Below are 288,358 nucleotides of genomic sequence, written 5' to 3'. Positions count from 1 at the left end.
GCGTGTAAGGCCCTGTAACACACACCTTCCTGATTCCCAGCTCTTCGCAAAGTGTCTCTTCACATCCTCTCCAGGACCTGCTATAAGGTCTGTCCAAATACTACACTACAAAGGAAGACAACATGTTAGCTAGGTACCTTTCTGAACTTCCTCAATCATGATATAAACTAAACTAGTTGATACAGCTTTCACCCTCGATGCAGAAGTGGAAAATCCACCAAAAAGCTCGAAAAATCACAGTAACCAAGTGGGAGATGTTACTTCCACGGTCATATTCTGCCTCATTTAATCCCTGCTACAAGACAGACAATGCCGATGGTCCCTAACATGCAAATACTCCTTCTCAGAACTGACATGCAGGATCAGGACTGTTTGGGTTCTGCAGTTTGTAACTCAGGCACCTGATGCCAGTCACTGTAGAAATTTGGATTCAAAATGGAATTTCGAATTATTTTGCTTCTGGAATATTTAATGCACTACGTTAAGTGCAAACCGGCTCTTGGAAGCTGAGGGAAAAAGTTCATGGCCCCTTTCTGAGGTGAGCATTTATAGCAGGGCACAGTGCAGAATGAAATGCAATATTGCCATCTACTGCCCAGGCATGAAGACATCCCCTCTCTGTCTGACACATTCAGTTGAAGATGAGATCAATGTTTCAGGACAAGGAATCTTTTAATCATAATGAAAACGTGATCTTGACTGATCCGAGGTCACATTACATTAATACAGTCTTCAAAGCTTTTTTAATAATACAATTAATGATTTCTGCCATACCATTAAGAGAATTAAAGACCAAAAAGCTTAAGGGGTATTGACCTATTCAGTTTCAGTTTTTAAAATAACCTCAAAGCAACATGGACTTTCTTGCTTTTTGTAACACACACACACACATCCCCCTTTAAACTCCCAGATACACAATTCTTAGATGTGTTGTTCTATTTGTCTCCATAGATATCACACTTCTAGAAAAGATTTGGATAAGCCAGTAGAGGGGATCTCCGTTCTGATGAGCCAACCCCTTTTATCTTGTGAGTCAATAGGTCAGGCTAGGACAGCTTGCACAACAGTTAGAAGAAAAACAAGAACATTAATTAGGAAGGTCAAAACTACAGTTTCATGCAGAAAGAGACTCGCTTCTACAAAGGCACTTTAATTCATCACCTCCCTTTCTCCAAGCCAACAGCCTCATTCTCTTCTTTAACCTACCATCTCGCTAAAGCTCTTATCCGTGCCTTTGCAAAAGGCTTGGAAAGCTTTAAAAGAATTTAATAAAGCCCAGAATATATCCTGGCTCAGTTTTGCTCACAATGAGTTCACTCCTCAGCACCAGAAGCCACAGATTCAAATAGCATTTCTCAACAAGTGGTGCTATTAGTTGGCTACTAACTTCAGCCTAAGCATCCCTGGGTTCAAACTGCTCCCTTCGCAGCAGTGCACAGCGTGGGATGCTGGCTCCCATCAATATCCCACCATCAGGACACAGAGGGGCTCAAACCACCTGGAGGCTGTGGCCAGAAAGGCAGGACTGATGCGCACTGACATGGTCGTACAAGCGAGGTCAACAACAGAAAGCAGCACCACAGTGAGCTTCACCCTGGGTGAGTTCCAGCATTCAGGCAAGATTTTAGCCAAACTGGCATTATATCATGTGCCTCTATCAACTGAGTTCTGTTCTCTGCTTGGTTGTTTTCTTTCCTTTTTTTTCTTTTTTTTTTTTTTTTTTCCAGGCATATATGTAAAACCTAGCAGTCCCTGTTTATTTTTAAATAAGGACAGTGAATCCAGGATAAATCATTTTGAATCGACTGCAGATACCGGCAGGGTTTTGTGAGGGAAAGCACACTCGTCTGAGACTTCATGCGACTCCTGGGCAGGATACAAGAGGAGAGAAGCAGAACTGTGCCTGTGCATGAAAAATTGCAAATGAAACCAGAGGACTGTGAAAATCCATAACAACAATGAAGAACACAACTCAGCCCATGTCATCACCATACGAGCTTATTGTCCTGGGCAGGGGTTCAACCATGGGATTTGGCAAAGATGATTGCTTCTGATCAGAGTTACACCAATCCATGGCTACAAATATAGAGAATAATCTGGCATCAAAGCTGCCAGGGTTGTACCTCCCCACGTTTCTAGGTTTTGAGCAGCAGAATACTGGCTGCCTCCTGGATTTCTAATACCAGTGGCTTTTTCCCTTGGCTAGAGCAGGCTATATTGTTTGTCCTGACTCTGCTAAGTTGAGAGATGAATTACCAGAATATGTCTTACCTCCCCTTCAGATCCCACTGCTAGAATGGGAGGGGACAGAGAATCGTCTCTGTCATTGTAATTATGCTGCATCAAAGAGACTGGCTGGCCTGAGACTAAGACACTGCATGGCTGTGACCAGGCAAAAATACAGAGGCAAAAATCAAGCACTCCTATTGCTTGTAACTGATGTCAGCTCTGTCTTTGGTAGAAACCTGCCTCCCCATTCCTCTGCAGGACCACAGCATCACTCTTTAAGCTTAGGCCTGTAAGTCAAAAGCTAGGCAAGGACAGAGCACAGCATGGTACGTCCATCTGCTGGAAGCCAAAGGCTCTCTGAAGCTCTGAGTCTCAGTTACCTCAATGAGTAGAAAGACATAAGGTCGTTCCCTCCCATCCCCAGCACGGCAGAGCAACGCGCTCTGCGATCCATTCGACAACTCACAAGGATATTACCTATCGAAGTTCTAGTGTCTTTGATGCCTAAACTGTTCAGGCAGGACATGTTAAATATCATCTTGCAGAAACTTCTGATGTCTACAGGGAGCAAGACCCCTTCTTGACCTTTTCTCTTGCTATTTTGCTAGTTTTGTTCTGTGCTTCTCAGAGCCGCTCCTCCATTCCAGATGCACAAAAGAGGTCAAACTAGCAGAGGTGGCTTGTGCCAAAGGCTTTGGCTTCTACCAAGAGACGTTTTAAAAGAAAGATATTTGTGCTTGTGACATAGAGCAAAGAGGGACAATACGTCTTTCACTCCAATTGATTTACCCACCAACCTTCTACGCAAATAAGGATAAAAGCAGCATTTCAGTCTGTATTACAGCAGATGGGCTCTGCATGCAGCACAAGAGAAATAGCTTTAAAAAAGATTGAGCCAGCCCCAAGATCTGGAGAGGGTGGGGGAATCAGAAAGCTCTTTTATACCATGCATTTTGAAGACACCATTTACCTGAAATGCATCTTAATTAAGATACATATCAAAGGCTTGGAGGAGAGGGGATATGCCAAGCAAGGAGAAACTGAGAAAATTAGTCAGTTGAACTAATCCTTTTAGGAAAGGTTTTTCTCTTCTCCCTCCCCACTCCTTGCAGAAGGCTGGAGGGGGATTACTGGTTTCAGGTAGGAGGATTGAAGGTATGCTGCACATCTGTATTTTCTAAAAGCAGCATGAAATTAATGCCATTAAGCCGAGGCCACTCCTGTTGACCAGAGGGCACACATAGCTCCAAAGTGTTTCTCCTTGCATAGTCTCTGACCTTTAACATACCACAGTCCAGAGAGGCTGAGCTATTAATTTACAAATCAGATGTCAGTGGATGAATACCGACATCCCCAAATGTACTCATCATGGTGAATGCAACCTCTGATCTCCTCCCGGAGAATTAAAAAAAAAAAAAAAAAGTTCAACTTCATCTAAATGTCAGGTGGCTGGGAGAAAAGAATTCTTCCAGAAGGAGTTTATTGATATTCCAAAAATGGAGCCTTCAGTTTAAATTAAAACCAAAAAGATTTCTTAAAAAAAATACCACCAGAAAAACCTCCAACAACCTTCAAGACAGAAAAATTCAATAAAGCAAGGATAAAGTCTAAGGCAAATAGAGAAGATTAAACTGAGACTTTATCATCAAGTTGGATTGCAAGAGGAAACAAATTGAAAAGCAGGCTAATTACAAACTCCTAATTTTGTCTCCCATGTACTTAAATTTTATTGCATGCTCATCTGTAACAAGAAATATATAAAGGAAGGCCTAAGCCAATACCAAACAACTAACTACAGGTGGATGCATTCTTTGTTTATGCAGTCGAGCAATAGATTTGACAAAGCAGAAATTCCATTTGGACATCTTAATTTTGTCTGTTTCTGCATCATCCTGGATATTTCATAGATTTCATAGATTTCTAGGTTGGAAGAGACCTTAGAGATCATCGAGTCCAACCATCCTTAATCCCCATTAAACCATATCCCCAAGTAGATCATCCACCCTATTCTTAAACACATCCAGGGATGGGGACTCAACCACCTCCCTGGGCAGCTTATTATTTGCTTATATGCAAATGTTAAGATGGATCCAGTTAGGTAATGAAGTGTGAACTGTTCCCTCCCTTCTTCATCCATAGGAAAGGACACTAAAATGTGATTTGAACCACCTCTAAACAACTTCAAATCAACTGCTGTGTTTTACTGACCAGCCGAGGCTTTCTTTAGGAACATGGGTCAGTTGGATGGAATCAATTCCAACTACGTCATCTAGGCACCCAGCTCTACGGATGTCACTGACCCTCTGTTTGGACACAGTCAATGCAAAGGTGCCAAGTTAGTCTGCTTTTCAGACTAATGAGTTTAGACAAGTTGGCTGTTTTTTCCTACTTTGGCACTTACTTATAATGCAGGCTTTTGGACGGCTCACTTCTCATGATCAAGTAATACAAGTGAAAAGTGGTTATTGAGAAGTGTTTAATTTGTATTTCTAAACCTCTACAAATTTTACACAAAAACCATACCAGAAAGAAGGCATCAGAAGTTTCTGTAAAGGTGACTTCCAGCAGCTCCTTCAAGAACAGTTCATGAGTGTCCACACAGAGCCCATAATACATTAATGTCATCATAGAGGTGGGAGGGAAGGATATTAGCCCAAGTTACTGATGTGATAAACTCCAAGAGTTGTACAGAGCTCCTATCATTTAGCAGGCAGATGTATCATGCCACACTAATTAGGGAGTATGATACTGCAGGCCTGGAGGACTGGGAAATCACTCCAAAAATAGAGCTAGCACTGGGCTTTCAAAGAGCAAGTGAAAGAACAGAGAATGACTTGATTTGAAATGTTTGCATTACAATCTTCAATTAGGATGAAGCGCTATCTTTATAAGTATATACTTATATATAAGTAATATTAAGTGTAACTTTATCTTTGCACTTAAGTTTTATTACATCGATTAAACTAAGCATTAAACACTTCGAAAAATTTAAAAATAAAAACTTAAAAATAAAAATTATATTAAATTATCTGCTTACTTAACCTGCTCTTCTCTCCTTTGGAACGGTCACATAGAAAACACAGTAGCAAAGGAAGAAACTTGGCCTTCAGGGCAAATATAGACCATCCTTGCTTTTCCAGTGCTGAGAATATTAACAGCATATTATATGGCAGCTGCTATTACATGAAGAAAAGAAAAGTGCTCAGTAGCACTCTGAAGCTAAGTACGTCGTAGACAAGAGAAGGGTCAGAAATAGAAAATTAGACGTTCGAGTTACTTGAGCAGAGAATGATGTAGTGCTGGGATACCATGAAATAGAACAGAGAAAAGTCCCACCCAGGCTTCCTGACGACACAAGAGTACGAAGGGACACAATCTGGGTGCAGTCTGCATTTCGTGCTACTCTATGACTTCATCTTGGCTTCACAAATATTGGAAAACCTCAACCTCAGGCCCACTCGAGAGAAGCTCCACGGATGCAAAGGGGCTGAACGGCAAACACAAGACAAGCTTTACCACACTCTCCTCCTCCTTTCTCTGAACCGGTAACCCTTCTCTGAAGAAGTCAAGCCAACCAGTGATGGATTTAAATCTCGGGCACCGTGTCGAACACTCGGGAGATGACGACAGCGTTAAGCTATGTAATAGTGCCATCTCGTGGTAGTGACACAGATGACGCTGGATCAATTGCGTTTTCAGGAGCACGCTGCAGCCATTGTGGCCATTAAAGACAACACATTAAACCAGATACCTCTTAATTCCTCCGTGTCGTTTAAGTTTTACGGTGCATGTTCACCATTAAGCCATCCCCAAGCACAAAAGAATCCCGTGATGATTTACAACTACAGGTCACAGCAGCTGGGAAACGCTAATCAGTAACAGTCAGCGTGATTGTAACTGGAACTGGGTCTCTGATGATGTTCAGGATTCTAAGAGGAATTTGAAAAATTGAAAATGTCTCTGAAAGGACAAGAAGAATGAATCGAGGTCAGAAAAATCTGCCTCTCAGAGTCAAAAAACAGTGCTGTTCACTGATGTCATGACAGGACCACAAGGTATCCATCCTCACGCTGAAAGTCTTTATAGTACCAGAGCCGTATCTCGGCATTAAACAGAAAAGCAAAATCCACCATAGGAGACTAAACCAAAATGAATTCAGACTAAAAAAATTGGGTGGACTTGTAAACACAAAACTTCAGAACAACTTGCCAAGTAACGTGGCAGACTTCCCACTGCCCAACATCTGAAAACCAAAACTGTCAAATCAAAACAATCTTTCTAAAAAATGGGTTGTTTCAATCAAAACCAATGATTTTTGATACAGCAACCACACATGAAATTGTCTGGCTTACATTATGTGAAACATCATTGACAGATCAACATAATGAAATTTCTAGCCTTAAAATCCGTATGTTTACTTTTCTTGAGAGTGATTCAAATACTTTATTTAGTTGGCACACACTCACCCAGATCACTGCTAACACTAATGTTGTTGTCTAACATCTTACTTGTAGGGCAGACTTAAGTGTCTACACTTATAAGAACAATAGGTACAAATTTCCTTTCAGCAGGTCTGCCATCTCTCTTACACACGCACACACACTTACCTCCTTGTCTCCTAAGCAGAAACACCATCTTGTCAAGCCACAACCACCAGAATGTAGATTCAGAAAGAGATTAAATCCAGGGTTTTGAAAACTTAACTCCAAAAATTGGAATGCTCTTTCAAGCCTTTGCCAACTTTTCCAGCACTCTGAAACCATCCTACCCTTGAGTAAATGCAGAATTTTTTAAATAAGAGAACTTCCACTGTGAAGAAAAGATGTTTGTGCTGTTGGGTTGGGGTTTTTTCCTACTACATTCTATCAAGACAGTGAAGATACTGAATCTGTTTCTGCTTCAGACTCTTTTAGGAGTCTTGTGATCTCAGTAAGAAGTGCTTCAGACTGCCAAGAACGAGTTGCAGGTCCAAGCTTCTATATTAATCAGATACCTTAAAGCACTAATATTAAAAAAAAAAAAAACCCAAACCAGAAAGAAAATCAATATTCAGACTAATTGTTCTGTAAGTCAGCATTTCTGAAATAATATGGAGCAAGCCTGTGTCTTCCTGCAACTTGTAGCCCAGGGGTTTAGTACTGTTAAGTGGAACCTCAGAACTCCTGGCTCTGGTTCTCTACTGGATATAGACAGTGGGCAAATGTCTGTATCTTCTTATTCTAATATTTCTACTCGATGTGTTTCATTTGCCAGACAGGGCAGATGAGCTGAATGTAGAACATTCCTAATTGTCACAAGTTTTGATGAGAAGGATGACGTGATCACTTTCTTTGGTTAGGAAGTATCAAGCCATTTGCCAACACTATCTCACCAAAGGCACCTTTGCTTACTTCTATAATATGCCCAGTTGCCATCATGAGCATTTTTGATGAAAAAGTGTTACTCAGAAAACAAAAAGCTAAACATAATCAAGGAAAACAATTCTTACACAGAGGAAAAGAGACAACTTTTCTGCGAGATCAGTCAGTAAAGTGGCTGTTAATGCAGCCGGTGGATCACTGGATAATAGAGAGGTGAAACAGAAACTCAGTTTGGAGATATTGAAAAATCACTGGTTTTCCTCTGACTCAAAGTGTCTCTAGGCATAGACTTAATTTAAACAAATTGGGTGTCTGCCCATTCCACACACAGTACCTTATCCATCCTCTTCATTCTAACATAAATTCATACAGAGTTTCCTGGGGTTGTCTTAGATAAAATTTTGCAGAAAGACTTAAATCAGATTGAACTTCTTAATAGTCCCCACTTGCCGGAACAACTCCAGTTTACCTTACCTTGACAACTGCAATATAGGCTGTTAAGTGCAAACTAGACACAAGGCTAGTTTGCTATGCTACTGCGACTCCAGAATCAGCGTTCATGAGAAGAGATATAATCCTTCTCTGTCATACTTAGGAGCAACTGGTATTGCAACTCTTCACAAACATTGTATTTAACAACAAAAAAAAAAGTATGTATTTAACCATACATTAAGTAAGAATGTAGGCTGCTGCACAGGAGGACATACGGTTTCTAGCAGTATTTATAGCACGCCCTTTGCGACTTGATGAATCAACAACCTGAAGACCAATTGATTATAAAGTTAGTCCTAAATGCATTCTCTTTGAGACAAGAGAACCATAGCAACATGATTAAGGCTGGCACACAATTCAGTGTTTTAATTCTCTTGGCAAAAACTTCTAAGTTCCAATTATAGCTTTTTTTTTTTTTTTTTTTTAAAGAGATGCCTAGAAAGGTCTGATTTTGATATGTCTCAGGCATATGGTTTACTGAGCAGCTCAACAGGGGAGGAGTTACTTGGATACATGAATAAATGCTACCTTAAATCACGACCTTCAACAAACAAGAAGGTGACAGGGCTACATATGTGCAATTATGCTGCACAGGGGGAAAATATACACAACGCTACAGTGTACCTACAATGCCTGCCTACAGAACTGTCTCCCTGGAAATGCTGGATTAGTTTCTGGAAAGAAATAGCTACCTCTCCTCGTTCCAAGGCTTCCATTAAAGAATTGCAGGCTGCTAGATCTATTGAGGTCCATCAAGACTTTACTGCTGTTCACTACTGAGCTGATGCCTTTGCAAAGCCTTCTCTGCCACTGGACTAAACATCTGATCCTTAATAGTTTCACCTGTAATAATTAACACAACATTCAAGCTTTAGAAATTAGTCACCAAAAAAAAAAATTCTAATACAGAAGCAGCTTGTAGAGAAAGAACAAAATTTCTTTACCAAGCCATAATATAAGTAATCTAGAGAAATATGCTTTAATTCCAAGTTAATTAAATGCAAAACATTAGGAAAAAGCTTACAGGAAATAAAATATGCAATATGTAATCTACACAAAGTTCTACATCCTGAATGCACGCATAGCATGATCACAGTGTCTGAATTCAAAGGCAGCTTAAGGCCTGTAGCTTGCTCACTCTTCTTCTCTGTACCAAACTTTTTCTGCATTAATGGAGTTTGTATGCCATCCTGTCCACCACAGGGTTTGCGGTAGACTTTTCTGCTAGAAAAGCTCAAATGAAAGCAATTCAAGATCAGTTGTTCTCTTTGAAAGGAAGGCTACAGCTGCCATTCTGATACCAGCGTGTGTTGCGGTGTCTCTCTTCCATAATGCAGGATGTGGTTTCCATAGAAATATTTTCTTACATCAGTATCTACAAGCCCTCCAAGTATTCCCTTTTGGATGTCTCATGCAATCCAATAAAATCTTTTCAGCGCAAGGAAATAACTAGGCTTAAATACTACTTAATTACTTGATGAGCAGAAAAAGACAATTAGCAAACAAAAGCTTTATTTACAACAAAATACAAGAGGGAGAACATGTCTCTTGCAAAAAAAAAAAAAAGTATCTTACCTGAAGACATCTCTTCAGCATTACAAATTACGAACAGTCAATTACAATTTTTAAGACCACACTGAGATTTTGCTGATTTTTGAAAGTGCAATTATGGTATAATTCTGAATTGTTTGGTGGCCTTGTCTCCAACTGAGCCCCCAGGGCCTGCTTTTTCTGAATCCTTTGCATTGCTGAGCATTTCCTGCACCTTATTGTAGGTCCTCTTGTTCATGACCCTGTGAATTTAGAGTCCCTGCTGCTGTTGTGTCATCTTTTTTTTCTGTGGCATCTCTTGCCACTTTCCCAACACCAGGAATGTATTCAACACCCTGAAAGTAGAACCAAGACAGAGAGAACACCAAATTACACACAAACAACACCAACAGTGACTTGATCCTAATACAAAACGCCTCTGTCAACCAAGGCCACAGTACGCAAGGCAAGAAACTTAGCTGCACTGTAGAACAGCTTCATTCCTGCTGCCCTGCCTGAGTTCCCAGAAGTGTCAGCATAAAGAAAACTGGGAGTACATGGAGCCTTGATCTGGCTGGGTGGGCTCCGAAGCCATGACCACAGCGCATAAAGCAAGAGCGTGCACCACAGAGGCCAGAGCTGTCATAGTTCCCCCAGGAGAGCCATGTCTGAAGAAAACAAACTGATTTAATTGTTGTGTGGCAACGAAAATGTGCTGGGGAAACAACTCCTACAGCTCTTTTGTTTTGCTTCCAATCGTCTCTCCTTTTTCTTTACTACTCGAAAAAGTTTCATTACTGTGATTTGTTTTCTCAGATACATGTTCCCCTAACTAGGTTCAGACTTCACTCAAACCTCTCAGCCTGTTTTAGGCCTCCATCCTGCAAAAACCTAAGCACAGTCAGATCGGCAGCTCAGTAGTGGGATAAAAAAATTAGGACTGTAAAGAGCTTGGCTTACTCATTCCAAACGTGCCACGCTCAAGCCCCTGTATAGACACAGGAAGAATCACAGTTCAGTTCAGAAAGTCACTGCAGATGCAAACCTTGGAATTCGCTGCATGCCAGCTTGGTTACAGTTCCCTTATCTCAGTAAGGATCAAAATAAAACATTTAGCAAAAACTATCCTGTACTCTTTAGCCTCTCCAACTACTACAGCTATATAAATCGGCTACATGAATCAACTATATGTGTGTGTGTGTATCTTATACAGCTACGATTAGCTATATAAACCTACGGGTCAGCAGTAAAAAACACCTATACTTGTCTGTGATGGTCCCTCATACTTAAACCTCACGACTTCACTAAAAAGTGAAAAGGCCACCAATGAAAAAGTAAGTCATAAAATAGCAAATTGGTCACTGTACCTTACTCATCTGGTCCATATCTGATTGCCTGGGTTTACTGGTTTAAAAGCCCGCTTCAGCCTCTAGAGAAATGGGGAGAATAGTTTTGCCCCAGAAGGAGATTAAAAAGGAAAAAATGTTAGCAGATTTCCATGGTAATTGTCATTTAAAAAACACACCAGAAAAGCCACCTGAATGCTACCTTCAAGCCCTTTTGCCTTGCTTTTGTTAATTAACCAAACCAGGGTACCCAATGACATTACCACAAAAGACTAAGGTGAACAACTATACTGGAACGAAAATGTCTCTGGGTCTTTCTTAGCTTGAAAGTTCTGCTAAATAGATAATCCATTTATCTCTTACATCAAGAAAACCATATCCCTTCCTCCCTTTCAGAAAATGCAGACACTTCGATCAATTCAGATAAAGGATTATAAGCAATCACTTGAAATTGATTTTAATTCTTGCTCAGTCTACTTATTTCTTGCATTAGCTTTATACTTACATGCTTCATATATATTACTGAGCACTTCAAAACAGCTCAATTCACTGCCTGGTAGATTTAGCAACTAGGAACAAATCATGTTAAATGATTTCTGTTCCTCCAATCAGCCCCAGAAGAGAAATGTCACTATGTTCCTGTTACTGAGACTATTTGCTGTAAATAAATCTCTCAATTTTCCAAACAGTAAGAATTAATTCGTTATGAATGATTGCAGCTATGTACAACAACATGCTAAAGAGCTTTATTTTTATAGATACACGTATACATGCAAACAGAAAATATACGTGTGTATATGTATGTCTAAGTACCTGTGTACATCCAAACTGAAGTACCAGCTGCAGTTTATCTGCACTGCCACTAGATGCAGCCACATAACCTTGCAAAATTTAAAATTCTGACCTCAGGGTTATAGAAACCTTTTTTGGAATACCTATGATTGCAGAATCCTTACAACAACATTAATAGCATTTAATTCTGAGTACTGGGGAAAAACAAATGCAACATGAGCAGAATTCTCAATTTTTCTTCTCAATAATCTTGTTCTAAAACATAGGATTGCAAATGTCAACGGGGATCTAAGAAATCAGAGCAGAATAAGACTTGTCTACGCTCATGGCTGTTGCCATAGATCCAGATTGGAACTGACAATATTGAATTACAGTGTTTTGCTCTCCACACAACAGAGCAAGTAAGAATGAAGCACTGTGCTCCCAAGCGAGACCCTAAAGGTCTAACTGTGCACGTATGGAACAGGTAAGCGTACAACTCCAGCGGTTTCCATTCTATGCCACTTCGTTTTCCTCTCTGTGTCCCTATACCACAACTCTGGAAACACAAACTTCTCTTTACGTGTATGGGAAGAAGCACACTAGGTCAGATGATAAAGGATTCCTGCACTCAGAAAATGTTTCTGCTTTATCTACTATTAACAGATAGCATGAAACCCTGGAAAATTCTCCTGTTATTTCCTTACCAGCTATCAGACTGAGCGATGCAGGAGTAATGCATCCCCCAGTTTCAGCAGGTGTTATTTGTCCTGTGCTGTCCCTTGGTATTTCCCTGGGTGCACAATATGCACAGTACTGGGATAATACCAGCACAAGAAGCACACAAGTAGACTCCATATGAAAACCAGATACAATAAATGCATTACACACTGTTTTAAAATACTGTTTTTATAGTGAGTTGATTTTCCACTGAAGATGGATGAAATAAAGCCTGTTCAGTGCATTCAGTGTAAAGGAAAGTGATGCCCAGTGAGCTGTGCACCAGAGTGAATATCATTTCCAAAGCAGATTTTTATTATATATTTTAGTGCCAAATTCACTTGCTTCTGCTCCCTTCCACTATAAAGATCACATTGCAATTCACAATTCCTATAAATATATATAACCCTTCCTATTTCTGCTTTATACTTTCCCTCCCCTTCCTCTTTTTGTAGATATGAGATATCTCATTTATGTGCAGAACTGGCCAAGGCAGTTCCCAGGCCTCGTGTATTTTTTACTGACAGCCACTCTGGTGGAATTATATTTACCCATGTTTTGGGTCATTTCTCTTTGTTTGTTTGTTTTAGTAGAAGACAACAAAAAGAAGAAAGAAAAAAGAAAGTACACTCTCCTCCAGGACCTGCTTTCTGTTTGCTGATCTGATCATAGTTCTCTTCAATTGCCATTAATAAACTGAACTTAGCAAGATGGATTAAAGGAAAGAGCAACATCAGTTTTTGTTGGTTTAAAACATGAGGAACATAAATATAATGGCTTCAGAGGAACCTAGCCCAGGGCAAAATTCTGACTGAACTCTCCTGTGGGCTGCTGCAGACAAGATGAATCGCAATGTCTCAACTGAAGGTCCCCAAGACAGTACAAAGCAGGATAGATGTGGGAAGGCATGGGAGCAATTTGCTCTGCAGCACTCCTTGCTGCACTTCCAGAAAGAGACAATGTGTGCCCCTCGTTTGGAACCTAATGCTTATCACAGCTTGTGTGTGTGCAGCAGAGGGGCCTGTCTGGAGCTCCAAGCCAGTTGAACAGATTACATCAATAAGATCCCCATATGAACTGTCAAAAGGTTTTCCTACTCTCTCTATCTTTTATGAGGTAGGCAGAAAACCGTCCCAGCAAGGACTTACCCTGTAAGAGAATACTTTGATTCTTCCAAAAGCCGTAATGAAAATGTTTTTTTCCATCCAAGAGTGGTATTGGCAGCAAATTGAAGGTAGTTAAACACATTGCCCATTGGCCACACAAATTTCTTCTTTGTAATCATTTCAGAGAAACAAACCCTTCTCTATAACCCACACAATATGTTGTGCAACAGGAGTGTCTTGGGCTAACTTCTACCCTGCTGTAAGTGCCCTGCAACGGTAGTTACAGCCACTTTATGCCAAGACGGTGCTTTGTTCAGTATCTCTCAGATGATCGGCAGTTCAATTTCATTACCTCATCATTCCTAAGAATTGTCCTGTTTACTGGGAAAAGCCCAGTGAACTGGACTGCACACTCAGTAGTTTCTCCATTTGCAAACAACAGCGAAACCACCAATCTACTATCACTACCTAACCCTTGATTTTATTTCTTATCTTTATATAACTAACATGGCCAAGTTCACAGCATTTATTTTAACTCACTTCCTGAAGGGGATGACTCCATCTGAATTTTTAACCAGATATTCACTCGCTGGCTCCAATCTCCCGGTGCTTCCACCTCCCACAGTCGCTTCTGCTCATCAGGGTAAGTCTGCAAGTATTTCTGGCAAACTGAATAAGAGAAATCAAGGGGTAAAAGCATGAATGAATGAAAAGTACAGTAGAAGAGGGAGTGTATTCTATCCTGGAAATTCTATCAGACCTACTTTCATTAGTTCCTTCAGAAATCTTTTCTTCTCTCTGCTCATCTTCGTTTTTTTTCTTTTAGTTGGGGCTTTTAGGAAAAGTCTAAGTGGAATGACCTAAACAGGCATGAGTGAATTCTGTCCATTTGCTTCAGCCTAGACTACGTCCTTGTAAGCGCAGAAATACAGGACTTGAAAAGATTTAGTGAGCCACCTTCTTCTGGCACTGCACCACAGAACGACCTCCAGACACTTCGCAGATTTTAGACTAACAGCAGTGCGGGTTTTTTCACCCTCACTACTCTGAAATGAAAGGTGTTTCAGTATCTTCCAGCTTTAACCATTAAGAATGCTGCTCAAATTTCTGCTTATAAATAAAAGCTTTGTATTGTTTTGCTCTCGGGCCATCGTATTTCTGTTACCCTATACTCTGTTGCTGGGCTTCATTTACTTCTTTGGGTGTGGAAAACAGGAAATAGGAAGAACTAACAGAGGAATAACAGGAGTATCGGTGTCAGATGTAGAATCAGTTTAGAAACCACATTCACACAGACTCCTTTCGCTGTCAATACACACTGAACGTTAAAGTAATTCAGATAAACTATCAAATTTAGGTTTGCTTACGTTATCAAACTGAAATCTGTCTTATTCAGAGGTTTATTGAGGATGTCTGTGGAGCCAAGATGAGGTATATGTTATAGGACAAACAGTTAAAATTTAATGGGGATCTTTAAGCTTTCCTTAACCATGGCTCTATGAGACCCATTAACTGTAGTAAGACAGCAACCTGTAAACAACAAAAGTATTTTCAGGCTCTCCTCTGTCCATTCTGGTTCATCATACTACAGAATAAATTTAGATGGGTCACTGACCTTCAACATTCAGTTGAGTTTAACATTGGGATGCTGAAACAAAACCCTTAATTCTGGTATGTAAACGTTTGCCTCACTGTAATGAGCAGATTGCTGTCATTAATTGTATCCAAGGATATCCAAACTAAATTAATTATTTCAATAAAAGCTACTGAAAGTAACATATATACCAAAATAGATATATAAGATAAATGGCTTTTTATTTCCTTTTAGCCCTCTACAGCACATTAAATAACATGCTAGTGAAAACTGTGCACATTTAGTCCGGAGATTTAGAGTAAAAGGTTGCATTCCTTTGTCGAAGCATGAGATTGTGGTTCCAAGGAAATTTTAAAAAGGCAGTGACATCAATACACTCAAAATTTAACTTATAGTATTAGGGTTTTTATAAAAGTAGAATCTAGAAAATCTAATTAGAACATGGTACAAGTCAAATTTATTCACTACTAGCTCTAATCTTTATTGAGATGAACGCATAGTTTTGCGATGTATCACCAGCATTAACAAAATCAGCTTTCTGATCCAGTGTCTAAACCATTGATGTTTATGTCTAAGCCATAGGAAAATGGATATTACTAGGAGAAGAGAAAGAATGTTGTCAATACTATTCTTTCTTGTATTAGAAGTAGCAATAGCTTAGAAACTCCTGGGGCACATTTGCATACATCAATGACACATACTGACCAAGAGAAAGAATAGATACAGTCAAAATTTTGTTGACACTTGTTAGGAAATGGCTGTAAAGTCATAAGTCAATAGAAACTTAACAAAAAAAAAAAAAAAAAAGGACGGTAAAGACCATATACCATACTGAGAGCAACTTTGGGAAAAAAAATGTTTTTCTAAAGAAAACAGTTTTACAAATAATGTGAGCACAGATATTTTCTGTAAATTTTACCAGCAAAACCAGAATTTCAGCCTGACCACAGGGAAGGTATACAAGTACTTAATGATCTTTTATAAGTGCCAAATGTTCAAAACAGTCAATATGAAACAAGTATGGACGTGACTGGGTGAATGAACAGAGTCCAGGTATATGGCTTAATAAATCTAATTTCTTTAAAATGCAGTATCTACAAGAGCTTTATGTCCATAGTGTAGGCTAGAAAGCATCTTATGAGCCTTTTCCCTATGGTGTCAAATAAAAGAGGTAAGTCACTGTGCGGGGCAATGACACCGTTCTGTTTCTAAGAGAGAGCGAGACGAGAACGCAAAATGTCCAACAGGCAGTATGAGTTTTATGCTTCTCATTGTCTTACATAAATATTGGCCTACCTTTCTACAGGAAATTCCAGATGTTTCAAGAAAAGTAACCAGCTGCATGCTAACAACAGTTCAGTTCAGACAAGTGCACTGAACTCTTATACAGTTAAGAAAATCCTACCAAGACCATATTGAAATTTATACATTATACATGACCCTTACCTAACACTTCAACATCAAACGATTTACCTCGACACATGGCAGCAGAAATAGGGCAGCTGATCCCCAAGGCATCCTCAGCCATGAAAGACTGACAGAAATCATGCAGCATTTTCATCCCTAGGCCACCTCTTCTGTACTTTCTCCGGACAAATATAGTATCCAAAACCGGCAGCAAGTAACATTGACTGGTTGTACCATCACATAGGCTTCCTGAAAGCAGAGAGGAAAAAACAGAAGAATTTGAAAACAAAATTGGTATTGCTGCACTAATCAACTGCTGTGTGATTCTAGCCACAAATACTGCCCTGATGCCTTTCCACAGGTTACGAGGATGACCCCAACTGAAGTACATTTGCATAGACAGTAATCCCAGGAGGAAGATTTGTGCCATCAACTGAGAAGACCTGTTTAATGTGGTTGACAGGTCTTACCACAGTATCTTCCAGACTCTGATTTTTCATAATCGGACCATCTGGGTACAGAGGCAACATACATAGGAAAGTTCACTGAAAAGATATAACTAGGCTATAGCCAAAGAAGCATAAATATTCTGAATGTAATCTCAGTATATTCCTTTAGCTTTTGGCTATTCTAGTAAATCACCCCACATACTCTTCTTATGAGATACACTAAACCACACACCACAGTATGATCCAAACACTCAGAAGGTCAATATGGCCAGACACAGATGGACAGTGGAGCAAGATTCCAGAGAGAACTCCCAATACTGTTTAAGCTAACAGTTTTGTAATGACTGCAGGGAGAGAAGAGAGGCTCTCTTGGCCTCTGCATACATTGCTGTTGTGCCTCAGCAAATGGTATGATAATACTCTGAAGTATGAAATGACTGGCTCCATCATTTACACCTCTCCTTTCTGACTTTTACTGGTCAGAAAGTTATACAACCATTCTACTGCATATTCAGTCTTTGATCTCCTAGTTCAGTAAATTCCCTAGATGACTGTACAAAAGAATATTGCTCTCTTTCAGTTGCTGTTACCTGTCAACACATACCCAGGAGTCATCTTCAAACCTTCGTTGGTAAGAGAACCACACAAAAAGTAAGTGTTGGGGTTGCTCCACCTGAAACTGGAAACAGATCCCTAACTGCTCACACGTGCAGTGACTCTGGGCCAGAGGGAGGGAAGTGCACCACTCGCCTCCTTCAGAAAACAGAGCAGAAGCCGGCAGCCCCAACAACCCAGCGCGTAACAGGGAGGCAGATGAATTTCTAAAGAGGAAGAGCTGTGTCTGAGAAAGCACCGAGCAGAATCCAAGCAATAGCTAAACTCATGGTAGCAGCTTAGGTTCAACCTTACACTGCAGCACACAACAGTCACACCTGTGTAGGAAGATGAGTGTAGACATTAATTAAGGCGCTTGGGTATAAAGCCATAAACAACTGAGTGGTGCATTTTAAGAAAGTACCGTAAGTGCTCCTTTTGTGAGCCACTCGATTTCTTCTGAGTGGTAATTTATCTTCCATGTATGTGCTTCTAGACCACCTCTTGAACTACTACTATCAGTGTTAAACTAGGGTTTTCACTCAAGGACGGTCCTTGCTAATAAACACATTAAATCAGCCACTTGAAATCATGGGGACACGACATGATGCTCTACATGCGGACAAAATACAGACACAAGTATAAACTATTAAAACTCAATTCTCAGTGAAAACTGCCAAAAAAAATTAGAATCAAGGGATATTTTGCAATCATGTATGGTAAACTCAAACTGGTGCCAAGAGAAAGTTGGTTGAGAACAGACATTCAGGGTCCAAAATTTTAACATTCCCCGTAACCATCATAGGGTTCCATTGCAGAAGGTACATCAGCAATTCACTGTACAAATTCCATACAGTGCAGAATATCACAAAAATAGAACTTCAAACTACCTGACAGCATAAGCATTCGACCCTGAAATGAATGACCAACATCAGTTCATCAAATACCTACATATAGGATACGGTCACCATAGAAACACCTCACTGATTTCATTTCATTTGTAGAGAATATTTACAAAAATTTTACGCTGCTTCTATCTAGGCACATGACAGCATAAATAGAAATGGATATCCAGGCCTTTATAACAGAAAAACATTATGCTTTCTTAATTTGTTGCTTAAATTTCATCAAGGCCTTCTTGGTTTTTGTTCTTATCACTAACTAGTGTACCACTCAGTCTAGTTTTCAGTGTCTTGAGACACGAAACTTTCATCACTTCACTAAGACCTGTTTCACAGATCTCCTATTGAATGGCCGTTCCTAAATTCCAGTGTAAGACTCTTACTTAACAGATCCATTTTTCATCACATCCTTATAGCTATCTTAAACTGAGGTCTACTTCTCTTCCTTGAGCTGGTGTCTAGTACTTTTTGCCAATAGCGGCCAGGCCTGACTCGGATTATTCTCTCTTCTAGGACACCAATTCAGTAAAGCACGTGTGACTATATTTAATTCTAAATCCTGATTTGCCAAGGCTGTAGCTCTCCATTTCACAAGAATCCACGTCACATACTCAGCCATACAGCAACAGTATGTAGCTACATAACCAATCCATTCACATCCAGGCTTGGTCCACCCCTGCTTAATCAAAGCGCGTGCTTAACTTCAAACACATGTTGAAGCACATGGTTGGAAAAGGATGGTTTGTGGTGGTGTTTATAGCCTTTCAATATTTGTAACACATGATGGGTAATTACTCTTTTTTCATAAGCCAAAAAATTGAGTATACCCCCAGTCCCATTGTTAGCTGCTGGCCCAACAGAGATGTTGGATTCCGGCAGTGTTGCACCATACGTTCTAAGAAAGGGACAAACTTTTCCTCATCAAGCCAATAGCTTTAAAAATTCCTGCATGTTGCAAGTGTCCTTATAAGTCTGTTATTATCTCATATAGTCTGTATCCTATAAATCCTGACGAGACTGCTGTGCAACAGTCCCAGAAGCTGAGTGATTTATGTCTGTGCTCCTAATTTTGTGTTGAGAAGATGACAAAAACTTTGGAATGTCTAAAGGCAGTAAATAAAAAAAACATGAAGCCATTCTTCACCTTGTCTCTCAGAAACATATTAGAAGAGTCATAGCCCACAGCCATGTGAAATAAAATAAACAAACAAACCAACCTTTGGAAAAAAGGCCACTTTGTCTCTAGTTCCCATCCAACAGCAAAGAGGTTACCGTAAGCTAATGGTGGCCCAGAGGTGACCACTAGGCTCTCACACATTTGGTTCAGAGGTTTGTTTCGTTGTTGAAACACACAAACAGGCTAAGTTTTGAGGTGAGGGAGGAGACAGGGAAAATAAGGGCATTGGCAATGGAGATGGCAGTATTCATACAGTCTGCCCTTTGAAAGCCTTTGATCTGCTTGGTTAGGTCATGAGTGCCAAATGACCAACTTATGAGCCAGCAAAATGGTAAACAGATATTACAAGGGCAGGAAAGCAGACAGCCATTAGCATTCCCAAAGAGCCACAAACCAGAAAAAAAAAACAATCCAGTCGCCACATCCAACAGACCCAAACAAAACAAGGTTGTGCATACTGACTATTTCCCTGCTGAACAAGTTGGCTTGGCACACACATGTTTGGACAGGCCTTCTGCAGGCTGAGTGCTTGTGTAAAGGGTGGGGAATATTTCTGCTGAATAGAACCCAAGGTCAACCCATTGTGTGAGTTTGTATGTGAGAAGGGGAACAAAGGTTCTGGCTTCAATAAAATTAAATGAATTCATGTCTTGACTGGTATGGAGTCATTTAATTTTTATTACAGCCAGAACCTTCAGTCTGCCTCAGAAATGCACATTAAAAATATTATTGCTAGAAAACAGAGAGAGAGAAGACAATTACCCAACAAGATTTCAGCTAATTGTCTGTCAGGTTAAATTCAATTCTGATTTCATTTTTTTTTCTTAAAGAAATGTATCTAATCAGTGAAAAATAAAATCCTATTATCTTTCTAGGGATCTATTCCTAGAGAATACCATGTGGGCCACCAAAGTATTAAAAGAAATTTGCAAAGGCTTGTATGAAGAAAGGTGTGAAAGATTTTAGCCTGGCAGCCACCTTCAAAGCCCATCTCTAAGGCTCTGGCATAGTAAAAAGCAGAGACTGGGCCAGGGTTGCTTTGCTGCCTCCTTTATGTCAGCTTCGAGTTTTTGCAGTCAGGCATTCCCAAAACGTGATTTGTGGAGAATCTCTAAAGAATGAATGAGAAGTCAACAACGCATTTACTCCTGGTTCAACTGCATGTTTTGCAGCCTTCTCAGAGGACCAAATTCTGTTCAGGCTGGTTTGACTCATGGCACAGAGAATACTATCTTTCTCTCCACTTTTACTACTAAAGTTTGACAAAAGGGACACAATGAGCTTAGGAAGGGACAAGCTTTGGCAATCTGGTTTCCTTCCTTTTTGTACCACAGTCAGCTTGGTCTGTGACTGGGCAGCTTCTATGTGTTATAGAAACAGTAACACTTAACAGTAGGAAAAAAAAAGCTCAAGTGTTTTTTTTTTATATAAAAAAGGGGGGTTGTTCCATTTTATTCTTGAAAGGACTATAACACTCCTGGCTCATTGCATCCTTCAACTTTCTTACTGATTTGTTTGCATGATGAATCTTCTACATTCTCCTGACATTTATATGAAGGGAGTAAAAGTCCATTTTCAGTAATTACTAATCCTCAGTAAATAAAAAAGGAAAAATTTCAGGGAAGTACATGTTCACATTGCACAAAAAAAATCATGTCAGTAACCATGGTCATTAATCCTACATCACTACACAAAACACTTTTTTTTGGAGGTTTTCACACAGATTCGGACCATGCCAAGAAGAAAATCTGAAAGAAATACTTAAAAAGAATACAAAACAGATCTCAAACTCAAAACATCTCTATGAAGGCTTTCTGCAAAATATTTCAAGTGCTGCAGGTTATTGTCTGCAAAGAAAGGTACAGATACAGGAAACTGTCATTTCCTGTTGTACCTTTAAGCAGCTACCATCAGTGAGGTCTAACTCCTCAGATGTCTAATATGGAAGTCGCTGACATAGATAAAATTGGAGACATTTATCTTGGCACGTGACAAAGTGTCTTATCAGCCTCATTAGTGGCTTAGTAAGTCTCATCAATCTTTAGTATACCCAGTGGTAAACGCCGCATGCCTGTCATTGGACAGGAATAGGCACATACCAGAGAGGTTAGGGTGATGATCTGTGTACTCATGAATAAATTTTGTTATAATAAAGGTGTCTAAAGCTCCTGAAAAGTGATAGCCTTGAAGAATGAGTCTTCTGTTTATCCACACAACAGGTGCAGTACGGCCAGTGTCAGTAGTTGCCAAATTGTCTCAAAACCTTGACTTGCAGTTACTGCGTCTCTGAGCAAGGCGGGTGCTCGAGACCATCTGTCCCTCTTTAGACAGACTATTAAAAGAGATCCAGTTAAGGATGTTCATAAGATGGATGAATGTGTGCAACTGGACCAAAATTACCAAGTTCACTTTGTAGAGGCCACCTAGGAACTGGCAAATGGAAATGACCTTATAATATTGCCAAGATAGTTAACTGGAATCACTGAAGTCCATTGAAAATTTAGTTTGCATAATGGCACACCACTAAATCCGCAGCGAAGATAGAACAGACTCTCTCCTCCTTGGTCACCATTTCTGTGATTCACCCACATGACTTATGTTTGAAACAGCCATGCTCCACAGATCTGTTCTGGCTTATTTGGCTCCACTGAAGCATGTTTTTTTGTCGTACTACAGAAAACGAAAAATTCACAGATGAGAAATACAGTTGAATACAACATCAGCACAAGAGTCTCAATTACCTCGTGAAGAAAATAAAACTATAAAGAATGACCACGTAATTGCACAGCATGGAAATAAAGGGAATCAGAATCACATGGTGGGCACAGAGGAAAATAATTTTTTGTAGGACCAGATGCTGTAACAGAGGTTCAGCACAATATAAAGTCCTGTACCTAAAGCCGCTCCTACTAAATGTTCTGATCAAGACAATAAAAGGAAAAAAATTTTACATCATGATAAAAAAAGAAAAGTTTTTTTAAAAAAAATCTAAAGCAACCATTTGAAATAAAACTTCTAAGAAAATATATTTAACTTAGCCTCTTTTGGGCCTAATAAATCCATGGCTCTTCTAGAAAGTAGAGAGAATAGGATCAGCCAGAGCATGGCTGGTATGAAATTGAAATCACAGAAGTTCAGAAAGAGGAATTATTTTCTAAATGCATATAGCAAATAGCAAGAAGGGGCAAAACCAGTAAGTTTCAAGCTTCCCGAAAAGGCTTTGGTAAAAGACTGCAGTAATTTGTGACACAGGCCAAAAACTAACAAATATAGCTGCCCAAAGGAAAAAACCACTGGCAACAAAAGACAGATGCTGACAAAGCTGGACTTGAAGAATTTGTATTTTATGTGGACCTGGTTTAAAACCAAACTGTGACTCTCAACTTACTCAGAAACAGTTTCGACTTGGCTAACACTCCACCCATAACAGACTACTGTGCAAATTTATTTTACTGAAGCATGAATCATTACAGCCCATACAAACATTTCTTTCCAAAAGCTTTGCTCAAAAGTGTTTATGGACTTAAAGGAAAATGAAAATGCACTACGACAATTGAAGTGTTTGCCAATTACAAGCCAGTTCACCAGCATATTCACAGTTACCTACAAGATTCCTTTGTCATATTAATCACTGATAGTACAGTAGTACTGTACCAGCACAGCACTGTACAAGCTGCACCTCAGTGTGAATAAGGATTTTGCACATCCCAAGGCAGCAGAAGAGCAGAACATCTCTTGCTGCTGCTGGCCTTTGAGACTATATCAAAGAAGGCAGCTTCAGACTGGCCTCTGGAATCCAAAGCAATCCACACCTGTACAGCTCTGAAGCTGTTTCTTATTCTCCCCTATTTGACAGATGGCTACTGATTGCTGACTTGAATAATACAGTTACCTTCAAAGATACCAGCTTCTCTACACTTAAGCTGCCAGTAGCGAGATGACACAGATTGGTAACGAGCTCCTAAATCGGGGTACGTGCTCAACCGCATACCTGGAGTTATTCTAAGGAAGCCTCTTCTGCTCTAGACTGGTTAATAGCAAAATGTACCCGCATTAATACAAACTATTTAATAAAAGACCTTCACTAAAGTTTATACTGGTGCAAGTAACCCTAAAGAAACTAATAGATTGTTGCTTTTCTACACTAGTTAGTCAATTAATGATTAAATCAATTAATCATCGTCCTTTAAACTGGGAGTACAACAACTGGACAAAGCATTCCAGGACTAATCTAGTGCATATACCTTCCCCTACACAACTCAGCCACTGCTCCTTATGCATCAAAGGATATTGCCACTTCTCACATCAGCCACTCCTGATACACTGGTTTTCCACTGTGAACTGTACTGCTTTTTTCAGATAGCATTCTTTCCAGGATGCTGTCCTCCACTGTGGGTAGGCCCTGCATTCTCTGTTCCTAGAGGTATGACCTTCTCCTTGGTTGCATTAAAGCAAATTTTATTGGAGTAGGCCAGTACCTCAGGTCACTCAGCGTAACTGAGAATAGAGTTTGGAGCCATCGTGTTTAAACAAAAGTAATATGGATGGCTTCCAAATTCTGGGAAGGTTTGTTCCCCAGATTCATTCTGTGAGAGATGTGATATAAAAATGTAAATGAGAGCCAAGATTATTTATACTGAAAAATAAACAAAAGGATTAAATTTCTAGTTATTAGGAACCAATGGAAATTGTCTCTAAAATGACCTTACCTTTCATCTTGACCGAGTAAAAGGCAACAGCCTCACCATTTCTCCAGAGTATCTTGGCACATTCCGTGGCAGAGTGGGGTAGAAAAAATGCATCATTAGCTGAACTCCCTTCCAGCATTCCAAAAATAATGTAGTTCAGAACAAAGAGGACAATCCTTTCTCCAAATGTCTGGACCTTAGAGAACAAACAAAAACAGACCAAAGAAAAATGAAGTGGAGAATAATATTTTGCGTTTCATAAAAGGTTTCAAAATTAAAAGAAGCTGGGAAGGAGGAGGTCAGGGAACACGTACACTTAATTTGGGGAAAATACCTCATGAATTGGTTCAGACAGAATGACAAGAACAGTTTTTCTAGTGTTCTGCCCTCTATCCAGAGGGCATAGAATAATTTAGTAACAATGTATAAAGCTTCACACATCTCCTGTTGTCACAGAGAGGAATTCTAAAGCAGCAGGAAAAGAAGGATCTTGATTGTAGTCACAGCGAACTAGTCACAGAATTGGAAACAGGTTCAAGGTGATCTAATCCTATCCAAAAGTGAAATAAAGATAAGATTCACTGTGTTATCCTGGTAACCTCTCCCCTGTTACCTGTCTTGTCACAGCATCAAAGAACTTCAGTAGGCCAGGACCTTACTGAGGTAGCCACTATACAAAACAGAATAAATACAGTCTGACCCGAGCGTCTTATAATCTAGGTGTAACACAAACAATTAGTTTTTATGCTATGCTTCTTACTAGACAAACAACAGGACACGGAGAGGGAGGAATAGAAAGGAACAAGATCATATTGGTCATCAAGGTAAAAAGTGGTGCCAAGAAGCTTTATACGAATGCCGGAAAAGAAAATGACAGTTTCCACAAATAATGACTTTAGCAATGAGCTAAAAGGAGTAAGATTTTTATTTTCAGACATTTTTTCATTCTCTATTCATACAGCAAACGCTTGAAAGTCTGAAAGCCAGAGTTTCTGCCCCAAGTTCTATCTTGCAAGGATTTGTGTCTCAAAATCCCTCCAGTTCCGTTGCCCACAAAAAGTCTATTTAATTCAGTGAATAATTAAACTGTATATATGGCAGATATTACGGAGAGATGATAAAGGACTAGAATCATTAAGGACCAAAGCTGGACAAATTACAAAAAAGTAGTTGTATCCTACTAATAATTTATTTGGGAAACAAATTACAGATATATAATCTATTAAATAACTACAGTTCATAAAATGAACACAATATAAACATCATCCAAAGTAAAAAAAAAAAAAAATTGTAACTAGCTAGATAAGACATCGTTCCAAAAGATAGTAACTTCTCATCAGACAGTCAGCCAAGCAACACTAGTGTGAAGAGTTACTGCTAACAATTACCTGGTTATTCCTTTAGTTGGCAGTGAGGGTAAACTAAAATGAAAAACTAATAAATACCACAGATCGATCATAAACTGCATGCAGAAAGTTGTTTAGAGAGGGTTAATGTGAATGCCACTGTGCAACAGGAGACATGCAAAGCACTTGGTGAGCCATGTAGCCCAGATCCAACAGTTTATAAAGCATGAGCTATAGAAGACCAGAGACAATTACACAATTGTTCCAGCTGGGAACTTCCAGGGTAAAGGCAACTGTTTAAAACAGCATCCTTACCGAAATTAGCCCATCTCTAGAAGGATCAGCTGTCTTTACTACATCTTCAACAGGCCACCAACAATGGTTCAGATAAATTGCCAAAACTACAAAAAGAAAAAGACAGGTGAACACATTATCTGCAAACAAATACAAAGCTGGTTCTGAACCTTTCCACAAGCAGCCTCAGATCTACCTCTCCCTCCAGCTGACTCCAGCTTGATCTGCTATGAGACAGCAGAACAACGATTGTATTTCAATTTCACCTCCAATCCCCTTGATATCAAATTTTCAGTACTGCAAGAGGCATGAAATGAAGGTAATTTTTCTCAGGAATTGATGTGACTTTGGTGTGACAAGCTGTGTGCCATATGAATAAAGCACTTACTTTGTTCAGTAAGTTTGAGTGGTATTTGGGATAAAGTGAGCTACCTAGCTACAGGTCACATTTTTGAAGTTTCTTTCAGACTTTCCCCTGTCCACATGCATACATGCACGTATTTGCACTCACACCAGTCAAAGTTTTCATATGCACTTTAACAAACAGCTTTTCAGCTGCCTATGTGATTGAATTTCAATATATCTGTACGTTTGGAATACAGTCTCCTAAATCTCTGCATGGACAGGTATTCTCAGAAGTTCAAATGCACGCCGAGCGGTTTCTGCCAACAAAGGACAGACATACACACACATAAGTAAGATATACTTTGCCCTGAAGCAAAAGTGTATGACCAGCCTACAAGTCACAGCTCCTAGTGTAGGTGCTACGCAGAACTTACACCCCACTTCTTCCCAACCCAATGAATTCTTCCCAAGAATTCATTGCCTGCCATTAGCTTTGCAAGAGAAAGACTGAAGCAGCGACAGTGACACTGCAATTGCTCCCAAGCCCTGCTCAGAAAGAAAAGTTTTAACACATGGTCATTTCAAAGGATATAGAATGGATTTTAACGATAAACAGAAATTTAATCATTTATGATCACCAACACATCAAGCAGTAAATGTTGCAGCAAAAAGGACTTTTATTATCCGTAGAGCGGTGACATTCACCTAAAGAAAGTACATGGCCACAATTTCAGGAGCACTGAAGAACGCCAATACCTTTACTATCTTCAAACAGGGCAGCTAGCATCCTCCCTTTTAGACAAAAAGATAAAACATCACATAGAAAGTATGTTACAAAGAACAGCAGAGTCCGCACCTCTTGACTCCTAAGGGAGTGCACTGTCTACTTGTTTTCTAAGCTACTCAACCAGGGACAAACAAGAAAGTTAAAAATCATCTACCAGTTGGACACAAATTTACACGTAAAGAAATGAAATGGCTTTAACAGGATTCATCATTATTTACCTGCTCTAGCCTCAGGTTATACAAATGTCACTGACGTGCACAAGTTAGTTTCCCTTTTTGCTTCAGCCTCTACCAGCTCCTGCTGCCTTTAAGACTGGAGATTCCGCTTAGCTAACTTATATTTCAAGTAAATTATTAAAGCATGTGCCAAAAAGTGTTACACTTTGTGTACTGGTTAACAATGAAGAAAGTATTGCACGCAAGGGCAGATGCCTGTTTATAGCATCAGATTCAATTCATTAAATATTATGCACTTACTTGCATGGGAGTTTCATACTCTTCGTGTGATGGATTCAATCTGTTCCCTCAATCCCTTCCCTCTGCTTTCAAAAGCAAGCAGCCACTGCTCCATTACATATCCATGAAACTTGCAGCTACAAAGGGAGCTGAGTCAGACAAAGGGGACATAATGGGCCAAATGCTGACTTTAATGAGAGCCGCACAGAGGTTTGGCACATAGTTCAGACACATTCAACACTCTTAGTAAAGGTCAGAAAAGTTTTAAAAATCTTTGAGGAAAATAGGAAGATCCATAACCATGTTCTAAGGAGCTACTTTTATAGAACATTTACTGTGCTATTCAATAATTTAAATGTGTGGAAGGGAACACTAGTTGACATAGCAACTGTCACATCACATTACTTGAGCAATCTTATCTATATGGATGCCTTTCTTGAAGAAAAAACACTTCTCCAGATTTCACTCAAACATATGTACTTTGCTTTTTGTTATCGTTTTTCAAGTCAACATCTGGTCCACAGTTAAATCCATCCATGCTTCCCCATATTCTCATTTTCATTTTATAATCAACTTTGAGGAACACTATTTCAAATGCAAACACGTTTTGTGAGACCACATGTTCCTTCACTCGCCTTCCCAAGTCTTGTTCTTTCCAAGACATTCGGTTACGTTCACCTGATCGTAAGAGATCAAGTTATTGCCAACAGTAAGTTACACATATCACCTGAACCCTGTGAATCATGATGTACATGATTACAATGATCTTGCAATTCCAAGACTTGATGTGCTTGATCTTGCAATTGCAAGACGAGGTGAGATGGATCAAATCCAAAACATTTCAGTTCACAATTAATGGAGTATATACATGCCCAGTTGGGTGGCTTGCCCTGTAAGCACCAGCTTGCTAAACCTCAGTCCTTTGATCACCCACAGTCAGACAAACATACTCAAGAGTATTCCAAGAAGCTGAGAGCCTGTGAAGCACACTGTTCCATACCACTACAGGTATTTCGAATACAGTACTGAAAAACATCGAATTGAATTAGGCGCTAAGCGTAATGCAATTGTGATTATGAAATGTCTCCTTCTCCTAAGCAAAGATGGAACCCTGCCCAATCCAGGTCTGGATTATATTTTTACTTTCTAGGCTATGCTGGCCAAATACTCCCACACTGGCGTGGCAACTGTTTGAATGAAATGTGCACATCAGGACTCTACACATAGAGCAAAGCAGAAAAATTAAAGCAACATCCAGCTTGGTACTTCTTTCTCCTGAGCCGTCATCTGAATTGCTGAAACACACCCCTCAGTCACAAACTAAATTAAAGGCAATGCTATATACAAGAGAGGTAATTTGAGTCTGTTTAATAAATATAGAATGTACCAGTTCTTTACCTTAGATAAAGTCCTCTTTACCTTAACTTTGGCAGTATTTCGGATTGATGGCAGACTTATAGAGGCAGCTTTTGCCAGATTTCCACCGTAGAAGGAGAATGGTAAACTACCCCAACAAGTAGTTCCACGCAATTGAGCCTAGGTCAGCTCTGATAATGGAGCAAGCTCAGAGGTCCTACGTTAAACCACATTCTGTCATACCCTGAAGAGCTGTGTCCCTCAGTTCCCTATGTTTAAAATGAAATAAGAGCATTTCTCTCTCTCTCCTAAGAGTCTTATCAAAATAAATACATTAAAGCTTGGGAGGCATGCAGATGCTGCAGTAATGGCAGCCGTTCAAGTAGCTAAGATAGATATCTTTCCTGCAAACAATTACATCTTCTTCTACAATTTGAGTTTTACTTAGTGATTTGCTGCAAGTGTCTTGTGATAAATGTTCCATGGCATCTAACAGTTATTGTAAATTATTATATACAGCATACAGAAAATGCCACAATAGGGTATGTTTATTTAGAGTTATAAAGATGTTAATCATCCGTGCTATGCTCTGTAAGCCCCTACAATGCAATTTACATTCTCACAAAAATATCTGTAGAGATATACTAACAGAACAGAACACTCAGCCCACCAAAAATAAATTAAAAATTATCTCAACCAAGACTAAGTCCTATGGAAAAGGTACCATATCAATTTTCTCTTCGAAATATGCAGGTCATTTCAGACCACAAGCTACGCATCACTTCTGGACAACTCATCTGATTGAGATGATCAGATCTAAATCTCAGTGTTGGAATGAAATCCTCTTTAACCTACGTTCAAGAATTAAATGCCATCGAACTTCAAAGCTCTTCACAGGCAAACTTGTAGCTAGGCTGCTAAATTCAGTATTTTTCCAGAGTCTAAATTATTACAATTTCAAACATAAATTATTAGATTGACAATATTTTCTTTGGGAAAATAAGTATATTACAGTGGATATTATTTCATAAGCATTATATACAACATTTTATCTACGCAATACTTCACCATTATAGATGTAAACACAAATGAAGTTGAAAGAAGAAATCCCATCACATACAAACGTAAGACACACAAGGTATACAGCTTTCTCACTGAGATTAAGGTACTGCCCAGGTATGTGTTTAACCCCAGCGACTGTCAGGAAAACTAAATTGAAAAGGCTCTAGTCAGGGTTTTGGCAGTCACCAGTCAGGAAAACCATGAGAGCAGAAGGCAGCCGTGGCTCTTGGGAGCGATATGATATGGTCTCAGAGCATCACATGAGCTGTGGCAGGATCAAGCAATGAAGACTCCAACACTTTCTTGCTGCTTCACTACTCACATCAGGACCTGAGAAGTAGACAACTAAACACGCCCTACTGACTTACTAGCTGCATCTTCTACTGTTTCCAAGTGCTTCTCAGTAAAGCACCTCTACCCCAGTGTATCCTGGGACACCCTTGGCTGCCTTCCCCCAGTGGACTTCAGAAATGTCCAAATGAATTGCAAGAGGAAAAATCAGTGGGCCTTGTTTGCATTAGCAAGAGTAACATTAACAAATCTAAATTCCCAGAGCAAAACATTTGGTGCAGAAAACCTGATGGTCACAAATACTAGCCTGGTGCTGAAAACTAAAAGCCCATTAGAGGTTGGGGCACATCAGCATGCCTCTGGAGTGCATCCTCTCATTCAATTTCAGCCAAAAGTAATCCAGTTCACGCACTCCGAGACTGCTCCTTGATATGAACTGAAGCACAGTACCTGGGGTCAACCAGGAAATTTGCTCCTAAGAGCACTCCTGGTGCGAAGTAAAATTAAAATGCAGATGCACTGCACAGCACATGAGAGAGAAAGATCAACTACAGCAAAATCATTTGCGTCTCCCATCTGGATGAAACTCGAGTTCACAAGAAAAGCGTAAAGCTCAAGGGAGGGGAAAAAAAAACATGCAACCTGTTTAGTGTTTTAACTTTCTGCCCATGTCCTCAAGTAACGATGACTGAGTTGGTAAATATTGCTTTTCTCTGAAGGGATTGGTTTTGAAACAATTTGGTCTGTGCACTGGTCAGAACAAAAGGTCATACAGGTAAGCAAATCCAGATGAACTTGCCACATTAACACAGTCTGCTGCCTTAAGAGTCAATTCCAAATCTGTTGAACTGTGGGAAAAATATTTGGACAAAATACTTCAAATGTATATACCCGTATATATAGGCATGCATACATATATATATACACACTCCAGCAGACTTTAGAGAACTAATGAAAATTTATTAAAACTCATCTAAAGAAAAAAAAAATCACAGTCAGATTTGATGTGTGTAGGAAGGCTGGTCACATGTTTATAGCATACAAAATCCAGAAACAAAGAACTTCCAGTAAAATCCTTTAAATCATACTTTTAAAAGGAAATATTAAAAGCCAGATGATGTAGGCCTTACTTAAATAACGAGACTGACTGATCTCTGTGAGACTGTTTCTGTGACTATGGGCTGGTGACTCAAGGTAAAGTTTTGAAAGAGGGTCACAGTAGTCAGTCATTCTGTTGTTTATAATATAATAAGGTATTTATTCTGCTAGGCTTAAGCTTTTAATGTAGATAACTATCATATAATTTAGGCTCCAACGTGGACTTGTTTTACTTGTTCCTGTGGGAAATCATTTCTTCCTTGTACATGTATCTCATTAACACTTGTTGTTCCTAATACTGTTAGATCATTTAACTGAAGATTTGTGCTAAATGCACTGCTTCCACCTGCATTTATTTAACAATTTATTTTTGCATTGTAGTTGTTACAGATTCCCTCTCCTCTTGTGCAGCCTAAACTAGCTTAACACTGCTTTCAACTACATTCCTTTGAACATGAGTCGGCAGGTAGGCACAACGGCACTCAGAGCAAGTTTGGCCTCCGGTGTAGATTCTTCTCTCCTTTATCACACCAGTGTCTATCCCTCTTCAGAAAAATGCTAATGGAATATATACATTAATGTCAGGAAAGTAATTCTATATCAATAGTTTTGGAGGGACCAGAAAGCCTTTTGACTACACTTGTAACTTGGAAAGGTCTCCTACCTTCAACTATGTGAATCACAACCCATTAGCGAACGTCCAATTGAAAGCGTATGTAAAAGGAGCTGGAAAACTTTGCAGAGTTCACCTCTAACCACAGATGATTTTAATCTGGTTTTTGTTCTTATGAAGAAATTTGCTGGTTACAGGGTTTGGACTGACCAATGAAGGCTTAGCTACACTAATAGTACCTGTTCTGGGAGTGTAAGATCGTTAACCTGACACATAGTTAGAGCTGAACAAAGTGCTAAACCTCTTTGCCTTGCCGTTGTTGTACGCTTAAGAATACTGGCTATAAAAGTCTTTCAGGCATAATTTATGGCTTATCCTTTCAAAAAAAGAAAGGTATGTTTTTCATGACAGATGTCATCAGTTTGCTGCCACATTTGGAAGCTGAAAGTTTAAGAGGCTTCATGTGTTCTGTATCCCCTCCTCTAAGTGACACAATGGGTCAATGCATAGGTTCATGTCTTTGTTGTAGATGTTCCAAAAATCATATGGCCCATTGCTTCACAGCAGGTCCAAAACTTCTCATTTAATCTAGGTGAGTCGCAACCTAGGCTTCCGGTACTATGCAACTTGGATCAAGTTTCCTGTTAATGACAATGGTATCAAGAGTCATTACTTATTTTATATTTGTGTTTTTTCACATGCCATAGTCAAAGACACTAGCCTAAGAGAAAAAGCAGGAAGAAATCAGGCTGTATCTGAAGATATTGCGATCCTGATAGCTGGAAGATACACTTAGATACAATTATTGATCAAATCTTAATAACTCGTTGATACTCTAAGCAGTGACTCATGAAACAGAAACACCAGTAAGCACATGCTGACTTCTATTGCCTGTAACTCAACTGGAGTGTATCCCTGTCAGGCTGACGCCGGGCTGTAATAGGAAAACACCAGCGTTACTCGTTACTAGTAGTAAGAGAGGCAAAGCTGGTAGAGCTTAAAGAAAATCTTGGGAGAACTGCCAAATAAAATGGATTTAACTCAGTTCCTGAGCATGGTCTCACACCGAATTTATCCCTCACACACCAATACTGGAAATAGGAGGCAATTAAACCTAGAATTGAAGAAGATATCGTAAAGTAAAAATCACATGAGTAAGAATCATTATCATTAATGTATCATTAATATAATTTCACATATATATTTGCTCGTTTAAGGATTTCAGAATTCTATCCAAACTATAATGCACTAAATTCACATCATCCTGAATTAGAAAAATATTATCTCATTGAACAAACTCAGAAAGAATAACATATTTACCCAAGGTGACTTTTCAGGTAACAGCAGAGCTACGCATCAAATTTAAAGGCCCTGATTGTCAGTCCTTCCTTCTAATCAGCAGACCACCAACACAAATCCACTTCATATTCAAAACAAAACCCGAAATATTTAAATACATAAACCAGCAGATCATCTTAAAAGTAAAGAAAGTACAAGTACTCAATTTTCAAAATAATTTGACCAATTCTAACCTGTCTCTTTATCCTTTGGATCAGTTAACAGCAACATTTTGCAAGTAGGATTATTTCGGTAGAGGGGGACAAAACACACACAGGAATCTTCAAGTTTAACCTAAAAAACAAACAAGTCCTGTAGCTGTTTGTACTGCCAAAGCTCGCAAGAAGTATTTCATGTATTAGATGAACTTATGGTATGTTTTACTAACATGCATTGTGTAAGCTGAGCACAACACCCTCTCAATCCTGAACTTCGAGGTGCTGAAACATACATAATATTCTAATATTATCGGCAAGTAATGTTAATTTAAAAGAAATCAAGCTACTGAAGTTAGTGAAGACCTTAATGCTGACTTACTATGATTAGTACATAACCTGGCTTTGAACGCTGTTACATGCAGACAAATGTTGTTATGAAAGACCAGACACATCAAATAAAAACAAATACAACTTGCACTTCTTACAGCATCGTCCAGCTGAGTATTTGTGGTGTTTTGCAAACAATGAATTAAGCCTTAGGGTACAGGGAGTATCAAAGCATTAGGGCAGTGCCTGGGCAGTTTATCTGTGAGGCACAGGGAGGGTAGATAATTGGCACAAGGTGGTTATGTTGCAGGCAAAGCTAAAATCAAAATGCAGTGCTCAAGCTCTCAGTCTTAGACTAAACTTCCAAATGATGTGACACACAAACACAAAATTATTGTGCTCAAACAGCTCTATATGCATAGAGATGACGATTTCCATATGAATATTGCAAACACTCTCATGTAAGTTTAGGTACAGGCAAAGAGCATGCATAATTTAGCACAGTATGTACTGTACTTTCAAAAATCTGGTCCATTGTGTATGTGTGGGTGTGACTCTCTCTCTAATTGCACCCATTTGTCAGTTTGCTATGAAACTCAAATCAGTCATGTGATACATTTATTATTTCATGGTGCATGGAAGAAGTAGTATGAATATGGATTTTTCAAGATAACAACTTTAAGCTGAAACCAGTATTCACTAGTGCCAGAATCCTGGGATCATTTATGCAAACACTGGACTCCAGGAAAAAAACTGAAAACTGCCTGAAATCTGTATTCAAGAGCTTCCTGAAATCTCAGTATGTTCTGGGGATTCAGTCGTTCGTTGCGTGCTTCAGATATAACAGCATCGAAGTCATTATGGTACCTGGGAGCATTACTATAATAAAAAGGCCAGTATTATTTCCTATACTGCTATGATCGTTATTTTGTTTTATAAGGTAATGCACACTTTCACAGGTGCTAACAACATCAGCATGAGCCAAGCATAGCTTTCTGTCTATGAAGGCTGCCAGTGTGCTTCCATCCTGACTTGCAATAATCCTTGCTATTTGTGTACTGAATGCTTGTCCAAAGACCATGCCATACCAAAAAGATGTTCTGTGACCAGAGCAAGTGGGCTGACAGCCACTTGACACTTGCTAAATAATTATTCATGGTTGCCGGTCCTGACACTTGAAACCTGCTTTAATTCAGATGCACAGAGGAAAAAAAAAAAAAAAAAAAAAAAAAAAAACCTGGTAACTGCAGCAATTATTCAAACATCAGAATCTTCATCCTTCAGGTTGTAGGTATATAACAGAGATCGTTAGCTCAAATGTTCACTGGGGATGTGGGCTTTACCTTATTACATTTGATTGATTTTTTAGTTACAAAATATCAGCATTCTTTGAACTATTTATTATGGAGTATAAGGAAAAAAAAACTATACAGCAAGAACATTACCATTACTTATGTCCTTGAGTAGCTGTCTGACTGCCGATTAGATTAGACCCGAATTAAATGAATGCAAAGAGAAATACGTTGCTATGAGACTCAAATCAGTCATGTGATACATTTAAGGTCTGATGACAAGCCACAAAATCAAGACAGTTCTGAATCAAAAGCCAGAAGTCCATCTTTAACTGATTTCACTGTGTCTAGCTGTTGCAGGAATACACAAAACACTGCTTGTGATCTTAATTTACCCTCCCTTCTCATGGAACAGCAAACGAGCCTCTAAAAGTACAACCAGGCAGGCATGAAAGGCTGAGGTAAGGACACAGAAGCTCTGAACTGGGGGATCTTTGCATTTTCAGGTTTGTATTTAACCCTACGTGGTCCACTAGAGGGCATTAGAAGAGTATTTAAAGCTAGTTGCATTCACGGCTCAAAGATGAAGCTAGCCACCTCAAACAGCAGTTTTCTGGAAACTACTGCATGTTATTTTCCCAAATTGTAGAAAAGTCACCGTATTTCAAACATTTATTTCAACTCATCTGCTTGCGGGTTTGATAGTACAATACCAGTTAGGCCAGGACACCCTTTGTGATGTAGAAAACGCACAGAATGAAAGGTTTCACCGGTTGACTGAAGTCAGAGTTCTTAACAGGCCTGCTTAGTCATCTCCAGTGCATTCCCCAGGTGGCTCAGGAATGGACCCTAAAGCATTGGCACCTACAGTATTTACGCCATCTATCAATAACATCTGATCAGAATTGCTTTGGGAGAATCCGCATTCAAAATTATCAATATAAGTATTGGAAAGAACAGAAACAAAAGATTGACTATATCACGATACCTGTGTCAACTGCACAGCAGAGGCAGAATACAGAGCTGTGCGATGGTATGAACGTCTGTCACATTCACTTTTGATTGGGGCCTATAAGGAGGCAGGTCAAGATGCAAAGTTCAGCTAAGTACTTCAAACCCTCATCCACACTCAGAGGGTTTTAGACTTGTAGTTTTAAGCTTATCTCTCACTTGCAGCATGCAAGCTATTTGAAATTGTGCAGAATTTGCTGATTTTAAGAGATTTGTAGTCTGGCCACACCAGTTTACCCCTATTGACAGACAGACTATGAGCACAACCAACAGACTAGCTTACAAGTATCTAACTTGCAGTATGAAAAACTACCTCTCCTCCTCCAGGGATCAAAAAAACATCAGGAACAGACGAAGATTTCTTCAAGAGTTTTTCATAGTAAGTTTCAGCATCTCCTTGCAGAACCTCTGGGTCTCCTCCTATCGCATCTACCAGGTAAAGGCAACCTGCAGTTAAAATAAAACACAAGATATTTTTACTTTTTAAATGAACTAAGAAACACAAGTTTTAAAACCTCATTTCCCCAGCAGCTGCTTGGTGTAGCTGGGCCCTTATTGTTCCCATTTGAGCCTTTTGTATAACCCTAGTCTAAAATAGTAAGGCTGGTAAAAACCTATCTATATGTTATTTATCTCTTGACATGCAATTTTACAAAGGAGAACCATGACAGCATCAAATCACACTTGTCTCCTTTGAATTCAACAAGCATAGTCTCAAATTTCTCTGGGTGTAAATAAATTCCATTAAAGCTGGGAGAACAAAAAAACTTCTTCAAAACACAGCCTGAGTTTTAGTACTGTCCAAAAACATAACAGGAAAAGAATTCCAATGCTTCCAGTCTTTCTTGGAAGACTTCTCCTTTATGGGTCAGTCCACGATCTGTTGTGTATCATTAGTTTTCTCTATTTTGAGTAACTCCAACTGGGCACTTTCACAACAATGAAATAATGTCAAAAAATATTGAAATATTTACCTACATGAGTTCCCAAAATAGCAACCATTATCTTTTATGCAACACAACTTTTAATGCGTGTGACTTAATGCTGAAGGGTATTCATGCAAGCTACTTGTTAATTGCATGCAAACAAAAATGACACACATCTGATGCCTGGTACCTAAATGCAGAGTCCAACTTGGTGCTCGTGAGGAACCAAGCAACCTCTTTCTGATATAACAAACCAGACTGATTGATGGCTCATCACCGGCTCAAGATAGAGAACATCAGAAGAAATGAGTTAGCAGTCCAAATAGTATTCTGCCAGTCTTCTACCGTAGGAAAGAAATAGTAGCTTTCAATCAACAAGCTACACCTGTAACTCTTGCAAGCCCCAAACTGAGGAAAAAAATCTTCTACCTTGCTGCTGTAGTTGAAATCTTAGTTCTGAATCCTCCATTTTTAATCATGGTTTGCTCCCACATGGCAGCTCCTCTGACTGAAATTTAATGTCAAATAACTGCACTGATAGTAAGTGCAAAGTAAACAGTTGAAACAATGAATTATAAAAGTAGCATATTGAAAATGATACCTTTCCACATAAAAGTAGGAGCATGGGATTTGCAGTACCAGGTCAGACTATTCACCCACGGTCCCACCATCCTGCCTCTGACAGCAATCAGTATCTGGTTCCTCAGCAAAAGGGTAAGAAACTACAACTGACAATTCACCACCACCCAGCACTGCTTAAAATGCTTTAAACATTATTTTCCTGCCCTTTGCAGGCAATCAGCTTACATCCTGAGGCTTGACAGCAAAGCTATACAGTCAGAATACTGAACAGAAGCTACTCTGTAAATGGCTTTCATAGTAGGTTTGCAAGGGACAAAATGGGAGAGAAAACAGCATTGCAACACTGGCAAGTTGAGTCACATTTTAAAATCCCAGCCAGTACTCAGCAGTGGCAATTTTCTTCTTCAGCAGCCTTCCCCAGTGTACTGTGTTACCATCATCTAGCAAAGAAGCCATGTAAGGGAAAGAAATTAAAGATTATTATTAAAAACGTTCATCATTTACTGAAGTAAATTTACTGGTTGTGCTGGTTTCAGCTGGGATAGAGTTAATTTTCTTATAGTATGCAGTATGGGGCTACGTTTTGGATTTGTGCTGGAAACAGTATTGCTAATGCAGAGATGTTTTTGTTATTGCTGAGCAGGGCTTGCACAGAGTGAGGCCTTTTCTGCTTCTCACACCACCCCACCAGTGAGTGGGCTGGGGGGCACAAGAAGTTGGGAGGGGACACAGCTGGGACAGCTGACCCCAACTGACCAAAGGGATATTCCACCATACAAGGTCATGCTCAGCATATAAAGCTGGGGGAAGAATGAAGAGGGCAGACGTCTGGAGTAGAATCACAGAATAGGAGTGATGGTGTTTGTATTCCCAATTAACTGTTAGGCATGATGGAGTCCTGCTTTCTTGGAGATGGCTGAACACCTGCCTGCTGATGGGAAGCAGCAAACGACTTCCTTGTTTCGCTTTGCTTGCATGCATGGCTTTTGTTTTACCTATTAAACTCTCTTTATCTCAACCCACAAGTTTTCTCACTTTTACCCTTCCGATCCTCTTCCCCATCCCACCAGGAGGGAGGGAGTGAGCAGCTGCGTGGTGCTTTGCTGCCGCTGGGTTAAACCATGACACTAGTAAATTAATTCTTTGCAAAAGAGCAGCATGTAAGACTTAAGGTTAGCACAAAGAAAAATATTGCCCATGCTAATAAATACTATTCATGAGCTACTGCTTACAAGGCTGCATCCTGCTATTGTTAAGCCAAAGCAACTTAACAAGCACAACCATCTTTTCTTCTCACTGAACAAAACAACTGGCACCTTCAAAGTTACACTAACTTTCTGGTACATAATATGCTTGTATCCTAAGGTAATAGTGACCATTTGAAGAATGAAATAATGCCACAAATTAAATAATGAGGCATTAGAGAAAACATCTCATCAACTTTCCATTAACACAAGCTTTCTAGAGAAGTAATTTTTTTTTTCTAAAAAAATGCTTTTGGACTTTCAGTTAACTTGTCCTTCCTGTGTAATACTCTGAAAACACCCAAGTGAGTTAGGAGCACATATTCCAATAAAGAGGAAATAAAAAAATTTTTCATTAATAAAATGAATCTGTCTCAGTTTCCATATATGGGGGGGGGGGGGGGAGGTGTGCAGGGGGAGGAGAGAGAGAGTGAGAGTGAGGTTCCTTTAGGGACAATATTGAGCAGAAGTCTAACTTCAGATACCCTGGAGTATCCTCAAGAAGTCAGTTGTGCTAAGGCTGACATTTGTGAACGTCCCCCCAAAACCTGCACACACATGCACATACCACTACAATATTGTTCAGCTGCCATAAGGCAGGAGAAAAATCACTAGTTTGAAGGGGTTTTTTTACAGTAACTAATGTGTTTCCCAGTTTTCCCCAGTACAAAGTGAAGAAATTATATTTGCCCTCCTGAGTATGTCCCTTTTATGCTTTTTCTGTATATAGAAACAAAAAAAACGACCTCAACAAAGTCTAACTCTAACTATTGTTATTAGGCATTTGACTACAACAATAATTATTGCTGGCCACCAGGATGTTAGAAAGGTTCCAAACTCAACTGCAAAATAATTTGTTAACTTCGCTTTGAAAGAAAAGCAGCGACAGTCTCCTGCGAGTGCTTCAGTCTGAGGCCCCTATCACCACCTTGGGACACCAAAATTGCAAAGTTCCAAGGACAGCCTTTTAACCTAATTTGAATTACAGGATTTCATCCGAATTTGATCGTACCTAGCGGCAACAAAAGAGCACATTGTGGCAGCCAATCCGCTAGCCACCCAGCGAGCACTTCTTTCAAAGAGACGATGCGCACAAAGGGTTACCATCTGGGGGAGGGAGGGAGCCGGGAAGGGGGGAGCGAAGGGAGGCAGGGGGGGTGAGTCATTAAAAGGAGGCCTCTTGCTGCAGCCACAGAGGAGGGACCATAAACCATAAGGAGAGTAAATTTAGAACAGGAGGCTTACTGCATTAGAGGGATTCCTGACATTTGCGCTGAAGTGGCTGCCATCTAAAATAGCCAAAGCTGGTAAACAAGGTCAAGGCATCACCTAGGAGGATCCTGCAGCAGCAGTGACAATGAAGGGTTTATGGACAGGTATCAGACTTTGTCTTTTACAGGGCACGGGCATTCAGGGCGATGGAGGAGGAAGTGTATGCAATTCCACTGAAAAAAACTTGTCTAGAGATAAATAAATGAGAAATCCGCATGGGCATATTTCCATTTCAAGCATACAGAATAGATTTTAAAGCAAAAACACTGCTTCTGTTTCTCCCCTCTTTTGTTTCCATGGAGCAGTCTGGGCCACATTCTCAAGCAAGGATGTGTAAGTGCTTCTCTCATTCTAGTGATCTGTCATCAATTTGCACTAAGAATCTGTTTTTTAAAGTGAAAAGCTACAGCTAAAACCAGCTACGCAAACAAGCAGGCACTGCCCTGCCTGAATAACGTGGTCACCTTTACGAGACACTACCCTCCAGCACCTATGGGTACCTCAGCCTAAAACATCATGCAACTCTGCCAATAAGGCATAAACCAAGGCCCCTGTTTCAGTCCTGATCCCTAAACTTGGCTCTTTCTAAACCCACTGCTATTCCATCTCTGTTTTTCTCCAGAATAAAGCACTGAATTTTATGGTGGTTTCATGAAATGGACAAATATCCTTCTTTAGAGGTAAAAGTCAGACAAAGTTCACTTCACTTATGATGCAAAAAAGACCAATATGTGAGAATCCAGATAGATCTGATTAACATACTGATGTTCTACATCACGTAGATAAATAACAAAAGCAACCATAAACCAGAAGACAATATTCTACCTTAAACTAGAAATTAATTTTTGTAGATTAGAGACAGACCCCCACCATTACAGATTCAGCAAGAATTTCATTCTATCAGTTAAAGTAAGCAGGAAATATTTTTCCATGGGCAAAAGAATTTATTCTCAATACAACAGAAAACACATGGTGCACACACTTGTATGTGACATTCCACAAGTGAAACTATAGACTGCTGTAACGCCCGAAGGTAAGTGACATGCTTCAATCTAATCTGATATCCAGAAGATTCTTTTTGATGATCCTTCTATACCCTCTGCAGCTAAATCTTGTTCCATAATAGAAATAATTTAACTAGAATATACATAATCACACTTATCTCATTAATATAATGCTACAACAATTCAAATAATTATTTTACTCCTCAAACTCTCTTTCACTAGACTAGTCATTTTAGTACCTATGTATTAGTTTTACTATTTTGCCATTATCTAACAAATCAATTACAACTCGCAACAATCAACTCTGCCTCTTTGTAACATGTTTTAAATTCTCATTTAATTTTCAAATTAGTATCTATTGCCAAGATACTCGTCCTTTTTGATTATGAACCCAATACACAATTCATTAAACAAGAAATACTTGCTTTCATTGTCAAGAATTTTCTGTTCCTGTGTTCATATGTAGCTTATTAATACTGTTTCCTTAAGCCAACAAGTTGGTGATGCAGTTATTTCAGACTAGACACACCACTGGGTTGATTAAGATGCATTGAGGAATTGCTAGGTACTCCCAGGAAAGACTTGTTGAAAAGCCCATTTCAGAAATCCGTAAGGGCATTTAGGATGCAGCCAGATTGTAAAGTGAAATACATCAACCTCACTGTAGATGAAGCATGAAAAGTGTTATGTCTGAAGTGAATTAATCATTTATCCTACAACTACTTTTTCATGTTCTACAAACACAGAGAATGGTACTACATGCATCCATTAAGAACAGTATGTTTACAGCAAAGCCATCAGTCACCACAGGATTTGTATCTGGACTCCACGTCTTTGTACATTTGTGCAAATCTGTGCTTACTTTTACATGTAAAAGCATAAAAAATACTTAACTGTGATTTCTAGTGGTGCAGAAGCAAGACAGATAAAAAGAACCTAACGTTTTTAACTTTCAAGGGTCATTATTTTTTATTCAGTTTTGCCATTTCTATTGCTTGCAATAGCAGTACTGGTTTTATTTATTGGCTTTACTATGGGCTTTATTTTCATGCCAATGTATTTCACAATTTACAAAAAAAAAAAAAAAAAAATTAGTAGATTCTAAGTGTTCCTGACAGCATTGTGAGTTTTTTTTGTCCAAGAAGTGTTTTCCCTTTTTTTTAATCAGAAAACACTTTGCAATATGAGACAAACATACGTGCAGCAACACAAAAAGACTGTCTATCACGTCAATATTTAGAAGGCAATGCTCCTGTTATTAAACCAGGCAATTGAGACCAGAACTCCTAAGATTTATTCTTAACACAGGTGTGTTTTTGTGGCCCCCAACAAATCACTTCATCTTCTGTCTGGTTTCTTATCAGTTAAGTGTATGTCTTATCTACCACTTCAAAAGTGTGACGTTTTCCTTATCAGTGCCTCTGAAGTCACAACATAAAAAGACAAAGAAGTCACATAACATAAATTGTTCTCTGTTCTCCTGTGGACTATCACTGCCACACTATGGCAGCGCAACCATGGCAGTGTTTAGGATCTAAAGATAACTTTTTTTGCCCTTCTAAATCCTGCACACATAACAAAAGTGCTTTCCACTACCCTCTCACAGGAGTGGGAGCTCTGTGTTAAACAGCAGTGCTTAACATCAGCTCTTCCCTGCTCCTTCCAATGAGCTTGAACAGCTTGATGCATGTGGTTATCATTAGACAACCGTATTTGTTTAACCTTTCAAAGGAAGGAAGAGGTCTTTGGCATGTTCCCGGGAGTACACACAGAACCTGACTCTCACATCCTGAATTTAATTGAGCAAGTACATGTCAAAAACCCAAGTTCTAGCGTAACTGAAACTACAGTATCATAACAACGTGTGGTGGCAATGGAGCTAGCGGGCAAACGCTGTGGTGGGATACCTGTCCAACACGGCAAGGCAGCTCTTAACCACATCCTGTACATCATTAATGCAAACAATGTTCTTCCCACTGCATTGCTTTTCACCATTATTAACAGAGCAATCACTCCTGGAACTTAAAGGATGAAAAAAAAAAAAAAAAAGCATTGGCGTTAACAGGTTTCTATGTTTCGATCCAAAAATACCATTTATATATTACTTACTATTCTATCCCAATTCAAATGCTGAGAAAGGCTTCAGAAGACAAACTAAATACAAGTTTCCATCTGTAAATAATTTTCTGCTGTGGAATCAATAGGTGAAGGCAGAAGGGAAATATATAACCCTAATCCCATTCCCAATTAAGAAAACAAACATCAAATAGATTAGTTCAGCTGTAGCTATATATGTCATTACTGCAAATTCTGTCACTCAAACGGAGGGCAGACCAAATGTTAGGCATCCCAAATGCAGGATGCTATTATATTATTAGCATCCCATTCCTGCTAACACATTTTTACTACTGATTTCAGAAAAGGGAATAAAAAGCCTTTACATATACACATCTATTTAGCAGAACAAAGATGGGCAAAGGCAGAGAGTAGATAAGCCTAACTCTGAAAAATGTCAAATTTTTCAATTTCTACTCACTTCAATAAGCTCTGAAGGCCCTAGGAACCTTGTATGACCAGGGTCTATAAGCCACATGTTATTTATTTTCCAAAACTTAAAGTAATCTGCAACTTATGAATTGGGAAAAAAAAAAAGAGACAAAGGAATTAAATAATTGATTTAATTATTTATCACTTTTTGGAAAAATACCTAGGTGAAACCACATTATTTAAAATGTTTTCAAATCCAGAAAAACAACTGTATATTGAAGGGATCACATAATGGCATTAATCAACTCTAACCTGCAGTACTCCTGTACTGAAACTTCCAGCAAACAGGTTTCAACTATATCTATTTTCCCTCAGATGGATCTTTAGCAGCGTTACACTTACCAAAATAAAGCCACACCCAATTCAGATAAATGAAAATACATCTGTGTAAACAGGCTACCCTCTGTCCTATTATACACAGAATGCACATCTGGACTGGCCTGTTTTGCACAAAGCTCTAGCCTAATGTAATTGAAAAAAGGTGAGGTATTATGGCCCAGAAACAGACTTTATAAATAAAAACTGTAGCATACTGTTAAACCATGGAAGTGCTACCAGCTGTAACTGAAATATCAGGAATTCATACTTCTGCACATTTAACTCTTTTTTGCAGAGCTTAGATGTAAAAAAGGAGGAGGGAGCTGACAGAATAACTCAGAGAAGACGCAGTCCTGAAGAAAAGGGACATTCGGAATTGTAATTAAGTCTTTAAGGTTTCTATCAGGTTTTCCTCAAGGAAATTCCATTGATTCAGTGGGATTGCTGTTGATATCTCTGAACCTGTGAACATCAGAGCTGAGTTCTTAATATGTACTGTTTTTCATAAAACCCAGAAATGGGCAGAAACGTTCCTGGAAAAGCCTAACTTCAACTACTGAAGCCGGTGGTATGGATTTTCTTGCATATGTAAGAATAAAATCTAAATGTGACAAATTATTTGTCTACTCCCTAAAGAAAACAAAATAGACAAGAAAAACATACAAGTTTTCCAGAACGACTATGTCCGTATCGGGGGCTTTTTCCAGCACAGGTATGTCAGTGGTACATCTCACTTCATCGTACCCATAGTTAAAATAGCCATGCCAGCAGAAGCTCATAGTCCAGGCCTGACCCCAAATTGCAGTCTGACTCTTAAAATCTAAGCAAAGAAGAAACAGGAGGCTCTGAATGACACTGAACTATATCACTGAAGTATTTTCATATTCAGAGAGGCTGATTTGAAAGGAAAACAACAGAAAAGATTCTGTGAACAGCAGTAGAGCTTTTATGAATCACAAGTTCAAATGTAAATAGTAGTAAGGATGGAAGATAGAAAGGAGGGTGCACTGGACATAAGTCACCCTGTAACGTAAGGGAAAAGAGGAAGACAATGTCTCCCATACTGATAAACAAGGAATAGTGAAATGGTGGGAAATGACGAGTGAGTTTGGCAAATGGTCTAGCATTAACATGATTTCATCTGATGGGGAGAAGTCAGACAGACTGCCAGTTAGAACAGTTTCAGAAAGCAGCCGCATTTTAAGACCAACAAGCCTTTAAAATTATTACTGAAACACCCACTGTCACAACCTGGCACCAGGGCTAGTGTTTAAGTACTGCATTAAATGTATTTCCCTATCACCACCATCATTCAAAGCGGGTGTGGGAAACCTAAGGCTGCACTACACACAGCTCTTATCTGCATTTCATACAAACCTTGGCAGCGTGTGGCATTCCCAAAGTACCTGCAAGCCCTGGTTTGCTACCAGAAAGGACAATGTTCCCCAAACAAATGATGTAGCAATGAAAATAGGAGACAACTGCCTAGATTTTCAGGGATATCAGTTTCAGATACCGCATAATTTGAGTTGCAAATGCTTTACACATCTGACGAATCTACTGCTCCCACCAGTAGAGTGCATAAGTCTGCCGAAGAAAGCCCAGCGGCCCTTGACCAAATTACTCACAAGGAGCAATTTGTACAGGCAGACTAATCTCAAAATAAAGCACTTAATTTGAGAGAAAAAAAAAAAAAAAAGGAAAGAAACAAAAAAAATCCCTTCCCCCAGTAATTTTCCCTTTGCTAAATTTATTATGCAGCGGCAAATTAATACGTCACCTGCACGAGCAATCACAAGCCTCTTAGCCTGCCTCAGAACTTGCTTTAATAAACAGCTGCAAGTAGTGGAAGAAATATGTAAACATCTCTCTTGTTTCTCTGTGCCATTGTGTCAGCTATTCTACATGTCTTTGAAGGTGCTCCAAAATCAGCATGGCTCTGCTTTTCCCTTTTTCTCCTTTTGCGAGGAGGAAGAAGCAGAGAAGGAAGGACAGGCTGGCAACAGAGGGCTAACTCTGTGCTTGCTGTGCTCTTGACAGTAAGGCTGAGGTTGTTTAAATTCAGTTTACACAGGCTCTTCTGTAAGGACAAAAGAAACCACGGCTGGTGGTTAAAAATGCAAAAGCTTTTGATTGTAATGGTTTGACAATCAGCCAAAGATATGACTAGGGGGAAAAACACAGCAAGGCAGCTATGACCAGAATGGAAGAAACAAGGAAAAACACATGGCTTGACTTCAGAGCAGAAAATTGACTTAGGCTTTGCATAAACGACAGCATACCTCCAAAGCTTGCCTGATCCACAGTCTGCCTGGAATGAGAACATGTAGTCTAAAAGCAGAGCCTATTAAAAGGCATAATGTTTCTAAACGGCATCTGTTACGTACTAATAAGCATTACTTAAAGGACACAGGCCTTAAATTGCTACCAAACGTGCACTTATCTGAAACTGCTGCAAGGCAATCCTTACAAAAATGTTACATGACACCATGGGAATTTGACTAATATAAAATGTTTTTATTTAGTTTGGCTTGAAATCATTAAGCAGAAAAAAATATGGAGGCACTTTCAGAGATTCTGAAACTGTGCAACTTCACAGGAATGAAACACTAGCAAGAATTACATCAGCAGAGCCATTTGCCATCTGTTGTCAGTAATACTATAAAGACCAGCCACCAGACAGCAGTTTCAAAGGTTACAAACACAACGTTTTTAAACATCCACAGACCCCTCGGTAACTGAGCAGGACACAGTTTACCTCGGATATGTGCGACCTGAGGGTCTGCCAATCATTTTGCAAAGGCAACACACCAGAGCTGCGAGTTGCCACGTGAAGCACTCGGGAGCCTCTCAGTACACAAGCATTATACAATGTGGAAAACACATACCAGCCTGTTCTACGTAGGTTCTTGTAACATACTCACAACCAGAATGTCTGCACACCTCCCACTTGCAAATTTAAACCGGCTAGACTTTCCCTTGTGTTGTCTGTTTTGTCATACTTGCAGCGTGTTCATTGAATGCTATTATGGAAAGGGACTCAGGTTGGTTTGCTGGGTTTTGGACTGTATTTTTTCTTTGAGGGAAGTAGCTCAGATTTTGTTTTCTGTTTTCTCTCCTTCCAGACCATAAATACATCTTTATGTTAAAAAAAACAAGGTTTCAGTAACTTGCCTTACCTGTGACATGGAACGCAAGGTTATGACAGCCCTTACCTCTTAGATACACACACTCCTCAGTCTAAGTAAAATTCTACCTGTTCCATACATGAGATTTTAGTTATACTGAAGGAGTATGGTTGTTGATCTGGCTCACCTTAGAACTTTGAGTAGCTTTTCTAGATGCGAGGGCCATGTTCATTATATACAGCACTACCCAAATTTTGTGGTTCCATCTTCCAGGCTGCTGACCTCCTGTCTGTAAACTGGTTAATACGGAATTCATGGAGGGCAAGGAGATTTCCCATCTTCGTAGAGAGACAGAAGGAAATTTAAGGCTTCATTAGTGCAATTGTTAAACTAGACCTACACGTTTCCCATTGGTAACTATTTCTCAAGCTCTAGAGTCTTTTATACATTGTTACTCACGGAATGTCCTTCCTAGCCTTGCTGTTAGATGGTTAACACATACAAATTTGACTTGCAAAGTGTTCCAAAATCAAAAAGAACTTGCGACAAGGTTGAATTTAAAACAAGAACCTCAAGTTCTAGGTCAACAGCTGGCCTGATTCTCAATGGTAAGGTTTACCTAGGACCTGTAAAGGTCCTGGCTTAGAAATCTGGAAATGTAAGAAATCTTGCTTTATGAAAAACAGTTACAGGAACAGACCTCAAGACCTAGTTGTAGCACCCCAATTACAGCACGACATAAACTGAAAAGCACCATTCGCACAAGAAGAGCTAACGGCTAACTCCAATATGCTCTGAAAACGTGCTGTATACTCAACCTATCGCCAACTGTTCCACAATTATTTTAAACATAGGTATATCCAATTAAATAACTAAGTCAAAACTTGGACGATACCTAAAAGCAATAGCATCCATCCCGAAAGAGGAAGGGTATGGAAGAAGAACTATTCTAAACATTCAGTTTGAGAGTAATGAAAAAGCCAGAGGAAAAACATAGACATTAACTGAAGTGCCCAAGAGTACAATGTTTGCTTGGACATGAAAAACCAACTTCCATTCATCTAGAGATATTATTTCAAAATATCAGCAGAATTAAGAGTCTTCCAAAAAAACCCAATAGCATTATTACACATGTTTGACTTTCATAAGTGGCTGATAGGAGGGAAAAAATAGAGCAATCTGACTATGGCGCATTTAGCCATGAGCAGCTAGAGGAACTAATGAACAACATCATTATTTTACTGAAGGGGATGAAGTAGGTGCTTTAGATAAATGGCAGCAACTTAAAATGCGTTTCAGAAGATAAATTCACTTTCTCTCCATTTACCTGCTAGCGTGACAAATTAAGAAAGAAGAGTATAAAAACAGAGCAGGAGGGAAAGCAGTGCAAAAGCTAACTGAGGTGATGCAATGGGCCCTTATCCAAACAAGTGCATGAACAGAGATTCTTGGAAGTGCTCCTAGTCAAATACAAACCAGGAACACTACACACACCAGACTCCCTTGGAAATCCACAGTGGAGCGTTTGCAGAATATCCACCTGTCCTAAAATCAGGTCCCTTACCAAGCAGTTGGAGCGCTGCCGTTTGGGAATGAACATCATGCCTCTTCGTTTCAAAGCAGTTTAAGTCCACCGTGAACAGAATGGCTGAGCTCTCTCTGTTGGCCTCTGCTGCGCATAGCAACTCTTCACCTACTGTCAGAACACCAGTAAATTAACTTCTGCTGAAAGGAGATGAGGAGTGAGGGGCTTTTATCCCAAAAACTCATCATTAGAGACCATGTATTTCTTGTTCTACAGTCAGCCCATGATCAGCCAGGAAAATATTTACTGAATGCTTTTTAAAGAAAGTGTAAGTACCCTGCAGTACAGAAAGCCATTTTAGATCTCATCTCCACATCAAAATAGTCCAAGTATTACTCTTCTGTGGTCAAGAAGCAACGTGTTTACCGCTCCTTTTGTCCTTGCTAAACCATGCTTCTTTTGTTAATCCATGTTTTTGCCCAGTTTAGGTAAACACTTGCTGATGCTGCCTGCTGCTGTGCCTTAAAGATGTATTTTTACACAGTATTCCCTCTGCTCCACAGTAGTTCTCAAGTCCTCAGCCATTAAAGTTCCAAACTCGTACACCTGTGCTGTGGGACCTTCAAACACACCCTGGAAACAGCCCTTTGGAGATGAGCCTTGTACCAGCAACACCTGCGAAACCAGAGCTCACAGAAAGCCCGTTCCTCACTGCTTCAGCACAGGTTTGGACCACCCTAAAACCTGGAGAAGTTACCTGTATGCTTAGGAAAAGGGCAAAAAAAAATTGTTTTTTGCTCGAGTTGACCCTGCTGTGTGCACCGCACCGACTTCCCACCAGCGACCCAGTGCGAGCCGGGCGCTGGGAGCGCGGCAACGGAGAGCGAGGGCTCGCCCGGTCATGACCGCAGGCGACCGAGCAAAGTTTTCCTGGGAAAGCCCCGGTGTTTTGCGGCGTTTTAGCCGCTTCTAGAAAGCCCGGCCGCGGCGCTGCGGGGAGCCCGCCATGTCGGAGCGGCCGGGGGGACAGGCCGCGGGCTCCGCCGTGACGGGAGAGACGGGGCAGGGGCGGGCGCGGGGAGGAGACCGGGCCGCGGGGGAGCTCCCGAGCGCTCTCCCTCCCCTCTTACCAGCAGCGGCTCTTCCTCCTCCCTCGTCCTCCATCACTTCCTCCGAGGCGGGCTGCCACCGCCGCGGCCCGCCCCGGGCAGGGCGGCGGTGCGGCCCGGGCAGCCGCGGAGAGGCGGGCCGGGGCTCGGCCGACAGGAAAAGCGGCCGTCGGAAGGCGGGGATCGCGATCGCTGGGGAACCGAAAGGACGGGGGAGGTGACGGGAAACAGTCTGGCGAAGCTCGTGTAGGAGCGAAGGCTGAGCAGGCGAGGGGAGGCGGGCGGCGAGCTGCCGGCGGGGCGGCAGCCCTCGTTCTCCGCCATCGAGGCCTGGCCGTCAGCGAGGGGCTTAACTGGGGAAACTCCCACCACGAGTTCCAAATTCTTCGTTTGAAAGGCCCAGAATGACAAACCGTAGAGCTAACACCAATTTCTTTAAACTCCGATGGCAGAGGCAGAAGGTTTACAAGGAAAAATAAGCACAAAAATGACATTTTTACAGCATTCTTCAGCCATGTACTGCAGTGATGGTTGTCAGTGTCAAAGAGGCTTTTGGAACAGCTAGGCGGGCAGCCTACTGGTAGTACAAACCTCAAAATTGAGGTAGAGAGATTAAAACGAACACGCAGTTGTCAAAATTATAAAGTAGAATCCAGGTGTTGACTCCTGGGAGCCTTCCTACCCTGAGTGTACAAGCACTTCATTATTTCTAAAATAGCAGACACAAGTATCAAAGTAAAACGTGAAGAGAAAAGTACGTGGAAATAACAGTAGGTTTGCACAGAAACGAACTTACCTTTACACTGGCACCACCCGGGAACACTGTTGGGAGCTGGAGGCAAGGTTTCAAGACAGCGGCTTAAGCACTTCACGTTATTGTAACATACTCCATTGCCTATCAGCATGGTGACCAAAAACTCCCTAAGGTGGCTTCTCCTTCCAAATGGTTTAAAACACGTACTAAAGTAAATTTCTATTTTCTTTCCTTAACAGGACAAAGCAATGTACACTGATGCTCTCAGAAAAGCCGCTATGTCAGAGGCATGCTTTACAGGGCGTCAGTGGATTTCAGCACCATCTCCTGATCACTCGAAGCTTTGTACCTTCCACCACTCCCCACATCACACTCAACCCAGAGATTTGGCTATACCATGATCCAAGGCCTGTTTTGACACAGCATTGCAGTGTGACCTTGCCTGAATTTTACTAAGAAAATTGTTAAACTGTGAGAAAGTGTATGAGCTAAAGCTGTGAAAGACAAAAAGGTGAAGTCACAGAAGCGCTGTTGTGAAGATCACAATAGTTGGCTGGTGAAAGATTCAAGAGAAAAGAACCAGAAGAAAAGAAAAGCAGAAAACGTGGAGAAAACTCAGTAATGCTGAGGATCAGCCCATACCAACAAATGGCAGACACCAGTGTATGGGAAACTTCCTGGCCAGCTAAGACTCATCAGTTTTCTTACCAGGATTAGTAAGCATGTTACTGTTTAGCCGAGTAATCTGTTAGTCCTAGCTTTCTCTTTTGCATATTAGCTGATAAATAATTTCTTAAATCGTGTGTATCCTGTTTGCAGAGTCTGTGCGTGGTAAATGATGCCTGAACAAAAGCAACCCATTGGTAGCGAGTTGCACACTCTCCTGCTAAAGTACTTTCTCCCTGCATTAAACTATTGTAAACAATTAAAAATAAAATTAAAAAATCTGTCCATACACAGCAGTTAGTTTTTGCTAATACTGCAAAATGACCAGAACTGAAATTATAACAGCCACTGAACAGCTTGGCTACATTTAAATTATATAAAATTTCATTTTCTCCCGTTATTGCTAAGCACTGGGTGTACCTCAATGGTACCAATTCCAGAAGAACTAATATAAATAAGGAAAAAACATATAACACTATCCAAAAAAAAAGGTAAGTGAAATTGCCATTACATTTTTCCATTTGCCATTTCTATGGAGTTTGATATAGAAGAGGCATTGGTCCACAGGGAACAGTGAGCTTTATACTGAAATGTTTGCCTTCTCTCTTTTTGTGACATTGCATTCCATCTACCTAAAAACCAGCTTCAGTCTTTCCTGAGGATCATTTATTTTTATTAGAATGGAAAAGAAATATAGAGTCTTAGATACTGAAATTTCTATTTAAAGTCCCATTATAGTTTAATGTTAAATAGCATAACAGCTTGATTTCTCCCTCCTCTCATTAAATGTTGAACAGCTGAGATAAAAATTGGAATATATTAAACACTTCCACTTAACAGTTTAAAACATTGGTCAGAGCCTTCCAATAACAAGAAATAAAAAAATCTATATGTAAGTAATAATAAAAGAGATTAAAATTAAAGAGCTGTTTCTAAATGAAGGCCCATATTCAGTTCTTGCTACCATCAGTACTAAAAAGCTATTTGAGCAGTATCCTGGCAGTTCTGCAATGTGGTCAGAATGCATTTGCAGAAAAGATATTTTTCTCTTACTCAGCAGTTCAAATAATTTTTAAACGTATCAGACAACTGTACAGAGAAATATTCAAGGTGATAACCAAGGCTTTCATAGTTGAGTTGCTTCCATTTCTTCTTTACCTCAAGATGAGTACCATGCCAATCACATTCGTGTATAGCAAAAAGAAAAATAAGCAGTGTTTAGCTGAGTCAGCTGTACCTGTGACTTGCCTTGAAATAGCCAGGGCTTGGTTTCTTAATTATGGATGGGGAGATTAATTTGCACAGACCTCAAACATCCAGTGACTTGGGTATCTATTGTTATGGGCACATATAAACATGCGAGTGCTAGTATTAAAGCTACAATCATACTTTCACAAAAATTTCAAGAGTAGTTTTGACTTCAGCTGAAGAAATGTTAGGGGAAAGAAAAGATTTCACTTCTGAATAAAATTCTGAGTAGAACTTAGGCCTAACCAGATGATTTTCTTATTCTTTTTTGAAGCTACCATATCCTTTATTTTCTGCTTGTTACAGAAATGTAATACAGCTGCAATACACGCATTGTTCCTCCAAGTATACTTCCATGTGCATAAAGCCTGGGAACAGAAGCTATCAATTAAATAAGTGCAAAAATGAATTTCAGTGCACTTCAGATTCCTGGTTTATTCAAACCACTAGCATTCCTCCCACGTTTGCACAAGCATATAACAACCCTGGAAAGGTCTCAGAATCTTTACTACCAAATCAACAAACCTCTACTTATGAAAAGGGACTAACTTAACTATTGAAGACAATACTTAACTGATGAGTCACTAAAAAGTGTCTTCTTTTTTTTTTCCCACAAAAAATTTATCTCAGCTTCTTCGTAAAGGATTAATGAAATAATCTTCCTTGGTCTATATTTTTTCTACTCTGTTTTGCCAGTTGTGAATACTTTGAAAACTAGTGCTACAGTCTAAATAGATTATATCAGTTGTTTCCAAGTGCATGGATCTAATAGACTTCTATCTGTGCTATGCAAGAATATCTAAGAAAATATCTAGTATTTTACAGCATTCAAGCGATACCATTAATATGTATCTATAAAGCAGCTATAATGTCCCAAACAAAACACTTACATAATTTCACACGCAGGAAATTAATTAAGCAACTATGGACCTTAAATGTTGCTTTATTCCCTGCCTATGCTTTGTTCATCAGACAACCCTGTTCTTAGGTTGCTTTTAAATTGATAATATCTATCAAATCAGAAATAACTATGAGCAGACAGGTCATTGTCCTGTTCAGTATCATAGGAAGAGTTTTACTAACTGGTCACACAGAGAAATTGACTGATAAAAATCTTGATTGACATTGGAGAATGAAAGACTGTAGAATTTTAGATGTAATTTACTGATGTCAGTGGCAGATTCTGCCTTATTTAAAGCTGCAGAGAGTTCTGTGCTTACTGTATTAGCTGCTTCTTCAGCCTCAGTGGCTAGCAAAAGTTAGTTTTTCAGATTGTATTAGTCAGAGGAAGAAATGGCTGGTGGGATCAGGGTCTTTTTATTTAAAAAAATCCACAAATTTTTCTGTCCCACCACAGGAAGATTTAAACGACAGACAGAGCTCATAGCTCCAAACCTCATTCAGCCACCACCCAATCCAAGAGATTTCTTCAGAGATTTTTTTTTTTTTGCTTAAGGTCTCACAATTACCAGCTCCCTTGAGATTATATAGTGGCTTTCTATTCTTAGCGTATTCCTCCCCCCCTCCTTTCCTCCCTCCCTCCCTCTCACACACACATACACTTCCTACTCAAAACAAGACCCAGCGAAACCCTCTGCCCACATAGTTATAATTCCCAAGAGGACTTTCATATGCTTTTGTTTTGGGCAGTGACAACGTGCATATGTTTTGATTTCAGGCCCCCTATTGGTTCTCATGCTTCAGTTTAACAAAGACAGAGCAGCTATTAAACTCTCCAGTTTCTGCAAGCTATAACCCAGCTTCCAGAGTTCCTTTGACCTTGGACATTGGAGTGAGATTTTTATTTATTTTTTTTAACGTGTTGTCTATTCAAGGATATTAAGGAGTAAATGTTTTGGTTTAGCAAGTACACACATTTTCCTATTGGTGTTTGTTTTTAAAGTGTAAGGTGCTTGGACTCTTTTGTGAAGAGATAAAGCATAAGATAAAGATCAAGATTAGTAAATTAGATAACTGCTATGAAGAGGAACACCAAAGTTACCAGTTTTTTAAGTCAGTACGAAAAAGTCCAAGAACTGTGGAAATAGATACGCTTTTGTAGTTAAGTCATTTCTCATGATTAAAGTGAATTACGACTGTGCTAAAAATAGAATATCCACAAAGCCATCATAAAATTGATTCAATTACTTCTGTTTACTTGTACATAAACAGGTTTCTGATGAAAAATATTGTTGGATATTTTGCAAGATTTTTCTTTAAGCCTTTCCTGATCTTCCTAAATACTACTGCATGCCTGAAGAGGGAAAAGAAGTTTGGAGCAGTCCCAGTCAGTCAGCTGGTCAGTCAGACTTCTGTATTTAATACGGAGACGTAACAATTTTTGCTTTGGAAGTTACATGAATCACAAATCATCCCTGTCATGTGCATCCAGACACATCATAGTTTGAAGAAAAAAAAGGTGCCCCAAATGAAGAAGTTTGCCACAGATGCATAAATTATAATACTGTGTGGAACTGAAAGACAACAAGATTTCACCTTCCGGAGCACGATTTCATGGATTCAAATTCCAACACTGTGGTTGTAACTGGTAAGATTTTTATTTTACTCTTCTTTTAGCTAGAGATGGTATGCCCACATGCCTGATCTTTGTCATAAACAGTTCCCTAGGGGGAAAAAAACAGTAGCAAATGGTCATACTAACAATTCCAAATGAAAAATAACTTGCTGCCGTCCGTGCCTTCCTAAGAAAAATCAGATACATGTCAGAGGAAACAGACTGCAGTCTGCCCTCTTTACTGCCATCCAGTTTGGTTTGTTGTTCATTCTCTCCATGTTTTAATCTTTGTTGACATTCTCTCTGATCCAAACCACATAGCTCAAGGCAGTGCAGGCTAGTATTAGATGAAGCTTACCCAAAAGGCTCTCTGAAGCAAGAAAACCAAGTTGCATCACAATGTCACATAGTCAGCGTCCAGAATTAGAGCAACACATGGCAAGTTTCAGGGTCTCAGTTTCATGGCAAGGTAAGGGAGATTTAAACAGGAGATGCTGCCTCATCACTGCTAAACTAGACCATTAAATTTAAATATACCAAAGGAGCATGCCTGAACATGCAGCACGAGGCACCAAATTTGGAGTTTGTCTTGCTGGCTATAACTGCTGCTGAATCACAGTGGCAGAACCACCAGCTAGAGACTTCTGAGCTTTAAAAGGTTAAAGCTCTTAAGGAATGCCGCTACTCGCTGTTCCTCTTGTTGCCACTGGCTCATCTAAAGGCAATCATTACACATATCTTGACATGTGAGTTGCTGGATAATTTTCCACTGCAGGTCAGCTGAGGACATAGGAATGAGGTTGAAGCTACATCAAAGAGATTTGCATCTTGCTGTTTTCAATTAAACACTTTTTTTTTTTTTTTTAATAGCTGCAAGATGAGCAGAACTAGTTTGGCTTGCTCTAGACATAACTGCAGTTCAGCTGAATGAGAGTTCAGGAGAGAGCAAGAGGTATTTGCTAACTTCTTAAAAGGCTGACAATCAGGTTCTCTCCTATGATATTTATGGCACACACTCTTGATGGGCATGCTTCTTAGCACCCCGTGAAGTTTTTCCTCCCCTTAGATAGCCATTTAGGTGCAGAAATCCAGTTGTTCAAATAGTTTTATACTAGTATGTCCTGTTAAAGACATAGGTGCATCTTTAAGCTGTTACAGAGATTATCACAGCATGCCTCTGTCACATTTTCACCTGCTCATAACATAAACCTGCTGGCAGTGAGCCCAGTTTGTTATAGAGTGCCTGATGATATTCAACCAGTTAGCTCTCTGAGTTGTTTCAGGTATTTCAGTACTGTAAAACTCTTACATTTAGTCATTTCTTTTCATAGAACAAGTTCATCCTAAGCAGTAGTTCCTTATGGCCACCACTGAGATGCAGGTACTTCATTGTGAGCTATTTAATAACTTTATTACAATTCTACAGTACTGTACACACACGTACAGAAATGTGCACAACAATTCCGGCTTCAAAGCAGAGTAGGTGTCACCCTACTTTTGCTCTGAAAGCACAGTGGGACCAGTGAGGTTTTCTGTTCCCTGTTAATGTGGAATGAGTAGTGCTTCCCCCCATTCCCTCTCCATAGGACTAACTTAAACATGGGGAAAATATTGTCGAAAATATTGTCAAAACTATTAGCACCATCAGGCGTTTCACAATATTAAAGAGAAAAGATTGAGCAGTTATGAAATAAGTATGAGCAAATTAAGAAATGCTTAAATTCTAGGATTAATTAAGATGTCATAAGCCTGCATTTAAGCTTAATTTTCCCCACATACAAGTACTTTTCACTGTGCAAAAGAGCAATCATAGGCTGTCAAGTATTTATTTGTCCATTTAAGGGTTTTTAAATATTTAAGAGTTATAGCATTAAAACCATTCTACAAACTCGTTTTCCTGCCACCCAGTATCTAAGACTTGGCAACACTTTGAATTGAGAACAGTCATTGAGATTAATAAAGATAGATTAATAAAGATCAAACATTTTAATGACAAAGTGCCCATCTAGCTCAAAATGAGGGTTTTTTTCTTCAAAAAAAAAAGTCTTTCACAAAAAGGATGCATAAAATTCAATGTAGTACTTTGGATTCAAAGAGTCTTTTTCCCTTTCTTCCTCTCTTTTCCTGCAGGAAAAAAGTGAAGGAAGAGATTTTGCCCAGCACCACAAAAAAGCACATTTTCCCTGACAGAAAACTTAGATTTTCATTACTTGGGATTAAAAAAAAAATTACAAATGAAATAAAATTTTACTCTTTCAAACATTTTAATTAAATATGCATATCTTCATCTTCATGAGCTTTAACAATAAGAATGGTACATTGACTGTGACCTGGGAGTATTTAACACCAGATCTTTTAGTAGTTGTATTTCTATGGATGATGATGCTTGCCCAAAATCCTAATTTACATGATCTGTCCTATTGGCTCCAGTACATTTACCAGCTTCAGTTAAGGTTATCTCATAAGGAAGCCTTGATAGGAATGAAGATTGGCAGGATTAGTTCTTATATCAGTGCATAGAAAAACTGAAAATACTATTCCCTTAAGTGTTATAAAGACTAAATCCTATCTAAAAACTCAACCTTCATAACCAAAATATGAAGGTAAAGAATAATATGTGTGTGTATAGATGTCATCACCTAATCTATAATTGCAGAGCAGGCACAGGTTAAAAGCACCTTTCTTTCTTTTCAGGTTTTGGTCCCTTTAGACAATACCTGGTTAATTCTAGCTGGGAAGCAGTGAAGGTAAGCATGAAAAAAAAAAAAAAAAAAAAAAAAAAAAAAACAGGAGGGAGGTTTTCTATTTTGTGGAGATCCCAATACAAACTGTTTTCAGGCTTTCCGTTCCCTTCAAGAAAGTTCTTTCTGATGACTCATTAAACAGAACTGTGCCTTATGGAGCAGGCTCCCAACATGGAAGAGGATAATTAGGAAGTGAAATATTATTTTATTTGCAATATTTTTTTGTATGCTATTTAAGCACTTTTCAAAATATTGTTCTTGATTTTTAAAAAGGTTATTTTTTTACCCTGGGTGCCTTCTCTGCAACTAATGCATATGCCACAGGTTCTCTCTCTCTTCACTAAACAGATCATCTCATACCACAACTCACTTTACCATGTCTGTGTGAGGCGATTTCCTTCTCATACAGGCGTGGCCTACTGAGTTCTTTCTGCCTACTTCGGGAACCCAACACCAAAAGCATGCCAATTCGGAGTATGTTTTCACATCTCAGCTTTGGCTTCCACTTTGAAATGACAGTGAAGTTTACAGTTGGAACTGAAAACAAGGTCATTCAGATTTCTTTCCCCTCCATACACCTTGACTAGCAGTAACAACATGTCTAAGTTGGAGTCTTGAAAATTCCTGCTTAATTCCTGAGTATGTGTATTAAGAACAAATTTAGCTGGGAGGTACAAAGATGTGGTTTGGATACTTTGGCTTTCAGCATAAACTTTTCTGCTACAGTTGTTTATTTTCTAATTATTGTGTGTGTGAACCCACATTTCTTGGGACACACCAAAAATTTCCACAAATAGATTATTTTTCAGGAACAGGATTACTCATTTTTAAAATATTATCTAAGTTTTAACAAAAACATAACTTCTGCCTTTAAATGTCTTACAAAATAAATACCCAACCATGGCATGTAAAAGTATGTCTGCTACAATGAAATAATTTACTAGCTTGGTATTTTGGTACTCTTGCTCAATCTGAAGTGTGAAAGGTCATAGTATGTATGTTCAAACAGTAGGAACAGCTGCAGAGATTTGCTGAGTCCCATGCAAGGTTCATTCATTTTCCCTAGCACAGACAATGGTCTTTCCTCGAGTTCAGTTACTTTCATAAGGTATTTATGAACAGAGTTATTTCGAGAGGGTCTTTCACACAAGTTCTTAGCAATTCCAAGGTAGAAAGAAGGTTAACACAAGGAAATCTGAAACTCGTTGGGGAACAGTCAAGATAGTAAAACTGATTTGGAAGATTGGTCCAATGTTTGTGAGAAACAACAGATACTACTGGTAAAAATGGAAAGCAAGACATGTAAAACAAACTGAGAGGATAATGTTCTGTTATGGAGATTGAAATAAGCCCGTATATATTTAAATTCTTCTGGACGCTGAAATGAAAAAGGTAACTATAAGAAAGTATTAGTAGTGATAGAAAGATGATGAATCTACAGGACTATAACCATATTACAAGTTTTGGTGACAGCTACTGAAGATCTGTCTTGAAAATGAAGAGCAATCAAGCCAAGATGATTGAAAGACAAGGAGCTAGTACATTTTTCCAGACCCCAGCTATAGCAACTCCACCAACCCATACGTATTTTCTGCTCTAGCTTTGCTGGGTGAAGAATGCTGAGTGCAACTTGGTGTTTGGTAGAATAAATCTACCCAAAGTCATGAGGGATGTTATTCCTGTAGGCTAACAAGAAACAAAAATACTTCTGTGATACCTTTCCACACCCCAGTCATCACAGGAGACCCATAAATTATCTTAACTCCAACTTGATTATGTGCCCTAAACCACAAATATTTGTCAGTTGACAATGTTCTAGTTCATTTTTTCCCCGATTCCTATTGGTTCTAATTTTGGGTGCAAGATCATCCTTTTCTGGCTGAAAACAAAACACGTTCTTTATCTGCAAGCAAAACAGCCTGAAGCGAAAACACACCAATGAGATGAGTTTTCTGTAACAATGCCATGCACTGGCTACGCCAGGACGTTATATAACAAGGGCTACAGCATTCCATAATGAAACAGATGTCAATCCTTGTGTATGGAGAAGAACAAACCCATTTCCCTCTGATGCGACACCCTCTGTGTGGAATTCATTTGTATTCATACTGGGGATGCTGCTTAGGTTTCCTATTCCCTGGCAAAGGTGGTTAATCCAGACAATTCAGGGAAATTTGCTGCAAATCTGGAAGTGCTTTGAATTTTGATAGGCTTCTCCATGCTAAGTAGCAATCTCGTGGTATTGTTCCATTGGCCTTGTTCACATGAGTAGCCCTATGGTCTTCAGGAAGCTTATAGTAAAATTTAGTATTTACATCTGGAAGCAATCCTGTCTTGGCTTCGGGGTTTCCACATGGATCACTAAAGTGACATAAAGCCCTCCTGCCGAATCTTTTTTCTGAGAACCAAGCAAGAGAACACTCAGACTCATCCTCAAGAAAGTACCGAACGGCCAGACCAGAGCTACTAAACACGATTGTTCAGGCTTAATGCCTTTATACAGTGTCCAGAACTATCGGAATTACTGCCTTAAAATGAGCTAGGTTCTTATCAAAAGCCTGGATACCACAGCACCCTCAGTGATGTTGTAACACTGATACATGTCATCTTAAAGAGTTCATAGCCCAGAAGAGTCCTCACACCAAAAGCATCAGAAATCCTGTAAAAATACGTGTAACAGGAGTCCCAGGGTCCTGATTCTCAAAGCATGGCCTCGTCCTCCATGGTTTTTTGGAACAGAGTCTTTGCCAAAGAGCAATGGCTTCACTTTTTTGAGCAATACTTGCTCTTAAGCACATCTGCTTCCTTAAGATCCCTGCTACCAGTTTCTCCGTACGATGATGGTACACTCAGCCTTGCTGATGGGATCAGCCATCTTCCTGAGCCTCTTTTCTTGCTGTAGGGAGGCCAGAGATTGATCCAGTGAGCACACAGCCCATTCCAATAGTCATGTCCCTTCTGTGCTTTCATTAGGCACTCGCAAAAACGGTTTGGTGATATTGCTTCTCTTAGAAATTAACTGTTTACTCCTGCCTTTTTGGTGAATAAGCCAATTTCCACTTTCCGAAATCCCTAGGAATCAGATGATAAACGTTACTAGAACTCTCCAAATCTCTGTTTCTGCTAGTTTAGAAAGAGTCTTTGTTCTGAATTCACAGAATCACAGAATTCTTGGATTTCTTATTGATACTGTGTAGCAGCACATTGTCGCACATTGCCTATTTTACAATATGAAAATATAATTTTCCATGGATGTGAGGAGTACAGTACCCTGTTGTTTTTGCATGAACTCAAGTTCTCATCACAGCACAAGATGACTCACGCACAAGGCATTCATCAGCACTGCATCCACGGAGTTCTCATTCCTCAACAAGTACCCTTCAAGTGTTCAGGGAAAAGGATAGTCAAATGGATCTGAAAGTACAGGTGAACCTGTCAATTCAGGGTCACTGAGAAAAGCTTCAGCACTTTTATAGACACTGTCATATGGCCCAACGTGGTTGTCTAGCACTAGAAAGGCAGCTTCTCCTTTAGAAACCTGTCTCACTAAGTTTTTCATGGTTCTCATATCTCCATTCACCTGAAATACCCTCCTAAAATATGCACGAAAGCTCCACCAGCAGCACTTTTAACCCTGGAAGTGCAGGACATTCTCTCTACAGAAAACCACCACCAAGTATTTACTCTGCTTTTGCTGACAGATCACATTGAGTTACCATGATGTGTTAGTTCTTCAGCACCACATGGGACCTTCAGAATCCCAGATGTCCTGAATTATTTATTCCACCTTACAGATTGATGGTCCTACCTCGTAACCCTTGATCTGACCCTGTTTCTGTGCCTCCTCCAGGAACTCCTGTCTGGCACTTGGCAGCTAATAACGTATCAGGGCAGACTACCATCAAGGTCAAAGTCCCCAGTTAATAGGGCAGAAATGTAAGTTGAGTGACAACATTCATAGTAATTAAACTGTTAGTGCAAAGAACAGGTCACATTTCCAACTGCTTCTGGGAACTATGTTTGCTATCGGGAGATGAGGATCAGATCTCTGAGTGCAGTTTTTCATCCTGCCACTGACCATGTGGTCTTTGGAAATTTGTCATTTAATCTCTCTGTCTCTCTCCCTCTCTGCTTTAGTTTCATCACCTGTGAAACTAAGAAGACATTGCTGTTTAGTTCCTTCATTTCTGTTCTGCAACTTCCTTACATCACTAAAGCTTTAAAAAGAAAAACAAACAAACAAAAAAACCACAGAACAACCAAACAAAAAACCTGTTGTTTGCAACATACTTGCAAAGTGACTGGGTCAACTGATAACTGCTGGTTTTCTTTCTGCACCAACACAAGCCGTTTTGAATGAGCTTCACAAAATTAACACGTGCAGCCCCCTCCCTCCCTCCCTGGTAACCCAAATCAGTGACAGCTTAGGCAAACTCTGGCATTTTCTAGAGTTTTCTAAAGTTCAAGATGCTTCTTACACCTAGTGTGACACAACCACCGCATCTCAGTTCAACTGTTCTGTACAAATCAGTTCTCTTTAGGGAGGAGGACTGTGCAACAACATGGGCCAGAACTCCCAACGGTCCAGGACTGGGACCACAACTCACCAACTCAAGGTTGTCAGCTGATAATTTCATTTCACTTGTAGAAGAACTTCCCAATAGAGAATCTTCGTGCTTTCTTTTGAACCAATTTTCCCCCAAAAAAGAGTCCTCCAAAACTTCTGTCCTCCTTTGAAGTTTCCTTTGCTGTTTCAACTACAAAAGACAGGCACGTGTTTACTGAATTAACTCACCAGAGTGAGCTCTAGCTTCCAGATGCAGTCATCCTCCTCTAACCATCTTCAGTCTCTCACCTTAAATGCAAAAATGGTTTTGGTTAAGGCTGAGACAAGGAACACCCTTTCTTGTTGTTGTTCCATATTTGCACAACATCTGATCTAATGGGGTATAAGCCCATGGTTAGGATTCTTTGACAACAAAGTAATACACATTATTGACAACGTGCTGAAATTGCTTAGGATACAGCAAACCATCTTACTTCGACACAAATTCTCAGCCCTTTGCTATTGGCCAGCTTCTGGTTTTGTCCTGCACAAAAGTACTTCTGCGTGTTTCTCCCATGACAAATGGGACAACAGAACGTCAATCCAGAGAGCACGAGAGGAGAACAGCCTAACAACTTACTTTGGGTCTCCACATTCTGTACCAAAGTTATGGGTAGTTGAGTCCTCCAAAGCCTTACAGTTAAAAAGGAAGAATCTCATTAAATGTTAAAATTAAAATGCTTTAGAAAAGAAAATTATAATTGTGAACCAGCTGGGCTTTTCTTTTTTGGAAGCAGAGACACAGTACAGCATTCTTAAGCAAGATGATGCAATGGTCTCGCAAAGACTGTCAGCGCCCGGAGGAAAAAGGGCTGGCACTGTTCTCTAAATGTGTTTACTTCCCTGCAGGCATTGTTTCCTTGCTTGTGTCAAATAGTTTATTGAGCACAGCTAATCAATGTTTCCGCTGACAAGAAAATTGGAACAGTTTATAGAGGAAGCCAGTGTTGAAGGGCAAATTTCCTAGTTAGCACGGCTTAGAACCTCTTTGAATCTACTCAAATCCAACAGGGATTTTCAACCACCATTTTACTTTTCTGGGATAAAGCTTTCTACCTCAGATGCATTGTTCCTTCTGCATCCTGCCATTGCAGCAGCCTACTACTTAGAGGCTTACACCTTGTTCATTAGCCCCATTCCACTGACAAAATAATTTCAAGTCATTTCCACGACATTTATTCTCCAGACCATCTTCAAACCATCTGGCCAATCTTTTGCTTTGAAGGGCATCTTTCTTTGTTTCACCTCAATCCTGGGCATAATTTTTGTTTCCTTTAGGAAAAGGTCCCATGTGGAACTTCAACTCTACATAAATGATGGAGAATTAACACCCCAATAAGTGACATTTCCTTTTACTAGGGAAACATGTTCTAGACCAAAAAAGAAATGGAACCCATTCTAAATGTGACTTTCCTCATGTTGACAGTCACCTCCAGCAGAGCTTACCTGAACCAGTCCAAGCCAGGAGATCGCGTGCCACTTGAGTGGACAGATAATGGGAATTCTCTCTCATTTGTGTCTCTTGATAGTGCAGGTTCATCTACTACATTTTTTTCCAGAGAACAGCTCTTACCTGTATCAAAGCCTATTTAGATGCTTTCAAGTGCGGACCCTTTTTGAGAGATCCTGTATTTCATGGCTCCCCGTGGAGCAGTCCCTGAGCAGTAACAACTCCCCACCCATTGGAGACAGCATCCCTTTGGAAAACACAACAATGCTCCGCATGGACATGGCAGTAGGAAATTGTTTAGCACATTTTAGTCTCTTTCAGTTAAAGAAGGGAGAGCTTCCACAGGACAACTGCATCTCACTGCAGACCAACGTTTAGGAACCTCGGACTTAGGCAGCATTACATTGCTGTTTCATATGTTTTCTCAGTTGGATCAGCCTGATTTCTTTATCACAGTCTGACAAATCCAGTGCTCTTACAAGTCCATGGTGGTTGTTTTTTTGAAAACACAGGAGCTGTCCAAGAGAGGCCTTGGTAAAAACATAGATCTCCGTATCATGCAGCTGCCAGTGGTTTACCAAAAAGCAAAGGAGCAAGTCTCCATGCTATGGACAACTCTTCAGCCACTGGTGAGTAATAAGAAAGTTACACAAATTTTCCCCTTCATTTATGAATTTTATTATTCTGAGTGGAGCTTTAAAAAGATCTCCAAAAGAGTATTGCACAGTATGTGCATCAGACAACTCTGGAAAGTGACTAGTAAAACTGCGATAAAGGTTTCAAACTGAAATTTGGAGCACACTAATTAGCATGCTGTTGTAACCTCGTGCCATTTAAACAGCATAATTGCACACCGAACAAGGGAAAAAAAAATCCACCATAAATTGCAAAAAAAAAGTACCACAGCTCTGAAGCTCTGAGCTGACTAGACACAACAAAAACAAACTAAAGCATAATTTTGTTCTCATTTATAATCTCTTATCGAAGTTTTCTTTAGGCATGAGCTACAGCAAGACTCCCTACCTTCAAGCTAGTATTTCACATAATGCTTGGCACTATCACATTACATGTTTTTAAAAAACAGGTCTCACTTTTAATTTCCTGTTATTCACTCTGGTGGGAAAAAACAGCTTACTGTTCACGTTGGGCTGGCTTCATCTGCCAAAGCACTCATCATCCTTGAGCAGTGTGGGAAGAACAAAGGCTACCAAGAGATGGATGCTTGTGGTTTTCACCCAGAAGGTGGCTGTTGCGTGCCAGATGGCCCGGAAAAGATTGAATCTACAATTAATATGAAGACTCTCTGGAAAAACATTTCAGTGGAAGGGATCGATATAATATTTTCCAGAGATGCAGGAAGGTAAACTTTGCATATTGGGGTCTCACACTAAAAGCACAAGTAACTCAATTAGCTCATATAACCGTGAAGAATCTTCACAATGGCTTTTCCTCCAACCAAAATCACTTCGAAGCAAAGTCCTCAGAGGGGCATAAGTATGAAATTGGGATAAATTTAAATTTTATGTAAAGTCGTGAAAAAAAACTACAGCCAGTTGATATTTTTCCATGGATTTGTAAATTCAAAAAGAAACAAGTTTCAACATAGCACACCCCATGATTAACAACCCCAGTAAACCTGAGCTATTAAGAGAGTCTGAAAGCAATACTGACTAGTAGCAGATTTTAATCTATTTTTCCCAACTGGGAGGGACATGAAATGTAAATACATACAGTGAAGAACAGAGCAATTATATGTACCTTCAGAACGATGTCTGTGATCTCACCATGTGTTTCAATAGTACTGAAGCAAATTTCTATTATGCTGGTCTTCACTTAAAACACAGAAAACAGAGTATGATTTCCTTTTTAAAAGACAAAAATCAACTAATTTTAGCCCTTAATTACCTTCTAACTTGTAGGTGCAAATCCTGAAAAGTGATAAGATGGTGAGATTGTATGACTTACACAAAAAAATGTATTATTACATGGTTGTAGCTCCAGTGGGCTGTGTTACCTTTCCCATCTCACACAGCTTATAGAAGCCTAGGAAAGAATGCACGTCTTATGACTTTTTTTTATTTGAAGTTACTTCTGAGTGGGTGTCTGAGAAACCAAACCATCAGATAAGGAACATGAGTTTCTCAAACCTGGTTTATTTCAGCATTTCCTTTATTCACTAAGCAAATATGTTTTTAATAATTTCATAAACCAGATCTAGTTTGGCTACTTAAAGAATATTTAAATTTCATCAAAGTTTACTGTTCCTTAATTCAGGGTTTGGGGTTTGTTTTGTTTTGTTCTTAATATTGCAGGTATATCTGTGATTACACCTACTACGCTTCTCTCTATTATGGCAATGGAAGAGCAGCTTTCATCCATGTACCTCCATTATCCAAATCGGTAACAGCAGATTTTCTAGGAAAAGCATTACAGACAATTATCTTAGAAATGTTAAAACAGTGTGGGGAAGAAAGAGAGTAGGATGGATCATACAAGAAAAAAAAAAAAAAAAGATTTCTTAGAATTCATTTCCTTAATCTCTTAAATGAAGCAAATCTAAAGATTATTTAAAACCCCTACACAAAGGATTTTATATTCCGTGTTTCTTTCAGTGAAATTTCCTTACAAAACCCAAACAACTGTTTGGATCTCTCCTTGGTGTAAAAAGCTTGAGAAAAAACAAATGACTGGCAGTCTGCATTGCTAACAATGATAAGGTTGCTTCAGATTGAAGAAAGCATGAAACCAGACTTAAAACATATTAGATGCCTAATCCTAGTTCTGATGGTTAGAAAGACGTTAGTAAAGACTTGCTGAACCAAGACGGATGCTTACAGCTGTCAGGATGTTCACAGAATCATGGAATGGTTTGGGTTGGAAGGGACCTCAAAGATCATCTAGTTCCAACCCGCCTGCCACAGGCAGGGACACTCTCCACTACACCAGGTTGCCGAAAGCCTCATCCAATCTGGCCTTGAACACTTCCAGGGATGGGGCATCTACAACTCCTCTGGGCAACCTGTTCCAGTGCCTCACCACCCTCAGAGTGAGGAATTTCTTCCTTAGATCTCATCTAAATCTCCCCTCCCTCAGTTTAAAGCCATCGGATGGATGTAACAGAGGTCCCCCTCAGCCTCTGTCCCAGTCCACAGAGATAGTTCAGCCCTGTAAAGCGCCCACACAAAAAATGTAAACATGGGGGAAAACAAAACACGTGTAGGTGTCCTGTTATGTGCAGTTTTACAATTATCTCTTAGTCAGCTGCTGCAAATGCTGCTTTCCACATCAGAAATGGGCCACGAACCCAGAGTGACTTAAAAGAAAGTAAACAAAAGGCTGGAAGCCAGCCGGCACCATAGCGCTATTAGTAATTTGGGCTTCAACTGCCCGACATCACCACTTACCCCACATTCTCTGTGCCTGTCCCAAAGGAAAACAGTCTTTCCACAGAGCACAGCACAACAGCAGCAGGTCATGGCTATACTGGGACTTAGGCATCAAAATCAGAAAGCTAACTTGTCCCAAGAAAGGCACTCGCTGAAGCACTGTGCTGTGGCACATGATGTTGCTTACTAAACAGGAACCAAATGAGATCCCAAATTGTAGAACGTGGAATTGGACAGTGACAGATCACTCCTGTGCTCCTCCTCCCTGCCAAGCCAGGCTCCTACACGTCCCGGACACAGCTACACAGAGAAGGACTGCGCCATGAAAGCTGCCTGAGACAGAGGTCTACAGCACTTCCCCGTCGGGCACAGGGAATGTCAATCCGTGCTCTCTCCTTGATAATCCTGCTAGCACCGTGACAGACAAGGATGAGATAAAATTAGCAGGTATTTTTCAAAACCAGTCACCAGAACAGGACAGCAGCTGCAAAACATGGACACCTGGGATTTCTCCAAGGGAAACAAAAGCCCATTCCTTAAGCATCACATCAGTAAAAAGGACAACAGACAAATCTAGCAGCACAGACAGCTGACGAAGCTTTGGGCCACCATCGTGCCTTATTTCAGTCAATGCTTTGATGACAAGAGTCAGAGGAACTGGAAACGCCAAGATAATTCTATTTTTTTTTGCCATTGTCTTTTCCAATGACTGTTACATAAAACTGATAACCACGTGCTTGATGGCTGAAGGCCTCATCTGTCAATTGCTGTAAGGGCAAAGAAGCAGGTTTTCTTCAAATAAATAAATAAAAATGCTTACCTTGTTCAGAGAACTACCTACTGCAAAACAGGACTCAAAGTCCCACTGAAAAAAGGTCCACAATCTCCGTGTCACTGAAAATACCTTTGATTTCAACACAACATAGTGGCACTACTGGCCTCTACTAAGATTTCATCAGAGTAGCTCAACTAAAGGCAGCCAAAAAGGCAGAAGAAAATCAAAGATTTACTCTGAGTTTACTAACCTGTACCTGCTTTGCATAAGAAGCAACAAATTCAGAAACAGGCAAATGCATACAGAATTCTTTTATTTAACTTAAATCATGTAGTACTGAAACTACTAGAAAAAAGCAGAGTAAGAGAAACTAAAGGAGCCTTAGCTTCAGCCATTCAAAATAGACAAAGTTTCTTCTTTTCATAATGTAAAGAATCCCGAGTATATCGCAATAACAGGAATAAATTCTTACAACAGAATATACAAAAACATTTTGAAATTTTTTTTTAATCTACTGATTCATTTTAATATAAACACAGGAATTTCTTTAGGAATAATTTATACACAGCAAGTCTTTTTATGTAATAAATTGGCCATGTTATTGTTTAATTTTCTCTTAAAAAAATTTAAACAAGAAAAATTGGAAACTGTTGTGTTTGCAACTGCATCCATTCCTTAGCACTTTCTAGTTTTGTTTTTGTCCCAGAGGTAGACAAACTCTGGCCAATCCTTTCATCTCAAACCTCACTGGTTCAGAAAACAGAAGAGCTGATTTTTAAACAGTGTCTACATCGTCGTAACCCTTCAGCGACGTGGTTAGTCAAATTTGGGGGGAGCGAGGGGGAAGGGGTCTTCAATACTCTTAAATAAAAATAAATAGGGACCCTGCCTTGCTCATTTCAACAAAGCTTCAAATGGTGCTCAGCATCGTTAGAGGCTGCATACAAACTTTTACAGTGATAAGAAATCTGCAAATAGTTCTTCAACAGGAATTACGAAAACCGTCTTCCCTCTTTCTCTCATGCAGTCACATCCTTCAAACCACACGGCTACCGTGGAGCAGGTACTGAACAGCGAGATGGGGTAGCAGCAAAACCCGTTCCGTTTCCCCGACCAGTGAGGTTCTTGTAATCCATTAAGTTAACTGCCCTAGACTGTCAAGTGAAATGACCAGTTAAGATGATCCCACCCCAACCAGAGGGCTCTGGAAGACCAGGATACTGAAGATACAGAACGTTTCCCCAACTCCTCGATTCATTCGCTGTATACTGGGACACAAAGCTTGGGCGGATAGGGGGAGAGGGACACGCCATGAACTGGACATGTTAGCAATCCTTTTTGGCATATTGTAAAGCTAGCTAGTGAACTGGTGCCATCAAAAAAACCCGGTCACATACAGACACACCCATACACAGACACGGAAAAGTGCCCTTAAATTATACTTTAGGCATTTATAAACTAGAAACATTTTATAAAATTATTCTATGTACTTACAAAATGCAATGAAACATTTAATTAGTTCTTGTAAACCAGATCTTCGTCAACTGACTACCCGTAATCTACTGGACTTAAAGCCCTATTGAAAATGCTAATGGATTACTAATCAACGAAACGCATACAAAAGAAAGAAAAGATGAGCACACACGCATATGCACACACACAAACTAGTGATAGTCTTAAGGTACTTGCAAAACAGACCAACTATAAGTTGAGACTGATTCATACAGATCCATGGTAACAACCCTTCAACTCCTGGTCATGAATTTACCGCTCCGGCTGGAAAGCCCAGAGGTTTATTTACAAGTACCAACTATCAGAATTGTGATACCCGAGCTCTGATGCTGTCCCACATACCAAGCTCAGGAAACTACCTCCAACTTCTGCCAAGCCCTGTGGCTTTGTAAATACCCATTCCCATATCCCTTGTTTCCATGTGTCTCCACGCAAACGTCTCCCAATTCTGATTTACCTGGCTGTGCTCAATTTCGGAGGCCATTCATCGTCTCCGAGCGACCAGTTTCGGAGCTGAGGCGCCCGTCGAAGCCCTCCTGCCTGTTTATAGTTCTGTATCTTCAGCACCCCTGGCCACTAGTGTTGTTTCTACACATCATTCTTAAATTCTTGTCTGCCCAACTACTCGTGGGTTAAGTTGCAATATCTGGCTTTTACCACTGGTTAGTAAGGAGTGGATCCCTTGCACCTTCCTCCACTGTTTTCAGCCCAGTGATTAAATACACGGTTGACAAACAAAATAAGAATAACAGGAAACAAGTGTTACTTGTACTAATGGAATGAAAAGGGTTTAAATATATATATCTATATTATAGATATACATATACAGATACATATATGTATATATAGATATATATGTATGGAGTTATACCAACAATAGGAGCGTTGTTCATTTAGACTCGGATTGTACCGAACATCCCTCAGCAGTTCCCAGAGGACCTGATGGCAGTTCCATCTGGTGACCAGCCGTCCTGGGCAAACTGGGCTCGCTTTCCTTTATTTTTAAAGACTAAGAGGAGCATCGGCGTGAACACGCCTAGAATCATACATCACTTAGAACCAGCTTTAAAGAGCAGAGGCATCCCACTGAGAAAGACCTGGTGCACACAGACTGGCCTCACGCCTCCCATCACACTCGGCTTCTGCGTGTAGTTTATTGCTCCCCCAGAAGAGCATCTTACTCAGTACCACGCAGCTGACACTTCTGTGTTTACGTAGGAGCCACATTCCTTTGCAACCAAACCACCTTCTGTGCCGCCGAGCGGCTTTTAAACGTGAGTCAGGTGAGAACTACGGCCAAGCACTAAACCCAAAGCCGCCTGCTCCCCGCAGCGATGCCAATTTGTTAGCCTACTGCGTTGAGACATCTTGGTACCATTTGTCAAAATGATGGTTTTCAGGGCTGGGTGGGCTTTTGTTTTTAATTTATAAACAAATTGGATTACTTTAACTTTATTCAAACATAGCTGAAGGTCTAAATAAATTTTCCATACCAGACAAGCCAGTGGTCTCAGGGAAGAACAACATTACAAACCGTATTATGACTGTATCAAGCCAACATTAATTCTCAGTTGTTCACATGCACAAACAACTCGATTTGCTGTCCAAAGGAAGGCTGCATGAAAAACCCATGTGAATAAAGCTATTCAAAATGCACAAAACACAACAACAACAAAAGCTATGGAAACAAACAAGGAATTAAGCTTGAACTGCAAACACAGAACGCAATGGTATCATGAAGGTGGTTTGGTCCAGGAGAGCTGACTGTCATCACGCAAGCGTACGTGATGTCACGTGACTGTCTTCTACTGAAGTGCTTTTTGAAATGCTTATCATGATGGGTGCTACGTCATTAGTGTTTCTTCCTAATGCATTTTAAAACCACCTACATACAATTATAAAACCAGTAACTTGGACAGTTTTAACAAAACCCTCCTAGCCAGCTGAAAGATCTGAGGATCTCCAGTTGTGGTAATCAATATGTGCAAGAGAGGGGAATAGTCACTGCAACAAAAGGTCACTGGAACCCAATAAAAAAATGGAAAACCAAAACAACCCAGGAAAAACTTCAAATTTTGCTGGTTTCTCAGGGCTAGAGAGAAACACTCCCTCCGGAGACAAACTCTGTAGTACTTAACCACAGCGCTGTATATTCAAGAGGCCATGTACAACTCGAAGTAGCCAAGCACCACGTTATTCAGATACCACAACCAACACCTGCACGAACAGCTGCCAGAGCTGGAAAAAGGGAAACATTATACATCAAGTTGACGGCAAGCTCGTGTTAGTCCTGTGTGCTTGTAAACCAGTTACACGCTGTCAGAGGGCAGTTAAAATCTGATGGCTGGTCCATCAGAATCCACAGTTATGAAGCATATAAACGGGGGAAGAAAAGGGAACTGAATTTTTACTGGCACGTTAAAAGAAATCAATTCAATGTTAGTTTTGAAAAAATAAAAATAAAAAAAATCAGTGCTCTCATCAAACAGAAGCAGCAAAGATCCAAAGCTGTAAACTCGATGTAGCAGTATCATTAGGCAGCCTGTGACAGGTTTTTTCACTGGTTTTTCTGGTCGAGAAAGCAATGCTGTGGCTGTACGAGCCAATTTACTTCTGGTTGCTGATTCAGCCAAACGTCTTTTTGGTGCTTGTGGCATCTGAGAGAAGCCTGGCAAGAATGACTTAGCCCATTCTACAGGACAAACAAAGACCATTCCCTTTACTCCAGCAATTCCTCTGGACCTTCAAACATTGTAAACAATTGGTTTCGGTAACAGATTTCGTCAAACACTTGGAAGTTGAAGTCCTCTAGCAGGTCAGCTATGACTCCGCTCATCTAAGTACGCGGAATTTTGTTGTTCACCTGAGGACTGCTGTGAGAGCACATTAAAAAGCCTTCGTGTTTCCTTAAAGAATGGTCACCCTAAGTCAGACAACTCTTGGATTTCTCCTCACAATAATGAATCTGAAGCAAAAAAAAAACAAACCCAATAATCAGAGAAACTCCTTGGAATTGAGACAAATATTCTGAAGTGACCCTTTGTGACAAGCAGTGATTGTTCCCCTCCAGAACCTAGAGCATGTGGTATATGGAGTGAGAGGTTACCAGTATCAACGGCATTTATTGGCTGCTGAGAAATGTGAGATGTATTTTTTGTATATACACACATATAAAAAAAATAAGAGTGAGGTAGATAAATGTTTGAAAAAAATCAAAAACTGTCCCCCTGTCATACTCAAAAACCCTTATCTCAGTATTTAAATTTATTATGGGGCGTCTCTACAGTGATTTAAACTGATATCACAAAAATAAATAAAAAATCCTACATAGAATACCTTCTTAATTAACTTTTTTGTCTTTTTCTTTTTTAAAAGGGAAAAATAACTATGGGACAGAGGCAAGAGAAGATAATGGGACCTAAACTACACAAGCAAAAAGCACTACAAACTTTTTAAAATCTCCAGTCAAAACTAACAATCAGTATATTTTAATTCTTTGTTCTTACTCAAAAGATTTAAACATTTCCATCCCAGAACCACCTCTTCACTGCCATCATTTGGTTGGATCAGTGCTAAACAAAGGCTTAGATGCTGTAACTAACGTCAGATGAGCAACTGGTGCGACTCCTTGGTTGTAGACTTTCTGATGGCCCCCCCCTCCTTCCCCTTTCACTGAGGCTTCTGCAACTGAACAAACAAGCTTACTCATTTTCTTTTGTTCTGAGGTTTGGTCTATGATTTAAGCAACAAGCTTGTACTTGTACAGGTTTCCATAGCTGCCAACGCTTAACTGTTTGCTAGCCAAGTCCTGGCCCCAGCTACATGCTTTCCACCCAGCCCCATGGAAATGGCAGGGTGGGGTTGGTTTGGTTGGGATTTTTTTTTAAGCAGGGGTGCCAAGTGCAGCCCAGGTGCCCTCTATCAGGGCTTCCTCGTTAGGAAGGCGGAGAGCTGGGGTTTGCTGGAGCCAGGTGTTGGATGGCCACCCTAAGAATGCCTGGCATCACCAGCTGCAACTGGTATAGTGCTTGCTCACGGGGTGGTAGGGGTTAAAACAGTCTTTTTAAAAATCAGTGACCCAAAAGCCTGGTGTGTCTGCTGTTGTACCCAACAAAGAAAAAACCAAAGACATGTGTGTGTCTGTGTGTGTGGGGATGGGTGGGTGGATGTGTGCCACAACCAAAACAAGCGGGGAGGGAAGGAGGGGTAGGACCCTTGCACAACAATGAAGATAAACACTGAACAAGAACGTACTAAATATTTAACCTTTTTTTCTGACCTGAGTTTGTATCATGCCTTGCACTGTAAGAGACTCGCGTGCTGTCTGGGCAGAGGTTAGTGGGAAGGAAGGAAAACCAGGGTTGGAAAACACCACACCACAGCACTGCTAGAGTGTTTCTGTGCAGGGTGTCCCTTCTTTCTCCATGTTCCCCTCAAAAGCCCTGTAGCCCACACAGTCAAGATGTTGTAAAACAACTAATGGAGGAGGAAAAAAAAAAAAAAAGGAGGAAATGTATTTATAAAAAGGCATTAAACAGTTCATGGCAAATCATATGAAAGGTATCAGTTACTGGGAAGGAGGAAGTAAAAGTTACACACTATAGTACAAAGCATAAGAAAATCTGTTGAAGTGGGAGGGAAGGGAAGGAGGGCAGACCTGAAGGTTTTCATAGATTAAATCCACAAAGATAAAGAACAAAAAAAATAGCAGCTTTTTTCTGTACAGACATATAGATGAGTATCTGAACCGTAAAAAAGTTATAAAAGTGACACAAAAGACAATGTGTATGCAAATGATCCATGGTCTAACATAGAACTGCAAGACCCTTCGAGAAGTCTTAATAATAAAGAGAAAAGGTCAACAAAGCATCATATACTTGAATCCGGTTACTGCTTTTTTTTGTCTTCTCCAATTTATGTTCCTAGGTGTTTTTTTCCTTGCAAGCCTGTGAAGGAAGGCAGGCTGCAACGATGGAGATCTCTGCCGGTTATTTTCATGTTTTTCATGTTTCATTTTTGGTGTGCGGTTGACTTTTTTTTGTTTTGTACGAAATGCACGTTTGTTTAGCTCACCACTGCCAGTTTTGTCCAGAATTCATTAGGATGGGGACAGGGGTGGAGGGGAGGGCTGTTTCTTTACCCCATCCCTTTTATCTTCTCCATCACAAGAAAAAAATAATCACATTTTGTCCAGTTTTGAAAAAAGATCTAGACAATTTGATTTTTTTTTTATTTTTTTTTTTAAATACCAGTGTATGATTGAATAGAATGTATTGGTCAGGATCTGTTTTAAATAGAGCAGTTGATTACTGTGCTCCTTCCATGCCTACAAAAAAAAAAAACAAAACCAAAAACAAAAAAACAAAGAGTTCAGTTTTTTTGGCAAAATTTGGCAGCGCTGAAAATGGTAACAACCTTGGATGGCCCTTTTTTATTCTTTTACGTGTTCCTAAAAAGATTAAAGAGCAACATTAAAAATCCAGTCTTTTTAATTTTTTTGTGTTTTTTTTTTGTTTGTTTGTTGTGTTTTTTTTGTTTGCTTTTTGTTTGTTTTTTTTTTATAAAGACCTACAGTGTTAGGCAGGTGCTTGCGAGGGTACCGGGGAGTCACCTGGCCTGCGATATCTTTGATCTGATAAAAGTGCTGTACGGTTGAACTTGCACGCAGATATGTTTCCCATTATGAAGCAGAGAGAGAGAGAGAGAAAGAGGAAGAGGAGAGAGAGGAGAGAGAGAGAGAGACACATCAGATCTCAAGTTTTCTGTTGCTATTAAGTGTTAACATTAGAGTTTTAAAAGGCCAACTGTGTGCCCCATGAACGGAGTCCTTTACTGAAACAAACATCTGCTTGCATATTGAAAAAAAGAAAAATACGATCACTTGTTTACTGAAAAAAGGGTTCTCCCAAGTGCAGCGATGGCAGTTCTGAAGATCCACTGAGGTACAGTAGGCTTTTGAATATATTGTAATTTTCTTTCTTCCCCCAATGCACGTGTTTCTCTGTGTTTCACTTCTGTCAGATTCTGGTTCTGCGGATCAGCAGGCTGACGACTGGGGCAGCGGTAAGGCCCTCTCGTTCTTGCGTCCCCCGTTCATGTGTGCGTAGGGCTGTCTCTCCTCGAAGCTGGCCCGCAGGACCACCACGCCCGGGCCGTTCTCGGCTTTGTGTCCTGAGTGCTTGTCAGTGGGTTGGAGGGTGGAGGAGGGATCTAAAGGAATGCTCTCCATGTTTTCAGTCTCCAGGTCAAGCTCCTCTGTGTCCGGAGGCTTGTTCTCTTCACTGTAGAAGAAGGAGACCTCTTTGAATGCTGGATCCAGCTCGTCTTTAATGCTACCGATGATTTCCAGGAAGGAGGGTCTCATTTTCGGATTGTACTGCCAGCACATGCGCATCAGTTCAAACCTGGAGAGGAAACACACCACAAAACCATTTACTGAGGTGCTTCACCAGCCCCGGCTGGAGCCCAACCAACCGCGGTGGAATCGGACTACGCGTCTTAGAAAACCACTTAATTCTGACGGAGGATGAAGTGACAGGATTTTCACAGGCTGAGATCCCCGAGTCAAATTTCGACCTTCTTTCTAATCACTGATTTACGTCTATAGCTCCCATCTCGACCTTCTCCACCCCTTCCACGCACTTGCCCATAAACCACTCTTGTGGGTACCTGACATCCAGAAGCGTTTGGTGTTTTCATTCCCACTTGGTATTTCTCTCTATTTTCTCCACAATATCCTGTGCTTACTCAATCATACAGCTACGTGATAGTGCCTCTCAGAACATCCACTTCAAACAACCAATCCCCACCCCATCAATATTGTCTTGGAAAAAAATTAAAACAGGAAATACACACAAGGTAAAGCACTGCTTTTTTTCCCCCCCTGAAAGAAGAAAATCACATTAAACTTAATTTTAGTGTTTAAAATTAATTAAAATTCAAGATTTGCCAATCTCAAAGAAATTCTCTAATCTTCTATGTTAAAATTATGCTGTTTTCATTTACGGCCAGGGATGCATTCAAGTTGGACGGAGTGCGAGATCATCTGTTTAAGCACATCCACGATTAGATCAGTACAACGTCCCATGCTGGCAAAACAAAACCACAAAACGAAACAGTAATACATACATAATGAAAACGGCATTTTCATGACGCAGCAAAATTGGATATTCCTGAGAGATTGCCCCGAGCTTTAAACACAACACAAGAAAGGATTTCACTGACTGTGAAGGTGGAATAGGGATGTCTGCTGTTAACAGAGCACAAGTAACAGGACGAATTTAAATGGGAAAAGGAAGATTAACACTAATTCTTCAAGCCAATCCTCTATGTACACACTATTCAAAGAAACATGCTGTGTGTACGAAGTCACCATGGGCCAGAACTGCTGCTTTCTGTGCTAGAATAGCAATGGATCTAAAAAATGAGCCAAAGGAAAATCTGTCCATTAAGATAATGTACTGGGGAATCCTTCATGTCTCTGACTTACCTTCCAGCACTGCAACCTGCAGTCCCAGTGAGACCCTTGCCTTGCTTTGCCAGCAGCCTGGTCCTGTGGCCAGTCTGGGTTCATTTCCTCACCTCTGCCAGCCTTTCCGTGTAAGGTTAGCAAGGTCACCTAAGCTTCTAGTTTTGATTCTATAAGACAACAATGCCGTTTTCCTAACTTCCACAGATTTTCAGAAAGCAAGCAAGCAATTCTATTTTATGCTTTTTAATTGGCTCCCGCTGCCTTATGCCCCAGCAGCAGGTTACTAGATCTCTGCATCAATGTGTGGAATGATTTTATCTTCTTTTTTAATTGAAAAAAAAATAAACAAAATAACAAAAATTTGCTCCTTTTTTGAATAGCACCTACATCCATCACAGACAAATGCCTTAAAGTCTCCAGAGTCTCTGCTCTAGAACAAACCTTTCAACAGGACTGTCACCAAGCTGGAAAACTCCAGACTCTGAAGTCTGCTCAGAGTGGGGTTCGGAGAGTCTGGGAACTCCAGCCTGCAATAAAACCAAAGCAAAGAAATCCCCTCTTCCTGAAACTCACTCCTTGGGAAACTGTTGCATTTCCTTACAGGGTGCACTGTGTTCTCAGCTGACGTGAAGCAGCAGAGAGATGGAAAGCTGCTGTGTTTGGGATGCAAACACTGCTGAGAGTGCTTCAACCGAAACAAAAGCGATCTGAATTGAAGTGCAGTTAAGTCACAAATATTCCTGTTAGAGCTCAGCTGGCACGACTCTGCGTGAACAAAAGCCAGCCACCTGAGCACAGCCTTGTGACACCCAAAAAGAAGCTGGCGAAACCAGTCTGTGCTGGGAGAACTCCCTGTGTACTCAATGCTGCACTGTAACAGGCACGTAGACACATAAACACCGTTAAACTATTGCTTGTTTTCGAGTCTTTAAAAAGCCTTTCGTAGCAAAAGTGAAGCCAAACTATAAAACTGCACTATACCCTCACCCACAAAGGAGGGGGAAAGCTTGAGACATAAATATATAAAATCCATTTCTGTTACTTCATTGCTGTTTCCTTTCCAGCTGACTGCTGCGTCCCTGAATAGAAGCGTTAGCCGGAGCCAAGAACACTGGATATTCGCTGGCGCTTCGCCCTGAGGCCTAAGGGCAATGCTAAGGAGATACCACAAGCAGCGGAGTAATGCATGTGACATCAGCACAAACAAGGACATGTGATGTTTCTTTTAAGCCATTCCAGATTTAAAAACCCTACAGAGTTCCCATAAAAGGATTTTTTTTTCTTTTTAACTCTGTGGGTTCAAAGACCTTGTTTACATTGTCTTAAACAAAAAAAAAACTCTTTCCAGTAGACAATGGAAGAATTTACAGGCTGTTAATACAACCTGAGCAGTTTTATAAAGTATGTTTCTGACTGGTGGCAAGTGAGCTCTAGGAACTTGCAGGCATCGTCATGAGATAAAGGAATAGCCAGTGTCTTTCCCATGCATCTTTTGCTCAAAGAACTGAGCAGAAACCAAGTTACTTTTTGCACCAAGACAGTAAAAAACAGAAAATGGAAAGTTTCTATAGAAGCTGCATTCCATTTGAGAGTGCGTGTGTGCTTTGCATCAGACTTCATTTGGTAGGGAAAAGTGAAAGGACCTCTCCTATCCTGCTGTTGCTACACGCTGACACTACCTCTGCACAGCAGACCCTGGTTTCTAACCCAGTGCCTGCCAGGAACAAAGGGAAAAATCAGCAATGCGTAAATAGTCTAGTCATCTACGATACATGTGGGGGAAGCAATTTTGCTCCAAAACCAGAGTGGAATTCCAGCCTCCACAAATTTTAAAAGCCCCACGGGAACACAGTGTCTGAGAGCGTCAGCTGTAACAAACCTTCTTGCCACGCAGCCGTCACCTGATGAACACTGCCGTAACAATGGCAGTACATAAAAACATAACTTATTACACAGGAAGAGGAGAAAAACAGCAAAGCTTCTCCTGGCACCGTCTTATTGAACCATCTGTCTTATTGCATGGTTCTGTCTGTAAAACCATGCAAACTATGCCAAGAGGGTGTAGCATAAACAGCACTGAGTCTTGTTTCACCCTGTGAAAAAGTAAAATGCCTCTAGAAATACCGTCCCCTTTGTGCTTAGTCCTTTCACAGGGATTTACCACCTCTCCGAACCGCAAGACAACTGCGCCAGAAAATCCTCCTTTGCACAAGCATCCAGCACAACCAAGCTGCAGAAGAGAACCTCTCCCGTTCTTCAAGGTGTCCTTGGTCTCTGATCCATCTAACAGCGCTGCTATCGTGGGTTAGCAAAGCATGGTCACCAACAAGCATTACTAGCATTGCAGTCTGAGGAGAGATGGAATGTCCAAGACCGCCTGCACCACGTAGCATTCATGCAGGGGCAGCAACAAGAGGCCCTCACGAAAACTACTGCACTGTGGCTGGAGCATGCATGGCTCTGTCAACACTCACATCATCTGTAGGGTTAAAAATAGTAGATTCGGTGACAGTTGCAGCAAGATTCTTCTCTCTGTTCTCATCTATGCTTCCCCGCAGCAGTCCACCTCCTCCACCTGTTCTGGAGGTTTTTGTATGTCACTACGCTCCCCTCTCTCCAGGAAGGTAAATTTGTGTTCTGCCCATAGTTTCAGTTGTTTCCAGATCAAACAAATTTAAAGAAAAGTGTACCTCTGTATTTGTAGCCTATCACAGGAGATACACAGAAGGGCAGTTCCTGGCTCCCTTTCTTGCTTGCTTTCACGCAGTACCAAGCACAAGAAGCACATTGAGTGTCCTGCAGCAGGTGGACTTTGCTTTCTGGACATCTTGAGTTAATATTGTGAGTTGATATTAAGTATCACAGACCAATCAGTCTCCACCAGCAAGAATTTGTCTAAAAGCCACTGTCCACTGGCATAAACGTGAAGAAACCTGTCTCTAAACAGAATCTTTTAGCAGCCTCCACAAAACGAGGAACCCTGTTTTACAAAGAGGTTTCAAAAAGCGCTTGCGAAAGCACGTGTCAGCACGGCAAATATCCATGTGCAATTTTCAGGGCTCTTTCCAACTCGGTTACAAGCACCTTTCTGTCCATTCAGTAATTTTCTTGTTACTCCCATGCTGAGAAGCAGGTTATCAGACAGCTGGAGAGGGGAGAGCAACTCCACCCCCAGACCAGGTCCCTGTGCCTACCAGCAGCAACACATGCGAGGTTCAAGACTGGCAGCAGTTGTCACGTTAACGAGTGCTGCAGAGCATCTTTACAGCATCTCGGACAAAGGAGATGGAAGTCAGGGAAAGAAGTGAACACATTCATACAGGGGGAAAAAAAAAAAAGCATCATAGTAATGAAAAATTGGTTCTTCGAATGCCAAATGCATGTGCATGGAACAAAGGTGAAGATTATTCCTGGAGTTCCCTACTGTTACTCCCACAACAGCCTATTTGAATTCCAGCAGACTTGGGTGTCAGTCGTAACACAAAACAAGCTGAAAGGGAGCTAAAGCAAGTCACAATTAGCTTCTAAGATCAATACATTCCTTTTTTTCTTTTTTTTTTTTTTCAGTTCAGTCAGGATGTTTTACACACAACTGTATCACCAAAAAAAAAAAAAAGATATCACTAAACTGGATGTGCCTTAGTTCTGAGTTCAGCCATGTTCCTTGTTGTGATGGAGCGAAGTGGATACATTCAAAGGAAGATTTTTTTCATTCTGCATCTCTGCAATGTCAGACTAATGTCTTGGTGGCCATAACTGAAGTGTGAGCAGTTTCTTCATTAAAGCCAGCACAAAAAAGGTCTTTGCTGTTATACATTGGTGAAAAGATTTGCTCTGCCAGATGTTAATCAAACTCCCGCAGCTGGCAATCCGGGCGCACTGGAAGTGGATTCATCCACTAGCAACACCCAGCAAGCAGACGATTACTGAGGAGGAGGAGAAGGAAGGAGAACAGGCCAGGTGGGCTGCAGTAAAAGCTGCTTTATGCTGCGACTCCCCTTTTGTCCCTCTGTTCATACCACACACGCCCCAGGTTAATGGGGAATTTCTAATGCCGAATCTCTTGCCAAGTTTGTTCTCACTGTGAAGGTATTATGGACTAGGAGAGCTACCCCATTCCCACATCCTTTTCTTCCCCTATTTCTGCCTACTCCCCCCTCCATTACACGGCTCTGACCGTGTTAAACAATCTCCAGTCAATCCGATTGCCAGAAATTCTCCGCAGCATCGTGGAAGGGAAAGAATGTGAAATTGAGGAATCACATGGCAGCTACACCTCCCCCTGCATATACCTCCCACCCCCCTCTAACAACAAAACAACACTGCCTGTCATCTGAAACCAAAGCCAGCGCTCCAGCCAAAAAAGCTCTTTTCCTAAGAATCCCAAGCAGCTGAGGCCCTTAAGTGATTGTATCCCTTCTGTGGGCCTCCAACAAATTTCAATAACTGCAAGACACAGTATTTCCTTCCCAAAAGCCAGTTTGGGAAGTATATCAAAGTAATAAAGTCTGAACAACTGAAACTGCTGTACACAAAAGCCAGCAGAAGTATTTCAACAATGTAAAGCTAAAAACTGAAGCCTGCTGCGTTGCACACCCTCCTCTACTGCACGGATTTGTCCTGATTCTAGGGGCAGGCAAAGGGTTTTTTGGGATTCTTCTTTCTGTGCTTACAGGAAAGGAAACTGTTAGCAGGGGAGATCTGTTTATGTCAATGTGATGAGCACTGTGACTGAGATACCAGATCCAAAGCTGCTTCAGACAAAGGAACGATACATTCATTTATCTGTATGCTAAACTAAAAAGTTGAATTCCACAGAGTTTACAAATAATACATTTCAGCTTGTCCTAAGCTGCTTTTTTTTTTTTTTTTTTTTTGCTTTATACTCAACAGAATTACTAAGCAGAAGAGACAAGATTTAGGCACAAAGTCTTCTACTGCAGCAAACGTCACTTATGAGCTTTTATTAAATTTAAATTTATTCAGGGGTTTGTTTCCTTATTAGAGGAGATAGTCCAAAGTGAGATCCTGGCCACAGGCAAAGTTGTTTTCCAGAATGTCTAACTACTATAAAATACTAGATTGACAGAGACTGTTCAAGCAGCACCTCACATTACTATCGCTCTTTAATAACCCCACCGGTGGTAGATAGGGCAGAAGTGGACACTGAAGGGATCACGAAGAATAAATTGCCTACTGAGAAGAGCGGTAACTGTTGACACTCACAGCATATCAGGACAATTGTCTGGTTTTTCCAGCAGACCTCCTTCCATCACAAAGCGGAGCACTTGTTCATTGGTCATGCCTTGGTACGGCTGCTCCGCTAACGTTGCAATCTCCCAAAGTACAACACCGAAAGACCTGGAAAATAAATCAGAACTTTAGAAAGCGGCGCAATCTTTACAAGGATATTTTTCTTAGATGATGCTGAGCAGGTAGGTGTCCATAGGTACTTTCTTTTACTGAAAAACTCCAATTGCTCAAAAGTACACAACTATGGTGATAGCCACACCACCTAGCATTAAGAGACTGTTGACTTCAAATATCTCTAGTCAATGGAGAGAAACAGGCTCCCAGTTCTGAATGACTCTTCAGAATGGCCTCTGTAAGAAAAGACTGGTAATATTACATCTCCATTTTTCACATCATAATATCTGCAGCTCAGAGCTGGTCATGATTATGATCATTCATTCAGTGGTCCAACATTGCTTGGTTACACTGGTTCTGTATACGTCAGTCAGTAAAAAAGCCACCACAAGCTCTTTGCATTGACTAGAAGCCTCCTAACTCAGGATTTAAGCTGTGAGCTTGCCTGGAGAATCAGCTCACATCTCATCTTCCTTTCCTAGGGCTTTGAGTTCAGACTTTAAGTGTACTGGGAGGTGAGAAGAAGAGTGGAGAGGGGAAAAGAAAAAATACAGGTAAGAAAAAAAATAAAACAATTCTATTCCTAATCTCTGCACTTCCTGTACAGAGGTTCTCAGCCTGGACAGACATATGATCATTAAAGTCTGCAAAAAGATCTATGTGTGGCTGAGTGCAGCGACTCAAACCTTCTAAGCAGGTGGAGAAGTTGCGGCGAGTAGTTATTTAAAGCGAGCTCGAGGATGACCCCTAAAAGCCACAGAGCTAGCAAGTAAAAAAATCTGTACATTGAAAAAAGTAAACTCAAAATCTTCATGTAACATATCTCAGGTACTCCTAATAGCAATTGAGAAGGCAGTAACACAGAACTGTAAGCTCTCATTCCAGTGCAAGCTGCTTTTCATCAGAAATACTTGAGTCACACAAATCCGATTTAAAAGCTGCATTTTTCCCTTCATGCTCCAGCAAGCCAAGAGCTGGACAAAAAATGTCCACTGCCACACCTGTGCATCTCATCTGCTAAAAGCAAACAAACCAACCAGCCTCTAGTCCCCGGGCACAAAAACACTTCTCGGGTAATACTTTCCGTTTATCCTTCTGCTTTGGTTTCTTCCACATTCTAAGTCAAAGGTGCAAAGTAAGGATCGAGGCATTCAACATACAGCAGCAAGCAACAAAATCCATTTTTGAAAAAGACATGGAAGAAATGTGAATGTTCTCCCGCTTCTTGTACCAAGACCCTGATTTGCTGCTTCAGCAGGAAAACATTTAAGGCCACAAGAGAAACTCAGTTACTCCTTTTGCAACATGAACGTAACTATGTTCTTGAAACAGAGCTTCTAGCTCCTTCCAACTAACTACAAAGGACAGCAGAAGTGGAAAAAGAAGTCTATCTAATAATAGGAATTGATTACTGGCGAAGAAAGATAAGCACAGTTACGTAATTGGGTAGTTTGGACGTAAGTATTGACACTTCCTAAAAATATCTCCATTTAAAATTAGTTTATTGAGCAGACATGGCTCAAATTGTCTGCCTACTTTTAGAGCTGTTGTGCAAAGAAAGAAAATCTAGATGCTGTCTTGTCTTCTGTGGCTAAAATGCTGAGTCGAGCTTGGAGAAAAAAGCCTCGTTTCAATAGGGTATTGTTGTGAAAACAGGAGTCCAGTATTATTAGCTGGTTGTGGTAGAGTGGTTTTATCTTTCAGTTATCTACTGTATCTAAAACGGTTTGCATCTGGAGCCAGCAGCCACAAACAGACTGGCAATTGTTTGCCTTTCAGGGGAGGGAGGGACAGAGGGTCAACTCAACATTTTGGTGTCTTTGAAGCTACTTTGATCACGGCAGGAATAATGAGAACAAGTCTTGTGCACCTCCGAGCCATATTATCATAACAAATAAACTTATGTTGCTCCTTCAAGGCAACTACCAGCTCCAAAAGAATGCAAGTTGAAGACTTATTTATAGAAATACACCCTCACCCTCAACAGCATTACATTAATTTTAAAATGTTCTCCTTCCCTAACTACAACAAAAACAGTTTCGTCTAATTACCTCATTCTTCAGTCTGAAAAGCAATAGAAGAATGAATTGCTAAAATAAAGCTCCACCCTTTGAAACCTCCAGACACTCTTTTTGCAGTTGCCATCTCACCTTACAGCTTATAAATCTTGGACTCTGACCACTCACACAGTTTTGTCTTTTGGACATTCTGGCTTCCAAAACCAATCTCGAAGAACACGGAACCAGATGTCACAATACCCGACCAAAAAGGCAGGAAAAACAACCTCAACATCTTTTACTGTTTGATGAAAATAAACGGCTCCCAAAACAGCCAAGCTACATGGTTTCATGAAGCAGCTTCAGTATCAACCAGTACGAGTCAGGTAATTTTTCCTGGTATGAAGAGAGGTCCAGCATCTGGTTTAAAAGTTATCGAGAAGTAAACAAGAACGATGCTTGTAGCTGTAAGCAGATCAAGCAACTAGACACTATTTCATGACAGCAGTAAGTCCAGCTCCACTACATTTGGAATTCAGACTGAAATTCTGAATTTAAAGTTGTGGATACACGTGGCAAATGCAAACGTATACGTGTTCTAAACAAACAGCATATTCCTCATGCTGAACCAATATTTTTGTACTTCAAGACAGTATACCTACATGAACTAAATTTCAGAGTAATTTCCAACAATGAAGACAACAAAACATCCCAAGGAGGAACTGTCTGAAATACTGATGAGAGCTGGGGACCTGCTCTCGATAAAGCAATTTTTTTTCTCTCTATGCTTTCAAGTAAAAATCTGTCAGATTTTACTCCTCCCTCTCTAAGCTTTCCAACTTTACAATCAGTAAGCTACTTTTCTTCATGTGACTTCTAACTAGGATAACTTTGCTCAGACCGCCCCGCTGATAAACTGCAATATTGTTTGCTCAACGACTGACGAATGTCAAATCTTGTTAACGTTCAAGGGAGAAAATTTACGTAGTTCCTGCGACAACTGAAGTACTAATTTACTTCTGACGCTTGATTTGGTGTCACATCTGTGGGGATTTTTTGTTTGGAATTTGAGTTATGTTTAAACAATAACGTCACCGAACAGTTACAGGTTAAAGGGGAAGCGTGTGTGGAACAAGTGCAGTACGTCACTGAAGCTCAACACTTGATCCACTGCAGTCCACTTTGGCCACAATGGCTGGAGATGACAGCTGGACTTATGAGTTACTGTTGTGTGGTAAGAACGGGCAGGTCTGCCAGCTCTTCACTTCAGGCTCCTTCAAATCTACATCTGGGGATTTTCTGCTGATATATTCCAAATTTCTGTCTTCTTTGTGAAGCCATTACAAGTCCCAAAATTCTTTTACTGCAGGGGGACTGCCAAACGCATGTCTGCACTGTTCTGTTAGATAAATGGTTGATCCAGGGCTTCCCCTTCAAGTCAAAGTGGTTATTTTCATCTATTTCCAAGTTTGAGGGTTACTGGATTCATAAATAAGTTACTAGCCATATGCAAAAAAATTCAAGCAACATTCTAGTGCTTGCTTTTCCACTTGCTACATAATTCCTCTTACGAACCTTTCGCTCAAAGCTGGTGCTGTGGACTACAGTCCACTGACTCCAAAATCTTCAAGCTGTTTAAAGAAAATGCAGCTTACTATTAAAATACCATTCCTACTGACTTCTAGACATTTGGAGGCAATCAGCTGCCAATTCTGTAACAGATCAGCAGTAAAAACATCTTGTTAGGAAGGCAGAGAAACCATAAAAGACAGAGTAGAGGTTTTGCCAGTACGTGTTCATCTTCTGCCAAGTCCTCCCTACCTATCTGCAAAAGTTGGGAGGGGGAATTGTTCCAGAGTATTATTTCTTCTAAGAAGTATATTTTGAAATTTCCTGAATGCCTCTACTAATAAATTCACAGATACAGCAACTAGGCAATGTGCTTTTAAAGAAAAACCTATTTCTGCATCTTGCGGTACATAAAACAAGCAAACAAAGCTCCAAATGGAGAAGGATATACACAAGGGAGAGCTCCCAAGAAAAAACCTGCTAGTGTACACAAACCATCTGCGGGCAAGTGGAGGTATTTACACAGAATGTTTCGATAGAAAAGGAGGTCAGCACTATGAACCTTTCTATATTCTTGGCAACTTTTAATGCTCTTCTCGAAGGAAGGCAATTTGAAACACACGACAAGTTGCTCTTCCAGGTGAAGGTAACGTCTTTCACTGCGCAACTGATTTTACAACCCACAGCAGGAAAGATGCCGCCACCTCCAGTTTAGGAAATCCATTTAATTCTGCTCTCTCTGAGAGCAGAATTTAATGTCAAGAGTTCTTGATTTTGCAATGCAAATACGAAACAAGCAGGATGCTTCACAGTGGAAAAAGAGAGTTACCTTTGAAGAGACAGGAGAAGCAGTATGCTTAGTTAAGTCTACTAAAACAAGAAAAGAGGCTAGAAAGAAGAGGGGCTAAAACAGGTTTTCAGAGCCCGTTTTTTGTTACCAGACATCGGAGTGCGTTGTGAAGACTCCATCCTTCAGTGATTCTGGGGACATCCAGCGGACAGGCAGCAAACCTTTCCCTCCTTTACGATAATAATCTGTCTCGTAGATATCTCTTGTCATGCCAAAATCTAGAAAGTATAAATGTTTTGAGTTTACATGATAAAATGGTGAACGTTTCCCCTTACTGCAAGCAGAGAATCACAGTTTGGTGCAAAGAACCTGCAATCTGTTACCACTCTACCTGCTGCCTTAGGGCTAGCTAGCTTCCTTCCCAACAAAACCTGCAGACGTTTTTACCACTGACTTCAGTGAGTGAGAAGTCTGAATGATTTAAATATATTAATATGAAAAGTTCCAGGATTTATGTTCAAGCCTTGCAGTAAGCTATGTCTTCTGAAGGTCATATAATTCACTAACCTGTTCTCTAAATTCAATGATTTTCTTTACTTTTTAAAAAATATAAAAAGCTCCTTTAGTACTTAGTACTATTGTCTTTAATCTTACAGGTTGAAGGAAATGCTTCTCTTTCATTTCTCTTTTTTTCCACTTTTCAAAGGTAACTTCCAGTTTCTGTATAATATTCCAAATGCTACAGAGGACTAGACTATTCCTATATGACTAACACAGACCAATATTAAAGACATGCTTTAGGTTACACGCATGCCCTTAGCTGTAAATACATAAGAATTTGCAAGACTTGGATCTAACAATGTTCATCTACTGACTGTAACTCAGATTTTTTCCAGATTTTTTTTTCTGTACCATCAGCACACAAAACTGCTGGGTCTTGGCCTAGCCTATTTAAACCAGTAACTATGTTTTCAGACACTAACCAAAAAGTTAAGAAATTAAGTGGCATCAAATCTCTTACTAATATTAAATGCTGTCTGCTAACACAGCAGACCTAGGGCAAAATGCATTTTATCAATACACACTGTAGTTGCCCCTTTTTTTTCTGGGAAAAGTGGAGTGAAAGGAGGACGGAATTCCTCCAGTTCTCACAGTTGTTATTACCAGTCTACAGGTGTCATCATTACCAGGCTTGGACGAGTGACTGACCACTGATCCTTCGCATTCCTTGTCTGCTAAGGGCGCTGGTACCCTCAGTGACTATGACTAAAAAGCCCATCTGTGCAGCTATTTCATCACTCCCACACACCACGGTGACTTTATCCTGGCTGAATGGAAAATTCTTTAAAAATGTAATGCAAATAAGAAACAGATACGCAACGAGCATAGGACAGTGCAGCATAAAGCTCTTCCTCTGAGCTCTAAACAGTCTGAGTTGGCGTGTTCCAGTCAAGATGCTCCTAGACTGTTTCTGCATGAAGGGATTTTGAATGCTGGTACATAAATGAGAGCAGTGCAGTATTATTTCACAAAATGCTTTTGGGGTAACCATGTACATCGTTAAAGGGAAGAAATGCACCATCTTCAGTTCAAAGAATTGTAAAACACGCTGGTGGAGGGAGGAGGAGTGAGAAAACTGGAATAGGAAGAATTCAGGCTGACTTCTCCTGAATCTGTAGAAAATGCACAAAATCCCCCAAAGATCTTATTTCCTAATTAACTGACTCAAAATGAAATCATTTTTTCTTTCTCCCAAATGACAGGATTACTTACACAAATTATCAAAATAGCTGAGTTAAGCTCAGAGAAAAAGAATTCGTTTCCTACAGCAGAAGGCTGTTGCTATACATGTTATTTTAATATGCACAACTCAAAAACAGCCAAAAGCTTAAAATCACTCTCTCTGGAGAGAAGTCAGAAAAAACTCATCTGACACTATTCTGGAGGGATGGTGAAGGGAAAAAAAAAAAAAAGTGGTGTTCTAACCGCAAAGCAGAGGCAAAGCCATTCTGTTGTCTGGAAAGCAGAACTCCAGTACAGACTGGAAAGCATCCAGCTGAAGTCAAGTCTTATATTCCACTTCCAAATCAGATATGCTTTAAAATAATCCTAAAATTGTTCTTCTTGAACCAATAAACAGGAGGTGGAGTTATTTCTGAGCATTAACAGAAAGGCAAATGACACACCAGTGATAACTGTGCCATCCACCCAGATGTCTGCAGCATCTGCACCTCAAATCGCTGCTTCACCAGCTCTTTTTAAACCCACATGCTATATGATTTCCTCACTGGAACAACAGCAAGTAGAGGTATTCCAAGAGTTTCAACTCAATGCTGACGGCTCACAGGCCTTGAATCACAACAAGTCTTCATAAGGAACATATTTCACTCTGCAGAAATTTAAACTAGAGCTAAGTTTTAAAAGGTCTTTCAAACAGCTTTCAAAAAATTAAAATGCCTTCTAAGATGTGGATTTTTGAGGATGACGTTTTCCATTTGTGTAGAAGTCAAGAAAGCGCACCTCCGATTTTCACTGTGAAGTCTTCCGCCACCATGCAGTTTCTCGCAGCAAGGTCTCTGTGAACAAACTTGTTGGCGTTGAGGTATGCCATCCCATCAGCAATCTCTCCTGCCATCTGAATCATCTTCTTCAGAGTTGGAGGTGCCTGGCCAGGATTATTCTGAGCAAGATAAGAAGATGAAACAGGTAGGGGGTGGGGGGAAGAAAAAAGTAATTATTTCTATAAACTGTAACAAACTATTTTTTTTAAATTACTGTTTTTTTTCAACAATCATATTATCAGAATTCAGCCTGACATGATCTAGACTAAACAGAAACTCCTGATTATGTACACCATACCATCTCCTTAGTAGGAAAACTGGACACACCAAGCTGGGTTATGAACAGAACTCCCAAATAGCTCTTTTCTAACAGGCCATTCTATTTTAAGGAATACAAGCCAGAAAGACTCTCTGATATAAGGATGTTATCCTACACCTATGGAGTTTAAATGTCCACCCTCCTGTCATGCAAGTTCTGAGATACAAAGCAGAGGACTTATTCTATAGATTTCTACTGTTTCACCATCTTCATAAACAACCAGATGATGTTAAATGATTTCATTTCCTGTTCTCCAGTTCTCCATAACCAGATTTCTCTTGAATTACTTCTACTCTTAAATATGAGGAGAACATGTTCTGTTCCTTTAAGTTATTCACATCAAAATTTCCAGATCAAGAGCAAAACTGCTAGGCTCATTTCCTACGCAGTCTGCTATCATTTCAGTGGCAAGTGACCTATGTGTCATCTTTATCCTTCAGACCCTGTATCACATGTGGCAATTTTAGCTGTTCAGAGTATTAGAGTACGCATATTAGCTACGACATTAGATTTTTACCTTCCCACAGAGGCAACAAGCAGGATATACAACATGAAACCATCACCCTAACATGTATGCTTCAACTAGTCCCTTTTTTAACATCTTGATGACAAATCAGATTAGGTGAGAAATTTAATTCAAATCTGGAAAACAGGACTCAATGACACAAGAAGGGACCTATTCCATGCAGTGCATGAGGCTATTTGCAACAGCTTCCTCATGAAAAAAGGTGTTGCAGATCACAGAGCAGCTCATGTTTTGTTCTTAGAGCTTAAGGAGAAGGGCAAGGAAGGCTAATTGCTTGCTGCTTCCAACATGACGCTGTTTTGTTAGAGCTGATTCTAACCAAAGAAAAAAGACATCCAGCAACTCATGACTGACCTCTGTGTCTGGCCTCAATGATCTCAGGTAACTTTTGAGGTCCCCACGTGTCATCAGCTCCATGATAACCAGCGTAGGCTGGCCCTGAGAAACCACACCAAGCAGCCGAACCTGGAAGAGGAAAAATCAATGTTGAAATTACAAATACAGCTATTGGAACTGCAGTAATCACTTACTCATGTCGTTATGTAGCCCCAAACACCCACAATCCTGTGAGAAAGGTCTGAAAGTAGATTTGGTTCCACTCTCTGCCTCGTGGTTTAAGAACATTATAAAGCTGTGCAGAGTTGAAGCTAAAATCCCAAGTTCTTGCTTTCGTCAGTGAAGACGTGCCCTGAACACTCTCATGCCAGTAAGCACCATGGCTGTATGAATCACAGCCTTGTCAGATTTTCATGACTTACCACATGGTGACAATTGAACTCCTTCATCACCGAGGCCTCATTTAAGAACTCTATCCTCTCACGCATGCTTGCAGACTCATTGACAGTCTTGATGGCCACCCTGGTCTCTGGCTCATCCTTCACCACTCCCTTGGCTATTCCCTCATACACCATTCCAAAGGAGCCTTGCCCAAGCTCCCGACACATGGTGATCTTCTCACGAGGCACCTCCCATTCGTCTGGAACATACACTACGGAGAGAAAGAAGAGGCCACGATGTTCCACTTCTGCAAGTGGTGTGATCACTCACCCCTTTACAATGCCAACTGCCCAAACAGTTTTACTGTAAACAACACTAGACACAATGCTGAGACCTTGCACGATGCAAATAGCCCATGGGCTTTCCCATACAGAAACAGGTAGATGCTTGGCACACAAATAAATCTTAAAGAAATACATGGACTGGAAGAGGCTCACTATAGTACTGACATAATGGGACAGAAATAAGGAACCTCGAAGCACAAAACCAGGGTGGGAAGAGGCTTGAATCAATACTGTCGGCTTGAGCTTTTCTTGGGATCCTTGCTTTTCTAGTTCTTCCAGGCAGCGTCAAACATACTTGATCATCTGTATCAGTTTAGTGTCTGCTGTATTCTCTATTAACAGATTGATTTTATGACTAGAGGGAAACAGACTCTCTGATCTAGCAGGCTCTTTGCATGAAACTATTCTGATCACTTGCACAACCACTGTTGCACCAGTAAAGGCAGAACTTGCTGCTCCTGCACGTCTTTGATCTGAGGCAGAAGAGAGACCTCAGAAGGTGACTGCCAGGAGGGAGAACTGCCTCAGGCAAGAAGACATCTGAGTAGTCACTGATGCTGCTGCCTATCAGTCACCAAAGCAGAGGACAGTTCTGTCACATGCTCCGGATGGGTGAAATGACAGGATGCAAAAATAGAGGATTATAGCATGAACACTGACAGACCTTTAACCCCAGTGGTGCCGCTATAAAAAAATAAGAGTCCACTGCCACTCTGGCTAAATCCATTAGCCTTCTGGGGGCTTTTGGAAACACTATTACATCAAGAAGTCTACAGAAACAGCACCAAACTAAACCCTAAACAGAAGAATGGATGCCTCAAGGAAACGTGTCTGATGTTCTGATTTCCTCCTGCACTCGCAGGGCTCCACACGTACGTACCCCGTACAGCACGAGCACGTGCTCATTACAGACAACCACAACTCAGGGGGGTGGGAGGAACAATAAATTAATTATCTAGCAAGTACAGTTCCAGTGGGAACCTAGTTGCTTTTTGTATTTCATTATTTTTAAAGCAATTCATTTAGTCAGAAAGATGTATTTCCAAGGTTCTCCATTCCACAGCAATTCCAGCACACAGACTTTCTGGAGATGCAGAGCGGAGGATCCCTGGACTGCCAGGTTTGTTCAGCTCCTGCTGCTGCTCAGGGACAGCCAGCTCAAGAACTGGCAAGAAGTTCATCTGCACCACTAGCAGGCACAACCTCCTGCGATAGTGAAGTTCAGGAAAATAATACAGACATACAGAAAGCAAATCCCAAAAAAGAATGCTGTTCTAGGAACAGCAATTTTGTTTTAAAGGATTTTTATTTCCTGGATGGTTTTAAAGATTTGAGCATTATCCACACTGTGTCTCCCACAGAAAACTCTTAAGAATGCCCTCAAAACCCCACATCTGACTTAAGAACTGCACTTACTTACCTCTGTTGACAGAGCACTCAAATACCCCAGCTGCCATCTGAACACTGTCACAGTCTAATACCTCTAAATACCGTCATGGCCAAATATATAAATCAGACACAAATACATTAGGTCAATTTGAAACTAGCTTTAAAAAAATGTTTTGCCAGCTAGAGAAAAACAGGCTTATCTACACTCCAGATATTAAGGGAAATAAATATGGATTATATTAAACATGCATGCACATTTTAATACAAAATTTCTGCACGTGATATACCTGGAAGCCCACAATATTACTCTTCTCTTTCTGTTACTGTGAAAAGTTTTTGGAGAGTTTTATTGGGATGGGAAGTGAGGAGACAGTATTGGTTTTTTTAAGCGTTACTATTTTTCATGTGAGAAGGACATAGAAACAAACAGTGGGTTTGTTCCAATAGGTCAGAATAGGACTTAAAAGGGCAAACATGAAAGATGATGAATTCATGAATTCTTCCTTCATTCCAGTGAAAACACCACTGGATGAGTAGATGATAATCTGAAAATGAAACCAATGCATCCAAATTTGCCTCAGTTGAATAAACTACAGGAAAAATATCAAAAACTCCCCAGTTTCAGTAGACAGGTGGCATTTACGTATTATCAATGATGGATTCCATGGCTGTGCTAATAAAACAAAGACAGAAAGTGGTTTTCCAACATCCCTTTTAGAGTTTCATACCTTCCAAAGTCAGACACAAACCGAATACCTGAAAGTAAAAGCATCAGAAGCATAAGGCCACACTTACCATCTGAAGCACTGAAGTACTCGGGGTTCACAGAAGCGTAAAGCACTCCATTGCCCAGTCTGTCACTGTTCCTGTTGAAATATTGTTTTTTCTTTTTTAATCTTTAAACCTAAGTAAATTTCAGACCACCTCTTCTACAGATTTTCCACCATTTGCTCAGCAACTGAATATTATTTACTGTATGTGGAGAGCTTTTCAGACAAAGGGTTCAAACCAAGTTCTTATTCTACCTCACACAATCAATGGGAAAAAAGCCCAGAACAGCTTTCCCAGGAAACCCACAGTCTTCTCCGTACCAAATTAGCACCAGAAAGGTGTAAACACAAGGTACTTTTAGTTGCTGGGTAAACTTTCTTTAAAAAAGGCAGCTGTAAGGTGATACACCCAGGAAACCTGTGGCTGAGAACATACTTTAACATCACCTGCTCTACTGTGGGAGAGAAGTGACCTAGCAAAGGACAAGGCTGTTTTTAACAGGGAAATCCATTCAACTATTTTGTAAGTGTTTCTATTATTTCATTTTAAAAACACACATACCCCACCCTCCAATTTAACTGGGGTGATTTTCGGAATAAGACATATTTATTGAGCACTGTGAAAGCTCTTGCAGGAGGCAGGCTGTAGAAATAAAATTATCAATCAGACCTCAGAAAAAAGAGAAAACATTCTCATGGGCTAGAACAACAGTTTAAAGAAAGACGAGTTATCAGGCATTTCATCTAGAAGAGCCCAAGGGCAGGCCAGGCAGGTATTGTACTTCACTAGGTACAAAGCCCTTTCTAGAGTGCTTGAGGAGAACTGGCACTACTGTCTGCACACAAATGAATTAGGGCTGAAAATAACAGAAGACTCAATGAGCATAATTTATATGAGCATAATAAAAAACCCATATCTAGAAAGTTGCAAGGCTGAACATTTGCGCTGACTTCTATTAAGTTCTGATTACGTATTTCAATTAAATAAAAAAAATAAATCACTAGTTACCAAAAAAAAAACCCAAAAACCACAACCTGAGGAAAACAACAGTCCTCTAGACTGTGCTGTCCAGGATGTAATTTAAGTTGATTAAAGACTCAAAAAACCCTGTAGAATTCACGAGAAATCAAATTAACCTAAACTGAACTAAGCTTTCATTATTTATATTGACCCATATTTCAGTCAAAGTTTCTGATGATATAGGTTTAGGGTCTGCCATCATTGTCCCAGTGGATACGTTCCTGACAGTCCTTTCTCTTCCCTCTCAAACATGATACTGTAATAAAAAGCCTCTTCATATCTCAAGCAGCAGCCAGATGCTTGCTGGTAACTCTAAACCACCTCCTTTTACACACCGACATGACAGAATCTACTTTAGCTTCTTGAGCCCTCTGAATGTCATTTCTCTTTTTAATTCTAACTGGCTCTATGGGCATAGATTTGAAAATAAACATTCCCCTCCTGCAGTTTTAACCACAAGCCTGTACAACTCACCTCTTTTTGTTAAAGACGTACAGCATTATCAGTAATCCCCCAATGATGAGCAGGAAAGCAATAGGGAGCACAATTATCAAGTGCAGGAAGTTTCCATAGTTTGCTGCTGCAACCAACAAGAACACAATTGTATCAGGGTTTCTATAAAATCTCCCTTAACAAAGAAACATTCAAAACCCACTCAGTATATTTCCATACAGGGAAGAAATCAAAGTACTCATTTTCTTGTCTGATGTGGAAAAATGTACTCAGAAACACTCCCTGACTGCAGATGAGTGGAACAAGAAAACAGACAGTGAAAAGCATTAATTTTGTACAGAACAGCGTCTGTCTCGGGTTTGTTTTCACAAGTTATGCTTAAGGACTTACATTCCTCAGTGAACAATATGTAACTGTTCACTTGCATATTCACCTTTTTTCCACCTTTCGTTCACCTTGCAATTGCTTATATTCAGAATATGCACACGCTGTGCTTTACTTCAAGTTCTTCAAAGTTCAGCAATTAGTAAATCAAAAATGAATAAAAGACAGAGTTCCAGTCTTCTGTGGATACATCTGCTCTACAAGGAAATACAGGAGCTCTCGAGAGGGTCTCTGTGGACACTACGGTGGCGTTCTTCCAAAATATAAATTACTCCCATTGTCAGGACCGGCATCACCCTTTCATCAGGATGTTAGCTTTATCAAATGTCACTCGGAACAGGTCATACGGAAAACATCTTGATATTTAGAAAAACCTGCCAGTCAAAACTCTAAACAAATTATTTGTTTCTTGTATTATTTTGCAATTTAAAGCAGGTTTGCCTTATTGCCACAGGTTTTGTACAATTCAGCTCCATGTTGTTATGGCTAACATTACATTCCCAATGGAGCTGTACATCATAGCAAGCCGCAGTAGTGTGTTCTACAAACCCTCCACCTGGTTGCACCTCTCATATACATGGAACACGTGCAAGAAAAGGACCACACCTCAGATACACCCCCCGGTTGACACCACTTGCCAAAAAATTGAACAGAGAAGAGTTCCTAAAGAAACATCAGCAAATAAGACGAGTATTCAGAGTACAGACAAGAGGCTCATATTCCCAGTTACATATGTAAACATCAGGAATTATCAAAAAGACAATAGTCCCCCAGTTTGACAGAGTCAATAAACATTCATCTTACGTTTGGGTTGCACATAGAAAGAGACTGGCTCAGTCCATGACCCATTTCCAGCTAATGAAGTGGCCTGAACTCTAGCAGAATAGTTTCCGGGGTTCAGGTGGGTTAGTTTAGCTCCTCCAAGCTTCTTGTATTCCTGTCTGGAAACACATTCCCGCTTCTCCTAAAAGAAAAAAGCAATTTACAGTTTATGTCAATCTCTTCACACTCCTTCGGTTCTTGAGAAAAACTATATGGCTGCAGGAGAAGCTAATTTTTATAACTAAAAGTCCCATCTGATCAGTTTTATTTCAAACACCTTAAGGAGATATGTGGATTTCAATAATTGTCAAAATAAATGAAACGAAGGAATGGCATGCTGGTTGGGGCTGGGTGTTTGAAATCTCAATTTCTATCTTTGGTCTGTAGCAATGCACAGAAGCACGCTAAGAAAGATTCCATTTTGTGTATAAATTAGCGTTACCAGCTGTAACTCTTAACAGAGAAATGTCAAATCCTCACCTCTCCATGCTGCCCGTACTTGATTTCGTACATTAGTATCAGTCCATTTGGATTTGCAGGCTCCAGCCACTTCAGGTAGACGGTATTTTCTTCTTTTGCTTCCCATGCTACTGTTCCTGGAATGTTATCTGCTCCCTCTGCAAAACATTTACAAGCGACAGGAGAAGAACACCTATTACTGAAACAGGAACTTATGCAACAATTGAGGAAAATAAAAGGATCATACTATTCTTTAGGTATCAGAGCATTCAGTAAGTGCTATTCAAAGATCCAGAGAACAAAATGCATTGGCCAGGGGCTTGTTGGAGATGTTAGGAAAGTCTGAACTTCTGATTCCCAGAAAAAGTGCGGTGTATACAGCTTCTGCAGGTATGGGCTCTGTGTTACTCACTGTGCTCTATCTGTGTGCTAAGAATCCATTTATCAGCATCTGGTTCTTCCTTCCAAACTTTCCACTACACTAAAATCGTGCAGACACAGCTATTCCCACCAAATGGCTGTAAAGAGCAAACTGCAAACGGCTGTAAACATGTCAGATCTGACCCACTGACATCCCTTTCCTAAAACATCCAGTCTTAGGAAATCTGTCACAGTTTAAAATGGAGTCTCATCAGCAATTCAGGAATTGTTTTATCTCCAGTTTCATTCTTGATAATTTTATGGTTTTTATTCAAAACGTAACAAGAATATGAAGACTGTTTCAAAGAAAAAAGGCTACTTTCTCAAAAAACATAGTTGTTAGATTTAGAAGAAAACAGAATTTTCAGAGCCACGCACTAAAAATCTGAGAACACTTATTTCCTTTTCCCTGATCTCACAGATTTCCTTATTTCCTTGAAATAAGCAATACTACTTGCTTTTTTACTCACACATCTGGATCTGGATTATGATAGCCTTTCTTTCCAGAGACAAAACAAAATTGCTACCACTCTGCATCAAATATTCCCAGACATCTGCTGGAGTCAGAAGCTCTTTGCTGTATGAGCTTACACTAAAATCATCTCTATTCTTCTCAGAAGAAGTACAATCTGTAAAAGTCCCAAACATGAGTGCAGCATTCAGTGCTTCCTATTTGAAGTACTCTAGATTCCGGCAAGCGGGCACGAAGCAACACAGTACTCCTCCTGTTTCCAGGCTGGACAAATGCATGGTCATTCTGTGACAGAAGTAACATTTGGCAAACGTTCCCACCAACAAAACTCTAACATCTGCAAACGGTTCAGAGTGAACACAGCAAAACTAAACATTAGTGGAGAAATGTTCCTGTCTCCATTCAGGGAACCGAAGAATAAAACCTTTCAACCACCTTTCAACCACCATGTCTGTGGTTATCACCTATGTCACTAGGAAATGGATTATCTCATAATGATCTCGGTAGTCAATGTATGCACTTCTGCCTTTCTCCAGATCACACACTCAATACAAATCACTCAGTACACACAAAAGACCAATCAAGGACATTAAACTACTCTAACAAAAGTTTCATATAGTTTCAATTTATTTTCATGTATATAATCTTTTATTATGGCCCATTGTTTTTTTCACTGTTTTTGGAGATTGATCTCTCCCCAGAAAATAAAACAAAGCTTTATAGTTGTCAGAGCATACCTGAAGGCATGGTTCTTGCGAAGACGAAGTTGGAAGCGCTACAACCAAGCGTGTCAGCTTCATGGTTGCAGCTGTGAATATCGATGCGGTAAAGGGTAAAAGGCTGGAGATGGGAGATGACGGTTCTCTCCTTGCCATCCACTTTGGTCTCAAAGAATGGGTATTCCACCTCACTCTCCTCTGCGTCAGAAACATTGGTGAAGTGATCCGTCCCAGTCGCGTTCCTGTTTCGAGTGGCCAAAGTGGCATTGGCGATTCGGAACACATCCCTCCGCTTCCGATCGGGTCTGTGGAGCAAAGACAGGTATAGCAAAGGTCTCTTCAGAGAAACGTCACTTTTCCTCCAGCTCTGTGCAAAAAACATCCCAGTAAAATACATAACTCTGCTATTTAAAAAGCTAAGTAAAGGAAAATGGAAAACAAGACAAAAGCTTTCTCTTAAATCAGAACCTGCAGCACATCATTTTACTCTCTCTTTTGGTCAGAAAACAACCAAAACTCTGAAGCTCACACTGCGCCCCAAGATAAACATGTGAACTTCTGACCTCACAGAATAAATCAAATAGCAAAAATGGCTTCACTGTTATTCAATAAGCATCTTAGATTTGTATTTAATGCCAGTAACGGTGATGATTAAAAGAAAAATCCGATGTTAAAGGCTGAAAAGGTATTGGGAAAAAACTGGTTCAAAGTGCTGGATTAGCAAAGCCAGCTCTCAGTAGGCTTAACTTTCTTTTCAGTTGCAATGAAATTACTGAACTTTGAATGCATTACACTGAGAGAAGAAACCTTGGAAAGTAGCTGAAAACCGTGAACACTAATCACCACCAATCTGTGGTAATTTGTGTGTCCCTGCTTCTCTCACCCAAACAAAAGCTCCACAAAGGAACAATCTTCCTATATGAGAAAACACAGTACTAATATCGTGTAGAGCAAAGAGTTCACCGAGCAACTTTGCTCTGCCTTACAGATAGCTGGATGAAATTTATGCAGAGTTAAAAACTCGAGGATTTACAGCAACACTACTGCTTTCTCAAGTCTAAGAAACCGTTGTAGTGGGCAGCCCTGAGTACCAGTACAAGCATCAATGTGAAAACACTCTTACAAACATTGGGATGGTATTAGCTAATAAACACACGATTGCTACACATCACACTTGTCACTTGGGCTTGTGTCAGACCCAAGGCTGGTCTGCACAGGAGCACCAACTACACAGGGCAAGCTGGCTTTTCCAGCTCCTGCTCGCCGAGTCTTGCAAGTCTGCAGGACTGCTCATGCCTGGAAAGCAATGCACCAGGGGAGTTCAAAAGAATGTAAGAAGAGTCAAACTACAAAACCAGTTTTGGCTGGAATCCTATCCCACCTGAAATCACTTAGCCAGTGCCCATTTAGCATCTGGTCAGTGAAACAGTTACCAAGGACAAAGCTGAGGTCTGATCCATTTCTATCAAAAAGTGAGTTACAAATCAGGAGAATAAGGCCTCCCTCAAACACACAACAGGAAGAGAGATGACTCAACAGGAGAAGTTAATTCGCTGTCAAATATACCGTCTTAGTACATTTAGCCACAAAACAGCTTGCTGCAGAGAGAGCCAAAAACAGGCTGACTTCGTTTTGAAATCTTCTGGCAGAGGTTGGATGAATTTTTTTTTCCTCAGGAGTTCACTACAAAATTTTCCAAAATCCTTTTACTACGTCTTGAGTAGTTGTTTTGACACTCTCAGATGCCATGTAAACCACAGTACAGAAATAAATGAAGACAGGGAAAAAACTTCCTAAGTTACCAAGAAATTGTTTTAAGCAACATGCAAGTGAATGTCTTAACTTGTCAGTGGGGCATGTGGGAATTTCATAGGAGATGTGAGCATTTGCATCTCCTCTACACTGGTATTTATGGATGTAACTAAACCTATTCACCTCACCTACCATGAGTATTTGTTTACTTTTTTATTCAGCAGAAAAAGAACTTTTGAACCATTAAAAGCACATGGGATGTCCAGCACTGAACCAATGAACATTTGCACAGATTTGGTGGTAAAAGCAGGGAAAATAAGTTCATTTTCCATCAACCACAAAAGCACATGCAAGAACCCAAAAGGCTTGACTTTGTCTATCACTGCTTTTATGAGATGCATGAAGTTCCAACTCTTTGGTGGTATCTGGGTTGAAAAAAAAAAATAAAGGCATAGTCCTACCTTGCTTTGGGGAAAAGATAAAGAGAAAGCAACACAAAACTTGTTGGTGAAAACTACAGTCATATCAGGAAGAGAAAAAGACTTGAAGGATAACCACAAGGCAAACATGATTAAAACATCAAGAGATTTGACACCACTGCTTTTCTGTCAAGCAGCTTCCTGCTTTCACAAAAGGCACAGATAAAGCCAAAAAACAAGCATCCAAAGAAATAAGGAAAAATCTAGTGATAAAAACATGAAAATTCATCTATTCTGTCGAAGGAGAGGAAGTAAGAAAAATGCAAGTGAAAACTTAGAAAATAAGACTACAAAAACCAAAATCAAATTGAAATTAAAAAGAAAAACAGTGGGTCATTAACATAAAAGCTAACTGTGTCATACTTTATGGCAATTTTAATGTTACTCCTCAGATACCTTCGACTACACACAGCGCCCATCTCATCCTGCTGATTAGAGAATCAAAAATCTTGAATAAAAACTCATCCTCCTGTGGTTGTGTCTCTTCAAGACTAACCACAGTCCTGACGTTTAAACCTCCCTCACCACTGCAGTAATACACATGGGGTCATCCTGAAGCTGCACACAAGATTAGATCAACGGGCTTTTTAAACAACCTGAAAACCACCCAGTCAAATATTTTCACACTATATTACATGCTGCATCTCTTCCATAACATCCTACAGACAGGTAGAACACTGGAAACAAGTACTACTATTGGGGCTTGCATTAACACATTAATTAACTTCTCTCTTGGGAAAGAAGAAAAAAAATAGATATCAGCAAGTAACGAGCTGCTTAGATTTGTCCCATGGAGACACCTCACTAGCTCATAATCTTTCGTTTCCCTGACATACAGTCTCTTTAAAAGTTGCTTAGCTATGCAGCTATTTCTGAGCGTTGTACCTTATCTGCCCTCGCTGTTACAAAACACACCCTTATGACAATAAATTAAGAAAACATTTTCAGGCTTTCAGGAAATTCTTTGTGAACTGGCCAGTTTATTTGTTACTGTCTCAGTTCATGGTTCTAGGAGTTTCCTTTGGGAGGGAGGGAATGCAAGAAAATTTGGGAGAAGATAAACAACGCATATTAAATGACAAAGCTTTGGTGAAATTAAAAAATTCCTTTGTAATCGACTTTCAAGTAGTTTAGACCTGACACATGCCTTTCAAAACTGTGCTATTTCATAAAGTCCAAAATCAGCACACATTTATGAGATTTCCCATTTCCCAGGAATTACATCCTGGCCAGTTGTGATGGCTGTTACTTCTCTGTACATCACCTTCACTGCTGGTTCTCACTCTCAGTAGGGAAACACTGCACAAGTTCAACCACAAATGCTAAACATGACTCAAACACAGCTCAGACACAACACTTAGCACTTCCAAATAGAGGCAGTATTTAGTTCCTCATTTTTTGGACAAAGCTAAGAAGCTCTGCACATATCACAGTCCCAACCCTAAACGAGTCAATCCAACACATCCTTGAATAAAGGTCCAAAAAATCACAATGGAGAGCAATATAAACCAGTTTTAATGAGCAGCAATGCCACACTTCAGAGTTCTCAAAACACAGGACTTCACCACGAACTTCACCTGCCAAAAGAGATGATGTGGTAACATGCACGATTGAAACCTGTTTATAGACTGTAGCATTAACAGCTATACACTGTGTGCTAGGCTCCAGGATCCACCTATCTAAAGAAAGAACAGCTTACATGAAGGATAAATTGGAAACTCAAGGATCAAAATCACCAGTTAATTCAGTAGTATCTACTCTATGTCGCAGCATAAAATCGTTACTATTCCACTTGATGTGCAAGCAGTAGTGTTTCTCATGGAAGAGTGGGCATGTTTAATACTTCTCTGCAGCACAGACTCAGGGAACCAATATGCCCTTTGCAATTAGCGCAGTGAGAAAGGAAGACCAGCTTCAATTCTGTGAGGTGACCATGCACTCAATTTCAAAGGCAAATAAATCTTCAGATTAGGAACACAAGCACTTAAATGGCTTTTTAGAGAAAGATCACATCTGAAACTCTTTGTCTGCCACGTGTTGCTCATCTCTTGAAACCCTGGTAGACAAAGAGCTCCTCAAGTGACTCTTGACTCTGAAAAGGAACCATCACTAAACTCCTTGAACAATATAGGTAAGAACCCTTAGTATTAGCTAAAATTGAGAGAAAGAGATGAAAATTAGTGAGAAAAAGAAACTGCAAGATAAGGCTGTGGACTGTCTCGCAGAAGGAAAGGCAATGTTTAAGTGTTTCAGGTGTTATCTACATACGTTTTCACGTCCAGGAAGCCTGAGCTCTAGAAAATGTTCAAAAATGAAATTATTAGCCCCACTTGCAAAGAGAAGGTGGGCAAAATCCATTACCTGGGGACAAAGATAGAGTTGTGAAGGAAGTTCTCAAAGACTTTCCGGTACTCTGCTTCCTCCTTCTCAGCTTGCTTTTCTGCCTCTGTCTTGGGACAAGCACAACAAGGTCCTTTTTCTCCCCCACAGCCCTCTGGCTTGGTAGGTTCAGTAGCTTCTTCTGTATCAATGGTCCCATCAGCATATCTTCGAATTGGGACTTTGTCTTAAAAGAAAAGAACAGAGGAAGCTTTTTTCTTTTCTCTCCATATCATGAACACAACAACAATACATGTCTGCCCATTCCCTTCTCGCTGTCGTTATTCACAAAGAGAGCTGTGAAGTAGGGCATAGGCTTTAGCTCTTGTCAAAAAAGTGCACCAGCAGGGAAGAGTCATAGGCGTTTTGACAGAACCACATTTCATTTTCCTACCTTTGGAGCAGTAATTGTGTCTGTAAAGGTAACTGTCCTGAGGTTGCTGCTGCCATCGTACGATGTAGTACGAGAGGTTGCCATTGGGAAGGGAGGGAGGATTCCATTTCACGATCAGTTGGGATGAGGAGTTGGATGCTGAAATAACATCCAAGGGAATGGATGGCACTGGAGGGGAAAAAAGAAAAAAGAAAAAGAAGGTATTTAAATCAAGAGCATTCTACAGTGCATTTCCATGCAAGCTTTCAAAGTGAATCCCAATACATTTCTATACCACAAGAAAAAACACCATCCTATTTCAAAGAAAATACTTCCTACGTACGCCCCGCTAACAACAGTTATTACGGGTTCAACTGCAACCACTTACAGTGTCAATCTGAAGTTGTACTTAAATTTACCTTCATCAGTAGAACAAAGTTCGAAATCCTAACTCTAAATAAACGCCCCATAGTTCCCAATGAAAATAATGCTGAACCACCAGTTTTAATTCAAATCTTAATGCTGCTTTCATAACTACTGAAACTTTCTAGCTTTAGGCGCATCATCTGCACATAAATTCCACTTCTGTATTAGCTACAGAACTTGCACAATAATATAATAAGCATTCCTGCAGCATTATCATGCTTAGATGAGGCTTTGGGCAACCTAGTGTACTGGAGGATTTCCCTGCCCACGGCAGGGGGTTGGAACTAGATGATCTTTGAGGTCCCTTCCAACCCAAACCATTCTATGATTCTATGATCAACCTCTTACCTAAGAGGCCAGGATCTCACCTGCAGCATTGGTTCGTATATACACAATTTCACTTTTTGCTCCATGAATATGATGGTTTTCCATCATTGTGAGGGTAACAGCCTTGACATAAATGGCGTATTGAGTCCAAGGTTTCAATCCCTGCAGCAGAATTCCAGGATTGTTCTCTTTGTTTGGTGGCAGGTCAACGTCGACCATGTTCCAGCTATTGGAGCCACACGCATCTTGCCCATCGTACTCTGTCACATTTTTGAATGGCCTGAAATATTAAAAGAAAAAAATAGTACAAAATATTTATTTTCTCCTAAAAACCATCATATATTTATGAGAGTGCCTCACTTCAATGTTGCTCAATGAAAAAATAAAGCTTACTTGTTTTCATAGCAGAATAAAACTGAATAAAATCCGTATTTATTTCCAAGCGCTACAAAATTCAGACTTCGTCTTTAGCTGCAGGACTTACCTTCAGTCACCAGTAATAACACAAGGTTCTCCAGGAAAACACTAAACTTATATTTTTTTCATCCAAAACAGACAGTGACATGCTTGAGGCATATTTAGACTTCAACTAAGCATATATGAAACAGAAGCAACTCAAAACAGTTATTGATAGTGGCTGAGCTTTTTACTATAGAGAACCTAAACTTTCATGACTGGCCTTGACCAGTCCAACAGGCTTTTTTTCCCCTTTTATTTCCACACAATGCACACACACTTACATAGTCCTATAGTTCCACTTTTCCTAAGTTGCAACACTGGCACAAGAGCATATAAAGTACTATTCTTGTTATTAATTACAATAAACTCATCAGCACTAAGTTTATTGCATCATAGTACACCATCACAGTGACATTCTTTTTCAAGCGATGCTGGACATCAACTATTTGTGCTTCTGTGTCTCACAGCCTTGCTCCTTATATCTTTACCAGCATTCTTAACCTCCCTTTCCCACCTCCAAACTGCTTAGAGAGTTATTAGTGTGCTCATTTGCATTTTTGACTATGTTAAATTTGAGACACTACAAGGATGTAAAATGGTAGAGACACCTCTCAAGAAATCAGGATCTCTCCAGCAACTGCCCCACACTCCTTCGTTATCAAGAGATACTAATGCAGAAAACTACTAAAGCTAGATAACCTAAATAACAACAAACCCTGAGTAGACATCAAGGTGATAGGACAAACTCCTGATCTGTCGTGCTCTCTAGTCAGTACTATAAGAAGGAAAAGATCTCGGTAAACATGACATGACTCACAAAGATCTCCAAATTTAGACAAACCATCCAATTTTTTTTTTCCCCACCAAATTTTAAACTTCCTGATGGATTCGGAATCCATTGGTAGGCTTCAATCAAAACAATCATCTTTTTAAAGGAGGCTTGTGCTCCATCAAGAAAACAATTTGAACAAAAGCAGGACTGGAGGATGAAATATGTAAACTGGATGGGATATGTAAATTGCATGAAAAAAAAACCCCACAAAATTAATCATAGAATTGTCCACTGTATCTTGGACCATCCCAATTAGTCTCTGACGACATCTACTTACGCTTCTTTGTAGTAAACAGTGAAGCTAATGAGATCCCTATAATCTGGAGGTCGATACCGTTCCCATGTTAGTTTAATCCGATTCTTGAGCGTAGTGTTGGAAACAAAACGCAGAATGTGGCTTTCACCTGCAATACAAAAAGACAAGACAAGACAGTTAGCATCACATCACCTCTTAGTTTTTCCTGTTTCTTAGGTATTCGTTTTAGCTAATTAGCCTTTCCAGTACCACCTATGATACCACAGTTTACCAACAGCCTTTATATCTGTAGAGATTCCTATTTCATCCTACTGTATTTGAGTGCTTTAGAGTAAGCAATGACCTTGGCAATCATTTTACAGTATGCTGGAACTACTTGTCATTATTTTTTCTAAAGCAGATTTTCTTTTAAGGCATCATCAGAAAGCTCTTGAAAACTACTTCAGACTCTCCCTGAGTGAGGGATGGAAGCCCTGTTTATTCACAGGGCGGGTTTAGAAGCATTAAATTCATCATCCAACTCCAACGCACGCGCATAGAAGTAACTGGCCTCTGTGTTCTCCCTTTCCAGGACAACTTTTGACAACAATTCATTTTTCCAGGGAATGGGCAACATGGAAACAACAAAGGCGTTAACGTTCCTATTCACGAGAGGCTGGACCAAGAACTCCAAAACTCAGTTCATATACGGCACAACCATTTGATGGCAGCAGCTTCCAGCTACTCTTCTGAACAGAGCTGGATGGAAGCCGGCAGCTTTGAAATGAATGGCTTTTTCATTGGAAAACTCACTGAGCTTTCCAATCCAAAACAAAATAGTATTTTAAAAATTGAATTCTTGGTTGAAGAAATTGTGTTCTAAGTGTCAACTGTGAGTTAGCTTCTAATGTTCCATAGAAGTCTCTGAAAATAAAGGGGTTTTCACCCTTATGTACACTGGCACTATTGGTGCTGTCTTTTCAAAGGCAGTTTAGCTTAGCTTTTGTTGATTCTTTTCCCCTTCTGAGAGTCAGAAAGCTTTCTGTAATGTTTTTTTTAAAAAACAGGCAGCGGCTGGCACTGGCCTCAGTGGTAGTACGGACTGGCTGTGTGTCTGTAACTCCTCCAGGACTGCAAGCCTTTGCTCTATTGAATGTGCAAAGAATGGAGTGTGCCTACAACAAGGATCTATGCCATCTGCATTTATGCATCATGCCTAAAGAGACATTCAGCAGAGTACGTGTCCTAGTTTTGTAAACACCATCCAGAACAAGGGGACTTGACTTATACACAAGATCCATTTTAATTTACTCAGGTCCAAGAACACCACAAAAAGACCAAAGAAAAATGCATTGTCAGTTCTAAGAGTCTGAGTGTGATGTCAAATTTGTAAGCGTTCTGTCATGTTAATTCCTAGATGACAGATTGCTTTTAAATGTGTTGGATACACCTGGAGACCTGATGTGAAGACCACTGGAGCCAAAAGAGGACTTTCCAATAACTTTTGACCGATGCAGAATTCAAAATTAAATGCAGAGACACTGAAGTTTAGGAATACTGTAGAACACTGGAAACTGTTCTCAATTCGAAAACAAAGAATTTGAAAATAAAGCACAGAAAACTGAGTTTACAATAAGCACTTCTATCAACAAGACAAAATATTTGGCAAGAGCTGAAAAGAAGTTTGAACATAACAGAAACAGTTTGTTTTGGTGTCTGTGGAACTGTTATTCAGCAGCCTCCTTAGTATCAAGAAAGAGCAGCTATCTGAGAGAGTAAAATACCTATAACGACGCACATTTACGAAGGAAACAGAGACTGCTCCTCATTGGATATACCAAATCACTAGATTGTATTTCTCACTTCCCAGGTATGTTCCTATTGTTAGATTATGCTGTTTTCACAAAAAAAAAAAACAAATGGTATTTGGAAAGCAGTTGGCTTCACCAAATGGTTTTTACAGATGAGATAGTCACTATGTAACCACATCATTTTCCACACATGTGAACATACTTTACAGCTACGTTTTAAAAACTGACCAATTAGAACAACTGAAAGCGTACTGTAATTTCTAACTTCTAAATATTGTAGTGGTCAACAATATGGTAGTGTGTTGGGAGTTTTTCTGGTGACATCCTCCTATGCAGTTTGCCTTGAGATTTTTTTGTTTGTTTGTTTACTTACAGGAGGCTCTCTCCCCATTGTTCCTGGGATTTATATCTCCCTTGCTCTGTCGTCCTTTGGTTCCTGAAACTTCTTCCATACGGTAAATCTCAGAAACACACAGTTTAGGATTAAATGCAAAGTACATTTTCCCCTCCTTGATCGTCAAGTTGTGATGGTTCCAGTCCCACAGCTGCTGAAGATTGTGGTTGTCAAGCACGTAGAAGGAATAATTCCTAGAAAGAAATTTTTGAAGGAAAAATATTAGTTTTAATTCATAGCCAATTCCAATCAAGAATATCTTAACATAAGCAAACTTTAAAGCACCATGTTTCCTCTTATTACTTTAAATGGGTGTTCAGCAGAGCAAAGAATTTTCTTCTTTCACACGGAACAAGTTTTCCCTGCATACTCACTTTCGTCAGAGGGCAGGGAAATGACTGTAACACAAGACTCCAAGACTGACACCACACTATGCAAGGCCCACTCCAACATGTGTTTTAATAATTGTATAGAAGCTGCTATGAGGAATACAAGTTCATGTCCTCCGAACACCAGGCCTCTACACTGCATCTTCCATTTAGTGGCAAATGAGAAGCAGTAACCTTACATACCTTACGGGAGGAAAAGCACGGTACAGTTCTGACAACAAAATAAAATTGTGAACACAGCTGTCTTGCTTATGTTTACAAAAAGCAACTGTAAGAGTTTGCATAGTGAGGTTTCCTTGCCTCTCTGTCTTAGTTTACCTCTTGGCCCAGTAGAGGTTTCCTACATTGTGCCAAGTACAGTTGCCCCAATACATCCAAACCTGAGAGTAAACAGTTGCACCGACTGCACAGTACAGGGCACACGTTTCATGGTACAGAACCAACAACACACGCAGCAGCATGTGCTCAGACCATTCCCTATGCACAGCAGCGGAACAGGAACATCCTTTACTTCCACAGACACTAAACGCAAAATGGTGTGTGTAAATCCCAGTATATATTAAAAAGGAATTCCTGGTACCACTCAGTTGTGCTCAATTGGAAAACATACACCCAGGTGCAGCAAAAGCAAGATTACAGGCTTTACATGAGCAGCAATACAACACCTGCAAAGGCACTTACCGTTTCGCATTAGTAGGGACAGGAATGCACAACTGGGAAACGAGTTAAAGGTCTGTGTCTGATTTATCACCTACATCAAACCAACCGATCATGGCAGCATGTGTCATACTCTTCAGTGGAAAGTCCCACCAATGTTAACTACATCAAGATAAAATCCATTCTTAACACCATGAAGTCTTGCAACCTCTGCAAGTCATTTTGCATTGGTAAGCCCACGCCAGCTTAGTTCAACTAAGCTTTCTACAAATTTCTTTACAGTCAGAGTTGCTGCAGGGTAACACGGCATACAAACCATGGGGCTCATAAGAAGATGACATACTACTCATGTATGATTTTCCTTCAACTGCTTCGTTTAAAATTTAACGCTAATTCCTCTCTCACCCAACCTGAAGTGAAAACTGTGCATTCTGGTTGCAATCTGCATAGACCATGGTTGCAGCTTCTTGTAAAAGAGAATCATAGAATGGTTTGGGTTGGAAGGGACCTCAAAGATTAGCTAATTCCAACCCCCCTGCCATGGGCAGAGGCACCTTCCACTAGATTGGGTTTTTCAAAGCCTCATCCAACCTGGCCTTGAACACTTCCAAGGAACATACACAAATGTTGAGTGTGTTTTCAGAACAATGCGAAAGAAACCTGGTTTCTCCTATTTCCAACTGTCTCCTAATTATTCAGGACTTGATTGCTAATGAAGTTGATATACCTGGTACCGCTTCAGGCAGATGCTGAGAAGAATGTGCTCAGTTGACAAGGGAGCACATACATGTTTGTGTTTTAAACGCATCTTGCCAGGAGACAACAAGGATGCCAAACTGCATGTGGGATTTGACAGACAGCACCAAGAACTGTGTTTATCTGAAGACACCTATTACTCTTTTACAGCTGACTAAAATCCCTGCAGCTCCCTGTGCACTGCTGAAAAGATGACACTTCACCATAATTAGCTGCGTGATTAAGTGATGGCAACCAAGCTTTTCAGGAAAGACCCAAAAAGCCAGACTCAGCTTGAACACAATAAACAGAGGTGTGGCTCCACGACTACAGAAACCATCTTAAATATTTAATAACAGCCTAGCCTGTCTCCTGCTCACAACCGTGGCAATTATGCTTTAGACACTTGAGATAATTCTTGCATTAAAGCAACATGGGTAAGCTTTCAAGAGTGTGAATAAATGAGGCAAATCGAACACACACTGGTGCTTTACACAACTGCACAGCGACTGGGCCAGAGCTGGGAGTTACTGCGGCTCATGGGTTTGAGCAGCCATCTGAAGCAAGGCAAACAGGTCCTAAGGGTTCATACATACACTGAAAGTATAAATTAGTGGAAGTCACGCTAGCACCATTCCAAGCACTAGGGAAACCACATTTGGAGGGCTATATACAGTCTCAGTCACAGGAGAGGCGCAGAACTGCGTGGCTTGAAAGGTGGAGCAGAGGGCAACTAGAGTGCACTTACAGCTTAGGTTATAAATAAAGTTTTAAATAAAGATTATATCAGACTTTGGCTCTAACAGCTGTGGAAAAAATCAGAATGCCACGGAAGATAGCACGGAAGAATAAAGATTCAGTGTAGGAAAACAAAGCACTGCCAATCAAACCCTGGCGACAGTAACTAAGGGAATGACTGGAGATTATGGCCTGAAGGACAGGCTAAACCTCAACAGGAGTAGGAGGCACATCTGGTCCCAGGCTTGCCATAAAAAGCCTCAACGTGACCTGCATAACCCATGCACACCCACAGGAGAGAATTCCTACATGCTGTGTATCCCCGACTGCAGAGCACCCACAGCCACTTAATTATTGACTGCATACATGAAAAGCCAGCTTCACACTGCATCTGCACAAAACGCAACATCTGCGCACATTCACCCACTGTAAAGTTACGAGGCAGAACATGAGATCCAAACCGAAAGGAGATGGGAGTGATGAAAACGTCTCGAGCTTTCAATCACCCTTCATCCCTCTCCATAGCGTAGAGGGCACAAAAAGCTCCTGAAAGGGGTAATGATCAGATAAGTGCACTGTTAGTTAGAGAGCAATGCATGATCTGTAAAGGCAAGTGTCTTGCACCAAAAAGGGAATGAGAACTGGCGGAGGACTGTCAACGAGAGCGGTGGATGAGCTGGTTACAGAAGATGACCAGGCAGCAGAGGTTTATGGCAGACTGACTACCCTGGGACAAGATGAGCAACACTGCAGGACATACAGAATAGAAGATGTTAAACTGTCAGTGCTACAATGACAAGAAAGATGGAAAAATTCCACTAGACCAGATAGTTGGGACATCAACCAGTAAGAGACAGGAGAACAGAAAAACCTTTATTGTTTTACATACACAAAACATGACACATTTTGGCTATAATCTGTCTATTAACACAGTATATGTTCTAGACCTGTATCACAGTGTGACCCTGATCCCTGATGAGGACCTGACAACAACAAAGTCAAACATACACAGCACAACATCACAACAGAGAACAATATGGAGGACAATACTTGAACAAAATGCTCCACTTGATGGTCTCTCTTTAAATAGACTCTTTCTTCAGCAGTTCTCTAAAAGCCTGAACTTTATCAAATTTCCAAAACATTGCTAATCTTTTAATAATGCTGGTATTTTTTTTTTTTGCTTGTGTTTGCCCACCAGCACTTCAAACAGAACCACTGAGGTTATGAACAGAACGTCTGTCTCTAACAGATACTCACACACACATCTTGTGAATGTAAATTATAAGCAACTTGGTAACAGCTGATTTGGCAAAAACCAGCATCTCCACAGGCAAATACATGGGTAGGAAACCGTGGGCTTTTACAGTAAGCTGTGGAGTTGAAAGTAACGCACCTTACCAATACTGAAGTTTGGTGTTTTCTTATCCAGTTTGAAAAAACAAACTGATGAGCTTCTTAACCCCACACACAAACCCAGCCTCACGTCTCAGCGTAAAAACTCCCCAACTCACTTTTTTGAAACTTCACTTACACGTGGACAGCTGAGAAATCGTGTCTTTAGAGACTCTGCTTAAACAAGAACAAAGGCGAGGGGCGCTCCCCGCGGGAGCCTGCGCTGCAGACCTGCTCACCACCCGTGTTCGCCACCAGCCCGGAGGGCGTTGCTCATCCCTAAAACACTCTCGCGCACAAGGCGACTGCTTTGGTGCAATGCTGTGGTAGAACAGGCCTGGCTGCTCACGCCAACTGTCTGAACTCAACAGAATCCGACTGGCAATAATGATCCCAGGAAAGCAAACCATAAAGTCTTCAGCGAGGAGCCATGAAACAGCTACAGATCCTGTTCGCACCTTCTAACGAGCCTGACAGCTACTGATGCCCCTGCTTCGAAGTGGTGTAGAGAGCAGGGAGGGTTGTTCTGCTTTTACACGGACTGTCCCCAATTTGCTGCAGAAGTTGAAACGCAATGGCAGCAGCCAGTCGGTGCCACAACAGGAACTCTGCCTCAGCCACCGTCTCGTTGCTTGTTCCTAAAGGCCACAAATTGCCCGTTTTCCAGGTACCCAACTTGGAGATGCTTTGAGAAGTGCTGCCCATATGCCATCCAGCCGCATGGCAGCTGCAGCCGACGACAGCAACGAACATGCAGCGTCCTGGCAGAGGACAGAGGGGCTGGCAGAGTGAACGCCCGGCTAGGAATCAAAATCCTGCAATGGACGCCGAGACCCCTCCAGCACACCTCTGTTTCAGTTTCTTTAGTTGCAAAGAGAAAATTTTTTTCTTGCCGTGGGAGCACGTTCACTACGGACATGGTGTTCAAAAGAGGCAATGAATATTCTGAAAACAAAGTAAATTCCCTCTGAACTTCCCATTTTCTGCAACAACCAAGGCCGGCACCAGCAACTGAATAAGGAATAAAGAAATACTGAAGTCTCAGCTTGTTAGTCCAGTTCAATAATGAAAAAGGGACGGTGGTGGTGGGGTCAGTCGTGTAATGAACAACTACCATAACGGATCTTAAGTTAAGCTCCCTCTCACCCCCCCAAGGCAATGCTGGAATAAACAGCTATTGTTCCAGCAGCCCAGTACTTCCCAGGTTAAGACCCCGCTCCCTGTCATTCATAACTCTGCCAAAGTAATTGTTCAAGCTCAGTTCTTCCTCACCAGGTGCCTACTTCCATCTAAGTATTTTTGGAAACGTTATTTAGACTGTGGTAATGCCTAAATTATGCCAGGCATTTTTCAAGCAAAGAGACTGCCCCTGACTCAAAGTACGTAACTGCAGTCATTTCCTAGCATGGGTGAACTTTAGCACAAGTAGCTCTTTACTACAGATCTATTTTACCTCCCCCACTCGGCCTCATTTTCCTCTTCAAAGCTGCACCATTTACTTCTCTATTTGGGAATACGATTTAAAAACCTCCCATTTCCCTTCACATCAGCTCTCCTTGCTGACATACAAGGTACCATAAACATAATTACTACTTGAAACACAAAGCTCAAATCAAATTTAAAGAGAGTAAGGGAAAGAGGAGGAGAGGAGAGGAGACAAATCAATAATTGGAGTAGCTGTGAGAGCGAGCCACGTCGTAAGTGGGTTGAACGAGCCTTGTGCTCGGCAAAGTGATGAGCCTCCAGGATTTGCAATTAGAAACAAGCTTTCCCGTAGAGCAAGTGTTCTCACTGCAAACGACAGCGTGCTTTTCAAGTGCAGGATGAAGAGCTGCCCTTTAACTCGCTCCGTCAGATGGTGGAATTTTAAGAATTTAAGGCTGACCAAAGACTAGCCTGAGAGAAAGAGGGAGGTTGTGAAGAATCCCTCATGCTGTAATTTTATCCTGTCAGGGCAGATAAATCAGACACAAGCAACCTTTCCCATGACCCTCCCACCACCTTTTCTTACATGATTTCCCAAAATTCTTCATTTAATAATTCTCCCATTACTGAGGGAGACTTATTTCTCCCAGAGAAGACTGATTTAAGCTTAGGATGGCTACTTGATTCAGGAAGAAAAAAAGCAAGGCAGTTTGCTGAAGGACCATCACCATACCTCGGCACTGCAAGTTCTGCAGAGATAAAAACTTTTGTCTCGACTATCTCTTACCATCATAGGAAAATAGGAGTTATATACAGCAAAAAGCATCACACATTGTGTAATTACAGAAGCAACATAACCCACAGCAAACATTTCAAAAGACCAACTTTACTTTTCCTGACTAGTCTTTTTCCTCCTCAACAGATAATTCATTTAACGTTAGCATTTCAAGGAGTTGCTAACAATTGCAACTTGGAAACAACTTCATGCTAGTTGGGTCACTTCCAGTTGCACTCCCTGATTAGTAAAGTTCAGATCTCCTTTCAGTTGACATTCTCCATAAAATTCTGCTAAAAGTCAACAGTAAAGAATTGCAAGGAAATCCAATTGTTTCTGAGGATGTTCTTTCCTCAAACAGAGCAGAAACAACAAACGAAGACACTTTATCAATGTAAAGTATCTCCCTAGATAAACCTAAAGTGAAAAGCAACAGCAAAGTTACCATACACATCATTTTAATATACTCAATTTAATAGACGATTTGGATAGTAATCCAAACGAGCGATGACCACGCAATGGTGTCATTAGAGAAAAACGCTGCTTATTAGTGGAAGAGAAGATTCTGTAAGTGGTACATGAATGTTTAAGAGAATTATTATCCCTGGTTTTCTATTAAAGTGAAATTGCATCTACAAATATCTGAACACTTACCCATCCACCTGTTCCTCTCCCAGAATATACCGCAGGTTCTTCAAGAAAGACAGGGAGACTAATGCATGGGAATGGCGGATCTTCACATACCCTGTTACTGTCTCAATCAGACCCATAAAATTCTCCAGTTCTGAGGCGATGTTATCTACAGCAAGAAAAATGTCATTTTATTATTGCAGAATACATAGCTTTAACTGCTACTCTGCTTAATGCAGTATTAGTTCAGTAAAAGAAAATGTTGTTTGCTGTTGTTGTTTGCAACAAATGTTATTTGTTGCTTTTGAAAGTGAGAGACACCGGTATTCCTCTCCCAGTAACAGTTGTCTGTGTGGACAGATGGTTGAAGGGCAAAATAAAGCCACAACGCAACAGTGGAAAACCAGTCTTGCTTTTCCAAACGTGTTATCTGCTTTTTCCATGGACGTTACATGCTGAAGCCAGTACCAAATGTTGAGCCAGCATTCTGGCAGGGATGAAAAGACCCTTGTATACATATCCATGAGACTGGAATTGCTCTTCGGCTACAGAGCAAAGCTCAGGCAGAAAGCTCCATTGGCAATGGAGAATGAGACTGAAGATGGAGGCAGAGGTATGCTATTGGTCATCTCTGGGGCATAAAGCATTGTTTTCAGTGACCTAAAAAGCTCTGGCTACAAAACTGAGAACTCCTGATGAAACAGGAAAGATAAAACCATAAGGATGTCTGTAGTAAATTATTAAAAAGACCACAGAGCTAGCTCTACTCTTCATTACTGCCCCATCCCTAGGAACTGTACTGCCCCTGCCTAGGTCTGCAACATCTCATCCCTCACCAGGCTGAAGCTGTGTAGTCCTCACCTCCTGCGATCCCTGGCCCATGCCCATTGCCTGGTGTCATTATCCTGTGAAGTTATGCTGCAGTTGTGAGGGGACGTTTATAAGTGCTCAGGATGAGAGAAGTTGCTACAGGGTGTGTTTGCTGCCGTAAACAAACCAAAGTCCTAACAGACGGCTGAGAAGCCCAACTACCAAAGGTTGGTTCCCATACGAAATAAGCTGGGAGGAAGCAGATGTTTTTCAGCACTCTAAGATAATACTTAAAAAACGAAGAACCCCCAACACTTGCCCCAGGTAACTGGAGCATCTCCCATAAGGGAAGACTGTACCTGTAGCAGAGGGACCACAAGTGAAATAATCCACACGCTGCTGTTTCTAAACCCTGAAGCTTTCAGCAGGAGGAAGGGACTGAAATATATCTCAATCTTTCAACTTTATTCATGAAACCAAAAGGGACCTTCCGTAGGGTGATACACTTCCAATAAAAACTAACAGTGATTTTTACTCTGCTTTTAAGAGCTCATCAACTGTCAACACTTCCCTGGCTAGATGAATCACTGCTCTGACAAATTTAATCCAGAGCTTGTTCAAGACATGAGACAAAGGTGGCCAGCTCAGTCGAGAGGCACAGTGCGAGGCTTTATATGAGCTCTCAGCACTCTGGATTCCATGTTTTGGCAAGACACCACACCTTGCCTTAAAAAGTGAGGATATGCAGTCTTACAGTGCCATGCCAGATGCAAGGATTTTCAACTTTTCCACCTTCTCGGGCCTTTATTATTCCTTTGAGACTACTGCTCATCTCAGTGCCTAATCGTGGTTCCCTGCCCTGCCAGAAAAGCAAACAGAAATACCAGCTTATAACTTGGTAGCTGACTACCTATTCCATCCGCACGTTGGAGAATGGTGTTACAGGGGGCCAAATCAAACAGGAGCACTGCTACGAGACTGGAAAGCAAACAGTTTGCTCAGTTTCTACTGTTCTTATCGTTTATGCTGACAGACAAAAGGAAAAATATTAAAACCAGCCTTATCAGAGGTTCATAAAGAGAGGGCAATCACTTACTTCCACGACGGATGTTAATCAGCAGATTCCCCTTAAGAATTGTGCATCCCTGCAACATTTGTGCTGACGTGACAGAGTCAATGGTCTTCGTTTTCCCATCCTCACAAATTTTGGGACAAGGCCCCTCACAAGGACTGCAGAACATGCTGTTGGGAAAGAAAGGGAGACTGAAAATGAGCAACCATACACAATTCTGAGTCTACAGGCTGCTTTAAATTAAATATTGAAAGACATTTCCCTCTAAAGCTTAGACAAATCCTTCAAGCCAAAACGAAAGTTACTTCTGCAGAGGGCTGCAGATAACTTAGCACACTTGCCCCCTGGACTCTGGAGGGGCTGGAGCATCGTACCGCCTGTTTACAGCAACATGGGAGTGAACAAACGGACCCATACCCACTGCTTGCCAGCTTCTGAAAGGCTTTGTGGTCATTCCAAAGTGGAAGGCACTTTAGGTAAAGCTCAGTGCCCTTGCCTTTGTGCGTTTGCTCTAAATTAATTGTAGCCAGAAAGACTACCCTTCTCCTTTGTGCAGGCATCCTCGGAGCGCTGTGAAGTTTCATGTTAATCCACGCCCAACTGCCAAAACCAGGCCAGCCAGGAACTAGAAATGGGAAAATACTACTCAAGTTCTTATAAGGTTGTCTGTCTCCATGCCCTTAAACCAACATTTGAAGCTCAGCACTAGGGAATTCCATGCTCCTAGTTGTTTTAACTCAGGAAGGACAACTGTGGAAGCATACAGTCATGAGTGATGTGGAGAAAGCAAGAAATAAATTAGTCACTATTTCTTATAGCTTAAGAGGTATTAAAGCAGCAAGTTTAAACAAACAGAAGGATGCATCTTGATGCAAAGCAAAACTAATTTGCAACAGGAATTGGGAGAGACAGGCCAGGAGTCTAAGCAGGTTTAAAATGGATTACAGAGATGGAAAGAGAACAGGTCCACCAGTAACTATAAAAGACAAAAACAGAAACAGCCCTGAATTCGGATAAATCGGATTGCCAGAAGCTGGGAGGAAACACTGAAGTACAGGCTCACTTCTCCTGCTTCTTATGCTCACAAGTATTTGTAAGCATTTTTTAGCGGCCAAGCTCAAAGAACAAGAACTCAGGCCAGCCTAGCATTGGCTACAGCAGCTTTTTAAAGGCTCCATGTTATACTGTGTGCATACTCATCTCAAAACTGAACTCTTCATGTGTGCACAAGACATGTCCTCTAATCACTCCTCCTGGTAAATGTCTTTCCCAATTCAAGGTGATTTTCGTTTTTCAATTTACTCCAGCACTTTCCTTCGTATTTCATTACTACTTACTCCACTGTATCACTTCAGAGGGCAAAAATGAACAAGAAAAAGAAACAAATCCAGCTCCAAAGACAAAGAATTCTGATGACAACACTGATGACCGTGGAGTTACTATTTATTCTTTTTAAAAGAAACTGAACCCACTTTCTTCTGAGGTTTAAAGGAACATGTATATTGACAACAACAGTTTTTTCATGCATAAACAATAAAAGAAAGAAGCTTCCTTTTCTTAGTAGTAAGCTCCTATTTCAAAATCTTGCACTATAACATGCCACAAACCACTAAAAGCTGCAGACACAAGCAAGAGGCATTCAACTAAACAAAGAACACTGGAAATGCTTTCCATTTGCAACTATTTGTTAACACCACCTCTGGGGAACAAAACATTCACCGGCCTTGAGTTACAGCTCCTTTCAATCTTTGCAGCAGGGGACAACACCGAGATAAGATAGGATGGCCATGCACTTCAGCGTAAGCGGTTGGAACAGCTGGTACTACAAGCTCAAGTAGATAACAAAAGAAATATTTCTCAGGTGAATATCTGGATGCAAGCAAAGGCAGTGTAAGTTGCTTACATCCAAGTGTCAACTGGAGACAGCCTTACTATTGATTGAATGGACGAATGACACGCAACACGCATGCACAGACACACGACTGGTGCAGGTATCATCACAACCACCTTTCCAAAAAACCTGACACCTTAGAACAGCCTACAAAGGCATCTTTTTAGCATAGTACTGAAGCACTACAAATTCTAGCACACTGACTGTCCTTTACTCAAAGTCTATGACTTCCAAGGGTCAGTAGGCAATAAGGCTGTTTGCTTAAAACACTGGCAAAATAAGATCATCAGCACGCATCACTCCAGCTGTTAGAATTAAATAAGAGCAGGTGAGTGACATTCTTGCAAGAAACTATTCTATATAGTATCATCAGTTGCTGCATTATTTTTGTCACCATCTACATGATTGCTCCCTTCTAAAAGCACCATTGTTATCTTCTGCAAACCGTGAAAAAAGGGAAATAAAATTAAATACACTAAAGAATACACGTGCCTAAAATGCAAGCACATAAAGCAAATAATAAGCAAAGCAAGGTAACTCCTACGGTTTGTTCTGTGTGGTAACGGTCATCAGCCAACCTTGAATCTTGTGTTCCTAGGCTTTCACTTCCATTTTGTTACTGTCTACTTTAAGACCTGGTTCTGCATTGTACTGACCTCCTCAAGCCCTTCAGAAGACTCAGTGGCAACTGACAACGCGCAGGACCACACAGAATCAGAGCTTTCAACGGTGAACGCATCTAAGCAAGCCTTTACCACGAAGTCATGCCATTCCTCATCGTATGTTCTCACTACTACCTAATGCAATTCGCATCACAAGCTGCCACAGAACAGAGGGTAGAAAAAACCCCAACATGACAACTCCGATGGATGTTCCAGAAGCTGCGTTACCTTTGGCTCCCGTTGCGTATGAATCCGGAGGGGCATTCCGCCATGCACTCATCGTTGTGAATCACGAACCTCTCGTATTCACTTGTTTCGGTGGCGGGGACTTTGGAGCAGAACTCTTTAGTCACGCAGCGCCAGCCCTCGAACTTGTAGGTGTTGGGAGGGCAGGTGGGCATGCAGACTCCTTCGTAGTAGTAATTGCGACAGGCCACGCACGCGGTGTTGTTGTCGGGCGCCGTGCAGCTCCCCAAGCATTCGGGATGGCAACACTCATTTTGGTCTGTACAGGCTCGCTTGCCACATGAGCTGGGGCACACTGCAAGACAGAAAGCAAGGTAGCATGAAAAAGAGCTATTAAATAAAGCAAATGGCATTAAAGGAAAAACTCTGATCCGTACAACTCTCTGCGTTCATTCCCTGGGTTCTAGAATATCTCTGCAAAAGAACAAACACCTGTAAAACTGACAAATTAAATTCTGTTTTTCTCAGTTTTTAGTTGCCTGAAAATAACTTTTTCTCAGATCAAATTTATAACATGAGCCAACTAAATAATAAGGAAAAACAATGAAAGCAAGATCAACATAAGGATAATGGAAACAGGCAAGTACTGGAACCTATTCTATAGCCCTAGTATTATGGTTAATTTATTCTTTTTTTAGTGCTGACTTCTTGTCTTTCTAAGCATTTCTTGTCTTTCCTACTTGTACTTCAAATTGGTCTTCTACCAGCAAGAAAAGAAGCTTCCTTTAAACACCTTAATCACACTTGTACAATAAAGCACTACTATACTGTAACACACATGGTTAGGTTGACCCCAATGTAGCATCCCAATGTTACTTATATATGCAAAGTGAGGTTTAACAACGTACAGATGGTACACATCAAATACCATGGAATTACGGAGCTACTATCTTCCCCTGAAGAGCGTAACAGAATTCTGCCTTAACCCCAAATTTGAGGTTCGGATAACAAAATATGAAAGGGAGAAAAAAAAACGGGTGCAAATTTATGGAGATACTCCTTTTACGCGAAAGCATTTCAGTTTGGAAGACCTGACCGAGGGGCAGAATCATCAGCCGACAAGCTCACCACTGGTCCATCAAAGAAGGGGCAGCATTATGTTTATGTAACAACAACATTTTGATTACGGCGTTGTGTGGCCTCTGAGCCACGCGAGCTGCGTGCCAGAGGCTCTGTAAACAAACACAGATAGGAAATCTGCTCTGCATTAAGGAACTGTTTTCCACTTTCTAACTTAGCTAAAACACAGTACCGATAATAACAGCATAAAGCAAAATTTCAGTGGTACAACTACGGCGAGATCCAAGCAAAGCACCACAAGACATTTAAACTGAACGACTTGAGCAAAAAGCATATAACCAGCAAAGAAATCAATATCCCAAATGAACATGGAACCAGCAGAGCCCAGCCTACAGAGAAAAACAATGTTTTAAGAAATGATATCAGCTCCACAAAGTTCTGCACTGCAATTTCTCTTTCGGTTTGTAGCTACAGTGTTGTTTTAATGCAGGACTAAACACCCCCTCCTCTTCCCATAATGGGAAGGCTTTCCAGTATGTTTTGACAATGCTATTCAGCAGAGCACTGTAATTATGACAGAGGACAATAACTAAAAGGGAAAAAAAAATCCCAAACTGTTCACAGGTCTACATCAAGATGTAGACATCCTACGTCAAGTTTTGGTTATAAGCAGCCATTTTCTGCTAGCTTTAAGGTAGCATCCACCTCAAAAAGGACTTGTAAAATTGCCATCAGGTAATTTTGCATTCTTATCAAAATGCTTCTATATCAATCTTGCTTAATTTTATTCACTTAATTTTAAGCCTTAACTGCCAACTTTGTAAGTTTAAGCATCTGAGTACCAAGTTGGGTTCTCCTTATACAGTTAAGGCTAATGAAGATTTTGTGGAGGAAATTCAACCGGTAGATACTCCTCAAGTAACTTGACAGCCTTAACGGTATCTCCCCTATATTGAGCAGGTGGCTATTAAGCATCATGAGCAGACCTGCTTAGAACATCTGGCAGTGCTATTACTTGCATAGATGGAGCCACGTACCACTAAGACAACAAGTTTGCATCAAAGGTAGCTTGGATACACTGAACTGAACAGAGCAGGTCCACTGTGCGAGAAGGTACTACTGAAGCTGCCCAAGAGCTCGTCTGTTTTTTCCAATTAGAAAAGAAACCTTACTTAACTTAACCCTGCAACCCTTTCCTTGCACATGCTGCTATTATAACCCCAAAGCACTGCTCCCTACATGTATACTCACTTTTTCAGACTGAAACCAGGCAGAAAAGTAGAAGTAGAGCAGACTAGGGAGACTATGAGAACAAGGAGGAACATGGGGATGGCCGATGCTCACCCAGGTAGCACAAATGTCACATGCAGGCCAAATTAAGAAAATTTTTGCAGAGCTAGTTACTTGTAAGACTACTGAGAGCAGGAATGCAGAGGAAAGCACTGCTAAATAATGCATTGAGTAAAGGTGTTGGATTTTTTTTTCTTGAAAAGGGGAAAAAAAAGAAATCATCACCATGCACACTAAACCCTTAGACAAAAATAAGCAAGTACGCAGGTGTATATTCTTTTTTTGATGGTAACCTGCACCAGTGTAAAAGGAGTAAAGTCTGTACAGATGCCACCTTAGGAAGGCATCACAAATTGCCTCTCACCTTAAGGTCTACAGTACTACTTGCATTTGCAACTACTAAGGGACAAAAAAAAAATAAAATAAAAAAAAAAAATTCAGTGTGTCTTGCTAGCAGATGGACTGCTGTTCTGAGTGGGTACCAGAACTCAGATTTCATGTGGTAGCTGTATTTCCAGTTCAAAGCCCTACTAAGAAAAAAAAAAACACACACACCCCCATGCCTCCACAAAGTTCATTACTAGATGTATTGATTAACTACATGATTTTTTTTGCTTTATCTAGACAATTTGCTGAAAAACAAACACTGCTACATTAAGTATTCAGATAAATATAGTAGAAAAAGATCGAGTTGTTTTTCATTCTCAGGAAAGACTTTAATATTCCCTTAATGCTTCTGTCATTCATGAACAGTCTGCTGTATAAACACGATTCCCAGCATCTCCTTGCAAATCTGCTGACTCTCGTCTACAGAAATATAAACTGAAGCACAGAAGGATATGCAAGTTCCCGTGAAAAAGGTAATCAGTGAAGCAGGTTTTCAAAACTACTGTAATATTTTAATCACAACCATTTTAACAAGAAGTCTTGCAAACTTTTTAAAGATAAATTTTTAAAAGCTCAGCAACCTTGCTTTTCTCTGTCCTATTTTTTTGCTTGTTCTTGCTAACGTTGGCATAGTTTTCAGCCTGGAGACAATACGGGTATCCTGTTTCTTTGAAGAGGCAGAACAAGAACTTTTATGTGTGTGTAGGATTTATTATGAACAACAAAAAGCCTTATCTGCCTTACAGGCCAGCTCCCTCAGACATCTCCGTTATAAAAATCTTACTAAACAACACTGGCTGGCCTTACAATCCAACCCCATCTATCCTCCTCCTTGCTCTCCCCAAGCTATGCTACTTGGGCTGCTAGATTTGTACCAAAACATTTAAAATGCAGGTTCCAAAATACTTTTGCCAAAAAAAAACCCACCCTGAAATATGCTAAATAACACGTTGACTTTAGTCTGCAAGAATATTAGAGAGACAAATATAAGCAAACAGGGGGCTGACACTTGGGGACAGAATTTATCAGCCAGGTACAACATTGCCTTGGACCATGAAGGCTGATGACTGTATACAAAAATATCCAAACCACCAAACAAATCCTTGCTGACAAGCACAAGGGCAAAAAACGCTTAATTGTCATCACATGGAGCTACCAAGATAATGGAAAATTTCAGAGACCTTGGAGGGCAGCCATGGGAGAAGGAAGTCAAAGCAAGACCTGGAGAAGGGCAGACCCTTAAACAGCTTCATGACTTTATTAAGGGGATGATGGAGGCTTCACTAGACCACAACGTCTATTTACATCTAGGGAGTGAAAGTACTGAATAATCATCAGATCTTGAGAGAAGGACATTGTAAGAGTACCAGTAGGCACAAATCAAATTTACTGGAGCAAAACCAACAACAGTAGTTTCTTTGACCATCCATGCTTCACCTTCTCTCTGATTTCTTCAAATGAGAAGCTTTCCCTGTCAATAAAATTCAGGTTTTCCAAATATTATTAAGATAGCTATGATCACTCGCAAAAAGGACAAAGAATTTAATTTCAAGATGTCCACTTACTGAGCAAATCAGATTCAGACCTGACATACAGAAAGCAAATATTTTGAAACTGAATGCAAAGATCTTACAAACAAGAGGCGCTCCAGAAGAATCTGAGAAACTCATTATTCTCAATTAAAATCCCCGAGATGCGAAACCAAAATTGCAAACACAAAGCAAGGCTGGGAAATCCTCAAAACACAACTCTCCAAAAAAAGCAAGCAATAAATCATCTCTCTGTATTTACAGTGGTTCCTTTTTGGACAGCCTCATGCTTAGGAGGTGGTAGTAAGTTTGTCTGACATCTAATACCTCCTGCTATTTGAATCGTGCACAAAGCTAAAGCTTGCTGCAAACACTCTGCGTTGACATCGTGGCTATTGTACACTTTGGACAGACAAAGTGTTCTTATCTCCAAGACGCCATGACTTCAGCAACGCTGAAACAGAAAAATCAGGTGAACAAACAATCAGTCACAGGGAGCGAAAACGCGGCCAGAAGAGGAAGACTTCTGGCAAGCTGAGGCATCGGCCTCTGCCAAGGATGGCACTGTGCCAGTCACATGCGGGCAAGCAAAAGGTTGCCAAGTGTGGGATAAATATTTTTTTTAAAGATTCTTTCTCTCCTTGTAAAACGATATTCGATCCTTCCTTTTTCATACTGTTTCTGCTTTTTTAGACCATCCTTCATATAAAATAATGTTTCAGAAAGAAAAGGGGAAAAAAAAAAAAGCCTCGTTTTGAGCAGAAACCAGAGGAGGAAGGGAGCATTTTCTCCTAGCCAACTACCGAAAAAAACAGCTGTCTAAATTTATCCACAAAGAAAAAAAAATGGTCATTTTTGGAAAGTTAATCCCTATACATAAAGAATTTTTTAAATATTGCATTTTAATGGTCTAAACTTTCGTACGGTCTTTCAAACAGCTGACTTCAAACACTCAAGCAGCCTATACAAGACCTGATTTTTTTTTGCCCAGTATACTGTGAGAATAGAGACTGGAGAGACATTACTCAGAAAATCCAGTTCCAGTGATTCATGGCCAGGGCTGGAATCAAGTAAGTACAGAATAAAGGCTGCAATAAGGAAATATGCATATTAAATACAAGCAGTAACGTGTTCCAGTCACAGAAATATGGGTACAAGTCATCTCAAAGAACTGAAAAGGTCACTTAGAGCAGCTGTATTAAATCTTTATAGTGGTACAAAGCCAGGTATTAGCAACATATTAACGATGGATTAACTAAAGATGGATACTTTTTGTCTTTTCTATCTTTGCCTGCACTCAAAAACCTGGTATCTCATGCTCAGTGAAAATCCCAAAGGGAAAAATCGCTATCGTACCAAACAGCTTTCTTTCTAGTAGTTAAGGCATAAAGTTTGGTAGATTTTGAAATTAACCGCCAGATCTCATTTAAAGGTTCAGTTCAACCCAGCCCTGATACTGGGACTTGAAAGTGATCATCTCCCTCCTCTTTAAACCTCTACTATGTATACAATCATGTCCACCAGTAAGATATTCGGATAGGTCTATACAAAGTTATACCAAGAAGCAAAAGGAGGGCAAAATACATACGTCGCAAGATCATTCACCAGTTATCTGTTTCCATGTTTACATCCTAGTCATCACCAGCCCATTTTTATCTGGCAGACCTTTCCAAGGATCTTGAAATTATTCCGAAGCTTTTCTGCGAATTATTTTCTTGCCGCTATACAAACCCAGCTGAAGTTTAACTAAATCTGGTCAGCTTCCACACAAAAATTTTTGGTCTCTTGTTTTTAGTTATTTCAGTTTATCACAGATGCTGTACGTCATATTCCCTAAGTGAAGGAGTAGGTGTGACAAAGCATCCAGAACCTCAAAACAACCTCAAAGGATCTGCCCAACCTGACATCGGCCCACTAACTGCTCAATATTTAACCATATGAAAGGTCAATGAAGAAATCTACTCTTGCATCCCTTTCCTCAGGATTTTATGGCTGAAAAAACATTTCATGCTAAATGCCTGTATAGCCAGTTGTGCAGCAGTTGGATCCAACTGCTCAGCTGGAAGCATCTGTAGATGATTCTAGAGGAAAGGAAGCGGAAGAAAGGAGTGGAGACAGGTTAGGAAAAGAAAGCCCAGCACCACTCAGCACCTGGGGACTCTGAGATACTACCACATGTGGTAAGGTCTATGAATCATAGAATGGTTAGGGCTGGAAGGGACCTTCAAAGGTCATCTAGTCCAACCCCCCTGCAAGGAACAGGGATATCTCCAACTAGATCAGGTTGCTCAGGGCCTCGTCCAACCTGGCCTTGAACGTCTCCAGGGATGGAGCATCCACCACCTCTATGAAACAGAGAAGAAACATTCATCATTCAGTAAAACGAACACTTTGCCAGAACATACTGTTTTGGTGAGGTACCTGACGCCTTCTAGCTTTACAATTTTTTTCTTCAACATTAGTATTTTCCCTTCCCCTCAGAACAGTTTTAGTACCTGGAGCATTTCAGACTAGCACACACATCAGCACAGCTCCAAGGAGCCAGAGGCCCACGGCATGGTTTGTAATCCCTCAAACACACAACGAAACTGGAGCAAATGGAAACCCGAGTGCAGAAAACAACTACCTTAGACCGCAGTCAACAGGAACCAATTGATAGTACACTTACTCCACTTGCTGCTAAGTGCGTAATACTAATGACCAGGAAGGTGCAAATAAACACAACTTATTGACAAACCCAGGCAGCACGAATTGCATTCTCTTTCAAAACAGTTTATGTTGCCCAGCACAACCCACACTGGCATCATTGCAGCTGGCACTCGAGAGAAAGAGGAAAAAAACAAGTCCACTTTGTCCCTTCCACACCAGTACGAATTCAGTACATAAACAAACTCAACTGAGGCATATACACAGGCATCTATCAGGCATTCAGGCCAGTTTTACTCTATCTTCAACACTAGGTAAACAAATTGGTCGGGAATGTTTCGCCATCAGTGCTGCACTGTTCTAGAAACATTTCCTCTACAAAAAGGGAAATTTGCCACTGGGAGATGCAAATGATCTCACTGGGAGATCAGAACAGTAACGCTGATGCCAGTGGGCATGAAAACAGGAAACTGAGGGTCACCTCGCAGTGGTGAAAGCTGCGCCCCGTCCGCTGCAATCACCCGTCACTCGTGGACACAAATTTGTTCATGTTTCTAAAGGGGCAACTGAAGTTCCTGAACTCTTCAGTAACACGCAAGGAAAGAAAAGGGCTGCTGCAGAACAGCTCTCAAGCAAGTTATTTTTCTTTTCGTTACAGATTACGAGCAATATATGGAGGTTCTGCTTGTTGTTGCTTAAAGCAAAATTTAATCTGCCTGTCTTCCAAATGCTGCAAGTGTAAGGCAATAAGCTTTACAGGATTTAATTAATATACTGCAAGCAAGGAGTGCTGGTCAGTCATCTCCTGGCAAAACCCCAGCTGGAGGAAGAATACTATTCACATTCCAGGTTTATTCTAAAGGAGGAAGACAGTTTGATAACATTATCACACTAGTCTAAATCATGTAGTTCTCTTAATGCTGAAAAATAATGATATAATCTCAGGTAAAAAAAAAGTAACTAGTTTGGAGGGATTCTACTCCTGCTTTGTTTCAGGAATGTCATTTGCATTTATGCATTAAGCCCATCAACAGGCTTAACCATTCTGGCATAAGCAATGAAACATAATGCTCATCTCAGAGGCAGACATCAACACTGCTCCAGACAAAGGCTAATTACCCTAAAAGAAGTGGGGGGGAAAAAAAAAAAAAAAGACCTTCAGTAAAACTGATGTTTACAATACACATGGTAGGGCAAAGCTTGGAAAGTTTTTGCTCATCTCCAACTAGGATACCAGCGTTAACAAACAAACAAACAAAAAAAAGTTGAGTTTTAATCATCAAAAAGATTAACACTCAAGGAAACATCCAGAAAGAGGTAGAACATTCAAACTGGTTTACTATAGAGCAAGTTTTTCCAAGCTGTTCACCTGCTAGTGAGGTAGTCCACTAAAAACAGGATCAAGATATAAATATTTAGGAAACTGAGAAAAGAGAAGAATTACAATGGAAGGGCAAACATGATGCAAGAATACTGATGCTTTGGAAAGTTTGATCAGAGACACCTGAGTGCATTTGTTTTAAATTACGGACTAGTAAGCCTGGGAGTACGTCACCACTTAAGATATTTGCACGCTGCAAGTGAAGGCATCCTGTTAATATTGTCTGAAGTGTTGTTGATCTTAAGGGAATTATGTTCAAAACGATTAAACAAAGTATTTCCTCCATGACTTCCAGAAATACAAGAGAGTGTAAGCAAATCTGACAGCAACTGAAGGTTGTGCTCTTGAGATCCACAACAAACAAAAGGTGAGCTCTTTCCTTGGTTTTAATAACAGTGGAATAATCTTTTCATTCTACATCTTTCCTCTATTATAAACAGAGGGAATACAGAAGGTGCCAGAGTTTGTAGGACCCAAAAGCAGACTGGAAGATTGCACATTAATCCATCTTTAAATGCATTTTAACAAATTCACAGGCAACATGGACAGTGGAAAGGATACAACTCACTTGAAATTTGTACAAAAATTAGTTTCCACCATGGCTGTGGACAGAAGCATTTCAGAAGGAAAAGGGAAGATGTTGAATATCTTTGCAGACTTGATGCAAATTGCTTTCATAGTCTGTAAATCATCCTGAACTGTCTGGACATGAACTTTTAACTCCATCCTATGTGGACTGCTCTCCAAAGAACAAAAATGCTGCAATGGTTGCCTGTTTGCTCATGAATTACTGAACAGCTCTGTTTGTGGCTAGAAAACGCTGAGCTGGGTTGCAGAGCCTGATTCGAGAAGCTCAAGGATGCTCCCGATCCACAGAGGCACTGGACATCGCTGCGACCCCAAAGGAAGCTCCAAGCAAACTGCTGCAAGTTCAGCGGCCCTGAATCCCCACCTCACTCCAGCCAAGCAAAGGACTGAAGCACCTGAAAATAGAAGACACTGGAAAAAAAGTGACTAGAGTCAGGGAGAGGCACTGATGGGAACAGCATATGGGTTTGCTCAGTGTTTTCTTCTAGCCTGACTGGAGGACGGCATTATGTTGTCCAGCCTGCACTTAGTACACTATCTGTAAAAACATCCTCCGTTACGAGATGGAACTGTTCCAGTTCTTCCAACAAATTGATAAAATAAACTGAAGGAGAAAAACCACACTTTGCTATGCCATCCGTCAGCAGGACAAACGGCACACACACCACTGCTGGCCATGTAGTCAAAGAGGGAGTTAATACTTGGATGGGTGAGTTGCCTCTGCTTACACACTTGCACATGCTTTTGAGGAATTCCTATTAGTATGACTGGGGGAGGAAAAAAAAAAAATGACATTGCCTCGGACTTTCTAAATCCTTTCCTGTAGTAAGGATTTGTGATCAGATTAGGGAGTACCAGACAGTTTTATTTATTTATTTACAGGAAGGACAGTCAAGGTGAGCTGTATCACTGGATCTGACAGTCTCCAGGCTGCAGCAAAGCCAGCTCAGCGATGCTGCCCGGCTGCTCCGAAGCCGGAGACGGCATCAGATGGCACTCGTTAAAGAAGAAGAGGGGATTAATGTTTTTGATACTGGCACAAAGTGGGAAGGCACACTGCTTCCCACTCTGTTTCTGCTAGAGTTTGGCATGTTTGAGCTACACTTTTCCCCTCCAGTACTGTTTTTTTGTCATCTCCAGTCACATTCACATGAACGTATAAATACACAGATCCTTACACACTGTGTATAGCAGATACTTACATGGATGGTCTCAAAAAAGAATATTCTTTTCACACACTAAAAAAATTATACAGAGTTATTTTAAATTCAGAACTGTTTGTATATTCCTTATAAGTTTATAAAACTCTCACTGTCCTCCCATGACTAACGAAACTGGAATTGAGAGAGTATGCTATATTTATAACTCGTCTGGTTGCTCATGCCTATGGCCCTATTTCCACCCTCCGTTACTGTACACAGAGCTATGTGAGGTATTGTGGGTTCCCAAACTTCACCGATTTCCTAACAAGGCAGGCCTGTGTCCCGAAGGAACAAGCTGGGGGCTGTTTCGTTCGAGCATTGGCCCAACTCAGAGGGAGAGTCCTTGAGCGCTGTGGTTTTGGCAGCTCTTCTTGAAACTGGTATTAGAGACCATTTCTGTGCAATTACATGCCTAACTGGCACTGGATGTGTATCGATGCTACTGATAGATCGTCCACAGCCCAGGCCCGTTTACAGCCCCAACCATACGGCTGTGCTACACACTTCACCTTACCCTGTTCCAAGCCATTGCAACAAAGTCCAACAGACTATTTATTCACTGGCCTTTCAAAATCAAAAGGAGACAAAACCCACAAGCTTTATTCAAAACCCCCCTGAGACCACACTGTGTTCAGTGATGCTGGCACCCCACAAAACTCAGGAGGTGTGGCAGAGAAAGAGACTCTATCAGGTACCTAAAAGCAGCAAAGTGAGGAAGATGATGGATTTCATATGAATGAGGGCTGGGTGACACTCATAATCTGCATTAATGTCCTAAGGTCTGCCCAAGAATCATGCAACCACATCTCATCTTTTAAACAAAAATACCTCACTAGGTCATAAATCCTAGAGAGAAGTCTAGGTCTTTGTCATGACAGAGGTGCCTCATAAACAATGGACTATTAACACATGCCAGGCGCCTGTGGGGCACAGAAATTGTTTCTAATTTGCAGATCCTATGTATGTTCAATATAAAGAACTATCTATGCAAAAAGCAGAGGGAGAAAAAGACGCAGGCAGATTTTTCAAACTCAGGATATGTTGCAGTGGCTGGGATTGTGGTCTAACTCTCACAGAGTTAAATTAATTACAAAAATTTAAAAAAAAAAAAAAATCAACACACCCACAACTCTTCCTACGAGGCTTTGCAGAGTCCGAAGAGTGCCACATGGTGCTGCCACACCAGGAGTTAAGATAAAGCAGAAAGAGTACTGCCCAGCACTGACGGGCAAAGCAAGCACGGAAAACATTTTTCTCATTCCATATAATTCTAGATTCCATGTTACGACAAAGACGACTTCCACAAACCCTCTCCATGCTGAGGACTCAGACCATATTCAAGTTCAGGAGAATTTATCTGGTGATCTACATAATCCACATAAAAAAAAAACCAACAACCTGTGGCAAGATCTGGACTATGCTTGAAAAGATGAAGCCTCCATACCTACTCTAAAAAACATTACCAGGAAAGCAGAGGCCAACATGGCCAAATTTGTTTAAATGAACTGAGAAAGTTTCAGGAGCAGTTTTGCTTCCTGTAGCAAAATGGATTTGTCCTTTGAATATTCTAGCTGACAGAGAAAGAAATCATTTAAATCACTCTATAAAGCAAAACAGCATTTCAGAAGGGAAAACGGGCATAGGTCAAAGACATATTTCGGTTCAGTCCCCCATGGCACTCGGTGCCTGCTTCTTTTGCACATGACGTACGCTCAGAACAAGCACCAGCACGGAGAGAGCCCCTGGACGCGTTTCGCAAACAATTACAACAACCCGAAACAACGCGCCGCGGCTGAAGTCATCTCGGCACAGGCCTCAGTGACACCGTCTGCAAATCCAGTTCTCACCACGGGCACGGCAGGGAAACACCCGCCTCTCCTTCCCCGGATTCCCGCAGTCACAGTTGTCGCTGCAGGTAGGCAGCAGTGCTGCTGTTTTTTTTTTCCAGTTTATTCAACTGCTTTCTTTGCTTTCCAATAAAGTTGTCAAGATTAACCGAAAACTCTGGTGAGTCAGATATTCAAAGGGAAAAAAAAAAAAATCTGTACTTCTCACCATCTAAACGGTAATGCTACTGGTGTAATTGTTTTCTATCACTTTGCATACCTATAACACAAGACAAACTTTTAAAAGCTATTAAAAACTCTTCCCACTTAAGAAGAAAAATGATCTAAATTTATCCCAAGAAGCTAAAGTTCACCTCACTTTGAAGGAAGGATTTAAACATGCAATATTTTTTCTTCCATCAAAATCAGGGAGGACAATTATAAAAAGGTCTTTGAAGAACTAAATACAGCAAAGCTTAGTATTATCTTTTGAAATTAAAAAAACACCACCAAAACCAGGTTCCACATATTTACACTATTTAAAAAAGGTTTATGTTGCAGTAATTAAAGCATAGTTGTTCCTCCACAAAAGCATTCTAATTTGACTGACCTTTTCTAGAGTTTTGTAAAATTCTCTTTTAATGTTAAAATTCCACTAAGCATTTAATTTATTCTGCAGAGGGTTAGTATTAGGTATAGGAAAAGACGCAGGTTCCCAAAACAAACAAGCACTACACAATTCAGTAATGAAAGTATTTATAGCTTCTTCACACAGAATGTGCAGACTCCAGACAGACTGTGAAGACTTCTTACAACCTCGTTTGCCCTAGAAATTATTAGATTTATAGGACACCTACAAACGTAAAACTTAATGAATTCTAAGCTTTATTTCTCAATAACACTGCAGTAAACAAGAATGCAATTACCTTTTCTTCCAGTTACGGGTCTCCTTGAGCCAATAACAGCAGCTATCTTTGGTTATAGAGGTCAAATGGGTGAAAGCACCATCATCCTTCCCATTTTCAAACTCCTCATGATACTATGCTGCCTTTTTACTATTCGAAAGTGCATCCTTCTCCTTTTACTGATCTATTCTGAACACGCCAGCCCTGCCATTCAGTAAGTTCTCCAGGTGTATATTTGCAATACACAAAGCAGACCAAGAACAAAGTATTTCTGGCTATGCTAGAGTGATCGATATTGTATCATCCCCAGAAACAACACTGACGTGGAGAAATGTTGTGACAAAGGGTTATCTATCACCTCTGGTCCACGTACTCGTGACTATAAAAGGAGCCCAGCGGCTGGTTTTGGCCAGCTGCGGGGGCACACTGCAGTATTGCCATCAGACCACACTCAATTTGGAAAATGCTTTCCAATTCCATCATTAGAAATGACATTTCTCTTCCAATGTTTACAACTGCAACACGGAACAATGAATGGATCTGTCTCTATTTCACGCAGGGAAGGCTCTGCCTTCTCTGCAGTTACATGAAGCTAAACTTCCATAAGCATTAAATAAAGTTTTCCGTAATTATGCAAACACTAGTGTGAACACACTGTTTAAAAAAAAAAAAAAAAAAATCACACGAATCCAAATTTGCAGACAGAACCTTCACTGAAAAACAATAAAAGGGAACTACTAAACAATGGCAGATCCTGCTTGTTGATGGTTATGAAAAAAGAAACAGGGAGGGGAAAAATAATTAGTATTCCAGGATGTCCCACACACACACCCAAAACTAAAAGCATTAAATTGGATGGGAATAGAATAGCTGATTTTGCCTGCAGTCAAATATGGAGAAGTATCATTTAAATTGCAAATTATAGAGCAACAGATTTTTACAAAGTTCAAAGGTTTTTTTATAGTTTGTTTTTATGAATTAGGAATGACATGGGGAAAAAGTAAGGGGGTTGGGCTAACTACTACCCTTAATACATATTTCAGCTTAAATATTTCTCAGATTCACTTGATGCACTCTATCTAGGCACCGCGGCTTGTTAAAGCGATGACAAAGTAAAGCAGCTTCTCAGAGATCATCCCTAAGGATGCAGTATCCGCTGGCGGCCACGCTGGCGCTGGAGGATTAACTGCTACAGAGGATCTCCAAACTGACTAATTACTCCCTCCTCCCCACATCACGTCCTTCCCCACAAGGAAAACTTATAATCCATTTATACCTTTCCTGGGAAGTGCTTTTCAACAAATAGTTCAGTTGACAAACCTTTCGCTTCCCTTTCCCAGGTTTTAAAGAGCTTGTCCTACTAACATCAGATTCCTGGCCTTTCTTCCCACAAATTAAACTTCACGAATGCTTACTAACAGAAAAATATATATTCTCTGCCTTACTCGACATACCAGTGAGGAAGCAACAGGATTTCACCCACGGCACAAATAAGGAACCTGGAGTCTACGGGACCTGCCCACAGCTGCACAGCCTGGGACATGGTTCAAACCGTCTGCGTCCTAAGCAGGGAGATTTCTTCAAACTGCCTTTTTTTTTTTTTTTTTTTTTTAAGATTAACAAATGTATCTGGCTTAAAAATTATCATTTATAGAATAACGTTACCAGGTCAATGTGTTCCTGAGCATTAAGCACCTCTGACAAAAGATTTTAAAAGCATTTTGTGGTTCTTCGTGCAATGGATAACAAGAAAAAGAATAGGCTCAGCACAAATAACTTAATAGCAATGTCTCTGAAAACCAAAATCTTTTTAAATGTAGTTTGAAAACTGCCAAACTAAACTTAAAAGAAACTCTACAACTCCACAAGCCCCTTGGCTGGCTTCTCATTCCCTCAGATTTCATCTCACTTGCACAGCAGTGTAAAGCTTTGCTCACATGTATCTTATCTCTGGACAGCATCCTGTTCACTCTTACTATTTCCTGCTGTATGTTACCTTTTCCCCTGCTCCCTGCTGGCCTAAATTATCCTTCAGGAGTTTGTAGGCTGCAGTCTCTTCCTCAAGCTCTTAAATCATTCCTACCCCAGACTCCTAAAAATACAGTCTCATCAGTTTTTCCCTACAAACCACTAATAAAGTATCATCATGAACTTGGTACTTCTCAAAAGTCTCAACATAGTCTCCTGGTAATCCTATCAATAACCAGAAGGTACAAAGTTCATGCAAGTGCACAGCTAGTTTCTGCTGGTTTAGATCAGGGTTAGCTTGATAAATCTAACAAACTAAAAAGATTGCTGAGTTCCAGTACCTAAAGGTGAAGATTACAACTAAGAAGTGTTCAGCTCTAAGTCTGATCTCACGATCTAAGTTATGTTCTGAGCGAAGTACTGCAGCATATTTTGGTTTTGCAGGTAGTATCCTACTCGTTTATAATGTGCACACTGTAAATCCGAAGACTCAACACAGAGAAATTGAGCTATAATTGCATGTAGAGTTAAATGCTTTTGAAGTCTAATCATTCCCAATCAAGGGTTAGCAGACTGGTCCAAAGAATCGTCTCGCATCCAGAGTGATGCAGCTTCCACCAGATACACAGTAGGTCTAAGGAACTACACATCAGCAAACAGAGAAATCCTTTTTTAATAAAATTTCTATTGGTTAAATGGGGGAAAAAAGATACATAAAGTCCTTTAAAATCTGAAGCATATTCATTATTTTATCTGCACCTTTAAATTCTCTCACATGACAGTAAGTGTACAGTGCTTGCTCACGCTAACGTATTTTTGGCAAGAAAGAAATGCAGACTGCATTGCAAGTATCTGTGTTTAGAGAAGCTTCTTATAGGTTCAGGGACTCTCTGTGCATCCTAAACCCCACAGCCGAAAAGGAAAAAAAAAAAAAAAAAAAAAGGAAAACAAGGAGGAAAAAGAAAAAGGGGAAAAAAGCACCCCTTGTGTTGTTTCATTCACCACTCATTCCAAAACATTCAAATCAGCAGCAGCTCGGAGGGGAAATCCAATAAGGATAAGCTCTCGCCATCCATCCCTGCCCGCATGCTGCTCTGCGGGGCTGCGCGGCCACGTGACGGTTGTTTATGAGTCCGGAGCAGCATCACGAGGCGCGTCCCCGCGGCGCCCACGGGGACCCCACTGCCCCCACGCCAGACCCACCCACAGCAGCACAGCCATGGTCCTTCAGGACAAACACATTTTCAGAACTCGGAACGTGCACCACAGGGTATTAAACAGGACAGTGCGTTTCTATGCTGCTAACGTTTCGGCACGCATTTCTCGACTTCAGACTTAAAATTCATGGGAAGCAGAAGCAGCCATTCACAGCACACAAAAAACGCACTTTTAAAAGCACACATGCACAAAACAAAGAAAAAATTTAAAGGCAGATCTTACCACAACCTCAGTTTGATTCTGCAACTATAGATTTCTCCATAAAAATCAATAAAAGATTATTTTGAGCCATTTGATTTCATTACCCTGTATCAAATCTCTGCTCTGAATGGAACATCTGAATCAATTCGTAAAGCTCCTACAAGCTATGTCGTCGTAGGCTTTTAAGTGTCTTTCTCTACCTCTCTTACCACAAAGACAGCAAGATAAAAATCCCACACTGGAAGTTATTTGATATCTCTAAACAACTATCAGTGGATTTTTTTTTTTCCCCCCTTTTTCTTTAGCCCTCTTATTCTTTACACTGACGTTCCAGGACAGGAAAAACCAACCCCAAACTGCACAGAACAGAGGGCCAGTTCCAAACTGCAGAAATCCGCATCCTTGGGTGTGATTTCTTCAAGATGCACCGAGCTGAGAGCAGTTTGTAAAAAGCACGTGGGCTTTGTGTGTCCGGCGCATCCGAAGCACGTACCGGTGAGCAGAGCACGGTTATGCCCTTCCTGCCCTTCCTAACGCCACGCAGGCTCTCGGAAGCACACCGCTCTGCTGCGGCGGGGACTGAAGAACTAAAATGTCCTATTTCCAGTGCTGAAAGAGGAAAACATTTTGAATTAAACAAAGACACGTGTACCGTGCATGCTCTTCATACTGAGGCAATGGGGTTTCACCACAAAAGAAACACACTGAAGATCATTTAATGCAGGGGAAAAAAAAAAAAGATGGCATAGTGGATTTCCACATAGCACTCTGAATCGTAACGAGAGGCTTATTAGAAACTGAGCAGATGCACAAAAACCAAGTGTCATGGCAATAGGGTTATCTGTGCTGTGCTGTAGTCAATACGTTACAACAATAAAAACCCGGAGTTTCAGTCTCTGGGCTTCTCCAATTCCCCCTCGCCCCTAAATTATGTCCCTTTAGTTAAATTGCTGCCTTCATAATCTAGTCAACACATCCCAAGCTCCACATTCAGAAAGGTTGTGATCCCCTTTGTTTCCCATCCATAGGATCGCCAGCAAGAGGAAGTGAGCGGCATGGCACAGCCTCCCCCCATGCATCCCAAACTCTCCAAATCCACGTGGGAGTCACCCCACCACCCAGCTCCATACCTCAAAGGCTGCACTTGTAGGAACTTCAAACAAGTCTCCAATTCCTCTTTCTTGCATCATTGCCAAAATTACTTGAGAGCGAAAAACGCGAACAATTTGCCTCTTTTGTGCACAGGCTGCTCCTGATGCGAGCAGTGCGCACAATGAGCAGTTTTGAGAGAAAACAATTCAGAAAAAAATAATTTGAGTAAAGCAACAGGCTTATAATCTGTTCAATAATTACTGTGAACCCTATTACCGGTTTTAGTTTTTTGTTTGGTTTGGTTTTATATGGCTATCCTGGATTACTGTAAAACCGCTTTATTTTAGGGAATACAGACACTTCCATTACCTGCCTGATCAACTGATGGATTTAACACAGCACCATAAATACTCTAAATCATGTACTGGCACATGTATTTACATTTCAGGGGAGACAGGACTCAGCGGGGCTGTAAGGGGGTGGCTTGTTTTTTGTGTTCCGAATAAGAAAGTGAAAATGAATGCAAATACCTCCTTTCTTGGCAGCAGGCAGTGCATTGTTAGCATCTCAGCCTACTAGTCTGAGCACTGCAGCTGCCGAGAGGAAAAAATAAATAAATAAGAGCCCAGCCCTAACAGCACAGCATTTCAAAGGACAAAGGATATAAAAAGAAGAGCTGCAATAGAGATTTCAGTACAACCACAAGTGAGACATCCTGAATTCCTGCAAGTTACAGCCACTCTCAAATTATTCCTTTTTATTTAAGCTTCTTACAGTAAGTGTTACTTATCAGTCATACGCTATCCACTCCTCATTTCCCACCCAAAGGCCATCCACCATCCATCAACTCTCAGCTGTTACCTCTCTTTCACTGAAAAGACACCCAACTAATCTGGAGATCCAGGTAACAAATCCAGTGGGCTGTAGATGCACTCATTTTAAGTGTTTTTCAGAGCTGATGTTGTGATGATGGACTTGAGAGGTTTAGTTTTGTTTTTTAAAATCATCTGAGCGGCCCAGGTCCCTGCAGAAGCAAGACAAGCGATGCAGCATCAAGCACTGTAGCCTCCTGCTCTGGGCTGGGAAACTCCTAAGAGACCCAGATCTTCTCAGAGACCCAGATGGAAGCTACTTTAAAAGTCTGCATTTGTTTTACTTGGGTTGTCTCATCAACTAGAAATGTAAACATCAGCTGGAAGAACGATATGACTTTACGCAGTTCTGACGCAGTGAGGAAGTGACAACCTTGAAGATGCAGGTCATGGTCTGGAACCTTCAGAGAAGGGAACGAAACCTTAAGAACTCCTGCTCACAAAACACCAAGCCTGCTGAACTCTGAACAAAACTGGAAGCCCATTAGCCAACGCTGCCAAGAGACAGCTGGAGCACATCAACGCAAGCAGGAAAGTGCTGTTGGGTGCAGTCACACTGTCAAGAGAAGGAAAGAGCCAAAGAGGTGGTGCAGGTGCCAACCACGGACGAGGGGCACGGAGAACTTCACACCAGCGGTTCACTCTGTTCTGTACTGTGTAGCCTTGAGTGGTACAATTTGAGAGGGAAATCAGGACAGAGAGGAGACCAGTTAATAGCAAACGTCTACATTCAAAAGCTTTTTAGGAATCTATCTATGGCACTTTTGAAACGCCATGGAAACTGTGCTGGCCCACAAGTTGGAGATTGATTAATTGCAACAAGAAGTATGTCACTAGGTGTTTCATTTATTTAGATTTCGTATAACTGGACAAGTCCAAATTAAAAGTATGTATCTTACTTAACTGATAGGAATTCAGTAAAAAAAGGTGGCGTTTTGGGTTTTTTGGGGGGTTGCGATTTTTTTTAAGAAAAAAAAACACTACTTTTTTTTAAAGCCATACTTAATTCATGACTTCTCAAAAGTTAAAAAACCCCATGCTTTTGAAACCATGATGATTAGGTTGATCAACTGGTGTAGAAATGCTCTATCTTTGCACAGCATGGGAGAATGAGAATTTTGTAGAAATTATTTTCTAAAGAATTTTTACGGATTATTTTGAAAGCCAGAAATACAATCACAAACACTATTTGTGTCTCTCAACAATCAATGCAAAGATGTGACACTTTACATATGGGCACCACGCAGTACATGAAAACCCCCCTTTTTTTTTCCTTGCAAAAAAATAAAATACCTATCTGTAATTTTTACTGGGGCAGGGGGAGCGATGGCAGGCAGGGTGTATGTTTGAAGTCAGGAGATTAACCTCAGTGATCTAATACTGCTTGCAAAATTCACTAAGCAGAAATATCAAATGCTATCCTAGCCAAATAGATCTTCACTTTCTAGAAGTTGAGCCTAATTCCTTACAAGTGATTTTATCAGATCCACAATACTCCACACATTTGAAGACGACTGCTACAACATATATTAGAGCACAAGTCAAAGGGATAAACACTAACATAATTCTTCAGGTTCTATCTAAAGACCTGTCAGGTTTGCTCATTGATAAATATGTGGAGTAACTCTTCACATTCCCACTGCTGCTCAAAGCAGCATGTTTCGCTTCTCACAGAAAACACATTTCAAAAGCCACTGGTAAACTACCACCCTGCACTACACCCAGGATTTGCATTTAAATAAAAAAATTAGTTAAGTACATCTGTCCTAGAAATGAGTGCTATCACAACAGAGCAAGATTTCTCCACACGCATATCGCCTCCGAAATCTGCGGCTTCCCCTGGAGCACATGCATCGTTTATGCAACACAAAGAAATTCGTATCACAAGTAATTCCAGCAGAAATTCCACAGAAGTTTCACAAAAGGCAAACAGTTTTTTTCTGAAAAGCAAATCCTAGTTATGACGTTAATCTTCACTACAGAAGACTATTACAAGCGTAAAACAGAAAAAAAACCCACTTTATTTCAGCACATATGGACAGAAAGGTGGTTAGCTGCAGGGTTGAGTAAGTTGAATAGTCTAAGGACACAAGCAAGGAATTTTTACAGTACAAAAAACTTTAATCAGATGCTGTTGGAGAAGGTAGGGAGTGGCAAAGTAAATTTTGGAGCATACAAGTAATTTTTCAGGTCAGATGCATCTGTTCTAGTAAGGGATCTCACTAGTACTGGCTTTCAACACAGTTTTTCTTTACTCACAAGATAATGCTTGTCCCATCTGACCCTGGAAAGGAGCAGACAGTAAAATATTTAGAAGACTTGACAAAGCTGGTAACAAGAAGAAGGCGTTCAAAATGAGACAGTGAATTAAATCACCAGTGAACTAGGTCAAACTACTGGAGGGGAGAGTACCCTGAAACACAGCAAAAAGTAACTACTATAATTGTAATTCCCATCTCAGATAATTTAAATGATTAATAGCAGGAGTTAGCGAAAGTGAATTAATTCCTGCAACTAACTCAATTTTGTTGTATTTCCTTAGGGTGTCTGGATTTTTATGCTTAGCACCCAAAGTCCTTTATGCTTTTATTGCAATACCCCAACGGACTTAATATTTTTACTCTTTTTTTTTTTTTTCCCCTAAATCTCTTTCATAACTGTTCATGTTTATCCGTATCTTCTCTGAAACTTTACTTTCATCAGGACCTGCACAGAGGTACCCTAAAGGATCCAGCCACACTCCGTTTGCTGCTGCAACTGGAAGTAATTACTGCAAATCATCAATTGCACAGACGCAGAGGTCTCTGCTGGTCATTACATCCAAGTCGGACACGCGCAGCAGCCCGGGTGACCGGGACACCGCCAGCAGACGAAACCACCAGGCTTCATCCTCCCTGACGGATACAGCAATGTCCAAATCCCATCCACATCCCCTGTCACAAAAGGGAGCTAGTTATAAATGTTTCTGGCACTCAAGGAAAGACATCTAAGCATGCAACAAGCCCAGCAGAAGCCCGCGTTCCAGCGCGGTGCAGCAGAGCATGGCAGCTTGGCTGCGTCTGCCGGCGGCTCGGCACGGAGCCTGGGAGGCGAGAGGTGCCCGTTCGCACGCACGGCTCCACTCCACGCGTTCCCAGCAGCCCCGACACAAATAATTCCAGTCCACTACTCCTCCATCACACCCACCGCAAGCACATCGTGCTGCTGCAACGGGGAAACCTGATTCGGGTCACGGCAAACGGGAGAAAACCCCGTATTTTAACACGACGCTGCCACGGTTCCTTCTCCACGCTCCTCTGATCCGGGGACAACCACCTCCCTGCAGAAAACCCGAAGACTGCTTTTTCCCGGGGAAGGAGAGATGGAAATAACAATATATAGACCCCCCTCCCACAACACAGCCATCCTGCACGTCTCCGCAGCCACGGCTGCCCCAATGCCTTTATTAGCAAAGGAGCTGCCCCCCTATTTGAGAACCCCCCTCGTCAGCCAGACAGGAGGTGAAGAGGGAAACATGGGGCTCCACAACACAAAGGAGCTCAGAAGAGCAGACCCTCCCTCCCACTCTCAACTGCTTCCTCCACCTTCCCTCACCTCCAGACCTCCAAACAGACCTTGGCCTCTTATAAAAGGTGGGGAAAAAAAAACAGAATAACCCACCCTACAGCAACCCCATGTTTTCCCCTACAGGGCGATTAAAACAAGCCCTGTATTAATGAAGAGAAACCAAATTTAGAAGAGGTGCAGCATCCAAATATAGCCTTAAACACACCTCACTCCTGAAAAGAGTCTCACTGTTTTCTTCCCCGCCAAGAGGAGGTGTGGGCTGAACATGCACCATCGGGGGCTCTGCTTGCCCTGCAGCTCAGCAGCATCCCGCATCCCACCACCCACCAGCAGCATCCCCGCGGGCACCGCACCCACGGCCGGCGTTCCCGCTGCCACCAGCCCTGCAGCCAGGCCCGGCACCAAGGTGGCATTTTGGCAGAAGCCAATAATCCTGCTCCCCAGGGAGGATCCCTGGGACTGGCATGTTATTCCAAGCAGAAAGTAGTAAACAACTTCCCAGGGGCTGGAGACAGAGGTAAACCCCAGAGATGCCATGTCCTTGCTCAGGCGAGTGTTACTACAGGACAAAAACAACACGGAGCTTCCGAGGCTGCGCTAAAAAAATCGTAAGGCAAAAGTTAAGAATGCTGCTCCTATAAGAGGGAAGTAAAAAAAAAAAAAATGGAAGTCATATGATTCTCCAGAGGACTTTATGAAGTTGTTTACAACAAACTATGTTCCCAAATGCTCTGAATTTCAGAAAACAATTTAACTTATTTTTTTATGCAGGTAGATTTTTATAAAGATCTTTCTCCCCCTCCTCCCCTCTTTTTACAAGCAGCATTTGCTTTTTTCCCAGACCAAAAGAAACAAAGCAGGGAGGGAAATTATCAATGCACTGAAATCAGCAGTGGGGTTTTTTCTCCACATAGAGAAACATTCTAGCGAAACTGAAATTTGGTATTTAGCTTGATAACATACAGATGAAGGAAAAACAATCCCCCATACAGCTGCCCCACAGGGGAGGATTTTAAAATTTGTTTTAAATGGTATTTGACCACATTATGTTGCTATATTCACGTGATGCCACGCTTGTTGCAAGACAAAAAACGTGCTGCTCAGACTAACATCTAAGGCAGCTCTAACCAGGATGGGAGGATTAGTTTGGCCTCTTTCAAGAGAATAAATTATTGCTGAAGATGTTTACACAATGCAGCTTCATAAGCCTGAAAGGTTGCTTTCAAAAGAGGCCCGGGCCCCCGGGCAGAGGAATGCAGCCCGTGCGGGGAGACAGCCCGGCAGGGCAGACCCAAACCCAGCGGCTCAATTTCGTCCTGTGTTTCACTTCAGGTGACTATTTTTGGGAGGCACAGAGTTGTGTGTGTGTGTGTGTGTGTGCGTTGGTGCTGTTAACTAGCTAGCTTTGAAAACATTCTGAGTATTTTAGACATGATGGTCTCCGTATCATGTTTTAAAAGCAATCTGCATCGTAGGTAATGTGAAAAGAGAAAAAGGAAAAAGTCCAACAGTGGCAGCATTAAAAAAGAACAATCTAAGAATCAGATCGCTAGTAAAGATGTTGCCCTCCTTTATATCACTGCACACCTACACAAGGAAAAAAAGCCTAGCAGTTCTGAAGTCAAATGGCAACACACAGAGTATCATAAGGGAGCAAAAATTTGGCCTCAATTTATTCCTCAAGTGCTCTAAAAGAACACAGCATTTCCTAATTTTTACACAGCTGTATGCAGACTTCACTACCACCACTGCCTACATATCACACATCAAGAAACACTAAATTAAACACAAATTTAAATGAAAGGTCATTGACATTTTGTTTCTATCTTCCCAAAACAGAGAATAACCAGACTGAACCCTTTCGTAACACTCAAAATCTGCATATTTAAAAAAAAGTGGGAAGGCCTGTGCAGGGAGGGAGAAAAAGATGCTTTCAGATTTTTGCACAGCTTCTCACTACCAATTCTTTTGTTGAAATACACAGTAGAAGACAGGGAGACATGGGGATTGTCAGGGTGCTGAGATTCAAAACAGAAGGGCTTGTCAGGAGGACCAAAAAAACCTGCTGTAAGACATCTGCAAAGTAAGCAGGAACTGAAATCAACCCAGGACTCACTTTAACGTCTTTCCCATTAAACTCCTGATACTGTGTAGACAAGAAAAGCCCTGATCGACTTGAAGGCTATGAAGAACCTACGTTAACTCTCAGGGCACTATTTGTGCTTAAAATTAGGAAGTAACTTGAGGATCTTGCCAAACAGGAGCCCAAGCCACCGGGCTGCTGTGCTCACCACCAGCTGATGCCTCAAACCCCCAGAGCAGTGAATGTCAATCTGGGATGCACAGGCTCCTCGAGGGGAAAAGTAAAGTCTTAAGAATGCAACAGTCAACAAAAGCAAGTTTATTGTCTGTGGGCTTGGTGGCGTTTGCACCTCCACGACTTTGTGGGGGTTTTGTGTGTGGTTTGTTTTTTAGGGAGGACAGTGCCAGAAAGAAGGCTGAAGCAATTCCACATGCAGTACACTGCAACAACCGCCCTGGGAAAGAAAACAGATGTCAGCATACCTTGTTTCTATACCTAGTAATAAAATATTTATAAATCATTCTCCTTTCTTCCCTCCCTGGATTTCCTTTGCTTTCCTTTTTTTTTTTTTTTTTTTGAGACATATACGTAGTCTCTCGAAACTTCCCCTTTCAGCTACATAACCTGACTTTGGGTGGACTGGCAGTGTTAGGTTTTGGACTCGATGATCTTAAAGACCTTTTCCAACCTAAAGGTGATTCAGATATCACCTGCTTCCTAGAGACACCCTCCTGAATCCCCACGCAGCACTGCCTGTGTGAGCTATCGCCTTCCATCCCCAAACACCAAAGCTATTGTAACCGCTGCCCTAACAGGTTCTTCCACAAGGAAGCTTGGGAAAGTGGTATGATAATTTCTGGGGATCAGGCAGGGTTAGACACACCAAGTCACCTGGGAGGAATGACACTGTGTCAAGCAAAAAAATACCTGCAAAGCAGTTATTTCATGTATCCACCTAGTTGTAAGGAGAATAGTAACATACAGCACCTGACTTTATGGTGTAAACTTTCATGATGCATCTCGCACCAAACACTGTGGTCCTCTCACTCATCCCCACACCTCCTTCTTTCTCTCCTTAAAAAGGAGGGGAAATAGGGGGATGAAGGAAGATAAGCCTCCTTCTGCAAGAGGAAAACTTTTTTTAAAAAAATTAAAAGATTAAACCTCCATCTAGCAAGAGAAAATTCTGAATTTAAGGCTTACATTCAGAAGCCTGCAGGCAAATTAGAGGCAAGACATCTCTGATCAGCTATGCAATTCTTATCTCCCTTAAACAAAGAAACACCTCCATCAAGCATATGGATCATCAATGTGCCTCTTGGAAGGGACAAGAGAGATTAGGTATCACCAGTTACACAAGCTGCACTTTACAAATCCCGTGTCAATTAAAAGATGCTGTGTATTCTAAAACTCCCACACTCCTCATGCCTACACATCTTCTGTAGGCTTTATTGGCAGCAAAAGTAGCGGCATTTGGCCCAATAACTGAGAGGATGCTAAAGCTTAATTCAATCCTCTTCCCTGCACTCTGGGTGCAAACAAAACTAACAAACAGAACAAGTGAGAGCTGGCCAAAAAGTTTTTCCAACTACTACTACATCATTTGTACACAACAAATGGTGCAGCATTTTTTGTCATGTAACAGAAAGCCACAGTGCTTGAGACCACCGCAGTATGATCCTTATTCTCACCATAGTTGCATTCTCCCTTTGGGGCCAAAAAATCCACACCAGTGAGGACTCTGCATTGCAGATACTGCACACCACTAACAACTTTGTTGAAATAGTGGGAAAAGAAAAGAAATTCCATTAAAACACCTTAAATGTACAATTTGCTCACATCCCAAATACAGTCTGCAACTCTGATCTCTTCAGCTCAGAAAGGACGGAATAAAACTGGAAAAGGTACAGAGAAGCACGACAAGGACCCAGAGCTATTCACACACAAAAACAAAGACTTTTCTTCAGTATTTCAGACTGAAGGGAAAAAAACCAAAGAGAATTAAAAAAATCACAATTACTATCAGGCTAATTGCAAGTAAAATGCTTAGACCCACATTTAATTCTTATGATTAACTAGACTGTAGCTGCACATTCCTTCTACCACTCAGAGATATTGTTAGTGTACAGCAATTAATTTTGCTTTTTATAAGTCTTTCCAAAACTTACTATTTTCCAGACCCAGAGAAAAAAACCCAAACATACCAGAATCCAGTCCAGTTTTTTTTTTTCTTTTTTTTTTTTTCCTATGCCAGCTGTGAGTAAAAACAAGTCTGAGAGGACAACAGGTCTCCCTACAAGTCTTATCTTTAAGTGACGTAAATTCCCATCATCCCATCACTACACCAGTCAACTACAGCCAAGAGCTTACAAGAAAGCTGGAAGGCAACATGTATAGTATGGCGGGCCCTAAAACTGTTGCATGGCTCATTTCAGATAAAAGTAATACTTTTATATAAATCAATATTCTTATAAGCCAGCTGTCTTTGTTACCACACGGTGTTTGATTAATTCAGGGAGCAGCATTTCACTTCAGCACCATCACACGAGCAGCAGGTACACTCAGACTGGGACAGCAGAACTCTGCTTTCCACAGCAGTTGGTTTTTAACTATCCATAACTAACAGCACATCAGCTTTCCCACTGCAAAATTTATCAGCATCGCCCTTACAGTGTAACGGACATCTAGATCCAAATGGCAACTCGGGTATCTCAATCCCTTTTCCCCTGCAGAAACGTGGGACTCTAAGGGGGACACAGACACACCACGCTGGAAGACACAGTCATCACCACGTACACTCCTCTCTGCTCTGAGAATCCGAACGAACGCGAGGCAGAGCTCCTCTCTCTGCCCAGCCTCGCACCAACCGCTCCATACTGGCGCTTCTCCCAAGCTTACAGTTGTGTATCTCACTGCTCTGTACTGGTCAAACAGCAAGAGATTGTGTCTGGTGGTGCAGTGATTCCAGACTCAGCACCTCCCTAAGAACCATCCATCGACAAAATTGGTTTGGTTATTCAGTCTAACAGGACAATGATCTCCTCAGCTACCTCCAAGCCAGTAGCTGTACTTGAAATTAATTCCTATTTGTTTGAGCTCTCAGGGTGGATGTTCAGTTAGTTCATCCTTGAAGTGAATAAGAGTATTCAGACCCCAAAATCCAGTGGGCTGTCCAAATTTTCCATCATCCTCAAGATTACACTTTACCTACTTGCGAATCTCCTCCTTACTCATGCTTTGTTTTGTTTTCCTACTGAAAAATCTCACAAATCTTATTTCTGTGCTCTTTTGCAAAACACTTAAATGTTTAGTTCCATTATGTTTTTTAACTTGCTACAGTTACACTAAACATTCTCATGAAGTAAAAATGCGCTCAATTACGAAACTGACAATTTTAATTACAATTTTCTCTCCCAATCTACTTTTTAACTCGAATCAAGCAAAGACTGTTGTTTGTTCATGTTTGAACAATGTCTTTGTTTACCATGGATAAACAGAGAATTATCTAATACCACTTACATGGAGTCATAAATTGATTTTTGATTAATGTTTAATCAAAAACAAAGAGACTCATCTGTGAAAAAAAAAAAAAAAACAAAAAAAACACCCGCACCAAAAAGTAGGTAGCAGAAAGTCTTGTTCATGGGAATTTCTTCCATGTCAGCTCTCCCCAGCTCTGGGTAACAACACTAGATCCTTCCTTTTCTGCTGGTACAAGGATACAGCACTGTTGACAGGGCACTTTACTATAGCCAGATAGTTTCCGCCAGGAAACACTAATTTAAACCAAGATTATTTATTCTAGATACAAAGACTTTACAGCCGAAAACAAGGAATAAACATTTTACATCTCAAATACTCATAAAAAATAAAAGCATCACTGACAACCTTCCTTTCTGGCAGGCAATCAGCTGTCAAGTTGAAGGTGAACAAGTCTCAGGTACCTTCAAGCTCCCTCCCCCCCAGCGCTGTCACCTGCCAGGGCCGCATGAAAACAGCATTGAAACCCGATGTCTCACTGAGGATGATGTCACAGTTTAAATGAAAACTGAATATTAAAGTCTTCATTGCAGTACATGTGACTTCTCCATCAAAAGACTCAAAGGACCAGGGGAGCATCAACGTTTAGAAGTAGTCAGCATTTGAGATCAATAATGTGTAATAAAACACAAATACACAAGAAAAATGAACATTTCTGATTATAATTAAAATCATAAAAGAGGTTATTTAAACTCAAAAGGAGGTTCTCTCTTTCAAAGCAGAAACATATATACCAGTTTGGTGGTGGAAATGCCTTGCTAGCGTGCCCTTGGGAGGAATGCAGTGTGTGGGGGTGATTCCAAAACAATCCTGGGATGTTTGGGGCAATCTAGAAGCATCAGGCAGGCAGAAAGTTTTTAAGCAGCTAGTAGTGAAGCAGTTGGTTCCTCTTCTGGACGGATCCTGGAGTTAATCCACAGCATCTTTTCACTCCTTTCTCATATTCATTAAGAGTCCAGAAAAGCAAGTGACCCTGCTTCAAAATGTTTGGTCACCAAGTCTCTTTTTGCCAAATGTAAATACACAGTAATTTTTTTTGACAATTAAGATCTCCCAAAGGAAGATGATATATTAAAAAAGTGACAAGAACAATCTTAATTATAGCTCTGTTAACATATTATGATAATGAGTACTTATTCTTTATCAGACTTTAAAAAAAAAAAATTATTATTGTTCTGACTTATACAAAAGCTGGTCTAAAAAACAAGGATCTTTGTCTCTCACTGCCAGAAGAAACAGCATTTCCTGAGGCCTGTTTCTGCCTTCAACTAACAGTTTTGATTTTGGCTTTGGAAAAATAACTGCATGTCCTCAACTAAATGAAAAAAAAGTTCCCTTCTTCCCCCTCTCCCAGATGCTCACAGAAGAGCAGCATCACCATTTGTAGCAACACTGCGTTTCACTAGTGTTCAAGGGAAAAAAAACCCACAACAACAACAACAAAGAAACAAACAAAAAACACACCAGAAAGACTAAACCTCTGGCTATCCTTGTTCAGGTAAACAACGGGAAGAGCTGATACTTTTTGTTCATATTCCTCTTCCTCCATTTCACCTCCGGCTGGAGCCCCGGACTAGAATTACAGCCCAACAATAGCCCAATTGTCACCCCCGGCAGCGACTTCCATCCAAACAATGGATCTTTCCCTTTTCTCTCCACTCAAAGTACAATTAATAAGGAAAAAATGCTCTGATTACAAGGCGAAGAAAAACATTTTTAAGGGGGAAGACAGAGAGACCTATGTATATATCACGGGATTCTGAGCTTCCTTTGTACAGAAGAATTTGCGTTCCCTTTCCCAGGCTCCTTTGTATCCCACAGCCGCTCCTATGCAGGGGAAGAGATGGGGAGGAAGGTTATGTGCTCCGGCATGAATGGCATTTCCTAAGAAGGTCATTTTAACCACTACACTGGGGTCCTTTCTTTAAGAAGTCTCACCTATTCTTATAAACATCAGAGGGAGTGCTGGGAGCCCCCTTTATTTCAGCACTAAAATAACCTGAAAATCTACAATAACCTGCCCTCAGAAACGGAGCTTAAAAGGAACTCACAACTATGAGGACAAAACCAGACTGGATTTACAAAGCAAACTTTTTTTTTCCTTTTGTGGGAAAAGAGTATTTACATATAGAAACAAATATGTTTTACTTCCCACTTTCAAGATGAAAGAGTACATGTTATTGCATTGCAAATACTTTGATAACATATGCCAGAAGCCAAAAATGAAAAGAGAAGCCCCTCCTTTCAAGAGGAAAGTAAATCCCCCCCTACTATAGCCCTGAGTGTAAAAAGTCCAGTGTTAGGCTCGTCATTTGTTTCTGTCTGCTAAGAAGCCCAACATATATTTCAGGAACAAAGCGATAACAAACAGCCAAAGCTGCTTTCCAAAGAAGTTCTCAAGTATTTCAAGAATGCCAAATATCAGTCTGTTCCTCACTGGGCTCCAACAGTGTGACCAGGGCAACATCTGTCAGTTGTGGGGTGACAAGAGGAAGAAACAGGATATTTTTGTGATTTTACAGTAACCGCAGAAGCTGCCCAAAGTGAAATTCACATTGATATTAATTTCAGCTTCTGCCTGCGTAGTATTTACTCATGCAACAGCTAGTTAAAACCTCTTTCCAAGCGCCTTTAAGCATTTGAGATGTCTCTGCTAATCAAGGTTTATTCTCCTTTAGGTTTAAGTACTTACTAAATCAATGCTCTCAGTAGATCTGACATCTGATTTCTCCTCACCAAAACTATTAAAAAAGGTTCTGTCATTTGGCCGCTGCAACTGGGAACGTTTACGAAAGCAGGTTTGATTTCTTACTGATTTCAGTAAGAAAACCTTGTTGATTTTCAATAAGAAAATCCACATACTAACTAGAACAACTCAATCCTACAAGCACCTTCACTACGTGTGTGCGCAGAGGCTGCCCTGCCAGCCAGGCTCCTATGTGAGTTCCAGTTCCCATCCCAGTCCGAGGTAGCATGTTCTTTCTAAAGACTAAATTCAAAGTTTGAGTTTTAATAGAAACTTGCAGCTCACCAGGAAGGTGTCCACCTCCACCTAAGGGAATCTCTAGGAGCCACCCGGGACCAGTCCAGAACTTTTTAGTTCAGGACACAACTGCAGCTGAGCAGAAGGCGGGCACCAGCAGCATGCAAGCTCTCGGGCAGCATTGCACAAATCCCATTAAGCATCCTTGGCAGCACCCGGGATCCTTCACAGGCTCTCAGGTAAATGGTGCCTGATGCCAGAAACTCAACCAGATCACAGGTAAAGATACTCTATGGGAAAATACACCGCCTTCTTTATAATAGATAATGAGCTCGTGAGATGTAAAATAACTAAAGAGAAAACCTACCACTTCTTGATACAGTCTCTCTTACTGCTTTGAATGACAAACCAGTCAGAGAAGGAAATCTGTGGAGATGGGGGAAAGGAGAGGTTCTTGCTTTGGATATTCCACCTTGACAGGTCCCTGTACTGAACCAGCCATCGATAATGACAAGGTAGTCCCCGTTTTGCATAGAAAATAGTAGCAGGACTACAAGGCTGCTCACTACAGAAGTTCTACTCGCTCTTTTACGTCAGGAGATCGAACCAGTACATATGTCAATTGTTTCAACAGAAGGAAAGATCTTTCCCTGCCTGGAAAAGCTGTGAGGCCATTACTCTTGCACATATGTAGGAACGCAGCAAAAAGAGAGGACAAAGTGATGCTAAAGGCACAGAAGTTCACTGTACATTTGACAAAAGGATCTATGGAATGAGAAAGTCTGAGGCTGTAGCACTGTCCCGTACCCAGGGGTCAGTGCATTTGCTGCTGATAAATTCATTTTTCAGTGCAGTTCCTCATTCTGTCCTCCATAGTACAGACTTCATCTCTGCTTTCTCTTAGTGCCATGAGCTCACAACAGGGAAGAATTCCCCCTCACCAGGTGCCAGTGCCCCAGGAGGGAGCAGCTCCTGCACGCAGGGCTCACTGACAAAGGGCATGGCTTCCCAACTCTGTCACCTCCAGCAATACTGCACATCAGGAGGTTCTGGCAATTAAAGGAGGGAGCAGGGAGGCAGAGGGTACAGTTGTTGTCCATAAAGTTTCACAAAACTCGCGAGTCAGAAGGCTGTCCTCGTATCACTTTCCAAGCATGCTTTATCTGCTCTCTTCAAGCAATTTCTCCAGCAATACATAGATCCTGAAGCTGTGGTTTAGATGCTAAATTTTGAGGAAAGAGCCCATTTTAAAAATGCCAAAGCCGTGCTGTACCATCAACCAGCAGGTATACTCACTGTATAGGAATTCTGTGGTGTTCGTGAAAACTCTGTATCCACCAGAAAAACATTTTAACAGGCAGAGGTGATGTTTTTTTGGAAAGAATCAATACTGACATTGTTACTTAACACTCCTTAAGGAGGATTACTAACATTTCCTTCCTTCATTTCCTTTTTGGTTTATGTTTAAAGATAAATATTTTGTTTATAGTTAACTGAGCACACATCCAGCTGATGTGTCTCAGAGTACTTCCTGCGAGTTCACTCACCAAAAATCTCCAGACTGCCAAAGGCTGCCACACAGTCAAGTCAGATAACCAGGGTACATCTGTGGGAGCTGGAGGATTGGAAATAAAATGCTCCAGCTAGTCTCCTTTCTCCAACAAGGCATTTATGAGGTGAACATGTCATGCAGAAGTCCAATATCTGCAATAGCTCATAAATAACGTGAAGTTTGACACTTCTCACACACACAGTTAAAAAGAAAAAAAAAAACCTACCACCCTTTGTTTATGTAGGTAAATTTAAAATTAACTTTGAACTCCGTTTCATTTTATGGTTGTGAATAATCCTCACGTCTGCCAGTCCTTTCCATACTTGTGACTGTAAAGGAATGCATGAGAAAACTGTATTCCTACAGCTTTCTAGAGCTTAACCTTCATTGCCAGCCTCTCTAACCTGCTAAGAAAGTAGCATGCAAGCAAGTGAAATGCTGTGTATCACATAACAGTGTATCACAAATTCAAATATTTGTCCATGAGAAAGGGATTTTGCTTATAATTCAGCTCGCTACTTTCTGAAATAGATTGGAAATATTTCCCAAATAAAAGCGTACAAAAAGATTAAATTCAATTGCTATGATGGTTAGCTATGGTATCTCTCAGGAAGTTGTTCCAAGTCTTTTTGAAAGCTGAGGCCACGTTTAAGACCACCTAGTGCATTTCTCAACTAATATCTGCAATTTTATAGTCAAGTAAAATACATGGATTTTTTTCTGTAGTTCTTTATAAAAGTAGTTTAGAAAAGGAAATTGAAGCACAAACATAAAGGGACTTGTCCGAGATCCTCCAGACCCCAGAGTCTTCCCAATCCCCTACACCTATTCGACAAAACCTCTACATGGAATCCATCCTGGGTCACTTATAGAAGTCCCAAAAAACTGACTGTAAACCACAAGTGGGGCATGCCTTTGGCAGACAAGATATTTTTAACTATTCTCTGAAGCTTCACTCAATCTTTCACCATTAATGTATCCACCCTAAGCTGATGAAGCATGGGGAAACAGAAAAAACAAGGCAAGGTAAAAGCAGAGGAAGCCAATTTATCAGAAGCCTCAACCTGGCTCTCACAAGAGGGAGAGAAGACAGAAATAAACTATACTCTCTTCTGTACAACATCGTTAATATTCTGGAAGGTAGTATGGGAAGATTGCTTTTAAAACTGCTGAAAATAATATATTCTGATTATATTTTGCAGCCATTAAGTGCTCAGAGTAAAGACACAGCCAGCTCCTCCCTGCTTTTACTGATAATCCTTCACATGCACAAGTTTCCAGGTGACCCTCAGCATCTTAGAGGCATCCCTCAACGAAAAGTTGTTTGACTCCAAAGATCACTGAAAGTAGGGACATTTTCCAACAAAGCTTAACGGGTCTCAATCCAGCCGGACAGAGGCCAGGATGCTGACCTGAGACACACGTACTGCGCGTACGTAAATGAAGTCTTTGGCAGGGGTTGCTGCAGAGGCAAAAAGGAGAGACAGTAAAGACAGGGATTAAAAATATCCATCACAGCAATGTGTTCGGCTCACATGCAACACAGTCTACATTGGCCTTCCTTCCACTTCTGTCTTGTTACAGCCACCTTGGTTTCTAGGCTAGAGCATGGATCACCTCTAATTCTGACTGCAAAAGCAGCTTTCTTACACAACTCCAAGAAAAGTAACACTGAGGAAGAAGTGACCAGGAAACCCTGCAACCACCTGAGTCCTCACTCCTGAACGTCCTCTGACTCACACTTAGCTGTGCTTAACAATTTTTAGCAGTCTGCTAGGGCAGCTACGATTCTTCACTTCAGTTCATTTAAGGACCTTAATTGTTTGTTTTGGCTCCAACTAGCAACCATGTTTATGAAAAACAGGTTAAGCTTTTGGCACCAAGTTGTTTTCAAAAAACCTCAGCCTTTGAAATAGTGCCTCCTTTTTAAAAAAGTGTTTTTCTACCTTTAGACGCTGCATTTTCTCTTCAGAGAGACATTTCACCTCCACTTCTCACTATATTGGTATTAACTTTTTGTGTTCCCATTAACCCATCTTCCTCAACAGTTCATAACTTGATCTAAAAGATTCTACGCTAAGATGTGACACACAACATTTCAGAAAACCTGAAGCTATTATTTCTAAATAAAAATAGAAGACACTCCTGCCCCATGTGACCATTTGTGGATTTCAAATTTTCATGGTAGATTTGCACAAATAAGGTGGACTTGAACACTGCAGAGGCCAGCCTTTACAATTTATCCCTTTAATTCCGAGAAACTCTCCTGATGCCTCATTGCATCCAGCGTATTGCTACTGAACACTGTACAAGACAGTCCTGTGAAACAAAAATCTCACCAGCCCACCTCACAGCAAGCCATATAAAACCCAAAGCCCTCTCATGACGCAGTGGTGTCAGGCAGCACCAGGAAGCACACTCAGGGTACTTTCAAACAGCATCAACTAGAGATGTGAACCCTGGACCATATAAGCCATATGTCCTGTGTCCCGTCCTGCTTACTGCTCTGTCTGTTTTGAAGCAACCAGAACTTCACCTGAGACCACAAGGCTCCCTGCAGAGCACTTATACATTAGGAAAAAGTGGAGTTTTGTGAGAGCAGCCGAGCCACCTTCTAGCAAAGCGCTTGGGGAATGGTCAGCTGTGCTGCTTGTGGAAATGTCTGCAGAGCTGTCACTGCAGCTGCCAACAGAGAAGTGGGAAAGAGGAAGGAGAGAACAAAAAGCACAGATCCATCCAAGCCCTTTTAGTAACTCTGTCTATCAATTTAAACTTAATATCAGCTTACTCAAAAGTAAAGTCCAACCTCAGAATACAGCTTTGGTCAAATTACTGACATATAAAATTAAACCTCATGGAACATGCTAGGAGACTCTGATGGAAAGAGAAGTATGATTTCAACCTCTACATTAGCATCAGCCAACGTTTTCCTAACCAACTGCCTACAGTTAGACCCCCAGCTCCTTCATCTGGCCTCTTAAATACCACCAGTCCACGTTTTAAAAGGAGAAAAATCTCACCACCACCCCATTCTTCTGCTGAGAGATCCTTACTGGAAAACGAGGGACTGCTCAAGATGTAGTGCATAAGATAAAGCGGAAAGGATGTTCAAAGCCATCTGGCAAAAACGGAGTCATCTCCCTCTACTAGTTGGGTAATCACTGCATCACCTAACCTTGATGCTACAGTGGGATAACTTCACTCCACAAATCACCACTTTAAAAGAGAACCAGGCCATGGAGCAAGCCAGCACAAGTAAAACACACCAGTAATAGTTCAGAAACCCAACACGTGGCCCAAAAAGCAGACATAGCATCCAAACGTGGACTTAGAGCTGTCAAGCTCTCCAATTTATGCTACTCACAAATCCAACACAGGAGTATAAAACTGTATTAAAAGACCTTGACAGTTTTGATTAAGTTCATCATACCAACGTTTCGACAGTTCTACTTTGCAGAGAAGTCATTTCCTAAGTAAGGTCATTATTTCTATTCCCACAAATGACCAGAACAACTGTTAACAGAGAGCATCCTGCAAAAGACAACAAAGGAGGAAGGATACACATGCACGCACTTACTGTAGTCGGGCCACACTGGCTGGTGCATTTTTATATCACGCTTTTTCTAATAACCATATTTATGGTCTTTGTCAGGAATGACTTTGAGTCACAGTTTCAGGTAACAAAAAGATTATTATGTCTAGCCTTCAGTTTTCATCTCAGCTATTTAAGACCTTCACAGAATTAGACAGCCTAAAAATGGAAACACTTTCATTGTACTGTTTTTGCTTTCAACTAACAAGTGTTCCTCTAAGAAAACATGTATGAGAGATGTCCTATAAATTAAGATTTAAAAAAAAAAAATCATTAGTTGCTGTTTTTCAGTGACGCCCTATAAAGAGTGGCTACCCAATACAGAAAGCTGCAAGTTGACTTTTTAAAAAGGGGCTCAGATCTGTTTGGGCTTCATCTTGTTACAGAAGCCCTAAAGCACCCATCTCAGCTTGCCACGAACACAGGAGACAGCAAACAAGGCAGTGGTAATGGTTCCTCTCAAAGCATCTTCCTCTGCTCATCTCATGTGAAACACTTCATGTGCCTTTGGCTCATTTCATTTCCATAAGAACAGGAAGTCCATGTGCTGTATCTCTATACACACACTTACATACAAGCATCCACACCAACAGCCATCCATCAGCTGGAATGTTTTATGGTCTCTCTAGGTGTTTTAAGATGTTTTGAAACATTAAATGCATAATGTTATATTAATTATTTTCCTAGAGCATTTTATTCTGATGTCAATACTTGTCATTACAGCAGGATTCTTTACGAGAAAAGAAGAAAACTACGGAAAGCACTGAAATCTTAAATCTTCTCTCTCATTGGCCTGATACAGGAGTTCTCCATACACCTGGCAGAGAAGGGAAAAAGTAAATTCAAAGATACCTTCTGATTTGTAGCTCCAGTGTGGTTTCTGAATAATGCAGCTACCTTTAGCTGTTGCACAGTTTCTTTAAAAAAATATTCCAGCTCCTTCAGAGATGAATTACAGTAGCTGCATCTTTAACTGAAGCTCATATAAATACCTTCTTTTTTTTTTCCTCCAAGAAAACAACTACAAAATATTAAATCACTTTTATATTGCACTATGAAAACAAAAACTTTTAATTTGGGTCATGATATGAACTGTTTCCACAATCACCAGAGGACACACAGGCTGTTTCACTGCTTACCTTCCTGCCTGCAGCAAGTCTGACTTACCAGCCACTTGCCATGGGTCAGAAGGAATTAACTGTTCACAGCCTCTCACCTTGTGATTTCTCAATTTATAAAGACAACATGCCTCTCTCCCCCCTCAAGAAAGTGATCTAAAGCATAATCTCAACACCACCTTTGTGTTTTGGGTTTTTTTTAACCTGCCTTGAACTGTATATACAGTCGTTCTTTTGAGTACCAGAGCCTCAACTCTCTGGTTTAAAAACCTACTAAATTTCATTCAGAAAAAATTCACAGCTCTTACAGCCTCCAACAGCTTGAACTAGCAAGATGCTCAATTCAGCCTCTAGCTAACTGGTCAGGAGGAAAAAGAAATAATGTGAGTAAACATAAAGCTTACCTATGGGATTTGCTAATGAAAAATAAGACTTAAATGTATAGCACAAAATAAGTAAGAAAATAAGAATGATGTACCATACAAAAGTAAAAAAACACATACCAACACATATCCTACCCAGCACACGCAGAGCAGAACAGCAAGTTCTGTTAAAAACAATACGAAAATCAGTTTGCCTGCTCATCACGTGTTTCATGAAAGGGCTGCAAGAGCTCCTGCACGGCTCTACACTCTTGGGAAACTTCTGAATCTCATGAGCTGCAGAAGTGATGAATTGTGTTTTATGTGCACTTAACTCGCAAATAATAAACTTCAAAAGGTTTGATCCCCAGCAGTTCCTGGTGGTGAGAAAGGGACAACTGGCGTGAAGGGGCTGCTACTCGTGTTCTGCGGGCATGGGGGCTGCCAGGCGTGTGACATCACCCCTCCCGATTGGCTGCCAGTGACATCATTTTATTATCCAGCTTCATGTTTGAGTTTCAGCTTCCCCCTTTCAGGGACCTCCGGACCTCACACAGCTCCGCCAAGCCGAGAGGAGCGAGGCAGCGCGCCCCGAGCAGCGCATCGGAGCCCGGACCTGCCTTGCCCACCTCGGGGCTCCCCTGCACAAACGCAGCTGCACAATGGAGAGGCCGGTTGCTTCTCTGTTTAGGCTGGTTTTCTGAGCTGGGGGAGGTTTTCTGCTACGCTAGGAGTCTAACCAGGGGTCACAGGCTTATGGCAAGGCAGCAAGAGTTAAAAGAAAACTCTAAGAAATTTGTCGCAGAAAAAGAACCTGAAGACTGGAAAATGGAAACCATATGCACTGTAACAACAGAGGCAGTTAATAACAACCATGCACACACACGGGATTATACACGGACACACAACATGTATGAAAAGGGCGCACGAGGAGGACAAATTCCTCCAAAGACCGCTCACGAGCACCCGAGCATCCATACTTTTGTTCATGTCCATAAGGGATCTAACACAAAGCGGTACCGTCTCCTGTCCACCCCTCCGCGACGGCGAGGCTGCCTTTGTTCCAACTCAACATCCTGCTTCCCCTCATGCGCTCGCCCCTTCTGAACTGGGACGTCTGTAACCTGATATGAAAGAATGTTAATTTCTCAAGTGATTTTATAAAAGCACAGAATGAAAGTAGCTTGGTACTTTCCCGATCTTGAAAAATATTATTTTATAGCACATACACCATAGGAAAATATATCTGGTCTGTAACAATGCTTTGGAAAAATAAACTGAAAAATGGGCTAATCTGTCTCTGTGCACCTACTAAACTGTATGTTTTCTATTTAGCACACAGGCACGCACTAGGATGTGTGTTCATGCACATATACAAATGCATATATGCATGAATTATCCATGTGCACATGAACACAGATCAATCAGGCAGAAGATTAGTTTCAAGGAAACCGACAAAAAAAATGTTAGTTAATGCTGAGCTTGAGTTCAGAACACGGCATGGAGAGTAACTCATCTCAGACATGGCCTACTGTACTCACCTATTTACGTATCAAAATGTATCTCCAGTGCCTGCAATTTAAAAATGTTTCAGAAAGAATTTACGCAAATCAATTAAGCAAATACAATCGTGCTCCTGAAACTAGTTCCTGTATTTACAAAATGCATTTGCTGCACACTTCCAGCGCTGTGCATTGAAGTGTATTTCCCATAAACCACACCTTCCATGTATCCTATGGAAAAAACACAACCCTAAAGGACAGCCATTCCACGAATCCTGAGCCACTGACCCATTTCCATGCCTAAAGACAGGCCAGCATCATGCCAAACGGGATGTAACTTTCAGACAGGCTGCACTGCTATCCTAACACAACCTACGAAAAAAAACTTTCAGGGAAAAGTTGCTTATGCATGAAAGGTAGAACCATAAGCCACTATATAAATTCAAGCCGATGTAACTTCAGTTCTACCTAAATTCACGTACAGCATTACTAGTCTAATCATTTTTACATGTTACAATGTCACTACTTCCACATTATGAGAGCGTTAAGTATTTCAAGACACTAAATCAATGCATTTAGATTTATTTTGAAAAGTATCCCCAAAACAACTTTTAAAACTGTGTCTTAACAGTTTAAGTTTTAATATATACTGCCTCCTACCTCAGCACGTCGTACCAAGATTTAGCCCTCCTTAGACCAAAGGAAAAATAATTGAGCCCTCCTTAGACAGAAGGAAACTGAATGCTTTTATGTGCAAATGAAATAAAAATGCTATAAAACTGCTCTAACTTCAACTTCTAGACAGTAACAAGGTTGGGAAAACATGCTGGTGAAATTAAGCAACTACAGAAGTGAGATTTTCTTTTGTTTACCTTGTGTGGTTTGGAATATGGTATTTCATAGGGGTATTCCCACCAACCTTGATTCCAGCGATGAAAGTTTCCTTGCTGCCATGTGAGAAATGATCTGAAAATGCAGAACCTGTTCTCATCAATGCATGTCGACTGGGGTTAACAGGCTAAAACCCACATGCATCAAGGACAACACAGGTGCAGTTTAGTCTGATCTTCTGCAGCAGACACGAGACAGCTGCTAGAAGATAGATACGCTCTTCGCTACTATCACAAGGGAATAGGTCATGTTTAGAGCACCATAGTGAGCCTTCTGGCTCGGCAAGCTTTTCCTGACTTCAGCAAAACAGGCTGCAATCGTTAAGCAGGATCTGAAACACAACAATCTCTTCATTTATCACACACTTTCCGGAACGCTCTAAAAGTCCAAGAGACCCATTTTGCACAAGGCAACGTGTTTTCATCACTCAGGAGAACAAGCACTTTTTCTCCACACATCCCACCAAGAACAATCCCAGCAACATCCAATGCCGCCCCTGAGCCTACCTTGCAGTGGGAACGGCCTTGGAGAATCGTCCTACAGTTTCCAGTGAGATGGCACTTCTTTACTTTCTTTGGCGAAGGGAAAATGTTTATTCCCTGATCTGATACAAATTTTCCGAAGAACTATGAAGTTGAGTTGCCCTCACTCTGATTTTGGCTGCAAGATTGTAGAAGTTTCCAAACTTTTCCTACTAACTACCACAGTTCACAATGAGCCTTCATAACTCTTCCTCGACCAACCAATTAGAAGTGTCAGCCTAAAAATTATTCAAAGAGGAAGACTGGAGGAGTCATCACTGCAAGAGGACTCTTCCATCACACGTCAGAGGCAAGAACACGCAAGACAAGGCATCACGAGACAGGTCCTACAGATAGATCAAAGACAACAAGCGCAGACGTTCGAAAATCCACCAGGTGAAACAACGTATCTCCGTAAGGTACACACAAAGTAAGCTCCCTCAATTTATGTGACGAAATAGTACTGATGAGCAGGTGTGTCTAGCACATTTATTTTGGAAACCACGTCAGAGAAGCCCATCAGTCATCTCTAACAGTTTCTCGAGTTCAGTTCAAACAAACCTAGAAGGCCCACTTGGGCCTTTAGGAAAACGGTTCTCAGATTTATTTTGCACAGTCCTGACACAAAGCGAAACGTATTACAAGTGCTTGGTATTCACTCGTTACTTTTAGAATTCTCCTGTTTAGTTCTCTTTCGCAAGTGTGTAAAGACTTCTAACTATTAGTATTACTTTTAATCTGCACTCCTGACACCTTCTCTGTCACCTGCAGAGAGGGCCCTGAACTGAGAAAAACTGGTTGACGTTTTGTCATTTATTTTGAGCCTCTCCCATCGGGATCATCTTCTGGATCCTCCCTAACTCCTTCCTTCTCTCACTACGCCTACGTTTTCAGGGAAAACTGAGGAAGATGTAACATTTCCAAATGCTACCACTGTAAAACATACTAGACAAAAGCGTGAAGAACAAGAACCAAAGCCCTAGAAGGAGCTTGTGGGTATCTTTAATTATGACACTGAATGAAGTTCTGTAGAATTTAGTCTGTGTGTTTGTTTGAATAGCAAGACTTTCACTGCAGCACAGACTACAGGCATGGGCACTCTCTGCTGTTTATAGAAAAATTTCGGAACAACTGGACAGGAAGAACAGAAGGAAGAAATATTACTTCCAAACAAGAACAGAGGTAAATTGAGCTTCCCCCACCCACCTTCCACAAAAACATCACATATTTTCTTTCATAAATAATTGCAATAGGATGCCATAGCCTTTTCCAAGCAAACAATAGCCAGATTGTGTCATGTTGTGCCCTAGGCAGGGCCGGGGGGAGGGAGACACAAAGGCTGGCTTTCAGGGCTTGGGGCCTCTCGCTCCTGCTCCACCGACCTTGTTCCCTTCCTACTCCTTCTCCTTCCCATGCCGTCCCACCGCTGGGGCTTTGAGGCAGCAGCCACTGGATGGCTCCTGCTCAAAAAAAAAAATTAAAAAAAATTTAAAAAGCCAAAACGAACAAACAAAAGCTCATTACAAAGCCCCTCAGGTCCTGCCACATGGAGCAACATTTCTTATCCCCCCAGAAAAGACCCTACCTGAGGAAAGTGGGACTGATCTGGGGGTGCTGGTGACCCCTGACAGCTGTCGGCACGTGCCCACCTCTGCACGTCTGCCCTGTCGCACCGCTCCCCAGTTGCACAAGTGGCCCCCAAATGAGCCCGGTCTCTCGCTGTTTTTAAGATAAAAGCTGTCTAAGGGCAGCCTCGACGGGCCAGGCAGGGCTGCTCTGTGGATATTAAAAGAAAACAACAAAAAGACCTTTTCTGCCTATAAGGTGTTTCGAAAGTCACCCGTTTGAGTTGGGAAACCTGAGAGCTGTAATTCCCGTCCAGATTCACCTTCCTCCTTCATGTCAGGAATTAGCAAACAACCCGCCCGAGCAACATCAAAGGAGCAGCAGTGCTCCCCAGCACCCTGCCCGCCCTTCACGTCCCAGGCACCGCCGCCGCTACGCAGCCACTGATGAACCCCAACCCCAGCTGCAGGTCTCTCTGTCCCAGGGCTCTGGGCAAAACACTACTTCCAAACAGATTACTCAGATGGTTACCCCACCATGATAAGCACATTCAAAATATATATATATATATATAAAATATATATATATATATATATATGTATATGTATGTCAGCTGCATCAGGAAGTACTCACACGGCGAAAAGACCAAGCCAGAGTAAGAGGAGTGTCCAACCCTGCCTGCCTGAAATATGCATTAATTCTACTTACTACTATCAGCCCGTACCAGCACCATCTCAGCTCTGTAATCTCCCCAAAGTCAAACGTTTAGCACAGTATACTATTTATATATAACATAGTATATTATTCCATGTAAACTGACTATAACAGCATTAAGTTCGCAATGAGACCAAATAGTTAGATAGTTCTTCACGAGAAGGAAGCAGAGTACACATGGCCAGCTGCAAGAGCACAGTTACGCCAAGTTTGCAACAGATCAGGTTATTCTGCTTGTTTTCTGAAGTGCATCAAAAAGGCTGCAATAAATGCATTAGTGCATTGAACTACACGTCAAAACACTCAGCACATTAGGCATAAAAAAACCCCTAACAGACAGGTGTTAGCCACAGTAATGAACCCCAGTCTATGACAAATTTATACAAAATGCCTTCTTCAAAACTTGTGGAAAAAACAGAATAAAAATACATGGTCCAAAAACTTTCCAAGATGCATATACAGATGGAGACACTGTTTTTCTATAGGCTAAGGCATAAAGAGGTATACAGAAAATGGGAAAAAGCTAAAAGCTTGAAGCAAAACCACCTTATCATTGACCTTACCTCGTCATGCTTTAAAAACATGCTTTGAGACACGACAGTGTATTTGAAAAACGTTTTCTTTTTCTACAAAGTAGAGTTTCTTTAAGTCACTCGACAGCCACAGAGCACACGAAGGCTGAAGCATCCCTCCCTGCCCTGTGTCAGAGCTGTCTGGCTTCACCTCCACCAGCCCCAGCATGGCAGCACCAGCTTCTCTGCACCCCTCATCGCTCTGGGTATCCTTCAACTCTAGTACGTGTCCATTTCATGACATTAACATGATGCGTTGAAAGTCTGGACGCCTGTACGAAGTAAACTAGTATAGACTCAACCAAACTTCACTAAGGCATTAAATAAAAATAATAAAGTTCTCTATGAAAGCACCTTTTTTTTGGTCATAAGTATTTCCCCCAGCTCTCTACACATACATGCCTATTTTTAACTTCAGACTCACTACAGATAATTTGCAGAGAGATTTAAACCACCACCCATCAACTGAGTACCAACATGTTTCCACAATACAGATATCTAAGAGCTTAGTTTGGGGTTACAGTGATCCTATGTGTTTCCCTTTTGTCCGGTAACAGAAGGTTCTGGCTAAAGTTGGGGCGTTTATAGATATATTTGGGAGATACAATAATATCATGTACACATTACTCGGAGTGAAAAACCTGGATAAAAACAGTGTTTCTCAGTGGACTCTGCAGACAATGAATTTAGTCCAAAACTGCTTTAGAAGTTCATGCCGCAAACTACTTCAAACAACCTCTGTATGGCAAGCTCCAGCCTGGGCCCAGTCAATCACTCAGCCCAGAGGAGGACAGCTGGTTTTGGGAGAATGGTGATCACACAATCACTGCTACGGCCACGTCCTGGTTTACCAAGGGCTTCGGAAATCAGGTCCTAGTGTAGATCACTAGAGCCAAGTGGCAGAAAAGAGGCAAAGTTTCTTAGCCATCTGGAGATGCAAGAAAGCTTCCCCCACCCCGTCTCCAGGCTCAGTAATAAGCCAATTGTTAAAATGTAAAAAAAAAACACGAATTCAGCAAGGCTGCCTTCCTTTTCTGTGTCATAAATGGAAGTCGCTTAACATGCAACGGCTTGGATTACAATGCATTAACTCATCAAAAGTATGCAAGTGCTGCAACACAGAGGGCGAGAAGAACAAAGAGCACCTTCACACGGGACTTTCCATACTGGCGCTGCCCAAGTTCTAGAGGTTATCTGGACATCACATAACTCTGAGTATAGTTAAAAATCACAACAGCTCATCTTCCCAGCTGTGCCTGCTCAAGCGTCTTGGGAGAGCGAGGGTAAGGCAGGCAGCAGAGGTAACGCTTGCTCAGACACGCGTCCTGCTGAAGTGCTCTGCGCTGCCATCTCTGAAGCCAGCCTTCCCCGAAACAGCATCTTGGCCTGAGACCTGTGTTTCTACAAATCTGGGCAGAAAAACTTCTAGGGAGCTTGGGAGAAGCACTCGCTTCTCCAATTAACAAACGGACATCTTATGTCAGAAATCAAGAAGTGCTTTACAAAGTTCTTACTTCTGACATGAAACTTGAGAACACAAGCTCTCATGCTCACAGGTAGGCAAGTTATCAGTAGAATCAAAGACAAAACAAAATACAGGTTAGAATTAACCCCTGCCAATGGTTGCTCAAGATTCATAAAACCTATGCACTATTGATCTCATGTATTTTCAATGCAAAAGGTGATGATTTTGTATGAAAAAAAAAGACAGACATCTTGATCTCAACACAAGAGTTCAGCATCTATCGGAGGAGGTCTTTTTTTTTTTTAAGGGTTTTTTAAAAATATATTCATGAAAATCGCAAGTACTCTTAAAAGTATTTAGTTAACATTTCAAATTTCATACTTCCTAAAAACTTTTAGCCAGAGACTTTCACTGTAATGTTCAGATGCAAAGCACATCTTACACCACCTCTGCTCAGCACAGGATTTCAATCCTTTAAATGAAAGGCTAAACGTGTGCTGTTCTTGACTAGTGGGAGTTTGGGCTTTACGAAGCATCTTATCATGAGAACAGGCTCTCTCAAGATTCCCAAACCCAATTTCTAAACCAAAAAGATTCAGATAAGTATCTGAACATTTGCAATGCTTATCTGCTAGCTGCTCTCCTGTTCTCTTCTGCCTTGATGTTTTGTGGGCCTCCATAATGAATGTTTGCCTAAACTCTAATGAGAATCTCATGGTTACGCAAGTTCAAATTCCTCCACACATACACATCATCTAGAGGGAAATCTCCAGTGTTTTTTACGGAGAACACAAAAACTACATTTCCCTTCTTCACATGTGGTACAGCCACTTGACAACACCAACAAGCACCTCCTACGTATCTGCATGACCAGTGTTGTGTCCATGAGGTTTGCCCTTAACTTGCATGCACAAATTGCCAGAAAAAGAGGTAATTTCCCTTCGTGACTTCATTTTTAGTTCAACTATTTAAGAGCTACCTTGCTGGCATGCTTTATTTCTGTGATCTTGTAGGATGAGCTACTTACACAGCAAAGAGCTTCTCACCATTCTCAATCAAGCATAGTCCCATACATGGCATTGTTTGATCTGGTATCTTTCCCTCCTGGTCCTGATGTTTTCCCAGTTCATCACATTTCGCTTTAATAACGCAACTGCCGATTTCCAACAGCAAGATGTAGTATTTAGCCTAGGTTAAGCTCACGCATTTGGACTTAGCTGAATACAAAAACCCTGTTTTGCAATGCAAGGTAGTATTTCATGATCACGTAGCGAGGTGCTCTTCTCCAGAGGCAGGTACCTCGCTAATAAAAATACTTGGGGTGCAAACCCGGAAAGCCAGTGCAGCAGTTCCTAGCCAACCTGCACTACAAGCTATGCGCTGTGCAAGCCTGGCAACCCATGGTTTTTAAAACCACTTCAGACCCACGAACACAGTGCCAGCTGGGAGAGGGCAGATCGCATGTTTAAGGTTTGCAACGAAGTGAGAAGGTAAGATACAGCAACTTCTGCAAAACACCTCCTAATGACAGCCCACACAGCCATTGCAGAGGCCAAACATATCAGCTTCCCACTCAGCAAAGCTGCCAGAACTCGACTCAAAGCAAAATTTATATAAACGGAACAAACAGTATCATATTCAGCTATCACTTCTGACTGCCTTCATTTTGAGAGCAAGTAAACCAAAGCATTTTGAATTACCCAAAGGGGGGGATGTCCTTTCCCACCCTCACAAACAGAACAATCCTTCTGTTACCCCATTTTGAATCTTCTCAATACTCGACAGCAGCTCTGCAGCCAAAAGGACTTGCAGCATTTCAAGACAGAAGTTGCTGATCCTAAAACCAAATCAAAGCACATAACTGAATGCTCTCAACATGAATCCTCCTTGCTTTCATGCCCCAAATGTCATAAACTTAATCAGCATCTTACTGCCTGTATGCCTCTTATTCCCCCTTATTCATTACATCAGAAGACTTTACCACAAGAATACTAAAACACTAATTGAGGAGCATTAGTATCATACATGGAGGGCATCCTGGAAACTCATGCTGCCCTTCCCAGCTCAAACTAAATCCCAACAATAACAATAAACACACGGTATTCTCTCACCAATTGTACACACTAAACAGAGTAACATGGTGACCACTACCTGGATCTTCTCAAGTACTACGTGTAGCAGGCACTCACTCTCAGGGTTTCTAAAATTTGAGACTGGGGAAGAAAAGTTTCTATGAGCATGAAAATAGGTTGCTTATACATCAGATGTTAGTCAGATGGAAAAGGCTGGCACATCTAATACTGTTTATTTTTTACCTTAAGGAAGGGACAGCCTTAAGGAACTTATGACTTCCAGTACTTCACTCTTGAATTACACTATATTACCAGAGTCAGCAAGTTAGATCAAACTAGTCTTGCACTCAAAATACATAAAAAGATACCAGGATGAAATAAAGAGGGTGGTGCAAATGAAAACAAATGCTCCACGAATAAAAGCATTACCCGAAGAGCCAGCTTCCTCCTTCAGTATTTTTAAGAAATTTCTAAGGGGATTTGCAGAGTTAAAGATAAGGACCAGAAGAGAGATAACAGATGGCAATGGAAAGAAAACGGCACGCAATAACTTGATACAGTACATTCAGTACTCTGGTACATCAGGAGAAATCCAGAGACAACTTCCACGTGCATGTTGCTTGGTTCCCTATTTATGAACAGTACCATCAAGGGCTCATCACATAATACTTAGTTTTGTATCTTTCGGCCTCTGTTTTAGCACCAAGCAGCATGTTATTCAGATCCCGTCATCCAGACTTGATTATTTTTTATAACGAGGCAGCATCCCAAGCCCTACTGGAAGAACTACTACTTTAAGTGACAGAGATGGAGACAAATAACACTTCACAGGCTGCATGTTTACAGTCTCAGCTTCACTCCAATTCCCCTCTCTCAGCTGCTGGATGATGCACTCAAAGTGAACACCTACTAAACTTTCATTTACTTCAGACAAAGTTTCCAGAATGTATCAAGATATTTCATTATTTCCCCAAAATGTTCCATTACTTGGAGGTAGGAGGGTAACAGCTTGTAAGCCAGTCATCTTGGGCAATCGCTTGCCAAACATGTAAGGAGAGACTTTGAGCAGCTCTACCTCAGCATCACCTTGCCACCCGCCTGGGCTCCTCATCCCACAGAGCACCCATGCCAACAAAAGCTATGCCTTCAGCAAGTGACACCTGAGGGCCTTAGTGCTTGCAAACACCCAATGCTGAACACTTTGTTTCTATGGTGGGTTCGGTTGGTTGTTTAGGGGATTTTACTGGGGGTTTTGTTGTTTCCTTTTTGTTTGTTTTGTTTTTTTTTTTTTCCCCAAGACTGAACTTCAGAGCTTGTATGTTTTCTGAGAAGCAGCAGTCAGTCTCCCATTCCTGCCAAGCAACCAAAATATCGCTGGTCAACAACCTTCTCTGCTATCACCACAATCATCACTCTCTTGTTTTGCTTAAATTTCCCAGGCTACAAGCCAAGGCTTTCCTAGGCAATGTGCAGCCATTAAGGTGAAGGCTGGCAATCCTGCATTTTTCTTTACATCACTAGCCTCACTACCCTGGCGGAAGCACTACTGAAAAACACAGCTACTTCTGCCTAATCCATGTGTCCCAGTCCACTCAAAGGAACAGGTCAGACAACCACGGCAGGCACCCACAACCCCTATTCCTAGGTTCCCACAGTTGTCAGTTCCAGAGCTGGAGGCACGTTAGTAGCTACCCTGGAGAAAAACAGCAGTGAGCAAAGGCAAAAAAAAAGGAACACATCTTGATCCAGGCATCAGTATTACAGGACTACAGAAGAAAAATGGAATAGGTCTGAACCTGTACCTAGAGAGCTGAAATGTGAAGATATTTTGCATCCACATGGCAGGGATACCAAGACACGCAGAGGCAAAGCTGCCAGCTGTGAACTGTGTGCGTTTGGGTTGCGGAGGAAGGAGACAAATAAGGGAAATAAAACTGCCATAAGCTTTTGCTGAAAACAAAATTCATTTATTTCTAAACAGGACTCCTTCAAGATCATGTTACAAGAGCAAATACCTAAACAGTACTGAAAAACTACGTAAGCTGTACGATCCAAGGCTGCTGAAGCATTTCGTACTGCCCTTCCCGTGAGCCTGCTTTGTAAAGTTTAGTCTTGCAGTGAAGTCAGGGTGCTCAAATTGTGATAAAAGACCCTCACCCCTGGCCATGAGATGTCAAATCCTCAGTGTAGTTGTGTTGATTTCAGAAGGACAAACTGCAAGCTTATCATAGATGGGGCCAATTTTAACCAAAGCAAGTCATCCCCAATGGTAAGCAATTACAGCTCTGACACTCGTGCAAGCTCATCTTTTTATTTGTGGGGAACACAGAGGCATGGACACAAGTTACAGTAGTCTAAAAACAAAACAAAAAAAAATCTCACCTCCTCAAAACAAAAACCCAGCCCCCCAGAAACCAACAACAAAACAAACACACACCAAAACTCACACAAGCAAGTAACACCCAACCCCACCTCTCCCAGCATCTACAACATGGTCTGTATGTCCACACAACCAGAGAAGACAGCAGCACTTACCCTGACAAGCCAAGCCAGCACCTCTCTAACCATATTTGTCCCTTCCAAGGTCACTTCAAAAAGCTCTCTAGGCTACCCAGTATAACTCAAGCTGCTGTACAGGATCTACTCTTAAATATATACACACACATATATATTTAAGAACTTCTGAGTACAATGCCAGCCACTTCTCATGTTTATTATGTTTCCGTTCAACCAGCTGCACCCACATGCCTGTTGGAAAAAAAAAAAAAAAGAGCTGTGTAGAAATCCCATTAAGCAGAACAGTTACATTTTTAATTACCTCCAAGGCAAAGATTCCAGTCTACAAAAACACAGAAGGGTTACGTTTTACTTTGGTGGTGGGTTTTGGTGTGTGTTGATTTTTTTTTTAATTTGTTTAAAAATGTGCTCCAGTCAGTGGCAATTAAAAAAAATCCTGCAGTAGCTTAGAATCAGCTAAAGCCCAGAACAATCCATAATAATATCACATGGTGTCACCTTATTTATCAGCCCATTGCTGCTAAACCACAGATAAAAAAAATCTGCCCCAGACATAAATAAGCAAGAGCAAATTTACGTCATTAAAAGAAAGCTCTGCAATGAAAGAAATCGGTGAGACAAGCAGAGACGCAGATAACATGTTCTTTATGTTCAAAATACCAAACCGGTCTGGAAGTACTGCAGTAAGCGCGTATGCTACAGGAAAAAGAATTCACGTGGAGATCACAGGGATATTTTAAAGCCAGATGCAGTCAAGATGCACGAGGATGGACTTTCTTCTGAAATGCGTGAACTGAAAACCCTCTCCAGGCCAGCAGTTTGTGCAGTTTTAACCCACAGCAAGGTCACAACTCCACATACCTACACGGAACTCTGCATGCAGCAGCCTTGGCCTTCTCCACGTGGTTTCTCTCTGAAGAATGGGAACAATCCATCGGTTTACCCCACGGGCCCATTTTGAATCTCTAATTTTGTTATGTTCAAGCTGCTCAAATGGAAATCACCTAGCAAGTTCAGAATAAAGGCTTAGCTCATTCTAGATATAAATATTAGAAAATCCAGGATTTCCTCTATCTCCGTTCAGTCTTATTTAGTCTACCACTGGCAACAAATTAATTTAATTTCAAGAAAAGATAACCACAAAATAAAATAACACATATTTTCCACATGACAAAAATAACTGACAATTGTTATGGGTTTGTTTGTTTAATAATATAGTAATATGAGGAAACTAAGAGGTATTTTCCTTCTTTGCTTCAGCTCAGGTTCACTAAATAGCTTGTAAAACCCCCAAAGAACATGTCTGAAACTGCTAAGCCGCAAACACATCCCTCCCCACTTCCCTTCCCAAATCCTAGTCCCTAATGTGCAGCTAGGTAAATCTCAGAGAAGGAGAAAGGAGTTTTATTAGCAGAGGGCTCAGAATTGGAGGGCAACCACTGAACATTGCCTGGAGCTAAACCTCTAAAGTTACTGGTTGGCCAAGAGTGCTTGCCTTTGATCGGCGGAGTTCAGAGTTCGCTTAGTTAACCTCGACAGGAAGAGCGCACTTACGTGGTGCAAGATGAGCTCTTTCCTACACTTTCTTCAACAGTTTTACAAAACTGGCACACTGACAGGTTTTGCACATTTCCAAATATTAAAAATAGCTAGGCAAGAATTTACAAGTAGTGATATCCCTGACGACAAGTCATAAACCATCTACCTCCCAAACGGCGTTTTTTTCTGAGCCAGGTCCGTGAGAGATCACAGGTCCAAGCATCAAGGGTATCTCCTGAACTAAACCCAGTAACACAACAATCTGCAAAATATTTAAGTAGCGTGTTTGGTTGAGCATCCTACCAACATAAACGATACGTAACTGCAGAGAGAGAGAGATCGAGAAGGTCCTTCCGGAAAAGAAACCCAAAACATTCCAGTATCTTCCTTGTTTATAGAAAACTTAAATAAAAACTAGCCCCAAAACCCTCCCTGAAACATTTAGAGCAGGATTTTGCAGATGTCTGTGCACCACTTTGGTGGGGTCATACTAAACATATCTACAGCCAACACTCACATGGAAACAAAGTTGATCTAGTTGACTCTCAGGGAAAAAACAGTGCAAATAAGACTATATGTAAGCTGGGGTGAAGAACAGCCAAGTCTTTGCCTATTTCTACTGCTCAAAAGCTTTCTGTCTGCTGGGTCTTGAAGGTGTAAGCTCCTATGTAACTCCTATGCCCATACTATACCCCAAGTACTTAATTCTTCACGTGAGAACTGATTTCTGCACTATATTCCATTACTTATGTATTGCTCATCATCAGAAAAAAACATAATCTGCAGACATCTTTTGTAGCAACTTGAAATCTCATTCCAGTCACTATTAGCCAGCCTTTCGTAGCCCACAAGCCTCTCAAGTCATCTCAGTTTACTCATCCCTTAAGGCTTTTCTTCAGACAGAGACTTGTGTCTACATTAGTGGGTATGAGTCACAAAGAGGCCCTTAACTCCAACGCTAGAAAGGATACGGATCTTAGGGAACCAGATTACTTAGTTTTGTATCATTAGAAGTTTATCACTGCTTACTTGGGTATCACCAGAATCAAACATGGTCCCCTCCCTCTGCTTTGAGGAGGAGAGCTCTGCTCAACCCTATCTGCCCAAAACAAATGCTGGTGTTTCTGCCTTCCTCTCACTTCATGACAACAGCCATCAGCCACAACACATTCATCCAACAGTTCAGTATTTGTCTCCAAAATGTAAAATGCCTACTCAGTTTAAAAATTACTTCAGAATCATAACATTAACAAGAAAAAAGCAAGATGAACCTTCCCCCCCATACCCTCAGGACAATTCATTCCCACTAGATACAATTCTCAAAGGATCACATAAAACACCAGGAAATTAGTTTCCCCCACCACACTTCCTAACCTTTTCATCAGTTTCCCATATCCGGCCAAATAAGCCTTTTAAAGAGTCCTTCTGAAGTCACAGGCCAACTTGGAGATCCCTACTCTTTACTGAGATTTTCCTTATTGGAAAACCTGTTCCCTACATGTATCAGGCAAAACAGAATATGCACGCTTTCCAGTATCTCCTAAGAAATTACCATTTACTCAGCACAGCACAAGATTAAGTGGACTAAATCCTAGCACATCCTCATATGATCAAAATACCAAATTCTTTGGAAATAACAATACAGGTTTTTATTGTTTTAACTCAGTGTGCACTACCCTTTACTTGAGGATGATCAGAAAAGAGACTGGGCTGTTAGTCAGGAGGACGATGAGCAGCAGCATCAACTTGCTACTAACTGGCACAAATAATTTTCACTCTTTTATGGCCAACAAATGAGCACTGCAGCCCCAGTGCCTTGTAAAGCTTCCCACCTAGGCTAGGAAAATGAAATTACATATAGGGTACTTTTGGCCACTTCATGGCAGTTCTTATGGGACTGGTTACAGAAAAATGCTGTGCTTTATGTAGAGGTGGAAAACGACTAATTACATTTAGAGACTTCAAAAGACAGGAAGAACAACAGCTAACACCATAGCTTTAATGGGACAAATGAAAACTGCAAGACAATACAAAGTCAAGCAAGTACGTGATGCTTGAATATTTTATGAAACTGCTGGCTTAGCTGTCTAAACTGAAGAGATATTCTTGATGCTGGAACTTGTCATCTCTCGTGGACCTGGCTTGGGTTTAAAAAAAAAAAAAAATCGATTCAAATTCAGGAAGTAGGTGGTTTGTGAGTGTCAGAGATATCAGTACGTGCAAATAACATTCAATATCTCAAAAAAAAACCACCCTAACTTGCATGCATTAAACTAAAAGGGGATGCTGCACTGGCTTTAAAAAGCTTCCTGTTGGTAATTAGGTTTCTAGTCCTAAACAGCCTCCGCTGTTACAGCCCAAACAAGCAGCTTTAACTGAGTTGCCCATCTCTTTGTGTTTTTGTTTTGATAGAGGCTCAATTATGCTCAGGACAATGGCCTGTCTCTTCATTTTGCTGTGAATAGGAAGCAAGGGTGCCATTGTCACCCGGCTTCAATTCAGTCACAACAAAGGGGTCTGAAGTGCCGAAAATAATGGGCTACCTAAAGTAGCTGGAAGGAGGAAGGATGGGGAGCTCTGCACTAGCCACAGTCCCCCTTCCTCCAGTCCTCCCGTGCCTCCAAGCAGGCTGATGCCTCCTCCGGCAAGAGCCGTACCAGGGGCTGGTGACACGGGACAGACCCGGAGCGGTGAGGGGCAGGAGGGGAGCGGAGCCATGGGGTGCACAGCTCTGCCCACGCTTCCCAGCCGGGCTCGGAGAGAAAACAAGTGGCTGTGCAGTTTGTTTTGAAGAAAAAGCAAAACCAGGAGCCGTGACCTTTAGCGTATGGGTGGGCTTCAGGGAGGAAAGAGGGAGAGATGCAGGAAGGCAACAGAGTACAAGGAAAGTAAATCACACAACAGATTCAATTAGAAAAAGGAGGAATGTATTTTGTTTAAAAAAAAAAAACAAACAGATATAGCATTATTACAATACAGCGTCAGTTACACTGAGATCACAAGGAGTGAATGAAACCCAGTAGCAGACTGTTGCTGTAGCTGGAATCCTCTCCTCCCCTTCTGGTGCCTCATTCATAACGGGCTGCTCCGAGCTCCAGCCGCGGCGCCCGGCGCCGGCGAGCGGGACTCAGCGCGTGCCCCTCGCTGACGCGCAGACGGAGGGACGGAACGCACTCTAAGAAGCATTTCGTTCCTTTTCCACAGTCATCCACCCTTTTTCTCCTCTCAAACCTCTTCCTCACCCTGAAATCCAGGTCGGTGGGAAGACTCTGCGAGCTTGTTTACCAACCAAGGTAGAGCGGCTCTACCCTGCTGCCCCGGGATGGAGGTGCCTGCGCGTCCGACAAGAATTCCAGCAGGCCCAGCCTGGCTTTCACACAGCACCTCTCCTGCCAGCCTGACTTCTCAAAGCTTGCCTTTGTCCTCACTCAGCACAGGGGGTTGCTAAGAAAATAATCTGTAGATGTATGTAGATAGAGAAGCAGACAAGTAAGACATGATTTCAAGAAAAAATTATGAGCTCAGATTTTGCTAGCTTAAAAACAATGAAAAAAAGCTTTCCTATGCATCCCCAGCTTACATGCACGTATAGGTAACTCTCTTACTCTTTACATTTGTCTTTATGTTATTTGCAGCTCGGAATTCCTTCAGAACCTTTTAATTAGGTAGAACAAGACTCAAACGTGCCATAATGATACCAGCACTAATAAATCATAGGCAATACAGTGTACTGTTTGTAGTTACAAAGGGGAATTTCCAAAATGTTGAAAAAAAAAGAGAAGAAAAATGAAATAGAAAACGTGCATAGGAGCGAGGAAGACATACGAAGGAGAGCGAAGAAGCCACCTGTTATGCTCATGACTTGCACAGATGTAGGAACAGTAAGCAAACCATCTATAAGCATTGCCCAAAAACTCAGTAGCTAACAATAGATGGTAAAGGGGGCCAAGGCCTGACCGAGGACCTTATTTCATTATCAGAAAATAAATTAACTTTTTGAAACTGTCAGCATCAGTACGAGTTACTCATTTCTGATTCTCCTGCTAAACAAACCTAAATTCCTGCTGAACAATGAACAATTCTCCTGCTAAACAATAAATCAGGAAGTTTTAATCCGCTTCTTGCAAAGCCATTTAATAACAGACTTACTTTTACAGCCAACTTTCCAAGAAGATAAGTAACTCCCTTAAGAAAGCAGTTCCTTATTCCAAAATTAGAATAATTTGACAATGTAAAAGATGACAAATAACATCTCTCTTCCGTTTTGCTAAACCTCCAGAGAGGCCCCCAGCCCGGAGAGCATGGAAGTGAGAGCAGGCGTTTGACCAACTCACAAGCAGGAAACGAAGGTCTGCCCTGTGAATTTGTTCATTTTACACAGTGTAGGAAGACTGGAACAATCATATTTGCACTAGCGAAAAAATTACCCATAGGTATTGCAGAATTAACCCAAAATCTCAGCTACAACTTTATCACTAAAACAATTTTCTCTCTAGATGGGGGGGCGGGGAAGAAAAAAAACGGTCTTGAATTAGCACAAGTTCAAACTTGAATCAAACGGATTAAAGTTGTAGATATTTCAGTGACAACATTACATAAAAATGCCCAGAGAATACTGTGAGATGGTGCAAGATTCTCAACAGTGATCCATCATCTTGCAGGCATTTCAAAAGAAAACAGGGCTTCCAAACTCCCAACCTGATAACCGTTACCACATCTGACCTACTTGGATGGATTCAGTTACCAAAAAGAGGCAGTAAAACTCTTGAGAGATGACTGTTTAGTCCATGAATGTATCCATCAGCTCAGATTCACAAAAAAGGCACTCAAAAAATGCAGGAGGTGTTCCCCTACTCCTGCCCCACCACCTCTCAGGTTCCATTCCCTCTTGTCACACATCCATGAAAACCCTGAAGACAATTTTTTTACCCATAATCATGCCCTCTGAAGAGCAGGCATGTTGTTATCAGATCCAGAGACATAAACCACAGCTGGCATCTCTCCCCAAAAGAACTATTTGTAAGATATTTTGAGAGACGCCTGTGAGATATGAGCTAGAGAACACTCCCCAACATTGTATAGCTAACTTAAAGCTGCTAGTACAAAAACCAGAAGCCACAAACTGCAAGCGCCAGTGATCGTATCTCACAAGAGGAAATTTGGTCTCAAATCTCAGCAATCTACCCAAGACTCAAGACAACATTTAGTGACAGAAATAACTTGTTCACCCTGAACCAGAAACTCTAGAGCAGACATCTTAGTATTTAATATTCATCAAAAATATTAATTTTGCATCCAGAAAGCTCACATATTTTTCTACTGTTTTCCTGGAGGTGTCAGCTTAAAGTCTCTTATACAGGCTGAGCACAGGCTTATGACTAGTCAAACAGCTTTTATACGTTCCTTTTCCACTTAAACATCATTATGTACTTTCTTGCAACTTCACCATGATCAAAGTCCTCAAAAACAGCAAAACAAAGTGACAAACAGGATGTACACTTAGAACTCCAGTTGTGCTGGAGAAACACACATTATCATTTACATTTAATTTCAGATCACTTTGTCCAAAAAGTAACCGCTACAAATCATATTATGTTCATTTCAGCAGGAAAAAAGATGATACACAAAAAAAGCAGAACAAAGGAGTTTCCATCTCTGTCACAAAATAAGAACAGACTATCTCTGTTAGCAAAGATATAGTAACTAAGGACAAAAGTAAGGAATTAACATTTCCTGTTTTGCTGGCAAAGTAGCATCAGAAGGTGTATGGTTAGAAGCCAGGCTTTTCTGCACGATACTGGAGACATCACATGCAAAAATCAAGCCAGTGTCAGCTGCTTCCTGTGTCCTAACTCCGAACCCCTGAGCAGAGTCCTTGAGCCACAGTTGGAACAGGAACTTCACTAATTATCTCCATCTTATCTGAGCAACAGGTCACCCATTTTACTGCTGCGTGGACACGGTGATGTTCTTGCACTTCTCATCTTTTCACTCACCGGTCAGTCCACTCCGCATCACCTATAGCTAATATGTCAATGCTGTATTGCCAATTGGGACTGCAGGTGTCACCGCCTGGTCTAAAAGCATCTGGGTGTGGCTCAGCTAAAAATTCGCTAAGTGTCCCAGTACTTCCTACAGTTGATACTGGAAGAGAGAAGCAGGACACCTTACAGAGCACATATTTGTTTTCATATGGAAAGAACTAGTGCCAACTGAAGGTAGTTCTCGCTTCCCCGGAGTACCCGGCCGGTATCAACAGGACTATTCAGAAATTTGAAGTGTAGCGCTTTCTTAAAGCATTTGTTGAAGACAGACATTCACATACCAGTTTCTTTGTATTTTAATTGAAGTTCTCAACAAAATTGTTTTGCTGTGTATGACAATGACAGGCCGAACACAACAGTGGGGGAATTAAGTTTGTCTCTATGTGTCATTTTCTAATGCTGTTACAGAGTTCCTTCACAATACGATTACATTCATCTAATAGCTTTCAGACAAATCTCATGTCCTGCGAGATTCCAACAGAAACTCCTGGAGCATCTTTTTTTCTTCTCTATTCCACCACATGGAAGATGCTCACTTCTGCCTCCCCAGTTGTCTTCTAATTTTACAAAGTCCTCTTCTAGACCCTCTTTTTTCACATTGACCACAAGTCATGCACAGTACGGATGCAGATAGCTCACCCGTGCTCTACTAACAAGATCTGGATGCACCTACAGGAGGCAGAATACACTACTGGTGTTAATACTTTATCCTACTTTCTCACTGCAGCTCAGTACCTCAACTTGCCACGATAACAAGAGCTATCAGAATGGATAACTCACCAGGGCACAGTACTTGTTTTCCAATTTAGCTCAAGAATTATCCCATGCATACAGTTCTAGTAATCATCATAAACTAGTTTTACTGTCAGCTGTCACAAGAATAAATACCATAAACTGTCAGCTCTAACAAGAATACATCCAAGATGGGGGAACTTCCCCACGTTTATTTGGGCACAGTATTCAGCTGACTTAATTTGAAGCTGCTTCTCCCTTCGAAACACGCACGCCTACTCAGCAAACCGTAACCACAACTGACTCAGAGGAGGAGGACAGGCTCCTCAGCTTTTTTCCTTCCCGTACAAGAGAAAAACAAGAGGGCACAACATTCATTGCCTCCCTCCTTCCTCCCAATCACAGCCAGCTCAAACAGCACTGGTTCATAAACCGAGCCAGGAGAAACCTCTTTCTGGGATACAAGCAACAACAAAACCCCTGGTCTAACAGCAAACAAGCATCCTCAGTTCAAGCCTGGGGAGGCTACGGGTTTAAAAAGCTGTGTGGAAAGCCAAGCTCTATGTCATCCCTCTTCCCACACACACACACAAAGGGCAGAAACAGGCCACCCTCTCCTCCTCTCCCCCTTCCGAGGTGCCTCCCGCTGACACACTTGCTGAGCCGAGGCTGCAGTGCCCGGAGCAGCTTAAAACAGATCCATGGCCTTGCAGAGGCGGGAGAAGGAGGCACAGAGTTACCCTCCCTAATCACCACTTTTACGAGCACACGTTCCCTGTCTCCTCAGCACTTGGGCTGCTTCACCCTTTTCGTTGTTGCTGTTTCTCTTTCTGACTTCGAGCACAGAAGGAGACAGCCTGCTATAACCACACCCTGAAATTAAAAAAAAAAAAAATTCATAATAATGACCTGATCTACATGCATGCATTTCTCTGAAAAACACATCCTTGGCACATAAACATCCTCTGGTACAGGAAAACACCACCTCTACTCAGCTGCAGCATGACTTCTCAGTCGGCCACCTGGAACAGAAATCGCCCTTCCAGCTTCCCCAGTAACACGGAGCAAGAATCCTCCCAAGGTACGTGTGAAAGGGGCAACTCTGGGGAGACATTGCAAGTCTTTTAGAGGCAACACTCGCCAATCTTTATGCAAAAGAAACTGTGGAGTCTCAAAAAAGTGCAATAAAGAAAAAAAAAAATACAATAAACACAATCACAGAAACCTGTTCTCCAAAGCATTAAACAGGCTTTCAGTCAACAACATAATTACCTTCCTTTCTAAGGAACCAGGACTGCAAATGAAGCACAGAACACAGTTTTTTCTGAGGACGTGAAAGTGTTTTCAGTGTACGAGATTTCAAACCACTCTGGAGGCGGCCACTTCTCATTTCGGAAAGGGGAAAGTGGAAACAGACACGATACAGTATGGCGTGATTTCCAGCCATCAAAACAAGCGCGAGCGAGGAACAGTTCCTGCAGACTTTGTCTCCTCACTCCCTCCCTCCAGCCCATGCGTTAAACCCGACCAAAGTGCACGAACAAGATTTCCAGGTGTTACTGATCGGACTCAGGAAAAGCGCCTTACAAAGCTTCGATGCCTCTGTTACACAGGACCGGTTTACAAAACAGTGATGAAAACTTACTCTCATGCAGCTGATACTTTTATACTTCCAGAAAGTCACTAAAAACTTACTTTTCCTTTTGACTTTGCAATGCTTTAAAATCCACACAGCAAACACAACAGAGACACAGTATTCCTCTACGGCGTGCAAATCCATTTCAACTCCACTTGGCTACTCTTCTAAAGGATTCCTGGATTTTAATAACCACTGAAAAACATACTGCTACTACCTACAGCTACACTTACATCTCTGTATAGAGAATATATATAGCACAGCCCTCTGCTCAGGTGCTACAGAAGGAGGATTTGCATAGAGGAACTTGTCATTTTGCCTTTTCAAGACAATGAGATACTGTGTCAGGCTGCAATAAAGCATCCATTTGGTCAGATATTTATTGTGGCTTGGGAGCTAAGTAACTTATTTCAGCGGCACAAGTTTGCACATTATCACCAATGCATTAGCTTAAGGATTTTCTTCTGAATTCTTAAATGTGGCTAAGTTCTTTCAGCCAAAGCAGCTGATTTTGGGATAGGGTGGGTGGAATCCAACTTAATAAATTTGCTTATTACCAACAAACATGTTTTCCAAAACTTTATTTCAGTTTAACAATCACCACTAATGCTGCTACAGTTAAGAATTTGCATTATGAACCCTATTTTAAGAAGTTTATTGCTTAGCTTCACAGGACTTCCTGTGGGATGTAAGTTACTCTGTGAGGACCTGGCCCAGAAGCATTTTCAACCAAAAAAATATTTGGTTTAAAGATCTGTCATGTAAGTTACGTCAAGCACAAGAGAAGCTTTTGGATCAGCTTAAAATTATGTTATCCTTTTACAGGTCATAAACTCAATGCAGAAGAGTAACCATATCTGACATTTTGAGAAGCAGATTAAAAGACAGTAGCTCCTCCAAAGATGTGACATCAGCTCAGAAAATCTTTTGAATCAAAAATTAAACAAACAAGCATCCTTAAAGTACACCTATAGCATAATACAGTTTTACTTCAAGCACTTATTTCTGCATTCCTCGAACACATCTCTGACTTCTTTGAACAGAGCCTTACTTTCCTTTGAATGACACAGTCAATGTTGTCAGCACTTACTGACAGTAGTTTTCAGACATGTTTCATACATCGCACCTCAAATTGGGGGGGGGAAAACACACAAACACAAGGCTGGAAGGAATCTCCTGGATCTCTAAGCCTTGCTCACCCACTCTCCCCACCACAGCACGAACTAGATGATAGCTTATACGCCACCTTCCTCCAGTTTCAGAAGCGACAAAACCTTTCCAGCTACTCTTAGGAATCCTTCTAGTATGGCACAGAGTTGTGCGTGCTGTGGAATGGCTGCTGAAGAATTATCTCCAGCAACGTGACGTGAAAGATGTCCTGAAACCACAGGATGTTTGTATCCTCTATGTAGGATGTTTGTATTCCTCTATGATCAACTTAGATTCCTCTGAACTTCTCTTTGTTTTTTGTTTAACACAAGGATTCAGAACTCTACCTAACAGGTCTCACCTCTAAACTGCTCTCCTGCACAATGGGTTTCCTGGATTTTTAAGGCAGGAGAAGCTGTTGAAGTTACCATGACCTTAATTACACTACTGAGCTGCTCACCATTATCAGCTCGATTTCTGGCAGCAGCAGGTCCCCACTGAGCAGACACTTGCAGCTGTTAGGCTTGCTGCTACTCAGTGATGCTGAGATTATGAAAAGCAGTTTCAGTTTCCTGCCCTGCAAAATGAATACAATACTACTGTGGGGAGGCAGAATATATATATATATATATATATAAAAAATATAAACTTAACTGACAAACTGCTATCTACTGCCCTGCTATTCCCCACCTCTCCTGCCACAAGTTCATACCAGTAAGGACTACTGAAAGCTAGAGAAAATGGTGTCATCACCAGATAATACAAAATATCAGACTACCTACTAATTTCAGCTACAGAAAGAATTTGTTCATGGAAAACAGAACTAATATGGAGCAATACAAGTTCTGAGCAACTGATGGCTCCACGACACACAATCACGTGTTCAAGCTCAAGCTTTTCAAAAGCCAAAGACCTACAGAGCTCAGGTCTCAGCCCTTCAAAGGCACTTCTGTGTACAAGAGACGGGAATCGGTAACTTGCCTAATAGGTAGGAAAAGCACATCGATCTTATACCCAAAATATCACCACTGCTATCTGATCACACAGACATTGTCTGTGTGTGGTTTTATATGTAGTAAAGTACAAGTTGCTTCCGCACATCAACAATCTCTAAGTTAAATTAAAAGGATAAATTAAGGCCCCTGACTGCTCTGAAAAGATGGCATTACTAACACAGGCTCATTCGAGGGTGGGCTTCCGAAATGAAACCGTTCTCAGTAACCGAAAATAAAGCAGCTTAGCAAAGACTTCAAGTCCTGCACTGCAAAGCAAGTCCTCAAATTTCCCCCAAACTGTTTTCCCAAATCTAAATGCATAGATGAGGCCAAACTGCAGCCAGTGCATCTTCACAAAAACATACAGGCTCTTACAGACACACAGAAATGCAACACTTAGATCTGCACTTCCTTTACAACAGCGAAAAGAGAGACACAACCAAAACCCACAAGTCTCCACTTCATCAGTTTTCCAAACCCAAACTCTCACTTTCATACAGCTGAACAGTTTAGCAGCGGACATTATACATTACATATCCCTTCTGCAAGAATCGTACCATTCAACATGCCACACTGTCACCTGTTGCTACCAAAACTAAGGACAGGTTGCTTATGCCAGGAAGTCCAGATGTTTGCAGAGGTGGCAAGAACTTGAATTCAAAAATACAAAAATCTTTACAATGTATTTTACTTCTAATTGCACAATGAAAACAAAATTCTGCATAGAACAATTACTTTGAATACAAGAATCATCAAGACTTTTCATTAAGTGACTGCTAATGTTATATAGCTTCCTTGGGGACTTTTAACTCTTATTAAAGGGAAAAAGACAGTTAAAATCTTAAGGTTATTTCCTGCGGTCAATTAGGCTGAAGATGCAGTTAACTTCTGCATTTCCTAAAGTAGGAGGTGTGGGAATCAGGGCATTATCATCTAGATTGTTGACAGCTCTGACAATTTATTTTTTTTTTTACAAAAAAAAAAAATATTCACAAGTAACAGATTAACTGTCCTGAAAATTTTTTCCACATGCTAGACTTGATTGTCCTTCACTTCAAAGCCCTGGGAATTCAGAAACCTGGAATACATTGCAGTTAATAGTACTTCCAGTTTCTTAGACCTAATTACAACCTGAGCCACCACTGCAAGTTAACTTCTACTCAGTTTTGGCTCTTCCACCACCCAGAAGAAAGTTCACACTTGTATTCTTAATTCACTAGCGACATTTGCATATTTTAAAGCAGCAGAAACTATTTTTATTGTTAAAAATAACTACCACAAATCAGTTGGGAGCTGCAGTTAAAATATCACTTGACTGTATGAAAACTAGACAAGAAGAATAGCAGATGATACAGACTGCAAGTAGACACTGCAGAAAGAACGTCTATCAACTTTTTTATTTTCTAAAGTAAGGATCCAGAAACAAACTACTTAAGAGAACAAAAATCTATTATTCACTTATACGTAACATTGCACATACACACAGTATACACTACATACTCATACATGCTCACAATATATTCAATCTGTAAAGTAAATTAATGTATTTGAGTACCTTGTATATCGAACTGCTCAGCAACACACAAACAGCAGCAACAAAACCACCAAAGACGAGGTTATTTAATTTCCAATGAGGGGAAAGCTCCAATCACAAATTATCAGCCAATCTACTAAATGCAACAGAGAATTCAGAAGTCTCCACAACGAAAAAACTGTTGGGGTAATGGGTGAAGAATGCAAATGTCAACTGCTCTTGTAGCAAGGGAGGTGGAGGGGGGGTGGTAGAAACGATCTTGCCCTGGACTGCAGAAGCTGAAATGGTTACAAAACAGCTTATTAGGTAGATTGAAAGCCAGTAAGAAGTTCGGTAGTGCAGCATTGCTTTGCAGTGAAAGGAGAGGACTTCTCAACTCTGTGTTTGACCCCACTTTGAAGCATGCGCAGATAGTCCTCTGGCTGTCAAGAGGTTTGGCAAAATTTAAACACTTCAGCTTAAACCATCTGAATGAGGAAAATACAATAAAACTAACACAAGAAAGGTAAAACAGAGCTACAGCAGAAGGATGAACCAACCAACACCCCATAACTGCGACTGGTCCGTCAAGTGGGTGGAGAAGAAAAACTCCCCCCCTGCCTGGGAACAGGAAAAGCTGTACTGGAGACCAGTCATCAGGAAACCGTAGAGGAAACGAGCAGGTTTACCTCACTGAGCCCCTAAAGACTTTTCAGGAAGTACTCCAGGAAGCAATGAAAGGCTTCCCAAGCCAGCCGAGGCTGCCAGGAGAGATCCAGCAGCCAAGCGAGGTCTAAGGAGGGAGGGGCAGGGGTCCAGGTGGTAGATTTGCAGCCTCCTTCCCTCCAGGGAGCAATAAAGAGGCTTCACCATGTTGGATGTACTCTGTCCCCTCTCAACAGGCTGATTTGGCCAAGTGCAGAAACCTGCCACTGATTACAGACAAGAATCTTAGCCAAGATACAAAGGAAATAAACTTGAGGGAGAAAAAGAAAATAACACATTTACAGTCTATTTCCATCTCTTTAGTAACATGAGACACTGCTTATTCCAACAGCAAGCAAAAGCTTTCAATAGAGTGCACAAAACATTAATATTTTCTGTTGTATGGGATTCAGAAGTCTGCTATTGCCTCAAGGAAAATTCAGAACCACTGTTGAGGTCCTGCACGGCTTACGAGGCACCCCAACGCTCTGCTCGCCTCTCAGCACCGCTGACAAAAACGCAACATTGAGAAGACTAAAGCCATCAGGTATGCTTCCAAGCATTACCAACTGCTGCTCCAACTGCTGCTCAGTGCTGGCAAAGCACTGAAATGGCATCTGACACGTTTAGAGACATTTACCAGGCTCTGGAAATGAAACAAACCAACCTTGTGGCTCTAAATGCAGAGCACTGGATTTCTTACGCCCGTGTTTCCAGTGGAATCAGGACACCAGTGAACAAGGCACAAAATGCAAGTGGACCGTCTCAGCAGTTTTATGTAGACAAAAGGGAAGAACCTGCAACACAGCACACTCATCCTGAAAAACACTAAATAATTTCAAGAGCACCTGTATCGTTAAAACATTGCAGTCCATTTTCAAAATTATTTTCTATTGAAGTGTATACACGTCATTGATTCATTAATAAATTCAGAAACACCAAAATGCACGTGTAAGTACTAAAAGCAAGTCACCTGCTCTTCTCAGACTTGTACAAAGTGAAAATCCCAGACAAACACAGCACCCTTTGAGTAGCAATTTTGCTTCAGGCAAAATAGATGCTGTGCCCTCTCCCCAAGGTCTTACTGGGGGCTGGTGGACACAAAAGGGATTGACATCCACAGCTTAAGTTTACCTAACACAAATGACTTGGAGAGATGTGAAGAGTTTTTGATTCACATCCTGTTGGGGTGTTCCAAGGGGCTCTTCAAAATTATACAGCTGATTCTACAAACTGAAGAAGAGAGAGTATGGATGCTTGCACAGCTCAGGACAAACTCCTCAGAACTATGAGCTAATCGGAAAAAACATTCTCCTTTCATCGCTCCTTTCAAGAGCTTAAAGTGAAATCACCATAGGAACAAAACCCATCCGAATCAAGAGCATGCTTAAGAGACAGTTGATTAGTCATAATAAAACAAATGCCCACGCCACATAAAACCCCCACCGCATACGCACAGACACCAAGCCAGATTTTTGCAATAAATTTGTGAATAAATAAATGACAGAACATTTAAAATCACTCTTTTTTGGTCTACCCTGGCAATAAAGTAATATCACAATACGCTATATTGCTGCTTGTTGTGTCAGGATTTGAAGAAATTTCAATTTAAAGGACAGCATATCAAAGTAAGTTTAGATCAGCAATACACAAGTCTGGAAGACAAGTACTGAGATTATCAGATAGCTGAATAAACATGGCACAGGCTTGTGCCACAATGCAAACTGCAATTCTTGGGGAAAACTCCCGATGCAAAAGCTACGTAGGAAGCTGTGCCATCCGCACAACTCAGCCTCTGAACACATGGCACTTTACATCACCCCACTGGGTTACCGCACTGCTCGATGCATAGGCATTTCTATGAACCTCTAAAATTGAAGCTGAATCTCTCCTACTCTTTTCCTATCACTGCATCCTTTTCCAAAAATGAGCCATAAATCTTCTGTACAGCCAGGGAGGAGGAGAAAGAAAAAAGGAAAAAAAAAAGAAAAAAGGTTTATATTCATCTCATGCCTTAGCTTTTCACAAGCCCTGTTACAAGCTGTCCATATAGCAACGAAAATTATCCTTTAACCTCAACTCCTAGCAACATATTAAAATTCTGGTAACAGCGTTTTGATGCTTTAAAGACTATGCTGACTTCAAGAGTCAGTGGAAAACATATCTATGCATTGCAAGTCAATACTTCATTTCTTCTATTCAAACTCTGCAAATGATTTCTGTAACTGAAGATTCTAGTTTTAGCCAAGCAAAGAGGGGAAAAAAGTTTGCAATGCCTCAACGAGAAAAGGCAGCAGACAGACTGCAGACAACCTGACACCAAAACAAATCCTTTATAAAGTTTACTTTTGTTCAAGTAACTCATCAAGAGCAGAAAGAATTTGAGGACTACCTGCTTGACAGATCAAAACTCAAGTAAAATGATAACAGAAACATTTAATGTTTACATTCACTTTGTTTTCAGCTTTTTTAAAAAAAACTGCTGCACTACATTAAGCAAACTGACTCACTTTGAGAAAACTGCAATTCCTCGCTCAAACTCTTTTAATGTGGACCATGTTCTCCATGTACATACTGTAATTCCTGTACCTTTACCTGACTGTACACTGCCTTTTCATACTCAAAACATACTCTGTGTCTGCAGAAACTAAAACCATGGCTAATGAAACCTCTATCATTACTTCTCCTCACAGCTTTCTCACGTTCTCAAGTTAGGAGTAGCCATCACAGCTCTAGAATGCACTTGGGAAAAGCGTGTCTGCTCGTTGTGTCAGAGGACACCAAGTCTGGCATCGGACTTCTATTTCAAGCGATGCCAAGGACTCTGTGACCTTGAACATGTCACTGCACCAGACGTTAAGGCACAGACGGCAATGTGCAAGGAGGAACTGTGATGCTTCAAAGTTTCAGATTCTCCTTTCAAAAGCAAGAGGTTATTCTGAAGAAAGGAGCGTTTTCGAGCACTGGATTAATCACCCTGTAGATTGATAGTGTAAAATCACTAGGCTCATTACTATAAAACATCGAATTTTTAAATGTTAGTGTTAAGAACTGTTGTTTGTAATTATTGAGCTATTTTTAATCAATCATCAGAACTGAAATTGACTCAAAATGCATTTCGTGCCTTTTCTTCATCACTACTTTTTTATCCCACTTTTCAGGAAAGTTAAACATGCCCCAAATCCACCCCAAAAAGGCACACTTCTCAGTTTCATTTTTCAGTTGCAAAAGCATTCCACAGCAGTGCTGCTGGACTGGGTCTGATCCCTCCACAGATGAGGCCATAAACCAGCAATTTTTTATTAAAATAGAAAACATGAATATCAGGCAATTCCACTGCTTTGTTTCTTTTTTTACTTTTTAAGTAAACAGCACTTAAATTTAGAGCTAAAACTAAAATGATAGTGACCCTGTTATAACAACAGTACTTCAAGTGCTTTACAGTCCAATGCCAGTTCAAAGTTTAGATTAGGGCCAATTGACCACTGGAGAAATAAATTAATATTTCATTACAAAAATAAATCCAAATAAATTATTCTGGTTTGAACTTCACATCTCTATCAGGAACATGAGGCAAACCAAACATAGTTTTTCCAGAGAAAGAACATTCATGAGTTCAAAAGCAAACCGTAGGTTTCGATGAAGGAAAAATATTATTCAGCATCCCAGTTAACCACAGAATGTCACTGCTGTTCTGCTCTCGGCACACCAGTGGAGAGGTACTTCAGTCTTACTGTAAAAGGGCTGAAACAAATCCCTTTATGTAGATTGGAGCTGTCAAATTATCAAAAACAAGTTTAAAGATCGTTCATCAAATACGCAATTTTATTTGACCTTCCTGATCAATCCACAATTTCAATTTCTTTTTAATCACAAGCGCAGAAAGCACTAGTCTTAAAACACAGGGCTGTGATCACAAGCTTCTGACAACATACAGAAGGAAAAGGTTGCCCTGTATTTGCATGGATACATCTGTCATTCCAGACAAGGCTCCTTTATTTACAAAATTCGCGTGGCGGGACACAGCTTCACTGTGGGATTATTTTCTATTTCCAGGTAGCAAAGCTGTCCCTGAACAAACTGCACCATTTCACAGCTATCTATAGCACACACCAGGCAGCAAGTAATTTTAATCCCAAATCCTCTTCCCCCTTCATTATCCCCAAACTGACACCAACAGCTTTCAGAAAAAGCATCTCCGAGAAACTTTGACAAAACAGAGTCCTTGGATAAAAAAACCCACTAGATTATTCCCTGCACTAGGACATTAACCATATAGGCTTTGTCATAGTCTCTACTTTTGCTCTTGCTATCAGTTAGAAAGGGCACACCTCCAAAAGCAACACCTCTTGTCTGTATCTGGAAAACTTGAATCATTAAGCCCCAGAATTCAATCAGCTTTACACAAACATACCTCAGTCAACGATACAAATTTAAAAATCTAGTCTTCATAACGCACGTAAAACCAACAAAACACCCTACCACCCTCAACAGCCCATCCAAACCCTTTCAGATTTGATTATTTACATAGTACTGCTCAAGCATCAATAGCAGCTCAATCACAGCAAGCTGTTTTGGTGGCATCATCTTACAAAGTCTGTCACTTCTTCACACAAGTTTCGCATCTTCCTTTCTTGTTTTTATACCACCTCACTCCCAGCAAATCTCCCAAAAGGAAAATAAGGTGTGGACAGATTAATTTGCCAAGTTAAGTATCCATAACTTGTTCCACGCTCCTAAGCTCTGCTCAGAAACACAACCTTCATTAACTAAGAACAAAATATATGCAAGAACATAAAGCAATGCAAAAAGCAGCCTCTAATTTTAGGTAATCAGTTCATATTAAACTAATCAAACCTATTAATCTATAAAAATGATTTCAGCCACTTCACTTTAAAATGGCTTCTTGCAGTAACTCCTGGTTATGTTTTGTTAAAGATTTCCCCTACTTAGTCAAGGTTTAATAAAGAGTTTTGGTTTGGGTGTTGGTTGTTTTTTTTTTTTCATTTAGTAAGAGCATTTACAGAGCTGAGAAGTGCCCGAAGAACAAGATTGCCAGAATGAAGAAAGTGATGCCACTTATAAATTTTTTTTTCTTATTTTGAAGAGTTCTGTAACCACATTTTATTGACTAGCCAGTGAGCGCAAGTCTTCGTGCAGCCCAGCAATGGTCTATTTTCCTGTACCAATTACTAAGAAATCCAAAAGTGAGAACTGAGCTTTACATCACAAGTTCTCACACTCCCACTGAGCAGCTACTACAACTGGAAAACTGCACGATCCCAGTATTACAGCACAAGCAGGGGGAGAGAAGAAAACATGACGACAGACCACACACAACAAGCTCCTCTGTCCACAGAGTGGCAGAAGCTACACTGAAATCTATGCCATCAGCCTTAACCTGTGTTACTAAAATTACAGCTGATTGGGAAGCAAGATTTCTTTGGAGCGGGAAAGAGTACTAAAAATTTAAATTCTTCTCTATTTCTCCTTTAGGACTCAAAAAAAACTCCAATATTTTGTGAAATTTCTGACTAATACTTCTGCCTTTATGCCTACTCTCATCCCAGCAGAACCTATAGTTTTCGTGACTAATACAGACCCGTGGATACAGAAATGCTCTAAGGATGGCTACATTTCAGTAACAAGAACACAAATTTAGATCACTTTCTCCATTTAAAACCACTTCCAGCTCCCAGGTTACAATCAGAACAAGTCTTATTCCATGTTCTCCACACCCAGCCAATGCTAACTGAATACAGGCTTTCCTCTACAAAAAAAGGTCCCATAAAAACAGCTTAAGGCCCCAAACATTCAGAGCCCTAGACCAGGTTTCAGCCCTGCCTCTCAATTCCTTGTGTTTCAAAGCAAATCATAACACAACCCTCTAAATACTTAAGAGCTTCCCAGGCTGTGTTTGTTAAAAAACAAGGCAATAAAAGAACTTTCTAAGGATTTCATCCCTGTACTTTGACTACCTCCAAATTAATAAAAACATTCTGTCTTCAAAAAGACTCCATTAGAAGATTTTTACTGAATCACAAGGACAAAATAACTGAAAAAGAAAAATTGGCTTTTCAGTCCATGATGAATAATTTGTAGGAAACATAGATCGTTTTCTTCCTTGTTCTTTGAAAAAGGAATTTGAATACATTCCATAGCATATCAATCCTATAGGATTGATTTGAATATAGAAGTCATGACTGAGATTATAGACTGATCTCTACAAAGCTCAAATCCACCTCTTCTATAGATACCATGGGGCAGAGAACCTTAACTGGGACAATACGGCCAGCGTACTGAAAAGAAGAACAGAAACCTCAACTAATCTTTCCTCTTTTCTGGAAATTCACACCCTCTGGGATAAACAGCTGTTTAATCTCCTACTCTTCTACCAATGACAGCCTTTCTACAACTACATGCAAAGGCCCTATTTCACATAGATTTAAACATTACCATGACATTCTTGTCCCTTACTGCCTTCAGGAAATCTGAGCAATTCGTAGAAAGCATTCCTACTGTTTCCCTCCTACTCCTCTACTACAGCAAGCTGCTACAGCCCTAGAGCCGGTGCATTAAGTATATGCAAAAGACAAAAGGCTCCCAAGGATATCAAGATCACTTCTCCAAATGCAGTTAATGCCAACGACAGAAGCCACTGCCACTCCAACTGCAAAGATGAGGGAGGAACTGCAGGAGCACTCCCAACCCACTGCAGAAGGCTGAGCCAGCCCCACTCTTCTCATCACTCAGGAGGTTTAGGCAAACCTGACGGACTTTGCCTGGAGGAAGTTAGCACTCAAATTATTCCACCAGCTCTTGAGAGGAGGTGGAGCAACTGCTGGCACAGAAGCAATAGAAAACAGCTGGGAATCAGCAAAGTCTCAACAAGCACAGGATGTAGATGGACAACAGCTAAATTCATTTACTGAAATGACTTAAGCTCTTTTGTAAGCTTTAGCACTGGCCTCAGATATGCCAGACGATACCCTGGTTACTCAATCTCAAGCGTTCCAGGCAAGAGAGAAGCAAAACATTGAACACCCTCCCCTTCTGCAGCTCCTCCCACTCAACCCCCAAAAACCCCCTTGTACAGACTGAAGGCAGGTTTAGGGTTTCCCCAAGCCGGAAAAAAAAAAAAAAAAAAAAAAAAAAAGCTGGCAATTCCCTCCACACTACTTCCTAAGGACTTATTTAAGAGCCTTAAAAAAAAAAAAACATAAGCTATTACATCAGGGAGAGGTAACTCATTATCTTGCTTAGCAAAGTCAGAAGCAGCCAATTTAGGCAGCCAAAATTTCCACTGATAGTTAACCCTCGCTTCCACAGCGTTTGGAGGGAAACAATATCTGTGCCAGACGGCAGGAGTTGCAAAGAGGTAATCCAAGCCGGGTGTACGACTGTGCAGAAGCTGAGACAACTTGAATTTCCTCCAGCTCAGCTGCAACCTGTCATCCTTTTTACCAATACACCTACTTGACCCCAGCAATATAATAATTATTTTAAAATGTTGCAGGAAGCCTGGAAAGTGACAGCTTCATTTGATACACGTACCTGACTCATTAGTGATTGTAAGAGACAATACGACAACAACAATCATACCTCAGTATGATTTAGAGGATTCCAATATTGGAGTACTTGGTCTACTTTGAACGGTTCAAACTTCAAAATTCCCTCTCTAAAGCAGACCTGTGCTTGGGAAGGGTCAGAAAGAAGATTACTCCTAGATGGTATTTCAGTAACAGCAGCATTTTTACTACACTTATCTCCTACTTCTGCCTGACAAGTATTAACTAAATTTAACCCACTAATCCCAACACACCTGAGAGCGAGCAGCAGCTAACGCTCTCTCTCCTACCTTAAACAGGAACGCAAACCACCAAGTAAGATTACTCGGATTAAGCGATTGACTTGGGGTCACAGGAAGTATATTGTCTATCCCAAATTTGAGCTTTGGGCATGCTAACCTCCAGCCCTGAGCTTGAACCAACAGACCCCTCCGACTTTTTGCAAGCTGCTGTAGCAACCGGACATCTCCTTTCCTGTTTCCTTTCCCAGCACTACCCATACTCACACGTACTTGCCTCTGCACTTCAGTACAGCAGATTTGGGGGCTGTGGCTGCCCCCGTTCCTACCACTCAGGCCAACGCACGCTCCAAGGAACAGTCCACAGCTGTGTAGCCCCACACTAACTGGCTTTCCACAGCCAGTGAGGCTTCATTTCTTCTTCCCAAAGATTTTTTTCACCATGCACCAGGCCAAGGCACCAACCCCTCCCTGCCAGCCTCCCTGTTCCACCAGCAGCTGCCCAGCAGCCAAAGGAGAACACATCAGTGTACCCATCTAACACTGTCCAGAGGAACTCACTGTAGTTTCCACCAACCAAGCAGATTTTATGGGGTTTTTTAACCATTAGGAAAAAGAGGTATTGGAAACATCTTACAGCACATCAGCTTGCAGCATGACTCCACAAGGGCAAAGAAAAGCCATTTATTTCTAGTATCCGAGGAGGAAAGAGCTCACAGTCCAGAGCAGCACTTGGCATAACGTGATTGAATATGTAACCAGCATTTCCAGTCACTTTGGAAAAGACAATAGACCTCCACATCCACCACAGTATTTCAACACGTTGACCACCGTAACTAAATGACATCTGAGCACTGCGGGCTGACCAGAGAAGTCTCTGGTTAAGACTAGAAAAGAAGTATAAGCAATAAATTAAAACCGAGTAACATCAGATGTGATCGATGACTACCAGTCTGGAATTACTCAGCCCTGTAAATTGGTAGTCTTTGGGGTGACAAAGGGTAATTAGTATACAAAAGATTCACAAGATTAATCACTTTCGCATGACAAAACATTTAAATTTGTGTGCATATTATACGTATATTTCTTTTCAAATATATAAAATGAAGGTGCTTGCATATATTACACAAGTGTCCCCTATACAGAGTATGGTACACCAAAGATCACATCAGTCTGTGGTAAGCTCCACAAGGTATGTCAAAATTCTTCACACTTTGAAGGCTGCATTGGGTCTACAAAAAGAAAACGCTTTGCATTAATCCACCGTCAGCTTTGCTTCTTGCCTGACCATGATGATGATCTTCCCCGTAAGGCTGTCAGGTGAGTACTGCTCCTTAGCTACAGGTGCAACTGGAGCAATCCCCTGAAGCCCCTGCTCAAAGGGAGCACTGTAAAAACACAACCATGCAGGCCAGTGAAGCACTCATATGCTGGAAAGGTTCTGCTGGACAAGATTCATAATGAAACTAGAGTTTTAAAGGACTCTTCTTATTTCTGCTTGAACTCACAGGAAAGAACAACTTCAAAACCTTTCCTCGAGAGACAGAGCATGTATGTTGTGTTCCTAAAGGAAAAAGCTACTCTTTTCTCTCATCTCTTTTTCATTCCCTCCTCTGCCAAAGCATCAAAATCACAGGAAAAATAAGTCCCTAATACTGAGCTTCATCAAACAGTCATCTGCACAACATCACCATGCCAGATGCTTTTGAGATACTGTCCTCTTCACAAGTAATAATCAAAATTATTGAGATTGGTCAAAGTAATAAATCATGGCTCTGAAAGTCACCAGAGATACAACTATTTTCTCATCTTATTACTTGTTCCCCTTTTACTTTTCACAGAACACTACAAATATGGCCTAAGAAAGAATTTCTTTAAATCACTGATTTTAGTATTGTCTCATTTGTAGTTGCTATGGATGCAGTATTTTGTTTTACTCAGATGCCAATAGTTTGACTGTTAACTCCTACTTGACCCATGCATCCTAAAAACATGGAGCTGCTGGAAAACCTTTGTCCTTAAGTGTAAGGGAAAGCTTACAGATTCAGAACATATTGGCATACAGGATTCAGAACTAATTCTGAAAATTCATGGTTCATCTTCAACACATTATTGTGGTGCAGACACTCTTGGTGTAGAATTTTAAACACGAGGAATACAATTTTACACTTTAATATTAAAAATTCAAGGGCGTAACACTTTTCCACATACTTTTAATTCAAATCTGCCGGAAGAAGCAAAGAAAAAAAAATACAAACAGCTTTTCTCTTGCCTGATGCATCTTGGTCCAACAGCTTCCTGCCGATTTCTGTAGTTAAATGTTTGACCCTTGCCAGGAATGGGACCCAAAGTGAAAAGAGTCATAGTTTGCCAAGCGAAGCAGAATCCACAAACAAGCATCTCACACTGGCTACAGATTGTTTCCTTTGAGCAATTTAAGAGGGAGAAGGGAAGGAAGCCATACTGTGGTAAGTCCGTGTATTCTTGCAAAATGGATTATTTACAAAACAGAAATTATTGCACAAAAACGTATTAGTGAAGAGAGGAAGGCATCCAACATACTCTTCAAAGCCTAGTTACGTGTTTTTCATCTCATCTCCCCCCACTTCTGCAAACACACATTCAGTCCCCAGCAAGCCTAGTGTACTGAGTTTGCTTATCTTGTAGTGCATTTCCACTGTCAAACACTGTCGGCCCAGAGAAAGTTGCCACAGAAAAAATTTGCTTTCTCAAGGCATGAAAGAGGAATGTCTTTTCTGGGTGTACACACTGCCGAGGTTGTACAAGTCCACTGGAAAATAATGTGCATTATTTATTATACGTAACACCAGAAAATTTGTAACACTTACAAAGACCATTATGATGCCATTAAAATGATTTCATGTTCAGCTTTCTAGGCATCTTGGGCACACAGCCATCACTACAATAATTATTATATTTATCACTATGTAAACTAACTTTAATGCTTCATTAAGATAGAGAAAAATTATATCACTAAGGTCCCTGCAAGAGCCAGTAACATTCTCCTCAGTTTTATGTAGGTTTCCTATTTGCAACTGCATCTACTGGACTACTCAAGAAGATTTTCTTCTGCTAAGACAACACAGCAACACATTAAAGAGGGTCCTGAGCTACCATGTACGGCCTTCAAAGGCATTTACAGAGTACCTGTGCATACCAGACTCTCCTGAACACCATGGTATATGGTTTTAAGCTTGGGTGGTGTACTGCTCGTATAAAAGACCCCAATCTATAGTCAAGTATGTTTTAATACCAAAAATCCTGGACAGATGCCTTTCCAGGTCATCCAAGAAGTGAGTGAAGTCTCAGTGCTCTGAACACATGCTGTACATCCATGCTGCACTGGGAAGAGAAGACAACTCTGGCCCCCAATGGGTTAAAAATGAGACCGATGGGCATGAAAAGCCACAGCTCCCTGCTGGCCTATTTGCCCGAACAGCCTGGTGGGCACAGGCAACTATGGTAAACTGAACTGCCCTGACACATGCACCTACTCTCAATGGGAAGGATCCCTTCCAACACGGAAAACTACTGACGTGGACTTCGACGTAGGCTGTAAGCCTTGGAGAGATTTCAAGTATGTTTGACACTGACACGGTACTAATTGTTCAAAACCCTTACGATCCTCAGGGACAAAGAGTTGCCAGCCAAGCCTTACTCTGCCTTTTGAGTTTGCACAACCAGAACCTTCAAACACAGTGCTGTTTTCCAATAAAAAAAAAAAAAAAAAAACCACAAACACTGGTGTGTTCTCTGTTTTCTCTCTCCCTCCCCAGAAGATTCTGGTGTACGTTGGACAGCAGACTGAGCTCTTTGCTGGTGGATTTTTCAAAACCACTTAACATCAGGTCTTTTTTATTCTTCATCAAGCGACAGGGACATCACCCAACTCAGCTGCAGGATGCTGAGGCCTTGGTGCCTGACCCTACAAGGCTGGATGTTCTCCACATGGGTTCTACCTGTTTTATTAAATCAATCAATAAAAAAAGAAGTGTAACTTCTAAAATAAAATTTCCAAGTGTGCCATCTTTGGAATTTTATGTGATTAAAACTGAGGTGGTAAACAAAGCTAGCAGAGACTACTGTCTGAATCACACCAGCATCAGTTCATAGAATCACAGATTGGTTTGGGTGGGAAGGAACCTTCAAGATCACCTAGTTCCAACCCCCCTGCCATGGGCAGACACACCTTGCACTAGACCAGGTTGCTCAGAGCCTCATTCAACCTGGCCTTGAACACTTCCAGGGATGGAAGACAACTTCTCTGGGCAACCTGTTCCAGTGCCTGAACATCCTCAGAGTCAAGATGACAGTTAACTGTGTCCTCTGCACCAATACAATTTGTGTCAGCACAACCACCACAGGATACTGGAACTGCCTGAATTTACATTAATAGTAATGGCAGAGACATTTACCGCTCCCATATTTGACCATCAGAAAGGCATATAGTCAGAAAGGTCCAACTCCTTTTTCTCTCTCTTTTTTTTTTTTAAGGATTCTTATCTAAAAACTGATACCCAGCTTCTAAAGCAGGATTCAAAGAGCTGGAGAGTCATCAAGAACGTTGGTAATTTCCATTTATGACCAGCAGAATTTGCTCTCAAAATAAAGTCCATGTGGCAAGATAAGAGAGAGTGGCCAACCAGACCCAGATCAACTGGTCACTAAAGCCCTGTCACTACCGATAAGGCTCATTTAGGAAACACAAGCACACAAGAGAAACGGAGATTTGCAGTGTGGAGAATTCCTGAGGAGTGACAGTTTTAAGCTTCTAAAGACAGGAAAAACAGGAGGGGTGATAAGTGCTGCAGTTCTTCCCTGCCCGAACACAGTAAACACTTCTAACCAGGCCACAGTGATTAAGCTTTTCCAAGCTGACTAGACTATCAGAGAAGGATGGGAAGATGCTTCCTGCCTCAATTTAACCCTCCCCATTACTGTCAGAGAGGAGAAAGGATCAACTTATTGTTGATATATGTATTGTTTACAGAGAGCATATTTTGCTACAGAGAGCATTATGCCACAGAACACCGAGTACCCATCCCAGTTGAAAAAAATCCTTTTTACTTCATTTCATTCTTCATGAAAAGAGTATGGACAGAGAGGGGTTTCCTTTCCAGAGAGAGAAGAAGGAAGACCATCAAAATTTCAAGCACTTGATATACAACAAAGGGCTCACGTACAACCTCACAAACTGACTCTCCAGCCTGTTCTCCTCCTTGCACAGAAGGCAGACCCCATTGCTACAGAGGCCTCAGAATTAAAAGCATCCCCATTCATGCATTTGGGCCTCTCGTGCATTTCCTCACTCAAACCCCAAATGGTATTTTACAGTCAAATACTGTTATTTGCTGAGGAATGCAAGACCTAAAGAATAAGACCAAGATTCCATAAACATTCTTGCTTTCAAGGGCAGAAATTAGAGCAGCAGCAACATTTATGGGTATTTCTACAGCCTCTCCGTCAAGAGAGGCACTCAGGCATCTGCACAGTAACCGAAAAGCAGCCACCACGGGAACATGCCACATGCTATGCAGCAGGAGTGGATTTTTGTACAAGAGAACGTTACCACAAAAAGAATCATGCAATGTCAGCTACAGCCATGGGAGTTGCCCGAGAAAGCAGTCTTCAGTTCTTATAAAGGAGAAAAAATACACACGCTCAGGACATGGACAAAATGGTTTTGTTTCAGGCTGAGCAGCAGCATACAGAACAAGCTCATCATCTGCCTCAGGACAAAAAATTCCACATCTCTGTTCTAAATTCTGCTGTCTAGGTAAACTGCAACATGTTGTTTTCTGAGTACAGTACGTGGTGCTAATACCATTTTTTCCCCATCCCTTCATTATCAGTAAAAATACAAGGGAAACACTGGAAGCTTCAGAAAACTTTTCTTATTGCAATCCAAGTCTCTTCTAGCCTGACAGCCCAGGGATGGGGACATGGTAACACACACACACACGCCACACAGCTCTGCACCGCACTGCTTGCTTCCAGGTAAAAAAGTCGCAGTGACCTGGAGTTACTACGTATCTGCTGCTAACCATGCAAGCATTTTTAAAAAATAGTGACTAACAGAGCTAAACAATCACTGTGTCCAACAGGGCTTCTGCTAGCTACGCTGTTAGTTCCCCGTAACACTGAACTTGATGGGAGTCTCCCCCTTCCCCATCACACAGATCTCGGTGATGCTGCAGAGCAGGGACTTCTCTAACTTTGCATTCCATGAAAGCAGCAGGATCTGAGAGGGAATGGAAGCCCAGGGTAATCAATAATTCATGAAATTACGTGAAAAACTACTCTATCTGTGAATGCATGAGTGGGAAAGCAGCTTGGTTCAATTCTTCATAAAAATACCTAAGTAGATTAATTTAATTGGTGCACAGTCCAGCTCCGTAAATCTTGGCTGGGGAGGGAAAGGCAGCACCTCCGCAGGCAGGACAGGCAGCAAGGCTTATCTCCCGGCTTGCACTGAGCCCTGCTGCAGACGAAGCCTCGCCGATGGCCTCCCACCTTCTCTGCTTGCAACGCAGGGAGCTCGGTGCACTCAGAAGCAACGTTCAGCATCCCCAGATCTTCCCTAAAAGGGGGAGTAAGGGTGCAGAAGATCAGCTCACAGCCTTGGGCAGCAGTTGTCTGCCTTGGCAGCATTCAAAGGACCTTCTCAGTCCTGGATGACTCCAGGGGAGATGAAAAGGTTCATGTACAACAAGGAAAGGCAACCATGAGCAGTTGCAGCCAATCAAGTGGAAGTTACTCTGCTGCACAAAACAAAGTGACACATTTCTGAACTCTTAAAACATCCCAAAAGTTCACAGATCCTGTTTTATTCATCTCAAGTTAAAATAAGCATTCATCAGGGTGCTGTGCCTTTCATCTGCAATGCCAATTACACTCAATTCCTGAGCTTCTCCTAACACAAAACAAACATACCACAATTGAGAAAGTCTGTGACTAGTCGGATTTCACTGATGGGGCAACCTGATGCTGACCTCAGAGATGCAGGACAAAGAAGAAAATGGGACTCATAACTGGAGTTTGTATTTACTGCCTTTTCTCTTTTTAATATGAACATTTACCAAAAAAAAAGCCTGAAAAATAATAGCGTCTTCATGACAAAAAGTCAAAGAAAGTCCTATAAATGGTAGCCTATTACCCTAATCCAGCCCACAGACCTAGACACTACACTGAGCAGAAGCCATTGCACTACTCCACATCCCTACAACTACAGTCAGAAGTGGAATTTATTTCCGGGACAAACTGAGACCACATCCCCCAAACAAATGGGACAAAACAGCTTCCAGTACTTTTGGTATTCTAGTTGCTATAATCATTTCTTGGGGTCAATAAGTAGCACGAGAGAAATCCCATATGAACTGAAGTAGTACACAAACTCGCTCCAGCTAGAACGTGGAATGGCACAGCATTTACCTCCCAGAAATCGAGATGGCCCCATTACAGACTGCTCGCTGGTCAAAACCTTTGCAGAAAGCTTGACAAACAAATTTCATAAACTTCCTAAGTTTTACCTAAGGAAAGAAAAACTGTGAGGCTGGCGTGACTCACTAGCCTCTCAGATCTGGCACAGCACTAGGAGCAGTCAGTAGCAGAAAGTCTGCCCAAAGCATTCCCCAGCTCTCAAATGACAAAGTACCCTACGCACCAGCTCCTTCAGCAGAGTGTGGCCTTTGGGAGAGCGAGTGGGAAGCACACTCTTCATTTCAAATTTCGTCACAGCTACTTGCAAAGTTTGCCTGTCCCATCTGCGAACTGCCAAAGCTGTGAAGTTATCCCCAAACTGTTGTTCCCATCCTGTGCTGGAGATGCCCCGAGTCACTCCAAGACCTCTGACTAATACCACTTGAGTTTCGGTTTGGCCAGTGAAACATGGGAAAACCTGCAGGCTGCAGAAAGGCACAATGAAAGCCTGAGAAGCACAGTTTGAGGTAACTCCAAGTAAACAGAGTTTCATTGCAGGTGGGGACTCTGCTCTGTCTTTCAGCTCTTACTCAGATCAGAGCAGCGGTAAACGTGAATGCTCAGAGCCAGACTAGGTGCAATCCCTAGAGAACACCAAAATGTGAGTAGGAACCACAGTTAAGACTGCAAAGACTATTCCTGGTAAAGACAAGAGAAGGAAGCCAGGGCAGCTGCAGTCAAGAGTTTAGATAGAAAACAATTGCTGTGACTACCTAACTGTTCTGTAGCTTTCACTCTGAGGCCATGGCCCAAACTCAACAGTTTCTTCTGAACTGCTATCATGGCCTCCTTTTATCCACCCCACTAAAACTTTCAATCTGTTACTCCACCAAAACCAATCCGATGGTTGCTACTACTTCCCCATCTATTTCATACCCAAACTGAGACCTTACATGTTAGATGTTTATGCAACCCACCACATCAATGTTAGCACACAAATTTTCTCACTTGGATACTACAAACAATACTGCTTCATTTTGTCAGGCAAGCAATTTATGTTTGAGAACTGATCAAAGTGTCAAAGACTAAGAACTACTCATCTAAATTCTTTTTCCTACGTATTCAAGGAAGGATGCTCTTGAACTTGGCATGGCAATGTGGTCCAATATGTGTATTTAAAAAAAAAACACTACAAATATATTTTTTAGATGAGCATTTTGAAATTACATAGATATCCCTAATAATGTACCTCACCAGCTCCCATGTTACAACAACAGTTCAAAGATTTGAAATAGGTTGCAAGCCCCACCACAAAAATCAAAGAGCACAGCTCAGAACAGAGCTTCCAGCAGTGACATGTAGATACAGTTCAGTAAGAAACATGGACAAGCATCAAAGCACAGGTACAGGACAAATTGGACAAATTTAAGAAAAAAATAATAATTTAAACAGTTTGCAAATTAAATACTAAATCCAGGTTAATTCCCTCTCACCAGGAACACAATGATTAAGAAAGAATTCTCTCCTTTGTTGCTTGTAAACCAAAGTGCTACATGTATCAATTTTAAAGAGAAAAAAAACTGCTTAGAAAAAAAAAAAATTTCTTGTGCACCCTTATTATAAACCTATACAGATCAGTCTCCAGCAGAAACTAGCCCCCAAGGAACCAGGCTAATTAGAAAGACACAAACAAAACTACACCAAAGAAGGACTTTATTTACTCTGATACTATCATAATAAATTTCACCCCCAGGGTGCACTGATCTTCAAACAAACATTATTCTCCCCACCTCCTCCACGGTTGCCACTCTCAAGTTTTTTGTCAAATGTTTTAGTGTCAACTATTCAACACACATTTTCCTTCCACAAATAGTTTGGATCTTCGTACACGATAATTTTCAGGAATTGGAATTTATTTATTCTTACCTAAAAAATAGAGAAGAGTGTGAAATCAGGATACCTCTGGAAATAATACACATCTACCAAGCCAGAAGGCAGTCAGCACTTATTACAAGTGATTAAAGCTACACTCATGACACAGCCAAGAAAACAGATACTTTTTGACTACAGCAAAATGGGATAGAGGTATTTTTTAAAAAGATGAAAAAAAAAATCATCAGACCCAGAAAAACATGGTAATATGTAAAAAAATTACAGCCCTGAAGAACCAGATTATATTCAGGTACTGGCATGAACTCTCTTTAGAAAGTCCCCTTACTTGGAGCACTCTCCTAGTTAGTACCACAGATGAACTTTAAAACCAACCTTCTCACGTTTCACCGTAAAACCAGTAAAATTCAGGCTCTGGCTCCTATCGTGCAAAACAGAGTTCCAGGCTAAGTGCTGCCAAGAAAACTCATCACCCCCAGATAGGATCGCTTTAAGCCCTGTCCACTTCGAGTCCCTGATTACTGTGTTATTCCAGACCACAGACTGAAACGGCCTCTAAAACAACCAGGGCTGGTTCTACAAGAGCTTTGCAGATTACAACCCAGACCCAAAACCATGTCTGATAACATACAGGAAGCAGATGGAGTACCTGCCATATTAGGAACCAAGGCATTCCACTGCTAGATCCCTAACTCAACTGAAAGTACATTTACCATGCTAGAAGAGTTTTGTGAAGTGCAAGAAAAAAAAAAAAATAACAAAACAAATCAGATATCTCACTCCATACACTAACTGCTCCCCCAAAAAATACTCAACCCTATATCATAAACAGACCCATCGTTTCTCAAATGCTGATGGCTAAAGCTGTGGGGTGATCCTGACTTCTCAACATTCAGCTCTCCACCCCAACGTCCAGGCAGAAGCAAAGTCTCAAGAGGGCAGAAGACTGGCCCAAGGCAGATTCAGCTGTCTCACCCAGGTGCATTTTTCAAGAGATGAGAGCAAAATCCTACAGGCCCACGGCGTGCCCCTCCACCCTCCTCCCCACGCCCTGAAACAGGATACAGATTTAAGCTGTGCCACAGAGAAACTCGAAATTAAGATCCACATTCAGAAGAAGACTGAGCCCTCTGGCAGAATTTACACGTCAAAGGCAGGATAGGGCTCACTCCTTAGCAACTAAACCAACTACACCTTCTGTTCTTCCCCCCCCCCATATAAGTAGGATTCTTCTTTTTGCTAGAATTGAAAATGAGACTTTTTTTTCCTTCAGAAAAATACAATTTTTACCTGCTAAAAGCAGGTCTAACAGACCTGGGTTGTTTCTGTAACACTGCTGGGGCTATAAGATGGCTCAACGCATTTTCTTCTAGGGAGTGGAAGATATGTGAAAGAGGCCACCTCGGGTGGGTGACAGGAGACAACAGACAGACAACTCATGAACTGGCACATCCGATCAAGTGGATAACACGCCCTTACACCAAAGGTCTCCATGGAGTGACACACAGATCACTGGCAGCCCTTCAACATCTCTAAAAGGTATGGTATTCTGTCCCACCAGACAGGCCTTGAAAACCATCCTACCTTTTCAGCAGAGACCCACCATGTACCGGAGGAGAACGCAACATGCAGAACTACTCTTCGCGAGCCTCCAAATTTTACCATTTCTCTCTTCTGCTGCACACCAGATGGTCCCCAAGTCATTCCACTAAAATACTTCAGTATTATAAAAGAGACGGAATTTTTTACAATTATTATGGTTAAAAAATATGCCTTATTGGTTAAATGACAATGCAAAACATGCTACTTTGCTAACAGAATACTTAGCACTCAAAAAGTCCCCAACCACTCACAGAGCACATCCCTCCACTGCAGGCTTAGGAAACAGCAGAAATTGGTTTCTGTACCTGCTTGCTAAGCCTGACACTCGGGGTATAACACCAAACCCAGCTTAAACTGCCTCAGCTGCACCCAAGGACCCCTGCAGCACCTTCACGCTTGTGTCACTACAAGAGTTTGCAGGGCTGCACAGTGTTCTGGATCGAGAAACTTGATCCCGGTTAAAAATACAGTTTAGTTTTTGGGACTAAGTTATTTTTAACCCAGATGAAGTTCTCTGCTCCCAGTCACTTCTCGAGTCCATAAACAATTGCACCAGTACAGAGGTTGGTACAGGGTAAGGAAGTATTTAAGCCAGCCATGGCACTGAGAGAGGGAAAATTTAAAAAAAAAAAGCATAGCTATTTCTGGACAGCTGTGCATGGGATTGACAATTAGCATCTTCAAAGTATCCTTCTTTAATACCTATGAAACATCAATTTCATTGCCACTGCAGTAACCGTCATACAATAGTTATATTCCCAGATCCTACTAGGGTCACAAGAAGTTCTACCAACTCTACACCCCTCTGAACATTCACTCCTTTTCTGTGATCATCACCAACTGTGGCTCCATTTAAGACAAGATCTCTACAATTCAAATGGGGACCCAAGGGAGAAAACAACTAAAAAAAAAAAAAACCCTAAAAAACCCAAACACAAACAAAAAAAACCACCCACACATCAAGACTTATTTCCTACTCCGCAGGTTTTAGCTTTGCCACTGTTGCTTTTCTTTTGAAGGTTTTCTTCGCAGTGGTAACAGCTAAAGGATTTTCAGTCTATCAGTCTGACTCCGCACAACAGATGAGAAACTCATCCCAGCCTCACGCTGGGAACCACCAGCTCATGTCCTCCTACCCAGCTACGAGGAGGAACATCAGCTTCAATAAAGATGCAGCAATGCACGTATGGCCTTCATTTTGATACCAAATTTAATTAGTCACCCACCTCAAACATTTTCACTACTGTTCCAAACTTATACCAGTCGAGAAACACGTCAGTAAGGCCCTAAATCAACACTGAGTGTCACAAATCAGCCTTTTTGGTAGAGATTGTTTTGTTTTAAAGGAAGTAAGTGTCGTCATCTTGCAGGTGCTCATGGGCAACACACAAGGAAAGTACCTTTTCCTTCTTCATTTAATACTTATAAATAAGATTAGATCATAATTCTTCAAATAGAGACATAACACTACACATCTTTAATCTTAAGAACTTGAAGTGCTTTGCCTTTTTAAATATTTCTTCTCTCGTATCTCACTGCATTGATGCTTAAAAAGTAGGTTTGCATGTAGCAAGAGAGGTTTGCAGCTTTCGCTATTTCAGCATTTGTTATAAATAAAGATAATGCCCAGACGAAGCTTTGTTACTTCCAATACAATCCCAAAAATTCACATTCAACACTGACTTACGTAGGTGTGGTCATAAACAGCAACTGAATGCATGCAGCTGCTGGAGCACACTTCCCTGTCATTACGCTGCAATCCAGCACAAAATTAAGGAATTTATCTTGTGGTGGGTGTGGCAAAGTTGAAAAAACAATGCTCTTTTTTTAAAAATAAAATGAAATAAAATCGCTTTCAACTACAAGGGCGAAACTTGTTTGCGCATTTCAAAGTTCAAGAAATTTTAAATGCAACTATGGGTAGATGAATCAGAAAAACTAATGTGGATTAGAATTGAAGCAACAAAAGACTCTTTTAGCTCAATAAATGCTTTTATGGTTACTTCAAAAAATTACCAGGTTAAGTACAACTAATTTGTAGAATGTTTAATTGTCTGAAAGAATGCATTGTTTTCGTACAAATCTGAAATCCAAACACTTCTACTTAAACGCATGAGCATGGCGCTTTTTTTTTTTTTTTACTTGCTTGATTTGCAATGACTTTTTTTAAATACACAGATACAACTTCAAGCATTTCAGAGTTTCACATTAGGCAACATGCAAAGTTATTATCTTTCAGAATTTTAACATGGTTCTCATGTAAAGGCATTCTCCAACATTAAGCTGGGTTTTATGCAATGCGGATAATACTGGTGTTTTGTTTGGGGTTTTTTCCCCCACAAAACTAGCATTCTAATCCTAAACTCTTGTCTCAGAACATCATCCCATAGAACGAAGCTCAGATACTTAACAGAAAGATTGTCTGATCTAAATAATGTTTATTAAGTGCTTTTCATTTAAAAACATCCCAACGTGCTTTGCAAACAGTGTCACTGTTTCCACTCACTTCTTGAGAGCACCACAGCAGCTGCTCTGAAAGCGATTAATAGGACATCACAGTTAAGTCTACAAAGCCACGATGACAGTATTAAATTGAAAAAGCAAGACAACGATCAAATAGTCGCGTACTCTGAACTACTTAGCTCCTACAATTCTAGAGAAAAAGTACCTTCAATAAGTGATGATTCAAGCTCAGCCATTGAAAAGATACCATTTGGAATACAACGATGCCTCCAGTACTAAGCTGCAGCATCAGTAATTAAAAATAGAATACCAATTTCAACCAGTCCAGTTCTCCCAACATCCACGCTTTCTTTGAAGTTCTCCCTCCCGGTACTGATTAGGCGAGACCCTCCTTTGCTCACAAGACCTGACAAGGGAGCAGCCCAAGGTCATAGAATCATAGAATCATCTGGTTGGAAGAGACCTTCAAGATCATGGAGTCCAACCATTCACCCTGCGCTGTCAGGGTCCCTAAACCATGTTGCTCAACACCAAATCCACATGGTTTTTAAACACCTCCAGGGATGGTGACTCCACCATCTCCCTGGGCAGCCTGTTCCAATACTTCACAACCCTCTCTGGAAAGAAATTTTTCCTGATATGTAACCTAAATTTCCCCTGGTGTAACTTGAGGCCATTCCCTCTCATCCTGTCATTCATAACGTGGGAGACCGACCCCATCTCCCTACAACTTCCTTTCAGGTAACTGCAGGTCGCACGCCTTCAGTGTAAGAACACAAATGTACCCACAGCACACGTAAAAGGGTACTCTTACAACACAAAAACTTTGCAGCTCAGCACACCGGTACTCACAAGGCTTGGAATGCTTCGTGTGTTTTTAAAGGTTTACTATTTTTGGCAGGAAGATGAGGGGAATTTAGTAGTAAGCGCTGCCTAAAGAAGTTTGCAACCTTCGTGGTGCTGGTGCATGGCCACCGTAACACTGCCCTACCTGATTTAGGGGAAGGAGGAGCAACTAAAATAGTAAAATAGTTTCTTCCTCACTATCCAGCTTCCCTTTCATATAAGTCTCATCCAAAAAGCCAAACAAGCCAAACGAAATGAATAAATTCACAGAACTTTGCCAGCAATTCTCAAATTGGCCCAGTTTTAGTAAAACGTAACTGCTTTCAACAACCAGCCACCTCCAATCCCTCTTTTTTCCCTTAGGCATTTCCAAGAGAGCCTTCCACGTAAAAGAAGGACAAGGAAGATTACTAAGTAAACTTTTGCAATTCACAGTTCAATACTGCTCAGCCCCAGACTTTGGCAGAGCAGCCACGCTAGACCAAAAAGCTTAATCCACGTGTTTCAGACAAAAAGAATACACCAAGCTACGACACAAGGACAGTTCTAGATGCCCCATCCCTGGAGGTGTTCAAAGCCAGGCTGGATGAGGCTTTGGGCAACCTGGTGTAGCGGAGGGCTTCCCTGCCCATGGCAGGGGGGTTGGAACTAGATGATCTTTGAGGTCCCTTCCAACCCAAACCATTCTGTGATTCTATGATTCTATGACAGCAACCCTGATGCCTCATCTGCAAGCCACAGCAAAACAGAGGACTGTTTGCCACCTACGAGCTGGGAAAAAAAAAAAAAAAAAAAAAAAAAAAAGCCCATTGATTCTCTACTTGTTTGGGTTCACTTTCATTGCACTGGTAAAAGTTTTGCCGGCTAACCTCATCTGCTGCATAGCTCACGTAGGCTTTCTTTGTGAGTAAACTAAAGGATGATGCTCAGACAGCGGATTATGAGCCACACAAAAGTGATGTGTTTTCCAGCCATACAGGGAATCCAAACGGAACGAAGAGACCACTTACAGTGCTCCAGCCAACTCACAGGGAAAAGAGCCTTTATAAATACGGCATTATGAGTTATAACTAGGGTCGTGGAAAACATATTTGTTTCTACAGAAGTAACCTGACCAAGACAATCCTTCTCAATCAATGCAGTACACAGAGATGACACAGGATTTATTTGAAAGACTTAAGCTTCTTTAGAATTAGATTTTACTGCATCTTTCTTCCAGTTTCAACAAATTCAATGCTCACTATTCACTCGCACTTCAGTAAATCCCCAATTCTAGCAGGTGAATAAAGGAGCAAGAAAAACAAACCCATGTCATGTTCTCATGTTAGCCTGTACTTACACACAAATAGATTCACAGTAAAGTTGGGTCTTTTTAGTTCAAAAATCCACAGGTATAGCAAATTCATGGGGGGAACTCTCACAGAAGCCCATGTCCTTGTCATTGTTACTAAGCTGGCAAAGCACAACCTTCTAGCTGGATTACCAGACAAGCAGCATGTGATTCTCCTTCCGCTATTACTGTCTTAGGCATGTGAATCTGATCAAGCCACTTAGGCATTCTCTATCCCATTTTCCCCATACATGAGCATAAATTTCCTCCTGTCCCTCCCAATGGCATTATCCCATAGCTGAACGCTTCTCAGAATCAGGATGTTTTTCCTGATGCATAGATCTAAGCCTCACTCATTCTAGCTGACTTTATCTTTACCTTTTCAAGCCATACCATATTTTCTAAGAAAGGATTCTACAGGAAGAGCTTTGGTAACTTTCACTCTCAGAAACATATATAAACCTCTGTCTTCCCAAAACTGTTTCACCACAACATTCAAATATATTTGCTACCCACAAGCCAATTATTCCCGAGGGAAATTGTTTCATTTAAAACAAAATGACCTCTCAAATTTTTTGCTTGCTAAAGGCTTATTTTATTACAGGAAAACCTTTCCCAATTCTTCTACACCCCAAAGAATAGTCATGCTCCTAGAAGACTACAAAAGGATGCTCCTAGCTGACTATAAAAAAAACCCAACACATAACACAAACCATCTACCAGCATTGTTTTCCTCCTTTAAACTGAAAATAAATATTCACCAAAACCTTATTCATGATCTATTCTTGAGTGATACCTGAACCAAACGAATGTGATCAAATCTGTCATTTCATGTCAAACGATGTTTGATTTGCACTGCCTGGAGTGGCCTCCCTTGACAACTGATGGCAGATCAGACAGGGAGTCAGACACTGCAGGACTGTGGCACGGCTGACACGTTTATGAAACAGGGAAAGGAAGTCACTCTTCCTTTCTGCAGGCTACTCACTGTCTACCACTTAAAGAAACACTACAGAATCGACCTATTTTCCTAGGACAAATACGCATTATTCCTTCATAACTGAACTTGGTTGGATAGAGACACTAAAAGGAGACAAACAGCTTTTACATCACTGTTAATCGAACTCAAAATACGGAGATGTTTCAACTACAAATTCAAAAAAGAAGCTGGTTCATTTCTGGGTTTTTTTTGGCAGTCATGGCAGGTGTTATTTTTTTAAATGTCTACTCCCCCTCACAAGGAGGAGAAAGCGGTGTCAGGATGCATACACATTGCAGGCTTCTTAGCAAATATCAGAACAGCAGCTCATGTTCCCAAAGACATACCTGCACCAACATTTTTGCAGATAATTGATTTCACCTTCCCATTCACCTTGACCACTCAATTCCAGAGTCACATTGCTTACATACTTTTTATGCCTAACTGGATTGGGCTTGGAGCTGAGAAAAAGGTTTGAAATTAGTCTCATTTTTAATGCGGATAGCATTAAGTAAAACAGATCATTTCCTAACAAAGCTGGATCATGAATGAATTGTAAAATAAGATGCTTCGCTTATTTCCAACCTTTTAGAAGAGCCAGAGTTTGATTCATATGCGTTTCATTCAAGCTGCTAACAGGTCACATTAGCCTCTCTTGCTGAGATGTATTTTTAAAAAATGTTTAAAATTTTTAAATACCAGGCTTCCCAGAGCAAATATAGTTAGTTCACATTAACTACTTCCCCACCAGCAGTGACAGAGCAATATGAATTAATATGATAATGATTAAGGTAATCAAAATATTATCTAAAAATACTTTTGTTCCCGTACTCCAAAAAACTTAATGTATTCTGTTCTTGCCTTAGGTATATGAGTAGATACAAGAAAGAAAACAGGGAGCTGAAAAACAACATGGAAGCAGGTATTCCTTCTTGTGTATGCTTCCTTCCTCTACGATACCTCAACTCTTTAAAAACCCCACTGGAAGAAAAATCTGTATATTGTCTTGTTGGATCTTTATACTCAAGTGATGAATATAAGTCTCTCTGCTTAACGCGCTTTGTATGTGCTTCCAAAAAATCTCTAGCAGACCCAATCAGATTAATTTTCCAGAAGCAGCAAGCTGCATGACTGTAAAATAGTCCTGCACATCACTGGTCCAGTGCAATGTAAGAAAATAGGGTTACATAGTTACAGAAGTGCATTTAACAACAAAATTTCCAAGCGAGATGTTCATCAGTTCTTTATGTTGTATTTACAAGGCATCTGCAACCACTCACAAACATTAACTGGTGCACCACAATACTCACGTTAAATAAGATTATCCTCCTTATTGGACAGATGGGACACTGCAACTTAAGTGACTTCCCCATAAAGCAACATAGGACAGAGATATAAACTGAGCCCAGTCTAACATCTTAAAGTGCAAGACCATTTTCAATAGCTGCCCGTACACAGAAAGACACAGAGCAGACACAAATGCAATGCATCATCCAGAATATCAGTGAAGACTACCAAGATTCAGACATGCAAGAACAAGTTCAGATTAATCTAAATACTGTGATATAATTAAACATTTTGCAAGACTGAAAAAGGGAATAAAACAATCAGTTTGGGGATTATTCAAAGTATTTTATGGAGAGAACAGTTAACAAATTACCTGGCTTCTCTTACCAGGGATAGAGAATTTTAAACCTGTAACTATGTAAATTTCTGTACACAGAAAATGTAACATATCAAACAAGTTGACATGTTTCAAATCATTATCAACAGTGTTTACCATATAAATTAACACAAAGTACCTATAAACATTTATTTTTAAACTGTTACTAACACAGTAAATTATTAACTACTTTTTCTCTTTACCCACAGGAAAAATGCAAGGATATAGAGCATAAGGAGCATCGCTCAGCATCTTTCTAAAACTAATACATTCAATACACATCAAATTTTCTGGGACAAAGGCCTTTGTCTTGCAGAAAGATATATTTCAAGGAAAAGAGGGGGGAAAAAAAAAAATTCAAAAACACAACCAAACAAATAATATGGCAACGCAAGACCAGACATTCATCATTTCTCTCTGTCGATATTTTAATGACACCAATGATCTAAAGGTTTTGAAAGATGTAACAAGATAAAATTAAGTTATACTTTGAAGAAAAATACAGATGGCTTACTTCAAAAGCTTCAAAATCAGCCACTCCAGCTTTCTGCACTTTGGTTTTAGATGCTTAAAAGCAGGCAGCATTATTTTGCCCCTTCCCAAATCAAAACTTCCCAAATGAGGCATGACAAAACAAGCTGAAGTCCCGAGTGAACTTACACAGCAAGCTACAGGCATGCAGAGGAATCTCTCATGCCAGTGCAGTTCTCAACAACACTGTTATCACAGAAAGCACTGACATCCAACATTTAATCTACCATCAAAACCCAAGTCTACGTTCTCTCTCACCAGTAGTCTCCAAGACTCATTTGCAGTACAGACCAATCCATGCTTTAACAAGACATATTAGAAAGTAATTAAATTTATTTTCTGGTTGATTTTTGGATCAAATAAAACATGTCCCTAGGCTATAACCAGCAAGAGATTCTTCACTTAGAATTAAATTACTGGTTAGTTTTCTGCACTCCTTGTTGGGGTTAAAAAAAAAAAAAAAAAAGTGCCTGGGGTTCCACAAGGCCTTTCTCCTGCCATAAAACAATCACAGCTCCATGGCCATTTTCCCACCCAAACAATAAAGCAATAAACACTATTCAGACATTCCCAAAACTCATGGATTAACAAAAGAGGATGAAGGGCGTGGGGGGTAAAATGAGGTCTGACAACAACAAACCCTGGGGAATGCACAGGGCTGGGGAGATTCCGTAAACCCAATTAGAGCCACGTGACACAGGGTGAAACTGCTCTCCAGCCCACAAAATTAGAGGGGAGTTTACCATAGGAAGAGAGTCTGCAACAACTCTGCATTTTCATCACATGGAAGGCAGCACAAGAGAAAAGCAGCTCAGGTGCTGTTCTGACTCTAACCAGGTAAACACGGGAGGTGGAAGAAAAGCCATGGGGAAAAGGGAAAAGCTCTCCAGCCACTTACACTGACAAGAGACACCGGCTGTTACAAGAAGGTTGCACTAACTGCATCGCCAGTGACTGCTTTCCCCCAAAACTGAATTATTCTGGCTGCTAGAGGGGGGAGCAACTCTGGAAAGGCACATTTCTACGGAGAGAAGCAGCATTTCTGATGAGACTGCTCCGCACTGGGATGTGAGCGCAGCATCTTTCCCATCTCCCTTTGCTCCCAGGGCAGATCATCAAGATCCAGATGCTGGTTTCGGAGTTTCCACCGTGAAACACAGTGAAATCACAGTGTACACCCACTGGCTGGCTCCATCGGGAGTTGAATGGGACCCAATTCCACAGTTAAGTTGGGTTTTTTTTCCCAGTTAACTGCAGAAATAGCTGCAATAATCAAAGGCTCTATGCCTTCCAGACTTAAAAAAAAAAAAAAAATAGGAAAAAAAAAAAAAGGAAAAAAGCAGCAGAAAGATCCAATGAAACTTCAGTTGAAATCAACTGGAAGATTAGTTTTAAGATGCCTGCTTAAATAAATACGTACGGTGTAACTGGATAATCTAGGAATTACTGCTATAGATTAAATAAGCCACTTTTTGTTGGCCTGCTCTAAATCAACCAATTTAAAAATCAAACAGATAGATGAATTGCATAAAAGCCTGGGTGTAAACAGCCAGGTCAAGTGCATTATCTGTCTTCAGGTAAATTGTATCAATGAACTAGAATTGTTTGGTTGGTTTTTTGCACCATGACACAATGTTTATACCTGGCAAAATCCTGTGGCCTAGATTTTCAAACAGGACTATCCATTTCGGGCACCTTACATTCGAGCTGTCACACCGCCCATCAGAGAGCTGTGGACTAGAATACTTAAGATAAATAGAATTAATGAGAGTATTTCACTGAAAACCCAGATTTCACCACTTTTTTTAATTAACCATATCCAGAAAGAGCTGAGCCTCTCCCAAGAAATGTTCGTAACACGCAAAAATCATTAAAATGAGACTCCAAATATTATATTACAGTATGATCTCACTGCTTCATATATTAAGGAAAAAAAAAATGACAAACACTGATGACACAAGCAGTAGGAAACAAGACAAGAAATGGGTGGCAAGGCTGTAGCACAGTTCTCTCAATGAAGGAAAGTTGTTATATACAAAAATGTTTCCTATAGATTGGAGGATGCCTTTTATCTTATCAATATTGTCCTGCGATGGAGCAGGACACAACATGATGCATTCACGGATAAATACTTAGCATTAATTTAGAAGCCCTGGTTTGCAAACTGGTTTTGGCAGAGCATGCAGAGATTAAGGACACAACAGGAGTAAGGTGCTTCCATAATGAAGGATCACTTGATGAGGACAGACCTCTAGAAACTCATCCAAGTCTATGCTTTACCTGAAGCCACTCATATGTGCATCGTTGAGACTCAAGCTACCAAAGAGTTTGTCCATCCAAGACACAGCCCCAAATAGCACCAATAAGGGACGTAAGAAAAGGGTTGTGCATAACAATATGAAAGACTGCTGCTTTCTCATTTCAGTTCGGCAGCAGTCCACAGCAGCAACTTTTCTGAAGATGGCTTGCATTCTTCATGTTTTATCAATATCTGCAAAGGCCTTTCACATCAGCTAACTGGAGATAAGCATTTCCTTTGTTTTCACAGGAAGCAACAAGTCTGTCAAAGCGATATATCATTTAAAAGTTATCCAACACTGCAGAATTCAAAGATTTTGAACCACTACTCTTCTCTGGAGGCTTTCTACAGCTCCAATTCACAAAACACAGTGCTGAAGACAAAACCAACAGCACTCTATAATGCATGCTACAAAGCAGACCATCTGGCCCAGAATGTTTTTCTCTACAATTACTATTTTCTTGCCTGGTCCTATATAATAGGTAGTGAGAAAATACACATAAACAAGTCAATAGAGGTCCTCCAAAGGACATGCATATAGAACAGACCCTCAGGAATACTCTCCTCACCTGCAGACAGGACTGGAACAGATATAAGACTCATTGAAGCCCAGATAATTATTTATCTGGAAGTCATTTTGAGAAGCAACTCCCTCATATAATTAAGGCAGCTTGGCTCAGGAAGCAGTGAGGCAAAGTCAAACAAACAAGTTTGCAATCACTAACTTGTACCCATCGCTTGCGTTCAGAACAGAACAGCTTGCTAAACCAGAGTGCCTGGTCCCTGCTTAACTGGTTCATCGCTCGCCTCTGGGTGTCCCATTAGCTCTCAATCTGCAGTAGCACAAAAACTGTTTTTATTATTTCTGCTCATCTTATTTTCCACATAGCACGTACAACAGTCTTAAGTGTTCACTACTGCAGTGTATAGGTAGGCTAAACCACACCTGCTTCGCAAGAATGTAAAAAAGTTACTAGCACAACAAAGCACATAATGAGAAAAATCAAAAAAGTTTAATTTTCAAGAACATTACTATAATTACATCTGTAGTCTCTTCCTCTATTGGTTACTGCAATCACTACACTTCTTCAGTTATCATATCCTAGAAAGCTATTGTTTGCAGACTGTCTCTCCAACACGACAATGATGAGATCTACCTTCCTGTACTCGCTCCTCTAGGTAACAGAGTTCAAGGTCTCCCTCCAGATACTTCAAATGCCTCATGGCAATGGCCCAAGCTACCCAAGAGACTACCTCTCACTGCTGTGACTGCAACCTCCCATGAGAGCTGCATTTCACTAGACAGTCACTAGGAGTCAAAAAAAAAAAAAAAAAAAAAAGGAGGTGGGGTGGAATCTTAAAAACATAGAAAGCAGAACCTTCATGTAAACTGACCCCAGAAAGCAAAATGACCAAAGACCTCATGGCTTCCAAACTAATGTAGAAATATATTCCTTTGACTCTGGCTCTCCTGCAATTACTTTTCATCCACAAGACACACCCACTCACCCACACAAACCAAACCAAGCCCAACACAAACCCTACAAATTTAATCAAGGAAGGAAGAACGAGCATGAGATGTTTATTTCTATTTTTAAACACTTGGGAGGTGCCCCAACGATCCCTGACTAGATAGATAACTAAGTAGGTGCTTCCAAACAGCCAGATCCAGAGCACGATCTGGCATAAGCAGGCACATCCAAACAGCAAAACACCAGGGCAGCTCAAAAGGCTATTAAGAGAGCTATTAAGAAAGGCTTTTGAAATAATTGTTTCCTCTAAGCCAGGACAGACAGTAACTTGGGGTGTTGTTGCAGAAAAGAAAAAGTACATATATACATATATATATGTACTCAAGTACACCAAAATGCTCTAAGCAGCACTATGGTTTACAGAGAACAAGACAGTCTCCTTCTTGTTCCCACAGTTTGTTTCTGCCTCAAGCAAAGTTGGTTGCCACTCTGGTTGCTCTCTCCCTAACCCAAATGGTTTGCATAGCAGATTTGCTGAAACATCAAGTTTTAACCAGGCCCTAATCCTGCTGACTTTTCTTGCAAAACTGCTGGAAAGGAATTCCTCCTGGCAGCTGCAGTGCCTCTGCTCATTAGTTTACCAAGCAGCAGCAGAACAAAATAGACAGGCACATCATTTCTGTGCTGCTGCAGAGAACAGCCGTAAGGACCAAGGAGGCAAAGGGAAGGCTCTCGGTTTCTCCAAAGTGTATTGGAAGGGGAAGACAGGAAAGGCAGAGGTCTTAAAAGGAAGACAGGAGCGTGGCTTGCAAGAACCCAAGCAAGTTACTGCCATGCCTGCTGCTGTTGCTGGGAACACAAGCAAGGAGGAAACTCTCCTTTTCCTTCAGCCTTCACTAGTAAGACTTGGGGGTGAGGACGTCATGGTTTTAAGTATTTGGAGTTTTTTTAAGTCCTGTTTTGAGGCATTGTGTTGAACTAGGCATGGCACAGAATTATTCACACCAATTCCTATGTCTCCTGGATACTAGAAGAATGAGTAGGATAACATTGCAAAATAGCTGTCCACTTGCTCATGACATTCTTTGTCCAGACAGCACCCTCGCATACAGGTCAGATCACGCAGCCCACTCAGCAGATGCAGAAAAGCAAACATTTTTACTTCTTGCTATGCAATTTCATTGAAGTAACCCTATTACAGGTATTGTTTATTAAACATACTTAATGTAAATGAAGTACATCTCTTGGAGGATGTGCACAGAGCTTTGCACCATTTACGGTGACTTGTAAGCCTCGTGTTGTTCAATAACATTTCCTCCTCTTCCCTTATCCCAGGCCAGCTAACATTTTAATAAATATTTATTAAGTAGACAAGAAAAACAAGAAAGCTTCATAGCTTGAGGTTTTCAGGTCTTACATGCATGATATGCTTCCTGGTTAGATAAACTCGATACGGACACTGTACCCAGAGCCCTACCAGCACACCACAGGTACAGCACACGGATCCGAGTACAATTAAAACAGTGCCACGCTACAGCAACACCACTTCAGAGAAAAATGATCCTTTTAGACCATGCAGCCCAGGTCTCAAGTCACAAGAAGCTAGAGGCTGGGTCCCGCAATCACCAGATTTCAGTGGTCTACTGCTTTCACTAGGCACTGAAAGATTTTGAAAGATATTCAAAGACTTCTACTGCATTCCCCACTCCAAAACCACTCTCTCTTACTTATATTTCACTTTACTCTGAAAAGATAATCTGCCACGTGCAGAAAATTCTAACCATAGCAAGAAGCTTCTGAAGGGTAGAAAAGAATAAAATCTTTTCCTAGGAAGAATATTATTTTTTCCATCTGTAAGATATATTCCAATTACTTATATTCTCCTGTAAAAAACTCCATCCTAAACTAGCCCTTGAATTCAACAAACTCTCTACAGCTGGCTTGCTGGAAGGGGTATTAGTTTTCCCCGCCACTACTCTCCATCTTCTGGAGCAAGGTATTACTGATTATTTTAATTTCTCTTCTACAGAAGAGAAACGTATGCACACAGACAAACAACCACAGTGAATAGGAGACGAAGAACGCTTCATCTCTGAATTAAGGATTTGCATACTGGGTTTTATCTGTAACACTCACTGCAGTATTTTATCCCAGACTCTCAGATCACAAAAGACAGAGCAGACAGTGACTCACAGCAATTCTGGTTCTGCATGTAGTGCTTCACGTGGACCAGTTGATTCTTACTCTGCCAAACAGCCTTCATCAAGCACTTAAAAAGTAAAGCATCTTCTCTAAGAGAGAGTTCCTATTCATGTGCTGCCTTCATAAGGAAAGCTCCAGAGATGGAAGGGAATTTAGTCAATGTTTCCCCTTTGTGTTGTCATGATTTAAGATTCAGTTAATACTACATGGGGAGGCACTAATTCTGAAACACCTGCCTTAGTGATAACCGGATTAAGACCTCCAAACTTGCTCCACTCTGAACAGCAACCGCCTGCCAAATGACAGCAGTTGTCAATATCGACCAACTGGAGGCTGGGTTTTCCATTAAATCCCAGATCGCTCTTTGAAGAGGATTCCCCACAAAACAGGAGGGGGGGAATAATAAAAAAAATAAATTAAAAAAATATCACTTGACAGCTCTCAATTTGTTTAGCCAGAAGTCACAGCTCCTCCTCTGCACGCTTTGAAGGCTGGAGACTGGCAAGGCTCCTATCAGATTCTTTCAAATCCCCTAAAGGGAAGAGATAAAGCCAAAGAAAGGGTAATGCCACCCGCAGAGACAGAGCTGCTCTCTCACTAATCAATATACTGTGCCACTAGAGAGAACAGCGTGAAAACAATTTTGGGGCAAAAGGCTGGGCAGGGTGGGGAAAGAAGAGCTGAGCAGCTGGTTTCATTGCGAGAAGAGCCAACAGGTTTGGGGGTTTTCTCCCCCGCACCCCCCAAACGAGGCTTTCTTTGGATTAGTTTTCATGAAGCTTCCCAGATGAAGGCAAAGTGCCTCAGAATTAAAGCCATGCTTGTCTAAAATCTAGAGAGAAATCTTTGGGCTGGTGTGCCAGCCCAGTAATTAACAAAGCAAAAGACTTTCCTGCCTTTTTAATGCCACAGAAACTATTTCAACCACAGAACAAGGAGCTGAATTTATTTATTTTTTTTTTTTACCTTTACACTCCTTCATCACCCTGGCATATTGTGACCTATTCGAACCACACTTAGGAGCTGGATCCGAGCGCTCAGTGATACATAACTTCCATTTTAGTGAAACAATCCATCTGCTCCATGTGACTCAGAGCCTGCTTTAAGAATGCAATACTGTTTAGGCCAACGGTTGCACCGCACAAAGTGTTTTGTTCACATGCATTCCTTTGGGATGACAGAGCCTATCCACGGCCCATAACGGTTGGGGCCTGTGGTTTTTTTCCCTCATCCGCTGAATGCTGCAGTGACTAAGCTGACAAAAATTCCTAGCCAATTATAAACCCACTTAAAGGGACAGGCAATCCCCCTGCAACCTCCTCCTGCCATCCTATATGGGAAGTTTCTATACATAGAAAAACATCTCCTCCTCCCAAGGTCTGCATCGATAGAAAGGACTTTCTCTGCGCGCTCAACGCTTCCAACGTGCTTCCTAAATGGCATCATTTCCCAAAACTATAAACTTTAATCATCCATATATATCTCTCACAATTCAACCAGGAAAAAAAAAACAAACAAAATCCCAACAAAATAGGAGAAACAGACCCCTCAATGGAGTTATGCCAGTAAAAAGTCAGAGAAGCCATTAATGGAGGGACGAGGAGTGTGCTGGGAAGAGATGAGTCTCAACAGCTATAGAGCACTGTTCATTAAGAAGGGAACAGTTAAGCGGCTATAAACCAAATATGTTGCAACAAGGAAAAAAAAGCAAACCAGGAAGGTCACACTGGTGTACAAACTAGAAGTTTGATCCACCTAAGAGCATACACTGAACTATAACTAGCAACAACGAGAATTTTGAGTCTTGAATCCCTCTGAACAAGCAAATCTGCAACCAAATTAAAAAGAAACAAATAAACAAAAAAAAATCAAAACAAAAACAAAACACCAAACCAACCCCCAAAAAAACCCAACAAATAAGCTTTCCCAGAGGGATCCTCAAGTCATATGCTGAATTCATTCTCGCCTACATTGTCAAGGGCTACACAAATGCATTTAATGATTAGCCAGGGCACACAGAACAACGCTTTGGGCAGGTAAGCACAAGTTCACTTTGCCCAGTAAGAAACAGTAAACAAAACAACAAACCAAAAACCAAAAAGACAAAAAAAAAAGGAATGGCACACTTTCTAGCTTTAAAACCCCAGGTTATGGGCACCTCAGACCCTTACCATTTTACAGTGGGTAAACTACTTGCTAACTCATTTTTAGCGCTTGGCCGATAGCACATGCACATTCCATTCCAAATGCTGAAAACTTTGCCGGGGAGGGGGAGGACGAGACAGTCTACTGAGCCAGGCTCTGTTCACCTCAAAAGACAAAGCCAGTTCAACAATCTGTATTAACATACTATTATCCAAGCATCTTTTTATTACAAGTTAATTCTCAGAGCCGTAAACAGACTCATGAACAGAAGGAAATCACACTATTAGTGGGAAGGAAGGCTAAACAAAGGTTGTTTCATCGCTGTTTAACACTGAAAAACTTGTTTGCCACATGAAAACAACTGATGAAAATGCTTAAGGACAATTCATTCCTACATTCACGTGCATATGGGGGAAGAAAAAACAGGAAAATGGCGTCTACTCTTCAAAATTTTGAGAGGCCATGACTCCTATCTAGAGTGGAACCTACATTTTACCTTCACTTCTTATGAAACGTAGGCTGGCAAGTTCAGTGAGTTTGCTCACGTGCCTACCTCCAAACCTCCTTCAGCCCATTTCAGCCAAATTCAATCGCAGAGCAGTCACCACAGAAGATAAATTTCTATACATTCCATGAAAATGGGCAGCTGGGTGGAAGGCAGATCTTTTTAGGGCCCCCACCAAGACAAAAAGACTGCAGCTCAAGTTCACCCCTTGTGAGACATCCAGACAAGCATTAACTGTCAACAGAGAAATCCCCAGGAAAGCAAGCTGGACTCCTTGCGTGGATGAGAGCCACAGACACGGAACTGTGGAAAACGCTAACCCAGGCTGAGTTTGCCTCATCCCTGCGACATTTGCGAGAACACAGCAAAAATACAGCTTTCTTCTGGTTTTACACTTGACATTTCCCTGACATTTTCCCTATAACACTGCCAGCTATTCCCAGCTCCCAGTTGTTTTGCAAATTCATCATAAAATTAAAGTCTTGCATTACATGTAATTAACTGTCCAATACAACTGTCTATTCTATTAACAAACATTTGTCTATCAATGGGGGCCTAGAAGTCCACATTAAGCAGGCAAATCAAAGATTTGGTTCAAGTTTAGATACATATTTAATTTCACAGATTTAATATGATACTGCTGCACAGGAAGGTAAGATAAAAATATTTCTCTAAACAACACATCATTCTCAGTCTCCTCTAAGATGAGAGCAAGTCACTAAGAACAGCAGAACCGTTGCAAGCAAAGCCAAAAGCATTCTGTTCCCAGTCCTAGCTAACACCAAATTATCAAATTTCTGGAACATCACTAATATATAGTACTTTTGAAAGTACCTTTAGGATGTTACTGAGATTTTAAAGTACTTTTTTTTTTTTTTTTAAGTTTGAAATAAACAAGCAACATCTTAGAAACCCTCACTGAATGCGATCATAGACATCATCTTCCTATTGCCTCCTGCTCCACTGCCTCCAGCCCCTTGGGCTATGATTCCCTCCTCCCATGAGCCTTAATATAACGACAGGTTAGACCAGGACTTTTTTTCAAGCACTACACATGAAAATCTTGCACACTCTATGCATGATAACCTAGTGATGCTTTTGTATCTTCTTGTAAGAAGGACTGGCATTGTTTTTCTTCCCCACCCTTTACCACAGAGCAGCAGAGAAACTGAACTGAGGAATTAACATACATGCAACCCAAAAAAACAGGGAATGACTATTTCCTATAAGTGACCTCCAATTACATTTTTATAGTTGTTTTTCTGACAATAAGGCAGTTGCTTGGCATGAGACAATTCGAGTAAATTCATATTGTACTAGCAATAAAGACTACTCAGGATTTTAAAGTTTCATGAGGCAAAAAAGATGCATTTACAGAAAGCACAAAAACCTCTGCCTCCACTTCCCAGCTTGAGCAAGTTTGTTGTGGGGTTAACTTTAGAACGGCGAACCCTCATTTTGCTTAAATCAGAATGGTCTCTATGCAAAATAGAGTTCGTATTACTCAGAATAAGTGGGCGTATACATTTAACCACCCTGACTATCACTTACAAGGTAATGTACTTTCACTGAAATCATGGCAATGTTTACTGTATCATTCCACAAGACATGGATTACCCCTCCCCATTATCAGAAACAATACCAAAAGAAATAAATTTCTCCAGTATCGTGGATGGTCACTAGAATGTGGCTACACATCACCTGATGAACATAAACACACCTCTGGATTGACAAAGATAAAGCAAGTCGAAGCAAGTGTAAAATACGACGTTTTTGTAAGGAGAAAAGAGTGTGTGTGTATGTGAGTAGAAAAGACAAGGTATTTTCAAAAACCCTAGGAACACTTCTAACTTGTCTATTTATTCCAAAAAGTGGGGGAAAAGTCTAAATTTTTTAAAGGATTTTTTAAATCTTTTTTTTTTTTAACCCGTGGCAAAGTGTCATTGATAGACCTAGTTAACTGCATTGAGTCTTTTAATACTGGAAAACAAAACTCCAAAATTTGAAGTCCTCTCAAAAACATTACACATCTTTGTGCCAAAAGAAACTAGGAAGCCAAGATGAGTACTCAACATTAGCACTTAGTTTTTGGTGACTATTGCAGGCTGCAAGGCTCAAGATACTCTTCCCAGGTTACAGCATTTTGCAATAGCACAAAGAAAAACTGCCAAGCATACATTTGTTTAATTTTAGCCCTTTTCTCAGAATATAAACCACTGCTACAGTAATTAACTGCAGATTGCCCTAAACTGCTCTGCGGCCATTCCAGCTTACTAATTAAATATGCTCTCACAGCCATAACAAAAATTCTGGGAAACCTTTGGCTGAAGAGCAGGCTTCTCAGGAGGAGAGCGAAAGTCAGGAAAAAAAAACTTCATTCAGAACGAAAACACTAATAAGATTTTTTTAACATGCTCCAGATTTTTCTAACTCAGTGACACCAACTGCACCTTTTACAACTCTTTTTTTTGTCTACCCTTCTGTTTATACCTTTCAGAAGATCTTTATTTGCTGCAGTTTGCATACTAACCAAATGGACAAACAAACTGTTTATTTCAAAGTATTTTCAGGTTTATGATACCTTTTTTTTTTTACCCCAACAAAGGTAAGATTGGCATTACACAGATGAGCTTCACTTAACATTATACCACATCAAATTTGCTTGCTAAAAGAATAAAACTTTTAAAGGACGCTGTCCTCTGTTGATATAAGCAGTTTCTACAATATTTCAGGGTTTAAGAAAAAAAAATTAAATGAAGCAGCAAACAAAAAAGCATGCAGATGCAATTTAAAGCAAAACAAATGCAATCTGATTCAGCACCTCTGCCTCGTAACTTCTTCATGTCTACATAGTTCACAAATGCTCAATATTTCTAAAGTGCAGGGGAATATGGTGAACGCTCCTCAGAGAGGGCAGATCCAGGAGAGAAGGGGAAAATAAAAAACCCCAGCACACGGTTTTCACCACTACTCTGCTGAATCAACAGGGAGCAGATTCCCAGATGGCATGCACTGGTAAGCACCGCACAAGTCAATGAAGCTATGTCAAACGATACCACTCAACTGCATTATCTTCTGAGCTCCATGTAAACAAACAGGAGCAGATTCCGAATATTTGTGAGAATACATCATGTTACTGTCTCCATATGTTTAAACATTTTAGTAGAAGGTACATATGGACCACTCTTCCCACTCACTGTCATTCTCTCCCTCCTGTTCCTCATTCCCCACATACACCATATCTTTTCAGGCCACTGTCAAACCAATTCAAAAAGGAGTAAGGATACATTTTCATTAAAAACATTTTGTGCTTAGCTGCCATCTGCTTCCTTATCAGCCTTCAAATCCTCACGTGCCTTTTCCATGGGCTTCAGTTTCCCACATTCAGAAGCCGAAGGCATTTTTCTGTTGTATTGTGCAGCGCCGTATACGTGAGCTATTGTTTTTCACGTCAAATTTGCCTCTTTTGAGACAAGTGCTTAATGCTTACGGCCCTAACCCATGTTCTCTCTACAATGCCAATTTAAACCTACTTTTTTTTAATGTCAGTGGCAAATCCAGTCCTAAAGGTCCCTCACGCACTTCAGACACTCACCTTCCTTGTTCCTATGGGAAGCGCGGCTGTTCCGTCCCCTTTGTACAGCACTGTAATTTGCTCTCCCACAAAGGGAGGACTCACTACACTTCCAGACTGAGCTCTTGTCCTCTCCCACAGCAGCTGCAGTTGAAGCCACTACCCCTTCAGAGCGGGTGTTAACAGTCTGTCCTCCCCAGAACCAGACCCCTGGTCTTCCTTTTATCCGAGAAGGAAAGGAAGGGTGTCGGCTAATACCATTGCCAACTTAACTGAGGGCTAGATGCAGAGCAGACAAACAATAAAAATGAAGTTAAAAATGAAAAAAACCTATCTATACACCATAGATCTTATATAGGGATCACTGCCAGTTTTGCCATTAGTTTGTCACGTAAACAGTTTGCCCAGTTCGTTTCTTCCAGCCTCAGCAAACACGAATTTCTTCCTATTCTTAGGAAGAAATAGGTGGACTTGTTCAGAAAAAAAACCCACAAAGTTATGGTAGACAAGGGATCCTAAACTTCCAGGCAGGCTTTCAAGGTTGTAATTAAGATTTGGTTTCCGCAGGCTTACAGAGGACCAGTGACTAAGGCAGCAGACCTCAGTTATCAGCAAAAGGAATACAGAAAACAAAAGTTTTCTTCACAGAAGGCCAACTGATAGGCAGAGCAAGCATGCCACCAGAGACTGCTCTTTCAAGGGGTATAGCAAGAACAGTTTTTCTGGTTCTCACATCGATCACTAAGCAAGATGCAGGCAGCTTCCATAAACATTTCCAGCAGTCACAACCACCAAAAAAAAAAAAAAAAAAATATCAAAGGCCTTAACCTTATTTGTATGTCTGGATGCTCAGGTTTTATCTTTTCCATCTCTACCTGTACCCTAATGCCCAACCACTGATGCGAACAACTTCAGTACTTTCTTTTCATCTTCAGAGAATCTTCTGTGTGGACCCGCAACCCAAGTAAAGTACAGCTGGCATTTGATACACCAGAAGAAAAGTAGGTGTCAGCCAGAGGGGTGACAGCATGCCAAACCCAACACAGCATTCTGCAGCTCCAAAGCAAGCAAACTAGTAAGGCTGCTGCCTTGGGGCACTTGAATGTAGAAGAACATATACTACAGAGAAATCAGGGCAACAAAACTGGCAGGGAAGCCGCTGATGCTTTACACTGAACCTTAAAAAATAAATAAATTTTATTTATTTAAAAGTTACAGCTTCTTTGTAGCTTGTTCTGCTACAGAAATGCCAGTGGAATATTCTAAGTCAAACACAGCATATTCTTCCCTCTCTCCTCCCTCCACCCTCAACGCTGTTCCTTCACAAGTTATATCGAAGGAAGCACGGGGTCCTTCCTTTGTTTGTGAGCAAGAAAAAGAAGGGAAAAAAAAAAAAAAAACAACTTCCACTCAACAGCAAAACTAAACAGAAGCCTGGCTACTTAAAGCACTAAGTGTTCCCACACAACATTTACGCACCAACTTGAGATCTTTCAGCGTAAAACCTCAACAAGGACAAAAGATTTAATACACACTCCTCCACAGATCCAGAACTAAGGAAAATAAAAAGGCATAAAGGAACCCTGAGTGACGGACAGCATTTTCAGCTTAACATTACTGTGACGCACAAGGAGAATGCCAGGGTTAAATTAGATAGTACGCTAGAAAAACATTCCCTGGAAAATAACATAGGTCTCACATCTCTACTGGTAGGAAAAAGCAGATTTAAACACTCGGTAACTTGAAAGTCCTTGCTTCTATTCTTTTGCATGTCTTGTGTAATTTTGTACTGCGAGAGTCCTCTCCAGATCAGGAGTTCATTGCCAAAGTGACCAGGCAATCAAGCAGGAGAGACAAAAAGCTTCCTTCTGAACAACTGCACATATATACCTTCATTGCTTTCCTTCAGAACGGGAATACGTTAGGGTTTGGGGGTTTTTTTAGAGGAATGGTTGGCAAATTTATAGTCTTCTTCCTTGAAGTCAGTGGCTTATCATGACAAACATTAAATAGGTACAACTTTCTCACTCTTTTTATTGATTAGAACTTGATCATTTCTTTATACACTCTGCATCCTACATGGTTTTTCCACAGTGCAATGCTCTCAACAAGCCTTTCAAGGCTCTTTTCCAATACTTGCTTGCTTCTTCACAATATCCCATGAAAGGAAGATCAAAGCATATAGGAAAAGAAAAACATTACCTACACCCTTGCCTTAAAAGCACTGTCGTCACAGTATAACTATGACCTCACCTTATTTAAACGGATCTCTTCTCATGTGCATTTGAGATCCAAATTATTTTAACATTCCCCTAGAAGTCAACAAGCTTTTCTTGCACGTCACTTTTGTCTACTCCAAATAGCCAGAGCACACAATAGAAAGCACATAAGTTGTTATACCTCATTAAATACACTCTAGTTACTTCCATTCAAACCACTGAAGGCAATGAGGTTGCACAGGAATCACCTGGGTCACCCTCTGTAGACAAGAGAGTTACACTCTTTTAATGAAGACATAAATTTGGCCTGCAGAAGGCTAACGACTCATAGCAACACATGGCAAGAAAGCAATGCAGCTCGCTTCCCCCACCTTGGATTTATCACAAAGTCTCCCAGTAACAGGCTGAGGGGTTTTCTTTGCTTTGCTTAAAAACAAACTTTGTTTTCTGTAAGAATTATTGATAAGACCATAACCCTACTAATGCCTTTTTTCAGAGATATTTTTGGCATGTGTTGACTGAAACTGCCCTGCAAGGTATTTTAATTTCAGTTCTAATTGAACATGAGGGTTTCACAAGCAATTGATGAGCCACCTCAAAAAAAACACCATTCCCAAATGAAGGTAATCTGGTTACAGCCCTGTTTCCGTTTTCTCTCTCACTCTGGCATTTCCCATCATTATAGCAGCTTTGGTCAAGACTACAAGTGGAATTTAGGAACTGTTCCTCCCAGTGACGACTGCTTGTAATTAAGCCCTACTGATACTGCAGGGCTCAGCTTTCGTAAAGCTACAGGATGAACTCAAAAAGCCTGCCATGTAATCATGTTATTTGAGTAAACTATGTATTTGTTTACTCTATTTTTAAAAAGTGAGAAGAGATCAGGTTTTGTTTTTGCTAATACTTGCTATCAGAAAGACATAAACGCCGTCATGCCAGACAGGAACAAAACGGGCAAGGACAATTTCATCAAGAGTCAAGATATCCATTAACTTTTTCACACTACAGACTGTACTGAAAAAGCTGATTTCAGTAAAGAAGTTCTTGCGTATAGAATTTACCACTACAGGAATTTCTGGAGGTGCATTCCAAGGGAGGCAAAGAACAAAGTCAAAGTAAGCCCAGTTAACAGCTTCAGTATGGCAATGACTCTGGCACATGCGTAACGTCACTTTAGCAAGGAGGAGGAGATGGCATTCAACAGTCACCTCCTGCCAAAGTCCTCAAGGGAGGTAAAACTGGTTCCAGCTTTGCTATAATGGCTTTAATTCTACACTTCATTTACATCTTCTCCACAGGGAAGTAACCCAGAAAGTTTGTTGGTTTTTGTTGTTGGGCATTTGTTTTATTGTTGTTGGGTTTATTTGGGGTTTTTTTGTTTGTTTGTTTTGTTTTTTAAATCAAGTGAGATGATGCTTTACTGGATGGGGAGAAATCTGTGTGGTAACTGGATAACTCATTATGTCGACTACACACAACGAGAATAAAAGTTTAAGTTGCTAAAGAGCATAAAACAAAACCACAAAATTAAACCTTGACTTCAGAAAGAGGTAATGAAAACACACAATCTACTCAAATCTTACTTTTCTGGCAGTGGTTGGTGGTCCAACAGCGGTAGTTGTACTCATTGTTAATAGATGTCTTCTCACACAATGGCTTCTCTTCCATTGTTCCTGGACACAAGTCCCCACATTCCTTTGGAGGTTTATTCCCAACAATGTAGTTATTGGACACTGCATCTAGGATAAGAGACCAGTCCACTGTGGAGAGGTAACATAGGTCAGAGTTCTTCTCGATCCGTATGGCCCCGCGGGTTATGTTCCTCAAGTTGTGAAGCCCAATTTCTTTAAGATTTGTCATTTCGAAGATAACCAAGGCATAGTTGTAGAAGAGGTTCCTCCCACGAATGACTGTGAGGTTGGGGAAGAGATCACTGAGACTCTCCAAGCCTGCCACACGGAACAGCAGCAAATAGTCAGTTATGACAGTGAGCTTTGGGAAGCGGAAGTTGCGGTAATCCTCTGCTTTAGAGATGAGCAGAATTTGAAGGAAACCCTCGATTACCGTACAGTTCTCCAGGCGTTTCAGCTCATGGATATCATTGCGAATGTCAACATTTGGCCCGCAAACTGAAAAAGTAAAAGGAGAAAGGAAAGTTAGTAAATAAAATATTTTTTAAGCCTTTTGAAATTGGAATGCAAGTAGGATATCGTAATGGCCATAAAATTTTTAAACTTCTTAATTAGGCTGCAGTGTTAAAATAGAATATGAGTACTTGCTTTACACCTACATTGAACATTCATCTCATTTAGCCTAGCACTATAAACGCTACCAGGACCAGCACAGAGATGCAAGCTAGCTATATCCTGCAGCAGGCAAGAGAAATGTTCTATTACTGCGGTTGAAAAAAGCTACTTTACATTCAGGAACACAAAGATAAACCTAAAGCATCTGCACAACTTGCTTCAAATCACATCATGACATGTATGAGCAGACCAGAGGTTCAGCCATATGACTCCAAACAAGTTAGGTAATACACAGAATGATGCATTGAGCATTACGTCACTAGTTTACCACCCACCTGCCTTAAGATACGTGCAGATAAAGGGGAACGCTTTCCAGAAAATTGTAACTTATTTCTCGGATCACTCTTCCCAGGGTCATAAACCAAACTTGCCCCAATTCTTGAATGCTAGTCTTGCAATAGATCAGCAACCAACAAATATCTATGGAAAGCTGGTCAGCACTTCCTGCACCGCGACTGGGAAAGAGCTTGGACTTGTAGCTAATGCACTGAATTCCTATTTGCATGTTCCAGTGAGTCAAGTTTCACTGATTTTGGCACCCAGATACAAAAAGTTTCTCGAGTTCTAAGAAACACAGGATAAATTTATTTACAAGAACACACAGCATCACAGTGAGCAATCTTCCTTGAAAACAGCAGACTGAACTCAATGCACTCTCAAGAAGCAATGACCAAAAGGATTATTCCATAATAAATCTATATATTATGCCTTTCCATATTAGACATGTACCACAATAAAAAAAATCTAAAGGGACTGGAAAAGTGTACTAATAATGTAATAATTAGACACATAAATGCACTTTGACATAAAACAAAGAACTATGGAGAGAACTGTTGTTCTTGGAAACTCTCAGAGCTGTTCTTCTGCAGAAAACATGGAAAAAAGACTCCCCGGCACAGACAGTAAGTTGCTTGTAAGCAAACAAAGTAAAACACCGATTTATTTAAGCAACCCAAAACTTAAATAAACCCCAAGCAATTCAATTTTGTGGAAAGGTTCTCTTTTTATGCATGCTAGGCTTAATTATTTTAACAACATCTTTTCCTCAGACAAGGAAAAGGTCTAAACAAACACTGGAGCCAAAAAACTTAAACGCTAACCCAGACAAATTGTCCAGAGATTCAGAAATTGCATTGACAATAGAAAGCAGTCCTTCCATCCCACAACACTTATCTAAGGCTAATAACTTAAGCTAACAAAGGATCCAGAACATGAGCATGCTAAAACCACAGTAACTCTAATATCCGACAAGGCCTTAAAGACTTTTTAAGTCTTTTAAAGACTAAAAGACTTTCTTGTTAGAGGGGCGACATAAAAAACCAGGGTGAGATCTTTGTTAAGAAACAGATGTTTTCTACACAAACTATTACCTAATCTTCCTTCTGTAAAGATCCAAGTTGAAAGCAGAGGCTATTAAAATGTGACTTGCTGCACTGGAAGCAGTTATGTGCAAGAAAGTTCATTCCCCAAACCTTAAAAAAAAAAAAAAAATACAACCCACAACCAAACCACCAGATAAACCCCAAAACTAGTGTACAAACAGTAACATTTGGCCATCATGACCAGTAAGACAGGAAATCCCCATTTTAGTACATACTGACTACGGAACAATTGCATACTACTGCCTGGAGTACGTGTCAAGGCTTTAACTTCAGGAAGATGTTAAAAAACGTGAATGGGTTAGCATTACCCAGCTTCAGAAACCAGATGGGAGAGGGGGAATGTTAAAGAACTCCAAGATAGTAGATCTGGTAAGAGATGTACTGGTCACGTGCAGCAGAAGAGTGGGTTTCTCTCCTGAATCTGTAGGAAATGCAACCTCAACCCAGATGAAATTCCTTTAATAAGCTGTTACCTAAGTCTTGCTTTCAACTCCTGAAATTTTCTTCTAAAGCAATCATTCCTCCACCCCCCCTCAAGACACAGTGCCCTCTGCCCAAAGCACAGCCTGACAAGAACATGAGTATATTTACACATCGACTTTGAGCTTCCCGTTTTTTAAAAAAGGCAAGTTAGTACACACAATGTTTTTCCCATTAAAATGTTTTGTTTTCCGTTTCTACCTGCTGGAAGGACAAGGTGAACAGTACGGTTCCTGTTATGGTAAAGCAAAAGTAGCAAAATTTATTTTACTGCCATAAAATTTTAGAAAGCCTAACTGCTCCAAGCCCTTTATTTTGTTAAAGAAATAAAATCTGCACTTGTGCTGACATTTTGTAGGCAAGGTTCCAGAGTGATGGGTTTAAAAACAGCTGAGTTACAATACCCTAAAGAACAATTTGTAAGAGAAATGGCAGCAACTGTTAACTAAAGCATTATATATCTGTTCATGCCTCTATTCCGAGGCTGGGCTTTAAAAGTCATACTGCTTTTAGCTTTATGTTTGTTTCAGCTTGAAAGTTACTTAATTTTAGGTATTTAATGCTTTTATAAATCAATGAGATTTCTAGAACTTTATGGCAAAAGTACGCACGTACTTGCCTCAGTTACGAAACGTCATCCCCTTAATACAGAAAAGGATAAAGTCCAGTGGGCTCTAATGTTAGAAATCGATCACAGATGCTGTTGACATTTTTGATTTAAGAACTTATTAGTTTATCTAGTGAGTTACGCTTTGCAGAAATTCACACATATAATGAGAACTGCAGAGACCCAAATACAAAACAGGACAAGCATCTTGGTCCATACTAACATTTGGAAAAAACAGTTCCAATTAAAGTAGATGAATTTATTTTGCTTTTAAAACAAATTTCTTTTAAAGTTCACATTGTTCACAAAAGTTAATTACCCCACAATGCATCATCTTTTTCTCACGTTTTCCTTGCTGCCCTGAAAAGGACTATATGAAAAACAAATTAAACAGAGCTCAAAGTCAGCTACAATTTCCATTTGGCTGTGCTGTGTTTTCTTTGGAGCCCATTTTAATGAAAGCATATACGGACTTACAATATAAACTGGTCTGTCAGACAGAATGAAGTGCACATAAAATGCTCTTTAGAGCATTTATATTCCATTTAACAGTTTTTGATATTCCTACTTACATTTTTAATATGACTAGTATAACTTAACTTTGTTTCGTGTTCAATTCAGAATTGGAAATTAAATATTATGTATTTATTTTGCTCACTAACAGAAAATAAAAACGCAATATCTGTTTATTACTCTGCCTCAATAGTTTTGGGTCTTGATAAACACCCAGGATAATTACCAGTAGTCAGATTCATGCTGTTTTCATTCAGCTGCTTACAGATTTCCAAGCCTTTCTTTAAAATGCCTATAATTTCTCAGACTTATTCTAAACTAAGCACATAATTCTGAGCGAGAAATTTGTTCTTTAAAGAAATACATCATTTATTTGTTTAAAAGGTAAGTCCCAATACAGCAAAACGTCAGAGAGAAGCAATGCATCCTTTACCCAGATGACCACAAACACCTCCCTAGAAACAGCACTCCAGTCCAAAAGTCTTGAGCTTCACCTACTATGCAAGAACAAGGCCACTTGTGCTTTTTTTCTGGAAGCATCCCACAGGCAAGCTGTAGGGCATGTAAACTTCCCAAGGTAATAGAAAAAACACACTCCACACTACAGTCTCTCTGAGGACCTGCAGCCCATTCCTAGTGAGAAGACAGATCCAAGTCTGGTCGTGTAACCGAGATGGGGTCAATGAACTACCAGGAAGAATGATTGCACATAACAGGTTCATCCGATGAGAGTCATTAATGCGACCTGCAGCCTATTCCTTCATCTGGCAGAATCTCCTGGCAAGTCTGCTCCAGGCTGGGGCACCACGGAGCAGGACGGAGGCTGGGAACAAACACGCACAGCACATCAGTAGTGAGGTGACACTACTGAGTACGCACAGACCGAGGAGACTAAAGCAAAGCTGTGAGTAACACGAAGAGCTCAGAGGACAGCAATTCAGTAGTTTCTTCTTGACCTTAACTACGATTTGCTAACGTAAAAAACCACTCTGACATGGGGAAGATAAGAACCTTGCCACCTTGCAAAACACCTGCTATTTAATTATCATCTATCATCAAATAATCCTTTATTCCACGCAGCAGGTCTTTACTCTTTTTATATCCCCACCAGTCATTTGAGGTCACTAGCTACTCCTACAAGGACTTGCCTGTTGCCCTTCAGCATTTCGAAGGAACCATTCTTTCTGCAAACAGCACACTACAAAGGACAAATCAGCAGAAAGCCTGCTGTTCAACATTCAGTCTGTAATACAACTTCTGTCTTCTACAGCATCTGTCACAGCTGTGCATGTACTTGTAACAGTTAATTCGTTATCAATATTATGGTGTTAGAGGGCAGGATTGACGGGTCACACATTCGCTGTTTTTAATAAGGGAAGAATACACTTCCTACAAGAAACTATTTCATCATGGTGTAATTCTTGCTTCCAAATTGTTTATTTCTCCCAGTTACTCCATTTAGAAGTTCTAAAGAAACACAACTGTTCAGGTTTTTCTTGGAAAAATACACACCTTCGCGTTTTAAGCCTTTGGCCCTTTATTTTCCTGGGTCATGTTAAATGGTTGTACTACACTGAATGGTTTCAGTACCCTCTCAACTAGCCAGAAGTTAAACATGGAGCAACCATTACTATCTGACTCTCTCAACACAAAAAAGAAAAAAAAAAAGTCTTAGACAAAGCAGCACCAAGGCAGCTCTGAGTCACCGAGTCATCCCAGCACAAGCCTTTCGCAAGTCCAAGGCCTTTTCAACCTAAGTCTGCTCCAGCTGGGTCAGGCTTTCCCTAGCAACAGACTTGTTCAGCCTGTGCAGTCATTTACATTTCTGAAACGAGAATCAGGACAGATTGCTTGCTGTTAACATCTAACTAGCGATCTTGAACTCAACTCCTGCTCACCTTTCTCCTGTTTTGTACGGGCATGGCATGTTACCAAAGCGAGTTATCATTTCCCTTTGTTTTCCCTCTTCTGACTTCCCTTCTGTAAAAATTGTTTCTTTTACTTCAAAGTAGAGATGCAAGGCTTTATCTTAAATGAAGAGCCTGGATACCACCAGCTTTTCCATTAAAAAAAAATAAAAATCGCACTACAAAAAAAGAAACTTATCCCCTTACACTAGTTGTTGAAGGAAAGTGCTAAAGGTGCAGAAATTGTTCTAAATCCATATCGTCTTCATGCCTGGGGGATTAAAAAACTCATTCTGAGGACAAAGTCTATGATCCACGAGGTTCAAAAGAGTTTTTTTAAGGGAGGGCATGAGTTTGCTCAATTTCTCATCTCCCTGAAATTCTGTACAGTGGTAACAAGTACAGTATGTTACCATCAGCACTGGATGATTTCCTACACAAAGAAGGAACTACAAGGCTTAATACAAAAAACAATTGTGGCTAGTTCTACTTTTAGAGAGTAGCTTGCTCACACCACCACAAAAAGAAAAAAAATATCTCACTTTGCCAATAATGGCTTTTTCTGAGCACACTCCACTTCAATGAGAGGTCTGCTTTCCCAGACAGCCACCACTACTCTCTGGCCAGCAAGGAGCTGATGCTACTGAACACAGGAACACTGCTCTCTCCCAGCTGCTCTAATGGAAGAGGCTTGACCACCTCATTCTTCAGTAATGTCAGCTCAGAGCTGTGGGTCTTTCTGGGATATCGGCACATCTTCTGAACAGTGTTGTTATTTATTCCCAACAGAGCCACTTCCTTTCCATCACATGTTTTTTCGTTTTAAATCTATGGCAGGTTCTTATAAAAACAAAAGTGGTCCAAAGCAGCTACTGAATACGGCTGCGGTCCAGCAGCCCTCATCCCAGACCCACAGCATGCAGCATCCTTTTTAAGGCCAGCATCTCCAGAGTTACCATCCCTCTCTCGTAACAATAAAGAACGTGTTTATCGCATTGGGTGGATTTAGACCTGCATATTGACATGGTGACTATATAATAGATCAACTCAATGGAGGGGTTGTCTGGTACATTGGGGAAAAAAAACAACGGCTCAAAACAACTCCTTGCAGGCACTTGAACGTTAAAGTTTGGCTGCTGACAGCATCCTCATCTCCACGTTATCTGAAAAATTGGTGTGAGTCAGATTAGGAAAAAGGAACCACGCATATGCCCATCAGTAGATTTAAAAGGAGCCTCTTTTCTACACGACTGCAACCGCTCAGAAGAGAAGCGGAAGGACACATCAGTGGGAACAGTCTGAAAATGTCACACCCATACAGACTATAAACAGGGAAAAGTAAAACTTGACCTTAACCTTTCTCTTCATTCTTACTGCTAAGTATTATGCTTGTTTTAAGAAAACCATCAGGACTGTCATACAGCCCTAAAGAAGAAAAAAAAAAAAAAAAAGAAAAATCTTTAAGTGTTCTTATCCAATCATCACTGAAGAGAGAGGGACTGCAGTCCATGGCCTGGTCTTAAGCCTAGTTTGTTCCTGTAGTTTCACTCCAAGACTTGGAAGGCAAAGGTAGAAAGACTGAGAAGGAACCAATTTACAACCACCGTTTCCCTTCAAGCCTGTGAAAAGTTTCAGCATAGCTGCACCATCTGCAGACACAGGGAAAAAAAATTACTACAGAAGTCTAAGGATTCCTTAATTGCATACTATGCAAAGAAGAAATTAAATGTGGAGTTCACAGAAATCAGTGGTTGGAGAGATTGCTTATGACACTTTACATTAACACAGGATTCCACCACCCACTGAGCTCTTGGTTTTGCCTTCGTAGTGACACTATGAATGAAATATATATTTTAGTGTCTTTAATGTACTTACACAACCTCCCACAAAATTTCTCTACTCTCTAAGCTCACCTATCCTGCATGTGTCACATCAATCACTAGATCTCTTCCCAGGGAAGCCAGCCTCTGTATTATCTCTTGGGATGTCAGAACCAGTAACAAGGAGGGAACTAAATCTACACCACATGATTCAAGCTGTCTCCCTAACCACTCAACTATTCCTCTTCATCGAATATGCTACAAAAACCACTTTACATTTACCTAGATTTTATGCAGTTACATCACTCTGCATGGGGGGGAGGGAGAAGAATAGATAACAGACACCCTACAATCCAGAAAACATCAACCATTTTAGCTTTTGCTAAGCAAGTCCATAACTGAATTTCAATTTCTCTATTTCTAGCACTAGCACAATGCTGCCATCTTTGATTTGCAAAACATGAAAGGGAATACTCAAACCTACACAAAAAACAGCTGTTTCTATTTGAACATAAGTCTTGAGAATGTTCTTGCTTACACACTTTAGGCCCAAGAAGAAGGCTTGGGGTTTTTCTTGATTTAATTAAAAGTTAAGCTTTGGAGGACAAAGCTAGACCACGATGATCTTCTAAACACTCAAGGGACTGGAGATTATACTGCAATGTAGCTTGTCGTTTCTGAGAAATACAGTCTATTATCATTAACTTACCTTGTGTCACTCATCACTCCTTGCAACCTTTTACAGAATTCTCCTCTCCCAGATTTGGAAGGAAAAAGTGGTGTCACAAGAGGCCAATCAAATTTGGCAGCCCAAATACCTTAAAAAGTGACTGAATTCCCCTCCTCCACATGTGTTCTCATTGTCTCCCATAGCTCTTAGAAAAATACACAGGTCCTACTTTAATCTTCTCTTTACCACTCTACTAACTATATATTCCCAATCCAAGGGCCACTGTGTTACCAAACTGACCAGAATGAAACACTCACAAAAATAACACACGGAAGGACAACAACCCACATCACAAACTCAAACTGGCTCTGTCTTTTCACTCTTGCAATTTCAGCTGTCACTGGCTAAAGATATCTCTGGCACTGCTGCTTTCCATGAACTTCCTCCAACTTCCCCATAATTTAAAAAAAAAATTTTCAGAATAAATCACATTTCTGTCCCTCATCTCACTCGCTTTCTCTCTGCCAACATTTTACTTTTAATGTCAACACGAACAGCAGCTTAGCAAAAACAAAGCCAACAAAAGGAACAGAATCCCTTTAATAATACTGATTGATGTCTTCTCCACACAGCTCACCAGAGCAGGTGGGTCTAGATTTAGGCTAGCTCACATGAAAGCATCCTCAGGACAAAGTCATCCTCAAATTAATCCCCTCTCACCAAGACTGCACTGACCCAGTACATCTCTCAGGGGTTCCTCTGAAGCCACATCTGTTACCTCCTACTACTGAAACAGCGTAACACAAGTGAGTGGCTCAGTTGGCATGGATTTCTGTTCGTCCTCATGGATACACAGGGCAAAAACAGAGGAAGATATTGTAGAGCTAGTGATGTTCCAGTGGCTGAGCCCCAAAACCGCTGGCTATCAAGCCAAGTAAAAGTAGCACCAAACTTTTAACTCTGTCTAGGTTATGGACAATGCCTGAAAGATTCTCTGCCACTAAACCAAAGAAGAAAAAAAAACCACAAAAACAGAAAAATGAACCTACAGTAAATTCCTCACCCATTAATGCCCAGTATACATGAAACATTGAAAGCCATTGTTTGAGTGTTATGGTTGGAGCTGAACACTCGGACATCCAGCGAGCTGCTTCTGTGTATTTGCAAGGAAGGGAAAGCTGTTTGAAGCACCAGCTGAATGCAACTCCAGAATAATTCTACAAATGACAGTGCAACACTTCAGAGTCACAGCACAGTCAAGTTTGCCAGCTCGTGATGAAAACTGTCAAAGTCAAGCAGAAAAAGAACTGCAGAAGACAGCAGGTAATGCCTAAACCACTAAAGATGAGCTCCATCCTCACAGGAAGAAAGACAAGTCTTCAAACCTCTGCACTCTTTCATACCCTACAGAATCACTTTTCAGACAGCACCACAAAATAGCAGCATGCCATTCTACACAAAATACATAACATAACTGAGTAGGTGGCGCGTTATGATCAATAACTATGAGAGTAAAACATTTTTTTTTAACTGTGATAATAATGTTTAAACCGTATCCCAGTAGCTTCAGTCTAACGCCTGCTAAAGCAAAAATGGAAGACTGAAATTACAAGCTGTTTATAACACTGAATTTATGTTTCACAATCTGTGATGACAATAGAGCTTAACAGAAATTGTCTCTCCTGGGGACTGTTCTTCTACACCTTTAAACTAAATAGCTGTGTGCGTGATTTTATTTATTTATTTTTAAAACCGTTATCTACGCATCCAAATGACTCAGCAACTGGCTAACAGAAACCTATGGGATACACCCTTAGGTAGCTGGGATATGCAGCCAATTCTTCCAGAATGAAAATTCATCATGTGCCTGGGCTCAGCAACTCACATTTAGGGAGACTTTACTATGCTTTTAGCTACTCACTGAGTTGTCATCCTGCAGTAATCTAGGAATTATTTTATTACTTTTTTAATTTTTAAACAATGACTGGCCAACTAGGCCAGATCATTTAAGCTTCATTAGAAGAAAATTGACGAAACAGTATCATAACATACGACGGGATCCATAATGTCAGTAAAAGGATTTAATAGAGAGTCAGTGGGAAGTTATTCTTAGATCCGCAGAAAAATTAGAAGTCTGATGCAATTACTCTTAACAATATGCAACACATGGCTCTACTATCCTGTGCTAACCATCTCTAACATGATAAAACACAGAAATCCTTCATTCTCTAGCCTTCCACAGTAATATTTCTGTTTTAACAAACTGAACTAATACTTCCACTAATCCTATATTTCCACCTGAACAGAGATTTAAGATAGTTTTTAAAAAAAAAAAAATCTAACTGCACAAAAGAAAAAAACAGTGCTATGAAACCTCATTTAACAGAACAGGGAGCCCTCCCTTCACATGGCAGCTACACAACTTAAAATCACATAGGTCATGCTGTAACCTGCTTTCTCAAGGCAGTTAAAATATGACCAACTTGCAATCTCCAAAAAGGCTTAAAAGGTATTAAGTTACATATCTGCAAGTGCTGTGGGGCTTTCCAGTCATGAGCTAACCAGATTGAAAAAAGAACCTTCCTCTCCAAATACATGGTAAAACACGTGGGTTGGCACCAGAGACAAGGTGACTCGTAGTTCAGGTCTTATCAATCAAAACCAGTTGCACCAGAACACAATTTAAAGGCAAATATAAATCAAAGTAGCTATATCAGTAGGAGTTCTTATGTGAACTCACTTTTGCAGCCAACTGCATGCTTCTGATTCGCTTTTATTACCCACAACCCAACCAAGGAGAAGTGTCCCTTACACAAGAACAGCAGCATTCACACTGGGCATTTATTGTCTCAGAGGCATCATAGCACAATAACCAGAAAAAAAAACAACACACACACACAAAGCACCTTTAACGCATACAGGTGAAAAGCAATCAGATAAACAGAGTTAAGCATGGAAAACTAGAGCCCTTTTAGGCACAGTCAACTACGAGAACTCCACGGTTTTAACTTCTCTCGAGATAAAGAGAAGCTTCCAATCCTAAGTATAAGATTTTCAACATATTTATGTAGATCTCCTGTACAGTAACTAATTCATCTTCACTGTAAAATAGTGAAAATAAAAAAAAACACCACACACATGAAAACTACATATACACCTTGTTGAAAAATGTGCAAACAGTGGTATACTCAGTTGCTTGTCCACGCTTGGCTTTTAAGTTCAAGGTGACATTTCAGCCCACGATCTCTATTTTACATTTATATACTGCCCAAGACATTTGATTTCCAACCCTATACATCGTTTTTAGACACTGTCTGTAAGCACTGTGGGTGATGCACAATGTTATAATTCTGGTTAACAAAATGGTTTAGGTATTTAATCACTCTAGCTGTACCGAGTTCTATTGCTTGGCAACTGCAATTATTGTCACAATATCCACTTTTATTAGAATAGGACTGAAACAGCAGAGCAAGCAGCAGAATTACTATTCACATCCTCTGGCAGCTACTTCTGGAGAGCCTGGGATGCAAAAGGTTGCCCTAATGCATTTCTAACAAATCCACCCATGAGAACACACTGGGTCCAACTGGGTTAGGGAAATACAGCCGCAGCACATTTCATTCAGCAGCTCATCATCAGGGATTATCTATTTTGTTCCTCTTCTGAGTCAAAACTTGGGGGAAGAGTGTTGGAAGAAAGGGATGCAAAAAGTTATGGGAGACAGGACTTTGAGCCAAACCAAACAGCAATATCCAACCTGGATGCTTGAAACACTCCCAGCTTTAGGCACGTCCCTTCGCTGGGATCTGCAGCTGCACACACTCATTCCAGAAGGTAAACCAAAGCAAGGCTGAGATGGACATCTCTTTCTTCATCATTATTTTTACCTTATACCTTGTACACACAACCCACTCCTGGCAGAAGATACAGCTGGAGAACACATACTTAAGCTGAGTTTTGCTAACTCCCTAGTATTATTACAAATCCCAACTACGACAACTTGTGCAGGAAAAGATAAAAAAAAAAAAAAAAGAAGTAATCTAAAGTAACACACAGGTCAGTGCTCCTCCTTAAAATGCAACACAGGGAACAGACTCTACTTTAAAAAGTTTATAATGGAATAGATAAAACCAAAGAATTTAAAAGAAAGAGAGACTCAGAAGTAATCTTTGTTTCGGTGTGAATATGTACAAATCCACGCTGGGAGAGGTGAGCACGAGGCACGAACGGCTCTTTGTGGAGACCGTTAACTTATTAAAATGTCATAACAAAAAAGAGAGTAGCTAGTGAACTAACAGATCAAGTGAGCTCCAGCCACAGTAAGCAATCCAAAGGATGAAATTTTATCTGAAAGGAAAGGCTGGTCAAAAGGAAGTAATGAAGAAGATATCCATCAAAGAACAAAGAGCAGCTCTGAGCACAGAGCCAGCAGCAAGACTGCACAAAAACTTACAAATGAAGTGTAAAACACCAGACATAGTAATCCTGCTGCCAAGGAATTATTTACCACATGACGATCAATATTACAATACACAGAGATACGTATTTTTATCTCAACCTCTATTTGACCCAGTGGGAGCTACAGACACTTTCTCACACTAATTCTCATTCTTCAAGGAGAGTCAAGACAGGAGTAAAAAAAATATCTGAAAGTATTTCAGGTTCTGTCTCCTTTCAGCCCATGTCCACTGAATGGTACCACAGCTACCTTAAGGGAACAGTTCAGAACCAATTTGTGCTACTTGAGCACCCGGGCACTAAAGCAAAACACTCCAGGATCATAATGAGAGGTTTCGTTCATGCAACAAGCCGAACTCTGGATGTGCCATCAGCCCTTTCAAGTCACTGTCCTCCCTTTGTTCCATCAAAAGTAAAGCATGTTTTAAAAATTCCTCTGAAGGGCTTGAAGAAGTGCCTAAACTTCCAAGATCTATTCTCTATAGCCTTGCATAAGATTGTCAGGAAATTAACTTTTCTCCTCAATAGTTTCTTTTAAGTTTAGGAGGTGGAGGGGTGGTAAAGGCAATGGGTACTACACCTATTACAAATCTGGAAACTGCAGATTAGGAAACAAGGAAGGAGGTGAAGGCAATGAAGAGAGGAAGAAGAGGTCTGATTTTCAGACAATCAACTTGAAAAATCCTCACTTCAGTGAACTGGTAAATAAGCAATTTCAATGTTTTAGACATCTTACCTTGCCTTCTTCTGAAACATAACCAAGCTAATGGGAAAAGGGTTAATTGTATCCCCTGTGCTCCGGAGTATTTCAGCAGGCTACGCATTATGTTCTTCTGAAGGGCAAGTTGTTCTTTTATTTATTGTTTAAAACACAAACATAAATACAAAGTGTCTAATGCTAAGGTGGCCATTACCAGTTTTACTAGAACAGAGACATACAAGGCTGCAGGCTTTCTGCTGTTCTAAAGCATCTAAACCCATTCTGTTTCCCTGACGGTTTTTTTTTAGATCACAAGAACAACTAAGACACCTGACATACAGGAGAACATCCTGCTGATGAAGAAAAAACAAGGGCACATTACTCTTGGGAGTGTACAAAGCACCACTTCCTAATGCATTCTACTTTGTCAGCACAACAAGCTTCTTGTCATTTCAAAGGGAAACTGGTCATATTGATTTTTCCAAAACACAAGTATGATAAAAATATTATGCATTTAATTGGTTTAACAAAATGCTTTTGTACTGGGACATATCAACACAAATACTACAAGACAAGGTATAAGGTATCAAGGTGTGGCTTGAAGTATTTGAAGATTCTCTGCAAGCGACAGCTTTGAGAATTGCCATGAACACTCCTCATAAAGCTGCCCTGAAGCTCCTACAACCCTCAGTTAGACTGAGACACATCTTTTTAAGTGTGGCAACTCTTACTTCGGAACTCACAACACCCTGAAGATACACCAGACTTCTCTGAAAACTAGTGTCCTTTCCATGCTTCACCAAATCTCAACCATGTAACTCAGTGCTCCATGTTTGCTCAAGTTTTTCTAGAGGAAAGTTCTTTACACCCTCTCCGAGCAATTTATTTCGCTAGTTGTTCCCTTGCAAAAGCCAGACCAACTTAATCAGCTTCTCTGAATGTGAAAACCACACACCTAGCCTGTCAAGAAGCCTGGAAGATTTTTTTTTTTTCCTGTTTTGTTTATAAATTTGAAAACCAAGCTGTTTTCAGACAGCAAGATCAATCATCTCTTTTTCCCCCCCTTCCCAGTTTTATACAATCCTAAGTGTGGCAACACTGGGAAAAGCTTGTACACAGTTTCCAGCGAAAAAAAAAAAATGTATTTCTCCTTCTACTAGTTCTTTATTTCTATTTTAACACAGCATATCAGAGTGTACATCCATGATGTTTCAACGATTCAAAGACCACCTAAACAGTTGTAAGACAGAACACAGATTGTTATTTTGCCTTCCAAATTATGTCTTCAGAAAAGTTCTTTAAAATCAGAATTTTGTCAGGAATGCAATAAACAGAGGAGACGGGACCGTCTTACCTCACACCTCCTCTTATTTCTCCAGGGAACTAAACTAAGTTTTCTCTTCCTGAAGTGATACTTCCAGGCTTTAGAGCTTGCTTCCAAATATAACTCAGAACAGTATATATACTCCCTTTAATTTCTTCCAACAAATCCCCTTTCAGCAGAATTTACTCTCACATATGCAATGTGGGCAGAGTCTAGCATGTAACTTAATAGTTCCTAACAAAAAAAAGTTTTGCTAACAGTAAGTTCTACGAGGGAAAAAGAGAAATATTAAATCTTACCTGCACATGTTAACACAATGTTTTTAATGAGCGTCTGTCAAAAGAGCATTAATCCCATTTCATCACAAGAAAAGAATAAAGCTACAGAATGACACGATAAAGGATTCATCAAGAGATAATCACAAACAATAACGGAGATATAGAAGACTTTCTCCACCATGCAACGCTGCTGTCCCTGCATCCCATCCTCTGTCACTGTGCAGCCTGACACGCATTCTGCTGCACAAAGAGCAGGAGACTTTCACAGTAAGCAGCACCTGGGAGCAAAAGGATTTCAAGATAAAATCTTCTGAGCTAAGTGACAGAAACACAGGTCAATCAGAAGAGATCTCCAGTACTGAGGAGACTAATGAAAAGTTTCACCTTAAGCTTCTATCAGTAGCTACTTAAGAAACCTTTTCCCCTATACCTTGGCTAAGCATATTTTAGTGCCCATCCTATCCTTATTTCTAGGTAACTCAGCTAGCCACACCATCACGCTTTCTTCAGAGCCTCCCCTCTCAGACACACACCCGTTCTCACTACAGACATTTTTGTACTAACACCCAGGGCAGCACTGAATTACTTTAGATGGAGTCACTTCCACATTCCACCCTCTAGCTCCCCTCCAAGAAGTCATCAGTCACTCTCGGCTTTCACACTTCAGTAATTTTGGAATCAACAGGAAATGGAGATCAATTGTGATTTTACTAACTCAATAATGACTCATCACTCAACTCCCCTTAGCCTTCAAATTCATCTGTGAAGAGACATGATAGCAAGGCCAAATTAAAAATAGCAAATCTGGCGTGCACACAATTAACACTCACTTGTCCATCAGATTTGCCATGGATTGCGACATATTCAAGCATCTTGAGAAATCATCACATCATGACCGTCTTTCTTATCTCCCTGTCAGATTCCAAACCCAGTCACAATTTGGTTTTCTTAGCTTAACCAGGAAGAACAACCAATAAATAAAGTTTATTACATCAATCCATCGTACCGTATTCCATAACATCCGTCATTCAATTTGAACATGCCTAAATAAGAGTTAACGCTCTGCACCAGTGCCCCAAGCTAGTGACAACAAATCTTATCTTCTTTATATTATGAGAATACTCTCTAATCATTAGATTTCTTTCTGCTTACACAACTTCCAAGCCAAAAAAAAAACACTTGCATGAAATTTAAAGTCAATAAAAAACAATTATTTCATTTACAAAAATAGAAAATCATTTTATATAAACCACTTAAGTGCATTCTTCTAAAAATAAACTTAATTGCAAATCTAACATGAAATTATAACAGCATATATTAGGGCGAGTGCCTACAGCAATTTAAATAAAATAAAAATAGTAAGCATATAATTTACACAAAAAGAAGTTCGCATTGGTGAATTTACTGTTCAGTGCTCTTTTGGAGACACCCTTTGTTGAGATGCTAAGATAGCTTTTATATTCAACAGCTACTTCTGCAAGTGCCTCATCTCAGCTTACTCAAACAGTTGAGTTCAATGAGCAATTAATTCCAATTTAAAAAGGACTCCTGAGAAGAAATCTGTGAAACAGTCAGTGGGTAGGATCTATTAGCTCCAAACTTTAGAAAAACAATGACAAACTATTTTTTTAAAATCACGCCTGTCTCTCATACTTTAAGTCGTAACTAAGTCTCAACATTCAGATATTCTGCATTTCAATTAAAATTCTATTTTCCACCCACATAAAAAAATAACACAAACGCAAAGTAATCTACCAGAAAATACATCATTTGCCATTTTGTCACTTAAAAATGTGAAAATTAAGGATCAGAGTAAATACATCCAAAGCATCCAACAATCTACACGAATGTGTAGAAACAGGCAAAAAGCCTGTATTTTCCAAAAAGGTTGCATTTGCAAATCAAGGTGTTCCAACAGCTGTCAGCCAATAAAAAAATCCAGCTAAAAATATGCAAAATGAGATTAAAATTGTGTATTTAAAGCAAGCTCCTCCTGCGTGCCGCCTTAACTCACTATGAAAATCACTCACACTCCATTTCAGTAAAAGAAAAAAATTATAATATGCTAGTAGTGCTCTGAGGCCTTCATACTAAGGAAGAAATAAACTTTGAAGGACAAATTGGACCAAAATTCATGACATTTCCACCAGTAGGTGGAAGCTGTAGCACCCAGTGGAAGCATCACAATTATTTTTAATTCTGTAAAATTATTATATTCATGAAACACTCCGCCTACAGCTTTCACTGGCGCATGTCTTCCCTAAAGGAACTCCCCATATTTCAATAAAAGTAATTCAGCTGTTTTGAGAAGATGCCTGGATGGTAACATACCAATCCTCACATGCAGATTCACAGCCATTTCAGCAAGAAGCCCCTGTCTTTGCCAGCAGCTGCCCCTTGCAAGCCAGGGGTGGGCCATGATGCTGCACCTCAGAGCCTTTAATCCACAGAGACTTTAATCCACGTAGAGAAAACTCCCTAAACCGGGAGGAAGTATTTCCCCTTCCGGTCCCGAAGTCCCACACGATGCATGGCTAAGTCACTGAAACCCACTTTTCATGGTACAGACACAGAAAGCACAGACTACTGCTTGCTGGAGCTAAAGCAACTGTTTGTTCTGCTTCTCCCTCGCCTCATCCTGAACTACACAATCCCATCCCCTCGGGCTCTCATCATGCCCTTCCATGAGCCACTCTAACTCTCTAGTTAAATCAGCTGAGAGGAACGTGAACTCTTCCATGCTCCGAACATCTCAGCAACGATGATTGTGTACAGCATCCCACAGACCCGCAGCCTAAAACGATGTTCATCACTTTCTGGGCACCAGGCTCAACACCAACAAAGCCAGCCTTGCAGTCATGCTCTTCTTCTACCAAGACATCAAAGAGCCAGGAAACAAGCATGTGACGCTATCAAAGGGTTGAGTATTGATGGAGAGGGAGAACAGAGACAGACATACCCAACCAGGGTATGTAGACATCTTAAACAGAGCATTCCCTTCTCTGCCTGCCAAAAATCAGTGGACATGAGAATTACATCCTCAGCTCCTCTGGTATTGACTTCTCCCCCACTGACTTCCCCCTATTAAACAGGATTCACGTCTTCTCATCTCACCTGGTCTGGGGGAAGCTGCAAGGGTCCTAAAGACAAACTTGAGGCAGGAGACATCATCAGCAGTGACAGTCATCCTGAGGTCAGAACAGTATTTTGATACTGCAGTAAACAAGGTCTGCGGCCACACATGCAACAAGTAGGAAGCACTGAAAAGCTGTGCACTTCTGTGAGCGCAGTCACTCCTGAAGAATGAAGAGAAGTCCTATGGAACGAATGGACAGCATCACAGCCCATCCTTGTAGGGAGGCCAAACCACACACAAGCCACCTCAACTTTTGTTTCATTCTAACTGCACGTGACACCAGGTAATCTTAACAGTCGTCTGTGAAGACCTGGGGTTTATCTTTAGTGTAATATACTATCTCCTTTCCAGCCAACTGATTCCAACAACCCCATTCTCATACTTCTGCTAAGAATACAGTCTTGGAACGCCTGACAACACGCAGCTTCCCAGTGAAAGTGCCTTCACCTGGATGAGAGTCACAGGAGCATCTGAAGTCATGTCAGTGTTCTAAACACAAAGTCCTTTATCACCCCTCAAGGACAGCATTTCTCTGTATTTTACAAATGAGGAGGGAAATACAAACACCCGGAGGAGGAATACAATTTCTTTCCAACCCTTGCACACTGTCAGCTTCTGAAGCACGAGATGTGATCACTCCCTATTTTAGCATGCATGACTACCAATGTTGTTGCTCACAAAAATTATCTGGTCCCTTTTTAAAATCCAGTTAACGGTACTTAACTTCAGGCTTTTCTACACAATTAGTGGATGGATGGAGGTGAATGCACGGATAACAACATCTTGCTATGCGTTATTTGCTGTTAATAAAATGAAAGAACCTTGCTCTCCATTTATACTTGTCAAATCAGTATTTAAACAAAACCAAATCTGGAAAGAAAAACAAATGTGAACACAACTGTGCAGCATTACGATACAACATCTGATTCCCGCATTCCAATTCTCTCGCTCTCAAACACTGCAATGTATCACAGACATATTTAAAAATAATGTCACTGATATCAACTACAAAAACACCAAGAAAATCCTCAGACAATATTGGCTTAGCCAGTGGAATGTGTAATTCTTGTCTTCATACTATCACTTCCTTTCATGAAAAATACTGGAAATATCTTTTTGCCAGGTTAACCAACTCTGACTTCAATCTTGCTGACATTTCTTAAGTATAGCTGAGTAATTCCATTCATATGCAAATTGTACAATAAGCCGTGAGTAGCAGCACTTGCAAAGACTCCCTCAGAGATGAGCATTTACTCTGCCCAAGTCTAATCTGCAGTGACGTATCTGAAATGAAACAAGGCCCAAAAGGTGCAGCCCCAACAACTTACAGGCGGCGTGTTTTCAGCCTTGATGTTGTGTTTTCTTTCACTTTGTGGGGAATTTTAAATATTAAAGAGATGAAAGAATCGAGAACTGAGATTGCATCTGTTGCCATCACAATTTAACCACAGTCCATGTATTTATACAGTGGAATCTCCAAAATAACACTGCATCTGTTAAGATGACAGTGTTTTTCCATGGGCTGTGCTGTGTTATAGCGGAGTTACTCCAAAGCTATTGCTTTTGAAGTGCTGATTGCGATCCACCCCAAATTCTTTTCGTAATCTTCCTCAAACGCGTTGAACTGTGAAGCTGTTGTTTCTCAGTATGGCTTGGGAACAACAAAACCCTAATACATCTCATCAGTGGGCATTTGGCACAGGAGCCTTACAGCTAATGTAACATGTTTGTTTAATAGTGAACTACTAGAAGAGATACACAAAACACAAACCATGTAAAAACAGATGTCCATTTCACACGTTTCTGCTGAAGTCCAGAACCACCACTACATACACACGCTCACTCAAATGCATTTCTCTGTCTGTGCCTTATTTCTGTAGGATAACAACTGAACCAACTTAAAAAGACCTTTGTTCATTCACTGGTCACACTGGCCACGTTACAGAACCACAACCCATCGAAGCGTATACAAGCTCAAATTTTTGAAAGGACTCTCATAATCTAGTTTAAATATTAAATACATATTAAGTGCCTCTTGTTGAGACACAATATCAATGAAAATACTTGTCCACTGTAGCCAGCCTACTCAAATACAAACATTTTATTAGCACACACACGAAAAAGTAAACAGACAAACAAACAATCAAGACCTTCAGTCACTCCCAAACAGGACCCAGGCAGGCTCAAGTCACAGTCTCAAACCAAGCCAAGTCTCAAATTTGGAACAACAAATGTGCTTTTCTTAAACCCCATTTTTGCCCTTTTGTACAGTAACAACTGCAGAGACTCAACCTCCGTCATGGGTGTAGTCTTGGAAGAGCTGCAAGGGAATACCAACATAACTTCTTAAAACAAAATCTCCATATCCAAGGCATGTGAGCAACAAGACTAGCAGACCCTTCGGGTTTTGGCATTCTCCTCCACACACAAATGGCCCTATGTCCTACTGGTCTGCAATTTTCCTACCCCCAGTCTTGGTACTTCTCAGGTCCAAGGAAGAGGAGCAAAGGACACACAATAATAGCAACTTATATGCATCTTGACACAGTCAGATGTTCACTCCCTCCGTAATTCCCGGGAGGCATGGCATTTGCAAGGGCAAGACAGCAATAAAATGCACATCCACCTAAAAAAAAAAAAAAAAGGCAAAAACAAAACCCCACAAGCTTCAGCCATAATGAACTGAAAGAAGATGTTAACTGCAATCAGTACAGAACCACAAGCTGCTTCCACCTGCTGGGGATACAGAACAACCGGGGAGAAGCCGCAGCTAAAAATCCCGTCGTGGCAGCCAGACACCATCGCAATTCCAGCAGGCTCTCTCCTCCATCCCAGTGGGTGCATGAACTCTTAACATAGTTTGTGCCATCATCGTGTTAAGTGTCTCTCAACACTGGTTCTCAGCTAAAATAAAGGTGGAGCCACCTGAAAGTTTAACAAGAACAATCCACGCTATTTAACTCTATCAGTATTTTGGAGAACAAACCAAATCCTCAGTGGGATACATGAAATTTGACTAGAAAAGACAACAGTAACAATTTAACTACACATCAGAACCCCCGGGGAGAAAGCAACAAAACCACCACAACTGAAGTAATTTCTGCACTGGCAAAGAGCACAAGAGATAGGACAAACAAGGGATTTCCATTGCGATGCCAAACGTTGCTCCAAGATCAGCCGGGCAGGGCAAATAAACGCGTTTGTTCCTACAGTGCAGCGCCAGAGCCTTCACTGCTCCGGTGCCGTGTCTGCAACGTGCTTTTAAGCCTCTCAAGGTACGTACCAGTCTCACATAGAAGGACCCAAGGGGAGGTGACAGAAGTGTCAGGGAAGCAAAATGTACTACTTGTAGAGGGACAAAACGTGGAGATGACTCTAAACTGAAGCCAATGCAAATAATGAGGACACCACCCCAGTGAGATGCAGGGATAAGGCCCTTAAGAAGCTCAAGCCAATTCTCCTCTAAAAGTTTGGTTACAGACTGTTTCCAGGAGCAGATGCTATTCGACCTTGCTCCAAACTGCTGTATCCGTTTGATTTTGAACTAGCCATCTCTGTAAGAAAACCTTCCACTTTCAAAAAAACTTCTTATTTCTGAGGGCTTCTCTATCACACATCATTTTAGGGTTTTTTTCTACACTATAAACTACTTTGGGAGCTTACTTCTCAAAGGTAACGAGCTGCCTGTCTACAAAAATCAGGAAAACCAGCGCGGTGTCAATTTATTTTTGGGGAAGCTGGTTTTGCATCCAAGAGACCTGGAATTCTCTCCTTCCCCACCAATAACCTTTTCCAAACACAACAGTTCAGCTCTTGCAAAGTTTTCCTGTGCATACAGATCAGGAACACTTCCCAAGCTGAGTACCATGATCCATAAGCAAACCAGATATAGTGCCCCACTAAGTTTAAGGGAAAACCTTCCACTACCTTGCTGAAGCACTTCTTACAAACCCACAGCAACGCTAACAAAAATGAGTAAATAACACAACACGATGCTCTCCTGACCTTACCAACACACAGCTACTAGCAAGACCTTTCAGCTGCTGTGCTTACAGAAGTTTCATCCCATACTCTCCACGTTTCAGTAGAAATATGTATATAACTAAACATAAACTCAGCACCTTATTCCTCCCTGCCACTTCATCTCCTGTCTGGTACAAGAACTGCCACCATACCACAATTTAAAGATAATGACGTGCCCCATACTTGAGAATCCCACATTCAGCTGCAGTTACCTACTGTATTCCAGTAGTAACAAATGGAAGAGATACTTCAAAGAACACATTATCCCAGCTCTAATTTATGCATGCTCTCTCTTACCATCAGGCCATTTATTTTAAACTTGTCAGATATACTTGTAATGTAGCATCATGAATAATTTAAAAAGTAATCTGTATAAACCAAGTTTATAAACTTACCAGCAGGTACAGTACCTTTCATTCAAGCAGACTGCACTCTGATAAAGTACAAGGCATCTTTGACTACTTCAGCACGTGCTCATTTCATGCACTCTCAACTTCACAAAAAATTCTTCTTTCCTGCCTCCAATCAAACCCCCCGCTATTTGCACAGTATTGTGTAACTGGGGACTTACAGGAGTAGCGTACTCGCTTGTGAACTGTTCATACTGAAGGAGAAAACTATAAAGCTTTAGGAAACGATCAGTAAAAATGACCCACCACCCATTCAACAGCAGGGGAAAAAAAAAAAAAAACACACATGTAAATTTTGTCTCTAACATTAAGAATTCAGATATTCTCTGCATTTGCCTGATGCTGTCACATTCTGACACTGCTCCCCTCCACAGGCAGAAAGGATGTTGAGCAAAGAACTCCAAAAAAAGCCCACTTGTTAAGAGAAAGTGTTTTGGTCAGAGTTGATGCTCACACTTCCAAGTAAACAGAGCTATCTTTACAGCATGTAATGGCACCAATAAGAGGTTTGCAGATAACACTCTCCCCCACTGGTCAGAGCTATTTCAATATGTGCCTCGCTGGCAACACATAGCAAATGAGCTCGTTTAGTCACTGGACTTGCCCAAAACACACATCTTCACAAACTAAGTACTCGCAAAAGCAGGACACGTGTCTATTTTATATACTATTACAGTAAAACACATACATGTGCAGTTCACCTGTCCCCTGCTTAAAAAGTTTCTTAATTGTATATGTACACTTTGTCAAGTCAACAGCATAGCATAAAGTTCTTAAAGCACAACCTAGTTAGCACTTCTCTTCAGTGACAATCTCTACATGAAATATTAGTTATTACTGAAATGACTTTGTGCTGCTACAAAAGTATACATTTGCTGTTCTACTAAAATATTTACTAAGTGGATTTGTTCCTCTAGAGGAATAATCCTAGTACTTTATTGAGGTGTGAGGTCCCTTCTCACTGGGTTAGCTCAAAGACCACAGTCTCCTTGAAAAACTGGGTCACTGAACATATAGATGCTTACTTCTGCTCATACCATCAAGTTTAACAAGGAACAGATTAACAGGAAATGTACATGTCTGGATATTTCCAAAATAATAAATAAATAAAACTATATTACATTAAAGCTTACAAGTCATATGCAAATCAATCTGTAAATAAATAGTAATTTTGCTTTTCAGCACATTTTAAATAATCTTGTGCCACAACAGCAACTTCTCGAGGATATCAACATTGAAAAAGTTAATTGGTGTCTTGAAAGATATCCTAAGGGAACTGCTCATATTTAGTATTTGCAAAGGTTAAAAAGAAAAACTTTCAGTGATTAATGCAAGTTAAACCTTCACAACACACCACCACGGTAACACCAGTTTTGCCAGAATGCACCTCCTTAATTAATGAGTAAGCCAAACTACTATCAAACCTCTTCAGCAAAAACAAGTCCTGCCTAAGGGAACTAGAGCCTATTTTTGAGCTTGAGGACTTGGTGCAGCTCTGTCTGCAGAGCACCGAAATGTATGGATGAACATGGTATGTTGCTAACCATGTGCCGGTCCTCAAAGTCTGTCTCAGACAGTTCTGGACAGAAAAAAAGACAAATACAGTACTACAAAAATCAGTCCAGATTGTACCTGTCATGACTTGGCTAAAGGGGAAAAAAAAACAACTCCAAAAATCCACACACGAAACAGGCTGGCTAACAACCGCAAATGTGTCTTCATCAACTACTGTTTGTTGAGTGCCGCTTTTGTACAATAAAAAAAAAATAAATTATTCTTTTTAAAGTGGCTTTCATAAATCATAAAAACTAATCCAGCTAACCTACACAAAGAAGCTGTCTATACAATTTACAGTGATAGAAAAATTATACATGTCAAATATATCAAAATACTAAAACAGTATTTCTACCTTTCAAACAAATCATTGCATTCCTGAAGTCTTTTTGAACACAGAACTCTTAACAGCAGCACGTTCCATTACCACCTAAGCCCAGAAACCTTAAAAGCTCCACTTGGTCAGAAAGATCTGAAATAAACTGAAACTACAAATCTGCAACAACTTTAATTATGAGACTCTTGAGACAATTACTCAAACTGCAGCTTTTTTAAAATTTAGTAACATACACAATAGTTTTCAATAACAAACTGCAGTTTACCCATTCCTATGTGCGCACTCACACATATAAATAAAAAACAGCTGCTACTTGATAACGTCACAAAGCATTTCCAAACGGGAAAGCTTTACACTAAAATCCAAATAAGAATGTATTTAATTTCAGAAACCAAAGTTTCAAGAACTTTTCAGAAAGTTGTCACTGCTTCTCAGTTATCACCTTTTCAAGAAAGTAAAATAATGCTCACAAAATTTATTAATTTAACTACAGATAATCTAGAGAAATACTCTATTTTTTTTTTAAATAATTTAAATCAGTACACTTTGTAAGTTATGAACTTTAGGGCCATTACAGATGATGAGCTAGGTAAGTTGTTTTCTGTGTGGGATCATAAAGTTAACATCCAGTGTGAGAAAACAGGTTTCCTGCATATATTATTTCCTCTCTTTCAAAGTTCAGGACCATAAACTAACTTCTCTACAATGAAGTTTGTGGTAGCTCACAATTCACACAGATGGAATATACACATAATATAATTAATCATTTAACAAAATTGCCTCCTCTAGTCTCTCTGAGTTAATAGTTTCAGTGATCACTGGTAAAATCTACCTCAGAGTAAAAAGGAAAAAAAAAAAACACAACCTATTGGGGAAGAGAAAAAAAGCTTCAGTTAAACATGAACTGAAATTGTCCTTTAAAGCTAGTAGCTACAGTCCTGAAATGTATTTTAATTCTAAGTGTCAGACGCTTAAAAAAAAAAAATAAAATTCTCCTCACTGAAGACCTCCTCTTGGAAGATTTTTCTTAGCAAATGCCAGTTTAGCAGAAAATCAAACAGGATTTGAAAGAACTTTTCCCAAGGTAACATACACTGATAGAAATTAATTATTTACCAGTTAAGACAGATTCAAAAATCATCACATGGAAATTCCTCAACACTAGATTTCGTGCGTATATCTCAAGACGAAAACAATTTCAGTGTCACTGAAGTTGCGCTTTAACTATATTCTAGAATTAGGTTGAAGGAACAACTGGTCAGGGAAAAAGTGACATAAACATTAACACAATAGTTTATCAAATCTGAATTTCCCTATTGAAGCAATAAATCATGCATTCTGTTGTACTTCAGTTAAACTAACTGATCTGTCTTCTCGCTCTCTGCAGCCCCTTCCTCCTCATTTCTCACAACATACTCAAGACCTAAGTTAAATTTCCTTCACTTTATACAAACAAGAGTATTTCTCTCTCAAATGTTGGTTCAGCACTGAAACTTCTGAGCACACATCTTCCTTCCACACCCATTCCCTCTGCTTTCTCGCATTCTTAACACATTTTGCCTGATATTAGCTAAGTCACTACCATTTCCTAACCCTTTCAGTTTCTGAGTCATAACACGCCTTTGCTCCAGTTCTGCTATGGAAATGCTTTGAAAGCACAAGCTAACACAATCAAAAAAAAGTCAAAGTACTGCCCGGCTCACCGCTCCTTCCCATGGACTCCAGTCACCATCACTCCCTGAACACTTTCCTCTCTTTCTGGTGAGTCCGACTGATACCAATTCCTTAAACACTCTGGCATTTTCTGTTCACAACCTCAATTAGATAAGGAATTATCCAGCACCCATTTAACACCATCATTACCCACATATGAAAACGCTGATGGGAAAGCTGGGTGTATGTAATGCTGACACTCAGGAGGCCATCAGGGTTTTTACTAAGCAACCTGGGAGTGAGATTAAACACACAGCATGAGCTACTGTTTGTTAACATCAGAAGCATAAAATATAGCCTGGATAGACAAACAAAAAAGCTCAGAGCCAACACGAGCAGATCCATCAAGACAGCTATCAGTCTGAAGTACCATCAGATGTAAAACCATTATTTTTGTTCTAAATGTTTAACCGACTCCCTTCCAGACATTCCCTTTGTAAACATATACAAGAGTGAAAATCAAAACCCCATCATACTCAATGTAGAAAAGGAAGAAAACACCGAGTTTACACTTCATCTTAAACCCACCCTAGGATGAAACGGTCTCCAACAGTTGTAGTTTTACGCATTAAATGCATTGTTACGCCAGCACACTTGATCTTAACGAAAGGTCCTTTTTTATTTTTATTTTTGTGCCATTCTAACAAGATTTCTGGAAATTCTCAGCGTTTCTTAATGACTGGTTTTGAATCAGAAGCTTTCCACTGAAGCTACCTGCATTTTTAAAGAGGCTTCTGTCATACAACCACGAACAGATTTTATATAATTTAGCATTAAAGGGATGGGTCTCTCCCCTCCAGTTGTAACGCCTTTGTATTCCTATTTAGGAATGCCTTGCTTGTTTGACCGAAAATGGAAGTGCCTTTTAGCTATGACACAGTATATATGAAAAACAAATAAAAATTAAGATTAATCTTCCTTCCACTATTGTGGGGAGAGAGAAGAATATGAAGAGATGCAAAACATCTGCTCTGAAGATCATTTTTCCCCCTAACAGCAAAATTCTTTCAGCAATAACTCGTGAAAACAAAGGCTATTAAACTGTAAACTACAAAGACGATCGATTAGAGGCAGTATTCCGCTAAGACAAGTTTTTCAGCATATCTTCCCACATTTAAACGCCTAGATCTTCTTCAGAGGAAGGTTATTTCATTTGGGAGGTTTTTAATTGGGTCATTTTAGCTAAATGGCAACTGCGAACACTTCAGAGGACTGAAACCTGAAATCCTAACATACAGTTCCTGCGTTATTTTATTGCCAGAGCTGGGCGAGCGTTTTTATTTGAAGGTGTTCTGTACCAGGTAAGACAAGAAAAAAAATTGTAAGCGTGTATCCTCACAGTTTAAGGATACACCCGATCTCCTCCTCCTCTCCTGTTCTGTTTCTCCACACCACTCAATCCTTTGTAAGCCCTTTCCTGGAGAAGGGCACTGGGGTTTTGTTTTTAAACTTAAAGAGATTAATCTTCCCTCCTGCAAACAGCTCTAGCCAAAAAGTTCAACTGGTGGAAGTAAGACTGCGGCTCTCCAGCCCCGGCCGGCCCTGCCATTACGACGCAAAAGCCTGAGTTGGGCCTTAATTTGCAAGGAGTTAATTGGCATTCACCACTGGCTAATGAAACACAATATTACTCAACGTGCATTACAGACTCCATCTATGTGCTTCTTGCTCACTTTTGTTTTTTTGTAGTTGGCCCCACAGTCAGTACAGCCAAAGAACTTCCCTTTGTTTTCAACCTGAAACTACTACTTTTAGAAAAGCCTTTCTAGCTCCTAAATTCTTTACATTTAAAATGGAGAAAATTGATCAGTCCGTTCCTTCCCTCCAACAACACGTATTTCTCTGAAAGTGAGAGGCACACAACCACAGCTCCAGCTGAAAAACACACAGTGGAAGAAACTGAAGCATCAAGATGCAGCAAAGAAACATCCCTGTTTCTGCAGACGCCGAAGGAGAGGGAGCAGTTTTTAAAATGGTTGGGCTCCGAGGCACATCCACCATCTCCCCGTCTACGGAGAGACTCCAGACAACACGGGAAGGCTCATTTCACGCAAGAGATCCTCAATCCAGCGTGAGCCCGACGTACCAGAAGAAAACCGATGAGCACCGGGATTAACAGGGTGATGATTGCAGCCTAATCAATCGCAGCGCCAGCCAGCCCTGCCCCCTTTATTTCCCCCTGCGCGCGGAGGGGGCGGGCACTGCGATATAATCACAGGTTTGGAACGCACGAAAACAAAGTCGGGGCTTTTGCAACTCCCCAGCAAGACAGACGGACAGACAGCACGATCCGCAGGCGCTGAAGGGCGGGAGGGATGCGCCCACCCCCGTGCGCGGCGGACCCGGCTGCTCGCTGCGCGGCCGCGCACAATGAACCACGTTTTTCCCCTCGGTGCAGCGCTCGCACGCGCGGAGGAAGCCGCTCGCACGATGCGAAGTCAACTGCACAAACCTTAATGCTGGGTACAACACAGGTGCTTAAAAAAAAAAAAAAGGCAAAAATCACCTTTAAGACTATAGCCCATCCGGCCGTCAAACGCTTCTATTTATGCACAAGCGTAAAGTATCAACATAGAAATTCATTTAAAAAAAAAAAAAATAGTAACAGCAGACTGTGACCTTTAGATTGCGGGATGCCACCGTAATTCTGCACCCCGAGCAGAGCGAGTGAAAGCCCTTCTCGGCAGCAAAGTGGCAATAAAAGGCCAGGCGCTTATTTCCAGGAATTCTTCACTCCCTATGGCAGGTTATTGCATACAGCCTCTAAATATTGACAAAGATCAAGCTCTTTCCATGCGGGGAAAGAAAGCACAGTTCTTCCCAGCCTGGGAGTGTTTACTACGCAGCTCGCAGCCCTGGCTGCAGAGCTCTAAACACTGCACCGGGCGCTGGAGGGGGGTCAGGAGTAGTACGCGGGTCAGGTGGGGGAAACACAAAGGAGGGCACGGGTGGGCATCACCTCCTCCTCCGGGCTGGGGGCTGCGGCTCCGCCGAGCCCGCGTGTGAAACCAGCCCGGCACCCCCGGGGAAGGAAGGGACGGGGGGGCAGGAATGGACGGGAGACGCGCAGCCCCCGGTTGTTAAATGCGCTGGATGAGCAGCCGCGTAACAGGAGGAAAACACGCGCATCCCTGCGGGCAGGGGCGAAACCCGCTCCCGGCGGCGGGAAGCGGCGCGCTCCCCGGGAGCCCCTCGCCGACCCCCGCACACGCACCGCCACGCACCCGGGGAGCCCCTCGCCGACCCCCTCCCACGCACCCCCAAACACACAGAGGCAGCCGACGCCCTCACACCCGCCCCTCCGACGGGGAACCCCTCCGCGGTTCCCTCGCACGCCCCGGCCCCCCGGCCCCCCCCCCCCCCCCCCCGGCCGACACGCACCGTACTCACTTTCCCCATTTGTTGGCCACAGACAAAGTGCGGCGAAGACGAGCAGAAACCCCCAGACGACGGCGAGGGACCCTCCTCCAGCGCCAGACTTCATTCCTCTTTTTTTAATTGAACAAAATCCCCCTTTCCGAAAAAGAAAAAAAAAAGTCCAAAATTGTTCGTGTTTTTTTTTTTCCTCTCCCCGTCCTCTAAAAATAACGAAGGAGGCAAAAAGGCGGACGAGAAGTGGGGCTGGATAAATAAATCCACGTTGCCTCAAGAAACGAAGGAAAACAAGACCCTTCGGAGTGGCAAACCGGAGGGTTTTTGAGGTCCCTGGGTGTTGATCTTCCGGAGCAACCACACCAAAAATACACAGATATTCAAGATGTATTAACGGCAACAACAACAAGGCATGAAAGCCCCGGGGCGACGCTGTCTCCGGGGCGGGCTCCGGGGCGGCGAGGCGGGGGGCGCCGCCGTCTCCCCTCAGCGCTGGCTGCAGTGGTACATCGTGCACAGGAGCCGCAAACATGAGGCACATCGGGGCTGGCAGTCTGCATCTTCAACCTCCATTTTCGAACACCGCACACAGAGGCAGCGCGCACACACACACGGAGACACAAAAACTGGGAGGGCTAAGGGGGGGGAAGTGGAAGGGGGGGGGTGAGGGGGGGGGGTGCGACCCAGACAATCTTATTACAAAACAACAACAGCTTCTCCGTCCCTCCGCGCGGGGACGGGGCTGCCCTGGCGGGATCCTCCCGGCTCCTCTCCCCGCTCAGCGAGAAGGCGGGGGGGGGGGGGGGGGAACCCACCCCACGCACAAACCACCACCCACAACAACACCACCACAAGTCCGGCTGGCTGCAGGGACTTGAAATGCGGAATCTGGAACGAAAATGAATTAAAAAAAGCTTCCCTTCTACTCCTCCTCTTCCTCTCCTCGGCGCCGCTGCCACAGGCTCCTTCTCCCCAAAAAAAAAAAAAAAAAAAAAAAAAAAAAGAAAAATCCAGGACACACACACAAAGCAGCAGCAGGGCGAGCGGAGCAGCTCAGCACCCCGCCTCCTCCCCCCGCAGCTCTCCTCCTCGCATCCCTCCGAGCCGCCTCGCCATCGCGCCGGGGGCGGGGGGGGAGGAGGAGGAGGAGGAGGAGGACGACGACAACAACAACAACAACAACAAAAACCACCCAGCGAATTTGTAAATCCTTTTCCTTTTTTTTTTTTTTTTTCCCTCCTCCTCTGGGTGTGCGCGCGCTGCAAACCTTCCCCTCGCGCTGCCCAGCCCAAGGAAGGGGGAGGGGGAGCCGGGAAGAGGTGTGTGTGTGTGTGCGCGTGTGTAAGCTGGGGGGGCGGCGGGGAGACGAGGAAGGCGATCCGGTTTGCTGAAGGTCAAAGCCCAGGAGCTTGTTGCGAAGGGTCTGTAATTCCTCCGGGGAGAGAAGGGGGGGGAAGGGTCTGCTGCTGCTGCTGCTCCTCCCAATTAATTCGCCGCTCGCTTGCAGCAGGGTTTGCTGCGCTCTGCTGCCGCGTCTCCCCCCCCTTATCCTCCTCCTCCTCCTCCTCCTCCGCGCTGGCTCCCTTTGCACGACGGAGAGGGAACGCTGGTAAACAAGAACCTCGGCGTCGCTCCGCCGCGCCTGCTGCCGCCGCCGCCGCCGCTGCTTCTCCTCTCTGCGGCCGCACGGGAACGGGGCTCGCGCCCGCCCTCTCCCTGCCAGGCGCGCGCACGCGCCCTCGCTCGCACAGAGGCGCGCGCTCACGTCCCGCCTCCCCCCCCCCCCCCCCCCGCCGCTCGCGGGCACCCCTCGCCCAGGCGGCGGCGGCGGCGGCAGCGGCGCGCGCGGAGGCGGCGGCGCCGGGGCGCGAGGCAAAAGCCGGAGCGGCCGCACGCGGAGCGGAGCGCGGCGGCTGCACCCCGGGCTGCCGCCGGGCCGGGCCGGGCCGGGCCGGGTCCGGCGCTCCTGCTCCTGCCTCTGCTCCGGCGTCCGCGCCAACGGGGAAGGGAGAAAAGGAGGCGGCGACGGAGCCGTGATGCCTGCACCGAGCATCCTGCGGGGCGCAGGAGGAAAGCGCGGCGGGAGAACCAACGAGCGACCCCCTGCTAGTGGAAGCACCTCTGTGTTCTTCAGAAATGGAAAAAAAAAAAACCAAAAACCCACACATAAAAAGGAAGGGCCCGAGTTAGGAAGAAAGAGAAACATGTAGCTTTGGTTTTCACGAATTCTGGTTATTTGCTGCTCTCGCTCCTCTGGATGAACACCAGAGAGGCTGAGCCTGAGGGACGCTGTGCTTAGGGCCGCCGTTTAGGCAGGAGGGAGGGAAGGGGACGCCAAGGCTTGGCTCACCTGAGGGGACAAACAGCGGCGGAACCTGTCCCCTTCCATACTCACCATCTCCGCTGAATACTCCAATATTGTCTGTTCCGTGCACGTTTCCCCGCTGTTCGCTAGTCTCCTGCAATGACATTGTACACCCAGGCCCCAAATGGGGAGAGACGGGGTTAGTTGAAGCAGAAAAGGTTTGGGCTTTTCGGAATCGGAAAACATGGGCCGTGTTCCCACTGTTCCACCGAAGCTCGTAGTAGCCGTGCTGCTGCACAGCATATGGGTGTCCTGAGTAGTCACAGGTTTGTTGCGGTACTTTGGCATGGGGAGATACCAAAATGATGCTGAAGTATAAGAATGCAGACATCTGCGAGCACTAGCTATATTTTAGCTTAAAAAAAAAAAGCTACATTAAGAAATATGCAAATGTCACATTATTAATGCAAATGTCAAAATCAAGTCTTCACATTTAAACCTAAATTCTGCTTGAACATCCTGTATTACAATAGCCTTCAGTTACTACATAATTTTCCACAACCTTGTACATGTTTTCCTTCTCATAGTTTCTCCGTCCATTTTTATGCCATTTGCCTTGTCGGAATGATCCGGTATTGTTGTCTGAGTTACACATGAGCTCTCATACCCCTTAGGAAAGATGCAAAGGCATTATTCTGCATCACAGAAGTTGGGGGAAATTCCTCACTGAGTACAGCAGGAGCAGAATTGCCCCACGTATCCACGACTGTGTCAATAACCCAGTAATTAGTCAAAGCACAGTGCGTGCCCATTGGGGTGGTAGCACAACTCTTTCAGATTCAGTGCAGGAAAATAAGGCATTTACTCATGAAACTGTCCTGGACTGCCACGCATGTGTCTACTATAGACTATCAACTGCGTGCAGGCTTTCAAGGCTTCAGTTAAATTAGACCAGAAAGATCTTCATGTCCAGTAAATTTTTCCTATTGCTCTGTACAGCTGTGCCAGACACCGAGCGGAACAAGTGTCCTTTCTGTGCCTGTTATGGCATTGATGCAGCATAAATTCTAATGTGTTATTTACAAATTAATGTATTGTTTCGTAAAGACAGAGCTGAAGTGGGAACTGGGTATCATATATCATTCTTCTGTCATAAAGAACTTTTATTATTGTAAAATAGCCTTTCTTTCATTACTTTGACGAATAGGGTAAGCCATGGACAAGCATGTTGTACTGGATGCCATACAAGCAGAGAACAAAAAGATGCGCTGTTTCCCCAAAGAGCTTACAGCCTCATATAAACACAATCCTATAGGTGTCGTAACATAGTTTGTTTCTGGAATCTGACAGATTCTTTTAAAAGGAAAAAAAAATATATATTATAATCACAGTCCAATGTTGAACTGGAGGCGTTCACAGTGCTCTCCATCTTCCCAAGCTGCCAATGTGAAATTCATAATTTGGAATTGTTTGGCTGGACTCTGCCAGGACATCTTGACCTTTTGTGCTGTGGAGGTACATGGGAAGAAGCCCTTTTTCTGTGAATGCTGAGGTGCCCATAGCGCTGAACTCTGAAGAGGTTAAGAGGAGAGCTGTGCCCGGTGTTCAACTTTCCTCACCCTTTCACGTGTCCGGCAGCTTTCAGTGCCAGCCATGCACATGCACATGCTCAGCCTCAGTGCACGCTTTTAATCAGGTTCAGCTCCTATATGCTGGCATCTTTTTCCAAGAGTGGTCCTCTTATTTTCAGTGGAAATCTTTAAGTCAGCATTTTTCGGTGTGTACAACCACAGCATGGTCATATCTTTGACCATGAAAACCTCAAGCAAACTGTACTACCTGTGCCACGTGCAAAATTAAGAGTTATTATTTGGACAAATTAAAGGCAATTTTCATGGTAGTGTGCAAAGATGCTTCGTGATGAAATCTGTTTCTTTGTCGGCACTGTATGGCTCTGCTTTTATCTATACATCAGCGCAAAGGAGATTTATGTGAATAGTGAGTTTCATTTACTGGGATCCCAGGTCTGGCATCCTATTCTAGGCTGAACAATACTCAGATGCTAGAAGCAACTTGAATATCTTAAGCCTTTCTTGGGATCAGGAAGTGATTAAAAATGGTTTGTTGGAACTTCATCACAAGAAAGCAAAACCAACTGGATATAAAAATACCAGTGCAAAAGGGAAACGTTTCAGCCAATGGATTAAATGAGGTGGTCAAAATGCAAAATTCCTATAGCTCATAGTCTCCCCAAGTCCGTCTGAATACATGAAGGATGTGTTAGGAGAAGGCTTCCCAAGTTGTAGCCATTTGCAATCTTTGCTGAGATTTGGTGAAACCATCCCTCCATTTTTGCTTAATCTGTTTATTTTCTCAGGTTCATTCTCCCACCAACCTAGACCTCATTTCCACCTTTTTTACCTGCTGCCTCTTGCCCAACGGCTCAGCCTTGAGTTGTAGCAGTCACTGTTCTTTTGCTATTGCCAAGCAATTCATCATGGTCCCGATCTTTGGTAATGTCTCCTACATGAGGCCACTGATAATAAATAAAATGTTTTAAAAATAAGGTATGCACTGCTCAATGTATATTGTGTGTCTAGATTTGGGCAAAGTTCTCCCCTCTTTTCTTTTTGCACATACAGTCTGAGCTATAATTTTCATTAGTGTAAGAAATCATTTTGTCGTGACTCGATCTTCCCCAGTGGTAGAAAATTACTTTCTTCTCTGTCTCGTTGGTTCTACAATCATTCTTCCTCTCCGTTTGCACTGGGCTTCATGCCTCCCCTTTTTCCACTGCTAGTTTATGGTCCTTGAGATAGACAGATGGACAGAAAGAAACACATGAATACACACACACATTTTACCCTCTAGAGTGCGATGCCGAATGCCACCAGCATACCTGCGTCCTGTTTAAAATGCCGCTTAAGTGGAAAATTCAGGAAGTGTGGCAGTAGGGATGAAACAACGCGGTTAAAACAGCCACTGACCCCGGTCTCTCAAAACATATATCTGCCCAAGGCAAATATCCTAATACTCAGCCATATTTTAATTTTAACAGCAGTCTCACCGCTGCTTTCTGGGGCCATCATTGGGGAGAAAGAGGCCTCACTATTTTCCCTGCCTCAGTGCTTGTACTCCACATAGGCTTGACTAGACTTTATTTTGGCTTCTGCAACGCTTTCAGGGCAGACTGACCTCTTTACCAGACGCTAGCTTGTCATAACCTTTAAGCATCTGAACAACTAAGGGAGTAGTTTAAATTTATTCTCCTGCCTTCTCCAGCCGTGTCGGCTCCCCAGGACGAAGGTCAGCCATCGTGGAGCATGGCCTGTGTGCCTGTGTCTGCTCGAGGTGCTGCTTCTTCAAAGGTCTCTGCAGCTCCTTACATGGCTGTTGCCACGTTCCCAGCAGCAGAGAGCACCCACTGCAGCCACCTCCTCTTCTCCAGGGGCTCCTAATGTTGCCAGCTCACCTTGTTCAGGGTGAACGTTTCTGTTGTAGGTAGGTGTGGGTAGGAGTTGTGTGAGTGAGTGGTACATCTTTTACACAACTTGCCTGAGTGTGGTTTGTACACTTGAAGGACACACACAAATCCTTGGCCATCACTCCTTTTTGCCCAAAATCTCCATTTATAAGCTGCACATTATAGGCTCATAACAAGCCCTTCAATGTTAGGCAAAATGTGGGTTGCCCATTTTTACCACATTTGCCACTTTTTGCTCTGCTGTGAATTACATCACGTACCAATGACCTCCATGGGCTCAGTCTCCTCTCAGCAGGGGGACGGGAGCACAGCACACACTCAGATGGACACTGGGTAGACGGGTTACCATTGACTCCTCTACAGTGCTCGAGGTGTCTCTAGAGCCTCTCCGTCCATCAGCCATCTTCTTCCCAGATCTGAAGTGTTGGGCAGGACTTGGGGAGGAGTAACCACCTCACCGTAACAGCGAGAGGACTGAGCAGAATCCCTGCAGCTGCAAAAGACCAACCTCTTAAGCCAAATGGCGGAAAAAAAAAAAATAAGATTGCACATGTTTGATGTGTGCAAGACTTAAATACCAGAGTACTAATCTGATAGACCTGGATGAAGTACACTTACTTGGCTCTGAGTGATTTCTAATTCTCCTGGCCCTAATACTGCTGCAAACAGGGGCTTGAAATTGGTCCCTTCTGGAGCAAATAAAAATCAGAAGGGAAGAAAGGGTATTGTTTATTACTTCTTTCCCACACACGTCCCTCCTTCAAACAAAGTATGCAGTTACATGGACGATTTAGGGGCAGCAGCTGAGCAGGAATAACTATAAAATTCATGTTTTAATAACAACAACAACAATAATAAGCACACAACAGCATTTATAACACTAGTTACAGGCCTGAGATACCATATCCATAGCAACTGCAGCAAGTGGGGAATGCCATATATTTAGAGTTCCCGTGCACCTGCCCAAAATAGCCACCGATAAATTACGCTGATGTTTGTGCCTTTTTGACAGCGTTTTAAAAGGCCGTCGATGCGCCCTGCCATCACGCCGAGCCTTCGTGGCGCGGCACCGCCGCGGCAATTTCCCTGCCCTACCAAACCTCCCCGCTCTCATGTTCGTCTCCCCTTTCATGTTTCCGAGTGCGACAAATTAGCCAAAAAAGACACCTCGAAGGTGAGCGTGGCGGCGTGAGCGAGCGATAGGTGCCGGGGAACAGCTGCCGCTCGCTTCCAGCGTCTGTCGGCTTCCCCGCTCCGGCACCGAGGCTGTCAAAACGTGCCTACCGTTAATGTATTGAATTAATAAACTGTTGCGAGTAATTAGGGCTCCATCCTGCTCCTGTTGCAGACGGCGGCAACGCGACGGCGCTGTATGTTAATGGCGTGCGCGTCAATAGTTTACAAAGAGTTAATGAATGACGGAGAGGTGTTTGAATACATGGCTAGTCAGTTGTGGAGATTGTTACAGAGTCCAACAGGTCAATCGCGTGCTTGTAACCGTGGCTTATAAGCATCTACCAGACCATCTGTTGATGTGCTTATTACATTTTATAACACACGCTCCTGATGTCTGCAACGTGCTTACAACGGCTATTAATCTTGTATTATTAACTCTTTCGAAGCAACATGTATTTGAATTTTAATAGGTAATATCACCAGCAAGAATTCCACCAACCTAACTGGGAGAAGGATCTGACTTTTACCCCATGTAATGGGCAGAAGGGATCTGTCCCTACTATATTATATGATTTTTGCATTGAGCACTTTGGGTTTTCACCTCTTAAACTTTGGATGTACATGAATTCCTATTGAACATAAACCAGGCCCACCCGGGTGCCCTCTGGAGCGACGTGATGCCGACCCACAGCGGCGAGAGGAGCGTGCTGTAATCGTATCAATATCTGGCAGAAACTTGCTGCGTTTTCCGATTGAATAGTAACGTCCATCCCCAGATCCTAAAATGTGTTTATAGGCAATTAAATGTCACAGTTCATTCATAAGGAGGATAATTATTGCTACTGGGAAGAAAGAAACACAGGTGCAGATTGGCTCTAGTGACTTTAAGCTCACCCCTTTACCTGCAGGAGAATTAAAAGGACCATGAATGCTTCTAGTTTTGTTGATTTTGTTTTTTTTAAAAAACGTCTGGTATAAAACCATCTATTTAACATAGATTTCAAAATAACTTCTTGTTTCTGTGTGTATTTGCAGTTGAGTCCAGATGGAGCTGGAGATACAAAAATTAAGATTATTTGTTCTAGTTCAGCAGAACATATAAATGGAACCCAAAATAAAGTCAATAGTGGGTTCAATTATGGACCGTAACTATTCATTTCTACTAAATCTTTGATAGAGTTCTATACAGAATAAAGAGATCTAAACCTTACATATACATAATACAAACAAAATATATATTTTTAACTTTTCATTTACTCAGTTTCATCGTTTCTATGACATATTAGCATCAAAAATCCTTCAAACCTAACGAAATCCAAACTATTTACATTTGCAAGAACAAAGAATCATAGAATCATATAATAAATTGAGTTGGAAGGGACCTTTAAAGGTCATCTAGTCCAAACGCCTCCACAATGAGCAGGGACATCTCCAACGGGATCAGGTTGCTCAGAGTCCCATCCAACCTGCCCATGAATGTTTCTAGAGATGGGGCATCCACCACTTCTCTGGGCAACCTGTTCTAGTGCCTCACCACCCTCACAGTGAAGAATTTCTTCCTTAGATCTAATCTAAATCTATTGTCTTTCAGTTTAAAGCCATTACGCCTTGCCCTATCACTAGATGCACTTGTAAAAAGTCCCTCTCCAGCTTTCTTGTAGGCCCTCTTTAGACACTGGAAGGCTGCTAGGAGGTCTTCCCGGAGCCTTCTCTCCTCCAGGCTGAACAACCCCAACTCTCTCAGCCTGTCTCCATAGCAGAGATGCTCCAGCCTTCGGATCGTCTTTGTGGCCCTCCTCTGGAGCCACTCCAACTACTCCATGTCTCTCCTGTGCTGAGGACCCCAGAGATGGATGCAGTATTGCAGGGAAAGGTCTCACCAGAGCAGAGCAGAGGGGGAGAATTGCCTCCCTTGACCTGCTGGCTACACTTCTTTTGATACAGCCCAGGAAAATGTTTATTCAAGAACATGATGGAAAAGCACAGCCTTAGAGCTAATAAATTGGATCTCCAGCATAAAAACAACAAAAAAATGTTTCTGAAAATCATTGATGAAAAAAACCCACCTGATTCCTCCTTGGTTGGAATAGGATTTTTGACTTCCTATGTGAGCCAGGATTGGGCCAGGTGTTTTTTCAAAGAGATCAAATTATCATTAGATTTTAGGGTAAATTAATGTACAACTGTGAATGGCTGCATATACATTTAAATGATACTGAAAATGCTTTAAAGCAGTTGGAACGTGTTTCCAGGTGGTTTGGGAATGTGTAAATATTAGCATATTCTGAAGGTTGGTTTTAAAAGGCCCTTCATACTCGACAGGTCTTGACATCAATTTTCCTCTAATTTACTCTGTGTGTGTGTGCACGTTAGTGTGCTGTATGACCACCACATATTTTAAAATGTATGACTCACATAGGTTCAGTGGCAGCAGAAGGAACATTGGTCTTCTGCTGAAGACGGAGGACATGGAAAGAAGGTTGTTAATCATAAGCAGCTTGGAAAATAAATTTCTAAAGTCTTTTCCAGGACATGCCAAATACAAGAAATGAGAATATTCCTTGAAAGACGGCTTTCCATTGGCACCTGGGTCCTCACTGCCTTTATCCCATTCCTCTACCCTTATTCTTTGTACCACATCCGAGTGTTCAGAGTGAGCACGATGCCCACGCTATGAAGGGAATACATCCTTCTCGATTCATTGTTTAGAAAACTACAGCATTTAAACAAATGAGTTGGTATAGAAGGCTCTTGTTTTGTCTATTAATGAAATGGGCTTGAGTCAGAAATACCAACTTCAAATATTTTCAAACTTTAGGTCAAATCAGAATACAGGATATGAATATAATGCTGGTTTTGTTTAGAATTTAAAAAGAATTAAAACTGTCTTTTTTTTTTTTTTTAACATGAGGGCTCCAAGATGTATTTTATTGCAGTCTTAGTTTTGTCTTTCTGTACTTCCACTACCTACAAACAACTTGCCAAGAGTACATGTGCCATGTGACTAGACTCGTTCCATAAGGGAGAAATTACTTTACAAATGGACTTTGAATCTCAGTTGTTTAAATCCCAGTTACCAGCCAATTATTACCCCAACAGAGACAAACTGTCTCCTTTACATAATGCTTTTGTTAATTCCTCTGTATTCAATGCCACGTGGATACATTCAAGCTACTGCTTTTTTCTGGATGGACTCCTCTAGCCCTGTCTGGACTTTTATTCTGCCCCTGGAGACAGTCACAGCTAAAATTCAGTCCAAATTGGGAAAATGTAGCGTAGCAGCTATTGAAACCAACCATCAAATAGCTTATACACATATAGTATACCTTTCCTAATGACTTTGGACCACTATTCCAGGAAGTTAACAAAATATCTGGGATAATTACGATATTTATCCAAATAAGTTGGGCAAATCAATCAAAGCATTTCCCCTAGTATCTCTCCCAGCCACGCACTCCCCATTTTCTTCTCTCAGAGCATTTCTGAAACTGGTATTCATGCAAATGAACTCAGGGAACACTGAGAATTTGTCCTTCAGCATCGTGTGAGCTTCTGGATTTGTTTTGTGCAAGAGAGTTGTCATTTGCCTGGAAGTTCCCATAGTGAATTTATTGGTCTTCTGACGTTCCTGGCGCCAGGTCTGCATTCCCACAAAAGAAGCCTGAAGCAACTTTGGAAACAGAATCTTTATAGTATCCACATATTGGGCCATATTCAGCTCCAAAGTCAGCAGGTGCAACTCCCATTGATTTCAGTGGGAATTCTGTCTGCTTACGCTGGAGCTGAACTTGGTCCATAGCATCTGGGCATCTTTCCCAAAAACTCCCTTCACTGAATGCAGGGAATGAACCAAAGCTTAATACACTTCTCTGCTGTCTCTAGGAAAGGAATCCATCTGTCTTTTCAAGAGATTGCAGGGAAAAAAATACCTGCTAGTCTTGCAAAGCTGCTTTTGCCGTTGTACACCAGTGTGAATATCTGAAATGTTCTCATGAACTCACACTTGCCCTTGTTTAAAGATTATCTGTCCAAGACCACCTTTTTTTTTTTTTTTTTGAGGCTTAAAAGGAAGAATTCATTTAGTCTCCTGTTTTTAATGGCACAGTATTTGTTATGCAATGACTTTTAAACATCACTGAAAAAACCCTAACGCAAATAATTTCAGAAAGAACCTCTCCTGAAAAATAACGTGATTTTGTCTCAAGAAACGCTCTTTCTGCTAAGTCATCTTACATAGAAAAGTATTCAGTTGTGTTAGATAATATTTTACTTAAATCCCTCAGAGGGGAAGGAAAACTCTCCGGTGCATTTTTAAGACCCTCACTCTTCAGGATGTGTTGTTGGAACTGAACATATGCTTAAGTGCATTCTTAAATAAGACACTTTTGAATAAGGTCTTATATAACTGTATCTTCATATGAGAGGATTTAAATTTTGTAGTATTTGCTACAGTAAGCGTAGATAAATTAAAATAGCATTATAATCTCCAGGCAAAATTATGTGTGGGTTAAGGCGTGAGATTCCCATTCGTCAGCGAAATCTGGTGAGAGCAGATTTTTCAGGGGGATGTCCATCACCGTAGGGGCAGGATATTATCAGAGAAGGCCATTCTCATAGAGTTTGGCGTAGATTATTTTACATAAATTCAAGATAAACTGCTGACTGAGATAGGAGGATGTCTGGATACTTTCCCCACCTTCTCAATCCAGGTAGCAATAACTGAGACAAGGCCACGTTGTTACCTGCTCAAGTCAAGTTCTCGAAACACTCCTCCCATCATTTAGTTGCACCATATTCACTGTCAAATATGCCTTTGAAAAATCCTCTCGTAGGCTTCTAGTCGGCATAAATCTGCCCATGTATGTTTATGAAATGTTATTTTCACTTTCCAAGACACAAAATTGCAGGAATTTTTCTGAGGAGACAGCAGAGGCGGTTCCATCCAAGAGAGATGTCCTGGTGAGAAAGCAAGCTGCGTGCAGGAGTGCCAGGGAGATTCAAGCTATTTTCTTTCTTTCTTTCTAGGTGGTGGGTTTTCCTTTGCTCCACTCCAAATACTCAGAGTAGCAGCTATTACTCACAAATCAAACAAAACCATGCCATAATCGTGGAATCTTTTAAATTGCTCTTAATCCAGATGATTATCTTTTGTAGGTGGACTCCTCAGGGCAGATTTCTGGTGTAATGTATTAGCTTTACAGTCTTAAGGATGAGGAACAAGTGCATAGAAGATGCACCTCTGCCCAGTGTGTTGAGGGGAAACCACAGCAGGGGACTGACTGGATTGAGCAGGAGAGAGGATTTCTACGAAGTGCCTTCCTACGAGGTGCCAGATGGCAGGACTGTGTCATTCAGCAGTGCCACTCAGTGCATCGTGCACCTTAAATATGCCCTCTAACTATTAAAATATGTTAACGAATTATCAACTGCTTAGACAAAGCAAGAAGAACCATGAACACAATGCCCAGGTAAAAAAGTCATAAGTTTTCTGAGTCAAAAGATGGAGCAGGCAACGCCAGAACACGTGGTCCGTAAAGGAGCCTTTTTCCCTTCAAACTTTTTATGGTGATCATCCTAAACACCATTCTACATCAGTTCAAGCCAAAGATTTTCCTCACTAGAAATATTTGTGTAGAGCCTAGCACGTGGAGAAAAGAATTTTATAAATCACTGAGAGAGGCATCTTCTGATTTTACCAGGTCTGAAGTACATCAAGAAGAAACTTTGAAGAACATCAGCTTTCAGAGGGGTCATTGCTCCTGAAGAACAAGAGGACTGGGCTTACATAGTCCCTTTTTTCGTGGATCTCGTGCATTAATTCTGGCATTTAAACATAGAAGGCTCCTGGCTTCTCCTGTGGAAGGCTCCCCATGGAGCACAGCACGAGCCACTCTGGCTGTAGTGGTGATACAGTAGTTTTATCACATGTACTGTAATATTGTCCCTTGTAAAGTGTAACACTCTTGAGTAGGCATAGTAAACTGAAGACAATCAAGATCTTAAAGGGTAATATGTTTTTATGTGTTTAGTAGCTTATGGCGCTATATAACTCCCGAGCCCAAATGCAGCAGTGGCCTCTCCAAATCACGCTATTAATATCGTATAATGAGCAGTGCTGCTACTCTTGAATTCTGGCACACCAGAGGGTGATTTCTACTGCTTCTAGTCCCCAGTAAAAATGTTTTTCTCTCTACTGTGTATATGCTTACTTTATGCTGGGCAGCACTGCTCGGCCTTGCAGTGGTTCCATTGCGATTGAAGGGGAGTGTTCTGCACTGACACTGGTGTAACCAAAGATGGGAATTTGGCTTTTTGCTGTCTAGAGGTTACCTAAATAGAAGACAGGTTTTCAGCTGCAGAATAAACTTTCTTTGCTCATGGGACCTCCCTAGAATTTTTTTCCTCCAAGAACCAGCTTTCCTCCTCACTTCGACCCCAAGTCAGGACATGAAACATCTCCAGTGTTGCACACCATGACCTGACATGTCGCTAGTGTGAGCAAGGCTTTGGACAGTATACCCAAGACCCTAGTTAAAGTCAATTGAGAACTTCTTTCCCTTCTGCCCCAATAAGAGAGCTCCTGGAAGTCAGCTTGTCTATGTTGACACAGAGGATAATCAAGATTTGAGCTATATTGCAGTGCAGCCAACAAGCCCTTTCCCCATTCAATGTAGATGTGGATGATGCTCCTCTCAGCTCAGCATTCAGCACTTCTGCAGCCTCTGGATTTCTGTGAGGGTCTAGAGAGCAGAACATGTCTCCATCTTCCCATCTGCTCTCTGAGAATAGCTGGAAATTAGGGTTAAAAACTGCCTTGCCTTTGGGCTTTACTTTCCTCTACCTCTCTGTAGGAGTCACAGGAGCATCATGCCTAGAGCAGCCTCCTGGCACTGCACACGCCTTAGCAGCTAATCATGGTTTTGTGTGCCCTCAAATCTTTTCTGAGATTCCACAGGAAGATGCCTGTGGAAGAACTCACCAAAAAAAAAAAAAAAACCAAACAAAAAAAAAACACCCCCAAAAAACTGCTGGAGAAGGTTCCCAAGATCACTATTGGAGGGCAGGACCAAGCTCAGCCTGAATTACTCATGCGGTTTTATAGGGCACTACTGCACTTATGAAAAGTGGGTTTGAAGTGACTCTCTTTTTTGGAAGGATGACTGAGCAAGAAGCAGGAGTGTGACTGCAATACGTCCCTTATTTACCATCAGTAAGAGGTGTGTGAACAGCAGTGGAAAACGACAGTAGCAGTGTTTGTACAACACATCGCCACTTCAGAAAATTTGGTTTCTGGTAATAAACAATCACATATGCAAGGCTAACACAAATTAAACCTGTGATACACCGAATGTCATCACATTTTCAAATTGAAAGCATCTTGCTCAGAAAAATCTCTTTCATTTTGGCTTCGCAATGCCTTAAAACAACTTTCCTGCAGCAAACATGTCCCAGCAACTGGGCAATGGGCACAGGACGGAACAGAATAGTAAAGAACAGCTTTTTTCCCCATTAGTGGTGTTTCACTCCTTCCCACAGTAATTTGGATTCAGATAATGTTAATGTTCCCATTCTTATGTTAAAATTAATAGCAGACTGCTGGTATTTCAGCTAGACATTAATTGTATAATATTCATACGACAAATGCTATTAGTTTTAGAAATCTTGCAGATAAACTTACATAAATTTGTCACCACAAACCCATGAAAAAAAAAACACTTTCATGCATATTAATTTGGGCTTTTCTATAGTAATGCCAGAATTCTGAATAGTCCAATGGTAGCTGCCTGCTTCTAAACAAAAAGAAGAATATCCAGCTGTATCACTCCATTCTTTCAGTCTTTTTTTTTCTTTTAATTGTAAGCCTGCCGTTTCTCACCAGTATGTAACACTGATGAAAGCACCTTCATACCAGGACTTTTCCACAGAACATGCTGTATAACAGGGGAAGATTTTACAGCTATTATCTAAATATTATTTGAAGTTGAGTGATTAGAAAAGAAAAAAATACATACAGGTCTTCTGTAGAGATTCAGTAAGCGGCTAGCATACACTTTCCAAAAACAGGAGTCTGTAGCAGGAGCTTTCGAGGTCTTTTCAGCTACAGGAAACTCCATGAGCCCAGTTCACCCCTGATGAAACCTTACTGATAGCAGTGCAACAGCAGTTTTCCAGGACCCAGACTCTGAGCTAAGCTACAGGGCCTCATATGGGAAGGAAAACAAAATAATTGCAGACATGTCAGGGGGAAAAGTGCAGCTTTATGTTACATACCCGCCCAGTCCCACCAGTCGCATCCTAGCCCATCCTTGTCAACCCGTGCTTCCTCTGGGCCTCCAGCTGCCATTCCCATTCACTGGGAACCAAGAATTGTCATCTTAGAGGTCCTCTGTACTTCCCAGATTCTGGTCCTAGAGAGACATATCAACTGCTTGCTTCCTTCCTTTACAACATATATACTGGGATACTCTTACTCCACAAGCTCATCCCTCTAGCTGGGTTTTCCCCACACCTGCACATTATCTTCATAAACACTCTCCCGTGCTGCAAATAAGAGGAGATCTCCAGCTGGCACAAACTATCAGAGACCCATTGAAGTCACCTGTCTGACGATCTTCCTGGATATTCTATTGTAAAAACTTAATAGCATGTTTTATTGTCATGCTATTTGCAATAGAGTTACAAGCCAGATGTTAGGATCATTGTTCTGTTGTTCCTTGAAGATTGTACCAACTATTCTTTCTTCCAGTTCTCCACTATCTCCTTGGCTCATCCATGGCTTAGCCAAACAAGTGTTTGAAGGGTCAACTTATTTTCAAGACGAGCATGCAGTTTTAATTCAACCCTCTTCTGTAAAAGCGTGCACCAGCCTCTCTACGAAGTGCAAACTGGTTCAGTGGAAAACACATTTAAGAAAGTTTTTTTTTTAAAAAAAAAAAAAGAAAGAAAGGTGAAACTGCTTATCTTAGTAACTGATATGTTGGATATTGAGACAAAAAAAGTACTTAGCAGTGTACAAAATCCCAGAAACTCATAGACCTCAACTCTTTACTCATGACCATTAGAAAATGACTTTCACAAATGCTCTGAAATGCTTTGTGTAACCTGAGTTTCCCCATTTCCCTTCATTATATTCCTGTGTGCAATCCAGATTTGTAAATCATTCCAGGAAACTTTTTACTAACTCACAAGAGCCCTGCAAGACAATATCCTGTAATTTCCACTGGTCTGAGTCAGACCTAGTCATATCAGCTGAGAAATATCCATGACCTTTCTGCGTCATTTTTCTTCTGGTGATCACAGAAAAACCCAAGTAACTTCTGGATAAAGTTCTGCTTCAGGATTTTGAAGGGGAAGGATTTGCCTGTTCTTGCAGCCCAGCTGAATTCACACTGAATAATTTCATTATGCCTCTGTAAATTCCCCTTACAGCTTAAAAGGCACTGAGTATTTTTCTTTCATTGATTACAGCTGAGTAGTCTAACGCAGCTGCATTTCAATGGAAGTAAAGTGATTCCTTTATATTACAGCTATTTTGCCAAGAGCATATGGTGTGAGGTGGATAAAAAGGACAATATTGCAGACAGCCACAGCAGAACCTCATCTATCATACTCTGAACCTCCTGTAGCACAATTTTTATGTCTCTCTATCACTAGCTGACTCCTCCTTGCCGGGATGTGCAGTGATAGGAGCACTCACAGTGTCCCCCGACAGCTCAGCCATCAGATCTTCTGCTTCATTTCAACTCCAGCCCAGCAGAACCCGTTTCCTTTCCAAGAGCAAGAAATTCGGTTACATTATGGCTGCAGGGGAAACATTCATGAAGGTGCCTGTGTTTTCCCATTCTCTGCTTGGGTTGTGCTACAACCGAGCAGCCAAGGTACCCCATGGAGGAGCTGCTGTTGATTTCGGAAAGGGCTGGTGGCACCGGGATGTGGGGACTTCTGTCCCACCAGAGCCACAGGCTCTCAGATGATTTTGCACCATGAATACAGCCTGGGCAATGAACCACGGGCTTCAGGGCAGCCCTTCGCACGGTGGGCTCGTGTTTTATTTCTGGCAGCACCTACTGGAGAACATTCACTAATGCATCTGAAATCTTCTCCTGACAAACGCTGCTGCTTCCCAAGAAAGTCGGAAACTCATCCTCTTTTGTTTTCATCCGTTTTCACAGTGTACTTCTGTTGAGCTGACTGACATTTGAGTAAGCCCCAGGAGAGTTATACCTAGGACATTTCTACTAAATATTGCCGTTGTAGTAGGAGGGTGCAAACGCAAGGGAGGCATTTGGAAGAGACTTGTAAACAGTTGCCTTGGTACTACCTAATTAGAGTGTTACATTGTCTGGTGGGATCCACTCCCAGGAATGTGCATAGCCTGGATTAAATTTTCCAGAGCCAGGGTGGTAGACTGCAAGTAGTCAAGATCAGGAAATCATTTGTACAAGGAGTTGAGTTGCTCTTGAATCTCTTTTCCTGGGGGCTTTTTTACTGCTGAGCAGAAAAGAAGTTGTTTAGCCTGATACTACGGCAGCTGTGCCCGAATAATTGAGGGATCCAGGTTCTTGAATCAGAAAAAATGTCATTTTTCCTCTGTCTGTGGGGTTGCTTGTGTGGAAAGCAGCATGGTTCAAGGAACCATCTCCACAGGAGGATTTCAAAATTCTGGGTTTTACTTCTAAGCTTGCTTTTGACCTGTTTGGCAACCTCGGCTAAGACACTTCTTCTGCCCTTGTTCATACTCTAAATTTTATTTTCCTAGTCCTGGGGCTCTACAGGTGTACTTCTCTGTACAGGAGCCAAAACACACCGAGGTGGTGCTGCAGCTCAGCATAGTACATGCACATGGTAAGATGTCTAAGGAGATTTCAGGACCATATCATCTGGGTACCATTTGAAGCATCCTTCTCCCAACACTGCCAGGAATTCTTCCACAGACCTTATCTATAGTCAAAATAAGCTTGTTCTTTTTGGCTGTGTTCTTTTACTCACCTAGTCTATCACACCTGCTTGTGTCAGCACCCATTATTCCCCCAGATTCTCCTATATGCGGCTAGGGAAGAGCCATCAGGTGAGTGTGTTCTGAGCTGCATCCTTCTTCACCACTACTCAATGCCTTGATACTTGAACACAATAATCACATGCCCACCAGCTATACTGTCAGAGAATATGGTAGTGTTTCATCCCTGAATACTCTAAGGGGAAAAGGATCCTGATTTTCTCCTCAGTCAGAATTCCCAGGAACTTTCTGGAAGTCTTTCCTAGGTGAAGGACTGCTGAGAACTCAAACGTTGGTATTTGAGGCTGGATGAAGGTGGTGTGCACGGAGGAGATATCCTGCAAAAGGAAGGGAAAAGTGTTCTCATCCCTCAAGAGAGAATCGACAACACTAGGTGATCTTTCCTGTGCACAGGATCAGACCCAACTTAGGATATATGAGAGATCTCATTAACACAGTCTAGCCATTTATTGCACATACTAATTACTTACTTAATAGTATTGCTATTTGATTATTTAATGGCTGTAGCATCCCTTTTGATCATTCTTTTGTACACACTGAAGTGTAACAATTTCCAGTTAATTAAATGGCTTTGGATTTCATATTCTATTTTAAATAAAAAGAAGCAAGGTTAATGATAGCTATTTAAATAAATTCTGGGATTCCTGAGATTTTTTTTAAGTCTATTTGCTCAGTTACAGAGGAGAAGTATTTCCACGTTCTGAATTCTGAGTTCGGAATGTACAGAGGGAAAAGTGCTGGGAATCAGCTCAGCCCACAAAACCAAGAGCAATGTTTCTATGGGGCTTCTGATGATCATCCTTGTGAAAAATTCTAGATGATGTAATTTCAGTAACTTTCCCTACCATGATTTTTTTCCTATACAGTGTCAGTTGAATTGTTGCTCACTGTATTTAAAGTGATTCAAAAATTTTAAAAGTACCAAAAAAAATCAAAATGCAAACTAAATGTCACACAAATTCGACGCTGCAGATCTGACTGAGAGCTCATCTGGCATAATGTCCATTGGAAATGTAATCAATTCCACAATAAAGTCTTCTTTTATTAATGAGTAGCTGATTGGATTGGGTTTCTGTGAATTGACATGTGTGAGTCCACCTGCCAGTTTTTGTGGCTTTAACCATCATATTTTAAAAGGTTTTTCCTCTCACTCTCTTTACGTCAATACGAAAAAACAAAAACCCCACATGAAGAACAAAAGGAAACTCCTGAAGTGACCGCACAGTGGAAACATTGAAACCAAATACCGTGTCCGCAAAGTGATACAGAATGAACCAAGTAAACAACCTGGAAAGAAAGAGATAAAACCATTCTTCTTATCTCTTTCAGTATTAGTAATCTTAGACGTTGTTTTTGACCACAGCAAAAATCAGACAGAAGGGCAATTTTAAGCTTTTAAAAAAATGTGACAGGAGCTGCTCCCAGTTTACCCCAGCGAGAATTGAGTCGGGCTCGGCCGGGTCTGGCTGCATCCCTCATCCCTGGGAGCCTGAGATGGCAAAATTGGGGCTGTTTGCTTGCTCGGTCTGAAACGATTTCTTTATATTGGCATTGAGTGAGTCACTAGCCAGGAACTGCATATCATGCAGACCATATGCAGGGAGCTGCGAAGATCTGACTCAGAGATGTAAATCTGTGTCGTGGTGAGGCACCCGGGGGTTTAGCGACACTGTATTCTTTCCACCTTTTTTGCTGTTGTGGAGGCAGCAAAAAAAAAAAAAAAAACCAAACAACCCAACCCCAAAAACCCCCTTTTGTCATTTTAGGAACGTTTACATTGGGAGAAATCAATTTCTTCTTTGTGGTTGTGATCAGAGGCGCGTGGAAAATGCGCCGGAGCTGAGATGCTCCCTGGGTCAGCCACCTCCAGAAAAATCCCCAGAGGTGTCGAGCGCGGCGCTGAGCGGCAGCGAGACCATACGTGAATCCCATCGCATCGCTCGCATTCCTCTCGCCGGGACCACCCACATCCGATGGGAGCCGTGGCGGCATGGAAATCATTTTCCTTGCTCGTGTGTGCGTGTCTGAGTGTGTAACCTCCGAGCTACGAGAGCCAGGCTCAATTTTAGGGCACTAAAAGCTAAGGTCAAGCCACTGCCCCACGGCTGGTCTTTGGCTGGTTGGAGATAGCTCGGGGGGCTGCCCAGAGGTGCCCGGTGCTGCCCAGCTCCCATGGGTGCCAGGGGTGGGTGGTGGGAACCAGCTGGGTGGCTTTCCCCAGGTCCTCATCCTAGGGCTGCTTTTGGTGCCCAGCACCCCTGGGTCTCCCTCCAGGTCCCGATCCCACCCGGGCGAGACTCCACTCCGGTTTTTAGGGCGCCACATATTTTGCTCATGACATATGGACCGTCTGGGGGTTCACGCCAAGAGGTGGGGTGGACTTTGCTTTGGGAAACCTGGATCCTCATTGAAAAAAAACCCTCATTCATCCAGAGCAAAGAGAAGGGAAGCAAAAAAACCCAGCCACCAAGCCAGCTGCAATGCCTGCAGGCAGGCTCTGCTCCGCTATAAATAGCTGCTGTTTATTTTACACCAATTTACTGCACCATACCACCGAATCAAAAAGCAGATTTCTCCGAGTTGGGGGCTATCTCTGCCTTGGCTACCTATGCTGATTGCAGCGGGCTTTGCCTTGGTTCCTTTGTTTTGCTTTGATATGTGGAATGATCATCTGATAAAATCTTCCAAGTTGGGGTGCTGAGGGAGGAGGAACCGGTAACATCTGCATGTTAATGGGGATCGCTCAGAAAGAGCGGCTGCTTCGGTTATTTGGAGTTGTAAAGGATTGAGACAAGACCACAGGTGGGCATCCTGCTGACAAAGTCTGGCTTAGCACGAGCAAAATTTTGTTCAGTGCCTTTCTTGCACAAAATCGCCCTTGCGATGAGCTAGAGAGGCTGCCACAGGCTTCAGCTGGACACCCAAGAATTAGCTGGCCTTTTAAATTTAAACAATTAAAATCACATCTGGGGAGCAAGGAAATTCTAAAAGAAAACAGCGTTTCTATTGCCTTTTGTCTCATTTCTGAGGGCTGACAGGGCTGCTCGAGGCCCCCTTACGTTGCTTCAGGTTGGGTCCCTGGTATTGCAACTACTACGAAAACCTGTGCAAGAGCTGCTTGAGGCTGGACCATTGCATCATGCCCGTAAACTGCAGATGGATTTTGCACAACTCTCCAGTTTTAATTCTGTTGTCACGGCACGCTCTGGATGTCTGCAATGGCTCCTCCGAGGAGTGTAGGTTCAGAAGCTTTCCAGAAGCTGGAGCAGACAGAAGATCTCAATCTTGGTGGCGTTGTTCCTGCTGAAACAGAAAGACTTGTGCTCTGGGGCTGTGCAGAAACTTGCTTGGAGGATTTCAGGATTGTCCTAATGGTTTTTCTGCTTCTCCCTAACCCTCAAAAGCTGAGCACACCCTAATAGAGTGAACATAGGTTGCCCGTCTGCCTTCTCTGCCAGGGAAGCCCATTAGTGGGGAATACACTCAAGTGGCCACATCTTTCCAGGAATGATGACAGGGAGGTATTAGGAAAAGGCTGAAAATCAGATGGTGACTGCTGTGTCCAGAGGGATGCACAAGAGTGGGTACAGCAGCCACACAACGTGCAGGTGAGAGGAGCTTGTGGTGCTCGTCTGCCTCCTTCCTCCGTCTCCTGCTGCCAGTCCTGCTAGGGAGACTTGGGATTTATTTTGCCACTCTTGGGAATAGCAAGTGGAGGCTGGGGGCGCTTCCTGGCAGACGGGGCATGGTACGGATTGGGAAAGGCAGAAACAATGTGCAATGGCAGAAAGAAAAAGGATGGGGGGAAGAGCAGGAGCTACAGGTCTGGGCACAGTCGTGCCTTCGGTAGGAATTTTGCAAGTCCCTGTCTGCATAGTGTTGTTGTTGATCTTGCCATCTTTGATCAAGGTAAACAGGACTTGTGTGCACCATGAAAACAAACAAGCCAGGCTGGAAAATATCATGAGTCAATAAGGCTCTTTGGATGTCTCCACCTTTCCTAACCCCGAGTCAGCAAACGCTTAAGTGTTTGGCAAATCAAGGGAAGAGCCCAGGACTCAAAGCCTGGAGCAGCCCAGCCTCCACGCTGGGCTCCAGCCACCTTGTTCTGGTTACTTAAAAGACCATCAATGAAATATTTAAATACTGGGCCATCAGTGTTATGTTATGGATAATTGTACTGACACTACTGGAAAGCAGGTTCCCTCTGCGTCTGAGCCTTTTTCTGCCTGCGAAGGATCCTCCCAAATTAAATTTGTGGATCAGCCACTATTTTTCACTTGCTGCAGAGTAGCAGCTCACTCTCTGTAGCCCTCACCTCCTTCACACACATAGCATCAGCCAGAACTTACACTTTTTCACAGCACAAATCTTTTGCTTCATCTGGAGCCGTTTCTCGGAATGATGCAAAGTTTTGTTGTTTCTTAAAGTTTTCTGCGTTAGGCTGATTTAAGAAAAAAAGAAAAAGGAAACTTAAGAAACAGTCTCTCTTTTTGCATTTTACTTTGGCTGAATCACCTCCTACATTATTTTTATGACGAAGCATTCACACTTTTTGACATCAAGACACATGCTGGCAACTTTCCGGGAGCCTGGGAAGTGCAGTGCATGTTAAAGCAGCTCTGGCTGTCTTCTGGTGGAAGTGAGTTGGGGAGGAAAGAGTTTTTCCTGAGCACCAACTCTGTGCCCTCTAACATGCTTACTCAGGTCTGCCCCTCAAAACATCACCCACCTCTGCAGCTTGGGATGCTCAGAAATTTAAAGGTATAATATTAACCCAACGCAGAGCAGCTGCACATCATTTAGGTGCTTTAAATTTCTTTCTTGCCATCTTTATTCCCTTCTCGAATTGTGCTCACCCTCTCCCTGGTAAAGCCAGAAGGACCTGGCATCTCTGAGCAGCATTAAATTGCTCTTAAAGCCTCTTTTTTTTACATTTTTCCTTTTTTTTCAGCTCTGAGGACAGTAAGAGTCAAACACACATTTCTCCTTGTTAACCCTTTTCTGGTTTATCTGCAGGTGAAAACTGTGATGCTTTTCCCCACTCACTGGAGAGGCAACAGTGACTTCTTGATTCTGCTGAACAGCACCGTAGGTGATGGTCCAGGGGACCCAGGACAAAACTCCTGACACGTCCCTAAAGCATGACAGTAGCTCCCTGTGAGTGCCCAGAGCACGTGGGACGCTGCTTTGCCTGGCATCATCCTTCCCTGTGGGGATCCCATGTCCCAGCTTTTCAAAAGGTGGAGCCAAACACCACTGGGAGCAGTTTGCCCTTTCCAGCATGGTCTTTGGGACTCTTTCCAACCTCCTAATTTTCACCCATTTTCTCTTTCTCCTTGTGAGCATGGTTGTTTTATCCTTACAGACCACGGATCAGTCACTGCTCCAGTCATGGCTTATCAGCCCTATACCTTTACAGGTTTTTTTTAATGCCCAGATACCACAATGACAGCCTCACTAGAGAGGAGAAACCTGCACCTCCCATGTGACGATACCACCATGCTTCTTGCTAACAAAGATGAGGCCAAACTTTTTGATCCCCTTGAGTTTACCTGCATGGAGCGTGGCGTCACTGAGAGCCATCAGACACGACCACCACTTCACCAGCCACAGAGACATGACCATCCCAAGAGTCCCTCTGCTCCACCTCTACTGTGGAGGGGTACCCAAAGAAGCTATATGTAATCATATAGAATCACAGAATGGGTTGGGTTGGAAGGGACCTCAAAGATCATCTAGTTCCAAACCCCCTGCCATGGGCAGGGACACCTTCCACTAGATCAGGTTGCTCAAAGCTCCATCCTACCTGACCTTGAACACTTCCAGGGATGGGGCATCCACAACTTTCTCTGGGCAACCTCTTCCAGTGCCTCACCACCCTCAAAGTGAGGAATTTCTTCCTTAGATCTAATCGAAATCTCCCCTCTTTCACCCATTACCCTTTGTCCTAGCATTTGTGCTGTGGTGTCGGTGATGCTATGAGAAAGGGACTATTGCGGTGAAGATTCGAGATGCTGGGAGGAAAAAGACATTGGAGACTCCCCCAAGAAACTAGGGGTGGGTGTTGTCTCAATAGACTGCTCCCCTCCCCACGACGCCCCACAGGCACTTCAAATTCTTTCGCTCATAGGGAGATACTGGCATCTAAATGACTTAATGACAAATATTTTATTGCTTCGAAGTGATCATGAGTATTGGGTATTTGGGAAAACTATAAAGAGAATTCAGCCCCTGCATATATTTTAAATTATATGCTTTGTTAAATGAATGAACACAAGGCACAAAACAATTTCACATTTCTGTGTGGTTTTGAATAGACAATTAAAAACCCCAAGACACTAGATAACGTTTTATTGCAGAATATAAATTAATCTCTGTTTAGCTAAGCAGAGAATATACCACTCAAAAATTAAATGCTGGACTCCTAAAAAGCAATAAAATTATTAAAAATCATAACTAATAATAAGGATGTCCCACAGAATTATCTGTTTTCATCATACGTAGCTCTTAGATGCACTTTCGATTATTCATCTATTTTATTTTCTTGTTCGAAAAGAAAACCAACATAATTTTATTTAGTTATTTCCATATTAAAAAAAAACCTCGTCCACAAATTATATTAAACTTTTATTATTTAATTGCTGAAGTTAAGTAATGTTATTTCTACCCTGAAAGTATCGTATGTAAAAGTATGAAAACTCTAATGGAAAGAGAACAGTAGAATTGGTCTTCTATTTACAGTATTTGATTTATTCCTCGGAACAGTTTTACCATTTTCCATGGAAATATTTGTTTTCACACTTCACAAAGAGCCGTTAATTATAACTAGTGTCTCAGTGACTCTCTTAATCTTTTCTTTTTAAAATTAAATTATTTTTAAACACAGGTTTAATGTAAAACTTACCTAAACCACCATCAATTTCTATAGTTAAACCACTTTAGAAATGGTACACCAATCAATTGACCAAAGAACTGTACAGATAATGCTTTTTTTTCAGACTAACAGAATATTTAAGTGTTTTCTTTGTTTTACCTAGAAAAAGAATGGATTTTTCCAATTTAGAATTTTTAAAGGAGTAGCCAGTAAGTGGAATTAAACATAATAAATTTTCCAATAAATTTCTGCAGAGGATTTGTAAAAACCAGTCCCGTACCTAAACTGTTCACAAAGTACATTTTCCACTGAGTGTAACAGGAATTTATCTGAAAATAGGCATCAGGCTTTGCTTTGGGCTAGATCTGATTTCACAATCAGATTGACTTTTCGCAAAAAAGTAAATTTTAAAAATTTATTTTTAATTTAAAAATTTACTTTTTACAAAAGTAAATCAGGTGTAACTCTGCTGCACACGGTAGAGTCGTAGTTGTGAAATCGCTGGGAGGAAAGCGAGAGGGTGAGTACTTCAGAAATGTACCTACTTTCTTCACAGGCATCCAACTTACAAAACTGAGTTTCTCTGATAATTTTTGATGCCCTCGAAACTGTACCCCCTTTATTTTTGAAGCCTAGAGCTCCCCAGTATGTTCAGCCTCCAAATTTCCAAGCAGCCTCCACTCCTGATGCATTTTCACCCTCCGCAGAAGTCGGGGTGGGGGCTGTTGCTAATATTTGCCTCAAAGCTGCATGGGCTGTTGGAGGTGGAAGGGTGGAGGCTGTGGGCTAAACATCATTTCAAAAACCTCACTTTTGGGAACTTGCTCAGATTTCAATACGTCTGAAACACTTTCCTGGTGTTGGACTTCTGATTCTTGTTCTGCACCCTGGTTTTAATTTACAAGAAGAGATGTTCAGGTTAAGTTCATCTCCAACGCCAGTCAGTTCAGTGGCAGCAAAGGGTTTTTAAGAAGAACGAATTCTGGCCCTCTGTATCCATCATGTGGGTGACCAGTAACCAAGGCCGTGATAGAAAAATCTGAGTTATTGTGAACATGTGTTACGAGGAGCAACCAAAATACCAGTTGTTAAAGTGCAGTCGTGGCTCTCGTGGCAGCGGGGGTCTGCCCTACCCCCAGAGAAGTCGATCCCATGACAAAGCGTGTGCCTGTGCCACGGCACAAAAAAAAAAAGGAAGATTTGGCAGACTTAGTTTGTATAGATTCACTAGCATAGTTTTTTTTAATTGCATTAATTGAGTTGTATATGTAAGTGAGGAGTCCGAAAAACTTCCCTTCTGATACCTGCATACAGTCCTTACACAGCATTAACAGCCATTATTAGGATTATTAGAATAATGTCTGGAAACCTCAGCTATGAAACGTGATGCCAGTGTCCCAGAAGCTGTACAGACTCAGAGCCAAAAAGATAATCCTTGAATTCCCCAACCTAAATAAATCACAGTGGTTTTCAGGAACTGTTTGCAGGATCGGTAAGATTTGCTTAAGCTATTGTTTTGATTTTAAATTTGTGATGGCAAAACTACTAGCTCAAATGAAATTAAACTAAAATTATACTTTTCTGTCAAATCAGTCAAAATTTTCCCATCACAGTTTTATTATATGTATTTTTATATGATAAATATTATATTTGATAATTATATTTATTATATATCATATAGCAAAGATGTTACTTAGGCTTTCAACAAAATGAGAAAAATGAATAATAACATTCTGCATTACAGACATTTGTAATAACTGAAAGAATACAAATAAAGATGTAAAACTAATGGTTTTTAATTAGCTTTTTTTTTGCAAGTAAGTAAGTAACTTTTCAATCTGATGTGCGTTTTTCCTATTGATTCCTGTGTTTCCTGATTGCAGCCATGACCAGGGTCAGAGACAGTAAAATTCAATGAGAAAGGACAATTCCTAGAGCTTTCTGAGCCAATATTATCTGTCTTGGAGGTTGTGATCGTTCAAATAAAGATCTGCACGATACCAGAACTTTCGCTGCTTTATCCAAACAGCTGAGTCTTTTCCAGCTGGCCCATCACAGCTCAATAATCATATAGAGTTATAGCAGTGATGCTCATTCATATTTCACAGGCTATAATAAACACAGCAAAAATTAGATGAGGTTCCATTTGAGGTTAAATGTTTCCATGAGATAATAATTTCTGTTTATAACAAGGAAAAAAAAAAGACAACTGGTCTATTTTTAAAACCTAATTTAGCCCCGGTATCCAAAATACCAGTTCACAACAGACCATGAATGAGATAGGATCATGCTCTCTTCTTCATAGTTTTAAACGTAACTGAGGGACCCCACCGTGCAGGGGCCGAGCAAGAGGGAGCCACAAGCCTTTGTCTTGCCCACATTGCAGGTGGTTTTCATTGTACCACCCCCAAAAATTCTCACGATAACATTTTCCTTCCCTGTCCAGCACAGAGCCTTTACATCCTTGTGCCACGTTCTGGTTTGTCCGTAAAACTTGAAATCGTCCCAAGGAAAAGGCACCGCGTCCTTTTCCCCTCCCTCGCATCAGCTTAGGGGTTTTGCGGTCCAGCCCCAGGGACCTCCTGCCAGCACCATGGGGAGAGTGGGACGTCGCCGGCTCTCATGAGCATGGAAAGAAAAACAGGGAGAGTGATAACGCAAAGCTGACGTCGGGAGGGATGGAGCCTCCGCTGCCAGGGAGCTCACGTGAAGCAGCAGGCACATGGGAACAGGCAAAATCTGCCAAGGAGTGAAGGCTCAAAACCCAGGACTGTCCAGTGCAACTCTGGATTTTGCTATTTGTCAGTGGGAACCTTCAAACAAGAGCTTAGAAACATACCCTCGTTGATTGCACCAAAACATGTGGCTGTTTGGAGCTGTAGGTAAGCAGGAGCCTACTAGGGAGAGCAGTGCTGCTGTCTAGCTAAAGGAAAGCAGGACCAAAGAGGTGTTGTTAGTTGTGCCTTACCTGTGTGTTCCAGGCTCAGATGAAGCTTAATCTGTGATGTGCTGGGTGCTGAGCAAATGTTCCAGCAGAACACGATCCCTTGCCGCGAAGAGCTTCTGAGTGAGATCAAAGGTAAATGCATTAATCTTGTTTTGCTGTTTGGAAACAGCAGCAGCAGAGCATTTGCAGGTGATTTTCCCCAAGGTCCTACTAAAAGTCCAAGACAAAGGTTGAGCAGACCTCTGAGGCTGCGTTCAGCACCGTAATCGCTTGGCTCTTCCCCCTGCGTTGAGCTTGCGGCTGCTTTCCTGCCCTCTCCTTGAATTCAATAGTTTTTTTAGGGGACACAGAGAGTAAAACTTCCATAATTACAAGCACTGATGTGTTACAGAGCAATCCAAATGCTTTTCTCTGGTTTTGCACTGGAGCAAGAAGGCATAGTTTCATTTTTCCCTAAATCATGTGGTTATTTGGAGTTTAGGTATTTCTGCCTACGGAGCTGTACGTTCTGTTTTTATGCCATGTTGTTTGTGAGCCATAGACTGCAGTCTCTTTTCAACGAGAAAACAATAAAACAACTTGCTTTTGTTTCTTTTCAGACACAGAACATTATACTAGCTAAAAAGTGCCTTTTAGAAACATAGCTTTGCTTGTGGAAGAGGGCTATTAACACATTACCCCATCCTCCAGCAACTATAATTCATTGTGCCATTAAGACAGTGTCATGGGCTGATAGCAAAATAAATAGCTGAAAGAAAGCGTTCAGTAAATTGTTTTACAACTTGGGTTTATTAAAAGTGAGTCCTTTAGCCTGCCTGCCTTAGGAAATTTAGGCAAGGCAACAGGGGCTGATCCTACTGTCCCTGGGGTGGAGAGAAAGATGTCCTGGGAAACCTGGCAGGTCCCACCATGAGGAAGGAGAAATGCTGCTGCCAATCCACGTGCGGGATAGAGCCCAGCCCATGGCACACGTTCGCTCACTGCTCTGCAGGCAGCTCAGGCACGAGGCTTAAATTCATGCTTTACAAGAAAAACCTACATTAGTGCAGGTGGAAACCACAATTCCATCGCAGGAGTGAAGAAATCTCAGATAACTCCAACAACCCAATGCTGCAAAAAACTCCAGCGAAGGGTCCTGGAGGGGAAGGTGGGGAGGAGGCACCATCCCTCAAGCCGTCACTCTCAGGCACGTACGTTTTTGCCAACTGCTTTTGGGAAAACCACAGAGCCAGTTATTTAGTATTCACATGAAAATCTCCAATTCTGGAAGTTTTGTTGTCGTAGAGCCAGATCAGCTCAGAAATGTGAAGCTGAGGTTTCAAAATCAGACCGCCGGTAAGTGCTTTCGGAGAGTTTGCAGTCTGGAAGCCCTGTCCCTAGAGACAGACAACGAAGCTCCTTTCCACTGCGGAGGATCAGAAGCAACGGGCTCGTGCTTAGCTAAGGGCGGGCAGCATGTGAGCTGACGGATAACTCGGGATTTCTCTGGCTGTAGGTAGCACTACCAAGCAAATTCAGAAAATTACTATCCCCCTGCAGTGAGTTTTCATTCCTCCTTCCAGTGAGATGTAGCCAAAAGGGACCATCTTATGTCAAAATCTGAAAAAAATCAGGAATCAGGGTAGGTGAGGCTTCCTTCCAGGAAAATAAAGCCCATTTGGCAGAGGGAAGGTTTCCAGGCAGGACGTAGCTGCCCGTTCAAGCAGGCAGTGAGCTGAGGGAGGCAGGGAGGGATTTTGGACATCTAAGAAGAGTTTAAATCTCGTTAGATGTGGGTTTGTTTTAAAGCAGACAGGTAGCTGGGAAAATGACACGCAGCCCAGTTTGGGACTGGAGATATCTCATACGTTTTACACAGTGCCCTGGCATTAACCGTGCTCGCAGAGGGCTAGCTCAGCCCCACAAAATCCCTGCTTTCAAAAAAAAACCCTATACACAATCCCTTTTCTGCATCCAGCCCAACTCAGCTGCCCAGCACCCACCAGTGCATACTGTGGGCCAGATCCTGCACTCCAGGCTGGGCTCCCACCGGGCCTGGCAGAATGGAAACCAATCTCTTACAGGTAGATTTTACACTTCCAGGTGAAAAGGCTCGACTAGGTGGTGACAATTTCCTCAGCTTAATGACTTTTAAATTGGGTGGCATTGATTATTTTAGTGATGAAGTGTATTTAGAATATGGAGACAACACAAAAGCATGAATGAAGATTAACTCTATTTTCCAACGCTAGAAAATGTTAAAAAGAGTTACCAGAGTATTCGAAAATATTTTTAATAGTTTGGAACAACTAAATTTAGCTAAGCTGCAGATAGGCCTCTCTATTACAGCTAGAGTTACTATGGCAACATGCTACAATTATTTATCGCCATGACGATCCACTGTAGATTTTTTAAATGCATTATCTATTTTTGTTTGCATTGTCATTCCTGCCAGGGGAGGGAAGACACCAATTTGGTGCGCTGTGAAATGGTCAACATTTCATCCAGGCGATCGAGGGGTGGAGACTGAGGGGGGGCGGATTTTAAAATGAGCAGCAGTGAAAACCAAGGAACAACCACTCTCAGGATTTTTTTTTTTTTTCCCCTTTTTTTAATCTAAAATAGGTTACTGTTTCTAACTGACAAGTGAATAGGAGCTTGTTCTTTGCCAGTCTTCCTCCTGACTGCTCTTTGATAATCTGAGATACCAGAAACAAACGTGAATGAATGAAGTTCTGCGACACCCGTGAACTGTGATTATCTCTGCCATGGAGAAAGGGAAATGCGAACGAGCTATATTAGGCAACTTCTCCAAGGTCACATCACCAGGCAGCGATAAGGACACAATTCAGACCTGCTTCCTTGGCCACATTCTCTGGTGTGGTGGCAACGTCGCGATTACAGAGCTGCTGTCACAAGTGCTCTGCGTCTTTGTTATATATATCAGGTCAAGGGAAATTGGAAAAGCCTGTCCATCCCAAGTTTGCAGGAGAAAGAGATGGATATCTGCTATGTGCTGCAGCCTCAGCTGTTCAGCTGTGAGAGTACAGGTGCTCCACCAGCTCACCAATGCTCATAGGAATTTTTTTGGGTGCAGAGTGGGCTTCCACTGACCTCGCTCAGTCCATGTCAGTGCTTCAGGGTGATAGTAGCCAAGTGCTCCAACCCGGAGATGTCTTGCCCCGGCAGAGGCACAGCAGACCTCCCTCCGTCCTGGGACACTCTGTGTGGGCAACTCTGTCTCATGCAGGAAACACACCATCCATCTCCCCGCACCCCTCTGTGGGAAGATGCTTGACTGGAGCGGATGTGTTTGGAGAAAGGATGGCGGATATTGTTCTGACACATCCAAATAATGCTCTGCTGCTCTTGTCCAGAGTGATGGTTAAGTAATCCTAAGGAGGACTTGGAAAGAGCTCCCTTTGTGACTCTCTGACTAATGAAAAGCCCTTTATATAATCCTGCAATCAACTGCATGGGGCTGTTGGGACGGGTAATTGGGCTACGAACGGCCTCCGTTTACGGGAGATTATGTAATTTACCATTCTGTCATCTTCCGCTCCCAAAACTGTGGTTCTTTCTCCAAGGCTTACATTCCCAGAGATACAAGTGACGACCAAGACCTGGCTCTTTGCATCTTAAATCCCAAACAGGATCTTTACAGGTGTGGCTAATTTGGATTAAACCCTCCAGCCAGAGGCAGCTCCTGGCGGGAGATTCCAGATTTTTTGCTCTTGCACAGCACACAGAGACACAAAAGTGATGGGCACTCAAGAAATGAGTAGACAGGTAAGCTAGAGAAACAGGGGGGACTTTGTGGCCTGGATTGTTTCACAACTTCTTTCCTATCAGTGGTTGTCCCCTGAGGGCTTTGTACACATTGTAAAATAAGAAAGGTATCTTAGATGAAAGAAGCACCTTAATAAAAAAGGACATAGCGTGCAGAGAGAGAAAACACTATGTTACGCATCCCAGTATTGGGCTGGCAGAGAATTTGCAGAGCTGCTTGAATTAACAAACCATTAAGGAACACATAGGTGTTACTTTTATTAGATGAAATGTTCAGGGTCCAGGGCAAAGCCGTGACTGCCCACTACCAAATGCCAATGACAGCTAGTGAAACTGGGGAGGAAAGCTCACCGGCGTTGCACATTGACAAAGAGAAGCAAGAACCGTTTTGAAACACCTCTGTACTCCTCTGAACCAAAACCACATCATTTTAATGCTTGAGAACATGGGCTATATTGAATTATATAGCAATCTTAAAATTATAATCCAACGAAGTCACTGTCCTACTAAGGCAGCTCTTGAGTCACACATCTCCTGCTCCTCAGTCTACTAGAGCAGATAGTGCTGGTGCTCACCCCTGGCGTCTCCTGGTGCTTTACGCTGCAGAGCAACCTGGTATTTGCTGCTTGTGCGGGTGTTGGAGCAGGTCTTTACTCATTAGAAAAAAGCAGGGCACCCAGCTTCCCAATCCTCTGTTGCCAAACACTCACCCAGCAACTTCGAAGTGGAGAAGAGTTTGTCCAACAGCCCCAGCAGTGACTCACCCATTGGCTTCCTGGTCCTTATCCAAGTGAGATCTGCTTTGCAGAAGCAGCACAGTGCTGCTCTGTGGCCCCAGACCTCAGCAGCTTCATTCTCACCATCGCTGCTATCTACGGCCGCCGAACGACTGCAAACGGCGCGGCGGCGTTCCCCAGAGCTGGTGTCCACCATTTGCAAACTGAAACCGGTGTGAGAAAGACGGAGGGAAGGAGCAAAGGGAGCTGGTGAAAGGAGGTTGCCATAATCCCAGTGGGATTTCACATGGATTTGGTAGGTGTCCAGCTTGCCGGGTGGCAACCCGCTGCTGTCAGGTGTGTGTGTAATAACAAACACCCTGACCATCTCCAGAGCACAGCTCAGCGTTGCACTGAGATGTTAGGACTAGCTATATGCAGGCTTGTGCCATGCTTTTCCATGGGCAACCCATCCTGCTTCTCAGAAGAGCTGTTGGTCGAAGCAACATGTCCCATGAAAGTGGCCGTGGGACTCACTGTGCCTGAGTGGAGCCAGACGGACGTTCCCAGAGGGTCGTGCTCAATTTATGAGACTATTTCCAACAGTCTTCAAGAGGGATCTTGCTGTAGGTCAGTGCTGCAAGACCAATAACCAGACTGAAAACTATCAAAACAAGTGTAAGAGATGCTTGCTTTCCAGCCCTGTTTCTAAGGTGACGGTTCCCTACCTTTGGCACATGCTGTGGCACGGGGACTCCTTCAGAGTGGTGCATGGTCCTCCCTGCAAAGCACCATGCCACATCTTTTGGCAAATCAACTGAGAGGCATGGTTGTAGCGAGCCCCAGAGCTCTCCTGCTGTCATGTCAATAGTCCCTGAGCAAAAAAGAGTTTAGGAACTGTTGGTTTAGACCAGAGAGATCAACAGTCATTGATTTAATACTTTCTCTGCACCTTCCAAGGTTGAGCCGTTGCCGAGCAGATGCACTTGTTTACTTTTTCCCCTGACTACATGAACCACAGGGCTGAGTGCAGAATACACTGGTGACTGCTAACAAGAGCCTAAGAAGCGTTTGCAGAAAGCCTGAGCACAACCAGGCTCATGGCAGGAGCACTTGGTGGGTAATGGTTGGGTCACACTGAGTAACAATCTCTTTTCCATCCAGCAGAGAAATATCACTTGAAGAAAAAGGAAGAGGCAAGACCAAAGCTGTTAAGAACTCCAGAGTTCGTTGCTGCTGCAAAGGTCCGTGAACAGAAAGAACAGGAGCATCTCTGGCATCACGGTTTGAAACCCCGAGGATAAGGAAGGTGAGTTGGAGCAAATGGGATTTCCCTGGTTTTGCAGGTTTGATGCCGGGATGGGGAGGGGGCGAACGTATCCCTGATGGTGATGCACGGGGGGACGTGAGGCCACTTTTGCCAAACACGCCATGCAGTGACAGCCCGCAGCACAAGCCCGTGTGAACGGGAACTCAGCGAGTCCCTTTGTCCCTCAAGTTCCTCTGCCCCTGTATGGGAAGCTATGGATGTAAGTGGATTATATTTTGTGAGTTTTGCAGGACAAGAGAAAACCTGTGAGGAGTTAGGGCCTTGTTGTACTAAGCACTGCAAATATGCAAGGTAAAAGATAGTATCTCTCCAGCTACTTATGGTATGTACAAAGGATGGGAATTCAACAAGAAACTGGAAACTGGTACACTCAGTGATTTTTCACTGGTGACACACACAACAGAGTGTTTTCTTTGCTCAGGCTGTTTACTGATGTGAAAAACAAAATCCTGCTTGTAAAATCAGACACACACTCTTTAGAAGGATGCTTTCTAAGAATTAAATCTGGATAAAGTCTGGAGCCAGTTTTCATAGAGAATATTGCATCGAATGCAGGAGGACAAACTTAGTTTCAGGATGGGGTCTGTGGGATTACGATGAGCCTTCTGATGTTTCTCAAGTGATGAATTATTTCAAGGAACAACCTGGGCTATACCAGTCCCTGTGTCATGGTGGCAGGGTGAGAGAGGGAGACTTTTAAATGTTAATTAGTCGGGAAGAGCTGTCTTGCACACTAACCACAAAGATCTCCGGTGACGGTAGGAGGCAAAGGAGAGCAATAAAGCATTTCATTTGTAATGCATGCTTTTATTTCA

At 41.3% G+C, this 288,358-nt stretch overlaps 3 protein-coding genes across 4 annotated transcripts; 1 reads left to right on the top strand and 2 right to left on the bottom strand.

The window, feature by feature from the left end:
• Positions 1–9,747: 9,747 nt before the first annotated feature.
• FAM169B (Protein) lies at positions 9,748–37,533 on the bottom strand. Its single transcript, XM_009984566.2, is given in 10 exon segments — positions 9,748–9,808; positions 9,810–9,967; positions 10,979–11,040; positions 14,095–14,223; positions 16,622–16,804; positions 24,387–24,561; positions 26,027–26,112; positions 33,545–33,644; positions 36,452–36,585; positions 37,494–37,533. Coding segments are annotated over 10 exon segments (1,128 nt in total).
• Positions 37,534–54,975: 17,442 nt separating this feature from the next.
• On the top strand, positions 54,976–66,257 carry PGPEP1L (pyroglutamyl-peptidase I like). The gene is made up of 5 exons (XM_009982046.1): positions 54,976–55,009; positions 57,671–57,723; positions 64,289–64,405; positions 64,907–65,136; positions 66,089–66,257. The coding sequence occupies exons 1-5, from the start codon at positions 54,976–54,978 to the stop codon at positions 66,255–66,257; spliced, it is 603 nt and encodes a 200-aa protein (XP_009980348.1).
• Positions 66,258–75,486: 9,229 nt separating this feature from the next.
• IGF1R (insulin like growth factor 1 receptor) lies at positions 75,487–254,035 on the bottom strand. 2 transcript variants are annotated; one of them, XM_086620012.1, is made up of 21 exons: positions 253,942–254,035; positions 224,517–225,062; positions 118,894–119,206; positions 116,137–116,282; positions 114,255–114,399; positions 107,466–107,680; positions 105,324–105,450; positions 103,797–104,035; positions 103,024–103,191; positions 102,612–102,816; positions 98,038–98,324; positions 96,430–96,566; positions 95,932–96,091; positions 94,765–94,870; positions 93,295–93,365; positions 90,808–91,037; positions 90,404–90,514; positions 89,164–89,323; positions 86,792–86,921; positions 82,147–82,281; positions 75,487–75,853 (listed from the first exon to the last, which is right to left on the bottom strand). In XM_086620012.1, the coding sequence occupies exons 1-21, from the start codon at positions 254,033–254,035 to the stop codon at positions 75,487–75,489; spliced, it is 4,092 nt and encodes a 1,363-aa protein (XP_086476138.1). The 2 variants fall into 2 exon arrangements, with proteins under 2 accessions (XP_086476138.1, XP_086476140.1); XM_086620014.1 differs by having other exon boundaries at positions 94,765–94,867.
• Positions 254,036–288,358: the final 34,323 nt, after the last annotated feature.

This window comes from Tauraco erythrolophus, chromosome 14 (genome assembly GCF_009769465.1).
Source record: "Tauraco erythrolophus isolate bTauEry1 chromosome 14, bTauEry1.pri, whole genome shotgun sequence".
NCBI lineage: Eukaryota > Metazoa > Chordata > Aves > Musophagiformes > Musophagidae > Tauraco > Tauraco erythrolophus.
Note: the sequence above shows the minus strand (reverse complement) of the source record. Positions and strands in the feature narration are given on the sequence as shown.

Excerpts from the sequence above, each read along its gene's own strand:
- PGPEP1L (XM_009982046.1), top strand. The coding sequence starts at position 54,976 with ATGGATTCAAATTCCAACACTGTGGTTGTAACTG. Across the intron at positions 55,010-57,670 it reads CAACACTGTGGTTGTAACTG|GTTTTGGTCCCTTTAGACAA; the intron begins GTAAGATTTTTA and ends CTTTCTTTTCAG. Across the intron at positions 65,137-66,088 it reads TTTTCCAGAGATGCAGGAAG|GTATATCTGTGATTACACCT; the intron begins GTAAACTTTGCA and ends TTAATATTGCAG.
- IGF1R (XM_086620012.1), bottom strand. The coding sequence starts at position 254,035 with ATGAAGTCTGGCGCTGGAGGAGGGTCCCTCGCCGTCGTCTGGGGGTTT. Across the intron at positions 107,681-114,254 it reads GGAGAGGAACAGGTGGATGG|GAATTATTCCTTCTACGTGC; the intron begins GTAAGTGTTCAG and ends ATTTCTTTCTAG. Across the intron at positions 89,324-90,403 it reads CATTGAGGCCAGACACAGAG|AATAATCCTGGCCAGGCACC; the intron begins GTCAGTCATGAG and ends TATCTTGCTCAG.